The following is a 271,515-nucleotide window of genomic DNA, read 5'->3' as shown; positions in this document are numbered from 1 at the left end:
AATATAGTACAAAACAATTGTACTGGCTATCAAACCGACGAACACAAACTCAGAAATAAATGAATCCAGTGTGTGACTACTAACTCAATTGCGAGTATCCTTCATAGAGCTAAATTTTATAGAAAAGTAATCGCTTCGAAGATAGGTTTTTCACCCTTTCAAGTGTGTGTTGCGAAATATCGTGCGTAAATTATTCGCAAATAGAAGCGAAGTCCAATCTAAATGCCTTTATAGAATTTATCAGTCATTGAAAAAAATATTCTGGATCTAAACATTCATCTATTTATAACAGATTCAATGCGACACTTCACCACAGTAAAAATTACAAAATATGTTATAAAAAGCTAAAGTATCTCTTTTGAAAATCGAAAAGAAACGACGAAAGATTGTTGTTGCTCTTTGTAGGCGATATTCTATCTTCGATCTATAACTTTCAAACGTATTAGCAGTTGTTGATGTAATTTGTAAGCAAAAATGTACAAATAAGTACACGATGTCTTCCAGAATAAAAACAGAATAAAGTTACTCCAAAAGTTATCTGTTAATTATTTTTCTAATAACATCGAGCTTCTATTTCTACTTAAATATAAAAGATAGCATTAGCTGGTATCTCAATGTTTACAGTTTTATTTCATCTCACTGTTATCGTTCGTACCGTGTGTGATTACAGATACGTATTGTAAAATTCGCGTATACATTTACTGTAACTTCGCTAATAACTAATAATCAACAATGTGAACGGATGGCAAATTATACGTCAATAAGTGACTTGAAACACTTGTACTACAATATATTATGACAAAAATAAGCAGTGTTCTAAGTTACAAACTCTACTTTTTAAGAAGAAATGTCTTCAGTAAGTCTCAAGTGCAGGAAACATTTCTTAAGATGCAACTTCGTATGAATATTTTCTGTTGTATTGTAATATTGTATTCTTAGTACTGTGAGTTTTTTTAAATTTTATTACGTATTAAAAGATAGTTGCAATGCTTTTCACGAAAGAAATAAAAACAGCTGCATTTTAAAGAAACTCCCTGTTTTTATTTTTCAATTTGTGTATGATCTTCTTATAATTTCAATTTTATTTTTAGAATTTGTCATGAACGGCTGCAGTAGTGTTTGAGAAAGTAGAAGGAAATCATTTCTGATGTTAAAGATATGAATGCCGTTCAAAATCAGTGGTTCGAATTGGCCAAGGTTGACGAAAGCAGTGTTAATAATTGTGATTGTAAAACAGCAGCCATGTCTGTCAAATAAAAGCAGAAAAGGTTCGACATGGACCTCTCCCGCGGTCCAAGTCTGTCTACAATTACATCTGAAAACAGATAAAAGACCTATCACAAAGCGTGGAAAAAGAACCGAGAGCAATAGTAATGGGCGATGGAGGAAATGAATAAATAAAATTACACGTGTCAAGAACACGAGATTTTTTTTCAAATATTCATTATTTTTTCTAGTTTTCTCTTCGTTAGGTTCCTTACAGACCAGTCGCCTTTCACTCAGGTCTTTAGCGGTCTCAGTCTCGACCAGCAAAAGTGTGTCCCTTTTTTCCGCTAATCATACATATTTCAGGACGGTTCATCTGCAGAAGAACCGTCCTTTAAAAGAGCGATAGGTCGAATCGCAGTGTCGTTAAATTTACATTGAATGAAGTGCAACAGAGAATCGTCAGCAAGCCACCTCACAGCTGGCAGGTCGAGGAAAACCGGGATTTATTCTAGCGATCGGCTACTGTTTTAATGATTTTCTTACTGAACGACATTAACAACCCACCAAGGAATTAAATCCAAAATTCCGATTTAGAAGTTTGTAATGTTTACCGAACATTCAAACCGAGGAGATTCTGTAATGGTTCTCTCTCTCCAGTAAATGGGATTATGCATCCAAATCGGAATGTCTCCGTGTCAATGCACATTCCATACAAGGTAATTTCCATCTTACGCTATCTTTTGACCTGTCAACCTCTATAACCAATGCGATGTGACAATCTAAGGCACATTTGCATTGATATCCCCAATTGCGCAGTTCTCACAGATTTAAATGCGTTCTCTATTTCCATATAAATGAGCTGAAAGCATCAGATTCTGTGGCAATGTAAACTTTACATAATACAACAGTGGAATAAAGACGTATGAAAATTATATTTTTAATTAATTTGGCTCTTTACCAGAGGATGTTTTTTAGACTATTTTACATACTGTCGCGAAGCCGTAGCCTGCAATAAAAAGTCGAATCTGGAAAAAAGATTAAAATTGATGTTTCCGGTGGTCGAAAATGACATTTAGTAGTTTCTAAGTGAATTTTAAGTGTAAAACACGTACGGAAGTGTAAAAATACGGAAAATTTGAATAGTTTGGATGAGGTGGGTTTCGGGGGTGTGTCAGGGATCCATATCTAGTGTTTATTAATTAGGTTGTATTATGCTTTTTTATAAGTAGAATTTTTGCAAATTGTATTGTTTTAATTGTATCAAAAACAGCATTTTATGTCATAACTGTTATAAATGTACTAGTAAAGTAAGTTACATCGAGAAACTGGAAACGATGTTTGTCGATATAGTTAGCCTGGGAGAGCAATTTGAGCAGTAATATGTCACAAATAAAAGATTGTTAGTGATTTATTGTTGAGAAAAGAAAAAAAATATGAAAAACAAATGAAAAGTGTAATAAAAAATTAAACTAAACTAAAATAAATAGATTTTATTAATACGTTTGAGATTTTGTCCAGTCTGGACTGAGGGAACTGTGCCTCAAACATAACATCGGTGGGTCGCTTGTTACGACTAAAATACATACACAGTATTTGAAACAGTTACATAAACAGTTGAAAATTTCCGATGGGATGACAGGAAGACGTTCTGCGTAACTACTAACATGTTGACAAAAGGAAATGACAATTCGTTTATATCGGTACTGGCTTGGGCATGCAGTTACAGAAGAGACAATAGAAGAGCTATGAACGTGGTGCCATCTAGTGGGGATGAGGGACGTAAATTCGGTTCCTTTTCCTCAGAACACGGATAACTTTTCCGTGGTTCAACCGAAATTCATCAATCTCTACAATAATATAAAGAAAGTCTTTGGATTTATATCCCAAAAAACAGCACTCAAAAATGTCTAAATACGTTTTTGTTATTAAGCGTTAAAGAGGCAAAAGTCGACATTTTCATTTCTTTGAATATATCTTTTCTCAGAGTTAATTATATTTTGCAAAAAATAATTTATCCACATGCCAGGGTTCTACTGAGCATTTTAATACCATAATCATTACTAAAAATTCGCACGTTAGATTTACGTGCGAATTTTTTAGTGTGTTTTAGTCACACGAAGTAGTTTTGTTCTAACTCAAAAATTTCTTTGTTCACAATTGTAAATTTATTAAATATTATTTTAATTAAACTGAGAATAAATACAATTTTCTCATAAAAAATTTATAAAAAAATGTTATAATTTTTAAATTGTTTTGCATCTTCATCAGATCTTACTGAATATCAAACAATTTTAAATGAAAGATTATGTAATTTATATTATAACTAGAAGGTAGGCCCGGCGTTGCTCGGGCAAAAGTAACGATAGCAAAGATTAAGATTATTACATTGATGCTGAGAACGTTTAAATTTAATCAAAAACAAACGTTTTCGGCCCACTCCATGAGCCATCGTCAGGCTAACTACATTCGAATACAATTTCGAACAAGCAATTTCAAATTGAAATAAACTACAAAAGAACTCACGCGCTACGCTGGATAACGTAAACTAAAACTAATATAAACAACATTGACATATTTTATTTTATTATTTTCTATGTTACATGTGTACATTGTAAAAATCTATAGTCTATAGTTCTCTAGGCAATCCTTTTGCCGTATCTAATGTATTCCTGTGACTTTTTTAATTAAAAACTTCCAAGCTGATGGTAAAATCGCCGCATCCTTGTAATTTAAGCATTTTTTGGTTAAGCCGGACTTATAAATTTCACATTTTTCGGTTGTAGCCGCAAGTGTCGGCGAATGTATCGGTGTTAAGATCCTGGCTTCATCCCATTTCACCACGGACCCCTCAGTCTGCGCCATTTTTGCTAACGTTGTTGTGCATTTACCCTTCGCCACATCATATCTGTGTTCCTTAATCCTTTTACTTAGGCTTCTCGTCGTGACCCCGATGTATTCTTTATCAATCTTTAACTGGTCGTTGCTGTACGGTATCGAGTACACACCTGGTTGTTCACTCGGTCTAATTGCATCTTTGTCGTTCCTTAGTAGCCTATATATCGAGGGAGCTCTTTTGTATACAATAGTGCTGTTCATGCGGCCCGCAATACCTTCCATGACCGATGATAGACGTTTATTATACGTGAATTTCATGATACCGTTTGTCAGATCCCGTTTTTTCTTGTTTACTTTAGGATTCCTGTAAGCGGCAATCAAACGTTCAACAGTTCTTGGACCAAATCCCAACACCTTAGCCACTTGCCTGATTCTATCCAGCTCTCGCATCGTATCGAGTATGTTAGAGCAATACTGAAACGCTCTTCTAATTAAAAGAGCGTCTATCTAGGCTATAAGACAAAGATGCAATTAGACCGAGTGAACAACCAGGTGTGTACTCGATACCGTACAGCAACGACCAGTTAAAGATTGATAAAGAATACATCGGGGTCACGACGAGAAGCCTAAGTAAAAGGATTAAGGAACACAGATATGATGTGGCGAAGGGTAAATGCACAACAACGTTAGCAAAAATGGCGCAGACTGAGGGGTCCGTGGTGAAATGGGATGAAGCCAGGATCTTAACACCGATACATTCGCCGACACTTGCGGCTACAACCGAAAAATGTGAAATTTATAAGTCCGGCTTAACCAAAAAATGCTTAAATTACAAGGATGCGGCGATTTTACCATCAGCTTGGAAGTTTTTAATTAAAAAAGTCACAGGAATACATTAGATACGGCAAAAGGATTGCCTAGAGAACTATAGACTATAGATTTTTACAATGTACACATGTAACATAGAAAATAATAAAATAAAATATGTCAATGTTGTTTATATTAGTTTTAGTTTACGTTATTCAGCGTAGCGCGTGAGTTCTTTTGTAGTTTATTTCAATTTGAAATTGCTTGTTCGAAATTGTATTCGAATGTAGTTAGCCTGACGATGGCTCATGGAGTGGGCCGAAAACGTTTGTTTTTGATTAAATTTAAACGTTCTCAGCATCAAGGTGTTTTTTGTCTTATGATTTATATTATAACTAGAAGGTAGGCCCGGCGTTGCTCGGGCAAAAGTAACGATAGCAAAGATTAAGATTGTTACATTATAGTCACAAATAAAAATAATTTCATCAACAAACCAACTTTTTCTAAAGAAAGGTCAGATTTGAAAATCGAATGTTCTAATATTGTTCGATTTTCACGACGTGTTTTGATTATATCTTTCGAATTTCATCGAACATCATAAAGAAGAAAGGTCGAGAAAAACCGAACTAATCTGTTTAAATTTGAAAATCGAATATGTTCCAACATATTACTCTTTTCCTTTTTTCTTTTTTTTTTCAAGCGCCCGTAAATCTTGCATGTCGCTTTCTCTCGTTCTCCATTGTTACTTAACACTATCATTGTTACTTAACACTTTGGTACTTAAATCAGGTACCCTAACTGTGTATCAAATTTCAACTTTAAACTCCTAACCGTTTTAGCGAATATTAAGATTATTACGTTATAGTCAACCTTACCCGTTTTTACAGAATGCTAATATTGGGAGTGACCAGACAACGATATGCTGCAAGTTCTTTTGTCTTTTGTCAACAAGCACTTGCCTCACTCTCACTCCATTCTTACGTTTTTTCTTTATCATTTCAAGATTCTGAACGTAAATATAAAGATTAATATCGATGAATCAGGTAAAAACGTCATTTATTTCATCAGAATGACACAGCCTATCTTTCCCAGTTATTTCAATAAATCTCGATAATTTTGCTCGTGTGCTTCCGTAATTCGGAACAGTTTTTGGACGTTTGCGCAAATAAATGTTTCTCAGAAAAAATTAAATGAAAGTAAGAAATCGATTGCGTAGTTCGACTGTATCGACAATAAAACGAAGGAATCGGTAACTACCTCAGACGAAGAGGAGTTCGGATGAAAACACAAAGTGCTAAATCGGCTGCGGCCTGCGTAGCATCCGGGTAGCCCTATTAAGCATCTGTTATAATTTGCAAAGCGTCATGTTGTTGAAATAGAATGAATGAAAGCTGGGACAAAATACTAATTGATACTTACGAAAATCTGATGTTGTTATAGCGTTATATAACGAATATCACAGACATTTCGTAATTTATATTCGAAATTAAAATGCTTTTGTAATCGATAAGCTTTTAAAATAGTTAATAAACTATTTGAGAGCGATCTCATTTTCTTGTACTCAGATAATGACACGTTCAATACATTTCTACAAGATACTGGTATTCGTCTAAGGTAAACAAATACACCATTCAATTAATAAAGTAAACTCATTACATAGAGTTGCCATAAGATACAAGATTGATCGTGCTTCAGAATATTTAATTTCGCACGTCTTCAAAAGACCTCTATTGGTTGATTAGAATAGTATAAAAATTAAACTAGCGTCGTTATATATTCCAACATTTCGAGTAAATTTCTGTTTACCAGTACATTAAGTTTCGCAGAAACACCAGCAAAATGGATTCAAATATCCAGAAAGAAATTTGCATGAGCTGTTTCCTCGCACCCTGTTGGAGCACGGCCCTGGTTTACGGCTGGAATCCATTCCGAATTTGTTCTTGTATGCGGCGAATTTACAAACTTAAATATCCGAACTTAACCAACTTTTACGTTCGATGCCTTCAGTTTCTATTCTGGCAATTCACTGTTCTTTTAATGTGGCAATCGTTACCACGTTTAGGCGAATACGCATTGTGTCTTGGATTGTTTGACGTATTTCAAGACGATGGTAAAATAATAAACATTTCTCTTGTTGTATTATTCCTTACTTATTCGATCACTCTGACCTTTAGCAGCCGCAACAAAATCGATCTGATTACGAAACTACGAAACGAGTGGTTCTATGAAAAAGTGATTGTCCAGAGTAATAATCTGATAAGAAACTGTTCTCTCTTTGTTTCGATCATCGTCATATTATTAACGATTGTTTTTCAAATTGTCAACTTGATTATTTATTTTCCGGCTTTTGAGAAAAAGCAACAGTTTCAATTTGAAGCTCTAATATGCACTGTTGGATGTGGATTCTTAACTACTTTAACTATAGGAGGCATGGCACACGGTTTACTGTTGACTGGTTTAGTCTTACATGTCTCTTACAGAGAGTTTGAAGAACTTTGTTCGGAGTTCTGCATAATAAGAAGCAGTGACAGAAATGTAAGAAAAGAATTGCAAGATTTGATGAACCGTCACCAAGAATTATGGACTTTTATAAATCAGTTGAACACAAAATACAGTCTAATTTTCGATGTTGTTTATTTCGGAATAATTTGGGGAACGAGCTTTTTGTATTACGCTTACTTCTATATTCATATGCCTGAGATTTTCAGAATTTGGATTTTCGTGTTGATGATTGCTCTTTCTTTATCTGCATTATATGGGGCTGTTTTCTATGCTGTATTGCTTTCACGGTATTTATTATTATTATTATTATTATTTTGAAACATTTTAAATATTTTAATTGTATTTGTTTTTAATATTTTAGATGCAAAACGGATTTCGAGACATTCGGCAATTTGCAAATTGCCATTTGGATTTGCCACAAAAACTAAAAGTTATTTTGATTTTATTGTTGTTATAAATTTTATTTGTTTAATACATTTAATATAAATTCTTTCTAGGTGTTAAATTTCATGAAAAGATTCGGAAAAGTTTCCTTGTGTCTGTCCATTGGCTTCTGCTACGTCGATAAGAGGATTCCTCTGAAGGTAGTTTTACAGATTCCGTTCTTTAAATACTATATGTAAAATTTCGGCGGTTTTGAAATTATGCGTGATATTAATGCACAGCTTAAAAATATCGTCATAAGAGAATCGGTAGTTTGTAGAAAATACGTTTTTATTTAAAATTGTGAACGGATTATAGTTACGCTCTTTATCTGTTAATTGTATCTAGGTCGATATTAATAAGAATTTTTATAATTTAACTGGTAGATGGCTTCAGCTCTACACTCCGTGTTCTCGGAATTATTAAAGTTGAAGAACACTGCTAATTCTCATAGAAGTTGTCGGCAGACGTACACTAACTTCTCCGGTTGAAGAGAAAACAATCGAACTTCCTTCACGTGTATCACAACAGGAATAATGTATATATTCTACATTTACTAGCGATTATCACAGTTTAATTAAATTGATTCTGTTATTTGTTACGGACATTTCGAAATTAATTATTCTTTTGTATTGTTTTTCTTAATCACTATGTTACCGGCCAAACCCGATTTCAAAACAGACTAGTTTGTTCTAGGCCAAACTAGTTTATCCTACGCTTGTCAGGATATATTAGCTTAGCCTAAGACAATCTTGTTTCCCTAAATACTTTAGGCTAAATTAGTTTGTCCTAGGCCGAACTGATTTATGTACTACAAATTGATGCCAGTGTAAAAAAAAATAAAAATAATTTTGTGTAATTCGAAATGCTACAACAGTACACCCTGTGATTAAAGTGTACCTAGGTAACCCAATGGCGGTGCTTCAGTTAGGTTGGTTAGATTAACTATATTTTTAGTAGACGTTTCCTTTTTTTCCTTTAGTTCAAGAACTTCTGTGAATCAATAGTGACGTTAAACACTGGGGATACCTGGGTACACATTAAAACGCTGTAAAAATAAATAAAAGATTGAATATTTTTTATGTTACACTAAGAAATACAAATAAGTTCATTTTTAATTTTAGTTTGACTTTAAAAGTTATTTTTATTATTTGTTAATGTTACCCTATATATAGAAAATGGCTGCTCGTCTTTGACTCCAGCATACAGAAGCGAGGAAACAGTGGAGACGCACGTTTTCCAAACCTGACCTATTCTAATAATTTAGTTGCTAATAATTATTGTAATTTATTAGAATAGGTTAGGTTTAGAAAACGTGCGTCCCCCTGTTTCCTTGCTTCAGTATGCTGGAGTGAGAAACGAGCCACCATTTTGTATATCTAGGGTAACATTAACCTTATTATTTCGTTTGAATTTTTGAAAATATTTTCGAAAGTTAATTACCTTTAAAATTGCATGTATTAATTAAAAAAATACAAAGTGATCAGTACTAATTAACTTATTTTTATTTTATAGATTTGTACAAGTGTTGTGTTGTGTCAATCCCGTTTTTTATAATTAAGTAGACTATGTTTGAATAAATATTATTCATCTAATTCATTGCCTTTTAATTTTATTTTAACCATTAATATACTTAAATAATAATTGTAAATCAGTTCGACCTAGGACAAACTAGTTTGGCCTAAAATCTAGTTTGGCCGGTAACAACTATAAATTCAAGTTTCCTTAGTAGATATATTTAAATTAAGGAACGTTGTCGTATCTTCTATCGTATCTTAATTATTTGGAATATGTGATTACACGTTATGTGAAATTTAATCAGAAGGGCCAAATAGTAGTTATATTTGTAAATATTGATAATATAAAGTATTTTAAGCAAATGGAAAGTCTAAAATCATAATAAAACATGAAATAGCACAAATTATTAGAAACATGTATTAAAATACATTCAAAGGCACTATGTCTTACATAAAATTGCAAGTATTAATGTTTATATCTGTAATGTTAAAATTCTCTTGTGATCTTAAAAAATCTTTTGTGATGAAGTGGTAAATTCAAGATTTGTTTAGTATAAAATCAAGCAACTTTGACCGAAACTTTTGAAAATTAAATGTTTAGTATTTATCAAATATATACACAGAAAGCAAATTTATAATTGTTTTGCATGAAAAGATTGAAACGTAACCTCTTGTTTGAAATATTTATCCTCATTTTACAGAAAAACAAAACGTTAAATTCACTTCTGTAACATAATTATTCGGAATGACAATAAACCAAATTAATTTATTTTAAATAATTTGAAACAATGTGTTTAAAAGTTATGAAATTTCAATGACATTTTCATCTTTCATCATTATATATTTTTAAATTCATAAAAACGCTGAAATTTATCGGCCACTTTTTGATGTCAAATGCTTCTTCAATTCTGATCCTGAAATAATGTCAATTGTTCGACAATACCATTAAAAAACACAGATATTGTAATCTATATGTATGAAAAATTTACCTGAATCTGATATTTTGATGGTATCTTACGAAGAAGAGTCAAGGAAAAACTGTATAGGACGCATATTCCTCCTAACATGTATACCAAACTATGGATAATATTAGTTTTTAAGTACGAATAGCATTTAAAGAGATTAGTTAATATCGAAAAATTATTTACCTTGTGAATCCTAAGTAATTTACAATGGCGCTGCTTAATAAAGGACCTGAAAAATTAATTCAATTTCTAATTCTTAATTTTTAATAATTTATAAAAATCAATTTTATTTGTGAAAACCTAAAAATCTTATAAATGAGTTGTTCATTTGTTGAAACGATTAATTTCACAAAACAGAAAGTAGAAAAATTAATGAATAATACACATTAAATAAAATTCCTTCTAAATTTAATTAAATTAAGCATGTAGTGGTGATAAGCCAAATTATTATTATTATTTTTTTTTAAATAGCCAATACACGGAGGAAAAGAAAGCCACTTAACACCCTGCTACAGAATGTACCCAAAGTTAATTCGCTTATGTCAGGAACACATTAGATTGATGTATTATACGCACGGCCGCCATCTTTATGGTGACCATATTGAATGAAACTTTGAAACTATAAATAGAAGGAGGATCATGTCACTTCATTTAAGTTAAGAATTTTAATTGCTGACAGATTACGACCCTGCGTGTAACACACACCTGTCTGTCTCCCCCTTGGTGATGTGTTCCTGATAATTAGTCGTCATAGTTACGTAGTGAGACAAAGAAATGGTGGATCTCACTTCATCGTTTAACACTTCGAGAATCATTTTATTCAACAGAAACAGTAACTCATACAGTATGTAAAACAAATGTCATACCAATGCCATATCTGATGCCCAACACTGAGAGATGTATTTTATTTTCTTATTGTATAAAAATACAGATAAAAAGCAAAAATTTTTATGGACTTGAGGCATTATAAATTGTGTGTTTCCCACTTAAATGTGCCGTACATTTAATATAATTCATTTCTTAAACAGATTAATACTTACCTAAAATAAACGATGCGCTTAATGCAATATCCGCAATAGCGTAAACACCACTATATGTAGGAGACTAGCGAAGATCCATTATGTCCCCCAACATAGGATACATTGAAGACTCTGCCATCCCTGAAAATACAAAACAATAAATTTTTATTAAAAAGTTGTTTATAAAATAGATATTTACTTACTAACCTATTCCAAAACCGACTGCAGCACAGGGAGGAATCAGCAATTCGAATGTTGTCACCATGGGAATCTATAGAAGTACGATTTATCAGTATGTCATTATTGCCTGACTTACAGAATTAATTCGTACTTACAATTATCGTACTTATCGCTGTTATGATAAGCCCTACCATCGCTACTAACCACCTGCACATGTTAATTTATAATTATTTATGTTATCAATATAAAACATTTGAAATTTAGTATTTACCTCCCGAATTTATGACCTAAGCGACCCAAAATGCTGGTGCCAATTAAATACAATAGTCCAGGAAATAAGAAAACGACTCCTTGTTGCCATTCGGGTGCATTCATCTTGTCCATCATCCAGATAGGAAGTGATGCCTGTAAAGCTGACAAAGCCACGTTTGGAACCGTTATACACCCTATAAAAATAGCACATATTATAAGTTTGTTATATAACCTGATGTTGAATCGAGACATCCATCACACGATCCACGTTTTTCCATTCATACGATGCCATTCAGCATCGTACTGTAGTATATAACATATCGATAAATTAATTTTCTCTTTTGCGTAATTAAATTTTTTTTCCCCAAAAGAAAACAAAATTGCATTCGGATATGTCTAAAATTTACTTTAAAGGGACTAAATAAAACTCTGGTTTTTAACACATTTACATATGCCCTTTACCAATAGAGACAACTTACCAATCTTATTACTCTTACCTGCCGCAATGATGATATAATGGTCTTTTATAAGAGACACTATCGAAGTATTTATTTTGCCTTTTCTACCCCCCTTTGGTGGAATTGTAATGATCTGTAGCACTGAAAAAGTAATCAAATTCAATTATAAATAATCGGAGTTCCCACATTTGAGAAATGATATATCAAAAATTGCAACTTATAAAATAAAGACAAAGTTGTGAATTCCAAGACGCTTACATCCATTTACTGAGATTAAAACTGCTAATACCCAGAATGGAAAGGCCTTTCCCATGAAATGGTAGGTAATTCCTCCAAGGCCGGATCCTATTAACATTCCAACACCTACTCCAGTTAATGCTATAGACATGGCATTTCCTCGTTCTTTATCATTAGTATACATTTCCGCCAACATATCCATTCCTATGAGCGAAAACATTCACAAACGATTACGTGTCGTTCTCTGATTTATAACTTTCATTGTTAAAACTTGTTTGATATTTGTGAGTCTGATAGAAAAGGATATTTTTCGGAACTTACCAGCTGTATTAATGAATGCAGAACCAAAACCATGTAGACTCCTCGAAAAGAATAGTATAGAATAGTTGTTACCTATAGCATAAACTAGAAATAAATTAAAACATTTTAATATACTGCATCCACATATGTTTCATAATACTAAATGTATTTTCGTTTTTACACCTTGCTAACTAGAATTTATATAGAAACACGTAAAGCACAAATTTTACAGTTCTGAATAATACTTGTTTCCTTAAATAAAAAAAATAAAATAAATTGAATATTTACTTAAATAATTCCTTCATTGATAATAGTTAATTAACTTACTGACACTGGAGAGAGATAAAGTTAGGAGTCCAACGAAAATAGACACGCCGTAACCCAATCTGAAATTTAAAATGTACAAATACTAGAAATCCAAGATGGTTGTCAGTTGTTTGAAGATAAATTTCTATCAGCCAAATTCTTTAATTTTCAAGCGTTTCCCGCTATTCTCCATATTAGTAAAAACATTGAAAAAGATTAGGAAAAATTCATTGCTTTCAAGGAAGATTGTCGGTACCACCCACACTACCCTATTGCTAATGTCGACAAACCGATTGTTATTTTAATACTCTGTTAACATCAGCTCCTTTTCCGAGTTTAAGTAGGCTACGTAAAATCACAATATTATTGTTGCAATTTACTTAAGAGAATGTTTTTTTATAGACGCTTTACAATTTTAATACCTTCAAAAAATTTTTATGAAATAAATCATTGCGGACAATGCCTGAATAATTATGGAAATGCGAGAAACAAAAATTTTTAAGTTGCAAAACTTGTATTATAAAATTAATTAATTACAGTTCATTCTTTTCGCATTTCGTTGTCAGAGGATTGTATATGGCAAAGTGTTGGGAGAAGCTCATGCGAGCGAACGCAGTGCTCCACATTGAAATGAATATAGAATTAATTTCTGCGGTGAGAAAAATGTGGTGCCAAGAGGAAATAAGAAATGTTTTAAATAGAATGTTTGCAATTCGAATTTGAATTTAAAATATAATTTTTAAGTTGGCATGCGGCTCTTTAAGTGCAATAACGTCATAACTCAAAAATGATGATTTTTTTAGTTATTCAGAGTGTCGACCAGTGGCCAACGGTTCCGTTCCCTGAACACTGGGAGTGGGTTCGTGGGTTCGCCCCTGGCCAAAACGGTCTGGCCACGTGGAGATTTCCGGGTTTTCTCCATGTCCGTAACGCTTGAATAGGGGCCAGCTACCCTTAAAAAGACCTCCCAGAAGGCATTTCCTCTAGGCAAATCGCTTAAGTGTTGCGTTGCCATAACTAAAAACAAAACAAAAACAATTAAGTTTAGAGTTTTGAATCGTCCTTGTGAAAAAATTTTGAAAAATACGGTATTTAATATCTTATACGGGATGCGGCGCGGGAACTTCCTTATTTTACACAGCGTCCGTTACTCTTCGGAAAGTGGGGTAGAGCGCATTCGAAAGGGCGAGACCTAATGTTTTTTGTACGGTTAGTTTAGTAACGATGATGCAGTGGACGAGAGAAAAGCGCGCGTTCATCGTGGCAACTTACTTTTCTAACGGCCGTTCGGTCATTGCAACCCAGCGTGCATTCAGGAAACAGTTTAATATCGCGCCAGCAGATCGTGTTTCTGATCGAAAATCGATTGTTCAGTGGGTGGACACGTTTATGGATACATAGCTGGCGATTTTGAAATTCCCTAAGCGATCTGCACGCAAACATGAAGCTGCGCTTAGAATTGAGGGATGTGTGGTTCCAACAAGATGGCGCCGCGGCTCACACCGCATGAACGTCAATGACTCTCTTGCGCGAACACTTTCCCGAACGTCTCATCTGTTTGAGGGCGATCTTCAGTGACCAGCACGCTCGCCAGATTTAGCCCTCTGCGATTTTTTCTTATGAGGATATCTTAAATCCTTGGTGTATACCAATCGTCCAAAGACCCTGTGTGAGCTGAAGAACAATATTAGTGCTGCTATTGCCAACATAGACACAGACATGCTGGACAAAGTGGACCGAAACTTCCGATTTCGACTGTCCAAATGTATTAACCAGAACGAAGGCAATCTTCAAGATATCATTTTCAAAACTAAAAACCTAATGATATAAAATTCTAAATGTACCTCTATATAAAGGAAAAAGAATTAAATTGATATCTCCAATACTCTTTGTTGTATGATTTTTTTAAAATAAGGAAGTTCCCGCGCTGCACCTTGTACTTTATCATCAAAATACTACGCATAGCTACTACAATTAAAAGCTTTTTACAGGGATGATTCATCTGAAAATTCACCATTGTTGCATCTAGTAAGCTATATGTAAATAGAAATAACGATCAGGATAAAAAATAAAGTCAATGAATATTAATTAAATATATGACTATATTGCTCAGTAGTCGCATTAATTCATAAGATGTACTCTTACGCCGACGGTAAAGATCACGCATCTTTATGATTTATGCGGTGATTTTTCATAGCATGTCTAATTATGGTTAACTTTTCAACAATATTTTTATACCTGCCAGTCGTGAGGAGTTTCGCTTTATTGAAGCGTGACGTATTTTGGAGAATAGAGAAGAAGCTACGGTTGTAGTGGACTTTGTTTTTTTTACATCAGTGCTTCTTGATCCAGGTAAAAGGTTTGCAGTGTAATTACGCATATATACTAATTTCCGTTACCTTCGTTTTATGATTTTGTTGGAAATGTTGTCTAGAAGTTAGTTAATTATTTGCCATCACAGCAACGTCCTTATCTTGAGAAGTACAGGTTTTGGGATTGTAGATTTATTTGTGTTAATATGGATGTAAGAACTGTGTGTCTTGATGTCTGTGGGTGATAGTAATCTTTTTAATTCTATTATCTTTTGCCGAATATTTCCGCTATCGCTGCATAAAATAAGTTTTCTGTCATTTAGAATGTTTGACCGCAACTTTTTACAGTAATGGATCATTTGAACGTCTAGATTTACACAGGAATATGAGATGAGGGTTTTAAAAATATCTTTGTATGTATTTCTATCACTTTTAGTTTAATGTGCCTTGCTATCATTGATCTCGGATCAATTTCACCTTGAACACAAAAAGATTATCGTTGATTATGTTTCTGAATTTTTCAAAGTTTAGTTTGGAGTTCCACATGTTGAGCGCATCATTGATATATGATTCGTAGCATGACATGAGAAGGTAGTCCCTTCTTTAGCATGCCCATTGGACCTTTCTCTGTTGAATATGTATACTTTTTAATCGTGTTTGAAAATTGACGAAAAACATTTCAAACTTTTAAACGATACCAGTACCAATGATTATGCTATTAATTAATATTTGCTGTGTTTAAGTAATTCCTTTATAACAAAATCGAAACAATGATACAGCACCACAGAAAGTAAACCTTTCAAAATTTAAAATCGTAATTAGTTAAAGAGTTCTGCTGTATGTCATGGACTAATTACAACACGTTACTGATACTATAAGGAGAAAGTTATGGTGTGTTTCATTAAAGATTTTTATAAAAACTTCTTTATTTTGTATTTACGGCAGGCACATTTCAAATGCTCCAATGTGTGTTACGTGTGGATCCTAATAATGATTGCTAAAACAAGTGAAAAGATTTGATAAATAAATGATTTTGCTGATGAAGATTTACTGGAAATATTTACCTCAAATAAATCTAACTAACAATATAAAAATAGTAACTATTTAAAAGTAACTGTTATTCGAAATTATCACTTCATTGGTAATTCAGTAAAATCTTACCTATTTGTAATAAATATTACGAAAGGATTTGTAATAATTCGTATTACAAATTTAGAAGCGAACATGATTCCAATATCTGTGTTTTCTTGCATTAATCGCAAATGCTTGATTTTTTTCTGGTCTTCTTCCTCTGTAAAACTACTACTATTCAGTTCTTTATCTGACGTAATTTGAATGCTGTGATTATGACAGGAGTTGTTCAGTTTACAACTTTCCATTGTTGTGTTGCGTTCGGGAAGTACTGTACATCCATCCATTCTTTATACAGAGAATATAAAAATAAATTTTCTCAATTTTAAACGGATAGCCTAAATCAATAGAATTTGTTAAATGTGATGAAAATGGTTATTGAATATTACGCCATTCAGTAATAATACCTGACATGTATATCAAAGCTGCCATTTGGTGTTCGAGATTTTTACGTAACGAAAGGTTGATTCATTTTTTCACGTAAATAGAATTATCCTTTACAATAAGCGTCAAAATTTGTCACTGTAATCTGCGACATTTTCGAAAAAATACACAAATGCATTGCTACCGTAAAAACTATCGCGATCAGTCACTTACCCTGTACTCGAATTTCAAGATCTATTCGAATTCATCATGCTCTTACCTACTATTATGATCAGTATGTTATCTAATACAAGAGCTGTGGCAATTATAAATAGAATTAATCTTCGAGAACGTAATCTTCTGGATATCTTTGTACGAGATCCAATATCCATTTTTCTTGTATAAATTTTTCTACAAAAGAAAAAACAGCGAGTTATACAAAATATTTTTAGAGTGTAATTATAGGATTATAAATATAGGACCAGCAAAATCTTTATTAAAAATTTTAAAAAATAATAAATAAACAAACACCATTGCTTTTCATAGCAGTTCGGCTTGTAGTATAAGAAGTGTGGTCCTCGTAATTCGAATTTTATTCATTCGAGCAGGCCGATCAAAGTATTTTCTTGTTTTTGGTTCAACAAAAGTTAGATTAAATTGCTCAGAGAGTGAACTCTTTTCTTTTCTTTGTTTATTGAAACATCACATGCTTAAGACGTTTGAAAATATAAATAATTTGTTATGTAGCGAGGAGCCTCGCTTATCTCGTGAAGGAATGACAAAAGTATTCATCAATTTTGAGCGGAAAATAATATTTGCTACATTTCAGAATTTGGCAGAAGTAGAAAACCTTAATAGCAGTGATCGTAAGTACATGTGGTGTTGTTGAGAAACTGCGAAGCAGGAATTTCCTCACATCAAACCAAGAGAAAGCTAGCATTAACAGAGAATACAAAGAAGACAAGATTGGGATGACTTAAAAAGAATCTTAATTGCACTATAGAACATTTACACGTGTCAAATTTTTAGATGAGAGCCGTTATTTCGCCTCAAATGGCATACTGCAACGTGAACAAAAAATATTTTTTGTAATGCTTCATGAATTCAAAAATCTATGCATTCTTATGTTTGGCTGCAGTTACTATTGTGAGGATCGGAGAAAAGTAAAATTTGGTATTTATCAATTTAATTTTAGTAGTGAAAATATTTTATGTCATAAAATTTGTTAATTCTAAGATCACAACTATTGACAGAATAGTTATACTTTTCAAATTTTTTTAAAAGAACAAAATCTGCTCGTTGACACTGCTAAGCTAGAGTATATGCCTAACCTTCATTCAGAAGTCGATGCTGCACTGTCAACTTATCCCATCTTACAATTAGAAGTTAATGTCAAAGAACGAACGACATAGGTTTACCTGTATATAAGCTTTTATCATCCAATAATAAATCCTTAAGCACTGCTGATGTGGGATGTTAATAATCCCAATCTCGGGTATTATAATGCGCTACACCCATCGTATACTTGTAAAATATTTTTCCGCAATACTTGTTAAAATAAAACTTATGACGATTATTATTGTAAAATTGTCACTTATTATATGTTAATTTATTATCTAGCTTAGATATGTTTTATGTAAGATTTGAGTAAAGCGTCTTTATTCCAAATGCGTGTTGTCATTTTCTTCTCTATCCACGGGTTCCAAGATTCAGACAGGAAAGACGCTCAGAATATTGTTTCGTTTGTCGTGTGAAATCACTTTATTTTTTGGCTCTACCCCTTTCTTGTGTTGGTCGGAAGAAGAAAGTACAGCCACACGTGTCTGAGAACCTCACGTTAACACCCGGTCTCACGAAAGTTATTTCAGAACTAATATATATCGGTAACCCTCACAGTGGTGTCAGCAGATCAAGCAGCCATCCTGAAATCTTACAATACAATACTATTGAAAGGCTTTGTTTCGTTGAGTTCGAATGGATATGATTCAGTTATTCTAATAAATTACATCTCGTGTTGTCAATCAGCCAGAGATGCATTTAAATTGGAACTAATTATTATTCAACAATATTTCATAAGCTGCCACACATCTAGATAAAAAAGTGTTCATTTATGGTTTTAAAACTTTTCTTTCTTTTAGACACAAAGGATCTTCTCAGAACTGAGAATATACTGTAGATGCTGAATTGGACAAGAATACACTTCAGACAAACCACTTACGGCTCTGAAACTTTATCAAGCAAGGCTCTCAACAGAAGTAGAGTTGAAATAAATGATTGTTCGTGTATGAACTCATAACATTAATTGTTAAATGCTGTGATGTTGTTCGAAAAATGTTTAATCTGCTCGCATCATGCCAGAGAGTATTCAGATTGTTATTAAGGCCAAATGCGATGTCACGAAACATTAGTAAATATAATGCATTTATTAATGTATTGCTCCCTGTTTTTGTGAAAAATTTGTCTAATTTTTTTTCTTTGTTGTTTATTAACTCTTCCTAAATATTATCGTTCAAAGACAGTTTAACATTTTAAAGCATTGTATTGTTTTATCTCTCATAACAGGCTAAATTGCAGGAAACCAAACTTTACAGCTGTTATAACTTATTTATATTCATCACTACTGTGAGATCCTAAACTCGACGAAAAATTTTACAAAACAAAAGAAATAACGATAAAATTTGTTAAAATTCTTCCCAACAAAAAATGTTAAAAAATATAATTGTATCTTCCTCCCCCGGACTTGCTTCCTTGTCCAAAGGTGACACGTCTGAATGTGTCACTTTTGACTGTGGAACCTAACAAAAACTCGCTATTGGATTAATCAACCAACATTGCCAAAGATAAAAGAAAAGAAAATCGATGACTAAAAAAAAAAAAAGAGTTCGCCGTCTTCCACAGTTTGTCACTTATCCTTTGCCTCCAGGAAACTCGAATACGCCCATCTTGCCGCTCACAACCTAGATTGACCACCTTGGCCAACCATTCGACTTCCGAATCTTTTATCCTACCAACCTATCTTTAAGATACTCACATCGATCTACTGGACGTCCACGATACCCGACATCCTACGGACCAGACGTCCTCCGAATGACCTATTTGCCGGGTATCCACGATAGAAACCTATCTCCAAGAAGCAAGGAACCGACTTCCTCGGATACTTAAATACTCTAGGTATTTGTCAACACACAATTGAATGTAAACTTTCTCTCTCGCTGTTACGGCCCAGATACGATAGTCCTAATAACTCTACATTTAAATCCTGGCTAAATCTCCTATAACGGTAAATATACGTATGTCAACAATCTATATGTCAATAAACTGGTATTTGTTCAGTTAAATCTGTAGTAGTGTACATTTCCGAAGACCTCGAATCTTCCACATACGCGGTCGCTCGCGCGTGAACGAAATTAAACGGTTTCTGTGTTTCTCTAAATATAGTGGTGTCAGGACTGGTGACATCACAAAGTGGTGCCGACCCTTCCGTCAAGTGGTGCGAAAGCGTAGGAGACACTTCGCACATTGTCACACTACGTATTGCTAATGTGTTTTTTCTTTCATAGGTTAACCTTACACTATTTTACATTTTTTACATTCTGCTACATTACACACATCAGTCAAGCAATACTTTACAGAACACTAGTGTAAACAACATCTCTAAATAGGAAAACAGTGAAAAAGCATAGTAAGCTTTTTCTACATATACAGGTACAGTACATGTACGTTTTTAAGTATGTTGTTATAATCTACATAGAGCTTTATAATAAGATAAAATGAGAGACTCGGGAACGTGTGTAATATAGCTACTTCCAGTAAGAGAACAGTCTGGTAAGAGCATTACGCAGCGATTCACATATTGTTTCTGTAAAGAAGACTTGACTTAATGTGGCAAAGGCATTATTAATATTCCGTGAAAAATCTGAACTTTTTTCTTCGTGGTTTAGTAATGAATAGGAAAATATCAAACAGAATATTCATAAGTATCCCTTATATTTTTGTCAAGTTACCATCCTTCAAGAAACATCTCTTTTTATAGGATAATGAACTAGTTCAAAACACAAAATACATAATTATTTTAAAAATTTCAATAATCTGAGTGATGATACGAAAAATGTAATTTACATCAATACACAAAATGTCTACATTTAACGAATTTCAATAAATAATTTTTATTAATAAATACAAAATAGTAAATTTTACTTTTTACATCGAGTTTATATTAATAAAATTCTATTCAGTTAGTAATGTATATAAGTGCACTACAACTAGCTATACATAGGTTTGTTTGTTTGTTTTGTTAAGTTATAGCAACTCAACACTTGGGCGATATGCCTTGTGGATTCCTTCTAGAAGGTCTTTTTAAGAGTCACTGGCCCCTATTCAGAAAACTCCACGTGGAAGCGATACATAATAATCATTAACGATAAGATCTTTATTGATTTTAATTGAACTAAACTTTCACCTCGTAGTTGTTATTGTAACGGACACTTGGTACACGTGCTTGTTCGAGTGGCCAGTGGTGCGAAACTACTGTTCGTGGGATTATGACTAAACGCCCCTAAGGCAGAAGCCGCCTACGGTAGTCGTTGCGATAGTAATCCTGCGCAGTACGAGAGGAACCGCAGGTTCAGACACTTGGTCTCTTGTTGCTAGGACGTCGGCGAGTGCGAAGCAACACGAAAGAACGTATAACGCAGAATAGATTTGAACCTTGGGGTACGAATTCTCCGGTGTCATCCACCTTGAACTTGTGTCTGGCTAAGATTCCCGTTAGCCGTAATAGTTATAAGATAAAGTTTAGTAGGTTACCACATTAATATGTGGTGATCTTCTCAACTTTATCTTATTATAAACAAATTAATCAGTCGATGAAACGATTTTAAACGACTTGTTATAATAACGTTTAATATCTATAAAATATTCGAAATGAATTGATATATTCAGACATCTTTTGAGGACGACGTTTAAAAATTACATATTGGAAGATTATAACTTCTTAATTCAGTAAAGTAGTAAAAACCGTTTAGAATAATTTGTGGAAAAACACGAAAGAATTGCAAAATATTAAACTAATCAAAAATAAAATCGAGAAAAATATCCTTAAATTTGTCTCATTTCAAAAAAATTTAGAAACGTACCTTAATCTTAAATCATATATTCTTTTTATGTTTATGTGTTATTTTATTGTATTAATTAAAGAACGAAATGGAAATTTTTTAAAATAATTTTTTAAGTGTATAGGAACGAAATTAAGAAAAAACGCGGTAAAAACCAGTAGTACAGGCGAATTTCGAGTGTTGTTTAATGCACTAAGTCGCCATAATTTTAACGGTGAATATATGCATGTTTTAAAAGTGTATAATGGTTTGCACCACTATGTTAAATGTCTGAAAGATAAAAGTTCGTTTGAAATTACTATTGTAGTAAATGTGTAATATGATTGATATATGTTGCGACAGATGGGAAGCGTATGCCCAAAACGGGTATCGGCCTCTGAGGTATTGCAGATTAAAGAGCGATGTAAAAAAGCCTAGTGTCTACACGTTCACCTAGTTGTTTGGTAAAGACTAAGAAACTTATTTTAGTTTACGTGATAGAAACATACCTCACTTACATCAAACTAATTTTATCTTATTAAATAATTTTCTGTTAAATAAACAATAATAACACTTTAAAACTTACTAATTAGTGATGCGTAAATTCAGTAAGAAAACTGGGGGTTGACAAAAAGCTACGCAAATTAATGGCGGAGTAATTATATATCAATGGTTGAGTGTGTCTTCACACCGGCTTCGTATCATCATTGGTGTTTCGACATAGATTGTTTTGAGGTGAAACATGATGTAGAACTGTGAGTAAACTGATGAGTGACATAAATTCTAAACCAGAATTAATGCTAAATCAGTTGATAAAAATTTATTAATAATTAGTTGCGATGTCGACAACTCTGCGATAACGCGATGCATAAGACATCGGTTATAACAAAGATACATACTAGCTAATTGGTAATAAATATGTAATTAATATTTGTTGTCCAGAGATAAAGCAAAAGCCGAAAATATAGGGAATGGGATTTTTAAAAGATATATTTACTTTAAGTTGTTACTTTGTCGATTTTCACTTCGATTTTCACATCGATGCTGGCAAAAGTCTACACTCGAAAACACAATAAACGAAGCATTTACTAGTGTATTACAAACAGATAATTCAATTATCTGGCCAAATTTCAGCTTTTATTAACCTTTTCCATGCTGGTATATGCTCTTACTTGAGTACCACCTCTGGAGTAAAATGTTTTTACTATATTTAACATTGATTTTAGTCCATTTAATTACTACTGCTTTTATTCAGTTTTAATAAATTATAATTTAAGTATTAAATAATAAAATTAAATAAAGTTTCCACTACTCTAATCTTTAAAAACAACCTCTCCGTATCCATTGCCAAACGAGTTCCTCATCAACCATTCAGACCTGAGATAATTTACAACTATGAAAGAATTATATAAGTTTCTATTTTCAGATACAAAATTTCAACGAGTTGCTTAACTTTCTCGGCAACATATGGTTGCCCCATCTGTTATAATATTTAACTCTAAAACACTTTATCTACTCACCTACAGTGTTGTTTGAAATCCGTTACTTTAAACAAAGCCCTTCACTTCAAGGTAAAATCGACAAACTTGAATACTTAAACGAGGGAAGCTCTGTCAATAACAAATTAAAAGATCATTTTCAACGTTTACGTCATGCCAGTCAATTGTAAATTGCAAACTCAAAATTTTTAAATCTAAATATATTGCAGTATCATATTTCTTAATTAACAGTTACATTACATAACGGGAGTCTGTTCGTGTTCTGCATTGGAAGTCACGTCACTTTAATTCAAATACTTTCCATAAAAAGAGTTAGATGACTCCTGTTAGCAATAGAATCGTGACAAAGTATGATGTACAGTACATGTACGCGAAACTTTCATGTCACATTTGGGAATCTCTTAATAACAGGTTTAACGATCTTTCTAGAAAATTATTCATCGTCACTGAATAAAATTATATTATGCACTTAAATACGTATTTTATAATATCAAATCAATAAATTCATATAAAAATTTTGCTGTAACTTTAGTTGAAATTCGTCACTTAATATAATTTAGTGTAGTGTTTTATAGATATTTATACATTTTTAAAATAACTGTTAAAATATAGAATAACAAATTGTAAAAATGTTTAATATTCATAATTTACTTGATGATTTCAAAGTGATGATTTTGCACTTTTTCAATACATACTTATAATTTCGAAGTAAGACATTATTTACTTAAAATCTACATTACGACTACTATTACATTGAATAAAAACATTAAATAATTATTATATTTATAAATTCAATTCCATATTTACTTTAAACAAAAAATTAGAACCGTTCTATAATAGCTAATGATTTCACGGTGAACTAATGAGTTGGTTAACCCTTCTGCTCCTTTTGCACTATAATAAAAAATATTTTTGTCAACCTACCCCTTATTTTTATTGAAAATTATTATTTATTTCAATTTAAGAAAAAGTGTTTTTTCGATTTTTTCAATTTTCCCAAATTGGTTCCTAAATGGCATCTTTCCCTCTTCATAGACAATTTTACAGGGCCTACAGGGGCAACGGGTGGCTTCTCTGCACGAGTAGCTGTCGTGCAGGAAAGCTGCCATTCGTAGGTTAGCTTTAAACAAAATTTAAGGCTTCAGTTTATCTTTTTTGGTCGATCCGAGATCAACTTCGGGCGAGAAACTCTTCCAGAATTTAATTTTTATGGGTAGTTTGTACAGAATATTTCAAATTCTGTTCCATACCACCCACATGCACAGTACATTGCCGACTTGGCCAAGCCCAGGGTTTATGATTAGAAAGGCAATTTTAACTTGTGTTACAGAAGTAGACATAACCTATGATGATAATGTATCAGTGACGATTACTGGTAATCGTAGAAGAAATGTAAATTCAATTTACTTTAAAACTTTCAAATTGTGGTGGCATCATTTATTATATGTTAAAAAACCTTATAATAATTAATGAGCAATTATTTATTGTGACACGGTCACGATACCAAGCTGAAATTTTTAATTGTCCAGCTTACTTTCCACGTAAGCCTCCTGCCAAAAAAAACTGGTGATGACAGAGGAAAAGAATTATTTGAACGTAATAATCAACAGTTTCGTGAGTGGTGCCAACAAGATATCATTAAATCATTTGCAGATTTGAAAGATAGTACTTCTGATCATGTTGCAAATTCTTGGTTGTTTTTATTTGATACAGAATATGTTTTATTATATAAAATTACAATATCAGATATTCCACAAGTAACCTAAGCTGTTAAATTGTCTCAAAATTTTGATATATGCATATATTTTAATGGGAACCCATTAGATAAGAAAAACTTCAAATGACTGTTAGGTTCAGGAAAAAAGTGTGATCGATGGAAAAATTTGAGGCATTATTCAGTCGTTTACAAAGATATAACAAAACAGAAGTAGAAATGAAAGATTATTTGTGCAGCTCGATGCAGTTTATTTTAGAATGTTTAAACACCGAGAGTGAAGATCCATTTGAATTTTCAAATACAAAACTATCATTTCTCTGTGTTGTTTAGTTCGAAACAACTAAGATACAGTTCTGAGACTTTAATATGAGCTTCCATGTTATTTTTTCATTCTCCAACTGTGTATATGCTCATTAGAAATAGTAATGTTTAGACATTACCACATACATCCTATTTGAGGAGTTTTACTAGTTGCATTACTAATGATATTAATCTAAATACTGAACATATTACATATCATAAAGAAAAAGTTTAATGCCTTAACTTAAAAGATAAAATAGTTATACTACAGTTAGATGAAATACATGTAAAACCCGAGGCATTATACAATCATGGTAGAATTTATGGATTAGCAGTAAATGAAAAAATGTCAGAAGCTAAATGTGTTTTGGCATTTCTATTGTCATCATTTTCCTCTAAACAAAAAGATATTATTGCATGATATCCAGTTTGCAGTCTTACAGCTAAACAGTTGTTGGAATTAACAAGTATTGAAAGTTGTAGCGAGCATTGGTTATCAAGTTGTTTCCATGATTGCCGATAACGATAGAATAAATCGTAAAATGTTTACTCTTTTCTGTGGTGGTTAATTAAAAGTACATGTGAAGAATCCATTCTCAGTGGAATTGATTTTCCTACTATTTGATTCTATGCACTTATTATTAAAATCAATTCGAAATAATTGGCTGAATGAACACCATACTAACCAGACATTTTTTTTCTTGACATGCAAAAGGAAACAAAACGTGTTGTAGTTTGTTTCATCTAAAAGAGATATTAAGAGCAGAAGAAGGCAAAATTGTGACGTTTGTCTCTAAAGGTTTTATATCCTTCATCATTGGAAAGGCAAAATGTTTTATATGCAGTGAAACTTTTCGATAAAAAAAGTAGTTGCAGCTCTTCAGGAATTTGCAAAAAAATGCAAATTGTTTCTAGACGAAAGATTTTATTGAAATAATTGCAATATGGTGGAAGGTAATGAATGTAAAACATCCAGAAAAAAGGAAATGATTAAGAGATTTTTACTGCAGACCAATATATACTAAGAATGATGAGCAAATTAAATTTCTAAATTGTTTTATAGAATTTTTGGATGCATGGGAGAAATTTAACTTGAAACAACAGCATGGAAGATTGTCAGATGAAACACATTTTGCTTTAAAACATACAATTTATGCGATGATTCATCTTATTGAATATTTGTTTGAAAAATTCTCATTGAAGTTTGTACTTTTGGGAAAGTTCCAAACAGATAATCTTGAAGCTAGATTTGGACAATACAGTTGTCCATTGATAATCCGACAGGTATGAGACCAAAGGGGTGTTGGATTACCAAAAGTGTCCATATTACCGAAAGTGATTACATATTTGGCATTGTTTTGCTAGCAGTAGTCTACAATATTCCTATATTTTATGAGTAAAATGCTGCCTAGGTTAATATGAAAATGAAACACCCATTTTGGTTAACTAAAACATATTTATTAAAAGAAATATGGAAGCCAATAAATGTACATACAGTATGTATAGGCATAAATAATACATTACGTACAATAATTTATAAACATTATAACTAAATGCTACAATGTAGGTCAGTGGCGTAGCGTGGGTGTCAGCCGCCCGGGGCAGAGTAAAATTTTGCCACTCCCTTATTTAGGTATTTTTACAAGATATTATTTATTGTGAAATTTTCCCGCCCCCTATAAGTGCCGCCCGAAGCGGGCTGCCCCTGCCACCTTCACTATGCTATGCCACTGATGTAGGTAGATTAATTATGTACATATATAAATAAATGTACATACTGTGCTCACACTTTGAAGACGGGTGATACGGTGACCTTGACGGGAGATGCGTCAGACTACTGAGCATGTCGGATTACAAAACGTCGGACTATCAAGGGACAACTGTATCGCCAAATGTGTGGTGGTAATTATCATGTTAGTGTTGTGCAGGTTTTAGAATGTGAAAAAAAAAGTTTAAAATTTTAAGTTTACTGAGATTAAAATCTGAGAGAATAGAGAATTTTAACGCTTGCCGTCCGGACCCGAGATAACTCGGGCAAGTTACATAGCGTTACAAAAATACGGTACTTTGGGCCGCAGAATTTTTTTTTCTTTTTTTTGATTTTTGGAATGTTTTTTAAGTCCAAAAATTTTTTGAAAAAATTTTACCCGCGCGAAAAAAGTTTATTGCGATTTTAATTAACCTTTAATGACGCGCGATTAACGCTTAATTGTTTTTTATGGGATTTTTTTTATGGAACTTCATTCATCCTTCTAAATTTCTAGTTCGCCGATTTTATTCGGTAAAGTTATTTAAAGCTATTTTCTGATGTCAAAAACAACATCCAATAGTTTTTTTAATTTTTTTAATTAATAGATTTTTATATATACGTTTATTAAGTCGGGGGTCAGAAATTTCAATTAAAATCGTAATTTTAAAAAAATATTTAGAAATATACTGCCACCTAGTATTCACCCTACTTTTTTATCCTTCTCCTCCTAAGACGTTTATCAGAATTCCCGCGAAAGAAGACACCAGCTGTTCCCAAGGTCATCCAGCTGTGTAAACAATGACTCATGGGTGTCAGATTTCGCAGAAAGGGGAGACAAAGGAAATTGTACTTTGAAGCTTTTTCTTCAAAATTAACACGTCTTTCGTTTTTTTCAGTTTTAAGTATTTTTTATTGCTTTTAATATAAGGTTCTAAATTAATTTGTATGGCAAAAGGTTAAAGATTTGATGTCACCTAAAGTAAAAAATTGTATGCAAGATTCCTTTAAATCACAGATGGTTATTTGTTTTGAATGTTTTGATGATGTTCCTATTGAATGTGAAATGATAACAGTTCCTTTGTCTTCCATTAAAATTTACCCAAACAGCTCTGGAGATATAAGTTGGAGTGAAAAATGAATATTCGGAAATTTTTAACGATGAACTGAAATTAAAAAATTTATAATATAAGATGAGAAACATAGCTCACATATATATGGGAGATGAACTGTGCATCTACCTCACTTCTCCACTACTACATTGCAAACAGTGAACGACAAAAATCCGGAAATATGTAACTCGTATTTTATGTTGAATTAAATATGCCAGGATAGGAACTAGCAAAATAAGCTAATAAACGTAAGAAACTAATAAACACAGGATGCGAAGAAACAAACGTACGAACGGCGTAACAAAGCAATTTGCTTACTTGATGGCTTGTCTCCTCTTAGCCTTATGATAAATCCCATCAGCTATCATTAATTAGGAAAAGTATTAATTAAAAAGAATATCATAAAATTTATTCTCCTGCTTTGATTTCAGAGAAATACTTAATTATATCGGATAAATCATGTCAATTCTTTATTGTATAAATCTCAGCTCGTTACAAGGGGATTAAAGTATTAAATAAAAAGTTAGCGCAATATAAAAAATTAATATAATTGCCTAGTACAATACAATAAAAAAAATACTGATTATTCTTATGCGTATTTTAAAAATCTGAAATTAGTAAAATGTAAGAAATTAATGACAAATTATGTAAAGTGTTTTACAATTAAATTTTTACAAAAGTAAAGAAACTACAGTATAACTGGTATTATCGTCAGATATAAAAGAAATTTTCGTCTCAAACAACTCTAAACAGGGATGTAATTAGAAAAGTGCTTAATAAATACAAGTTATTATAAAAATATATCAGGAATATGACAAACTGTTAATTAAAAATGTCCTCTAATTTCTCGAAATCGTCGATTGTCTCGTATTATTGAAATATACAATAAGCTATACGTTCTTATCTCATTTATTTGTAAATATCTCTATTGTTATCGTTCTCCTGAATTGTTTTACAGACTCGCGTTTTCCTTTTTGGAATTTGATAGTTTAGTATCATCCCGAAACGCCAGAAATACCAGAAAAGATGGGATTAGCAAACTAAACAATTACGGGTGAGATTAGAAAGAAATACAACAATTTTAAAACGTATGTTAATGTTACGTGATTGAACTAATATATTAAATTTATACAATGTATTTATGTCTTGTACGTTTAATGCGATAAATATAAAAATTTGAAAATTATAATCTTTTGTTTTTGTCTCTGTGCCTATATTGTGACTTTTCCCCGAAACTACAAGTAATTTTCTATGTACTATTCGGCCCAGAAACATATTTTAACTGTTGAGTTTTTGTAACACAGTTATTGATAATAAATAAATATGATAAACCAGTATTAATGCTACATTCTGTTTCATAGAAATGATTTACTTAGTGTGCAAATTTACAACACACTGAATTGAACTGTCATGTACTGTATATAACAACATATTGGACTTAATGAAACTTTTTCAATAGATCTGCTAGTAATTTTCAATCCCCGAAATGACTTATCAACCCCGTGACCCCTAGTCTAGTTTTATTGTGTCCGTTGATAAATTCAGTGGTTTAACCACCGGTCCATTGGTTGGCATGATTTTCTTCACGTGACAAACACCAAAGCGGAGACCAATTTGCCACCAAAAGTCCTGTCAAATACTTCCCCTCGATAGAAAAAATTTTAAAATAAAAATTAAACCATTTAAAAATACGATTTTACTTTTCTAATGTCAGGCTACATTGTTCTATTAGATGGAAATAACGGCTTTCTACACAAAGTAACAAAAGGATTCTAGAGACGCTCTCCTCCATTAACCAAATCAGCTTCCTTCACCTTGCAAATGGTTCCTTCGTCGCCGTTTAAAACGACGATGTCCCCTAAAATATTTCAATTTATATTTATAAAAACTAATATTTTCGATAATAAATTACAAGAAATTTCTAACCCGTCTTAAAGAGGTTGATGGCTCCGTGAGCAGCCACAACGCCTGGAAGTCCGTATTCTCGAGCCACTACAGCTCCTGAACGAAGAAATATTCGAAATGAAAGCATGCCTTAATGCCCCCTACACAACAAACGAACGACGATAGTTACCGTGTGAAATGAGTCCTCCGATTTCTGTCACTACTCCTGCTAACAGAGGGAAATAAGGGCTCCAGCCGATGTCCGTGCTGTACGTAATTAGAATGTCTCCCGGCTGAAAATTACACAAAAATGAGTAAAAAAGTGTGGAGAAATGATGCCTGGAATCCGTCAGTTGGTTTCTTACTCTAATATCAACCGCCTCCTCCACGTTGAGGATTACTCTGGCAGGACCTTTGACCATTCCACAACTAACCGGAATTCCTAAAGTAAAACAATAGGACTGGGTTATTTATTTAATGTTTAAAATAATAAAAGTGCTCACCTTTTATGACGGCCTCGGATTTATACGTGATGTTCGAAGAACCTAAATTAATCTTAAAAAAATAAACAAATAAACTTTCATGTAAAACATGAAACGTGCGTAAGAATTGAATTTGTTTAAGAAATTATTGAAGGTATTTTATATTTTTGGCATCAATGTTATAAAATTAAAAGGAGAAAACTGTAATATAACAGAAAGTTTTGAATAATTTTGATTTTTAATTTTGGGTTTTTGCATTTTTCGAGTATTACAGTTTCTTTTCCCTATCATGTATTCAGTCAGGCTACCAACGGGGACTACCGCTGATGAGAAAATTCAGTGGCGTGCGGTAACATTTGATCATAGGGAAGCTGTGTTTCCATAAAAATTATAAACAATACTGGAAATGACAAAAATAAACAATTTATTTATTTTAATTCTAAAATAGATACATTGACCGGAAACAAAAATATAAGAACTTGTTTATGAAAATAATTGCATAATATGTATTCCTATTTTAAATAAAACAGGGGAAGCGGTGCTTCTACAACTTCCGTGGACTACGTGCCACTGTGAGAAATGAGTTCCGTTATATCTTGAACAAATTATTAGGGTTTCTTTCCCGGAATTCCCGCCGTTTATTCCCTATTAGAAAAATCCCAGGAAATTTTTTCCCGGGAAATCTGGCATTTCAATAATAATTTATCATTTCAGATTTTCTTTCTTTCATTTATTAAAAGAAAATTTGCATTTTGAAGACTAACCTAAGAGAGAAATTTTAAGGTTTCATGTTGCATATTATTACCCATGTTTTACAAGTCTCTACTTGTCAGTTCATGTAATATCTATGTATTGTGTTCGCTCATCATTAAGCAGCAGAGCACTCGCTTAAAGTAAATATCACTCATCGCACTTTAGTTTCGAATTCGCATTTATAAGTTAAGGAATTTGTTAAAGCTTACATTGCCATTTATATCCTATCGTTTGTAACTGTAAGTGTGATTATTCGAAATTCCTTTATTAGTCAATTACTTGTATTTTACAACAGCTTATTTTAATATAATTTATAAAATCAAACTATTGTAATGTCAGAGTCATTTGTTTGGAAACATTTCTAAAAAACCAAGTATAACAATCAGCAACCTCTTGTAAAGCTGAAATAAAGTGCAAAGGTTGGTCTACTAGTAGTCTTATCCGACACCCGCATGCTAAGCACAGTATAAACAAGTCTTCTACTAGTGATTCTGATAATAAAAGTGAAGAACGTGGATGTAATAGTAACAAGAGGAAAGCCTCTCAGCAAAATCTATCATCATTTTTATTAAAAGAGAATACTTTACAAGAAATAGTTACAAAGTTTTCTACGCTAGATGGTATAACTACTAATTCTATTGCAAAAAGGGAATATATCAGGCAATCTTTGGCAGAGAAAGAGTATACTTTGCTAACAAATCCAATTCATATTGTGGATCTGGTTCACACACAATACAAACAGATAAAAGAAACTTTTATTTCTAAAATTGCAAAGAAAATAACTTCAGGAACAAGGTTTAGTATTTCATTAGACGAGTACTCCTCTCTAAACCATCGCTGATATATGAATATTAATGTATACATAGGGGAGGAAAAATTTTGAAATTTAGGAATGGTAAGCATTACTGGTTCTCTATCCGCTAATGTAGTCAAAGAAAAGTTAGCTGAATTTCATATTTCTTTGGAAAAACACGTGGTGGCTTGTGTAACTGATGGTGCAATAGTGATGAAAAAAATGGGAATATTAATTGAATGTGAGCACCAATTGTGTTATGCACATGGAATCCACTTAGCAGTGTGTGATGCTCAGTATCAGAAATCATCTACCTACCTTAAATTTCCTTTATTGATAAAAACCAGCCAGATCACCAAAGAGATGAGTATAACATTGATGAAAGAAGAAGATTTTAGTCAAGGTATTGAGGTTGAAAATTTTGTTTCAGAAAAAGGAACACTCTAATGAAAATCTATTTGAAATAGATATAGCATCTGAATTGTATGAAATCGACGTCTCTCAAATCATCAATAAAGTCAAAAAGATAGCTAAAACCTTTGTAAGTTACCTGTGAAGAATAATGTGTTACAATAATACGTTAAACAGGATCATGGAACACCCATACATTTAATGTTGGATTCAAAAACCAAATGGAACAGTCTTTTAGCTATGCTAGAACGGTATATCAAGATAAGACCATCCGTGTTAAAAGCTCTCACTGATCTCAAAGAAGATAAAAATAGTACTTTTAGCCTTGAAAAACAAGAAGTCGATGTAATTCGTGACATCGTGGCATCGCTAGAACCCTTAAAACTAGCTGTTGGAAAGTTAGATAGAAGAAAATCCACTCTACTTTCATTACCTCTCTCGTTATGAATGAACTGAAACAATTGAACACTGCTTTTTCTAAAACAGTACATAAATAAGTTCTCCGCATAAGAGAGAGAAGAAACGAGAAATTGATGAAACTTATTTTTCCCTCATTGGTGAAAACAAATATAAGGTCGAGAGTGACAGTTTTTTGAGAGAGATTTTTGTTTTCTTAAATTTTTTTAGTAGTATTTTTTATGTTCAACTGAAAATAATTGTCTTTTTTCTCATTAAATTTATGGAATAAGTATATTTTTTATTTCATCTTTAAAAATAGAATAGTATTTTTTCGTAATCATTATTATGTTCATTAAAACACCCAATCAAACGCATTATTTTACTTTCATCTCATAATGTTGGAGAACATAAATTAATTGAGCCTAACGCGTCCATATGGGTGAGATTGGTCCTAAACTTTTAGTTACTTATTAGAAAATGAATTAGGCCTAAATTATTCAAATTTATGATATTCCTGTATGACATTTTTTATTCATATCAAATTTTATTTTAGCATTTCATCCCGGAATTTCCCGGGATCCTAAAAAAGAAATTATTCTTTCCGTAATCTCACTGGAGGCAAATTTTTCGGGAAATGAGAATTTCTACAAATTATCCATGAAAATTTTCTGATTCGATTCATCGGATTTGATCAATGAGACCCGAAATGGAATCCGGGAGAGCAACCACTTCACATATTTTTTCCTTTTTATACCACGAATAAGTAGGGTCCCGTCGTTCGCCACCTGGATGCATCTCTTGTGGGCCTGACGTTATCCACTGTGGAATTGATTTACAATAAGATTCTTTAAGTGCTCATAGAGCTGAAAGAGTAAAAGAAGTCTGCTACTGTAAAATTTTTCTGCATTAATGAAAACTGTGTGATCTCAGTGTTATAATTATCCATTTTTTTATCAGATAAATACATGTATATAAGATTTCGGTAAGTTATATCATGTCTATTGTTAATCTTTCGTTCTATTTCATGTCTTTATATTTTTCCACTGGGGCCTGGCGCTTGGTTCAGCTAAGTTTTAACAGTAATAATTGGTTATTACTTCTGATAAATTGTGCACTAAGTAATTAATTTAGACAAACACTTCGATTTTGAAAAAGTTCTTCTACTTACGGGTTGGGGTATGCCACGCATAACTTCCGGATAAATGATTTTGTCCTGCTCTGCATAAATTTTCTTTCGACGGATTGCCCTGTAGATTAAATATGTTAATATTTGTTTATTTCAATTGTGGTTCAAACTTTAACTTTGTTTAAGTCGCCTTTCTTAAATGTGTAAGTTAATATTAACCGTGTCCGAACCAGAAATCTTTAGATGGTATACCGAATAGAAAGAATATACCTCAAAATTTTTTACTACTTGTGGTACCGGTCTTTACTCGGAAAAACATTTAGAAAAACATTCATATGCGCCATGTTCACCCCTAAATCAGCAACTCAACTACTGACCACTGTTTGGTGGTTTTAGCCAATGAGCACTGATAGGAGATTCGCAAAACAAAATAATAATAATTATTACGCCTTTGTGTCCTTCATCGTAATTTAAAATTTATCTTGTATACTAGTACTTTTTTAATCAATTAACAGGACTTATACTGGAATTATGGATGCAGATATTTAGTCTTACAGATCAGAAATAAAATTTTTTATTTAGTTTACCTGTGAACTAAATAAAAAATATTATATCTCATCTGTAAAACTAAATATCTGCATCCATAATTTCAGTATAAGTCCTGTTAATTGATTAAAAAAGTACTAGTATACAAGATAAATTTTACAAAAAAAAATTATTAGAAGACGTGTCGTCTTATAATAATTTTTTTGTTTTATACAGGAAAAATATGACAAGGGAAATTCTTTTAGTTCCAGAAAGTTTTAATAATATAGTATTAATTAAAATTAAAATATTTTTATTTCTTTTCGCCTCATTTTTGACGGGTAACAGCCTATTATAGGTATATTTTTTAATTTATAAAAATAAAGGAAATTTCGTAAGAAAATCAAAATTAAAATTTGTTAAATGAATATTTCAACGTATATAATAACTGCAAACAATAATCTATGGAAATACTTTTGTTTTAAGACTCAAGAATTCTCTTTTCAGAATATATTTGTTCACACGCATCATACAGGATATCTTTAACCATCGTACAATTCGCTTCAGTTATAACACTTTGATATCTCTTAATTACTCATTGTATGCTTAATTCGGACTTTCAAAGCAACTGTGGTGTCCGAAATTTACGGACTGAATATATTTTGTAACGATATTTGCAACATGATATATATGAACATGTAACATTCGACGGTGGACGATTGCATAGACCGTTTCTTCGTATACGAACTCGAATGTAAACATTTTTCTTAAGTTTCTAACCACTGAAGACAGCTTAGCTCGATGATATGAAATTGATTTGTTCCGATACATTGATCTTACAATCTGATATCTTTTTCATGAAATACCTACAACTTTTAATGATTAGATATAATTTTTGATCATAAATCGACACTGAAAAAGCACATTCATAAGTCGATTATATATTTGGCTGTCGGGTGTGTAATTTTAAGACGTTCTTGTAAGCCCATTTTTTCTAAAAGTGGATTGTGGTCTATTTTTAAATCCAACATTCGGTCTTGTATTTATCACGAAATGCCCATTTAGACAATGGTAACACCTTCACTTTTCAGCAAAGTTGCTCGTGCTCTAGATAAGATTACAGTAATTAATTTTTAAACAAATTATGCTGGTTGTTTACTTTTAATTTCACTTGTTTTTTGGCGGAGGATATTTGTATTTCAGAAGTTTTTGTATTTTGTAAAAATAATTAAAATAAATACAATACTGTATTATGGACTATAATGATGTTCGTGATGGGGTGCCTAATTTCAGTGTATAGAGTAGAATTTGGTGAAAAGAGTCCAATAACCTGAAACGTAAGGCGGTTTTATCGTATTTTAATACTCACTTGGAAATTAATTTCGACGAACGCGTTCTTATCACTTCTCCAATTTCGTCATACGACAAGAAAAACAGAAGGTCTCTGTGCGGAAGTCTCCCCTCCAGTACCATCAATTCTGCCAAATGCCAGTAAGCTTCACGGTGCGCGTCGAACATCTTTATCATGAACGACTGAAAAGAATAGAGAAATGTTTTCTTTGGTTATATCTTAACGCGACAGTAAATTAATTTCCTTACTTTCGCTCTTTCCCTCAGTCTAACTGCCTGTTGACATCTCGGCAACAGAAATTTAAACAACAGCCTACTCGAAAATATTTTATAAATATAACTAATATTTTCACAAAATAAACGAAAGGACTTTGGATTACCTGGATTTCCAACTTGGGTATTTCTTCAATTTTTCTAGGACGTTGCCTTGAACCGATGATTTAATATTCTTTACGTTATTCACGATATCCTATAATTTACATAAACAAAAATTAGGCTAAATTTCATACTAATGGCAATTTATATAAATCTGAATATTTCCTCATTTTACAAACCAGACATTTTCAAATTATTAAAATTAGTGTATATGATCCGAGTGTTTGCTTACCTGTAAAGTCTGAACTAATTTATATTGATTTTTCCTCCAAGGGGTCGAATATGGATCGAACTAAAATTGTTAAATATATAATATATGTAAAGTATATAGTATAATATTTAAATGGAAATAAATATTTTAATAAATAAATACTTCTTTTATAGATCTATGTCCGTGCGAGTCGAGAAAATTTTTGAAATCTTCCGCCGACTTCGAGGAGGACGTCTGAAGCCATTTTAATGCATCCTGTAAATTTGAATAAAATCAATTATAGTATTGAATAAACCGTGCCTACAATTTTGCATACTTTAGCACTAATGACAATAAACGAGGACACACTAGGAACTTTTTACAAATTCCAACTATAACCTAATTTTTATTCAGTTCAACTGAATAAAAATTAGTGATCAAATTTGCCATGTGTCCGAGTAAATACACTATATCGTTAGTGTTCATGTTGTAAAATCAATTATAATATTGAATAAAATTGCCCACAATTTTAGCATATTTTAGCATCTAATGACAATAAATGAGAATTAACAGAACAAAAACTGTTTTCTCAGGGCCGGATTTACATAGGGACATTTGGGGCCAAAGCCCAGGGCCCCCACAAAATAGGAGCCCCCACAAAACTATGTTTAAACATAATTTTTTTTTCCTATTACTGCGACAGCCTAGTGTGGTCTAATCATGAGGGCTACAGGCAAAGAAAACCAAACCCGGGTAAAACCTATAAAACATCGGAAAATTTCGGGAAAAAAATTTTACATGGGTATTTTTCTATTGAATTAAAATAATTAGTTTTACACAATAAAATATACGTATGTTCACAATAACCTTATTTTTAAATGAAATTTACAACTTCCTAGTTAAAATCTACTTGAAAGTACAGTATTTGTGTAAATTTTCTAAATCATCAAATTTACCTACTCTTAACGGGGGGCCCCACCGAATTTGTGCCCAGGGCTCCTGGATTGGTAAATCCGGCCCTGTGTTTTTTCTTTTATTATTTAACTGAACTGATTCTAAAAATAGGCCGACATCCATTTGAACTTTCGAAAATTTTCTAAACTCTTTGCATGCGAGTGAAACGAGCTGATTGATTTATTCAAATTTTATATCCATTATCTTTATGGCTAACGAAAATGTATTAAAATCTAAATATTTCCATACATGTCTTCTATGCATTTTCGAAGTGAATATATTTTCCTGTTAATTTTAAGTCGTCCGAGATGATATTACGATTATGATACAATATTCGCCTGGTGCATTTAATTGGTGCAATATTCGCCTGGTGCATGTCGAATGGTGCATTTAAGATGGTCCCAAGTAAGTGAATAGGAACTATTACAAATAGAATGGATCGGGGAAAATGCCTAACATTTTGCTTATGAGGGAAATTATAGCGATAATTTGAGTTTTTGGGGCTTCTAACAAAAATATATTGTTGAGTATGTTTTCAAATGAAACTTTGGAGTATATCAAAAATAATTGTGTATTGTGTTTGCATAGAAGACTTTTTCACTGTCTGGCATTTTAGGCATCTCATCCAGAGTATCCGGGTGAGATGCCTAAGGGATTGTGATAAGAAAACAAATTGCAAAAAATTAATTTTCGAATATCTTAACCAAATTAAATTTATTGCATATTTAGTACAAAATACTTTATAGTAAGTGTAACAGCACAGTATAAGTATTGTTAAGTTCTCTGCCTGTTCTAAAGTGCTCTATAGCTTTAGCCAGAAAGCTTTTTTCAGTCCAAAAACCTTTTTGAGAAGTCCTTATATAATTACAACGGATATCTTGCAATAAATGAAATAAATGTCGACCTTGCTTTAGAGGCTTCTTGTCCGCCTCGATAAACAAAATGTAACAGCGTTCTCTTTGGTGTGTGGAAAGGACAAAAGAAGATTACAGACTCTTATTCTGTGAATTTTTATTTAGGTATGTTAAAACACTTTTCCAGGCCAAGCGCCTATTTTCCGTATACACAAATAACATTAAATTATAAGCAACTGTTAGAATAATATGAAAAATATTGTAATAATATCTGAATTATATTTAAATATCACGTAGATCCTGGCTAGCTTTTAAGCAAACAAGCCGGGATCATAAGGCCAATCTTACCTTTGTGAAATCATTACATTAACAAAAAATAAGTTATATAATTCTTACTTCTGTTTTCATAGCTTTAAACGTTGTCGCTTGGATTTCGTTGGAGATAGTACGAGCCAATGCCTACAAATAAATGTAAGTTTAATAAATTTTAATATAAGTCATTGGTAAAGTTTTAGAAAAATGTGAACCTCTAACGATTGAGGAACGTCGGCGCTTTCGACATTTGAACAATTGGATAACAAATTTGCGAAATCTGCGTAGACGTCGTTGTTCCACCCTAAAAATAACATATACATCTTGTTGTAACAATTAGTTTTCTATTGGCTGACCGTTAAATAACTTTATATGAAATATATGTAGTATTAAATAAAAGATACATTTGAAAGGATAGATTTAAACCGTACAATGTAGTGAAATTTATTTAAAATAAGTGATGACAAAACAAATTTATTCGTATCTAATATTACCGAATAGTACACACACTAGCAATAAACATTGACCGATATTTAAGCAAAGATAAATTACTTTCACTCGTGGGGGTCCTTATGAAATGTAGTTAATCGAAACAATATTGTAAATTAGACAGAATTGCGCTGTTTTGTTGAAAGAATCACAGAAAATCAAATACGTTACGTCGTTTAACACTTTTCACATCTTCAGATTTTACACTTTCGCAATGGGAGATAACGTTAAGCAGTATTTACTGCATTGTTACACTACCTGTAAGGCAGAAGTATCTTCTACAGATATGTTTGTTGGTTACAGCGGCAAAACTTCCATACTGCTGGCTTTTTATACCAATTTTTGTTTTTACGTAAATATTTATGCATGTTTTGACATTTTGTTTTCATTTGAACTGCTGTATATTTCTGTACACATCGTTGAATAGGGGTACTTTAATTACGAATACCCACGACATTCGAACTTAGCCGGAAACAGTTTCATTAAAAGCTATCATAACACTTCCAGGAAATGCACTAAGGGTTAGAAATTATATCAGAAAACTATGAATTATAGAATTTCCATTAATTATCATGTGATATTTATGCTGAGCCGTCATGAATTTTGCAGTTTGCTTCATTAGCACTCGTATATGATTCATTGAAACAATAAATAAATTAATATTCGATTGTTACCATTTAAAAAATATCAACGTATTTAATTATAGACCTATATATATATATATATACGTATATTTTTTTTTCTTTCTTACCACCGTATTCCTTAACAAGAAGCGACAACAAATTTGTATTGTACATGGCAGAACATAATGAAACTTCGGTATTGCTGTCAATACTCTGAAAAATAAAATGAACTATGTAATCTATATTGTGAAAATTTTATTGAACAAAATATTTATTATGAATCCTGTATAAAACAATTGTTTAAAAAATTTTTTTAAAAAACAAACACGGTCCTGATCGCATTATAAAACCTTTTCGTATTAAAAATACCTAAACTGCCAACGAATCAGGCTGGCAACGGTAAACCACCTGATTATTTTACCAAACTGATTCCGGGTCATTTGGAATGAAATCGGCTTGTGGGTGTAGGCAACCAGGCACCACAAACGAAATATGCATCTGGAAGAAATTTAAAATTACGTCTAAGGAATTTTATCCTTAGGTACTTGGAATGTAAGAGGACTTTTACAGGCTGGAAAGCTCTACATAGTAGAGAACTTAATCGAGAGAATATACCGATTTGTGGCATCTCCGAAACACATTGGAGAGAGAGTGGTCATTTTAATACAATCAACCACACGATATATACTTTAGGTACGATCAAAAATGGATGTAATGGAGTGGCTTTTGTTATCAACAAATGCCTAACAAAATTTGTAAAAGGCTATGAACCTATCAACGACCGCATAATCAAAATTACAATATCTTCCAGGCCAGTTAAACCTCATATTATTTCGGTCTATATGTCCATTTCGACTGCTTCGGACGGTAAAGTGGACACAGTGTACACACAAATTGAAAATATCATCACAAAAATACCACCGAAGGTTATATCGATAATAATGGGAGATTTTACTGCTAAGATAGGCGATACACAAAAATAATGATGATAATCTACGGTGCATTATAGGACAATTTGGACTGGGCATCAGAAATGATAGAGGAAATAGACTCCTTCAGTTTGCAATCGATAACAGTTTTTCAATAATTAACACCATGTTCAAACACCATTATCGACGTCTTTCTACTTTGACCTCCCCAACAGGTGAATATAAAAACCAAATTGATTAGCCTACGTATTAATAAGAACAAGATGGAGATCATCAGTAAATAATGTCAGAGCAAGGCCTGGGGCATTCTGCAACTCTGATCATAAGCTACTAAAAGCAGAAGTAACATTAAAACTCCATACAACAAAAATATCAAAGATCAATCCAAGACTTAGAATCCAGCTAGTTCAATCTTACAACAGTCTCTCCGAAATTTACACCCTCCATTTTTTACAACTCAGATGATTTATGGACACAAACAAAAAGTTGGATTTTAACTGGAGTACAACAATGCACCTCACAACATCGGCCGCAGAAAAAGAAACATTAAATGACAAATAGTACCCTTAAATTGAGAGACGAAAGAAAAAAATTATTAACTTCATCAATTGCTGCAGATGAAAAAAACTAAACAAAATAATCAAAAAGGCTAGTAAGAAAGACAGAAATGATTATATCGACAGAAAATATCGATGAAAATAAAATCATAACTGACGCGGAAGGAATTATGGATGTCTGGAAGAAGAATCGTGAGAAACTTTATGAAGACACTGGGCAAACAAATGGTAATAATCAACTTCAGAATGGATGAACAGAGGGAGTTGAACCATCTGTTTTTAAATCAGAGGTAGAAAAAGCCATAAATACATTACAAAATCACAAAGCTCCGGGACCTGACAACATAACTTCCAAAATTTTAAAAGCAATGGGAGAATTGGGTGTTGAAATATTTCACAAAATCTGCTCCCTAATTTGGAAATCTGGGAGATGGCCAGAGGAATGGTGTAAATCAATATTTATTCTAATTTATAAAAAAGACGCACCAACAGACTAGTAACTACAGAACTATCAGCCTAATTAACCATGCCAGTAAAGTAATGCTCCAAATAATCAATAACCGTTTGAAACCCTTTCTATTACTTGAAATAGTCAAAGAACAGTTGGGTAAAGGAACTTGTGAACAAATCTTGAACGCTCCACAAATCATTAAAAAAGCCTATGAATTTAATATGAAAGCTTACCTTTGTTTCGTAGACTACACCAAAGCCTTTGATTGTGTAAAATGGCACAAACTGTGGTCAGCTCTCCAGAACATTGGAGTCCTGCGCCATCTTATTTCGATGATCAGAAATTTATATGAGAATAACTGCAAGAATAAGAGTCAACAAAACTATGTCTAATACATTTACATCTGAGGCTGGTATATGACAGGGATGTATTCTTTTCCCTCTACCCTTTAATGCTTATTCTGAAATAATCATGAGAAGGGTATTAGATAGCTGAAACGGAAGTATCTCCACCGGGAACCATAACGTTAACAACCTGAGATACGCTGACGATACACTTATTATAACATCTAGTGAATCAGAACTTGAATATATTATGAAACGTCTTGAAACCGAGAGCAGGAAATATGGATTGCTAATTAGTGGAAGTAAAACAAAAGTTATGTTAATTGATCGTCCCTTGACACAGACTAAGGAAATTGCAGACTATAAGATGGTGAAGGAATTTGTTTACCTTGGATTACTTTTTACGAATAAAGGAGGATGCGATGATGAAATTAAACGCAGAATTTGCCTCCTCGAAATGCAACCTCTAAATTATTTATAATTTGGAAAGATTCCGCAATCACTATTTTTAATAAACTAAAGCTCATAAGAACGCTTATTTTTCTAATTGCCAGATATGTCTCAGAAACCTGGACCATAAATCTCACTTCTCGGAAGAAACTTGATTCCTTTGAGTTACGGACATATAGAAGAATGCTAAGAATCTCTTGGACGGAGCATCGAACAAATTGCTCTATCCTAAATTAACTGAAAATCACAACACACCTTACCACTAAAATATACCGATCCTACTTTCGCTTTTTGGGACATATTTCCAGACGCAAAAATGGGTTTGGGAAACAAATCCTAGAAGGGAAGATCAATGGCAAACGCCCTAGAGGCAGATGTCGAATTAGGTGAGCAGACCAAGTAATGATGATTACAAGGCATACAATGTATAAAGCCAAATGGCACAACACCGGGAGCAGTGGAAAGATACAATTAAAGCCGTCAATTCGTAATATCCCCACTCCCTCTGAAGGGCATAGGACTAAGAAGAAAACGGCAATCTAATGATAAACACACTCAAAATAACAGAGTATCTGAACTAAATGCTTTTCTTCCCCTCATAAGTGTTACTTTGAGAGCCCCTATTACGGACTTGACCCATAATTAAAGTGCCAGGTAATGAGAGAACTAGAATGAATGGATCTTGAAAAACCAGAAATTCTTCATAGATTAGAATAAGATGTTCTTGGTACTCACGGGATGGAAGGAGTAAAAATTTCAAATGTCATTGATTAATATACAATTGCTTATCGATTAATGATTGTTGCACATTTATTTTGAACTCGAAAATTTGTATATTAATTGCTAACTTACAGGATAAATACAGTTCCAGTGACGTTGTATATCTTGATATAATTCTAAAGACGTTTTGAAGTTCTCCAAATCTTTAATTTTATAATTGAAATATATTCTTCTTCTCTCTTCTAAAGCACCTTCGGCAGTTAGAAAATTCTAAAAATTAGTCAAGATTAATTATTTATTAGTTAATTTGTATTTAATATAAAGAAAAAACTATTCACCTTAATGAAAAATAGTAAAGGCCTCATTCGTTTATATAAAGGTTTCTTTTTGTAAAGTGAAAACCTTTCCTTTGCTCTTTCGTATAGTTCATCATCATCGATAATTCTTCCGATGGATGCGAGCATCATCACTTTATTAGAAATAGAATCTTTGTCAGCCGAATAATTTAGCCATCCCTTAAACATAAATGGAGAGAAAATGTTGAGTAATTTGGAAATCAATAAAATATACGTAGTAGCAATTTTAGCCATTGAAAAATCTATGCTTTAGCCTAGGAGTTAGCGAGTAGATGTTCAGATTTTTATAAATATCTGTTCATCGATATACTACAAGTCCAAATTTGTACACAATCTATTTTTTTAAATCTTTTTTAGACAATTGCGACTAATATAGTTTATACGTAAGTTCTCATTAATTAGAAGAGAACACAGATTACTATCTATTTTATTATGGAAAAAAAGATAAATGTCTACGTATCAAACGTTTAAGGTTCAGACATTTGTCGAAATGACAAATAAGACTTCTGCAAACCCTCGACCAGTCTCCCGAAACGTATAAACCCAATTAGAAGGTGCAAAGCTGACACTTATTTTCCTTGGTAATTACTTCTTTTAATGGCTCCTAATACCAATGAAGTATGGGAAAACCTTAATGGAAAAATTCTGCAAATAGAAGTTTTAATCAAGAAAGAGATTCGATAAGAAAACGTGACAAATCTTCAGAAACTCCCAGTCTGCAGTGGATAAAATGATAAATGAAAGGAAATATAACATTAACAATGGGGAATACAAACTAAGACTATCTCGTTCGATTGTTGATGCCAGAGAAAGTTCTTGATAAGATTACTTATGTTAACAGATTATGTAAACCTATTGAGGACAGACAAAATAGAGTGGGAAGATCCACGGTGTATGATGTATTCTTCGGTAGGATTTGTAGTGTAGTCTTGAAGAAGCCTTTTTTGATGCTTGTGACCAGAAAAAACATTGAATCTTATTTGTAGTAGATAAAATTCAAACTTAAAGCATTGAATCCACTATAAAACATATTTATTCTGTCTTGATATGGGGAACATCTGTAGAAAAGATATGAGCGAATGTATTGTTATTGGCAATATTAATATAGCAAGGCTCAACGAAGTTGCGTTAAGTACTTAAAACTAATGTTTTGAGGTTCTAAACAAGATCTTTAAATTTACCTTACTACAAGGAACGTTAATATTGTGATAGCTTATTAGGCTACAATTTGAAAATAATTGTAGGCTTATAAATTCTCAGTGTTGTCTGTCCGTCCGTTGTCTTTCGTAAATTTCTAGAATAGAGATAGATAGATAAAGCCGAGACCAGATGCGAAATCTTTTGAGGCAGAAGGCCCCGATTAACTATACAAGAACATCGCACGCAAACCAAAAGTAATGTTATTATAATTCAAAAATTTCCCCCGAAAGATATTAGATAGATGACCTTCACCACTCTGTCGTTAAAAAAGGTACGATATACAGTACAGGGGCAAGCCACTATTAATTTGAGCTGGAGAGCATATATCTGATATTTTAAATAAATTGAAAATGTGATTGAAAGTTATTTATTATATATCATGAGCAATTATTTATTCTGACATCGTCACAATAAATAATTGCTCGTTAAATATAGTATATTGTCCTATAGGAAACGTGTAGAAAGAGAAATTTTTCTTCTGAACAAAATTATAATTTATTTCTTTCGACTGAAATTAATCCAAAAACTAACCCATTGATGATCAGTAAGTTGTCTCCACGAATTTACTAAAGACCATAATTCAGGTAATGTGCCAAGGTAACGAAGATTACAGGAGAAAACACTAAATATTAGAGAAAGAAATGACTACACTAAAGAATATTTTATTATTGAAGTAACGAATTATCATTACTGCTTACTAATTCAAAAGATCGTAGCAAAGAAACTATAGTTCAATATAACGTAAGAACTGTACTTCATTTAAGTCAATTTTACTTTAGCATTAAATGTAAACACTCAGTTTAATATATTGGGTCTGAAGTATATGTTATTAAAATAAGATTATGGCTTATACTTACGTCAATGACATTAAATAACGCATGACCATTAAAGTAATGAATACCAATTGGAAAATATGGGCAATTTGGTCCGTTCATTCCAAAGATTTCCCTCCATTTTGATTTCTGCAAGTTATGTTTCAATTTTAAATAAAGAATAAAGTAAAAAGAAGAAAAATTTTATTTTAAACCATTTAACAAAAAATTAATTTTTACTTTCATTGACATTATAGATTTCTTGTTAAGCAATGACTAAGAATCTATTAATAGGCAACTAATATAAAATTATGTAGCAAAGTACAGTCAAACCTGTTTTTATGCGGGGGATAGGGACCGCATTAAAAAAGACGCATTAAAAAAATCGCACGAAACTTCACGAATGGCTGTAAAAAATAGTTTTCGCAACACAATTAAAAAATATTTTTTTATGCGGTCAACAGGGACCGCATAAAAAAATATCTCAATAAAAAAGTCTCACATAGAAAATAACTCAAAACCGTACGAAATAGAATTTATTGACAACAGATGTCAGCACTTGACTGCATCGTCTGGTCTATCGTCTGTTTTACATATTTTTGTCCAGGTGGTGTTTTGTTGACTTAAAATGTAAATTATTTCGTTTTTCGCATATTCATGCAATAATATTACTATAATAAGTGCATTTATGCTATAATAAGTTTATTTAGCTATAATAAGTCAACGTGAGACATGACGAATCGCACGAGACTAGTCGCCAACTATACCGCACAAATAAAAAATCGCACAAAAAAAACCGCATAAATTAAAAATTCGCATTAAAAAAATCGCACAAATAAAAATCGCACATAAAAAGAGCGCATAAAAACAGGTTTGACTGTATTTGTTTTTTTACAGCTCTTTAAACTGTTTACACATCTAGATGGCCGAGACAGTTATGTCGTTCGCCTTCCTCTCTTGGGTATGAAGTTGCTCGCTTGGATTACACATCCAAGAGAGAAAGTTGAATAAATTTCGAAGATTGTCTGTCACCCTTGTCACTCACCATTCAACCGCCTTATTGTGTATGACCGAAGTCATAATAAATATGATTAAAAAGACTCTCTTATTGCCAAACAACGGAGAAAAAAATCTTGTTGATGACTCTCATTTATAACTATGAATCAATTACTACTTACCATGAAATTATGGGAAAATATTCTTTGAAACAAAGACACGCACAGTGGACTCATAGCACCTGGAAGCACTTCACTGAAAACATATAAATTTTCACAAATCAAAGAAGATGTTAAAAAACAAATTTTAATACCTATCCATAACAACGAATTAACGAATTTGATTCTGAGAAAATTTTTCTAAATTAAAATCAAACTTCTATTTAGTGTCACAATTTGTTTGCTTTTGAAACTGACAATAAATAACGTTTTACACGAATTGAATCATCTCAATTAAAAGGATTTACATAGAACCAGTTGGTCGACACACAAGTTTCTATTTTGACAGTTCGAAAGTGGTATAGTGACACTTCTTTTATATACAAAACGTCCGAATTTAGCAATATTATTGAATATTACAGAATATATGTTTAAAGGTATTCATTGTTATTTATTATGTCGTCAAAATAAAGTTTGACTGTACTTTTATACTAAATTTTAATTAAATTTTGAAGAAATAAGTTAGTTATTATTCAAATTTAGAACTATTTTACAAAAAACATCAAACGGATTTTTCATTTAATGGAAGTATTCTCTTACTGGATGGCCAGATACTCTAAATCAGCGGTCGACAACCGGTGGTCCGTGGACCATTGATGGTCCGCGAAGAAATTTGGGTGGGCCGTGAAGAAATTTGGACATTGATCAATTGAAGGTTACGCGAAGTATTACGAAAGAAATGCAAAATGCTTAGTTGCTTTTTTCACTTATTGGGGTTTTTAAAATTAGAATCTAAAACCAAATATGAAGCGACTGTTATCAATAAATAATGAGAAATAAACAATATTGAGTGCGACTATTGTCCTTCGAGGAAAAGCGTTAAGAATGCATAAACTTATTTCAAACAATCAGCGCCGAATTTGGGCTTGCATTAATTTGTTATAATTAAACAGACGAGTTTCATATTAATAATATAGTAAAATTGAACTTTTCTGGTCATTATACAGATTTTGTATCGTTTAAAAAAATTCATGATACTGGTCTGCGGTATTAAAAATTGTGAGTTAGTGGTCCGTGATGTCAGAAAGGTTGCCAACTGCTGATCTAATACATACAATGTATGCATAATTATTTTACAGCAGTTTAAATTGTAAGTTTTATATTAATTCATCACTCAGAAATTTCAATATTTCTATTTATGAATATCACATATTTGTTAGTAATCACTTATAATAACGACCTTATTAATTGTTAAATTGGTGTAAATAAACACTACAGACTACAGGTATTAATATTTAATTATGTTGTAGAATAAAATATTACTCGACACATATATTATTTCATTTAAAAGATTACCCAACGTTTCCTGTAGATAAATATTCTTCTTCGTCTCGAAATATGGCATCAAATTCGTGAGCGATTTCATAATCAGTTTCTGTAGTAATTGATGTAATGGGTCGGGACTAATAAAGAAATGAAGAAATATTATGGTTATTATTTAGAAATCAATCGAGTAAAATAATAAAATCATGTTACCGGAAAAACCCGAAAACAATGAAAACCCGATTGGACTAGTTAGGACTGATTTTGTGAATTCCATTTGAATTTAATAGAGATCATTTAAATTAAGCTAAACGTATAAATGAAAACGAAAATTCGTTTAGGGACATTTATCGAAGAACCTAAAAACCTGTGAACGACACCATAATCCGTCCTGACCTTTGAATGGTCGGGTATTTCACATTAATTAAAGAGCTGCATACGGAAAGAGAAGAAGTGAAATAAGAAGTAGAAGAGAAAGAAAAGATAGGAGAAGTTAGAGATATATTGATCCAGGAGGAAAAGATCTAAAAGTTGAACAGTTGTGAGAGGAGATTATAGTTAATGTCGTCTACGACGACGGCATGAAGCTGAAAAAAGGGTAAATTAAGAGGAACTTCGGTACTTCGTTGGAATTCTTGTCATGTTACAAAGAAACCAGGCAAAGCAAGACCTGCTCAAAATTTCAAGAAGTCTTTGGATTTGAGAATAGTATCCTTTCTCTAGAATTTTCCCAACATATCACTTGACAACAGGTGTCCTGGCATATCCTTGTCAGTAAATATCACGTCCTTCCAGGAGCTTTCTCTTTGCAGCTAATCTAGTCAATGTTGTTAGTGATTAAAAATATCAGAATATTCCATTGATTTTCATGTTGTAAAGTATATTTCGAATTTAATAGAAAAATATTTTAAAAATATAACAAAGTACAGGTAACCTCCGTATAACACGAGAGTTACGTTCCAAAAATTGTCGTGTTATGCGAATCCGTGTTATACGAAACAAATAACTAGTGCGAAAAGAGAGGGGTTAGTTCAAAGAATTAAAAAACATGCTGTTAAATCCTTCTTTAAATCGGATTTATTCAAAAGTCGAAAAGCAAATACAAAATTACAAATAAAAATAACAATATACTGAATATTATACTGTAGAAATATAAAATAATTTATATTGCTAATTTAAGTTAATTTAAATACTTGCTAGGGGCGCCCCTAGTGGACATTTTTGGCATACATTGATAGAATCCGGTTTTTCAGCTTTATATAGTAGATGTTTTTATGGGTAAAATACTTATTTATTATTTTACCAGAGGATTATTCATCCTATATGATGATCTCAGCATGAGTATCATCCACCGAGTGACGGTAACACGCCGTTAACGTAACAGCCATGTTGACAAGTGAGTCTCCGGAAAGGCAGGTACGAATCCCTCTTACCTCCCCGGGATCTCACAAATAGAAAAATATTTAAAAAATATAACAAAATACTTTGAAGTCAATTTACCTGAAGAAGATACAATTGGTCTTTGCAAAAGCACCACTCGATATCGCGGCAAGATCCGAATTCTTTTTCCAACTGAAATTAATTTTAGAATCATTAGAGATTTATTTATTATTAGAGAAATAAATATTTACTTATTTTATGTAATTCAAATTCTCTCTTTATAATTAAAACACAAAATACGGACTGGAAAGTAGAAACAACAAATAGGACATAAGGGAATGAATGGATGGAGAAGAAAGAGAGGAAAAACAAGACACGCGGAATGAAAACGAACGACAGGAGGATAAACCGGAAACGAACTGATTAGTCGTTTATAAAAGTAAAAGAGAAAGATAATTAACGTGAAATCTCTGAGAGGGTAGAAGTTCATTCAGGTTTAACTCATGACTATCAACTACGTGGAAATGAAAAAATAAGCCTGAGCGTACAAAGAATAATCTCTAAGAAGAAAGAAGTGGACGAAGTCATTATTAAATTTTAGATTAATAATTTTAGAGAATAAGCGGATGTGATGAAATGTCATTAAAATTATATACATAAATATCTAAATTATTGAATAAAACGTGAGACTCACATCAACCAATTAACCGGCGTAAATACGATTAACATTTAAGTGACGAACGGTAACTTTTTAGTATGCTGAAAATAAAAATTGCATACCGTTATTCCGACATTTCCTAAATAAAGCGCTTGTTGGTCAGTCAAACAACATTTGTCTTCAAATTCAATATTTTTTTCTTCGACAACGTCACCCGTTTCTGAAAAGAAAAAGTATTAAGGCCCAAATATAATTCAATCATGTATTTTTTGAACAGCAAAATCACAACTCACCATTGACAACAACCCTCGTATCCTTTTTACCAATTGTTATATTATTAAGAGTTAATTTCTGGTTGATATCCCTTTCTAAATAAATGGTATCGGGTTCGGCTTTGGCAGCTACTACAGACTGAAAAGTTTTGTAATTAGGCCTACTTGAATAATTTACGAAATTTATAAAGAAATATTTATTAAAATTTCATATTTAGTTTTGTCCTTTAGGCAAAAGGATAGTGCTTTTTTATATAAATCGCGGGTTTGGCTAAACCATTAATTGAATAGACAGCGGTGAGGAGAAGAGGAATTAAGTCTGACATCTCTGAGTCAACTCACATACATGAGTTTCCTAGGTTCTGACTGACCCCCGCACTCTTTTTCGCAGTAGGCTTTCCTTTTACCTGTTTACTTTATTAGAAATTGTATAATTCATGTTGCATATAAAAATAATATGTAGTATTCATGTTTTACATATTAAGCACGCGGTAAATTTCAAAATAACGATACGCAATACATTTCTGTAATTCTGTAAACAATAACAAAAGCTAATAAAAATTTCACAGACAACTTGACCCGGATAAGTTGATCTCCGTCCATCACCCATGATGAGTATAGAAAAGATCTTACTGTCCACGGTAGAGAAAGTAAATTAAATTAAGCAAAAATATTTGGATAAATTAATCCTGCTGTAAACACTACAGAGAAATAAAATAAATGTAAATCCACACCTCTCCTAGTCCGTAATTGGCTGTTATCGTTACGTGTTTTGGATTTGAAGTAACAGGATTACAAGTAAACATAACACCTGCAACATCGGCATTCACCATTTCTTGGATAACAACTGCCATCGGTAGGTTCAAGAGTTGACCGTTTTGCCTGTAATTAATAAATTGTATTTTGCAGTAAATTTACGTTCTAAAATATGCAATAATCAATCATATTTTAAAATATTATATTAAAATCAAACTTAAAATTATTGACAACATTCCGAAAAATAAAATGTATTAATTAACGAGCAATTGTTTATTATGACATCGTCACAATGTCGGGCTGAAACTTTTTCGTCAGGATTTTTTACTCCGATCGCGAGAGTAAGAAAGGACAGACAGCAGCGTACACCAGTAGGAATTTATCTGTCCACAATTTTTGAAAATTGTAATCTAATTATTATACTTCTAGTTACTCTTTCCGTTGTTTTGGATTAAATTGGTTTGATGAGATAAGGTAAGGTAATATTTGGGGCCTTCAACCGAAAGGAGTTCCTCCCGGAAGAACTTTCTATAGGAAACTGGTCGCTATTTAGTTGTGAGAAACGTGAAGGAAACCCGAAAAACTGCACGTGTGCAGACCGTTGATCAAGCACAACCCCGCGACCAACTGCCAGTGTTCGGAGGTTTTATTCACGCGATTACTGGTGGCTTGCCTTAACGAAAAAATTAAAAGTCATTGATAATATGAAAGAGATACGTTAGTTGATTTATACCTTATTTGAACTTGAAGACTTTTAAAACTTTACTCCCTACCAGCATAAAGTAGGTGTTTTTCATTGCCTACTATGTAAGACTCATAATCGGGTTATGACACGATTATGCAGTCTTACATAATAGGCTATGAAAAACAGGATCGACATATACGGCAAAGCAGTAAATCATAAAAATTTTGGATACATCCCACCTAAATTCTTATCATCCGGCAATCCTTGCTTGCCAAACCGGTAATGATCATGTAAAGAGACCATCTTAATGCTGATAGGGTAGAAAGAATTAAGAAAAGCCACTATAATATTCTCCTCGCCCAAGAATATAAATTTACTTAATAATGATTTAATTTTTGATAATTTCAATGCGAACGTAATTGATATCAATATTCTCACCTTTTGTATTCAATAGCAATAAATGAAAACTGCGATGCCCAACACTTCTTAACTGCAGTTAATATCTGATTAAAAAACAAGTATATGAATACAGTAAATAAACAACATAACTGTTACAATTGTATAAAAATTTCCATATTTTGTGCTTATCACACACGGGTTATCTGTATTTAAAAGACAAAAAGAACGAAACGTAGACAATGTGATGGAGCAAATTAAAAGCCGATTTTACATTGCGAAACTGACGCTTACAGAACAGTTGTTTCACCATAAGTGTGGGGTATACAATAGGCAGAGAATATGAGGAGGTTTGCTTTCTTTCTAACAAATTTCTACGCGTTATAGCTGCCGCTAGTTAATAAAATAAACCGCCGAAAATATAATATTTATGTTTAAAATAATAAATTAATTTGAATTGTGTTAATTCCTATGGCTCTCTCCGGAAACCAGTCCTAGTTCTAATTAGAGAAGAAGAACATCTAATAAATTTATTCTCACCGTAATTGCAATGTAAATTCGTTAAACCCTCCAAAAAATTAAATATAAAATTTATTTTTAAATGTTAGAAAATTATTCTATACATAATTACTTAATTCGAAATCATTTACATTTTTCAATCCGGAGATCCCGAGATAAGTTTCCATTTGACCCGCTGCAGACATGTCTTCGCTATCTTCCCCTTAAAATTAAAACAAATAATAAATTAATACGGCATTTAACAATTTTAAATTTCTAGAAAAGTATTAGTTTTATTACAAAACTTAAAAAAAGGTAAACTAGTCACTTTTTAATTGTATTTAGCGGTTTCGAACTTATAAACGTCTCAAAGGTTTTGAGAATAAAATCACAGAACACATGAAGTTGCTCGCGGGTCCTAACATGGCTAACGGGCTAGCAAGATGAAGTTTTTCTCATGTTCTTCATTTGTATGAAAACTAAACTGGGGCTACTTTTCCACTGAAAGTCTATGAAAGAGTATCTCCTTCGTTCTATGAGACTAAAAAAGAAAGCTTTACCGTCGAAATGAAATCTTTCTTTTCTTTCAATTGAAACATTCTTCCTGTAGATCCAAAGAGGACCTTTTCCTATGCTTATAATTTGGTCACTCTTACAAGAGGAGCACCTTAATAATAAAAGCTGGGAGCATATTCAGGTCAATTATATATTAACGAATTTTCCTGTGCAACATGTAAATTCGTGAATATATCGATCCAGTTTTTGTCAGTCATCAGGAGTGCCTTCATTGTATTAGCAATCCGGCTGTCTGATTAAACTTTCTTTTATCTTATTTGTTAGTCAACACTATGTTAATAGAAACAATCCTCATACCGGTACATATGAATTATCCATTATACCTTCTTAAGCCTTTTCGAATTTCCGGTACTAAGTACTAACATTAACGACCACTTAACTAACGTTTTCGATCGCCTCCGCGATCTTCGTCAGGTTTTATTCGACGGTTTTCGAAATAGAATGCAATAGAATCTTTCAAAGTTCAAACGATCGAACCTCTCACCGCGTGCCATAATTGCGAACGATCCAACTTGTTTTTAATGCCTATAATATAATCATAAAAAATGACTGCGTACATCCGTACATGAATAGTACACTACTCTGATATGCTACCATTGCGGGTGTACTTCGGAGACATATCTCCACGCATATGATAAAACGTTTCCATCTTTGAAATTAATGCATTTCCCTGATTTAGACGCCTTGTAAATCTCAAGGGTCTCCAAGACCCTGATGCGGTCCGTGTCGAATGATGTTTTAATTAGGCTGGTTTTATCAAAATCTGCCTTTATATCGGGGTCGGTGGCGTAGGTCGAGAGGGCGGTGGTGTGTCTTTTCTTGTTGACGTCATATTTGTGTTCCGCGATCCTCTTTTTCACGGATCTCTTAGTAGATCCGATGTATATTAAATCCGTTTGGGACCTGTGATCCCTTATCGGGATACTGTACATGTGTGCCGCTCTGTGAGCGTGTCTCTTAGAGTTATGACTGTACGCCTCATAACTCTAAAAGGGAGGACACGCTCACAGAGCTGGCACACATAGAAGACATAGCCGCTAGCCATGGATACAGACGTGGCCTAGTCCGTAAATTAGCGCGTAACTTCCGTAATACAAACGCGGCACATCACGCCGCAAGGGCACGGGATAGGTCCAAGTCGGGGCCGAACCAGCGCACGGTGGTCCAGTACAACAGAGGTATGCATGACATATACAAGGAAATAGCGCGGAAGAAGGGCACCGATTTGACGTTCTCAAGAACCCAATCGATCTATTCGCTACTCAGGAACGCCAAGGACAAGCCGGATTTTCTAAGAGCACCGGGGGTGTACAGTATCCCGATAAGGGATCACAGGTCCCAAACGGATTTAATATACATCGGATCTACTAAGAGATCCGTGAAAAAGAGGATCGCGGAACACAGGTATGACGTCAACAAGAAAAGACACACCACCGCCCTCTCGACCTACGCCACCGACCCCGATATAAAGGCAGATTTTGATAAAACCAGCCTAATTAAAACATCATTCGACACGGACCGCATCAGGGCCTTGGAGACCCTTGAGATTTACAAGGCGTCTAAATCAGGGAAATGCATTAATTTCAAAGATGGAAACGTTTTATCATATGCGTGGAGATATGTCTCCGAAGTACACCCGCAATGGTAGCATATCAGAGTAGTGTACTATTCATGTACGGATGTACGCAGTCATTTTTTATGATTATATTATAGGCATTAAAAACAAGTTGGATCGTTCGCAATTATGGCACGCGGTGAGAGGTTCGATCGTTTGAACTTTGAAAGAATTCTATTGCATTCTATTTCGAAAACCGTCGAATAAAACCTGACGAAGATCGCGGAGGCGATCGAAAACGTTAGTTAAGTGGTCGTTAATGTTAGTACTTAGTACCGGAAATTCGAAAAGGCTTAAGAAGGTATAATGGATACTATGTTAATATTTTTGAAGATGTTTATAAGTCGATTCCTGTCAATGAATTTAGTCCGAATGCGTTTTCTCATTTTCAGAAATTGGAAATGTTTAAATTACTTTCATCTTTTACGAAGTTTGAAATAATACGATTCTAAAAACACTGTATTTATTTTATTCTTACCGCAAGCCGATGATCTGACGGAAAATCTAACATTATTTAAGTCACTCGTGTAAATTGCCTTTAAATTTTTTTCAATTTCATCACAGATTATATTTGGAAGCGGAATCTCCACAACTTCTTTCATAATTCTAAAAGTAATGTAAAATAAAAAGTTTGAAAATTAAATTAAATTAAACGTGAATGAAAACAGTAAAATTTTCTACCTTTGACATTCGCCTTGTACGTCACTTTTTGTTTTCCTAATTCAAAAATGTAATTAGTAAATTAAATAAATATATAAATAAAATACAATTTTTCCAGTATCTTGCATAAAGAGTTGTTGTAAATAAAAATCCATATTATATATATCTTAATTAACCACGATAGATGTATTTTTAATGATATGAAATTTGTTGTTCTTTACAAAATACATACGAACGATGGCGATAACTACTCAGTAAAAAGTAAAAAATATCTTATAAATTGCAATTATTGTAAGTAAAATATATTTATTGGTCGTTTTGTACAGATTTACCGGACCAAATGTAACTAAATCTGTATGGTGAGCTTTCAGGTTATGCGGAAGATGATTTTCTAAAAAGCACTTGTCAGTTTAAAAACTCACCACGATTTCACTTTTGGTGCTGCAAGAAACAAGGACATTGCTTGTACAAGAAATAATTTACTAAAAATTTACAATATAAGTGTAGGGTTTATTTTTGTTGTTAGAATAAGTTTAACGCAAGGGGGTGAGAGAGAAGAAAAATAAAAAAGAAGCCGTAAACGTTGTTAAGCATAGAGTAAATATATCTAGAAGGTTCACTTTCCATTCACCTAATGGTAATTTCGGTTGGGACGTTTTCCTTAAACCTGTCGATCGCCATCTTTCTGCCAAGGGTTGCGTTACTGTGCACTGTCGTCATAACAGTTGACGTGACTAACAAATCACGTGACTGTACCATTATAATTAATTCATAATTTAATTTAATTACTTCTGATAAAGAGTACAACTTTCCGAAGTTCCTCAATTCATTTTTAAGAACACTTTATCAGTGATAGCAAACTTTATTAATTTATATATATTTTTTAATCTTCAAAATTTGGTATATATAAGAATATATCAAAAATCAATTATTTAATTTATTGGAAGTAAAAATTTTAAAAATAATAAGTTTTCTACATGTATTAATTCCTGAGAATGTTCGAACAAAATTAATTTTAATTTAAAATATGAAATAAAATGTCATGATCAATCTCGATCAGTTATAAAAACGGTTAATGTTACCTATGGTTCCAAAATGGCGGCTCGTCTCTGATTCCAGCAAATCGAAGAAATTTTGAAACAGTGGGGACGTTCTAATCTAACTTAACCTATTCTAATAATTTTGTTGGTAATAATTATGGTAATTTATTAGAATAGGTTAGGTTAGGTTAGAACGAGCGTCCCCACTGTTTCCTTTCTTTCTATTTGCTGGAATCAGAGACAAGCCGCCATTTTGAAACCATAGGTAACATTAATCATAAAAACTATTTATAGACTTAAATTTATCTTTGTATACTAGTACATTTATCAATTAACAGGACTTATTATACTGGGAAATTATGGATGCAGATATTTAGTCTTACAGATCAGAAATAATATTTTTTATTTAGTTCACCTAAACACATACACTTTAAGCCTGTGTTTCGGACTTGTTCGTCCCTCCTCAGCAGGCATTCAAAAAGCACTTTCTGCAATTATATTTAAAAGAAAATATAATTGCAATAATTATTGCAATTATATTTTCTTTTCTCGTCTGAGATTCATTGTCTTCTATCTTTAAAGCTGAAACAAGAAAGAATTTTCAAGTCTAAACCGAAACTACGTGTCCACACCAACGTTGAATCACATGAATCAAGACTTGCACGTGACCTTGACGTAATATTCGGCAGTTCCCATTAATTAATTCACATATCGCCAATAGGATCGTTAATGTCTACAAAATTTCATTGTGTTTTCCGAGCGAACACTCTAGATGTAGGCCTGGTGACAAACGTCTAAACTCTGAGCGAGAATTAATTTTAATTTCATCTGCATTGTGATGCATATGTAACGTCAGCTTTTACGCCCGATCCGAAGAGTTACCCCAGAGGTAAAATTAACACGCTTATCATTGTTTATCATGCCGTCAACGTCGAGGAACACGTTATACGTTAAACAAAATGGAATGTAGTGAGTGAGGTTTAAAATATAGTCATAAAGTATAGTCATAGACAGTGTTTAAACAAAAGTATTAAAGCAAGCAAAAGCATAAAGGAGACAACAGCATTGACAATAATATTAAAGTGTTAAAGTGCAGGTAGTGTTTACGTACCTGCGCTTTAACTCTGTATCACAAAAAGAACAGTTTTAATATTGATATCCCCAATATCAGTACATTTATTTATCAGAGATAGTATACGTAGCATATTTATAATTAATTAAAATACGGTGTATATATACAGTATATTATTTATCTTTTCAGCGATAAAAGTATCGTTTTAATTGAATTCTAAATAGCAAAAGATTAGAAGACAAAAATTACCTTGAAATTGTAAGCAATAAAAATTCAAAAAGTTTTTTTGGTGTCACTTTTATACAATTTAAATATGTCAAAATAGGAAATGATCAGACCGTGTCAGATAAAAGTCGAAAGCCAGAAAGTATATAATCAGTGATACTGGTTACATTATGAAAAAAAGTATATCTCCACTTTTACCACTGAAAAGAATACTAAATAAGTAGATAAATTCGTTGCCTACACTAAAATATGTGATGATTTACCACGGTAATTAGAAATCGTATAGTTAGAAATTCATGTAAAGAATTCAACGTTGTTAGAATTATTAAATATACCTTGTAAAGTGTAAGAATTAACCAGTCCTCCCATTTTACCATTGAAGTCTGCAATAGAATAACGTTCGTATAGCCACATATATTTGCCTAAAATCAGTAAATCCCAGCATTTCGGGAACTGGTGGAATAAAACCACTGAACTTGTAGTTGGTTACCGGTTAGTGCCTAACCAACGGGCAGCTAACATTTTCATGGTTCTTTATAAGTTTGAAATACCTATATAAGTACGTAGATGACATGAAATTTTAATCAAAACACATCTTCCTCGTTCCGATTACCTGGAAAACCAGAAACTACTACATTATTTCTTCTTTCTTTATCTTCTAACTTCAACAGTAATGCAGAGAAAGTTAGACAACATTTTTTCATGTGTTAGAATACATTACTATACTAGTTTTGTAACCAGTATATTTATCTTTCCTAACATTTTCAAGCATTGAGAACAGAGATTCCAATTCTACAAGTGTCGTATCGATGTTTTTCTCCAACGACTTGATATTAGCGAGTCGTTCTAAGAGAGTTTGCAACTTACAATTGGAATAAATTGTACTTTAAGCAAAAGACGAATACTTTCCTGAATATTAATTTCTTTTTCAGCGTTAATATACGAAAAATTCAATTACTTTGCGTAGTCACTCGAAATTCCTTCCGGATTCTTATATTTATTATAGCAGAATTTCAACCTTTATGATCCAAAGAGGAAGTTGTTCTTTTCTCAGGAAATTCATCAGCCATAAATTTCAGAAAGTAAACAGGTAATCTGACTAAATTAAATCCAACATTACATCATTTATTTTTTTCGTTATTAGAATCAACAACTGGCTAACAGCATCTCCCACAAAAAGAAAATTAATAGAGTCAAAGAATAAAAATCTCGATGATACGTTGAAAGTTGTAATTGTGATGGAACAATCTAATTAAAGATTATAGAACGGAAAAAAACATTTAAATGTATACTAAATGGGTTAATGTTACCTTAGGTTCCGAGATGGCGACGGGGAAATTTTTCCCTACGTTGGAGACTGCGGCGGGAAAAATTTTTTTCCCTAGAGTCGTGACGTCGACGCCGTTGAGAATTTTTCCCCGTTCGGGTTCAACCCTGAGATCGACGTTGCCGAGTATCCTGTAACCTCGACACGGCGACGGTCGTGTGTAAATTTGCGACGGTAGAGGGAGCCTTTTCGTGACGTCGTGCGAGAGTAATATCGGCAGGAAATTCGTAGTTGTGTTACGAACGAATATGCAAATGCTCGATCTGTGACGTGTTTCTGTTCATTTCAATGCAATTTTATGCAAATCGACTAGTTTCCAGTTGGATTCGTTTACTGCAGTGTTGCGACGAATTGCGTATTGGAATATTTGCTGTTTATTTTTCTGGTTACGATATTTCATTTTTTTTCCTCACCACCTCCCCGCGTTTAGTTTATTGCCAATTATTCGATAATGAGTAGTTTTGCCGATTTGAGTTTCAACGACGAATTTCGGTCGAGTTGCACCACACGTGATTTCTACAAGTTAATGGAAGACGACTTTTTGGAGCTATGTTTGCCTCCCCGTATCGATAACGCATTGAGATTTCCGAAATTTGCTGTAAAATTAGGCATACAGCCGACCGAGTCCGTTTGTATTCCGTGCGATTCTAAATGCAAATTATGTCATCGGAGTAATAGAGAAAGCTGTTTCTTGCAATGTAGTAAGTGCGGAACGAAGACCTCTGCCTTTGAAGAAACATTTAAAAGTAAATTTGGCCACATTTCTTGGGGTTGCATTCTGTCGTTTAAATGGCCAAGTAGTAATAAATCGAACAGAGGGAAACGCCAATCGACCAATAAAAGAGCAGCCGAATCGAAAAGAACAGGGAAGAAAAGAGCCGTACCAAGAGAAAAGGAAAGTATCCAAGCTGGCAAAACCGAAAAAAGAATGGATCGGAAAGGAAAAAAAAAGTAGGAAGAAGTAGGCAACCACCATCGAAAAGTGAGTAAAAATATTCTTTTTTTTTTTTTTTTTATTTCGGTTAACGTCCGCGGAGTCTGCAGAGAAATTCAAGATGGCGGCCGGAAACGCGGCCATCTTGAATCGAGGGAAAAATTTTTTCCCCGTCGCAGTCTCCAACGTAGGGAAAAATTTCCCCCGTCGCCATCTCGGAACCTAGGGTAACATTAACCACTAAATGAATATGTGAGTGCAATACTGACATTTTTACAAATCGTTATGGAATTGTAAAAATGTGAATGTTGCACTCACATATTCATTTAAAATTATATAATATAAAAATCATATAAAAGTTAAATAATATAAAAATGAATTATCAATTTAATGGATTTAAAAATATTCCTATAAGGGAAACATTCCTATATAATTATTTCCACAGAGAAATTGTACTTGTTTTAATTTCTATAAAAATATTATAATTGAATTAATAATACAAAGTTGTATATACAATTTAAACCATTCGAAAGCTTTTAAATTTATATCTAAAAATCGTTGAAATAATACAAACCGTGTTATTTTCTGTAAAGAGGAAACGATGTCTTTCATTCTATTTGTATCCTGAAATATTTTGTAGGCTTTCGTCGTCACGACAACACCTTTGGGCACTATGAACTAATAAAAACAAATTAAACCAAACAATTTTGCATTGTTTTATGTAGAAAAAGTGAACGATAACTTACAAATCAAAAAGATATATTTCTCCTAATATGTTCGGATTCAACTAATGTTATGCGTATAGTACAGTATATTTACATAGCCTACGTGAAATCTAATATATATATATGTACGCTATATATAGTACATATAGCGTACATATATACACAATAATAAAGAATCATATATAAATAGTAGACAAACAACTATATTCAACACCTTAGTAGAATTTAATAAACGAATAATTTTCCCCAAATTTCTTAGTAGCTGTATTCTTATTATATTCAGTAAGTGATAAAACACATCAGTGGCCAAGTGGATAAAACCAGGAACACAGTTGTCGGGGTGGAATTGTGTAAACACGATTCCCGCCCCTTTCTTTTTGCGCTGATAACGATCATCGTTCCAAGAAGACGGTGGAGGGAGGGACTGACTACATGTGAACGGGAAAACACCGGGTGGTCATCCGACACGTGGCCGACATGTGTGTACGAAAAAGGTCGAGGCGGGAAGAGGGGAGTGGACGCTCGGGTGTGGGAAAAAAGGAGAGAGGGACGCAGGTGGTGTAGTGAGTTTATCTGGTTACGTGATTCGGGTCAGTTCGTCTTGTTACGTGATTCGAGAAGTTCGCCCACGTTACGCCATCCGGACGGTTGGCGAGAGAAGTTTCTAAGATCGTTTGGACCCGAGCGGAGCCTTCAAGCAACGGAATATTCGCAAGGTGTCTTCCCGACGGACCTGCAACGGTGTTTTCCAACAGGACACACAGAACTTCATCGAGTGTTATTGGCGCACCGGGTCGGTCGCCAATAGTGAACACATCGGACGTTTTTGTGAACTTTACTACAGTTAATCGCGGATTTGTACCTGACCGACGGGTTGGCCACTTGCGAGTTTTCTGGGTGTTCTTCACTTAAATAAGGGCGAATTTATCGTAGATAGTCCTCCCGGAAGCACCCCTCGTTTCATTGCCTATGTAATAACATTGCCATCGTCTTAACCAGAAGTCACCAACGTACACCCCGCGAGGTCAGCTCATCCGGGCCGCTGCCACATTGTGCCACAAATGAACTAAAATTTAATTATTTATATGGAAATTTCATAGATTGTAAATGAACTTACTATGTAGAAAATATTGAAATAAGTGTAAGTAAAAATACCAAAATTGGTCCAATCTAATTTTTGCATCTGACAGTAATAAAATTTTTAGGTGAAATAAAATCAGTGAAATAAAAACTTTGGCGACTTTTTGCCACTTTGGATATCGGACCGCGTTTTGTTTAAGTACCTACAATAAAGCTTCTAAGAAAAGCGATTACGAGCTTTCTGCAGCCATTGTGTTTGCGTATTTTTAAATAGATATCTTCATTGTTCTGCTTTCTTGTGTATTCAGTATACTGTATTAAACAAAATGGTTACGCGGCCCGTGCTCGTCATTCTCTCAGTTAATCTGGCCTGCTGTGAAAAAGTTTGGTGACCCCTGGTCTTAACCCATTGCTCTACTGCATTAAACACTTATATTACATATAATATTTAACAAAATGTACTAATTTATAATATACATTTCGTATTATTCTACTTTATTTCAATATATCTGAAGACTAAGATTTACAAAGGATATTACGTTTGCATTGAATCGACACACTGGATACAGGGGTGATCTGGCAAGTGTTGATTGGTTTTATCCACATATTTTACTGTTTTAAGTTACATTTTTTTTATAAAATATCTGTATATAAGAGAACTAATTATATATATTATATATTATACATATTTACGTTTTTATTATCAGCAGCAATTTCTGTAAGTACTCCGAGAGAGGAACCTTTACCACCAGTTAATTCCGATACTCGGCAATGTAACGATGTAAGTGGCACCACCAAAAGATTTTCTGTTTTATTAATTGCTAAAAAAATAAAATAAAAAATAAAATTTTATTTTTGTACAGCTGACCCTCGATAATCCGACGCTTTTGTAATCCGACCTACTCAGTAGTCCGACGCATTTCCTGTCAAGGTCATCGTAGTCCCCGTCCCGTTACGTGTCTGCTTGCACAGAAGGATGTCGCGACACGAATCTCCCCACCCAATTCTTACACGACGACACACATTTCTTGTGTTTTCCGTGAGCAGTTCTGTACGTACTGTATTATTTATGCCTATACATACAGTATGTACATTTATTGGCTTCCATATTTCTTTTAATAAACATGTTTTAGTTAACCGAAATGGGTGTTTCATTTCCATATTAACCTAGGCAGCGTTTTACTCATAAAATGTAGGAATATTGTAGGCTACTGCTAGCAAAACAATGCCAAATATATAATCATTTTCGGTAATCCGGACACTTATGGTAATCCGACACCCCTTTGGTCCCATACCTGTCGGATTATCAAGAGTCAGCTGTATTCAATATACAGTAACAGTTCGTTATTCTGGCACCTGGTTATCCGGAACATACGGAATTCTGCATTACTTTGTTCCTGTAAGAGCAGGAGTAACGAACTCCTGTACTTTTTATAATTTATGTAAAAACACAGTAGAGCAGAGCAATAATAATAAAATACTTTCTCTATTGTATTGATCAACTGTTTGGTATAAAACGTTAAAAATATACTTGATCAAATCATACGGGGTACTCAATTTTGAAAAATGTATGCTAGAATATTAAGCGTTTATCAAATAATCACGCTTTAATATATTGTAGTACACTGATACAAGATTGAGAATTTTGTGAGATGTTAACATTTCACAAATTATTATTTACGAACATCAGTCATGTCTTATTTTGGATCATGTGTAAAGATATACATGATTCAATGTCTAATATGAAAAGGTTTCTAAAAGGGTTTACATGGCAACAACAATATTGTTTGGTCTGGAATGAAAAGTGCCCTGCTTTTAAACCTGAGCACAAAGCTGCCCAACTCAATTTTGGTAGGAAAAATATGGCCGCTGAATGGAATAAGGTAAGTTTTTTGTTTCGTTTAGACCTATCGTGCTAGCACAAGAAATAACAACATTTTTGTCGTATAGATAATCTTTTCGGACGAAAAAACATTTAATTTGGATGGGCCAGATGGTTTAGCGTTCTATTGGCGTGAAAAAAGCTCAAGTACTTTTCGTCGCAAAGGAACTTCGGTGGTGGGAGTGTTATGGTTTGGGATGCTTTTTCTGCATTGAGAAAATTGGATTTGGCATTCGTTACCTGTCGCATGAACAGTGTCGACTATCCGACAATCAACAAGTTCTGGAAAACAAATCGCTGATATACAAACTTATATTCAGAAGAATTCCTTTTATTTTTTAACAGGACAATGCATCTATCCATGTGTCACGAGATACGAGACAGTGGTTTGAAAATAAACGAATTGCCCAGTTCCTTCTTCTGATTGCAATCTTATAGAAAACGTTTGGGTATCTTGGTTGGCCAAATTTATGACCAAAATCATCAGTATGTCGACATTAAACTCACAAATCAAGCAATTGCCACTGCTTGGAATCCCCTTGAGGCATCGATCATAAAAATCTTTAATATATAAATGTTTTGCTGTATATGTAGATAATATGACAAATTTAGCCTCTATAATCCAAATTTTTATCGGTAGACCCATCTCACAGCCAATGAAATTGTTGTGAGATTGGTCTACCAATAATAATTAGGATTACAGAGGCTAAATTCGTCATATTATCTATCATAAAAATCCTTGTAGATAGCATGCCAAATTGTATTTTCGATGTTATCAGTAAAGGAGGTGTGCAAATAAATAACTAAACTAAACTATTTTGAAGTATTTAATGCTTTTTGCATTCATTTACTAGTCGATTCTATACTTTTGCGGTGCTTAAAATTATTTTTTTTTTACAATTTCTGCTATTTGCTACAATATAAGAAACTATAAGTATCGACAAATTATGTTTTCATAAATCCTGAACAGTTTACCGGGAGAATAACGATGATGATAACTCTCTAATATTGGTGAAAGTTCGATTAATTCGTGTTAGTTATTCACTCCAAATTTGAACATATTTTACTTTCGATGAATTATTTCTTAATAAGTATTTTCGCAAATGTTTTCCTTAAAATAATTCTATTAAATTGTTAAAACATGCAAAGACTAGAATATTTCCTCTCACAAGTCAGCTAATCGGTAGGTTGTCTGGTTAGGTGGCTTTAATACAGTTGATTAATTAAGAAAACGAATAAGTCCGGTTCAAATAAAACGGCCTCTGTCATTGGCTAGTTAATATAAGGCTATGCTATATCAACCTCTCTGGGAAATCCCGCATTGATGTCCAGGCGAACAATATTTTTTCGTGAAGTTTCGTCTGCTTTGGATAAATTGGACTCAGTTGGCCTTCGTATTGTGAATGTTGGTCGAATTCGTGGTGGACCGAAAAAACGCCTCTTAAATATTCAAATTAAAATTGTTTTGCTTTATATTATACATTTTCGAATAAAATATTTCGAAATCAGTCTTGTGTAATACTTGATTATCTTCTCATTTTTAAAATTATCTCGAGAAAAAGTTTTCAAATCGTCAACATATTGCTTATCGATCGGATGATAATTAAGACCTAAACAGTATAAATTCATTTACGGCCTTATCAGATCCGGTATCAAAGGCAATTAATTACCTTTCATTCCAGATCTGATAGGGTCCGTGAATCTATTTGTGAATTTATACGTAAATAAATAAAATTTAAACGTGTGTTAACTCGTTAACCCGACTTGTTAGTATGCCTTATACAGAATAAAAAAGTGATATTGCCTGATAATCGGAAAGTCTTTAAATTATAAACCAAAAGTGATTAGTAGTTAATTACAATTTTATTGCATTTTTCGATCTTTACGTTTTTATGAAAAAAGTATAAGTGAATTTATCAAGAATTAAAATATTTCAAATAAAGATTTACTTACGTTTTTGTACGGGATATTTTCTTTTATTTTTCAAGATTTTTCTGTAAATATACATTCATTAATATTCCAATAACTTATTTAAATATTATGCCGCAAGAATTAAAATATATTATATAATTTACCCTTTTAACACAATTCCGTGACCCTTCATTCCATTTTTAGACATAGTTACGTGTTTTAATTCGATGCCATCGGGCCATTTCGATTTCGTAAATGATGTGGAAAATATCTCGGAAGTAAATTTTAATTTATATGCTTCATCCTCTAACATAAGAACATATAATTATAATTACATATATACAATATATTTTAAAATATAATTTATATATAAAAAGATTTTAACTGTGTTAACATTCGCCATAGGCCGAGTGGATAAAACCACTAAACATTTGTCTCTTGTTGCGGGTTAAGGTGCTGACCACGTAACGTTTTCTTTACGTGTCTAACATTTAGAGGCTGGTTTTTCCTAAAAGTTCTGCCCGGAGGCATCGAGATTCGGAGATCGTCCATGTGTTGCTTTGACAATGCGGCTGTAGAGATCCAGGATGAAGTTAGAAACGAAGAATCAGAAATTTCTCAGGATGATTTGAACATGTTAATGACATTTTTTAAATTACATAAGAGCTATATGGAGATGAGAATGTAATAAATATCATTTATTGCACTTTGTTGTACATAAAAGCAAATGTAATGTTCTTGGGCTGCAATTCGTAAAAATTGTAGACTCAGAAATGCTGCTGTCTGTTCTACCGTAATCTTGAGAACGGAGTTAGACAGATGAAAGTGGAGACAGAATAGGGAAAGCTTAGGGGCAGGAGGCCCGAAATAACCAATTACGAACTTTCGGCGAAAAAGGGAAGTCACGTAAATCAATTCAAAATTTTCTCTTGAATGTTGATAACCGACACCACTCTGTTGCTAATATGTACCGGGGGAAGACAATACTAAAAAGATTGAAAAACACTGTAACGGAAAATTGCAGCCTGGCATCGTGACAATAATAAATCGTTTAATTTATGTAATTACGGGCTCAATAACTATAGTTATTTTAGATTTTTACATTTTTTCACCGATCTACTAACAAAAACAATAAATCGGGGTTTTACTGTAAATGCTTTCGATATTCTCGTGCTGCACGAACGAAATTGTTATTTTACAAATCTCAGTATCGACTAAAAACTTCCTATAGCATCGTAATTGAATATATTTAATCTAACATTTTACCTTTTTTAAAAATTTTTCAACCCTTTGAGCAATAGAAGGGTCTTTCAACGATATTCATTATTTACAGATTCGTTAAGTAACTTGAAAAAAAATCTGAGCGTAAATATTTAGCATAAATTTAATGTCTTCGTCAATCAGTAAAAGGATTTGTCGAAGATTAAATAGTAAGACATTGTCACATTCTAGAAGTAATTTACTTTACAAATTACTTCAATTGCTTTTTGAATGGTTCTCAACTAACTTTTTCTTCGAGTTTTTCTCATATCCAGAAGGAAGACATTCGTTTGAAGATTGTACAAATCAGATTGTTTGCAATCCACTTTACACTCGATTTCTTTTGTTAGTTGCTTGTCTGACAAGTGTTTTTGGTTGCTTCGTTCAGCCTTCGAATCTAATATTTGTCAGATATTCGTGAAAGATAAATTTTTGGATTTATAAACAAGTTGTATATCAAATGCAAAAAGCTGAGTGAGAAAAGCGATGATCAGGTGATAAACCGAAATCGTATGAAACGTTACGTGTCACTTTGGACAAGTGTGCCATACGTTTGCCACCTCCGTTCTACATCAAAATAGCTCGTGTTTTGTGCTAGACACGTAAATATAAACCGGAAGACTTCACGCGAACATGCTGCTTCCACAAAACTACGACAAACCAATATTGTTTGATGGTTTTATCCACTCCATCTCTGTTGGGTCCGAAAAAATTATTTTTATACATACTATATATTATTTATATTATAATTATTATTACATAAAAATAAATGACTATAATATAAAATAATTATTTGTCTTTATACGTTTACAGAACAGAATGTTTTTGGTATTACATCTACTAAATTTACTGTTCACTACATCTTAGTAGTTATAGGAATTTGAAAGCCCTCAGTAAAATTGTTTAGTGGATTATAAATGACATGTTAGAGGAACTCCATACAACTAAAAACTAAAGTCCTTTTGTATAGATAATTCTGTAGAATAAATAAAAGTTAAATAAAAACTATAAAACAAACTAAAATTTCTCACAACTTACCCAAGGAAAATTCTAAGACTTTATTCTCTATTTCATTCATATTTTCGCTATCGGGTAGAATTTTACATTTGATCGAGTGCAAGCTGCCGTTAGAATTCATTATATGACCGTGATGAAGCCTGATCAAAAACACTAAATAATTTATCATTTTATAATACGCAGAGATATTATTGGGTTTAAATATCAAATTACCTTTTTATCACATTATCAACACTCTCAATTCCTATGTGTAGTAAAATCCCGTGCTACATAGAAATACAGTTGTATATAGAATAATTATACGAATAAAAAATAAAATTTGAGATAATATCTTTATCTAGGGATGTTAGTGTGTGTCTGTGTAGGGGGCACGATTTTGTTCACCTTTTTGAAACATAATAATTCCTGTGTTTTGTGTCGACAATTTCTGAAATTTTGCAGGAAGGAAGGTTTATTTATTAGGGTGATTCATGCCGTATAATTTTAGTTGATAAAGGTCGACGGGTGGGGAGATAAAGGGGATCGTGTCTCATATTTCGGGTAGGGTCTGACTATTTTACTCATTATCAGCATTTATAATTTCCTACGAAATCCATCCCTACCATCAAAATAAATTTTTTTGTTATTTTATACTATTTGAAAGTATAAAAAATATTAATTATAAAATATCGTAACAGATATTGTGTGAAAAGTTAAGCAACTCGTTGCTGGATTTTTCATTATAAGAAATATATATATATATATAGTTCCTCCAGTGTTAGGGGACAATCCTCCACACCTGTAAAATTGTCTATTGAATTTATATAATGTTGTTCATCGTTACTGTTTGCAAACTTTGAAACAGCAGTGATTTTGTCTGTTATTCCTTAGAAAAGAATGGAAACACTAGAAAGTGAAAAGAATTCGTAAAACGGAGTTTTATTTTAATATTTTAACTTAATTGAAGAGTTTATTAGAAAAATTCATCGTTCGTTTTCAATGACAGAAAAGATGAAACTAGTGAAGCGAAAGTTGGTAGTCGGTTTGTAGCAGACCGGTCACGGTAGTTATTTAGGTTATCTTAAAATATATAACTAAATTTGGGACATTTTAAAAAGAATATCCATCGAGTTAAAGGTTGCTTCAAAGAAGGCTCAAAGAACAAACTGGGTGCTTTGGTAGACCGTCCTTGTGTTGCTTGGTCTTAACATTTCAATTCAATCCAATTATTCACTTTTCATTCAATTATTTTATTTCGTTTCCCAAACGCTCAATTGAAAATATTTTGATGCCATATGTGTTATGTTTAATTAAGGTATACAATACATTTAATTCTTATTTATTTCAAAAATATTTCTTTATTAGTAATAAATAATTTTATGTCCTTAACTAATACTTACCTGCAAGTAAGCGAAAACGTGGCAAAATTGTCTTTCTGACGAGATCTTTCCTAAATTGAACAAAATTAAACAGATTATAACTATTAAATGAAAAATATATTGTCAGAATATAATACTTTAATTAGGTAAAATATTGAAATTTATAAGTAAATAGACAATAAAGCCAAAAAATGTTCTTAGCAGTTCACTGTCTGTTTTTTTAGAGCGTACTGAAAAAGCACAGTCCCCATCACACTTGATCGATTGATAAATACAAAAAAATAAAAAAAATGAGTAGAACTTTGAGTAACGAGCATGTCACTGCCTTATATTCGTTTCTGTCAGTGACCATTGTTTACAGATTTCAGAGGTAATAAATAACGGAAAGAACATTGATTCTTCATTACAGAATGCTTAGAAATGTTTTACAGGGCGTCAGATTAACGAATTACTGATGCGTTTTTCATCATTCAAATTCACTTGTCTAGAATCCAATATAAACAGTCACTAGTGAAATGTAAAGCATTTAATTTAAATACTAATTAAGATAAACGGGAGCTCAAACTACAGATCGATTCCTCGAGAGTAATTCTCAGATATAATAGTGCAATTCCGGGTTCTAACGGAAACAGTTTTACTCTAATGTAGTGTTTATCCAACAGTTAAGCTTGACATTTTGGGAATCCATGCAAACACGGCAATAAAGCTGATCCTGTGAAGTTCTGATCTGTTCACTGCCTCACTAAATATAGTAAATACGGATATTACTTATTTCCAACGTTTCATGTTTTACTGAATGGTTATGTAGTTTCTACTCAAGTCTTTCTCCTTGACAAAACTGGCTGCTATGCAATTGCATAGTATGCATCTAGGTAGCTCCGCCGTTAGATTTTCTCTGAACTTGTGAATTTTAACATTTGAATAATTAGCGCTATAATATTCAGAAAAAAAGGATTAAATAAAATTTTTGTACAATGTTAAACAATCTTAAAAATTAGCTTCGACCGCGAAATTTAAACTTTCCGCTTATAATAAATATTCCGGTATTTTTGTGAAATTTCAAACAAGTCAGAAACGAAGATTAAATGAATAATGGAATAATACTCACGAAGATTTCTCATTTTGGTTCCCCATAAATGCATCTCCTTTTCTGTATCGGATCCTTCCAACTTAATCGTTCCTCTCATTTGCCCGTGTTGAGTGTAGACGTCCATTAATTCTCGTGTTCTAAACATAAGAATATCAGACATGAAAATGGTAGAAAGTTCCTCAGTCTCCGAAAACATTATTATTGGAGGGGTAATTAAAACAACTGAAAAAACGGTTCATAAACTATGTAAGTTAATCAATAATGTAAATGAACCTCAGCAGAACAATTGAAAGTAAATCTATGAAGACTTTTTTGGCTGTTAGAATTTGCTTTTATTTAGCAAACGTTTTCAACCTAATCCAATAGGCCATCCTCAGGCTACAATCTTACTTAAAACGTATTTTACCGTAAAATATCGTTCCAAAATAGAATACAATAAATTAATAACAACTCGTAAATATTTGAATAAAAAGCAAAAATAACTAAAAATGAATAAAAATTAGAAATAACAGTAAAATGTAATAATAAATAATATATATTTACCGAGAAACGTTGCCGAAGAGTGAAAAGAATGAAGCGTGATCTAAGGCGTTGGCCATGGCATCTTTATCTACGTCGCTGGAGAAATCGTACACGTCTGATAGAACTGTCCATCTATCGAGAAAATTCATTAAATCCTTTCTTTCTTAATATAGATAATATCCTTTTTACTATTGTATGAGGTCGTCTAAACAATACTTTATAACTATATTTTAAATTACGATACGAAATCAGCGCGTAACACCTGTTTTTATGAAATAAATTATATTGAATGGAACTATGTTTAAGTATTAAAGCGCATGGGTTACATAAATTTCTGATTTACAATTGAAAAAATTGATACATTCATGTTTACATTTACTGCCCATCAAAGTTTTTGCGTTGAAAAAGAAAAGATAAACATATGGTAAGAAATTTTAGTACATGACGTTTCATAAACTAAACCTAATTACTATTAATCATCATAAAAATTTGAGAATAATTTGAAGAAGAGAAAATATACTTACACAAAACTGAATTTGACGTGAATCACTCTGCCGTCGTTTTCCCTAAATAAAATAATACAGTTAATATTTATCAGTGTGTAAAATATTATCGAAATAATAATAAAAGTCATAATAACTGTGTTAAACGACTTTATCACCAATACTGAGAAGGTTATCTTCATGCTTGTTATTACGAGAATTGATGGTTGTTGTTATTTTATATTTTAATCATAAAGACATTCATTTATTTACTTGCCTATTTGCCTCGTAGTGTCGATCCTGATCAAAAACTCTCTTAAAATTTTATGCGCAGTCTAATTCGAAATATTTTTAAAAACTTTAAACATTTTATTAAAAATATTTACCTGAGAAGACCGTTGAAAACTATCCTCCAAGTTCTGAGAGGCGATAGACATTGCAGTCGCAAACCGGCCGCATGGAAGTAACGGTCGTCCGTCGTTCTACCCGTTTCTTGCAGAACGTAAACTTTGCCGTCGGAAAGTGTAAGATAGAGCCACGCTTCGGCCATCGTATCGTCGATCCTGGCCACCCTCACCAGCAAACATTCCTTCTTCGAATTAACCCCGTATATCAACACTTCGTCCTCTTCCTAAGAGATTATCTTATATTATACTAGCTTCAAAATTCAATGTAATATGTATAAAATCTTCTGGAACCGATAATTATTCTTATTAACTTTTATTTATTGATTTTAATTACATTTAATTTTAACAGTCTCACGAATACCCGAGTGGATACAATCACGAACTCGTACAGTTGTCGCGAGTGGCTCTGTCTAACTCGCTTATTGCGTAGCCTTTTCCATTTTCTTCCTGTGATTGGAGGCAGCGCCCCCTCGGGTCAGTTCAGACACCATCTGTAAATTTTCGGCTCACAGAATCTATCGAACCGCGTAAGCGGCCGCGTAGGACTTTTACGAAAGTAAGGAATGAAGGAAAGAAAATAAGAGAGGTAGGAATTTTCGCAAGTGATGCTCTCAGCCAAGAAAGTACGATAAGCAATAAACATTTAATAACAAAGCGAAATATTACATGCAAAATATATATATTATATTATGGAATTAGCAAATAAAGTAAGTTAGTAGACGATATGGTATATCGTCTGCTAACTTATTTTATATGCTATCCGCGCCTAACGTCGTCAAGAGAGAGAGTGAGAGAGAGTGAGAGAGAGAGAGACGCTCTAACACAACTTTTGCGTATTAACATAAATACCTCGATTCTTGAGGCTCGGGATCTCTGGCCGGCTTGGGCGTTCAAAAGAAAAGGAGGAGAGTCTAGAGTCTCTTTACTTGTACTGACGAATCTTGGTAATAATCCGTAATATTAATGGTAACTGATTCAATATTAATGGTAGCTAATTCGTAACTGATTGAAGTTCATGGATTTTTAATCTGGGCGGCTGCTGAATTGTAAGGATATACTGAATTGAACCTGGGCAGCTGAACTCAACTTGACAGAAAGATAAACTTGCTGAACTGAAGAACCTTTTCAATCTTTGCTGGTCTTTTTGTGTGTTCCGTTCTCTTTCCGAGTCAAGATGTTACCAACGACTCAATATCGGAAAGACAACTCGTCGAATCTCGTATTTTACTCTCTACTTCCTAGGCCAAATCGTGTTCTTTCCTCTTCCCAGGAAGAGGATTCGTTTAGAAAAGAATTGTTATCACGGAGAAAATTTGATTAATTCCTCGTTGATTTTTCCTATTTTTTGCGCTTTGAATTTAATAAATTTATTGAATTACTAAATTAATATTCTTAATTACAATAGACTAAAGCCCGGGATCTCATACACCTGAATAGAGGACAGTTTCTTATAGAAAGTAATTACCATGGTTTTAGTATTAATTCCACCGTACCATTACTAAAGACATTTCTTTTTTATTGTTGTGAATTTACTTCCTTTCGATGAAACTAAACTTTCGTACACTGACCTATAGCATATTTATGTGTTTTTTTTTAGTAATAATCCTACACAAGATTTAAAAATAACAATTATTCTTACGTTATCATATATCTACCTATATAAATCGAGTTCTTACGGTTGCTTTTCAGGTGTACACACGTGTGAGTGAGCCTTATCGATGAGAAAATTCCTAAAAGACAGTCGCAACTGTGACGAAATATATCTGTATCAATAGTCCATTGAAAAGCTTATTAATGTCCGATATACAGTAAGTAAGCTTTCATAAAACTCGAACCCCTCACTCATTCCTGCTGGTTTCATCTTCCCTACAAACTCCCAAACCCTTCGTCCGATCTGGACGAAATTCTGCTTAGTTACTCGATGGTACATTAGAGGAAACATGGTCTATCATAAAACTCGGACTACTCACTGTCTTTCTGATTCCTTCCTCTAACCCTTTACCTTCTGTGTGATCTGGACAAATTTTGCGTAGCTAGTCTTTATAATTTTTCAAAAACATACGTTACTCTAATACTCGGACCCTCACTCCTTTTCCTTATTTTATCCTCTACATATTGACAAACCCTATAAGTGTTGGCACAAATTTACATAGTTACTCTCTGCCTGCGGAAACATACGCTACACTATAATGAAGACAACTCAACCTCCTCCCCGAGTGCCGGCCAGCGTTACACATTCTTTGCTAGTATTAAATATACTTGGTTTGAGATACTACCGATTTTCCAATTTCGATATATTATTTTCGGGTCTGGTAACGTTACGTAACATCAGTTACATTAATTACGTAATACGAAAACTTAACACCAGAATTACGAATCTTAAAAGATTCCTTATTAATTTCTAATAAAGTATTAATTCAAACTAAGCACTTACTCTGTACAGGTTACAGTTTCGGGGACATTCTAGTTTCCATTCGACCGGGCTGGGGACGACACCGGCTTTGACCAAATCTTCGTCATCATCGAAATCGTGAAAATGAAGTCTGGGTTTGAAGACGAACTCGTAAAGTTTCAAAAACAAAATCAAAAATATCTTCTTGATTGTCAGTGGCTCTGTCGGGATTAAATAATAATCGTTACGCCTTATATCAATTTCTCATTATTACTTTTTATTGAAAAAAAGAGTTTTGTACGTGGACTTCACGAGAAAACAACATGGCTGACTTGTATGCAGTTGATTACACAAATAAAAATACATTAACTCTTCTGTTCGTAACAGATTACGTCTTTTTATATATTTCTTTTTTTATTATTACAGTTATTATGAAGATCCCGCTTATTGGAAATGTTTTTAAAGCTATGTTGTCGTAAGATAGCTCAGTTGCCCTCTATACACTATGCTATGCTGTGACGAACTGAATTACAGCATTTTCCTTGGTTTAACGCTTTCCACGTATATATTATCAGTAAATTGAGCGAATACCTAAGCGGTTAATTAATAATCATATATTATTAGAAATTAAGACCCGATTAAATAATATTTCAAACCCAATATAGAGAACAAGTTTTTTGAATATTATTCAAAGAAAGAACAGTTTTTTTTCCGGAAGATCTGTCCAAATTTTACACACCATAGTAGAGTCTCGGAAACTAGACATTTCGTAAAACTCGTTGTGTGGTCAAAAAATACATGTCTTGATGTGCAGGACACATTTCTAAAAGTCGAAATAAATAGCCTCTTTCCTCTATTCGAATACTAAAATTAAACAGAGGATCGACGGTTATATAACAGAATTTGTAACTAAGGGTCAACGTACAAAAAATACAATTTGTTTGTTTGGGAAATACACAATGCACGTATTATCGGATAACGTATGAAGTGTAAAGAACAAGGACGAATTACGAAGATAAAAAACTTCATTTTCGATAAAAAAAATCCGGATGTAGAACAAACGTAGATTAGTTCATTATCGATAAAAGGCCTCAGAACTTACGTTGCATTAAACCTTATTAATTATACGTTAACACTAACAAATGTATCATCTGACTAGAATCATCCAGAAAAACACAAAGGATTGTGTACTCGGTGTATAAAAACGTGAGAATGAGTAAAACAACGCTGAGATCGATTTCGGTAGAAACATGTAAGTGGAAATAGAAAAACGATCTTACCTGAGTCGGATACAAAGAAAAAGCGTCCAAATAAAGTCTTCAGAAGAGACATGTCGAGATAGGTCTTTACTCGGCGGATATCTCGTCGATTTTATCGCGTTGTCGACTTTTTCTCGCGATAATCGCCGATAAACTCTACCTCTTTCTGAAAACGCCTCCTTGCTTAACCGTTTTCTATACCGGTAGGAGTGAAATGCGCGCGTCTATTGTTTTACTTAACGCGCAGACAGTTTAGTGGAATGACCCTTGTGCTTTTTTACAGGAAATTACTACTCGTCTACAGCACTTGATTAGAAAAAGCTCTTAAATTTGATGCTGATGTTAAGCGTAAACTAGGATTAAATATTTCTTCTCCTTACAACGGCTGTTGTCAGCAATAAAAGAAATAAAATATTTACGTTTTTTCTTTTCTTGCGCAGTAAACAAATCATTTGTTTACTTAATAAATCAGCAGACCAACTGAATAAAGGATGAAAATTTGCCCAGTGTTTAAATTAACTGTCACTGTATTTGTGTCTGCGCAAGAAAGAAAACATAAAACACGGTTTCATCAAGATAAAAATATTTACGTTTATTTTTTGCTTTTTTGTGGAAATAGTTCTGAGAGGCCCATGAACCTCTTTCCGCTGCGAGAGCACTGAGGGATTCAGGATGTAAGTGAATGCTGTGAATTAACATTGTTTTGGAAGTGAAAGTCACCATAAACAGTATTTGCACATAGTTGCTATGTACACATAACAACTATGTGTACAGAGTGGTTTGTACTTCACGCTAAATTTTAATTTTAATAACTTTTCAACTATATGAGATGAAAATAAACTTCAAAAAGCATATTATACTGAATTTATTGTGATTTAATGAATTAGGTTTTCGAAATGACTCGCAATAATAGTTTTTAACCAATTTGAAACATTTAATAATAACGACTTTTATTACCGTTATTAAATGTTTCAAAAATCACGAATTTTCGCGCGTTGTAAACAAGTGTTGCCAGCCAACTTCGGTTAGCCCGTCGTCACGCGCGCGCGCAGTGAATAGAAATCACGCGCCTTCGGTCAATTAGGCACCCTTTATTAAAATATTAATTAATAAAAATTTAGCGTCGAAAAAACGGGTATTTTTTACTTTAATCAAGTTTTCTGATATGTTTGTAGTCGAATTCAGTCAAAAAGTTTTAATTTTATCATAATTTATTGATGAATTTAATTTTTTAATATTAGAAGGTAAATAGCATAAATTACAAAGTGTCGTGTTTCATCTCCGCTCCGGTTCAAGTTTATTGCACTAAACACGCGCTGATGTTTGTTTTTACTTTTACTGGTGATTATGCTTTTATTTCAACCTCGTCCGTTTTGGTTACAGAAGATGGGGAGACGGGCGTCACGCGATCGCTTACCTCACATTTTACCGCAGAAATTACCTTACCTTGAAAGTTTTATTTTTTTTCTCGATTTTAATTATTACTAACTATCTTCTTTTGATGGATTCTCATATTTATGTGTGTTTTGAAGTTGCGGATATTTTTTTTATTAAGTTTTACGCATTTATATATTTTTCCTCGATTTATATATATAAAATATAATAAAATTCAAAAATTAATTAAATTTTATCGGAAATGCAAAACTTTAAGTACAGTTTGTTTTACGGTACCATTGCGAACAGATATAGTCAATTATTTTGTAAACATATTTATAATTTTAATTTTTATAAATTATTTAAATTGATGCAACGCGACGCGCTCAGGATGGATTAATTACTGTCGCGCGTTACTTAAGATGGCGGTGGGACTCGATTCAATTACTTCTTCATTTCAGGTGGTAATTAGAGAGCGTTATTTTAATGTAATTTTAGATAGTGTATGTTTATTATAATAAATAAATCTATATAGGAATAATATATATTAATTACTGGCTGTATTTAAAAAATAAAAAATGAGACAAAAATACAATAGAAAAGGATATGCTTATACAATACCAAAATGTTATACACCTATTCTACTTTTAATACAAGATTTATATAAATAATAAGTAAGATAAACAGCATAAATTGGTAATACAAAAAAATTATATTATTTATTTATACATTTAAATATTATTCATTTCTATTATTCTATTATATTTTGCATTATACAATGCTAAAACTTTATGTACTGTATATCTTGTATTGCAAGAATTATAATTAGCGTGTGCAAAAAAGTTAATTTTTTATTTTCTGGGTTAGACATAAGAGGTTGCTTTCACTGATTTAGCAGACAGGACTTTTGGATGCAATATTCAACAAATGAACAACTTTTATTGATATATACATCAATAAATGTCGTTCATGTGTTGGATACTCTATCCAAAAGCAAGTCCGTGAAAGCAACCTCTTATGCCTAACCCAGAAAATAAAAGAAATACAGAAAAATAGGTAATATAAAAAATGAATACGTTCATATTAGCGTTAACTTTCTAATTCTATTGTACTTTCTGAACTTTCTACACATGACTTAAATAAAGTATATGAGTGCTCACCATAAATGTATTTATTACATCGAAAACACCGATTTGTCGTCTCTTTGCCCTTTTTATAACCTGGATGATCGCTTCCGTGATGTTGACGATGCGGATATTGATGCTGCAGATATGGATGCTACTGATGTTGATGCCGATGATGTCCCTGTTGATGCTGTTGTTGATTTCAATTCCGATTCTGATGTTTCATGTTGCAACTTAGAGAATTGAAGGGCTGCCGTCCTAATGTTTCTGGGTAAATTTTCTTTTTGTGCACTTAATTTTAATTGCGGAGTCATTAGTTCGATCGATAGCAGTTTCATGAAGTGTCTTCTGCGTTGATTTCGTGGAAGTTTATTATTCAGATAATAAATGACATGAGAATTTACGGCCGAAATATTTAGCAAACTATAAAAAATAACAAGGGGCCAGCGTCGGTAGTATCTTGCGCAATTATTGATATAACGTAACGCCAGTTCATCAACAACGTCGACCCCTCCCTTAGTAAGATTGTAAAACGTTACAATTTCGGGTTTGTTTTTTTCCTCGGTTGAAGAATCAATGCTATTGTTGTGGTGTAAAGTTGATAGTAAGAGAGCTACTTTATTTCTTTTGGGAGAGTATAAAACTATAGTACACTTTTTTGGAATCCAAAGATGCTACTGAATACAGTTCTGTTTCTCGAACTAATGAACACTGGCGGTGTTTCTCTTTTATTTTTATTTTTTTAAAGTACCGACTAACGTCAGCTTAATGTCTAATAATTTTAATGCAAGTTCGTAACTCGTAAACCAATTATCAAATGTTACATTTTTTCCAGAGCCTGCTACAGGTTTACATAATCTTAACACAACATCTGTAGGAGAATTACTTATAAAGTATTGGCCCTGCGGTTGCACTCCCGCATATACTTCTAAGTTGCTACTATAAAATGTCCTTGAATCTGTCAATGCAAAATTTTTTATCCCATATTTTGACGGCTTGCTTGGAATATATTGCCGGAATTGTCACCTGTCCCTAAATGCCTCCAACATCTCGTCTATAGTTAAATATTCCGATGGGCAATAATTCTTTTGGCAATTAGTAACAAATTTCTCCGAACTTTGCTCTTCCATTTGGGCAAAGCAAATGAGTTATAATATTTTCTTTTCCTCTCCTCTGAGTTTGAAGAGGCATTTCCTTATTCCACCTAGTTACACGGTCTTTACCCATAAAAAATGAACCAGAGGTACTAACCTCGTCTAGGTCTGAACAATCTTGTTCAGATTCAGAGTCCGATTCTCGCTGCTCCAAAATATCATCCTCTTCCTCCGAAGAAAGAACATTATCATCATCTTCAATCATCCCTGCTATCTCCGAAGATGAAAGCAAACGAAAATTTGCTTTCATCGGTCATTTTCGATGTCACATTTTCGATGCTGCATTTTTATGTGCATAGTTCATATGTGTTTTACAAGCGATTTTTTTATCGTCTATTCAAATGTGTACTATTGTACATGTGAGATTCTAGGCAGGGTCGAAATCCCTAGAAAAACGTAAGAGAAATAGAAAATTTCTTTAGAAAAAGGAAGTGTGTAATATTGTGAGTTCCCAGACGAGTTCAAAAGCGAGTAAATCGCGAAAATTCTTGTGTTAAAAAAATGATAGCGTTAAATTGTGTTACGAGGGAGAAAGAACGCTATGATCTAAACAACGCGACACAAAAATGTAAACAACGATACTTGGAACTGTTCGAACACGTGTTAAATAATCTGTCAATGTCAACTCGGAAGGTAAACTCTAGCACGAGCGCTTATAAACGGATAGATCTTCGACTCGAGTATCTATAAATTTTTGACCGGTATAAACTTTCTCGAAAAAAAGGGAAATTTTGATAAACGTAAAAGATCGTTAAAGTTTTTACACGCCAAAGAAATTACTAAACAATGGCCTGAGTTATGAGCGCAGGTGTTATTGTTTTATAAACAATCTCGGAGCAGAATCGACAAAGTGGTATCAGATGTACACCTCGAATCTGACCTTTTCCGCAACCCGAGATGGTCTCGTTTTGGAACAAAGGGGAGACAATCGGGAAGCGAGGAGGGGACGAAAGACAATCCGAAATGTGGATAGTGGACGAGAAAAACGTATAAAAAACTGGGACTTCAAGGTTGAAAGACAGTCTCCTCTGGATTAAGTCAAGAGTCTCCTCGGATATTCCGCAAACAGTCGTGATCCGTGTTGAGTTGTGTCGTCGCTCAAGATAGAACTCCGTTGCACCATTTTCTCTGATCATCCGTCAGTCCAGCGATCTCATCTCGTCCGCCCCGGGGCTGCGACCGACGCCAAAGTTCTCGCCTAGATTAGTGAAGGACTGTGGATTAACGACGTAAGCACTAATGTTATCAAATAAACGGTTTTTTTTGTGAAAAACACTTGTCATCCTTTGCCTCCTCTGTCACGACCCATATATAACCCACCTTTCGGTTTATCTTGACACGGGATTAACTGATCCAATCTAACACTGGTGCCGAGGAGCGGGTTTCCAAGTCTCCTATCTCCACCGGGTCGGCTACCTTACAATATCAACATGGGCGTAGCCAGGAAAAAGCATGGTGGGCACGCCCCCCAGTTAACCTGGTGCCCCTCCCAGAAAATTACAGCCTCTACTATGTCCCTCCCATAACAAAATCCAGGCTACGCCAATGAATATCAATATGTGTGAAGGTACGACTATGATCATAGGTGTTAAATGTCAAACAGAAAGATTGAACATTGACTTGGACGCTTCCATCAACGACAAAATTTATATAAACAAAATAACAGCATGGCCGGGGAGAAAAAAAAAACAATCGCGTGATCGCCATAAAAATGTTCAGGTGACAGTTGAAAAAATATCAGGACACAATATAAGAGAAGAAGTTGCAAATTTCGATCAACATCGAAGCAGAGACACCACCTACCACCTCTTTTGTTTGATCCAGATCCTCTCTCCCAATGGAGCGGAGATGGTGTATAAATAAAACGAAGCAATTATTAGAATTAACCGTGTGTTGCATCTCGGCCGTTTATAAGCAAAATTTTATGATTTCAATTTTAAATGAATACTTGGCGCAATGTAACGGCAGGATATATAAAGCAAATTAATGCAATTTTTATATTTTTACTGATATACAGTATATGCTTGACAACAGTTACATCCTCGATTTCCTCGTTTTCTCTACTATCTAACAGAATAAAATACTTTTTGGTGTAATATAAAATGAAATTTTTATTTAAATTTTCTGTAATTTGATTTGTAAATGCAAAAATTAAACTTATAAAACATCAACTCACTATAAATAATTTTATTTATTGACATCAGATTTGTTAAATTTTACGGGATTGTATTATTTTTCAACTTCAGAGCAGTAAAGCTTCTTTTTTCCAGTAACTTGCTAGTCCTCACCTGTGAAAAAAAACAAACTACTAATCGCTTTATTACTTTGTTTTCAAAAACTCCCCTCTCTGTCAGCTGAGGGTCAAATGGCTAAAAAATTATGTTCTTCTACTCAGGGAAATGTTACGATAATATCATAAAACTTTATAAAATAATTAAAAATTACCATTGTAAGAAATTAAATTATTTCCGATCAAATTTCAGTTTATTAGAAGTAATTCACTTTGAAATAACGCGATTATAAACAAAGAAGCGCGCGCGCCGCTGATACGGTTATTTTTAGTAACAACGACTGGCGGGAAATTTGAAAATTGAAATCCGAGATGACGCGCGCCATAGTGCCGATTTGACACCAATAATTAAATAGAAATAACGAAACGCTTTAAGCAAAAACTGAATTGCGCATCGTAAAATTGAAGGAAAATTAGACAGGTAATAACTTTTTTCAGATTTTTCGGACACTTAGAATTTTTACACGAACTAATTAAAAATCGATTAGTGCCAAATAGGCACTAGGCGCGTGGCGACGGGTTAATTAAAGAGATTTCCAGTTTAGCATTTCTTTCTGGACGTCAGACTTCAGAACATTATAAACGCAACTTTAGAACAATATCTTCTTTTCATAACAGAAATGATACGTGGTCCAAATTGTACATTTCAACAGGATAACGCTTCCATTCATTGTTCAAATTTAATTAAAAAATTGGCTTCAAAATCAAAATGTGAATATCACGAAATGGTCCTCAAGAAGTCCTGACCTAAACCCAATAGAAAACTTATAGTCCGTGTCGAGCAAAAGTATTTGAAGATGTCGTAAAATATTGTGTCTATCAGGGACAGAACATGAGAACTTCCGCGTGTAATGCCGATGTGATATCCTGACGACAAGGACTCATAAATGGTTCTTGTTGTCGTTCGTCCATATCGTGCTAGATTGCAAATGATGTTTCCCACAACCAGATGCATTCGGAGACGTTTCCTACAAACTGCTATACAACTGTCCTGCAGAAAAAATAAACTGCATTTCTGATGTCCTGTCACATTTCTGCCCGATCTCTGAAACGCGATACACTTTGATTCGTAAAAGTGGTACCTATTGTGACGGTTCTGTCCTTGGAGTATGTGTTTTTATATTTTGGTTATATTATTGTCTACTTAGAACTTAACATAATATTTCGACTTATTATACTGGTATTCCCGTTTCTGCGAAAAAAAAGACTTATCCAGAAAAACAATCCTTATTTTTCACATGGTTTTCCCCACTGTTCTTTAAATACAATAATCGTGTTTTTAAGCTTAAGGTTCATCTACAAAACGTTTCGTACAACAAAGTTAGTTTTCTTCTATTTTTTATATGAAAATATATAAAAATTATTTCATTTATAATTTTATTAAATATTTGAAAATTATGCTTACACACCATTCTCTACTGTATGTTTTCGTAGTATGCACGAATTTTTTGTGGATTTTCGTTTCGTTTTCTTTTTAGGCGTAGGCAAAAGCATGTGGAAAGAACGAAAACGAAATATAACCTACGAATGAAAAAACCGAACGTGTTAAAGAGCAATGTGAAACAAGAAAGTAAACAAAATGAAATCACGATTGGCTTAAAAGACAAATAAAAAAAAAAACTATTGCATCTCTCAGAAATTAAACTTGGGACCTTCCGCGTGTAAAGCAGACCTGATAACCATTACAACACAGCCACCTGCCGTAAAACAGCGGAACGGCATTTCTTCTTCTTAAGATCTATACTAAAATAATTTTCCTCTAATGACTTGATAGGATAGTTTCAGCCGAACGAAACTTCAAATGAAGCTATAACAAAAGAGCTGTCGGCTGTTTTTCTGTAAAAACTGCGAAACAATTTGGTGTTTGAAAAACACGTAACCGAAGGATAAGACGAGCAAACGACTTTGCGATTTGGATCTGCGAAGAATCGCCATTGCCGAAAAGAAAACAAATGGATCGGACGTGTCTACTCGTGCTCGCGCTGTTAACGAGTGTCCTTTGTCATAGAAATCAGGATTTTGTAAGAAAAGTTACGCATTCACTGCTGCACTTGAAGTTATCACAACGATTTAAGTGCTCTTAGAAAAGTTCCGTGGTCGGAACAGACGAGTGCTTGTGGTGTAGTAATTATCACGTCCGCTTCACACGCGGAAGGTCTCAGGTTCGAAACCTGGCAAGCACAGCTTTGAATATTTTGTCAATCGAAATGCGCAAAGCATTATGCAACTGTGCTTTTTAGTCACGTTTCTGTGCATCGCAGATCACGTGTTTCTAGTAAAACGAAGAAGAAATTGTTTCCAATAAAAAAATAAAGTATTAATAAAATATAGATTATTTTTAGTAGGTTGTCATATAGATAAAACAATACATAATTTTTTAAATTTGAATTAATGTTTATAGTGTTTTTCGTGTAAATTTATAATGGCTTGTGTCTATGAGGACAAGTAAAAGGCTCGATACAAACTCTTGCAATGACCCGTCAAAATCACTCTCTTCACAAATAGAGGCACGGAAATCACGAAATTCGCCACAAAATCCAAAATTTTTATCATTAAATTTAGTCGCTACGCAACAATAAAATTTTCTCGTTGTTTAGAGAGGATCTATTGTTGACTCGTGCGATTATTTATTGCGAGTGTTTTCTCGAGTTTTGCTTCGTTTGCAGCGCTTATTTAAGTAAGTTTAGACTACGCTTTTTGTAGATTTAAGTACTTTTTAACTTTGTGATAAGAAAATACCACAATTGGTGGCAGTGGTTTTAAGTAAGAATTAATCGGTTCCTTCAGAGGAAACAAATATTTTCATTATTAATTTTTTAATGGGATTGATAAAACAAAATGAAAATTAACAAATAGCCTACTTTAAATCTTTCATTTTCCGCTATATTTAATTATTTATTTTATTTTATTTATTACGCATACGGGATAAACTCCTCGATGCCAAGAGCAAAACCATCGCCCAAAAAACAAAACCCTTAGATACAACGAAGATAAAACAAAATTATATGTTATTATAACAGTAAATTAAATAAATAACAATTTAGATATAAATTAAAATTTAAAATTAAAATGTAATATCTAGTTAAAGTTTGGGAGCATCTGTCCATAAAATACAGAAACACCTATAAACAAAAATAAAACTAACGACCAAAAAAAAAGAAAGCAAATTGCTTACCCATAAAAAAGAAATAAGTTTGTAACGAAGACACGGCACTGACAGATGCTCCCAAACAACACCAGCAGAATTTCCGATCTTGATGATTATCCTCTAAGTGAAGACTGTCTGAAATTTATACTTAAAAAAAGTCTATAGATTGGAAACGTTATTTTATTGATACCTGTAATAATCATGGTATTAATCTTATATTAATAATGATTTGGATTTAATGGACTGGTCTTTCTCCTCGTTGACATTTTTGATAATTTTTTATATAATATAAATGAAAAATTAAAATCATAGCGTAAATAATTGTTTGTATAAGAATTTAAATGTCACTTTTTTGACAATTCTTTATATGATGAAGATGTTTCCCTTGATATTTTGCCTTTATTTATACAGGCTAAGTGTAATTCACTGAACTTTTTAAAAAATTATACGAGAGAATTGTGTAACTTTTGTGTTGAGAACGAAATTCTGGATGCCTGACATATTTTGGCAAATCGTGGGCGTCTTAAAGTGTTACGTGGTGAAGTTCTTACCAGGTCTTTATTTCTTAAAACTTTATCGAAGCCACGTTATCAATTTAAAGTGTTTTGTATTCTAAGTAAATCTGTTGGTCTTTTGTCTTACGGGGCGTGATTCCTCTACTATAAATATTTCCCGCTATACTTTATACGTTACATGAGTATGTACTGTACATCTATATTTGGTGTGAATTTTAATTAATAAGAATAATTGGATTTCATTTTTCGTCTCGTTTTCTCTTTTCTCACAGGTGTTTTGTGATGCGAAAGTCAACAGAATAGTAAAATTTTTTTACAAACTAATTTTTCCATCGAACATTTAAAATCGCGGAAAGAATTACAATATATGTATATAATAAATAAAGAGTTTATTATAACACTTATTTCTGACTTTGAAAGAATTAAACAATCATTTATGCATTCGAAATTTACAACTCACATTACAATAGGAATATTTCTAAATTAACACAAGTTCTGTTCTCACAACAGTCGCTCAATTTTCTTGCAAAATGGAAAATCTCAAAATATCGAAAAAGTGGCACACCTCGGCCCATGCTGAGCTTGAGGATGGCGCCTCGTCTTGCCTCGTGTAATACGGGTGCTCCCGAAAGATACCAAGAAGAAGTCGCATACACTCGACGTCAAACGGGTGATCGTCGTAACTGGACGTTATCGTCTCGTCTCTTGTCCATTATCTGGAGCGCGATACCCAGAGGTTGTGTAACGGACGATGAAGACATGGACACGTTTCTACCAGTTCTTGAAGTTCGTCATAGGTAAGGCTCTCACCAGAAACGTGAAGTAACTCAATATTTTGCATTTTTACATCTATTCCTGCTGCATCGATTAGGTTGACAATTTGGTTAATCTACCGATACAGCGATAGGCTCTTTTCGTTGAGTGTTCTTCGATACCTTTATCCATAACTTCTTCCGCAGTCCATTCATATATTTATCAGTTAATTCTTGCCAATCCACGTTGATTTTTCCTATAGCATTCACGATGTTAAATTTTTTCTAAAATTACACCAAACAAACATCAATTTAGGGGAAGTACAGCGCTACGACAAATTGCCACCTTTTGCTGATTGGTTCGTGTACGTAAATAATCGTATTATAGAAGAAACAATGAAATTCCGCGTCATATCGAATCAGCGTTAGTCGAGGCAGCGTTAAGCGGGTCGTACCGTATTTTGAGTAAATTTGTAAATTTCACTGTCAACTGTAAGATTAAAGATTATACTTTCATCGTTTCACACGCGCAGTGATAAAACGTAGGGACTATTTCGGTAATATTCGAAGAATGCTTTGTACAATATAATTCATTATTATGTGTAATGACACATTGCTGTGCTAATGCTCAACTGGCCTGTTGCAAGTTATTTGTGAAATTATTTTTTTATAAATAATGATCGTACGTATTTAATTAGTACTAACGACGACTCTTAGCGCAATAATAATAACAATCTTTCCTGTTTTCGCTGTCACCTGACACTCAATATTTATATTTGTCAATTTCTGGTTTTACGTTTTTGTTCGTTAAATTTAGATTAATTAATTAGTGTATTTAACATTTCATATACAGTAATTGTGTTTCCATCCTCAAGGTCTATCTACAGAAGGTTCACATCAACAAAATTAGTTTCCTTGTATTTTTTATATGAAAATATATAAAAATTATTTCTAGTAAAATTTTTATCCTTTTATTAAATGTTTGACAATTATACTTATCTACCATTCTGTACTGTATGTTTTCGTAGTATGCACGAATTTTTTGTGGATTTCGGTGTCGTTTGTAGGCGTAGGCAAAACCAAGTGAAAAGAACGAGAACAAAAGATTACTTACGAATGAAGAAAACGAACGTGTTAAAAAGCAATGACAAGCAACGAGAGAAAGAAAATAAAAACACGATTGTCGTAGGGGAGAAATAAAAACTGCTCGTGCGTCTGCCAGGGATCGAACCTGGGACCTTCCGCGTGTAAAGCGGACGTGATAACCGCTACACCACAGACACCTGCCACAGAAAGAGCGGAACGGCGTTTCTTCTTTTTGAGATCTTATACAAAAGTAATTTTTTTTCGTTCAGATCTACAGCCGTGATAGGATAGTTCCAGCCGAACAAAACTTCGACTGAGGCTATTCGATGGAGTTTAAAGCTATTCGAAAAAAGCCGTTTGTTGTTTTTCTGTAAAAACGGCGAAGCAATTTGGTGTTTGAAAAACACGTAACCGAAGGATAAGACGAGCAAACGACTTTACGATTTAGATCTGAGAAAAATCGTCATTGCCGAAAAGAAAACAAATGGATCGGACGTGTCTACTCGAGCTCGCGCGGTTAACGAGTGTCCTTTGTCATTGAAATCAGGATTTTGTAAGAAAAGTTCCGCATTTACTGTTGCACTTGAAGTTAGCGCAACGATTTAAGTGCTCTTAGAAAAGTTCCGTGGTCGAGACGGACGAGTGCTTGTGGTGTAGTGGTTATCACGTCCGCTTTACACGCGGAAGGTCCCAGGTTCGAAACCTGGCAAGCACAGCGTTAAGTTTTTTGTCAATCGAAATGCGCACCGCATTATGTAACTGTGTTTTTTAGTCACGTTTCTGTGCATCGCAGATCATGTGTTTCGAGTAGAACAAAGAAGAAATTGTTTCAGATGGAAAAATAAAGTATTAATAAAATATAGATTATTTTCAGTAATTTGTCATATAGATAGAACCATACATAATTTTTTAAATTTGAATTAATGTTTATAGTGTTTTTCGTGTAAATTTATAATAGCTCGTGTCTATGTGGACAAGTAAAAGGCTCGATACAAACTCTTGCAATGACTCGTCAAAATTACTTTCTTCACAAATAGAGGCACGGAAATCACGAAATTCGCCACAAAATCCAAAATTTTTATCATTAAAGTTAGTCGCTACGCAACAATAAAATTTTCTCGTTGTTTAGAGAGGATCTATTGTTGACTCGTGCGATTATTTATTGCGAGTGTTTTCTCGAGTTTTGCTTTGTTTGCAGCGCTTATTTAAGTAAGTTTAGACTACGCTTTTTGTAGATTTAAGTACTTTTTAACTTTGTGATAAGAAAATACCACAATTGGTGGCAGTGGTTTTAAGTAAGAATTAATCGGTTCCTTCAGAGGAAACGGATATTTTCATTATTAATTTTTTAATGGTATTAATAAAGCAAAATGAAAATTAACAAATAGCCTACTTTAAATCTTTCATTTTCCGCTATATTTAATTATTTATTTTATTTTATTTATTACGCATACGGGATAAACTCCTCGATGCCAAGAGCAAAACCATCGCCCAAAAAACAAAACCCTTAGATACAACGAAGATAAAACAAAATTATATGTTATTATAACAGTAAATTAAATAAATAACAATTTAGATATAAATTAAAATTTAAAATTAAAATGTAATATCTAGTTAAAGTTTGGGAGCATCTGTCCATAAAATACAGAAACACCTATAAACAAAAATAAAACTAACGACCAAAAAAAAAGAAAGCAAATTGCTTACCCATAAAAAAGAAATAAGTTTGTAACGAAGACACGGCACTGACAGATGCTCCCAAACAACACCAGCAGAATTTCCGATCTTGATGATTATCCTCTAAGTGAAGACTGTCTGAAATTTATACTTAAAAAAAGTCTATAGATTGGAAACGTTATTTTATTGATACCTGTAATAATCATGGTATTAATCTTATATTAATAATGATTTGGATTTAATGGACTGGTCTTTCTCCTCGTTGACATTTTTGATAATTTTTTATATAATATAAATGAAAAATTAAAATCATAGCGTAAATAATTGTTTGTATAAGAATTTAAATGTCACTTTTTTGACAATTCTTTATATGATGAAGATGTTTCCCTTGATATTTTGCCTTTATTTATACAGGCTAAGTGTAATTCACTGAACTTTTTAAAAAATTATACGAGAGAATTGTGTAACTTTTGTGTTGAGAACGAAATTCTGGATGCCTGACATATTTTGGCAAATCGTGGGCGTCTTAAAGTGTTACGTGGTGAAGTTCTTACCAGGTCTTTATTTCTTAAAACTTTATCGAAGCCACGTTATCAATTTAAAGTGTTTTGTATTCTAAGTAAATCTGTTGGTCTTTTGTCTTACGGGGCGTGATTCCTCTACTATAAATATTTCCCGCTATACTTTATACGTTACATGAGTATGTACTGTACATCTATATTTGGTGTGAATTTTAATTAATAAGAATAATTGGATTTCATTTTTCGTCTCGTTTTCTCTTTTCTCACAGGTGTTTTGTGATGCGAAAGTCAACAGAATAGTAAAATTTTTTTACAAACTAATTTTTCCATCGAACATTTAAAATCGCGGAAAGAATTACAATATATGTATATAATAAATAAAGAGTTTATTATAACACTTATTTCTGACTTTGAAAGAATTAAACAATCATTTATGCATTCGAAATTTACAACTCACATTACAATAGGAATATTTCTAAATTAACACAAGTTCTGTTCTCACAACAGTCGCTCAATTTTCTTGCAAAATGGAAAATCTCAAAATATCGAAAAAGTGGCACACCTCGGCCCATGCTGAGCTTGAGGATGGCGCCTCGTCTTGCCTCGTGTAATACGGGTGCTCCCGAAAGATACCAAGAAGAAGTCGCATACACTCGACGTCAAACGGGTGATCGTCGTAACTGGACGTTATCGTCTCGTCTCTTGTCCATTATCTGGAGCGCGATACCCAGAGGTTGTGTAACGGACGATGAAGACATGGACACGTTTCTACCAGTTCTTGAAGTTCGTCATAGGTAAGGCTCTCACCAGAAACGTGAAGTAACTCAATATTTTGCATTTTTACATCTATTCCTGCTGCATCGATTAGGTTGACAATTTGGTTAATCTACCGATACAGCGATAGGCTCTTTTCGTTGAGTGTTCTTCGATACCTTCATCCATAACTTCTTCCGCAGTCCATTCATGTATTTATCAGTTAATTCTTGCCAATCCACGTTGATTTTTCCTATAGCATACACGATGTTAAATTTTTTCTAAAATTACACCAAACAAACATCAATTTAGGGGAAGTACAGCGCTACGACAAATTGCCACCTTTTGCTGATTGGTTCGTGTACGTAAATAATCGTATTATAGAAGAAACAATGAAATTCCGCGTCATATCGAATCAGCGTTAGTCGAGGCAGCGTTAAGCGGGTCGTACCGTATTTTGAGTAAATTTGTAAATTTCACTGTCAACTGTAAGATTAAAGATTATACTTTCATCGTTTCACACGCGCAGTGATAAAACGTAGGGAATATTTCGGTAATATTCGAAGAATGCTTTGTACAATATAATTCATTATTATGTGTAATGACACATTGCTGTGCTAATGCTCAACTGGCCTGTTGCAAGTTATTTGTGAAATTATTTTTTTATAAATAATGATCGTACGTATTTAATTAGTACTAACGACGACTCTTAGCGCAATAATAATAACAATCTTTCCTGTTTTCGCTGTCACCTGACACTCAATATTTATATTTGTCAATTTCTGGTTTTACGTTTTTGTTCGTTAAATTTAGATTAATTAATTAGTGTATTTAACATTTCATATACAGTAATTGTGTTTCCATCCTCAAGGTCTATCTACAGAAGGTTCACATCAACAAAATTAGTTTCCTTGTATTTTTTATATGAAAATATATAAAAATTATTTCTAGTAAAATTTTTATCCTTTTATTAAATGTTTGACAATTATACTTATCTACCATTCTGTACTGTATGTTTTCGTAGTATGCACGAATTTTTTGTGGATTTCGGTGTCGTTTGTAGGCGTAGGCAAAACCAAGTGAAAAGAACGAGAACAAAAGATTACTTACGAATGAAGAAAACGAACGTGTTAAAAAGCAATGACAAGCAACGAGAGAAAGAAAATAAAAACACGATTGTCGTAGGAGAGAAATAAAAACTGCTCGTGTGTCTGCCAGGGATCGAACCTGGGACCTTCCGCGTGTAAAGCGGACGTGATAACCGCTACACCACAGACACCTGCCACGAAAGAGCGGAACGGCGTTTCTTCTTTTTGAGATCTTATACAAAAGTAATTTTTTTTCGTTCAGATCTACAGCCGTGATAGGATAGTTCCAGCCGAACAAAACTTCGACTGAGGCTATTCGATGGAGTTTAAAGCTATTCGAAAAGAGCCGTTTGTTGTTTTTCTGTAAAAACGGCGAAGCAATTTGGTGTTTGAAAAACACGTAACCGAAGGATAAGACGAGCAAACGACTTTACGATTTAGATCTGAGAAAAATCGTCATTGCCGAAAAGAAAACAAATGGATCGGACGTGTCTACTCGAGCTCGCGCGGTTAACGAGTGTCCTTTGTCATTGAAATCAGGATTTTGTAAGAAAAGTTCCGCATTTACTGTTGCACTTGAAGTTAGCGCAACGATTTAAGTGCTCTTAGAAAAGTTCCGTGGTCGAGACGGACGAGTGCTTGTGGTGTAGTGGTTATCACGTCCGCTTTACACGCGGAAGGTCCCAGGTTCGAAACCTGGCAAGCACAGCGTTAAGTTTTTTGTCAATCGAAATGCGCACCGCATTATGTAACTGTGTTTTTTAGTCACGTTTCTGTGCATCGCAGATCATGTGTTTCGAGTAGAACAAAGAAGAAATTGTTTCAGATGGAAAAATAAAGTATTAATAAAATATAGATTATTTTCAGTAATTTGTCATATAGATAGAACCATACATAATTTTTTAAATTTGAATTAATGTTTATAGTGTTTTTCGTGTAAATTTATAATAGCTCGTGTCTATGTGGACAAGTAAAAGGCTCGATACAAACTCTTGCAATGACTCGTCAAAATTACTTTCTTCATAAATAGAGGCACGGAAATCACGAAATTCGCCACAAAATCCAAAATTTTTATCATTAAAGTTAGTCGCTACGCAACAATAAAATTTTCTCGTTGTTTAGAGAGGATCTATTGTTGACTCGTGCGATTATTTATTGCGAGTGTTTTCTCGAGTTTTGCTTTGTTTGCAGCGCTTATTTAAGTAAGTTTAGACTACGCTTTTTGTAGATTTAAGTACTTTTTCAACTTTGTGATAAGAAAATACCACAATTGGTGACAGTGGTTTTAAGTAAGAATTAATCCGTTCCTTCAGAGGAAACGGAAATTTTCATTATTAATTTTTTAATGGTATTAATAAAGCAAAATGAAAATTAACAAATAGCCTACTTTAAATCTTTCATTTTCCGCTATATTTAATTATTTATTTTATTTTATTTATTACGCATACGGGATAAACTCCTCGATGCCAAGAGCAAAACCATCGCCCAAAAAACAAAACCCTTAGATACAACGAAGATAAAACAAAATTATATGTTATTATAACAGTAAATTAAATAAATAACAATTTAGATATAAATTAAAATTTAAAATTAAAATGTAATATCTAGTTAAAGTTTGGGAGCATCTGTCCATAAAATACAGAAACACCTATAAACAAAAATAAAACTAACGACCAAAAAAAAAGAAAGCAAATTGCTTACCCATAAAAAAGAAATAAGTTTGTAACGAAGACACGGCACTGACAGATGCTCCCAAACAACACCAGCAGAATTTCCGATCTTGATGATTATCCTCTAAGTGAAGACTGTCTGAAATTTATACTTAAAAAAAGTCTATAGATTGGAAACGTTATTTTATTGATACCTGTAATAATCATGGTATTAATCTTATATTAATAATGATTTGGATTTAATGGACTGGTCTTTCTCCTCGTTGACATTTTTGATAATTTTTTATATAATATAAATGAAAAATTAAAATCATAGCGTAAATAATTGTTTGTATAAGAATTTAAATGTCACTTTTTTGACAATTCTTTATATGATGAAGATGTTTCCCTTGATATTTTGCCTTTATTTATACAGGCTAAGTGTAATTCACTGAACTTTTTAAAAAATTATACGAGAGAATTGTGTAACTTTTGTGTTGAGAACGAAATTCTGGATGCCTGACATATTTTGGCAAATCGTGGGCGTCTTAAAGTGTTACGTGGTGAAGTTCTTACCAGGTCTTTATTTCTTAAAACTTTATCGAAGCCACGTTATCAATTTAAAGTGTTTTGTATTCTAAGTAAATCTGTTGGTCTTTTGTCTTACGGGGCGTGATTCCTCTACTATAAATATTTCCCGCTATACTTTATACGTTACATGAGTATGTACTGTACATCTATATTTGGTGTGAATTTTAATTAATAAGAATAATTGGATTTCATTTTTCGTCTCGTTTTCTCTTTTCTCACAGGTGTTTTGTGATGCGAAAGTCAACAGAATAGTAAAATTTTTTTACAAACTAATTTTTCCATCGAACATTTAAAATCGCGGAAAGAATTACAATATATGTATATAATAAATAAAGAGTTTATTATAACACTTATTTCTGACTTTGAAAGAATTAAACAATCATTTATGCATTCGAAATTTACAACTCACATTACAATAGGAATATTTCTAAATTAACACAAGTTCTGTTCTCACAACAGTCGCTCAATTTTCTTGCAAAATGGAAAATCTCAAAATATCGAAAAAGTGGCACACCTCGGCCCATGCTGAGCTTGAGGATGGCGCCTCGTCTTGCCTCGTGTAATACGGGTGCTCCCGAAAGATACCAAGAAGAAGTCGCATACACTCGACGTCAAACGGGTGATCGTCGTAACTGGACGTTATCGTCTCGTCTCTTGTCCATTATCTGGAGCGCGATACCCAGAGGTTGTGTAACGGACGATGAAGACATGGACACGTTTCTACCAGTTCTTGAAGTTCGTCATAGGTAAGGCTCTCACCAGAAACGTGAAGTAACTCAATATTTTGCATTTTTACATCTATTCCTGCTGCATCGATTAGGTTGACAATTTGGTTAATCTACCGATACAGCGATAGGCTCTTTTCGTTGAGTGTTCTTCGATACCTTCATCCATAACTTCTTCCGCAGTCCATTCATGTATTTATCAGTTAATTCTTGCCAATCAACGTTGATTTTTCCTATAGCATACACGATGTTAAATTTTTTCTAAAATTACACCAGACAAACATCAATTTAGGGGAAGTACAGCGCTACGACAAATTGTCACCTTTTGCTGATTGGTTCGTGTACGTCAATAATCGTATTATAGAAGAATCAATGAAATTCCGCGTCATATCGAATCAGCGTTAGTCGAGGCAGCGTTAAGCGGGTCGTACCGTATTTTGAGTAAATTTGTAAATTTCACTGTCAATTGTAAGATTAAAGATTATACTTTGATCGTTTCAAACGCGCAGTGATAAAGCGTAGGGAATATTTCGGTAATATTCGAAGAATGCTTTGTGCAATATAATTCATTATTATGTGTAATGACACATTGCTGTGCTAATGCTCAACTGGCCTGTTGCAAGTTATTTGTGAAATTATTTTTTTATAAATAATGATCGTACATATTTAGTTAGTACTAACGACGACTCTTAGCACCATAATAATAACAATCTTTCCTGTTTTCGCTGTCACCTGACACTCAATATTTATATTTGTCAATTTGTGGTTTTACGTTTTTGTTCGTTAAATTTAGATTAATTAATTAGTGTATTTAACATTTCATATACAGTAATTGTGTTTCCATCCTCAAGGTCTATCTACAGAAGGTTCACATCAACAAAGTTAGTTTCCTTGTATTTTTTATATGAAAATATATAAAAATTATTTCTAGTAAAATTTTTATCCTTTTATTAAATGTTTGACAATTATACTTATCTACCATTCTGTACTGTATGTTTTCGTAGTATGCACGAATTTTTTGTGGATTTTGGTGTCGTTTTTAGGCTTAGGCAAAACCATGCGAAAAAAACGAGGACAAAAGATTACTTACGAATGAGGAAAACGAACGTGTTAAAAAGCAATGACAAGCAACGAATGAAACAAAATAAAAACACGATTGTCGTAGGAGAGAAATAAAAACTGCTCGTGTGTCTGCCAGGGATCGAACCTGGGACCTTCCGCGTGTAAAGCGGACGTGATAACCGCTACACCACAGACACCTACTACGCGCACCGGAACGGCGTTTCTTCTTTTTGAGATCTTATACGAAAGTAATTTTTTTTCGTTCAGATCTACAGACGTGATAGGATAGTTCTAGCCGAACGAAACTTCGGCTGACCCTATCCGATGGAGTTTAAAGCTATCCGAAAAGAGCTATCAGTTGTTTTTCTTTAAAAACGGCAAAGCAGTTTGGTGTTTGAAAAACACGTAACTGAAGGATAAGACGAGCAAACGACTTTGCGATTTGGATCTGCGAAAAATCGTCATTGCCGAAAAGAAAACAAACGGATCGTACGTGTCTACTCGTGCTCGCGCTGTTAACGAGTTTCCTGTGTCATAGAAATCAGGATTTCATAAGAAAAGTTCCGCATTTAATGCTGCACTTGAAGTTAGCGCAACGATTTAAGTGCTCTTAGAAAAGTCTTGTGGTCTAGACGGACGAGTGCTTGTGGTGTAGTGGTTATTACATCCGCTTCACAGGCGGAAGGTCTTCGGTTCGAAACCTGGCAAGCACAGCGTTGAATTTCTTGCCAATCGAAATGCGCACCGCATTATGCAACTGTGCTTTTTAGTCACGTTTCTGTGCATCGCAGATCACGTGTTTCGAGTAGAACAAAGAAGAAATGGTTTCCAATGAAAAATAAAGTATTAATAAAATATAAATTATGTTTAGTAATTTGTTCTATAAATAGAACCATACATAATTTTTTAAATTTAAATTAATATAAAATAATGTAATATTAATAAAGGTGGGAAAAGCCAAGTGGTTGTTATTAACACGAAATTTGTGTTTGATACTTCGAAGAATAATACATACATACTTTTTTAAATTTAAATCAATATCATAGTGTTTTTCATGTAAATTGATAATAAATTGTGTGTAAGAAGACAAGTAAAACGCTCCATACAAAAACGTGCAATGACCCGTCGAAATTGTTATAATGTTGTATTTTTGTTGTATTTAAGACTAATAAAGTTCAAGAACTATCTATTATAAACTATTAATTAAATACATTACTAATGGACATACACGGTAGGTTTAATGACAGACGAATGATGACCGATGCTCTCGTTTGCTGCTGGTGTCGTTACCAGTACATATCGTAACAGAAATCACTTTCTTCACAAATAGTGGCACGGAAATCTCGAAATTCGCCACAAAATTTAGAATTTTTATCATTAAATTTACTCGCTACGCAACAATAAAATTTTCTCGTTTTGAGAGAAAATCTATTGTTGACTCGTGCGATTATTTATTGCGAGTGTTTTCTCGAGTTTTGCTTCGTTTGCAGCGCTTATTTAAGTATGTTTAGACTACGCTTTTTGTAGATTTAAGTACTTTTTAACTTTGTGATAAGAAAATACCACAATTGGTGGCAGTGGTTTTAAGTAAGAATTAATCCGTTCCTTCAGAGGAAACGGATATTTTCATTATTAATTTTTTAATGGTATTAATAAAGCAAAATAAAAATTAACAAATAGCCTACTTTAAATCTTTCATTTCCCGCTATATTTAATTATTTATTTTATTTTATTTATTATGCATACGGGATAAACTCCTTGATGCCAAGAGCAAAACCATCTCCCTAAAAACAAAGCACTTAGATACAATGAACATAAGATCACATACAAAATTACATATTATTACAATAGTTAATTAAGTAAATAACAATTTACATATAACTCAAAGTTTAAAAATAAAATGTAATAATTAGTTAAAGTTTGGGAGTATCTGTCCATAAAATACAAAAAAACCTATAAATAAAAATAAAACTAACGACCAAAAATAAAAGGAAGCAAATTGCTTACCTATAAAAAAGAAATAAGTTAGTAACGAAGACACGGCACTGACAGATGCTCCCAAACAACACCAGCAGAATTTCTAATCCCTATGATTATCGTCTGAGTAAAGTCTGTCTGAAATTTATACTTAAAAAAAGTCTATAGATTGGACACGTTATTTTATTGATACCTGTAATAATCATGGTATTAATCTTATATTAATAATGATTTGGATTTAATGGACTGGTCTCTTCTCCTCGTTGACTTTTTTTTTATAATTTTATATACAATATAAATTAAAAAATATAATCATATCGTATATAATTGTTGGTATAAGAATTTTAATGTCACTTCTTTTATAATTTTTTATTTAATGATGATGTTTTTATTAATATTTCGCCTTCATTTATACAGGCTAAGTGTAATTCACTGAACTTTTTAAAAAATTATACGAGAGAATTGTGTAACTTTTGTGTTGAGAACGAAATTTTGGATGCTTGACATATTTTGGCAAATCGTGGGCGTCTTAAAGTGTTACGTGGTGAAATTTTTGGTTGTAAAGTTTTTACCAGGTCTTTATTTTTTAAAATTTTATCGGAATTACGTAATCAATATAAAGTGTTTTGTTTTTTAAGAAAGAAAACACTTCAAATTGATAGTGGAGAGAGAAAATGATTCGATTTTCAAAGTGTTTTCGGAAGTTACAGTCATTACGGGTAGTGTTATTACCGCGATAAATTTGGATCAGTTGCTGGGAAATGTCGCTCACTGTGTTCTTTTGACCGAACTCGAAACGAGTTCAGCCAGCCGCAGTAAAGGCCAGTTTCCAAAATATAGCTGTTTGTTTGTGTATGACAACAAATTTGTCTAAATTTCTTAATTGATTTTGGAGCAGATTTATAAATCATTCCCAACCATACTAAGAATTGGCCTGGAATGGTTGAATAGTATGCTGTCAACGATTCTTAAATCTCGATGTATGGAACAATAGTGTCAGAACTTGACCTCAACTTAAGAAGTTCTTACAGATGGGAATTCACTGTAGCCGATGTGCAGAAGTCTACAATCAGTGCATACTTTTTGGCGAACTTTGAACTCATTCTTGACATCAAAAACAGATTATTGGTTGACTCCCTGGACTTCCACTACTACATAAGAAAGATATTATAAAAAATTGCTGATTATAGTCAAAACTATAACCAGCAATTCCCGAATGCAGGTTATCCTCAAGGACTTTCCACATCTCAATCGTCCTCGGCCTTTTTCAGCCAAGGTCAGGCACAACTCAATGCATTTCAAAACGGTTTCAAAACAACAAATAAACACTATTTTCGTACAAAACTCGGGAATTAAAGTTAAATTCAAATTTGAATTACAGAGGTTATACAAACATAAGTTCGAGTCCTTATTCGAACTTATGTTTGTATAACCTTTGTAATTCAAATTTGAAATAAACACTATTTGAATTTGTTTTTCTGCCTTTTGGCCTCTGCAACTCAGTTCAATCATTCAAACGATTTATATCTGTACATGGAGTTCTGTAAGGTCTGATTTTCTGTCTCTCATACCTAGATGGCATCTTAATTTGTCATAAAAACATAAACTCACATGCGCAAGTGTTTCAATGCCTAGACAAGTACGGACTGCAAATCAATGCATCCAAGTGTATTTTTGCTGTCCCACATGTATCATTCGTAGGATACTTGGTCTCCTCACGACTCAATGCCACTTTCAGAACGTGTGTCTGCCCTAAATGAACAGAAGCGCGACCACAAACCAACAAACAGCTGAAAAGATTCTTAGGCATCCTGATCTTCTGCCATAGGTTCCTATTCCACAAAGCCCACTACTAAACTCCCTTACACGAAGGAATACATAAGGACCTACATAAGGAAACAAAGAAAAACGGATCAATGTGAAATTAAACGGACTGACGATTCGATTCAAGCATTTCAGTCATGTAAATCACAAGTATCAGAAGCCACGTTACTGCACCATCCTTCACGAAGTGCTACACTTGCACTTCGCTTAGATGGATCTCATTCTGCTGTAGGCGCTGCCCTTCATCAAGTTACAGTACAAGCCACTTTAGCCACTCGCGTTCTTTTAGCCATTGGCGTTTTTTTCTCGCAAACCGAAAAAAGAACGGGTTTATGCTGGAAGCACGACAGTTCACTATTTACACAGACCATAAACCGTTAACATTTGCTTTCCAGCAACACGACGACACGAAAAATGTACACCCTCTCAGCTGAGATATCTTGACTTCTCAGCAGACATCAGGCACATCAAAGTGATCGATAATATTCCAACTGAAGCTCACTTATTTATCCGTAATGAGCCTTTAAACCTTAATACGACGGTCCCTACAAAGTCATCTCTCGTGAGAGCGAGTCACATCGGTTACTCCCAACGTCCCAAACACCGAGACCAGCAAAGACTAAACGTGCCATAGAGAATCCAGCGCCAACCCGACAAACTGCCCAAATGTACCCTTTCCCGCTTGTTTCGTGACGCACACTGGTCGGGGAGTAGGTGTGGCCGTGCCAGAGATTCAGGCGACTAACTGGCGACAGTATTCCTAACCGAAGTTGGCTGGCAACACTTGTTCACAACGCGCGAAAATTCGTGATTTTTGAAACATTTAATAACGGTAAAAAAAAGTTGTTATTATTAAAATTGTATTACAGTATCATTTTTAAGTATTAAATATTATAAACTATTTTAAACCGCACTACACAAATGCAATTTAAACTGAATTTATTGTTAGGAAAATACGATTGTGCATATTTTGCTCCTTTTCTCTGCTATTTCTCACAACAAAGATGAAAAGACACAATGTATCGACTTTCAATTATTCAATATTAAATTGGAGCGCTACTTTGCAGAAGAATGCCAGGCGACAAAAATTGAATAAAAAGTAATTTTGATAATGCAGACTGTTCTAATTGTGAATTTTCTGTTTAGTTTGTAATAGATTTCGTGATAGACACGTTTATTTGATAAAATTTCCGTTAATGTTTTAGGTTATAAACATAATAATTTGGTTTTTGTTTATTTGATTACGGTGAGCGATCTGCCGAGGAGAATGCCTCCAGGGAGAATTTAAGGATAACGGGCACCTGTTTAAATGTTGGAACGCATCTAATAATTCTAACTGGTGTCAGGACTCTGACGTAACAGAGAACGGATCTCGCAGACTTTCCCTATCTCCCCTCAATTTTGAAAATAACCCCCTGATAGTGAGCGGGTTCTGCAGCCCGATATCACATTTTGATCCATCCTGCACAAGATGAGCAAGGACTTACGACTTCCGATTTCACAAAAGTTGATTGAATAAATTGAATGTGTTTATATGGTATATCAAAGTTGGTATCGACTGCCTACCCTGTACGTAAGTCTTGACAACAGAAATGACTTGAAAATTTTAATCAGCTAACAATGGAATATCATATAAAATCTCGAATAATTTATTGTGGTTTTCATTGGAATTTTTACAAATATCCACTAAGTAATTAAAAGGATTACCCCAACGTTCTTGGAAGGGGGTTAACAATTGTATATTCTTTGTAATCATATTGTTTTTTTACGTCCAATCACGACGTAAAAAATCTTAGGATTAAGCTCGAAATCTAAAGATATTTCCATTGCAATACCTATCTCTTTGACAACAGAAAACATTTCTACAATCCATTGACATGACAGTTCTCTAAAAATAACCTAATGGGTTTTAATAATTTTAATGCTATATTACTTCATATAACACTTTGTACCAAATAACGTTTTTGCATAGAAGTTTAAATTTCCATATGTGAAATGCTAGCGATTTATTTTTGATTATAGTATCTCTATTTCTCTGTTCATTTAAATAAATTTTTATTAGCCCATCGTATACTTCTCTTAAATTACATCTGAATAGTTTTAACACGTCAATGCAACTTTCTCATTTCGCATCATTCACACCTTTTCAGGCTGAGGATGTTATATATTTTTAAAACACTTCATCTGTTAGTAAAATTGAAAGAAACAATAAAGGCTCCGGAATTTTTTTTTTAAGTTTCTTCTTTGCACACCGGAATAGACACCTTTCCTATTTACTTCATTATCGTAGCCTCATCCATGCCTTTTTTGAAATTTAACCTTAATGGTTCCGAATTCGAATGGAGCAGTAGGCATATTAATTTTGTCAAGATAGCTCCAGTAGTAATTTTCACTTACTCGAAAGATATTTAAGCAATAACTTGCTAAATTATTCTTTGGATAAGTATTCAGAACCTTACTAGAATAACCAAATTTCAATTGATTCTGTTGACATCCGAGTACAGTCTAAAATTATACTACATTATTTACATTTATTCACACTAATCACTTCCTACAACGCATCATCGTACAGCCACATTGATTCAAGTAAATCTGCTTTGAGATCGTACCGAATGTTTACACAAATTAAGATAATATGAAAACTCAAAAGCACTTATCTCGTAACGTTTTTAAAGACTTACCTACGCTGTTCTTATTAATACGTAACTCTAAACAATGCAATTCACGATGAAATCTACACACACGAATATTTATACCGGAAAAACTCTGCCAAATTAAAATAGAACTTTCAACGTTTATATAATGCCAGACAAATCTGAATTTTGAAATCAAAATTTTAAAATTTAAATTTAGTGCAGTGTCACTTTATTTAATTATATATGTTTAATATAGTGGAGTTTGTTTTAAATTAATAATTGTTTTCCGATCTTCTTAAAAGGTCGAAAATACAAAAAAATGTAGATTTTTAAATTCATTGTCGGGAAATGTTTGTGTTTTTAACTAATTTTAGGTATAATTGTACCAAAAATGTTTTTATTGTTAATTGTAGAAAGTGTCGTTTAAAAACCTGCTGAGAAGAGACAACAACACCGAAACACATGTATAAAGTGCATGTGTTTAAATAAACGAAATAAACAACATGATTTTTGATCTGTAAGACTAAATATTTGCATCCATAATTTCCAGTATAATAAATCCTGTTGATATATAGAAAGTACTAGTATACAAAATAAATTTTAAATACAAAACATTATCGTTTATATTTTATTAATAACATTTCCTGACAGTATTTCACACTTAAATAGCTCGATTGCTCTCCAGTATGTTATCATTCAGATTTGATATAACATTAAAATGTTATATTGCCTTACAAACATAAACAGCTGCATACAGTTCATTTCTATTAATTGTTGCGCGCACCGCATCAAGTTTATCTCGTATGCGTAATAAATAAAATAAAATAAATAAATAAATATAGCGGAAAATGAAAGATTTAAAGTAGGCTACTTGTTAATTTTCATTTTGCTTTATTAATACCATTAAAAAATTAATAATGAAAATATCCGTTTCCTCTGAAGGAACCGATTAATTCTTACTTAAAACCACTGCCACCAATTGTGGTATTTTCTTATCACAAAGTTAAAAAGTACTTAAATCTACAAAAAGCGTAGTCTAAACTTACTTAAATAAGCGCTGCAAACGAAGCAAAACTCGAGAAAACACTCGCAATAAATAATCGCACGAGTCAACAATAGATCCTCTCTCAAAACGAGAAAATTTTATTGTTGCGTAGCGACTAAATTTAATGATAAAAATTTTGGATTTTGTGGCGAATTTCGTGATTTCCGTGCCTCTATTTGTGAAGAGAGTGATTTTGACGGGTCATTGCAAGAGTTTGTATCGAGCCTTTTACTTGTCCTCATAGACACGAGCCATTATAAATTTACACGAAAAACACTATAAACATTAATTCAAATTTAAAAAATTATGTATGGTTCTATCTATATGACAAATTACTAAAAATAATCTATATTTTATTAATACTTTATTTTTCCATCTGAAACAATTTCTTCTTTGTTCTACTCGAAACACGTGATCTGCGATGCACAGAAACGTGACTAAAGAGCACAGTTGCATTATGCGGTGCGCATTTCGATTGACAAAATATTCAAAGCTGGGCTTGCCAGGTTTCGAACCTGGGACCTTCCGCGTGTGAAGCGGACGTGATAACCACTACACCACAAGCACTCGTCTGTCTCCGACCACGGAACTTTTCTAAGAGCACTTAAATCGTTGTGATAACTTCAAGTGCAGCAGTGAATGCGGAACTTTTCTTACAAAATCCTGATTTCTATGACAAAGGACACTCGTTAACCGCGCGAGCTCGAGTAGACACGTCCGATCCATTTGTTTTCTTTTCGGCAATGGCGATTTCTCGCAGATCCAAATCGCAAAGTCGTTTGCTCGTCTTATCCTTCGGTTACGTGTTTTTCAAACACCAAATTACTTCGCCCTTTTTACAGAAAAATAAGCAACGGCTGTTTTCGAATAGCTTTAAACTCCGTCGGATAGCCTCGGACGAAGTTTCGTTCGGCTAAAACTATTCTATCACGTCTGTAGATCTGAACGAAAAAAAAATTACTTTTGTATAAGATCTCAAAAAGAAAAAACGCCGTTCCGCTCTTCTGTAGCAGGTGTCTGTGGTGTAGCGGTTATCACGTCCGCTTTACACGCGGAAGGTCCCAGGTTCGATCCCTGGCAGACACTCGAGCAGTTTTTACTTTTCCCCTACGACGATCGTGTTTTTATTTTGTTTCTTTCGTTGCTTGTCATTGCTTTTTAACACGTTCGTTTTCCTCATTCGTAAGTAATCTTTTGTCCTCGTTCTTTTCACATGGTTTTGCCTACGCCTAAAAACGACACGAAAATCCACAAAAAATTCGTGCATACTACGAAAACATACAGTACAGAATGGTAGATAAGTATAATTGTCAAATATTTAATAAAATGATAAAAAATCTTTCTGGAAATAATTTATATATATTTTCATGTAAAAAATACAAGGAAACTAACTTTGTTGATGTAAACCTTCTGTAGATAGACCTTGAGGATGAAGACACAATTACTGTATATGAAATGTTAAATACACTAATTAATTAATCTAAATTTAACGAACAAAAACGTAAAACCAGAAATTGACAAATATAAATATTGAGTGTCAGTACGTTTCGAAAGTATTTTAAGATACCAGCATATGTATTGAGTAGTTATCGGTATTTACATTGTTTACATTTACGTAGTTTCGTGTTATATTACCTGCTATGTTAAAATATATTTATATTATTTATTATAAATTTAACGAACAAAAACGTAAAACCAGAAATTGACAAATATAAATATTGAGTGTCAGTACGTTTCGAAAGTATTTTAAGATACCAGCATATGTATTGAGTAGTTATCGGTATTTACATTGTTTACATTTACGTAGTTTCGTGTTATATTACCTGCTATGTTAAAATATATTTTAAGACGTTAAACAAGATGTTCGGATTCTGACACTGTATCTTACGTAAGCTTAGTGATAGCTATTATTTAGCGCAGCACTTTATGAGTCAGAAACTTAGTGAACGTCGTAGAAAGCCATTTCACGACTACTAAACATGATTTGTTAATTTGAAATATGTAGTGTACAGGTATAACCTGAAAATGTAGATATCGTGACGACGTCCAAATATTGAAACTCGATCTTGGGTTCGAGATATTGAAGACCAAAATTTTGTACGTAGTTTATGGAATGACTGCCGATCCTAAACTAGTCTTGCGCTACATGTCTGTCTAGTTTACGATTGCTGTCAATTTACATTGATCTGAAAGAAAATCTTTTATTTTAACTTTTTCGACGGGCGTATAACATACTTGCCCTGCGGCTGAAGGTTAAACGCTACTGATAACACTTTTACTATTACTGATTGCACACCAGTTGGAGAATTGGTGTGCTATTAGTACTAACAGAGTTATTGGATCATTTTTTATTAAATAGAACGTTACTTCTGCTGCATATGTTTAATTTTCCATAAAAAAGTTTTATTTGAAAAATGCTTGTTGGGCATAACATTGTCGCGCTTGGTTTAGGCAAGATGGCAGAAGGCCTCATCTCACAAAGCAAGTGCATAAAAATTTTATATCATGTTTGAGAAGCGAGTAATCGAATTAGATTATGAAAAATATACCGGTAGTGGCGTTGAGTGGCTGCCTCGTAGTTCTGACTTCAATGAAGTTGAAGTGACTTCATGTGTAGAGGTCTGCCGGGAATATTAAGTCTTGAATGTACCTAATACTATTTATTCGGCTACCGATTTTGAGATCAGTCCGCGTTTGTCTGAGAATGATGGCTTCCTTTAAATATTTGTGAACAGAGGTTCGTGAGAACCCTGTAAAGCAGGTTTTTCCTGACGCCAGTTAGTCTTAATATAGCGGGTTAACACGCTAAAAATTTCGCAAGGAATTTCGATTGAGAGGGATCGCGAGTCCGTTGGATCGGACCTTGGCTTGGTGATGAGTCAGAACAGATTCTATTTTAACAACGACAAAATAAATTTAATGAGATACAATTAGTTGGATTACAAGTGGACTAAATTACAATCTAATATCTAACTCGCGGAAAGAGAGTTTACAATAATTCCCATAGTTTCATACTAACTTACAAGTTTGTCGATCGTAGCAAAATTTTGAGTCTTGTCCGACGTTTTCTATTGAAGTATTTATGAAACCGTGCCGGTACTTATTCTGCAACTTGAACACTAACTATAGAGTGTATTTACAAGGACACATGGCAAATTTCATCACTAATTTTTATTCAGTTGAATAAAAATTAGTGATGAAATTTGCCATGTGTCCGAGTAAATACACTCTATAGTTAGTGTTCAAGTTGCAGTTTTCTATTCAAGTTCAATACATAATCGTTGATATCTCTAAAATATTGAATTGAAATCTGTAAATTCTTTTGATCTGCACAAAAATTCTAAGTTTTCTTCTTCTATGAGGATTTAGCAAACCCGGAATCTGTTCTGATCCTTCTTCTTACGAACGAAGACGGCCGCAGACTCCCCGTTCAAGGCGCGAAAATCGGTAATATCTTCGGATTTTGCCCAATCAAAATGTGGGATTTCCTTCACGTGAAAGGGATGTACGGGGGCAATCTCTAGAGGATAAATTCTCAGATGACGCTAAAGCTGTGCGATGAAGGTGGTGATAAGAGCTTTAGTTGAAAGGAAGTTGGCTTCCTTTGTAACGGAAAGGAGACAGAACGTCTTCTTTTTCACACTATCAAAAATGGGAGGTTAATATAGTCCATTTTTACATTATTTCTACATTATTTCAGTTATATAATAAATTCACATAAGGAGAAACTTAATTCATAACATTGCCCTAATTTTAAGACATAACAAAGGTTGATTTAAGAATGAGAGAAGAGAAAAAGAAAGGTTGGTGTATTTTCGTTTTCGTTGAGAAGGAAGTTTTAGACGGAAACGTCCTTTGATATATCACATTTGGTAAAATGTTAGAAAAATGTATACGAAATAAAATATAATATTTAACTTTAAATTTTAAGGAAATTAAAGGGGGCGAATTTCATACATGTGATTTCTTTTTATTCCGCTGTCTTAAACGTACAGTACACCACAATGCTCCTACTACTATTGAAGTGTGTGATAGACAGAAAGAAAAAACGAAATAATGGTGATTTTTGAAACACATTTAATAACTGCAATAAAAGATACCATTATTAAATATTTCAAATCGGTTATAAAACTATTATTGCGAGTCATTTCGAAAACCTAATTCATTAAATCACAATAAATTCAGTATAATATGGCTTTTTGAAGTTTTTTTATCGATCTCATATAGTAGAAAAGTTATTAAAATTAAAATTTTGCGTGAATTACAAACCACCCTGTACACACAGTTATGTGTACATATCAACTGTGTGCAAATACTGTTTATAATGACTTTCACTTACAAAACAATGTTAATACACAGCATTCACTTACATCCTGAATCCCTCAGTGCTCTCACAGCGGAAAGAGGTTCATGGGCCTCTCAGAACTATTTCCAAAAAAGCAAAAACTAAACGTAAATACTTTATTTCTTATATTGCTGACACCAGCAGTCGTAGGGAGAAAAGACATTTAAGTCTAGCTTACGCTTGACAACAGCATCAAATATAAGAGAATACTAAACTGTCTGCGCGTTAAGTAAAACAATAGACGCGCGCATTTCACTCCTACCGGTATAGAAAACGGTTAAGCAAGGAGGCGTTTTCAGAAAGAGGTAGAGTTTATCGGCGATTATCGCGAGAAAAAGTCGACAACGCGATAAAATCGACGAGATATCCGCCGAGTAAAGACCTATCTCGACATGTCTCTTCTGAAGACTTTATTTGGACGCTTTTTCTTTGTATCCGACTCAGGTAAGATCGTTTTTCTATTTCCACTTACATGTTTCTACCGAAATCGATCTCAGCGTTGTTTTACTCATTCTCACGGTTTTATACACCGAGTACACAATCCTTTGTGTTTTTCTGGATGATTCTAGTCAGATGATACATTTGTTAGTGTTAACGTATAATTAATAAGGTTTAATGCAACGTAAGTTCTGAGGCTTTTTATCGATAATGAACTAATCTACGTTTGTTCTACATCCGGATTTTTTTTATCGAAAATGAAGTTTTTTATCTTCGTAATTCGTCCTTGTTCTTTACACTTCATACGATATCCGATAATACGTGCATTGTGTATTTTCCAAACAAACAAATTGTATTTTTTGTACGTTTACCCTTAGTTACAAATTCTTTGTTATATAACCGTCGATCCTCTGTTTAATTTTAGTATTCGAATAGAGGAAAGAGGCTATTTATTTCGACTATGAAAAATGTGTCCTGCAAATCAAGACATGTATTTTTTGATCACACAACGAGTTTTACGAAATGTCGAGTTTCCGAGACTCAACTATGATGTGTAAAATTTGGACAGATCTTCCGGAATAAAAACTGTTTTTATTTTGTTTTTAATATTATTCAAAAGACTTGTTCTCTATATTGAGTTTGAAATATTTTTTTAATTGGGTCTTAATACCTAACACAATATGTGGTTATTTTTAGAAAATTAATTGCATTAATTCTGCACAGATATACTGTTTTGGCACTAAAAGAGTCTTTTAACCATATCCGCAAACGTTTTGACACACCATCAACAGGAGAGGGAGGATAAGCTGTGAAATATAAGAAACACATCGCACTTGAAAAATAAGCTCGATAAGATTCCATTCCGTGTTTTCTAGAGCAGTAAGCTGACTCTTTTACCGTTTAGCCATTCGCTTAATTTACTGCTAATATATACGTGAAAAGCGTTAAATCAAGAAAAATGCTCTAAATCTGATAGTTGTAGAATGAATGCATCTGAAATAATGTAGTGTATTGTGGGCAAGTGAGTTTATCTCACCGACAACGTAGCTTGCAAAGCATTTCCTATATGCGGGATCTACGTAATCACTTAAAATAAAAAAATATATATATAGAAAGATGCAATCTCTTACGAAGAGAAGAGTTAACGTTTTTTTCATTTTTGTATACAACACTCATAGAAGTCAGCCATGTTGTTTTCTCGTGCAAAACTCTTTATTTCAATAATAAGCAATAACCAGAAATTGGTCTAATGAGTAACGATTATTATTTAATCCCGACAGAGCCACTGACAATCAAGAAGATATTTTTGATTTTGTTTTTGAAACTTTACGAGTTCGTCTTCAAACCCAGACTTCACTTTCACGATTTCGATGATGACGAAGATTTCGTCAAAGCCGGTGTTTTCCCCAGCCCGGTCGAATGGGAACTAGAATGTCCCCGAAACTGTAACCTGTACAGAGTAAGTGCTTAGTTTGAATTAATACTTTATTAGAAATTAATAAGGAATCTTTTAAGATTCGTAATTCTAGTGTTAAATTTTTGTATTACGTAATTAATGTAACTGATGTTACGTAACCCGAAAAATAATATATCGAAATTGGAAAATCGGTAGTATCTCAAACCAAGTATATTTAATACTAGCAAAGAATGTGTAACGCTGGCCGGCACTCGGGGAGGAGGTTGAGTTGTCTTCATTATAGTGTAGCGTATGTTTCCGCAGGCAGAGAGTAACTATGTAAATTTGTGCCAACACTTATAGGGTTTGTCAATATGTAGAGGATAAAATAAGGAAAAGGAGTGAGGGTCCGAGTATTAGAGTAACGTATGTTTTTGAAAAATTATAAAGACTAGCTACGCAAAATTTGTCCAGATCACACAGAAGGTAAAGGGTTAGAGGAAGGAATCAGAAAGACAGTGAGTAGTCCGAGTTTTATGATAGACCATGTTTCCTCTAATGTACCATCGAGTAACTAAGCAGAATTTCGTCCAGATCGGACGAAGGGTTTGGGAGTTTGTAGGGAAGATGAAACCAGCAGGAATGAGTGAGGGGTTCGAGTTTTATGAAAGCTTACTTACTGTATATCGGACATTAATAAGCTTTTCAATGGACTATTGATACAGATATATTTCGTCACAGTTGCGACTGTCTTTTAGGAATTTTCTCATCGATAAGGCTCACTCACACGTGTGTACACCTGAAAAGCAACCGTAAGAACTCGATTTATATACGTAGATATCTGATAACGTAAGAATAATTGTTATTTTTAAATCTTGTGTAGGATTATTACTAAAAAAAAACACATAAATATGCTATAGGTCAGTGTACGAAAGTTTAGTTTCATCGAAAGGAAGTAAATTCACAACAATAAAAAAGAAATGTCTTTAGTAATGGTACGGTGGAATTAATACTAAAACCATGGTAATTACTTTCTATAAGAAACTGTCCTCTATTTAGGTGTATGAGATCCCGGGCTTTAGTCTGTTGAATATTGAATTAGAATATTAATTTAGTAATTCAATAAATTTATTAAATTCAAAGCGCAAAAAATGGGAAAAATCAACGAGGAATTAATCAGATTTTCTCCGTGATAACAATTCTTTTCTAAACGACTCCTCTTCCTGGGAAGAGGAAAGAACACGATTTGGCCTAGGAAGTAGAGAGTAAAATACGAGATTCGACGAGTTGTCTTTCCGATATTGAGTCGTTGGTAACATCTTGACTCGGAAAGAAAACGGAACACACAAAAAGACCAGCAAAGATTGAAAAGGTTCTTCAGTTCAGCAAGTTTATCTTTCTGTCAAGTTGAGTTCAGCTGCCCAGGTTCAATTCAGTATATCCTTACAATTCAGCAGCCGCCCAGATTAAAAATCCATGAACTTCAATCAGTTACGAATTAGCTACCATTAATATTGAATCAGTTACCATTAATATTACGGATTATTACCAAGATTCGTCAGTACAAGTAAAGAGACTCTAGACTCTCCTCCTTTTCTTTTGAACGCCCAAGCCGGCCAGAGATCCCGAGCCTCAAGAATCGAGGTATTTATGTTAATACGCAAAAGTTGTGTTAGAGCGTCTCTCTCTCTCTCACTCTCTCTCACTCTCTCTCTTGACGACGTTAGGCGCGGATAGCATATAAAATAAGTTAGCAGACGATATACTATATCGTCTACTAACTTACTCTATTTGCTAATTCCATAATATAATATATATATTTTGCATGTAATATTTCGCTTTGTTATTAAATGTTTATTGCTTATCGTACTTTCTTGGCTGAGAGCATCACTTGCGAAAATTCCTACCTCTCTTATTTTCTTTCCTTCATTCCTTCTTTCGTAAAAGTCCTACGCGGCCGCTTACGCGGTTCGATAGATTCTGTGAGCAGAAAATTTACAGATGGTGTCTGAACTGACCCGAGGGGGCGCTGCCTCCAATCACAGGAAGAAAATGGAAAAGGCTACGCAATAAGCGAGTTAGACAGAGCCACTCGCGACAACTGTACGAGTTCGTGATTGTATCCACTCGGGTATTCGTGAGACTGTTAAAATTAAATGTAATTAAAATCAATAAATAAAAGTTAATAAGAATAATTATCGGTTCCAAAAGATTTTATACATATTACATTGAATTTTGAAGCTAGTATAATATAAGATAATCTCTTAGGAAGAGGACGAAGTGTTGATATACGGGGTTAATTCGAAGAAGGAATGTTTGCTGGTGAGGGTGGCCAGGATCGACGATACGATGGCCGAAGCGTGGCTCTATCTTACACTTTCCGACGGCAAAGTTTACGTTCTGCAAGAAACGGGTAGAACGACGGACGACCGTTACTTCCATGCGGCCGGTTTGCGACTGCAATGTCTATCGCCTCTCAGAACTTGGAGGATAGTTTTCAACGGTCTTCTCAGGTAAATATTTTTAATAAAATGTTTAAAGTTTTTAAAAATATTTCGAATTAGACTGCGCATAAAATTTTAAGAGAGTTTTTGATCAGGATCGACACTACGAGGCAAATAGGCAAGTAAATAAATGAATGTCTTTATGATTAAAATATAAAATAACAACAACCATCAATTCTCGTAATAACAAGCATGAAGATAACCTTCTCAGTATTGGTGATAAAGTCGTTTAACACAGTTATTATGACTTTTATTATTATTTCGATAATATTTTACACACTGATAAATATTAACTGTATTATTTTATTTAGGGAAAACGACGGCAGAGTGATTCACGTCAAATTCAGTTTTGTGTAAGTATATTTTCTCTTCTTCAAATTATTCTCAAATTTTTATGATGATTAATAGTAATTAGGTTTAGTTTATGAAACGTCATGTACTAAAATTTCTTACCATATGTTTATCTTTTCTTTTTCAACGCAAAAACTTTGATGGGCAGTAAATGTAAACATGAATGTATCAATTTTTTCAATTGTAAATCAGAAATTTATGTAACCCATGCGCTTTAATACTTAAACATAGTTCCATTCAACATAATTTATTTCATAAAAACAGGTGTTACGCGCTGATTTCGTATCGTAATTTAAAATATAGTTATAAAGTATTGTTTAGACGACCTCATACAATAGTAAAAAGGATATTATCTATATTAAGAAAGAAAGGATTTAATGAATTTTCTCGATAGATGGACAGTTCTATCAGACGTGTACGATTTCTCCAGCGACGTAGATAAAGATGCCATGGCCAACGCCTTAGATCACGCTTCATTCTTTTCACTCTTCGGCAACGTTTCTCGGTAAATATATATTATTTATTATTACATTTTACTATTATTTGTTATTTTTATTCATTTTTAGTTATTTTTGCTTTTTACTCAAATACTTACGAGTTGTTATTAATTTATTGTATTCTATTTTGGAACGATATTTAACGGTAAAATACGTTCTAAGTAAGATTGTAGCCTGAGGATGGCCTATTGGATTAGGTTGAAAACCTTTGCTAAATAAAAGCAAATTCTAACAGCCAAAAAAGTCTTCATAGATTTACTTTCAATTGTTCTGCTGAGGTTCATTTACATTATTGATTAACTTACATAGTTTATGAACCGTTTTTTCAGTTGTTTTAATTACCCCTCCAATAATAATGTTTTCGGAGACTGAGGAACTTTCTACCATTTTCATGTCTGATATTCTTATGTTTAGAACACGAGAATTAATGGACGTCTACACTCAACACGGGCAAATGAGAGGAACGATTAAGTTGGAAGGATCCGATACAGAAAAGGAGATGCATTTATGGGGAACCAAAATGAGAAATCTTCGTGAGTATTATTCCATTATTCATTTAATCTTCGTTTCTGACTTGTTTGAAATTTCACAAAAATACCGGAATATTTATTATAAGCGGAAAGTTTAAATTTCGCGGTCGAAGCTAATTTTTAAGATTGTTTAACATTGTACAAAAATTTTATTTAATCCTTTTTTTCTGAATATTATAGCGCTAATTATTCAAATGTTAAAATTCACAAGTTCAGAGAAAATCTAACGGCGGAGCTACCTAGATGCATACTATGCAATTGCATAGCAGCCAGTTTTGTCAAGGAGAAAGACTTGAGTAGAAACTACATAACCATTCAGTAAAACATGAAACGTTGGAAATAAGTAATATCCGTATTTACTATATTTAGTGAGGCAGTGAACAGATCAGAACTTCACAGGATCAGCTTTATTGCCGTGTTTGCATGGATTCCCAAAATGTCAAGCTTAACTGTTGGATAAACACTACATTAGAGTAAAACTGTTTCCGTTAGAACCCGGAATTGCACTATTATATCTGAGAATTACTCTCGAGGAATCGATCTGTAGTTTGAGCTCCCGTTTATCTTAATTAGTATTTAAATTAAATGCTTTACATTTCACTAGTGACTGTTTATATTGGATTCTAGACAAGTGAATTTGAATGATGAAAAACGCATCAGTAATTCGTTAATCTGACGCCCTGTAAAACATTTCTAAGCATTTTGTGAAGAAGAAACAATGTTCTTTCCGTTATTTATTACCTTTGAAATCTGTAAACAATGGTCACTGACAGAAACGAAAATAAGGCGGCGACATGGTCGTTATTCAAAGTTCTACTTCATTTTTTTTATTTTTTTGTATTTATCAATCGATCAAGTGTGATGGGGACTGTGCTTTTTCAGCACGCTGTAAAAAAAAAGACAGTGAACTGCTAAGAACATTTCTTGGCTTTATTGTCTATTAACTTATAAATTTCAATATTTCACCTAATTAAACTATTATATTCTGACAATATATTTTTCATTTAATAGTTATAATCTGTTTAATTTTGTTCAATTTAGGAAAGATCTCGTCAGAAAGACAATTTTTCCACGTTTTCGCTTACTTGCAGGTAAGTATTAGTTAAGGACATAAAATTATTTATTAGTAATAAAGAAATATTTTTGAAATAGATAAGAATTAGATGTATTGTATACCTTAATTAAACATAACACATAATGGCTCAAAATATTTTCAATTGAGCGTTTTGAAAACGAAATAAAATATTTGAATGAAAATTGAATAATTGGATTGAATTGAAAAGTTAAGACCAAGCAACACAAGGACGGTCTACCAAAGCACCCAGTTTGTTTTTTGAGCCTTCTTTGAAGCAACCTTTAACTCGATGGATATTCTTTTTAAAATGTCCCAAATTTAGTTATATATTTTAAGATAACCTAAATAACTACCGTGACCGGTCTGCTACAAACCGACTACCAACTTTCGCTTTACTAGTTTCATCTTCTCTGTCATTGAAAATGGAACGATGAATTTTTCTAATAAACTCTTCAATTAAGTTAAAATATTAAAATAAAACTTCGTTTTACGAATTCGTTTCACTTTCCAGTCTTTCCATTCTTTTCTAAGGAATAACAGACAAAATCACTGCTGTTTCAAAATTTGCAAACAGTAACGATGAACAACATTATATAAATTCAATAGACAATTTTACAGGTGTGGAGGATTGTCCCCTAACACTGGAGGAACTATATATATATATATATTTCTTATAATGAAAAATCCAGCAACGAGTTGCTTAACTTTTCACACAATATCTGTTACGATATTTTATAATTAATATTTTTTATACTTTCAAATAGTATAAAATAACAAAAAAAGTTTATTTTGATGGTAGGGATGGATTTCGTAGGAAATTATAAACGCTGATAATGAGTAAAATAGTCAGACCCTACTCAAAATATGAGACACAATCCTTTTTATCTCCCCACCCGTCGACCTTTAACAACCAAAATTATACGGCATGAATCACCCTAATAAATAAACCTTCCTTCCTGCAAAATTTCAGAAATTGTCGACACAAAACACAGGAATTATTATGTTTCAAAAAGGTAAACAAAATCGTGCCCCCCACACAGATACACACTAATATCCCTAGATAAAGATATTACCCCAAATTTTATTTGTTTATTCATATAATTATTCTATATACAACTGTATTTCTATGTAGCACGGGATTTTACTACACATAGGAATTGAGAGTGTTGATAATGTGATAAAAAGGTAATTTGATATTTAAACCCAATAATATCTCTGCGTATTATAAAATGATAAATTATTTAGTGTTTTTGATCAGGCTTCATCACGGTCATATAATGAATTCTAACGGCAGCTTGCACTCGATCAAATGTAAAATTCTACCCGATAGCGAAAATATGAATGAAATAGAGAATAAAGTCTTAGAATTTTCCTTGGGTAAGTTGTGAGAAATTTTAGTTTGTTTCATACTTTTTAATAACTTTTTTTCATTCAGTAGAATTATCTACACAAACGATCTTTAGTTTTTAGTTTACTGTATGGAATTCCTCTAACATGTCATTTATAATTCATTTAACAATTTTACTGAGGGCTTTCAAATTCCTATAACTACTAAGATGTAGTGAACAGTAAATTTAGTACATGTAATAACAAAAACATTCTGTTCTGTAAACGTATAAAGACAAATAATTATTTTATATTATAGTCATTTATTTTTATGTAATAATAATTATAATATAAATAATATATAGTATGTATAAAAATAATCTTTTCGGACACAAGAAAAATGGAGTAGATAAAACCATTAAACAATAGCGGTTTATCATAGTTTCGTGGTTGACCACAGCAGTCTCGGTTTATATTTACGTGTGTAGCACAGAAATCGAGCTGTTTTGACGTAGAACGGGGGTGGCAAACTTATGGCACACTTGCTCAAAGTGACAAGTAACGTTTCATACGATCTCGGTTTAGCACCTTATCATAGCTTTTTTCATTCAGTTCCTTTGCATTTGATATAGCGCTTGTTTACAAGTCGAGGAATTTACCTTTTTCGAATATCACAAATATTAGATCGGAAGGCTGAATTAAGCCACCATAAACATTTGTCAGACAAACAACTATTGAAATTTTATAACAAGGAATCATACCAAAAGAAATCGAGTGTAAAGTGGATTGCAAACAATCTGATTTGTACAAAATACAATTGTTAAACGAATGTCTCCCTTATGGATATAAGAAAAACTCGAAGGAAAAATTAATTGAGAACTATTCAGATAGCAATTGAAGTAATTTGTGAAGTAAATTACTTCTAGAATGTGACAATGTCTTACTATTTAATCTTCGACAAATCCTTTTACTGATTTACGAAAACCTTAAATTTATGCAAAATATTTAGGCTCAGGTTTTTTTTTTTTTTTCAAGTTACTTAACTGAAAGCTGTAAATAATGAATGTTACATTTGCTTTTATGTACAACAATGTTCCAATAAATAATATTCTTTATATTCTCATCTCCATACAGTCCTTATGTAATTTAAAAAATGTCATTAACATGTTCAAATCATTCTGAGTAATTTCTGATTCTTCGTTTCTAAATTCATCCTTGATCTCTACAGCCGCGTGGTCAAAGCAATACATGGACGATCTCCAAATCTCGATGCTTCCAGGCACAACTTTTAGGAAAAACTAGCCTCTATTTAGATGATAAACAAGTAAAGAAAACGTTACGTGGTCAGCACCTTAACCCGCAACAAAAGACAAATGTTTAGTGGTTTTATCCACTCGGCCTATGGCGAATGTTAACACAGTTAAAATCTTTTTATATATAAAAATATATTTTAAAATATATTGTATATATGTAATTATAATTATATGTTCTTATGTTAGAGGATGAAGCATATAAATTAAAATTTACTTCCGAGATATTTTCCACATCATTTACGAAATCGAACTGGCCCGATGGCATCGAATTAAAACACGTAACTATGTCTAAAAATGGAATGAAGGGTCACGGAATTGTGTTAAAAGGGTAAATTATATAATATATTTTAATTCTTGCGGCATAATATTTAAATAAGTTATTGGAATATTAATGAATGTATATTTACAGAAAAATCTTGAAAAATAAAAGAAAATATCCCGTACAAAAACGTAAGTAAATCTTTATTTGAAATATTTTAATTCTTGATAAATTCACTTATACTTTTTTCATAAAAACGTAAAGATCGAAAAATGCAATAAAATTGTAATTAACTACTAATCACTTTTGGTTTATAATTTAAAGACTTTCCGATTATCAGGCAATATCACTTTTTTATTCTGTATAAGGCATACTAACAAGTCGGGTTAACGAGTTAACACACGTTTAAATTTTATTTATTTACGTATAAATTCACAAATAGATTCACGGACCCTATCAGATCTGGAATGAAAGGTAATTAATTGCCTTTGATACCGGATCTGATAAGGCCGTAAATGAATTTATACTGTTTAGGTCTTAATTATCATCCGATCGATAAGCAATATGTTGACGATTTGAAAACTTTTTCTCTAGACAATTTTTAATATGAGAAGATAATTAAGTATGACACAAGACTGATTTCTAAGTATTTTATTCAAAAATGTATAATATAGAGCGAGAAAATTTTAGTTTGATTATTTAAGAAGTTTTTTTTCGGTCCACCTCGAATTCGACCAACATTCACAATACGACGGCCAAGTGAGGAGAAAACTGAGTCCAATTTATCCAAAGCAGATCACCACGAAAAATTTCACGAAAAAATATTGTTCGCTCGGACGTCAATGCGGGATTTCCCAGAGAGGTTGATATAGCAGAGCCTTATATTAACTAGCCAATGACAGATGCCGTTTTATTTGAACCGGACTTATTCGTTTTCTTACTTCATCAACTGTATTAAAGCCACCTAACCAGACATCCTACAAATTAGCTCACTTGTGAGAGGAAATATGATAGTCTTTGCATGTTTTAACAATTGAATAGAATTATTTTAAGGAAAACATTTGTGAAGATACTTATTTGTCCAAACTTATAGTTTCTTATATTGCAGCAAACAGTAAAAATTGTTTTAAAAAAGATTTTTAGCACCACAAAAGTATAGAATCGACTAGTAAATGAATGTAAAATGAATTATATACTAGAAAATAGTTTAATTTAGTAATTTATCTGCACATTTCCTTTACTGATAACATCGAAAATTCAATTTGGCATTTTATATGTTATCGGTGAAGGAAGGGCGCAAATAAACTTGGAGTGATAAACTAATACGAATTAATCGATCTCTCACCAGTACTAGAGAATTACCATCGTTTTATTCTTTCGATAACCCCTACAATCTACGAGTTTTCTTATCTGGAAGTGATAATTAATAAATTAAAACGTAACTGACAATATAGACTAATCTAAAAATTGAAAGCACGTTGTTATACTAACATTTTTTCAGTTTAAAATAATTTTCACTTTAATAGTGTTTTCAATTTGAAATAATAAGTAACTAATCCACGAAGGTGTTGAAAAAGATCAACTTGATTCAAACGTTTACTCGCTTAAATAATTAATGTTTTTGGTTATTTTTTGGCTAAATATTTTTTGTACCTTATTATCTATAATTATAATTTGTCTCATAATGAAATTTGCAATATGAGTGGGAGGTTTAATCCCTCTATATAGAGTAAATTCACTGTAAATTCATCTACCGACAGCAATTAATTTTTTAAAATATGTTATCTGTAATATTTTGACTTTATTTTTGCTATCTCAATCATGAAATTCTTTATTTTTGGAATAAATCATTGTAGATAATTCTGGAATATTATACTTTCTCGTGAATTGTAGTCTGCTGAAATTCTTGAAAATATTCTGTATCTGTCCCTGAATACCGTTTGTATGTCGTCTACATCTAATTTGTAAATAAGATGTTCCATAAAAGTATCGAATCGCTGCAAATTTACTATACGAAATTTAAGAATTACACATATGATGTAGCTACCTTTCTGATATTGTTCGGGATTCATGAAAATATAAATTGTCCAAATTCATAGCTTCTTATATTGCAGCAAACAGCAGAAATTATAGGAAAAAAAACTGATTTTTAGCACCGCAAAAGTATAGAATCGATCAGTAAATGAATGCAAAAAGCATTGAATAGTACATAATAGTTTAGTTTAGTGATTTATTTGCACACCTCCTTTACTGATAACATCGAAAATGCATTTTGGCATGCTATCAACAAGGATTTTTATGATAGATGCCTCAAGGGAATTTCAAGCTGTGGCAATTGCTTGATTTAAGAGTCTAATGTCGGCGTACTGATGATTTTGGGCATAAATTTGGTCATCCAAGATCCCCAAACGTTTTCTTTAAGGTTGCAATTAAAAGAACGAACTGGCCAACTCGTATTTTCAAACCACTGTTTTATATCTCGTGATATATGGGTAGATACAATGTTTTGTTAAAAAATAAAAGGAATTCTTTTGAATCTAAGTTTGTATGTCAGCCATGTTTTCCAGAACTTGTTGATAGTCGGCAGTGTTCATGCGACAGGTAACGATTGACAAATCTAATTTTCTCATTGCAGAAAAAGCAACCCAAACCATAACACTAACCACAGAAGTTCCTTTGAGAAAATTATTTGAGCTTTTTTCTAAATCACGCCTGTAGAGCGCTAAACCATCTGGCCCATCCAAATTAAATGTGTTTTCGTCCGAAAAGATTATCTATACGACAAAAATGTTGTTATTTCTTGGGCTAGCACGATAGGTCTAAACGAAACAAAAAACTTACCTTATTCCATTGAGTGGTCATATTTTTCCTAGCAAAATTGAGTTGGGCAGCTTTGTGCTCAGGCTTAAGAGCAGGGCACTTCTCATTCGAGACTAAACAATGTTGTTGTTGCCATGTAAATCCTTCGAACGGTTTCGTGATGTACTTAAATACCCAAATCGTCCTAAATTTTACGCGTAAATGCTGTGTTATTTGAAGCTGCATTTATAATTCGTCTGCGGCCTTGCAGGGTAAGCCTTGAAGGACATTCACTTCTACGCTTTGGTCCATAATTTTCAGGAATTGACAAATAATGCCGAACGACCTATTTTGAACGTTTTATGCTGTTTGCTCATGCCTGATGACTTAAATCAGTGCTTCTCAAAGCCACAATTTGTCCGTTTTTATAGCACCACGAGCCACGATGAAAAAATACTTGCACACCTCAAACGTGCGAGAAAGATGGCGGTTCTACACTTATGTGGCAGTATGTAAATTGACTTTTTCGCTATTTCGCAGTCAGCCACGAACTAGTTTCTTAAAATTATGTTTTTATAAGTTTGGTGCTGAATTACACATAAAAAAATCTATTTATATATATTAGTGCATGTTCTGGCCATAAACGACCAATTTTTTGAGCGGTTCTATACTTTTGTGGAGCATCTTATCTCTATTCTTGTCGAAAAATGTCTTTTGAATTATTTACTGGCTGCCGTAATTACCGGTCGCTAAATGGATGAAACAAATAAACACTGATGTTTGATTCTGGATTCACGCCGTATCGACGTGATAATCCTGTTGAGTTTTCGGGTTTTCTTCTTTATGTAACGCCTGCAGAGGGGTGGATTCCCGTAGAAAATTATTCCATAAGACATTGTCTTATTCCATCAAACAAACAAATAGTTTATGTGTTTGTTATGCAGATTTTTTAAATCAATATCTTAGAAATCTTTTTCATATTAGACATTGAATCATGTATATCTTTACACATGATCCAAAATAAGACATGACTGATGTTTGTAAATAATAATTTGTGAAATGTTAACATCTCACAAAATTCTTAATCTTGTATCAGTGTACTACAATATATTACAGCGTGATTATTTGATAATCGCTTAATATTCTAGCATACATTTTTCAAAATTGAGTACCCCGTATGATTTGATCAAGTATATTTTTAACGTTTTATAACAAACAATTGATCAATACAATAGAAAAGTATTATTATTATTATTACAGTATTGCTCTGCTCTACTGTGTTTCTACATAAATTATAAAAAGTACAGGAGTTCGTTACTCCTGCTCGTACGGGAGCAAAGTAATGCGGAATTCCGTATGTTCCGGATCACCAGGTGCCAGAATAACGAACTGTTACTATATATTGAATTCAAAAATAAAATTGTATTTTTTATTTTTTATTTTTAGCAATCAATAAAACAAAAAATCTTTTGGTGGTGCCACTTACATCGTTACATTGCCAAGTATCGGAATTAACTGGTGGTAAAGGTTCTTCTCTCGGAGTACTTACAGAAATTGCTGCTGATAACAAAAACGTAAATATGTATAATATATAATATATATAATTAGTTCTCTTATATACAAATATTTTATAGAAAATATAACTTACAACGGCTGCCTCTAGCCGTATTTTGCGAAGAATATATTCTGTTAATCAGGAACATAAAAATGATAAATCAATTTTATTCCTTTTGGTGAATAAAATATGTGTGGATAAACCAATCCACATTTTCAATCAATCAATTAATGGTTTTATCCACTTGGCCATTGATAAGATTTATCACCCACTGAATACAATAAGAATACAGTTACCATGAAATTTGGGGAAAATAATTCGTTTATTAAATTCTACTAAAGTGTTGAATATAGTTGTTTGTCTACTCTTTATATATGATTCTTTATTATTGTGTATATATGTACGCTATATGTACTATATATAGCGTGCATAGATATATACATATATATAAGATTTTACGTAGGCTATATAAATTTACTGTACTATACACATAACATTTGTTGAATCCGAACATATTAGGAGAAATATATCTTTTTGATTTGTAAGTTATTGTTCACTTTTTCTACATAAAACAATGCAACATTGTTTGGTTTAATTTGTTTTTATTAGTTCATAGTGCCAAAAGGTGTTGTCGTGACGACGAAAGCCTACAAAATATTTCAGGATACAAATAGAATGAAAGACATCGTTTCCTCTTTACAGAAAATAACACGGTTTGTATTACTTTAACAATTTCTAGATGTAAATTTAAAAGCTTTTAATGTTTTAAATTCTTCATACAACTTTGTATTATTAGTTAAATTATAATATTTTTATAGAAATTAAAACAAGTACAACTTCTCTGTGGAAATAATTACACAGGAATGTTTCCCTTATCTACAACATTTTTTAATTCCATTAAATTGATAACAAATCATTTTTATATTATCTTTTCAGTTGATTTTTATCATGTCAGTATTGCACTCACGTATTCGTTTATTCTACATTTAAATGCTGTTTCCGTTCTATAATCTTCCGTTTTATCACAAACACAATTTTCAACGTATCATCGGGATTTTTATTCTTTGACCTCTATTAATTTTCTTTCTTGTGGGAGATGCTGTTAGCCAGTTGTTGATTCTAATAACGAAAAAAATAAATGATGTAATGTTGGATTTAATTTAGTCAGATTACCTGTTTACTTTCTGAAATTTATGGCTGATGAATTTCCTGAGAAAAGAACAACTTTCTCTTTAGATCATAGAGGTTGAAGATTCTTCTGCAAGAAATGTAAGAATCCCGAAGGAATATCGAGTGACTCCGCAAAGTAATTGAACTTTTCGTATATTAACGCTGAATAAGAAATTAATATTCAGGAAAGTATTCGTCTTTTGCATAATGTACAATTTATTCCAATTGTAATTTACAAGCTCTCTTAGAACGACTCGCTAATATCAAGTCGTAGGAGAAAAACATCGATACGACACTTGTAGAATTGGAATCTCTGTTCTCAATGCTTGAAAATGTTACAAAAAATAGGTATACTAGTTACAAAACTAGTAGAGTAATGTATTTAAACACATGAAAAAGTGTTGTCTAACTTTATCTGCATGAGTGTTGAAGTTAGAAGATAAAGAAAGAAGAAATAATGTAGTAGTTTCTGGTTTTCCAGGTAATCGGAACGAGGAAAATGTGTTTTGAATAAAATTTAATGTCGTCCCCGCACCAATTTAGGTATTTCAAACTTAAAATAAACCATGAAAATGTTACCTGCCTGTTGGTTAAGCACTAACCGGTAACCATCTACAAGTTCATTGATTTCATCCCACCAGTTCCCGAACTGCTGGGATTTAGGGATTTTAAGCAAAATATATGTGGCTACAGAGACGATATTCTATTGCAGACTTCAATGCTAAAATGGGAAAACTGGATTAATTCTTACACTTTACAAGGTATATCTAATAATTTTAACAACGTTGAATTCTTTACATGAATTTCTAACTATACGATTTCTAATTACCGTGGTAAATCATCACATATTTTAGTGTAGGCAACGAATTTATCTACTTATGTAGTATTCTCTTCAGTGGAGATATACGTTTTTTCGTAATGAAACTAGTATCATTGATTATATACTTTGTGGCATTCGACTTTTATCTGACACGGTCTGATCATTTCCTGTTTTGACATATTTAAATCGTATAAAAGTGACACCTAAAAAACTTTTTGAATTTTCATTGCTTGCAATTTCAAGCTAATTTTTGTCTTCCAATCTGTTGCTATTTAGAATTCCATTGAAATGATACTTTTACAGCTGAAAAGATAAATAATATACTGTTTATATACACCGTATTTTAATTAATTATAAATATGGTACGTATACTATCTCTGATAAATAAATGTACTGATATTGGGGACATGAATATTAAAATAACTGTTCTTTTGTGATATGTAAGTAAACACTACTTGCATTTTAACACCTTAACATTATTGTCAATGCTGTTGTCTTTTTCATGCGCTTGCTTGCTTTAATACTTTTGTTTAAACACTGTCTATGATTATACTTTATGACTATATTTTGAACCTCACTCACTACATTCCATTTTATTTAACGTATAACGACTTCCTCGACGTTGACGGCATGATAAACAATGATAAGCGTGCTAATTTTACTTCTGATTTTACTCTTCGGATTGGGCGAAAAAGCTGACGTTGCATATGCAAAGCAATGCAGTTGAAATTACAATTAATTCTCGCTCAGAGTCTAGACGTTTGTCACCAGGCCTACATCTAGAGGGTTCGCTCCGAAAACACAAAGAAATTTTGTAGACATTAACGACCCGACTGTCGACGTGTGAATTAATTAATCGGAACTGCCGGATATTACGTCAAGGTCACGTGCAAGTCTCGAGTCACGCGATTCAACGTTTGTGTGGTACACGTGGTTTCGGTTTAGACCTAAAAATTCGTTCTTGTTTCAACTTTCAACATAGAAGACAATGAATCACAGACGACAAAGGAGAATATCATTGCAAGTATCAAGGGTAAGCGTTATATTAGCTGAACAATGTTTGGTATAAAAATAATTTATATTACTGTTAAGTTTGTTATAATTACTGTTATTAAAAGTACAATGTTACTTAATAAGGTTTATCTTGTTAATAAAAAAAGCATTAACAACAGACTACAAATAGTTCTTATAACTGATCGTGATTGATCACGACATTTTATTTCATATTTTAAATCAACCAGATAATTGATTTATGGTATATTCTTATGTGACGGACGAATGGACAAAGGTGTTCAATCAAATTTCGATTGTTTCCCCTCCACCATTTTATAAATAAAATCTGTTGAAACCCATAAAAATTATTCTCCCACGAACTTGCTTCCTCGCTGAGGTTGATCCATCTGTTAGTCGTATGTCACTCGGAACTTTTAGAAGTAATTCACATATTGGTCACCCGACCCTTAAGAACGAGATCCTAACCTCATGGAAAAAACCCAAGAGGAAAAATAATAAGGGAGAACGATGACAAATTGAGGCAGTCGTCGTCTGGTCAGCCACCGCGAACTCAACCCTGAAAAAAAATTCCTGCAACTTTCCGATCTACGTCCAAGCGTTACCCCACCTAGAAGACCGGGAAATATTACCGTGTGGATTGTTTTATACTGTGGATTGTGTGCCTCTGTGGAATATACCGTCTAAGATTATGGATACCCTGCTGCCCAAGGAACTCAACACCCAACTCTAACATCTCGTTAACCAAGATATTTATCAACTCGCGGATCGTTTGTAAACTCTCTCTCTCTCCGTATATCTAGGAATACGTTATTATTAGCTATGCGTCGTGCTGTAATCTCTGTTATTTTCATTAAATTTATTCTTGTTACTTAGGCAGTGTGGGTTCACTAGAAGGTCGGACGGAGTCTGACCTCCTTTTTCTCGGTCAACAGGTCGGTAAAACCTGCCCATGGTCAAGGATGGCTGTCCAGTCTGGAACTAATTGCTTGTCAGGTCGAGTGGAGGAGGAGAGTGGGCTCGTTGATAAGACAGAGGCGATATTCGAATAAATGACACCAGTTAAAATAACAAACAGAATTCATTGCTAGACAATAAAGAACAGTTGCACATGCTAACATCGATAGAACTATTACGTACTAAATTAGGAGTTTACGAACCCGAGAGAGGGTTTACAAATTAGTGGTCGTCATACCTCAACAAGGATCGTCAGAGGACGGAGTCCGTTCGAAATCCAATCGGCGACGGCGGAGAGGCTTCGGTGGGCCAGGCAGGGTTCGAGTTCGAATGGAGGCGGGAGCCACGAACGACCCTTTGTCCTCGCTCCCCTCATTTTTATTTCGTCCCCTCGTTAATTTTTTTGCCAATTAGCGAATTTTGTCTTTAGTTCCGTTCTGACTCAGTTTCGAGTTTTGAGGGGGGAGGAAATACAGTCATTCCCCTAAGAAGTGTCGACTTTTGGTTTGAAATTCGGTTGTTGATGTCGAAATTTGTACCAGGAACGGGAAGAAAGTAATAAAGAATAATAAAATTTAAATCTATGTTTTGTTTGTCGATTCGGATTTTCACACCAGTATCCCGAGTGACTTACTACCTCCTTTCTCCTTCCTCCACCTCCACAACGGACGTATCCGCTCACTCGCGACCGCTCGCGTGACGTAACAATTCTCCGTCGCAATTTCCGAGTCCTGAAAGACTCGGCGGTGTCACATCCTGACGAGGGGTCAAAGAGACTCCGACCCTCCGGTCACACTTATATATACCAAATTTTGAAGATTAAAAAATATATATAAATTAATAAAGTTTGCTATCACTGATAAAGTGTTCTTAAAAATGAATTGAGGAATTTCGGAAAGTTGTACTCTTTATCAGAAGTAATTAAATCAAATTACGAATTAATTATAATCGTACAGTCACGTGATTTGTTAGTCACGTCAACTGTTATGACGACAGTGCACAGTAACGCAACCCTTGGCAGAAAGATGGCGATCGACAGGTTTAAGGAAAACGTCCCAACCGAAATTACCATTAGGTGAATGGAAAGTGAACCTTCTAGATATATTTACTCTATGCTTAACAACGTTTACGGCTTCTTTTTTATTTTTCTTCTCTCTCACCCCCTTGCGTTAAACTTATTCTAACAACAAAAATAAACCCTACACTTATATTGTAAATTTTTAGTAAATTATTTCTTGTACAAGCAATGTCCTTGTTTCTTGCAGCACCAAAAGTGAAATCGTGGTGAGTTTTTAAACTGACAAGTGCTTTTTAGAAAATCATCTTCCGCATAACCTGAAAGCTCACCATACAGATTTAGTTACATTTGGTCCGGTAAATCTGTACAAAACGACCAATAAATATATTTTACTTACAATAATTGCAATTTATAAGATATTTTTTACTTTTACTGAGTAGTTATCGCCATCGTTCGTATGTATTTTGTAAAGAACAACAAATTTCATATCATTAAAAATACATCTATCGTGGTTAATTAAGATATATATAATATGGATTTTTATTTACAACAACTCTTTATGCAAGATACTGGAAAAATTGTATTTTATTTATATATTTATTTAATTTACTAATTACATTTTTGAATTAGGAAAACAAAAAGTGACGTACAAGGCGAATGTCAAAGGTAGAAAGTTTTACTGTTTTCATTCACGTTTAATTTAATTTAATTTTCAAACTTTTTATTTTACATTACTTTTAGAATTATGAAAGAAGTTGTGGAGATTTCGCTTCCAAATATAATCTGTGATGAAATTGAAAAAAATTTAAAGGCAATTTACACGAGTGACTTAAATAATGTTAGATTTTCCGTAAGATCATCGGCTTGCGGTAAGAATAAAATAAATACAGTGTTTTTAGAATCGTATTATTTCAAACTTCGTAAAAGATGAAAGTAATTTAAACATTTCCAATTCCTGAAAATGAGAAAACGCATTCGGACTAAATTCATTGACAGGAATCGACATATAAACATCTTCAAAAGTATTAACATAGTGTTGACTAACAAATAAGATAAAAGAAAGTTCAATCAGACAGCCGGATTGCTAATACAATGAAGGCACTCCTGATGACTGACAAAAACTGGATCGATATATTCACGAATTTACATGTTGCACAGGAAAATTCGTTAATATATAATTGACCTGAATATGCTCCCAGCTTTTATTATTAAGGTGCTCCTCTTGTAAGAGTGACCAAATTATAAGCATAGGAAAAGGTCCTCTTTGGATCTACAGGAAGAATGTTTCAATTGAAAGAAAAGAAAGATTTCATTTCGACGGTAAAGCTTTCTTTTTTTGTCTCATGGAACGAAGGAGTTACTCTTTCATAGACTTTCAGTGGAAAAGTAGCCCCAGTTTAGTTTTCATACAAATGAAGAACATGAGAAAAACTTCATCTTGCTAGCCCGTTAGCCATGTTAGGACCCGCGAGCAACTTCATGTGTTCTGTGATTTTATTCTCAAAACCTTTGAGACGTTTATAAGTTCGAAACCGCTAAATACAATTAAAAAGTGACTAGTTTACCTTTTTTTAAGTTTTGTAATAAAACTAATACTTTTCTAGAAATTTAAAATTATTAAACGCTGTATTAATTTATTATTTGTTTTAATTTTAAGGGGAAGATAGCGAAGACATGTCTGCAGCGGGTCAAATGGAAACTTATCTCGGGATCTCCGGATTGAAAAATGTAAATGATTTCGAATTAAGTAATTATGTATAGAATAATTTTCTAACATTTAAAAATAAATTTTATATTTAATTTTTTGGAGGGTTTAACGAATTTACATTGCAATTACGGTGAGAATAAATTTATTAGATGTTCTTCTTCTCTAATTAAAACTAGGACTGGTTTCCGGAGAGAGCCATAGGAATTAACACAATTCAAATTAATTTATTATTTTAAACATAAATATTATATTTTCGGCGGTTTATTTTATTAACTAGCGGCGGCTATAACGCGTAGAAATTTGTTAGAAAGAAAGCAAACCTCCGCATATTCTCTGCCTATTGTATACCCCACACTTATGGTGAAACAACTGTTCTGTAAGCGTCAGTTTCGCAATGTAAAATCGGCTTTTAATTTGCTCCATCACATTGTCTACGTCTCGTTCTTTTTGTCTTTTAAATACAGATAACCCGTGTGTGATAAGCACAAAATATGGAAATTTTTATACAATTGTAACAGTTATGTTGTTTATTTACTGTATTCATATACTTGTTTTTTAATCAGATATTAACTGCAGTTAAGAAGTGTTGGGCATCGCAGTTTTCATTTATTGCTATTGAATACAAAAGGTGAGAATATTGATATCAATTACGTTCGCATTGAAATTATCAAAAATTAAATCATTATTAGGTAAATTTATATTCTTGAGCGAGGAGAATATTATAGTGGCTTTTCTTAATTCTTTCTACCCTATCAGCATTAAGATGGTCTCTTTACATGATCATTACCGGTTTGGCAAGCAAGGATTGCCGGATGATAAGAATTTAGGTGGGATGTATCCAAAATTATTATGATTTACTGCTTTGCCGTATATGTCGATCCTGTTTTTCATAGCCTATTATGTAAGACTGCATAATCGTGTCATAACCCGATTATGAGTCTTACATAGTAGGCAATGAAAAACACCTACTTTATGCTGGTAGGGAGTAAAGTTTTAAAAGTCTTCAAGTTCAAATAAGGTATAAATCAACTAACGTATCTCTTTCATATTATCAATGACTTTTAATTTTTTCGTTAAGGCAAGCCACCAGTAATCGCGTGAATAAAACCTCCGAACACTGGCAGTTGGTCGCGGGGTTGTGCTTGATCAACGGTCTGCACACGTGCAGTTTTTCGGGTTTCCTTCACGTTTCTTACAACTAAATAGCGACCAATTTCCCATAGAAAGGTCTTCCGGGAGGAACTCCTCTCGGTTGATCGCCCAAATATTACCTTACCTTATCCGATCAAACCAATTTAATCCAAAACAACGGAAAGAGTAACTAGAAGTATAATAATTAGATTACAATTTTCAAAAATTGTGGACAGATAAATTTCTACTGGTGTACGCTGCTGTCTGTCCTTTCTTACTGTCGCGATCGGAGTAAAAAATCCTGACGAAAAAGTTTCAGCCCGACATTGTGACGATGTCATAATAAACAATTGCTCGTTAATTAATACATTTTATTTTTCGGAATGTTGTCAATAATTTTAAGTTTGATTTTAATATAATATTTTAAAATATGATTGATTATTGCATATTTTAGAACGTAAATTTACTGCAAAATACAATTTATTAATTACAGGCAAAACGGTCAACTCTCGAACCTACCGATGGCAGTTGTTATCCAAGAAATGGTGAATGCCGATGTTGCAGGTGTTATGTTTACTTGTAATCCTGTTACTTCAAATCCAAAACACGTAACGATAACAGCCAATTACGGACTAGGAGAGGTGTGGATTTACATTTATTTTATTTCTCTGTAGTGTTTACAGCAGGATTAATTTATCCAAATATTTTTGCTTAATTTAATTTACTTTCTCTACCGTGGACAGTAAGATCTTTTCTATACTCATCATGGGTGATGGACGGAGATCAACTTATCCGGGTCAAGTTGTCTGTAAAATTTTTATTAGCTTTTGTTATTGTTTACAGAATTACAGAAATGTATTGCGTATCGTTATTTTGAAATTTACCGCGTGCTTAATATGTAAAACATGAATACTACATATTATTTTTATATGCAACATGAATTATAAAATTTCTAATAAAGTAAACAGGTAAAAGGAAAGGCTACTGCGAAAAAGAGTGCGGGGGTCAGTCAGAACCTAGGAAACTCATGTATGTGAGTTGACTCAGAGATGTCAGACTTAATTCCTCTTCTCCTCACCGCTGTCTATTCAATTAATGGTTTAGCCAAACCCGCGATTTATATAAAAAAGCACTATCCTTTTGCCTAAAGGACAAAACTAAATATGAAATTTTAATAAATATTTCTTTATAAATTTCGTAAATTATTCAAGTAGGCCTAATTACAAAACTTTTCAGTCTGTAGTAGTTGCCAAAGCCGAACCCGATACCATTTATTTAGAAAGGGATATCAACCAGAAATTAACTCTTAATAATATAACAATTGGTAAAAAGGATACGAGGGTTGTTGTCAATGGTGAGTTGTGATTTTGCTGTTCAAAAAATACATGATTGAATTATATTTGGGCCTTAATACTTTTTCTTTTCAGAAACGGGTGACGTTGTCGAAGAAAAAAATATTGAATTTGAAGACAAATGTTGTTTGACTGACCAACAAGCGCTTTATTTAGGAAATGTCGGAATAACGGTATGCAATTTTTATTTTCAGCATACTAAAAAGTTACCGTTCGTCACTTAAATGTTATTCGTATTTACGCCGGTTAGTTGGTTGATGTGAGTCTCACGTTTTATTCAATAATTTAGATATTTATGTATATAATTTTAATGACATTTCATCACATTTGTTTATTCTCTAAAATTACTAATCTAAAATTTAATAATGACTTCGTCCACTTTTTTCTTCTTAGAGATTATTCTTTGTACGCTCAGGCTTATTCCTTCATTTCCACGTAGTTGATAGTCATGAGTTAAAGCCGAATGAACTTCTACCCTCTCAGAGATTTCACGTTAATTATCTTTCTCTTTTACTTTTATTAACGACTAATCAGTTCGTTTCCGGTTTATCCTCCTGTCGTTCGTTTTCATTCCGCGTGTCTTGTTTTTCCTCTCTTTCTTCTCCATCCATTCATTCCCTTATGTCCTATTTGTTGTTTCTACTTTCCAGTCCGTATTTTGTGTTTTAATTATAAAGAGAGAATTTGAATTACATAAAATAAGTAAATATTTATTTCTCTAATAATAAATAAATCTCTAATGATTCTAAAATTAATTTCAGTTGGAAAAAGAATTCGGATCTTGCCGCGATATCGAGTGGTGCTTTTGCAAAGACCAATTGTATCTTCTTCAGGTAAATTGACTTCAAAGTATTTTGTTATATTTTTTAAATATTTTTCTATTTGTGAGATCCCGGGGAGGTAAGAGGGAGTCGTACCTGCCTTTCCGGAGACTCACTTGTCAAGGATGGCTGTTACGTTGACGGCGCGTTACGCGTCACTCGGGTGGAGGAGGAGGAAGGATGGGGTCGACGATATGGCGAAGCCGACAGTTAAGAAAGACACCATTTTATAACAAAACAAGATTTATTAAAATCGAAACGAACAAAACTACACTCTTACCCTCATATACAAAAGGGGTGGCCGGAGAGAGAGAGAGTTTACAAATATTCGTTCATACCTCTATAAATTTCGTAATAGACGGAGTCCGGTGAATGTCCCGGTAGGTATATATTCACTCAGAAGTGATAATAATCTTCGGGATGACAGAGAGTGTTAATTGGACGGTGGCAAGTAGAACTTTAGAAACTCCTAGACTGGACAACGGCACTTAGAAACTTAGAAACTTTTGGGTTTGGTCGACGGCGCAGGGCACTTCGTAATTGAGAGACGATCGGAGAGCCCTTAGGGGGGAGGGGGGAAGGAAGCGTCTTTTATAGATTATTGATTAGAAAATCGGTCACGTGATCGACAGTGGATTACAATTAGGGCCATAGGTGTTCCCGGGATTCAAAACAAAATGACGAATTCGGCCGCTAACTGTAAATTATCGTGCAAGTTGATCTACCTGCTGCGAGGGAACAATGGCTTATTAACAGTTAGGGGATATTGTTGCCAGTCAAGGGTCAAAATTTTCTCGGGTATGGTATTTTGTTAATTAAGCCGTTGTATAACAGAAGTGAAATAATTTAGAAATTTAGATTTTTAACTTCCAGATTTCACATATTAAATTCGAAATATACTTTACAACATGAAAATCAATGGAATATTCTGATATTTTTAATCACTAACAACATGGAATAGACTAGCTGCAACGAGAAAGCTCCTGGAAGGACGTGATATTTATTGACCAGGATATGCCAGAACACCTGTTCTCAAGTGATATGTTGCAAAAATTCTAGAGAAAGGATACTATTCTCAAATTCCGAGACTTCTTGAAATATTGAGCAGGTCTTGCTTTGCCTGATTTCTATGTACAAGACAAGAATTCCAACGAAGTACCGAAGTTTCTATTAACTTACCCTTTTTTCAGCTTCATGCCGTCGTTGTGGACGAGATTAACAATAATCTCCTCTCACAACGTTTCAACTTTTAGATCTTTCCTCCTGGATCAATATATCTCTAACTTCTATCTTTTCCCCCTCTTCTACTTCTTCTTTCTCTTCTTTTTCCGTTTGCAGCTCTTTAATTAATGTGAAATACCCGACCATTCAGAGGTCAGGACGCATTATGGTGTCGTTCACAGGTTGTTAGGTTTTTCGATAAATGTTTTCATTTTTACGTTTAGCTTAATTTAAATGATTTCTATTAAAAATCAAATAGAATTCACGAAACTAGTCCTAACTAGTCCAATCGGGTTTTAATTGTTTTCGGGTTTTTCTGGTAACTTGTTTTTATTATTTCACTCGATTGATTTCTAAATAATAACCATAATATTTCTTCATTTCTTTATTAGTCCCGACCCATTACATCAATTACTACAGAAACTGATTATGAAATCGCTCACGAATTTGATGCCATATTTCGAGACGAAGAAGAATATTTATCTACAGGAAACGTTGGGTAATCTTTTAAATGAAATAATATATGTGTCGAGTAATATTTTATTCTACAACATAATTAAATATTAATACCTGTAGTCTGTAGTGTTTATTTACACCAATTTAACAATTAATAAGGTCGTTATTATAAGTGGTTACTAACAAATATGTGATGTTCATAAATAGAAATATTGAAATTTCTGAGTGATGAATTAATATAAAACTTACAATTTAAACTGCTGTAAAATAATTATGCATACATTGTATGTATTACATCAGCAGTTGGCTACCGTCACTTCGTATTTGGTTTCAGATTCAAATAAAAACCCCGAAAGAGTGAAAAAAGCAACTAAGCATTTTGCATTTCTTTCGTAATACTTCGCATAACCTTGAATTGAACAATGTCCAAATTTCTCCACGGACCACCCAAATTTTCTCGCGGACCATTAATGGTCCACGGACCACCGGTTGCCGAGTACTGATTTAGAGTTTATGGCCATCCAGTAAGAAAATACTTCCATTAAATGAAAAATCCGTTTTATATTTTCTATAGAATAGTTCGAAATTTGAATAATAACTAACTTATTTCTTCAAAATTTAATTAAAATTTAGTATAAAAGTACAGTCAAACTTTATTTTGACGACATAATAAATAACAATGAATACCTTTAAACATATATTCTGTAATATTCAATAATATTGCTAAATTCGGACGTTTTGTATATAAAAGAAGTGTCACTATACCACTTTCGAACTGTCAAAATAGAAACTTGTGTGTCGACCAACTGGTTCTATGTAAATCCTTTTAATTGAGATGATTCAATTCGTGTAAAACGTTATTTATTGTCAGTTTCAAAAGCAAACAAATTGTGACACTAAATAGAAGTTTGATTTTAATTTAGAAAAATTTTCTCAGAATCAAATTCGTTAATTCGTTGTTATGGTGGGTGTTAAAATTTCTTCTTTAACGATATCGTTTTTGCTTTATGAAAATTTATATTTTTTCAGTGAAGTGCTTCCAGGGGCTACCAGTCCGCTGGGTATGTCTTTGGTGCAAAAGTTATTTTCCCATAATTTCCTGGTAAGTAGTAATTGATTCATAGTTATAAATGCGAGTCATCAACGAGATTTTTTTCTCCGTTGTTTGGCAATAAGAAAGTCTTTTTAATCATATTTATTATGACTTCGGTCATACACAATAAGGCGGTTGAATGGTGAGTGACAAGGGTGACAGACAATCTTCGAAATTTATTCAACTTTCTCTCTTGGATGTGTAATCCAAGCGAGCAACTTGATACCCAAGAGAGGAAGGCGAACGACATAACTGTCTCGGCCATCTAGATGTGTGAACAGTTTAAACAGTTGTAAAATAAACAAATACTTTGCTACATAATTTTACCTTAGTTGCCTATTCTGGATTCTTAGGCATTGCTTAACAAGAAATCTATAATGTCAATGAAAGTAAAAATTAATTTCTTGTTAAATGGTTTAAAATAAAATTTTTCTTCTTTTTACTTTATATTTTATTTAAAATTTAAATGTAACTTGCAGAAATCAGACTGGAGAAAATTCTTTGGACTGAACGGACCAAATTGCCCTTATATTCCAATCGCTATGAATTACTATAATAATCATGCGTTATTTAATGTCATTGACGTAAGTATAAAACAAACTTATTTTAATAACGTATATATCAGACCCAATATATTAAACTGAGGGTTTACATTTTATGCTAAAGTATAATGGACTTAAATTAAATACAGTTCTTACATTATATTCAACTACAGTTTCCTTGCTACGATCTTTTGAATTAGGAAGCGGTTATGATAATTGGTTAGTTCAATAATAAAATATCTTTTAGTGTAATCGTCTCTTTCTCAAATATTTGGTGTCCTCTCCAGTAATTTTCGTTAACTTGGCACATTACCTGAATTATGTTCTTTAGTAAATCGATTTACTGATCGTCAATGGGTTAGTTTTTGGATTAATTTTAGTCGAAAGAAATAAATTATAATTTTGTTCACAAGAAGAATTTCTTTTTCTACACGTTTCCTATAAGACAACATACTATATTCTAACGAGCATTAGTTAATCGGAGGATTTGTTATCTGGTATCGACTTTATCTATCTAACTCTATTCTAGAAATTCAGGAAAGACAGCGGTCAGATATACGACACTGGGAATTTTTAGGCGTAAAATTCTTTTTTCAAATTGCAGCCTAATAAGATATCACGATATTAACGTTCCTTGTAGTACGGTTAATTTAAAGATCGTGTTCAGAACCTCAAAACACATCACCAGATTAGTTCTTTGTACTTAAAGCAACTTCTTTGAGCCTTGCTATATTTGTTTGCATTAATATTGCTAATAACAATACATTCTCTCGTACAGCTTTTCTAAAGATGTTCCCCCATATCAAAACACAACAGATATGTTTTATAATGGATTATAGTGTTTTATAGATTCAATACTTTAAGTTTGAATTTTATCTACTACAAATAAGATTTGGTCAATCCGGTGTTTTTTTCCTCCTCACCAGCATCAAAAAAACCTTCTTCAACATTACACTACAAATCCTACCGAAGAATACATCATACACAGTGAATATTCCCACTCTGTTTTATGTCTTTTCCATTGGTTTATTTAATCTGTTAACATAAGTAATATTATAAAGGACTTTGTCTTCAACAAAGGAACGAGGAAGCCTTAGTGTGTATTTCCCACCGTCAATGTTATATTCCTTTTCATTTATAAATTTATCCGCTGCAGACTGGGAGTTTCTGAAGATTTGTCATGTTTTCTTATCGAATCTCTTTCTTGATTAAAACTTCTACTCGCGGCATTTTTTCATTTCGGTTTTCTCACACGTTGGTATTATGCGCCATTAAAAGAACTAATTTTCAAGAGAAATAAGTGTCAGATTTGTACAGTACCTTCAGATTAGGTCCATATGTTTCTGGGAGACTGGTCGAGGGTTTGCAGAAGTCTTATTTGTCGCTACGACAAATGCCTAAACCTGAAAGGTTTGAAAGGTAGCCATAACTATGCATTTAATAAAGAAAATAAAGATAAATCTGTGTTCTCTTCTAATTAATCTGAACTTATGTATAGGCTATGTGAGAGGCGACTGATTAAAAGTGATAAGGAAATTAGATTGTTTACAAATTCGGACTTGTAATATATCGATGAACAGATATTTATAAAAATCTAAACACCTATCTCCTAGGCAAAAGCATAGATTTTTCAATGGCTAAAATTGCTACTACGTATATTTTATTGATTTCCAAATAACTCGACATTTTCTCTCCATTTATGTTTAAGGGATGGCTAAATAATTCGGCTGACAAAGGTTCTGTTTCCAATAAAGTGATGATGCTCGCAACCATCGGAAGAATTATCGATGACGATGAACTATACAAAAGAGCCAAGGAAAGGTTTTCACTTTACAAAAAGAAATCTTTATATAAACGAATATGCACTTTACTATTTCTGATTAAGGTAAATTTTTTTCTTTATATTAAATACAAATTAATTAATAAATAATATATCTTGAGTAATTTTTAGAATTTTCTAACTGCCGAAGGTGCTTTAGAAGAGAGAAGAAGAAAATATTTCAATTATAAAATTAAAGACTTGGAGAACTTCAAAACGTCTTTAGAATTATATCAAGATATACATCGTCACTGGAAATGTATTTTTCCTGTAAGTTAGCAATTAATATACAAATTCTCGAGTTCAAAATAAATGTGCAACAATCATTAATCGATAAGCGATTGTCTGTTAATTAATAACATTAAAAATTCCTATCCGTTTCATTCTGAGAGTACTAAGAACACCTTATTCAAATCCAACAAAAATTTCTGGTTTGTCAAGATCCATTGTGGTTCCCTCATTACCTGGCATTTTCATTATGGGTCAAGTCCATAATAAGGGCACTAAAAGTAATACTTATGAGGGGGAAGAAAAGAATTTAATTCAAATACTCTGTTGTTTTGAGTGTGTTTATTATTCGATTCCAGTTTAAGCACTTTTAATACGAATAGATTTCATAATGCAATGAGGATTGTTTTTGTTATTAAAAATGTTTGTTTAAACAATGGTTTTATACAAGTTTCATAATACATATTTTGTTCAGTAAAACTTTAATAATGTATATTATATAATTTATTTTATTTTCCAGAGTATTAACAGTATTATGGATGTTTCAATATGTTCTGCCATGTACAATACAAATTTGTTGTCGCTTCTTGTTAAGGAATACGGTGGTAAGAAAGAAAAAAATATATACGTATATATATATAGGTCTATAATTAAATACGTTGATATTTTTTAAATGGTAACAATCGAATATTAATTTATTTATTGTTTCAATGAATCATATACGAGTGCTAATGAAGCAAACTGCAAAATTCATGACGGCTCAGCATAAATATCACATGATAATTAATGGAAATTCTATAATTCATAGTTTTCTGATATAATTTCTAACCCTTAGTGCATTTCCTGGAAGTGTTATGATAGCTTTTAATGAAACTGTTTCCGGCTAAGTTCGAATGTCGTGGGTATTCGTAATTAAAGTACCCCTATTCAACGATGTGTACAGAAATATACAGCAGTTCAAATGAAAACAAAATGTCAAAACATGCATAAATATTTACGTAAAAACAAAAATTGGTATAAAAAGCCAGCAGTATGGAAGTTTTGCCGCTGTAACCAACAAACATATCTGTAGAAGATACTTCTGCCTTACAGGTAGTGTAACAATGCAGTAAATACTGCTTAACGTTATCTCCCATTGCGAAAGTGTAAAATCTGAAGATGTGAAAAGTGTTAAACGACGTAACGTATTTGATTTTCTGTGATTCTTTCAACAAAACAGCGCAATTCTGTCTAATTTACAATATTGTTTCGATTAACTACATTTCATAAGGACCCCCACGAGTGAAAGTAATTTATCTTTGCTTAAATATCGGTCAATGTTTATTGCTAGTGTGTGTACTATTCAGTAATATTAGATACGAATAAATTTGTTTTGTCATCATTTATTTTAAATAAATTTTACCACATTATACGAATTAAATCTATCCTTTCAAATGTATCTTTTATATAATACTACATATATTTCATATAAAGTTATTTAACGGTCAGCCAATAGAAAACTAATTGTTACAAAAGGATGTATATGTTATTTTTAGGGTGGAACAACGACGTCTACGCAGATTTCGCAAATTTGTTATCCAATTGTTCAAATGTCGAAAGCGCCGACGTTCCTCAATCGTTAGAGGTTCACATTTTACTAAAACTTTACCAATGACTTATATTAAAATTTATTAAACTTACATTTATTTGTAGGCATTGGCTCGTACTATCGCCAACGAAATCCAACCGACAACGTTTAAAGCTATGAAAACAGAAGTAAGAATTATATAACTTATTTTTTGTTAATGTAATGATTTCACAGAGGTACGATTGGCCTTATGATCCCGGCTGGTTTGCTTAAAAGCTAGCCAGGATCTACACGATATTTAAATATAATTCAGATATTATTACAATATTTTTCATATTATTCTAACAGTTGCTTATAAGTTAATGTTATTTCTGTATACGGAAAATAGGCGCTTGACCTGGAAAAGTGTTTTAACATACCTAAATAAAAATTCACAAAATAAGAGTCTGTAGTCTTCTTTTGTCCTTTCCACACACCAAAGAGAACGCTGTTATATTTTGCTTATTGAGGCGGACAAGAGGCCTCTAAAGCACGGTCGACTCCTTCATACTTCACATTGAAAGGACGAAAGACGATTCCTTTATTGAACTGCAATTAGAAAAAATTGTAGACTCATCAATTCCCACTGTTGTCTGTTTTTTCTTAATCGCGAGAATTGTGTTACAAAATGAAATTATCGACACATGTAGAAAGCTTAGGAATAATAACTATAGTCACGAACCGAAAGTCACGTTATTCCAATTCGAAATTTTTTTCCTCAATGGAATTAGATAAATAACTGTCACGAGTCCATTGATAAGGGAAGACGATATGTAGGGGCAAGACACTACAGTACTATTTTGAGATGAAGAACATATATTTTAAATTAAATGAATGTAAAATACGATTAAAATTGCAGGCATTGTTACATTTTCACAATAAATAATTGTTAGTTGTTTAGTATTTTATTTTGTGAATTTATATTCTGTAAGACACACACACCTTTATGCTGAGAACTATAAATTTAAATTATCGTTGGTACAACGTCGTTTCCTTTTATTAATAAGTGGTAGGAATATTTTTCTGAAACGTAAACTCGAGAATTTTTATTTTGTGATTTATAGTAGGTATATATATATATATGTTACAGTCAAAACCCGTTTTTAGTTAGAACGCGTTTTAACTAGTTAAAACTACTTTATACTGGATGTATTTGTTAAAACCCGTTTTGTCTAGTTAAAACTAGTTTTAACTCAAATTCATTTTTGACTAGCTGTAAATTCTAGTTTTAACTACACAAAACGGGTTTTGTCCAGTTAATTTACTACTGTATATGTTTTGATTTTAGATAAAACTAGTTTTATCTTTTAACATTAGTTAAAACTAATTTTAGCTATATAAATCTGTCTGGGGGAAATAAATAAAGTTATGTATAGTGATTCGGGGAAAGATGCCTAACATTTTGCTTACGACAATTTGGGTTTTGGAAGCTTTTAACGAAAATATCATATTCTTGGACATGTTTTTCAAATAAAACTTTGGAGTATATCAAAAATAATTGTATATTGTGTTTGCAATGATGACTTTTTTACTGTCTGGCATTTTATGCATCTCACCCTAAGTATCCGGGTGAGGTGCCAAATGCCATTAGGGTAAGATAACAAATATAATTGTATAAAATTAATTTTCGAATATCTTAATCAAATTTAATTTATTGAATATGTAGTAAAAAGTACTTCATAGTAACTATAACAGCGCAGTATAAGTATTGTTAAGTTTTCTGCCCGTTCTAACGTGCTGTATAGCTTTTCAGCCCACAAAGCTTTTTTCAGTCGAAAAAACCTTTTTGAGAAGTCCTTATATAATTTCAATGCATATCTTGCAATAAAACGAGAAAACAAAAATCTATTAAAAATATTGGAATTCAGTTAACAAAAAATAGGCATGTTACCCCAAGAAAAATGTGGCATCTTTCCCATTTGTGGGGATAAGATGCCTAGTGGAGTCACGTCTTCTAGCATGTCCGATCGGGATCGGCGGTATCTCACAATAGAAACTTTAAAACCTTAACTACATCACACATTAATTGTTTTACGCAATTTTTAATAAATACTATTTTAACTTTTAGTTTTAAAATGATTCTAGAAACATTTCGCGACAAAAACTTCGTTCTTATCTTGCTTTTATTGTTCTCAGATGTAGAAAATGAGGTAACGGTAGCCAACTACAGCTTTCCGCACTCAATATTGGCCCAACGATTCGTCATACAAACACGGGACAATATCTGACGTCACCGTTTGAAAATATCAAAAAGTAGGCATCTTCCCATGCTTACATCTTACCCCGAATCACTCTATATGTTGAATTTACTGCTAGTCAAAAATGAATTTGAGTTAAAACTAGTTTTAACTAGACAAAACGAGTTTTAACAAAGACATCCAGTATAAACTAGTTTCAACTAGTTAAAAATTTCGAAAAACAATTAATGTGTGATGTAGTTAAGGTTCTAAAGTTACCATTGTAAGCTACCGACGATCAGTCGGTTGCTTACACATCAGTCCACTAGGCATCTTACCCCGACAAATGGGAAAGATGCTACATTTTTGTTGGGATAACATGTCTATTTTAAATAAATTTTTGTTTTCTCGTTTTATTGCAAGATATGCACAGAAATTATATAAGGACTTCTCGAAAAGGTTTCTGGACTGAGGAAAGCTTTCAGCTAGCTATAGAGCACGTTAGAACAGGCGAGAACTTAACAATACTTATTCTGTGCTGTTACACTTACTATAAAGTATTTTGTACTAAATATGCAAAAAATTTAATTTGGTTAAGATATTCGAAAATTAATTTTATGCAATTTTACTTGTTTTCTTATCACAATCCTTTAAGCATCTCACCCGGATACTCTGGATGAGATGCCTAAAATGCCAGACAGTGAAAAAGTCTTCATTGCAAACACAATACATAATTATTTTTGATGTACTCCAAAGTTTCATTTGGAAACATACTCAAGAATATATTTTTGTTAGAAGCTCAAAAACCCAAATTATCGCTATAATTTCCTTCATAAGCAAAATGTTAGGCATTTCCCCCCCGATCCACTCTATCTGTAATGGTCTCAAGTAAATGAATAGGTACTGTCTTAAATGCAGCACAAATTCAGGCTAATATTTTTGTACGGTTTCGCACACTAGACGAACAGTAGTTTCATCTTCACTACTAGGGCGGTTTTATCAAATTCTGATGATCCATAAAACAAAGACGCTCGGCGCTAAACCGGGGTTATACGTTGGATATTTTTAAAAAGTTCCTAGCTGGGTGTCCTCGTTTATTGTCATTAGATGCTAAAATATGCTAAAATTGTGTGCAATTATATTCAATATTATAATTGATTTTATTCAAATTTACAGGATGCATTAAAATGGCTTCAGACGTCCTCCTCGAAGTCGTCGGAAGATTTCAAAAATTTTCTCGACTCGCACGGACATAGATCTATAAAAGAGGTGTTTATACATTAAAATATTTATTTCTATTTAAATACTTTACATATATTATATATTTAACAATTTTAGTTCGATCCATATTCGACCCCTTGGAGAAAAAATCAATATAAATTAGTCCAGACTTTACAGGTAAGCAAACACTCGGATCATATACACTAATTTTAATAATTTGAAAATGTCTGGTTTGTAAAATGAGGAAATATTCAGATTTATATAAATTGCCATTAGTATGAAATTTAGCCTAATTTTTGTTTATGTAAATTATAGGATATCGTGAATAACGTAAAGAATATTAAATCATCGGTTCAAGGCAACGTCCTAGACAAATTGAAGAAATACCCAAGTTGGAAATCCAGGTAATCCAAAGTCCTTTCGTTTATTTTGTGAAAATATTAGTTATATTTATAAAATATTTTCGAGTAGGCTGTTGTTTAAATTTCTGTTGCCGAGATGTCAACAGGCAGTTAGACTGAGGGAAAGAGCGAAAGTAAGGAAATTAATTTACTGTCGCGTTAAGATATAACCAAAGAAAACATTTCTCTATTCTTTTCAGTCGTTCATGATAAAGATGTTCGACGCGCACCGTGAAGCTTACTGGCATTTGGCAGAATTGATGGTACTGGAGGGGAGACTTCCGCACAGAGACCTTCTGTTTTTCTTGTCGTATGACGAAATTGGAGAAGTGATAAGAACGCGTTCGTCGAAATTAATTTCCAAGTGAGTATTAAAATACGATAAAACCGCCTTACGTTTCAGGTTATTGGACTCTTTTCACCAAATTCTACTCTATACACTGAAATTAGGCACCCCATCACGAACATCATTATAGTCCATAATATTGTATTTATTTTAATTATCTTTACGAAATACAGAAACTTCTGAAATACAAATGTCCTCCACCGAAAAAACAAGTGAAATTAAAAGTAAACAACCAGCATAATTTGTTTAAAAATTAATTAAACTTATCTAGAGCACGAGCAATTTTTCTGAAGAAAGAAGGTGTTACCTTAGTCTAAATGGGCATTTCGTGATAAACACAAGACTGAATGTTGGATTTAAAAATAGACCACAATCTACTTTTAGAAAAAATGGGCTTACAAGAACGTCTTAAAATTACACACCCGACAGCCAAATATATAATCGACTTATGAATGTGCTTTTTCAGTGTCGATTTATGATCAAAAATTATATCTAATCATTAAAAGTTGTAGGTATTTCATGAAAAAGATATCAGATTGTAAGATGAATGTATCGGAACAAATCAATTTTATATCAGCGAGCCAAGCTACAATGAGATTTAAGGTGGCAAAGGAAACGATTACGATACAATGAAAAGAAAAGGCTACTGATAATACAACCTGTTAAACGCCTCCTAAAGGAACAAACTCAAAATAATCATCGTCACCTGGTTTGCATATTCTTAACAAGAAATACTTATTAAGTCACGGATTAAGTGCTGGATCAATATTGTATTCACGGAGTACATTAAAGAACATTGTTATTTTAAGTTTGATACGTGAACAAAGAAATTATATAATTTATACAAACTTAACATAGCAAAACTATCACTGAATACAATTTGATAACAAATATCGGATGTCAGTGTAGCAACTCGAACAACCAAAAGAATGTTGCAAGAATGAAGGTGTTTTCTCATATTCAACGCTGTTGTTCCTCAAAAAGAACATTCAGAGTTACCTAAGACATTAATTATTTTACCATTTAGTTTTATCGAAAACCTATTTAATGTAAATTGTGCAGCAAATAACTTTATTTTATAACTGAAATTGGGCATTAATAACGCGCTGGACTCCACATTCGATTAAGAAATATTTCAATGTTCCAACCTCTTTCACTCAAATAATGAACATCTTTTAACCAATACAAGTCTCCTCGTCGTTGATCACAGTCCAGAAAGAACAAACTTTCACTTAAATACATATAACTAGAGGACAATCTAATATTATTTAGCAATCCTTTAGCAATAGCAAGCCATGCGGTAGGTCAATAAGTTCTCACCAAAATCTAAACAATTTTTTCGACAATCCAATAGCGAGGGGAGGTCTTCCCGATTCCATTCTCACTCTATCTATACACGTAAATGCCTGAAGTCAAATTACATATTTCTTCTTTTTGAATTATTCCACTCTAAAGTTACTAATTTGGTGTGTTTAATAATAATCCATTTTGGGATTGAGTTATTTCGATAATTGAAGAATTGAAAACGAAATTGTCAAAAAGGGGATTTCCAGTAAATTGAAGAAAATAAATACATAAGCTTCCAGACAGAGCTATTCCAACATAGTGAGCCTCTGGAAAAGTATTTACATACAGCTAGCCACAGCAACATTCGAAGATCGTTCGGCTTGGTTAATAGATCATTTCTTACAAATACCCCTATAATTTGATACTTTTTTTTTGTTATTTTGCGACTTAAGGTTCTTTTGGATTTCAACACTTCAATTTTGTTAACTATAAATGAAAGAAATTATGAATGTAAGTGTAAATCCGCTGAAATGAAGGACCCCAGATATAACACACTTTTATAGAAAAGGATATTCGTTGAATCTTGAAGCGAAGAACGATTTATAGTAAATACGTGAATACGCTTCGTTTCGATTTTCCGAATTTGCATAACAAAAGCTGTCTTCAGTCGTTTGAAACTTAAGAAAGACGTTTAGATTCGAGTTTGTTACAAAGAAACGGTGTATGCAATCGTCCTTTACTGAGCACTTGTCGTTGTACCGTCGAATGTTACATGTTAATATATATTATGTTGCAAATATCGTTACGAAATATATTCAGTCCGTAAATTTCGGACACCACAGTTGTTCTGAAAGTCCGAATTAAGCATACAATCAGAAATTAAGAGATATCAAAGTGTTATAACTAAAGCGAATTGTACGATGGTTAAACATATCCTGTATGATCCGTGTGAACAAATATATTTTGAGAAGAGAATTCTTGTACATCCATGAGCCTTAAAACAAAAGTATTTCCATAGATTATTGTTTGCAGTTATTATATACGTTGAATTATTTAATATTAACATACACATTTAAGAAAGGCTGCCTTCGCGGTAAACAAACTAAAACTTCGAACCACAATTGAAATAAATAAATATTAACAAATTTAATCTACAGGGCAATCCGTCGAAAAAAGATTTATGCAGTGCAGGACAAAATCATTTATCCAGAAGTTATGCGTGGCATACCCCAACCCGTAAGTAGAAAAACTTTCTCAAAATCTAAGTCTTTGTCTGAATTAATTATTTAGTGAATAATTTTTCAAAAGTAATAAGCAATTATTACTCTTGTTAAACTTAATTGAACCAGGCGCCAGGAGCCAGTAAGAAATATAAAGAAATACAAAGACATGAAAATAGAACGAAAAATTAACAATAAACATGATATATCTTACGGACACATTGTATACATGTATTTGTCTGATAAATCGATAGTTATAACACTAAGAGTGTTGACGATCACACAGTTTTCATAAATGTAAAAACATCTTTACAGTAGCACACTTTTTTTACTCTTTCAGCTCTATGAGCACTAAAAGGATTTTATTGTAAATTTATTCTACAGTGGGTAATGCCAGGTCCACAAGAGATGCATCCAGGTGGATAACGACGGATTCGTGATATAAAAAAGAAAAAATATTCGAAGGAGTTGCTCTTCTGAATTCAATTTCGGGTACCATTGATCAAGTCCGATGAATCGAATCTGAGCGAGCAACTCTCAAAAAGTTTCGTGGAGAACTTGTCCAAGATATAACGGGATCTATTTCTCACAGTAGCATATATTCCATGGAAGCTGTAAAAGTGCCGCTTCCACTGTTTTATCTAAAATAGAAATACATATTATGCGATTATTTTCATAAACAAGTTCTTATATCTTTGTTTCCGGTCATTGTATCTATTTTAGAATTAAAATAAATAAATTGTTTATTTTTGTCATTTTCAGTATTTGTTTGGAAACACAGCTTCCCTATCATCTAGTGTTACCCACGCCACTATCTCACCAGTGGTCGTCCACGTTGGGTGCCTGACCGAATATGTGATTGGGAAAAAAAAACATTAATACTCGAAAAGTGCAAAGAACTAAAATTGAAAATCAAAATTATTCAAAACTTTCTGTTATATTACAATTTTCTTTTTAATTTTATAACATTGATGCCAAAGATATAAAATACCTTCAATAATTTCTTAAACAAATTCAATTCTTACGCACGTTTCATGTTTTACATGAAAGTTTATTTATTTATTTTTTTAAGATTAATTTAGGTTCTTCGAACATCACGTATAAATCCGAGGCCATCATAAAAGGTGAGCACTTTTATTATTTTAAACATTAAATAAATAACCCAGTCCTATTGTTTTACTTTAGGAATTCCGGTTAGTTGTGGAATGGTCAAAGGTCCTGCCAGAGTAATCTTCAACGTGGAGGAGGCGGTTGATATTAGGGTAAGGAACCTTTAGATGGATTCCATGCATCATTTCTCTACACTCTTTAACTAATTTTTGTGTAATTTTCAGCCGGGAGACATTCTAATTACGTACAGCACGGACATCGGCTGGAGCCCTTATTTCCCTCTGTTAGCAGGAGTAGTGACAGAAATCGGAGGACTCATTTCACACGGTAACTATCGTCGTTCGTTTGTTGTGTAGGGGGCTTTAAGGCATGCTTTCATTTCGAATATTTCTTCGTTCAGGAGCTGTAGTGGCTCGAGAATACGGACTTCCAGGCGTTGTGGCTGCTCACGGAGCCATCAACCTCTTTAAGACGGGTTAGAAATTTCTTGTAATTTATTATCGAAAATATTAGTTTTTATAAATATGAATTGAAATATTTTAGGGGACATCGTCGTTTTAAACGGCGACGAAGGAACCATTTGCAAGGTGAAGGAAGCTGATTTGGTTAATGGAGGAGAGCGTCTCTAGAATCCTTTTGTTACTTTGTGTAGAAAGCCGTTATTTCCATCTAATAGAACAATGTAGCCTGACATTAGAAAAGTAAAATCGTATTTTTAAATGATTTAACTTTTATTCTATAATTTTTTCTATCGAGGGGAATTATTTGACAGGACTTTCATTTACTACCTGTAAGGCACAAGTATCTTCCACAGATATGTTTGTTGATTACAGCGGCAAAACTTCTATAGTGCTGGCTTTTTATACCAATTTTTGTTTTTACGTAAATATTTATGCATGTTTTGACATTTTGTTTTCATTTGAACTGCTGTATATTTCTGTACGCATTGTTGAATAGGGGTACTTTAATTACGAATACCCACTACATTCGAACTTAGCTGGAAACAGTTTCATTAGAAGTTATCATAAGATTTCCAGGAATGTCACTAAGGGTTAGAAATTAAGTCAGAGGACTATGAATTACAGAATTTCCATTAATTATCATGTGATATTATTACGTTACGTTATCATATTCATATTATTATGTTGAGCCGTCATGAATTTTGCAGTTTGCTTCATTAGCACTCGTATATGTTTCATTGAAACAATAAATAAATAAATATTACATTGTTATCATTTAGAAAATATCAACGTATTTAATTATAGACCTATATATATCTACATATATTTTTTTTTCTTTCTTACTACCGTATTCATTAACAAGAAGCGAAAACAAATTTGTATTGTACATGGCAGAACAAAATAAAACTTCGTAGCTGAATAACAGCTTTCACTAGGATTACGTAAGATACCATGTCGGAATCCGAATATCTTGTTTAGCGTGTTAAAATATATTTTAACATAGCAGGTAATATAACACGAAACTACGTAAATGTAAACAATGTAAATACCGAAAACTACTCAACACATACGTTGGAATCTTAAAAGACTTTCGAAACGTACTGACACTTTATTTATATTTCTCAATTTGTGGCCTTACGTTTTTGCTCGTTAAATTTACATTTATTAATTAGTGTATTTAACATTTCATATACAGTAATTGTGTTTCCATCTTCAAGGTCAATCTACAGAAGGTTCACATCAACAAAGTTAGTTTCCTTGTATTTTTTATATGAAAATATATAAAAATTATTTCCAGAAAGATTTTTATCATTTCATTAAATATTTGACAATTATACTTATCTACCATTCTGTACTGTACGTTTTCGTAGTACGCACGAATTTTTTGTGGATTTTCGTGTCGTTTTTAGGCGTAGGCAAAACCATGTGAAAAGAACGAGGACGAAAGATTACTTGCGAATGAGGAAAACGAACGTGTTAAAAAGCAATGACAAGCGACGAAGGAAACAAAATAAAAACACGATCGTCGTAGGGAAGAAAAAACACTGCTCGTGTATCTGCTAGGGATCGAACCTGGGACCTTCCGCGTGTAAAGCGGACGTGATAACCGCTACACAACAGACACTTGCTACAGAACACCAGAACGGCGTTTCTTGTTTTTGAGACCTTATACAAAAGTAATTTTTTTTCGTTCAGATCTACAGCCGTGATAGAATAGTTCCAGCCGAACGAAACTTTGGCTGAGGCTATTTGATGGAGTTCACAGCCATGCTGAAACAGCTGTCGGTAGTTTTTCTGTAAAAACGGCGCAGCAATTTGGTGTTTGAAAAACCTGTAACCGAAGAATAAGACGAGCAAACGACTTTGCGATTTCGATCTGCCATGAATCGCCATCGCCAAAAAGAAAACAAATGGATCAGACGTGCCTACTTGTGCTCGCGCGCTTAAGGAGAGTCCTTTGTCATAGAAATCAGAATTTTGTAAGAAAAGTTCCGCATTCACTGCTGCACTTGAAGTTATCACAACGATTTAAGTGTTCTTAGAAAAGTTTCGTAGTCGAGACGGACGAGTGCTTGTGGTGTAATGGTTATCACGTCCGCTTTACACGCGGAAGGTCCCAGGTTCGATACCTGGCAAGCACAGCTTTGAATATTTTGTCGATCGAAATGCGCACCGCATAATGCAACTGTGCTTTTTAGTCACGTTTCTGCGCATCGGAGATCACGTGTTTCGAGTAGAACAAAGAAGAAATTGTTTCAGATGGAAAAATAAAGTATTAATAAAATATAGATTATTTTTAGTAATTTTTCATATAGATGGAACCATTTATAATTTTTTAAATTTGAATTAATGTCATAGTGTTTTTCATGTAAATTGATAATGGCTCGTGTTTATGAGGAGAAGTAAAAGGCTCGATACAAACTCTTGCAATGACCCGTCAAAATCACTCTCTTCACAAATAGAGGCACGGAAATCACGAAATCTCGCCACAAAATCCAAAATTTTTATCATTAAATTTAGTCGCTACGCAACAATAAGATTTTCTCGTTGTAGAGAGAGGATCTATTGTTGACTCGTGCGATTATTTATTGCGAGTGTTTTCTCGAGTTGTGCTTTGTTTGCAGCGATTATTTAAGTAAGTTTAGACTACGCTTTTTGTAGATTTAAGTACTTTTTAACTTTGTAATAAAAAAATACCACAATTGGTGACAGTGGTTTTAAGTAAGAATTAATCGGTTCCTTCAGAGGAAACGGATATTTTCATTATTAATTTTTTAACGGGATTGATAAAACAAAATGAAAATTAACAAATAGCCTACTTTAAATCTTTCATTTTCCGCTATATTTATTTATTTATATTATTTTATTTATTACGCGCACCGGATCAATTCCTTGATGACAGGAGCAAAACCATCTTTCTAAAAACAAAATTCTTAGATACAATGAACATAAGATCACAAACAAAATTATGTTATTACAATAGTAAATTAAATAAATAACAATTTAGATATAACTTAAGGGTGAAAAATAAGATGTAATAATTAGTTAATGTTTGAGAGCATCTGTCCATAAAATACAAAAAAACCAAGTATATAAAAATAAAACTAACGACCAAAAAAAAAAAAAGCAAATTGCTTACCTATAAAAAAGAAATAAGTCAGTAACGAAGACACGGCACTGACAGATGCTCCCAAACAACACCAGCAGAATTTCCAATCTTGATGATTATCGTCTGAGTAAAGTCTGTCTGGAATTTATACTTAACGAAAAGTCTATAGATTGGACACCTCCTCGTTAACATTTTTCATAATTTTATATACGATATAAATGAAAAAATAAATAATAGCGTATGTAATTGTTGGCATAAGGATTTAAATGTCACTTTTTTATAATTTTTTATATAATGAAGATGTTTTCCTTAATATTTTGTCTTTATTTATACAGGCTAAGTGTAATTCTCTGAACTTTTTAAAAAATTATACGAGAGAATTGTGTAACTTTTGTGTTGAGAACGAAATTCTGGATGCCTGACATATTTTGGCAAATCATGGGCGTTTTAAAGTGTTACGTGGTGAAGTTCTTACCAGGTCTTTATTTCTTAAAATTTTATCGGAACCACGTTATTAATTTAATGTGTTTTGTATTCTAAGTTAATCTGTTGATCTTTTGTTTTAGGGGACGTGATTTCTCTACTATAAATATTTCCCGCTATAGTTTATCCGTTACATGAGTATGTACTGTACATCAATATTTCGTGTGAATCTTAATTAATAAGAATAATTTGATTTTATTTGTCATCTCGTTTTCTCTTTTCTCACAGATGTTTTGTGATGCAAAAGTCAACAGAATAGTACAATTTTTTTTTATAATCTAGTTGTTCTATCGAACATTTAAAATCGCTGAAAGGATTACAATAATTGTATATAATAAATAGAGAGTTTATTGTAACATTTATTTCTGACTTCGAAAGAATTAAACAATCATTTATGCATTCGAAATTTACAACTCACATTACAATAGGAATATTTCTTAATTAACACAAGTTCTGTTCTCACAACAGTCGCTCAATTTTCTTGCAAAATGGAAAATCTCAAAATATCGAAGAAGTGGCACACCTCGGCCCATGCTGAGCTTGAGGATGGCGCCTCGTCTTGCTCTCGTGTAATACGGGTGCTCCCGAAAGATACCAAGAAGGAGTCGCATACACTCGACGTCAAACGGGTGATCGTAGTAACTCTGGACGACATCGCCTCGTCTCTTGTCCATTATCTGGAGCGCGATACCCAGAGGTTGTGTAACGGACGATGGAGACACGGACAGGTTTCTACCAGTTCTTGAAGATCGTCATTGGTAAGGCTCTCACCAGAAACTTGAAGTAACTCAATGTTTTGCATTTTTACATCTATTTCTGCTGCATCGATTAGGTTGACAATTTGGTTAATCTATCGATACAGCGATAGGCTCTTTTCGTTGAGTGTTCTTGGATACCTTCATCCATAACTTTTTGCACAGTCCATTCATGTATTTATCAGTTAATTCTTGTCAATCCATGTTGATTTTTTCTATAGCATTCACGATGTTAAATTTTTTCTAAAATTACACCAAACAAACATTAATTTAAGGGAAGTCTAGCGCTACGACGAATTTCCAACTTTTGCTGATTGGTTCGTGTACGTAAATAATCGTATTTTAGAAGAATCAATGAAATTCCGCGGTATATCGAATCAGCGTTAGTCGAGGCAGCGTTAAGGAGGATGTACACATGTGGCGTGGCAAGGAAAAGCGGTGACGCAAACGCGTCTTCGCCGCGCGGCAGCACGACCACACAAGAGGCAATCCGTTTACAGTTCGGCGCATGCGTTCGGTATTCAAGATGGCGAACGATAACGACACTCCGCTATCCACGTATTTACAAATTTTGTTTTCTACGGCTCGTTTTATTTAGCTAGGAGATTTCGTCGAAGATTCGAATGAATATTTTGGATTAGAGATATCGTATTGGCAAGAATCTTGCCGAGATATTTTGTTGGATCGATAAAGAACTGATGTACAAAATAGGCTTATTCTTCGATTAAGATCTCCCGATTAAGAATACTATTTCGAGTAAGATTCGGTTGTTTTGTTCTTTGAAATAAATAATATATGATTACTGTATCTGTGAAGATTTTGTGTTAAATTTATTATTCTTTTCTCTTTATTCTGATGTTAGTTATCTCGATTAACCACGTCGAACTTCCCGCCATTAAAACACCACGTGATTGTATTTTCTCACGTGACTGCCAGACGAAATGTTATTGGCTGATAGAAACGCGTCTTGGCGGCGGCCGCCGCGAAAGATAGAATTCGACCAACTTTCGCTGCACGAGAAAAGCGGCACGAAATAGACTTCTGCGGCGAGAAAAAGTGACGTCATTCTGCCGCTTTCCCTTGCCACGCCGCATGTGTGCATCCGGCTTTAAACGGGTCGTACCGTATTTTGAGTAAATTTGTAAATTTCACTGTCAATTGTAAGATTAAAGATTATGTTTTGATCGTTTCAAACGCGCAGTGATAAAGCGTAGGGAATTTTTTGGTAATATTCGAAGAATGCTTTGTACAATATAATTCATTATTATGTGTAATGACACATTGCTGTGCTAATGCTCAACTGGCCCTGTTGCAAGTTATTTGTGAAATTATTTTTTATAAATAATGATCGTACATATTTAATTAAACACTAACGACGACTCTTAGCACTATAATAATAACAATCTTTCCTGTTTTCGCAGTCACCCGACACTCTATATTTATATTTGTCAATTTGTGGACTTAAAGTTTTGATCGTTAAATTTAGATTAATTAATTAGTGTATTTAACATTTCATATACAGTAATTGTGTCTTCATCCTCAAGGTCTATCAACAGAAGGTTTACATCAACAAAGTTAGTTTCCTTGTATTTTTTACATGAAAATATATATAAATTATTTCCAGAAGGATTTTTATCATTTCATTAAATATTTGACAATTATACTTATCTACCATTCTGTACTGTATGTTTTCGTAGTATGCACGAATTTTTTGTGGATTTTCGTGTCGTTTTTAGGCGTAGGCCAAACCATGTGAAAAGAACGAGGACAAAAGATTACTTGCGAATGAGGAAAACGAACGTGGTAAAAAGCAATGACAAGCGACGAAAAAAACAAAATAAAAACACGATTGTCGTAGGGAAGAAATAAAAACTGCTCGTGCGTCTGCCAGGGATCGAACCTGGGACCTTCCGCGTGTAAAGCGGACGTGATAACCGCTACACCACAGACACCTGCTACAGAAGAGCGGAACGGCGTTTCTTTTTTTGAGATCTTATACAAAAGTAATTTTTTTTTTCGTTCAGATCTACAGCCGTGATAGGATAGTTCCAGCCGAACGAAACTTCGGCTGAGGCTATTTGATGGAGTTTACAGCCATTCGGAAACAACTGTCGGTTGTTTTTCTGTGAAATCGACGAAGCAATTTGTAATTGAAAAACACGTAATTGAAGGATAAGACGAGCAAACGACTTTGCGATTTGGATCTGCGAATCGCCATTGCCGATAAGAAAACAATTCGATCGGACGTGTCTACTCGTGCTCGCGCGGTTAACGAGTGTCCTTTGTCATAGAAATCAGGATTTTGTAAGAAAAGTTCCGCATTCACTGCTGCACTTGAAGTTATCACAACGATTTAAGTGTTCTTAGAAAAGTTCCGTGGTCGAGACGGACGAGTGCTTGTGGTGTAGCGGTTATCACGTCCGCTTTACTCGCGGAAGGGCCCAGGCAGCGGCGTAGCGTGGGTGTCAGCCGCCTGGGGCGGAGAATAATTACGCCACTCTTTATTGAAATATTTTTACAAGATATTATTATTTATTGTGAATTTTTGCCGCTCCCTATAAGTGTAGCCCGGGGCGGGACGCCCCTGCCGCCCCCACTACGCTACGCCACTGGTCCCAGGTTCGAAACCTGGCAAGCACAGCTTTGAATTTTTTGTTAATCGAAATTCGCACCGCATTATGCAACTGTGTATTTTAGTCACGTTTCTGTGCATCGCAGATCACGTGTTTCGAGTAGAACAAAGAAGAAATTGTTTCTGAATGAAACGTGTATATACGAGACAAACGACGATTTCGAGAAATTACAGGGTATTTTTACTTAATAGTTTGTCGTATTTCTGATATGATTTTATAACAACTTGTATTTGTGTATTTATTAAGCACTTTTCTAATTACTTCTCTGTTTAAAGTTGTTCGAGACGAAAATTTCTTTTATACTTGACGATAATAATGGCAACGTATCCGGTTATACTGTAGTTACATTACTTTTGTAAAAATTTAATTGTAAAACATTTTACATAAATTTTTCATTAATTTTTTACATTTTACTAATTTCAGATTTTTTAAATATGCATAAGAATAATCACTATTTTTTTTATTGTATTGTACTAAGCAATTATATTGATTGTTTATATTACAGTAACTTTTTATGTAATACAGTAGAGCGTCGATAAGTGGAACCAATTGGGGACTGGGGTCCTTCCAGTTAATGATTTGTTCGAGTTTCCAACTTTGTACGAAAAATTACATTAACCTGTCCGATGTTCAAATTTTTCTCCGTTGCGTATCGCTTCCTGTTGAATTTTTCTCCGTTGCGTGTCGCTTCGTGTTGAATTTTCGTCGATTTTAAGCCTAACGAAAATTTTTATAATAATCATCGAGGCTATCGTATCGTTAAAAATTATTTCTGCATTTTGTACAAACAAAATAAATATATTAAAGAATATAAAAAACATGAAAATTATACTTTAGAAGTAAATTTAGTATCAAAAACATTCGATTCAGCACGACACAGTCCGACTGAAAATCGTTCCACTTTCCGGCCATTCCACTTACCGACGTTCCACTTATCGACACTCTACTGTACTTTAATTTTTTTATAACGAGCTAAGATTTATACAATAAAGAATTAATATGATTTATACGACTTAATTCTCTGAAATCAAAGCAGGAGACTAAATTTTATGATATTCTGCAACTTGATAAACTTTATGCTTTTCTTTTTAATTAATACTTATCTTAATTAATGATAGCTGTTAGGATTTTTCATAAGGCTAAGTGGAGACAAGCCGTCAAGTAAGCAAATTGTTTTGTTACGCGTTCGTACGTTTGTTTCTTCGCATCCTGTGTTTATTAGCTTATTTTGTTAGTTTCTATTCTCATATTTTATTAATGATGATAAAGTAAGGTACTGTACATGATTTATGATTGTGATAATAATAACTAACTACTAGACTACTACTAATTACTTAATCACTACTTTACTAACACAAATAGCTAAATTAGTTGTAAATAACTACAGACTGATATGTAGAGCCTATATAAGCAAACTGTTATAATTTCCCTGGAAGCTCACTTAGACTGGAGTTAAGCAGATTTAAATTAAACTATAATAATAAAAAATACATTAAGCTTCTAATAAAAATTATAAACGCAGAGGATCTAACTACGACATTGTTACATCTATTATACCAAAAATCAAAGGAAAAAACCAAATTAGAAATTGGATATTACAATTATCGAAAATACTCAATACGTATGAGTTCTCTATCAGCTTATTCATAGAACAAAGGAATACTGTTGATCACCAGAGTAAATTGCTAATCCAAAGAATTATGCAAAATTCAATTGTACAGGACATGGACGATATACAGAAACGGAAAAATTTAGACTGGTAGAAAAAAGTTTAAATTATCCATCGAACAATAAATATTTGTTGACTAATCTTGCCTTCAACGTCAAAAAACTATTTATACAACTTAGACTGAATAAATACGGAAAAACTATTAATAATAAATTCAAAGAGTTTTCCCAGACTACATGCTTAAAATGTAATAAAACATTATCTAAATTTCACATTTTTTGTGAATGTTGTAAAGTAAAAGAAATTACCCAACATTTAGAAATAAGTATACTATCCAACTGCAACGATGGAAGTGAACTACATGAGATCTTCGACAGAGCAAACAATATCACATTTAAGTTAAATAATTACGTGAATCAATATTTTAAAAATTGGAACAATTTCAAGATTTGAGTCAATACGATATGTACTATGTGCATGTTCTAACGATTTAAATTAAAAAAATAAAAACAAAAATAAAATATAAGAAAACTGGTAAGACTGATAGCCACTTAGCTACTGATTATCCGTCCTTACATTATTATGATATATTAATATAAATTAATTAGTAGAATTACCTTTGTTATTATTTAACTTAAAGATTACATTATAATTAAAATCTAACTAAACATTTAAAGTTAATTATTTCTAGTTCAAGTGTCAAACCAAACCAAAGTTAAGTCTAATACCTAAATGTGTAAGAAGTTTTACTGATTTATAGCGACCAGTCTAAATAATAAAAGTTTCTTAAGTATTTAAAAAAAAATGTTTTATTTCTTTAAAAAAGAACCATAAATTGCTGGATAGAGAGATAGATAGATAAGACTTTATTGCACCAAAAATACATCTGCGCTGGATCCAGCTGAAATGATGTTGGTCTAGCAAAAATCCACCTGCATTGAAAACACTGCTGGATTGCAATCCCTAGCTGCCATGTGATGAGAGACAACGTATTCATAATGAACCACCTCCGAAATATTGTTGAGAATTTCTGACTCTAGTGCATTCGTTCTCGAGTCCCCTAAAATGGAAAGTAAAATTTTAAATACTAAACGGTTTCGAAATTGAGTGCGCATTCGCCCAGTGAGGCTCTGGCAGATCTCGTAATTTCTGGCATAATCTCATAATTCGGTGCTGTTTATGTTACTTCCAGTCTCATGCCACTTGGCCACCTGTATTATGCACCTGGTTGTACTCACGATATGTATGATTAATAAACTCTACTTAGTTTCCTCGGAGCGAAAAATTAAAAAAGCCTAAGGTCGGTTCACCAGTGAAATTGAGTTTGCTATTTCATAAAACAGCTCAATTTATATCCGATGACATTATCTGATCACAGTACAGTCAAACCTGTTTTTATGCGCTCTTTTTATGTGCGATTTTTATTTGTGCGATTTTTTTAATGCGAATTTTTAATTTGTGCGGTATAGTTGGCGACTAGTCTCGTGCGATTCGTCATGTCTTACATTGACTTATTATAGCTAAATAAACTTATTATAGTATAAATGCACTTATTATAGTAATATTATTGCATGAATATGCGAAAAATGAAATAATTTACTTTTTAAGTCAACAAAACACCATCTGGACAAAAATACGTAAAACAGACGATAGACCAGACGATGCAGTCAAGTGCTGACATCTGTTGTCAATAAATTCTATTTCGTACGGTTTTGAGTTATTTTCTATGTGAGACTTTTTTTATGCGGTCCCTGTTGACCGCATAAAAAAAATATTTTTTAATTGTGTCGCGAAAACTATTATTTACAGTCATTCGTGAAGTTTCGTGAGATTTTTTTTAATGCGTTTTTTTTAATGCGGTCCCTATCCCCCGCATAAAAACAGGTTTGACTGTATTTGTTATTTGTAAAATATATTTGTATGTCTATTTTCTCATCAGAGATTTGTCGCTAAACATTAAAGCCACTCTAAACTATACACAACGTCTTTAACATTAACGAAACTATTTTAAATTTACACAGTATAAAATACAAACAATTTTACACTGCTTTAATAATACTTTTAAAGATGTTTACTTGAGGAGTCCATTAAAGACAATTCTCCAGCGACGCATGGGACTCAGACACCTGATGGACAGACCGTCAGCCGCGAAACATTGTTCCATGCCGACGTAATTGGCGGTGGTTGGTTGACGCAACAGAGAATAACATCGACCGTCTTCTAGTTTCAGATACAACCAGACGTCGGCAAAATCGTCCGCTCTTCGAATCAGATACGTCACAAGACACGCTCCCTTCGAATTGACACCGTGGAAGGCGATCTCGTCGCTCCTCTTTACAAAAATATAAAAAATTACAAATTTATTCTGTTTTCTTAAAGTTCGGTTTGAGCAAAATTACATAAATTATTTTAACAACTGCAGTTTCACTTATTCCAGTCCTGTTAAAATTCTGAAATAATTATATAGATGTTTCGACTCTTTTTACTTTTTCTGCCCATTAGAGATTAGACCAAGGTCCACAATAGGTCGGATTAAAACACCTATTCCTCAGAACAAAATTATGACGAATACGCGTATTGAATAAGGTACATTTGACTATTCTATGACCGTGATGGACATTAAAATATTTTCATAGAATTACAACCTACCTGTGAGGATGGATTGTAGGGACGAGGTAATTCATATTTCCATTCTCTAGAATGAGGCAAGACGCCTAGTGACACAACATCGTTTTTAACTTTTCCATAAATGTTCTCTGTGCCCTTCCTGTTCTTACCGATTAGTCTCAGCAATTTTATGTATAAGAAGGCCAAAGCGAGTTTTGTAGAAAATCCCAAACCTTCGAAAGAAACAAGTAAAATAGTAATATTCAGAACACAGCATTTACAGAATAATAATATTATCACAGATTAATAATAACAAGACTAAATATGGTTAATCGCTTGCTCAAAGGAATGTGGTATTTAATATATCTGGAGATTCTACATTATGTTTTAATACGCCACCATCTTCAGTCATTTAGAGTCACAATTCTTACCAACTAACTGTATTTCCTGGCCGATCTACGAGGAGTCTTAAAACGTCCTTTTTAGTATTTGGAAGGTGATATGATTTTAAAAAATGTAATGAACGATCTTGATCTTTGATTTAAAAAATGAAAAATAGGTAAAATATCATTCCTTATGTAATTATAAATATTTATTTAATTTTAATGATGAATTAAATATTTACATTAAAAAGATTATTTAGGTACTACGTTAACTTTGATACAACTTTTCTCAGCATTAACATCTGGTAAATATGGACGATCGATAATCGTTTGTGCATAGAATCTGTTGCATAATTAGAACCGATACTGGACTGTTCGAATTAGAATACAACCTACAGTTACCTTTGGAATAGATTGAGAGGAAAGTAGCACAACAACACTCAGACAATCAGCCAAGTAGGTGCCATTCTGCCTTCAGTTCTACTAGTTTTAGCATTCACGCTTGTAACATTATAAAAGTAAATTCTTACATATTGTTTTTACACGCTTATAAGCACGCTTGTCACATTCAAATTTAGTGCTGTACATATTTTTCACTGTTTATTTATTTACAAAGAAGGAATCACGGGTCCCCTGAACTACACCTGGATATTTAATTTTCACTTAAAAAAACAGAAACCTAGAGAAGTGTGTAAGTTAAAATAAACACGGGACATCTTTGTTTTTAAAGTATTCATTATGTAAATAAAATACAGTACAGAGTTTAATATCCAAAATTTAAAGCGGGTGCATGCTTCTGTTCAATTACGTTATCATTATTACAAAGTTAGTATACCTTCGCGTGTAAACTATTGCTTTCATTACGAGTTCAAGTCAAGAAATGTAGGCCTATCTACCACAATGGTATAATAAAGTATTCATTATTCCATCTGACCAAAAAGCCCACCAGTGAGTCATTGTATAAAACCACTAAACGCTGGTCATGTGTTTGCACCAGAATACCTTGAATTTCCTTCACGTCTCGAACCCGTACAGTTTCCTTTTGACAGATCGCCCAAAATTCCGTTTTCTTATCCAATAAATCCTATTATTATTATTGTTATTAATAATTATACTTTTTATTATTTCTTCAGCCAGGTTCACTAGGGGGGCAGCAAAGTGACGAGGGACAAAAACCCGACATATTCAGCACTTATTGTCCATGAAAATTTCGATCTCAGGTTTTTTAGAACGCCTTAACTCTCGGTCATGAAGAAGACAGTAATTGGACATTTTCTTTAAAAACGTCCCAAATATTATTTTCATGATTTATATACGATAAATATAGATATTTGGGTGTGTTGAGCAATCGAGCAATCGATAAATAATTTGACGTCACAGAAATATTTTAGTTTACTTTTACTTTTAGAAAGATGTTTTTAAGTATTAAGTAGAAACTGTAAATGTTGGATATAATTTTTTTCTGTTGTTTATAAAGGGTGAAACTTTTAAAGTGAAGTATTTGTTTTGTATATGGTTAACTGGGGCCTCCTGCCCCTAAAAATGCTCTTTTCTTTCATCTATCTAACTTCGTTTTCAATAGTAAAGAAAAATCGAGAGACAGACGGTCAGACAGCGGACGAAATAGTAATAATAATGCCTGATAATTTAATCGCGACTTTTACAATCATTGATAGAAGCTAATGTTTTCTCTGTATGTTGATTATAAAATTTACACACGGTTTACATAAGTTACCGTGTAAACTCCCGTATGACTTAAACAATGCCTTTTGACAGTGAATTTATATTAACCGACCATTTACTTACGTCTTTAAAAGCGGAAAACGGCATCCGTTAAATAATCTAACATTTACCCAATTTCGACACATAGGAGACCTCGAAAAGAGAGTTAAATCTCTCAGTATGTCAAGGGTATTATATAAATCTATACAACGACATTCCAATTAAGCAAGAATTACATACAAAACAGAACATAACTTTTTTAAAATGACCAGATTCTAATATCAGAAACATTCAGATACATCAATATATCACTATTTGTAATCAACTCTACATATAATAGTTTACTTTACCTTCCATTAATAAAATTCGATAAGGCAAAGATAAACAGAAGACACAAATAGAAAACAAAATGATGGACAAACACATACAACGCCTGTCCGAGACGACTGAAGTATATTTTTCTAATTTGGGCATCGATTTCCTTAACTTTTCTCACCAAATTTTTATTGAAAAACCTTGCTTTTATCTTCAAGAAGTAATTAAATTGTGGATCCTTCCGAATGTCCGTTTGGAAGAATTGGTATCAATTTACAAAGCGAATAGATAGAAATGTATTCTTACAGTAGAGTACATAAGAGAGGGCCGAGCGAGGAAAAACGTTTATCTGGATGTGTTTATTTCCTACAACGCCAAAGTCCAATCGACAATCGACTTCTTCCTAACGAATAAACTCACCCTTTTACCGTTATCTTCGCCGATCCGATCCCGTTAGCAATATGAAATTGAATACAATCAAGACTTCGTCATTCGCGTGTTATTCGTAAGCAATTTCTCAATCTCGAACGATTGAATTCTCGTGGATATTAATTTCAAACTAGTTTTAATTTGCTTAAATGCGTTAATTTCACATCTAACGCTCGTTATCTTTACGCAACTCTTCGCAACTTCCGGTCGCGAATCGCAAGTTTTGCGTAATCGGTGATAAACAATAGAATGTTATCGAGTAGAACGTCCGGAAGGTGTTTTATTATTATTTTTATCTCGACTAATCGCTTTATTTCTATTGAACGGTAAAGGCCGTTTCAGTGGCGTCATCTCCTTTGTGTTGCACAGCTTTGTAGCAACATGTCTACGCGCTTCTTATGCTTTTCATTTTACATATCCGCACGCTTATAACGTCTCCACATCCTCGCGTGACTTTTATCTCTTTTACGAATTATTTGAGTTCCAGTAAAAATAGAAAATAGAGGGACGTTATCAACTTCCGCAATTCGTGCGTATTTCCGGAAGTTATAAGTTAACCTTTAAGCTTCTCGACCGAAGTTACTCTACATATAATAAAAAGGGATGAAGCGACGATACCTGTACGTGTTGACTTCTGGTCTGCGCCATCCCGCGCGAAGAGACGATGTACCGAATAGATCGCTATTAACAAAATCGCAGCCCAAACGATTTCCATTTTTTTCTAAGCGATTTTTGTTGCGCCGTTCCTAAATAAATAGCGACGGTGACGTAGTTAATCGAATTTTATCACGCTCATTCGTCATTGAGCGATAATTAAACACATTTTACAGCGGTAAATCCGATCGAATGTCGAATTTCTCGGGTGATTAAAAGGAAAAAACAGAATGAATTGAGGATTAAGGGCATTTTCCAGAGTAAACCCGTACCCCAGGAAGTAAAAAATTTTTAAGGGTGTATTGATTGTTTTCTGCACCGCTCTAAAAATTTCTGAAGCTGCTGCTGGATTCCGATGTTAAAACTTTCCTTTCGTTTTCATTCTTTTGTTCCCTTCTAGTCTTTTCGATCGAAGGCTGAATTCTCACGCTTATTATTTCCCTATATACAGAATGTTGAACAGATAAAATATACGAAAAGTCTTGATCAAGCAGCGGAAGAATTGGGTTACCGAATCTCATTAAGGAAATTGCCAATCGTATCAGAAGGACAAAAATAATTTTCTTTGAACTCCTGTCCGTTTGTCTGTTTATCTCCGTGCAGAACACTTGTTTGAATGTCCAGAATGACGAAAAGACTCTGTCACCGCCCGACTTTAATACATCAGAAAAATGTGTAAAATCATCTCTTCTACACGATGAATTAATTTATACATATCAAACATTTTTATGATTTATTATTCTATATTTAAACAGTTATTTTTAAAACATAAAGACATCTATTTTTTTAAAAAAAACATTAAACTAAATTATGTAAACTGACGAATTTAAATTAAAATTCTAGCAAAATTTTTATATCAATTTACTGATTTGATATTACGAAATACGTATACACGTGCCTAATATAATTATATTCAATGACGTGGGATTTAATATTCAAAAAAAAACATTAAACTTGTCGTGAATTAAAAGATTTCTGACCTCGACTTGCATTTACCTTTACACGAAACTTTCGCGTACATGTATGTAAAACATATCACAGCTAGTTTAAAATGAAAAACAATTACTGTAGAATGTTAATGGACATCATGAAGTAAATTTAAGTATTATTCTAGGAGACTCGGGATAATATTCGAATAGTGAAAAATCTTCAGAAATTATTCAGATATTAATTGTTGCCAAATATCTCGGGCTTTGTCCATCTCTAGTGGCCACTGTTTTTGCGCCTGATAGAACTCATTCTCCCTGTGATTGAAAAAGTCCTCTTAGTATCCACAGAGATAGAACAGACTAAACGTGAATAAATATCGCAATTATAAGAATAATTCGCGTATCTAATTGTAATAAAAAAAACAATTGTAAGGTAAAATCAAAAGGCTCAATTATTTCTTCTGGCAAAATATATTTTAGATCACACTTTTAGTTAAATCTATTGAAAAAAAATAAAAGGCAAGGTTTTGTATATTGTAAATATAATTTAAGTAATTAAGTAACAGACTTTACTAAAATTATTTTTGGTTTATTAAATTTAAAATATATTGTATCCACTTCAAATTAGTAGTGTCTTGCCTTTATACATTATTGTGAGGACCGTATCAAGCCGGTCCGATTTTGGAGTCGAAATCTCTGTAAATTAAATTTCGATAAAATTTAACATTTCTTTATTTTATTATCCCCCTCGGGAGATAACAATGTAAATCAAAGATAACAATCGCAAGTCAAAGGATGTACAGTCTTCCGCCGTCAAACTCGCTTCCCTCCTACCCGGAATCGACTTCTGCGTCATGAGCCCGAATCATCGCCCTCCGTCGCGATTGGTGAGCTTAGCGGACGCGATCGGGAGTATAAATAGGGGGGAGATCTCTAAGAACGGGGTGGCTGAACCTAGGACGAAGAAAACGTCCCGTCGAAAACCGAGTCGAAAGCGAGGGCCAACTCGAAGACGCCGACGCTGCCGAAGACGAGCCTGACCACCCCTCCGCCCACCGACCGAGGCCACCGCCAGGGAAGACGATTCTGCGATTGTTCATCTGCCTCCACATTCAGCGAGTGTGTCAATAACCGAGAGGTATGACCCCCCCCCAAACAATTGTGAACTCTCTCTCTCCCGCGATTAGGGACGGATGCGTCGCGTTTCTGTAATAGTTCCTATATTCCAATAAACCTTTATCTGTGTTGTCCTGTTATTACGAATATTGCCTTTTCTTATCGACGACCCCACACACACTCCTCCACTCGACCTGACAATTACTCCCGACGAGTCGGGATACGAAAAATTTTAGCCATCCTTGACAGTGGGGTGGGTCTTGCCGACCTATTCGCCGACAAAAAGGAGGTACGACTTCTGTCCTACCTCCCGGCGTTTCCCACATTATACTTTTTCTATAGCAATAGAATCGTGCCAGTCATCTACTCCGTTTAGAGAAAATATTTGAATTTAAATAGCGTGGCTACCAATGCAACCGGAACAGACTCCAATTATGAAACGTAACTGTTAACTAAGGAAAATAAAATTGCAATAAATTTAAATTCAAAAATTTTGATTTCGCAATTTACTTTCTTCTGGGATGATATTAGCGTTAAAAATTATCTTTTATTTCGTTAGTGACAGAGCTTCCGTCGTATAAGTATTCAAGTTTGTCGATTTTACGTTGAATTGGAGAGCTTTATTTAGAGTGACAGATTCCAAACGACACTATAGGTGAGTAGCTAAAGTTTTTTAAAGTTAAATATTATAACAGATGGTGCAACCAAATGTTGCCGAGAAAGTTAAGCAACTCTTTGCTGGAATTTTGTATCTGAAAATAGAAACTTGTATAATTCTTTCTTAGTTGTAAATCATCTCGGGTCTGAGTGGTTGATGAGAAGTTCGTTTGGAATTTGATTCGAAGAGGTTGTCTTTGAAGATCAGAGTAGTGGAAACTTTATTTAATTTTATTAAATTATTGTTGATACTTAATTTATAATTTCATAAATCTGAATAAAAGCAGCATTTTACATTTTACATTTACCAAAGGATTAGAAGGCCTCCACTATTAGGTATAGCCTTGGAAAGAGAAATATGAAGAGTTATAGAAGTTAGAAGAATGAAGAAAAGAAAGATGACAGGAAAGTGTGAAATATGAGATTACAATGTTCCACCTGAGAGCCAATTGTATAACATCAATGAATACAAAATACAAACATATAATTGTGTACAGAATGACTGCCTCTACAACTTGAGACATTAGGAGCTCCATAACAGCTAACTTGCCTTGGTGCTCAACACACAAAACGCGTATGAACAGCCCCTTGGGGAAAAACAGACAAAGCCCTCCATGGCTTAGGAGGTAACATAATAAAATAAAACAAAACAAATTAATACAGTTGCGTGTGTACACAAGACAAGGCCTCCATGGCTTTGGAGGTAACATAATAAAATAAAACAAAACAAATTAATACAGTTGCGTGTGTACACAAGACAAGGCTTCCATGGCTTTGGAGGTAACATAATAAAATAAAACAAAACAAATTAATACAGTTGCGTGTGTACACAAGACAAGGCTTCCATGGCTTTGGAGGTAACATAATAAAATAAAACAAAACAAATTAATACAGTTTCATGTGTACACAAGACAAGGCCTGCATGGCTTAGAAGGTAACAGAAAAAAGCGTGTGTACAATACAGCCAGTATATGACAAGAGGCCCCCAACAGCTGTCTTGCCATGGGGCCAAAGCAAATGTGTATGTACCGCCTAGCTGTTATACTTTAGAATGTCCGTTGCTCTGATGAAAGTTTCAAGAGCCTGTAGGGTCTTTTGATTGGTGAAAAAGGCTTTCAGCTGGCATGGCCAGTGAAAACCATGGTCATACAGAGTGCTCGCTAAAATTCGTCTTTCGTGTTTGTATTTAGTGCACAAAAAGATGATATGCTGCACATCTTGATCGTCAGCTAGGGCACAAGGGCATTTCCCATTTCCTTTGTTCAGGAAACGTTTCAGGTATGCCTTGAAGTTCCCGTGCCCTGTAACGATTTGGGTGGTAATGAAGTTTGGATGGTAAAAAGTCGTGCCTCCTGTCCTGGATGCTTGGAAAAAATTTGAAGGCAAGTCTGCCTGTTTTTTCTGCTTCCCACCTCTGTTGCCAGAGTTGAGTCATGATGTTGTCTAGTTGGGACTTGACCATGCTCGATGGAAGGGTGTTGAGAGAGATGGGTATGTCTGCCTTAGCCGCCTTTTTTGCAAGTAGGTCGGCTCATTCGTTTCCAGTTATCCCAGAATGCCCTTTGATTCAGTTTAAGAGGATTTTTATCCCTTTTCCCCTAAGTAGCATCAGAAGGTTGATAGTTTCTTGAACTATTGTTAACTTTGTGCGTAGTTTCCCGATTTGGGCTAGGGCCGTTTTACTATCGCTGTTGATACGTATTGTCTTATTTCTGAACATCGGCTTGTCTCTGATATATTGCAACGCCTTCAAAATAGCCAAACTTTCGGCTTGGTTATTTGAGCATTGCATTCCTAGCTTGAAGCAGGCCTGGTAAATTGATTTTCTGGAAGTGTTATTAACAACTAATGCACACCCAACTCCCTCGGCAGATTTCGACCTGTCAGTAAACACATTGTACGTTTTGTCATTTATTGCTGGTGCCTTGGTAATTTCCGGGTTTGGTTCAGCAGGATGAACTATGTTAGCCTTTTGCTGTGCGTCCAGGCCGTAGTTCTGGATGTCTTTTATAAGTTCCTCCATAGAAGCATGGACAATGGGAGTTTGAATGCTGTTTGTCCTTTGACCTAAAAGTTGGTATTTCCAATATAATTTTAAAACTTTTAGGTCTAATGGTAGAATGTTTGAAATTACTTGCAATGCGTTCGTTGGGCTTGTTCTGTATGCTTTAGCTATCGATATTAAACTCATTCGTTGGATAGAGTTAAGGCGTTTCTTAATGTTTTGCTTGTTGGCGGCTTCTCCCCAGATCTCCGCCCCATAAGTAATGGCCGGTTCGATTGCACATTTATAGATTGTCTGGCTAGTCTTAGAATTTATTCCCCACGTGTTCCGGGAGATGCAGCGTAGGGAGTGGGCCATCGTAACTGCCTTGTTGTGGATGTGGCTGACATGTGATTTCCATGTTAAAGTCTCGTCAATCTTCAGACCTAAGTATTTGATGTCTGAGTTATGTTTAATCCTATGCCCAGGCAGTTCAATTGCTGGTTTCTTTTTAAGAGGATGATGCCGTGGAAAAAGTATACTTGCGCATTTAGCTGGGTTGATTATCAGTTTTTTCTTTTCTGCCCACAAGTTTACAATTTTTAGAAGTTTGTTCATCTGATTCTGTAAGACTTCTTGGTTTTTGTGTGACATCAGTATCATCGTATCGTCAGCAAATCCTAATATATCGATAGTAGTGTCCACTAAGGAGTTTTCTTGGAGTTTGAAAATATCATTATATTGTGCAAGCCACAGTATTGGCCCAGACCTAGAGCCCTGTGGGCACCCTCTGTGTATATCTCTCGTAATGACTTTGGAGCCGAGCATTATGCTTGCCTTTCTTTCCATAAGAAAACTCTTATAGACCCCGTAGATGTTTTTAGGGCAATTTATGTCTTTTAGTGCCGAGAGGATAGCCGGCCACCACGCGTGGTCGAATGCCCCTTGAAAATCGATCGATACTGCCAATGTATGTCTGTCGTTTTGTTTTGCATTCCTTATCACCTCGATCATTTGGTGTAGTGCCATAATCGTACTCTTGTTTTTACGGAATCCGTGCTGGTTGGTGTGGAGAAAGTTTGTCTTTTCCATTTTAAATTCCAGTCTTTTACATATTAAGGCATCGAGGATTTTTCCAAAAATTGGTAGTAGGGATATAGGGCAAAAGTCCTTCGCTGTTACACTAGTTCTTGTTTGGGCTTTAGGTATGAGCTTGATTTCAGCCCATTTCCAAGCTTTGGGAAAATACTGGAGTTGAAGGTATTTGTTGTAAATTATTAACATGGTAGTTGGAATGGCATTGAAAGTATGCTTGGCCATGTTCCCCGTAATTTTGTCTGGGCCTGGAGCTTTCCTCCAGTTTATTTCCTGAAATAATTTGGCTATTTCACTGGGACTAAAGTCCTTGTCTGTATCAGTGTTCAAAGTGGGGGGCACTCCTTCCTAATCTTCGCTTGACAGGGGCTGTCAGTGTCCTCGTGGTCCCGTGGAAAGAGTTCTGAGAGAAGGTATTCGTATGTCTCTGTTATAGTTTCTGTGAAGTTGCCATCAGCCTTTTTTACAGAGCACGGTATGTGTGTGTGCTTGAATTTATTGTATACTACTTTGAAAGGTTTACTCCATGGGTCCCTGTTGCATGCATTGGCACAGTACTCCTTCCATGAGGCAGACCTGGTGTCATTAATGAGCCTTTTGTACTCTCTTTGTGCGTTGGCGTACTCCTGGCGAAGGACCTCTCTGCGAGCGGGATCTATCGTTTTGCGGAAGTCCCTTTTCATTTTTCTGACTTTTCTTCGCATATTCTGGAGGCACAGGGTCCACCATGGGACTTTGTTTATTTGGTCTTTTGTGGTGGTTGCCCTGTTGTACGCCTGGTGTACTATCACCGAAAGTTCCTCTATTATAGAGTCTAGCTCTTCCTTTGTTTGTAGGTTGATAAAAGGAGCTGGCTTCCATAATTCCTGGATTAGTAACTCAAAAAGATTCCAGTTTGTGCATTGTTTTCTAGTGACATTGCCTGGCAGAAGGGTGTGTGATATTACAGTCCTTATGTAGTGATGGTCACTACCCGTAATCTTGTCCTCGGTAAAGCAAGAGTAGATATCGCCAAGGAGAGAGCTGTTGGCCAGGCAGATATCAATCCAGCTTTTTCCTGTAGGAGCAAAGAATGTGGGGAGCCTGCTTGTGTTAAGAGAATATAGCTGTAACTCCTCCATAAAGTCTCTGACAATCTGTCTCCTTGGGTCTTCATTTGGAGCGAACCAAATTGGGTATTTTGCATTAAAATCCCCTGCTATGAAAATATTGCCCTGTGATAATTGCCTGATGCTTTCCGTTACACATTCCAAAGAAGGCTCTATATCTTCAGAGGGAGGAAGGTAGACTAGACATCACATAACAGTAGAAGTCTCTGGTCTGGATTTGGATGGTGCAATGGTATTGACTGCTGTAGTTAGGCAGGTACTGGACATCAATGTTTTTATTGGCAACCACTATGGCTGTCAGGGTTTGAGTTGTTCCTTGATGGTAGTAAACGTTGTGCTTGCCTAGTAAAGCTGGTTTGTTGCCAATTGTGTATGGCTCTTGTATTGTAATGATATCTATTGCCTTTTCCTGGATTTCACTGACTAGTTGAGTAGTGGCTGCCTTACACTTCTGCAGATTTACCTGGAGAAAGCTAAGTTTGTGGTCTGAAGCTATGCCTCGGTTCTGCTGTTGTTGGCTGCCCAAGAGACAAGTAGTTGTGACAGTATTATGTGCACTGGTATGCCTAGTCCCCATAGTTGGTTTGTAAGATGATTGCTGTTTTAATTTTTTGCAGGACTGGGCACCTCGTCTGGAATGCATTGTGGTCCGGAGAGTGCCTCTTTCCACCTTGTATGTTCTTGTTGGTATCTTGACAGTTTGTGCACCTCGGTTGCCTATCCTTGTTTTGACACTCGGCAAATCGATGGTTCTGTGCACAGTGGCTACACCGTTGTTCATTTCTACAATACTTTGCATAGTGGCCATAGCCACAGCATTTAAAACATCTCTGAATATAGACAAAATCATCCACCCTTATGTTATTCCACGCAAGCGCCACATGTTTATTTGTTATCAGTATTCTCCTAATCTCGGGGGCTACACTTAAAATAACATGCCTACTGCCTTCCTTCACATTTCCTTTTTTTAAAATTGTACTTATTCTGCATTTTTGCTGAAATTCCTGCAGGCTGGTACCCGGCCATATCATATTTTGCTCGTAGAGAGTTTTGGTAATAGTCTCTTCCTGTATGTAGTTCGGAACATTGATCATAATGACTCTTGGGCGCCTCCCATCTGAGACCTTGGTTTTAACTAAATTAGCAAGTTTGGGAATTGCTTCAACTGCCTTTTTGAGAGTATCCCCATCTTTGCGTGACGCAACTTTTATGCAAATTCCTTCTCCATTGACTGGTCTGATTGAGCGCACACTGATGCCTAGCTTACTAGGTTGAATTTTTTTCATGAGCATTTCTGTAACCTCTGTCATGTCTGTGGCATTTACTCCCTCTGCCTCCTTTGGATATAACAGGAGGGCTACTTCTTCCCTTGACCCTTCTTTGTTGTACTTCTGTTCAATAGCCCTTGTGATGTCCCTAGTAGTGGTGCTAGGGATTTTCGGGGCTCTAACTGCATCTGCATAGCTTTTAACCATTGGGGTGATTGTTGTGGTCTCAGCTTTGCTCCTCTGATCCTTCAGCTCCTTCAAAACCCCATACATTTGATGAACACATCCGTGGAGCTTTGACACAGTGTCGCGGATTTCCTGCCGTACTTTTGTGTTTGGGCCAGCCTTCAAAGAGGCTGGGCAGAGCCCCATGACCTTTGCCAAAAGGACTGAGGCTTCTTTAACAACTTTCTCCTCAAGTGGTTCCATGAGTTCCCCTGCTATTACTCCACCACCACTGTCCTCGGAATTGGTATTAGCACCAGAGCCCATGGTAAATTAATAAGAACCCCAAACCTAGATCACAAAAAGCCCCGGTAAAAATTAACCCGCCTAAGTATCTTTATAACTTCTAGTAGTGAAAACCCAAAAACAAAAGAACTTTAAAGTAATCAAATCCACATTAAACACTATGATTAAAGCAAAAGTACTGTGAGTATAAAATATACCCAGACTGCACCCTATTAAACTGTGGATCTACCCAAAAACCCGTTAAGATGCAAAACTAAAAATTTAGAATAACAAACCCAAGAACTAGAGTGAAATTAAGCGTAAGACTATTCGAAACCGCGTTAAAATGTCAAAGAAACCGGTACAGTTTAAAAAATATATATATATATATAAAACTGATGCCAGTTGCAACAATGTAAAACTATTACAACATTCAAAAAGCTTAAAATTGCAACCGGAAACAACAACCTTAGACCGTTAGGAATCGATTGGTCCTGTCGTATAACCGTTACAAAACCGTTAGAATTCAAATTTTCCCATTTAACTTAATGTATTGAACTATAATCGTGTATAACTCCTCAAAAACATTACCTATCCCCACCCAAATTTAGGTACTACTATATCTACGTCCCGTGTAAAGAACCCTCTAGTGAAGCCCCTGGGAATTTGTTTCCCACTCGCTAGGCTCGGCCGAATTTACGGGATTAAAATTTAGTTACCTCGCCCCCTAATTAGCGTAATTAAACAAGTAACATACCAAATTCCTCAGAACGGTGAGCCGAATGCAGTGTTACCACCTGCAAAACCCTATCACATAAAGTCTTGCCTACAAATCCAAAAACTGAAGAGCACACATTAATACTACCTTCGCTCACGAGTCTATAATAAATAATTAATAATAAAAGCAGCAGTAATTAAATGGACTGAAATCAATATTACCGTATATTCCGGCGTATAAGACGACTTTTTAACCCAGGAAAATCTTCTCAAAAGTCGGGGGTCGTCTTATACGCCGGAATATACGGTAAATATAGTAAAAACATTTTACTCCAGATATGGTACACTATGAATAATGTTGCAATCGATTTCTCCTGCTACTATAAACAACCGCAAACCGTATCTTTACTCTGTAAACAAAAGCTTTCCTCTTGTTCGAAAGTGTCTGAAATGACAATAATTTTCTTCTCGCGTACTCGGTATAATATTTTATTTCATAACTTACTCACCAGTTTTGTCAGTTATGATCACTTCAATTGTATTTTTATCTATTATGCTGTGTAGTCGTGCAGTTATAACATTCGATTATTGCATCTGATGTTAGAGAAAGTAAAAAAATAATTTCCCAAATGTTTAACTTGAAATGATTTCTATTCAAGAAAAGGAGTGAACAGAGATAAAAAGTTAGACAGTGCCATCAGGTGACGTCGACTACTAAATTACTAGCTCCAATAAGGTCCAGCTTACCATAAAAGTTTTCCTGGAGTGCATTTCCCTCTGTCAGATCGTTCAGGAGTGGTGTTGCAGTCACCAAATAAACCAAACTTATTCTAACGAGCGATTATTTATTGTGACATCGTCACGAAGCCAGTCTGTAACTTTTCGTCACAGTGTTCTCCATTCTTTTATTGGTGGTCTTGCTTTGTACATTTTCCTGTTAGCAATAGAGTCCTGCCAGTTATGTATTTACTCCGCTCAGGGGAAATATTTGAATTAATGTAACGTCATTTCCTTTACATACATGACGTCCCTATATATTTAATCCGGGACTTCTTCCCAAAGGCTTTCTAAGCTGTTCTCAACGTTCACGTATCTAACACCTTTTTTGGAGATGAGGAACGACAGACAGGCAACAGCCGAAATTTATAGGTCTACAATTTTTTCAAATCGCAATTTATTAATTTTTCCATACACAGGATATATACGAAAAAATTCTTCCCACACAGTTTATATAATCTGTTGCAAAAATATAAACACTTTATTATAACATAAAATACTTAATTAATATCTTGCTAGATGCTTCTTAACCTACGCTAAAACAAGTCATCTCACCGAGAATAATTTATTAAGCATAACAATCGTTTTCAACCTATTCTGCTGGCCATCTTCAGGTTTTTAAAAATCGCTGAATATTGTTAACTGTTCTCTTTTGTATAGAACAGTTAAGAACACATTTAAAATACAAAATTCCTTGGAATATTGTGATAAGTGAATCCAACGAATAAATGTGTGAAGTTCCATAAACAAGTTGAAATTAAACGTTTATTATAGAAATTTATTAAAACAAAAACTTGAAAAACCTCCATTGTTAAAACCGATCAAAGATCGGATTCTTTGTGCTTGTCATATGAAACAGAGAGAAGAAAAATATGCTATTAATGTAAAATCATGACGCAATAAATGTAAACGAGCGTCCTCCTGTAGAGATGGCACTTTGACAAGGCGCTCCTATACAAGCAAAAGTCCCATCAACACCTTCGGTCCAGGATGGTGTCGGGCAGATTCTGCGAAGCTGACCCTTCTCCTGACCCGAACAGATCTTGTCTTTCACTTAGGGACAAACGAAGGACCAATCAGAATTGATAAAAGAAGGAGAACATAGATTGAGATAATTCCTGGTCGTAGAGATCAGGGGACACTCAGTTAGTGGAGTCCGAAGCGAAAAGACGGTGTTTGTCAACGCACGGAAGTCGGAGTTTTTTGCCCTTGTGCACATACAGAGAACCATGCCGCCGATCAGCCGTTGCCCCGGGGCCCAACCTTCGAGCGACGTTAGAAAAAATATTTTCGACACTTAGAACTTTCGAACATTCAATTGTTTAACTCACTTTGTGCATAGTGTAAGTTATTTCCTGTCAGAATAAACGGGTTTTTTGTAAGATACTTGTTATCTTTGTCTCTTCCGCCACACCCACACGAACATTCCTAGATCATACTGACAAGGGATTAACGATTCTCTCTTAAAAGTCGGCTAACTTACAAATTACAATAATATATTATTAATAATATATAAAGTTTAAAATAGAAAAATAATAAAATAAATAAAAATCGTGGGTTAAAGATTGAAAACGTTCGTTATGGTTATTAAATAATTCTGTGAGATAAGGTGCTGTTGCGTAGGTATACATAACTATAATTATTCAAAGAGGTACAAGATCAATGGGATCGGTATTATATCTAAAATTCTTTTTTTAATTTAAAACTCTAAAAATAAAAAAATAATTTTAGGTATACATAACATTTATTCTTAATTTTACAAGATTTTTAAAATTTAAACCAAGGCTGTGGAGTCTCAGAGTCATAGTTTATGGTGTTTTAGTTGGAGTCGGAATCGTCAAAAAGTCCGCCAACTTTGACACCTTTTTACTTTCTAACTTGTTAAGTGTATAAAATGGAAAAATATTGGAATCGTGTCAAATTTGACCCTCCAACTTTTCTCCAAATCTACACGTTTGTAGACCTCCCGAACCCCCCAAAAAATGTCAATTAAAGGTGAAAAATTTGCGCGCACGTGTGTGTTGGCTCTAATTTGTTTAATTTCTTTATTCTCTGTTCAGAATAAAGAAATTAAACAAATTCTCATTCTGATTTCTCATTTCTCATTCTAATAAATTACCATAATTATTACCAACCAAATTATTAGAATAGGTTAGGTTAGGTTATGTTAGGCTAGAACGTGCATCTCCACTGTTTCCCTTCTTCTGTTTGCTGGAATCAGAGAAGAGCCGCCATTTTAACTACCATAGGTAAATTTAACCGAGATGTTAAACAATATATGAGAATGAGTAAAGTTTAAGAAACGAAATTTGGATTGTAGATTCTTTATAAAGAGGCATTAAATGCCATTAAATTTTAGTTCTTAATTAAAGGTCAACAGGGTAAGAATATAGAAGAGGTCATGTGTCATATCTCCAGTGCGGTCGAACTTTATGAATATTTTACTCGTTATTAGCATTCACAATATTTTTTGTAAATAAAATTCTGTCTACTCTCGAAATTAAGCTTTTTGTCATTTTTGAAATAGTACAGTAAAACCCGTTATGATGTTATCGCCTGAGATGTTAGAATGTGTATGGGGGCACGATTTAGTTAAACCACTTTAAAGCTTAATAACTCCTGCATTAAACTATCCGATTCCGATTATAAAACCACAGAATTTATTTGGCTTCAAATAGGGTTAACAAAATCGTGCCTCCCACACAGTCTAACATATATACATAAAGAAACAAGACATATCTCGACATTTAAAGGTGACCTGTGTCCAAAAATATGATGATTTGGGAGGGATCATTTTTTGGCCGATCAATACACTTTCCCTCTGTTATATATAACAGCTGGTAAACTAAAAATTATCGAATAACTATTTCTATAGTTTGGAATAAAAAAGTTTTAACGTTCTATCTTTATTAAAAGTCTATTTGTTGAATATTTTGTTCGAGGTCCCGTGATGACATCAGAATTTCCGGGTCTATTTTGGTAAATAGTCCTCCCCTGGACGGAGTCTGAGTCGGTAGATTTTTACACGACTCCACAGCCCTGATTTAAACAAGACATGTAAAATCTTTTGGACAATAAGGTTACCAACTCGATCACACGCAGGCCATCACAACCTGTTTAACACGGATCACTTCTCAAATATTAATAGTAGACCAGTATTAATTTGTGATCGTTGACCATCCTCACTTCCGGGAGAACGTCAACGACTACCACAACACGGTTTCTCTACGACTGACTACTTTTGTTCGAATTATTTCTACGCCTTTTCTCATCATTCCTTCTTTCTATAGGACCCGTGCTATGGTGGCGTTGGAATTAGAAAATTACATAATACGATGTTACCGGTCAGCATAAAATATGTTCTAACTGTTTACGAGGGTGCCGACATTAAATATTTACTCCGGTTTTTTTTTTTTCCTTTTTTGCGAAATCTGATTGGTTGGCAGATTACCGTTTGATATTCGGCTGTGAATGGAACCGATTCTTAGAATTGGCATTAAGAAAAATTATGATATGTTAGAAAATTTAAGATATTACATTTTCAAATGGTGTCTACTTGACCAAAGAAATTGTGTCATCGTACCATCCGCGTATGAGATAAACATGACAATGGTAGGCTAAAATAACTAAGCTCTTTATATAGTTTTCGTTTTAATATTTATGATATTATAGTATTTGATTTGTATAACTATATAAGTTATTTTAAGTTTTTCACGGGTATGATTAACTCTTATCTAACATATTTTCAAAATTCTTTATTCCTGTACTTACACAATTTAAAAAATTTTTTAAATGCCTGGTATTTTTTAAATGCCTGGCCTTCGTGTTTTAAACCCTTAACTGGCAGATGAGCCCGATGTTCCTCGAGGAAAAAATAACAACAGACATTAAAATTATTAGATTCTTTCGTTCTTTTAATTCTTCTATTATATTATATTATAGTATTTGATTTATATAACTACAAATGTTATCTAGCTTAATTATATTTTAAACTCGAAAATAATATTTGAAGTACTATTAACTTTTATTTATTTTAGTTATATACAAATATATTTTTGCTAAAAATATAACTAAAATATGTTAGAAAACGTGTTATATATATTTTTCTTATATTTCAGGATTCCTGTTGCTTTCATTTTTTCATTCGCAGTGATATGTTGAAAATTGTTCGTGTAAAATTTATATTCTAAAGAATTATTAATCGTTAACAGAAGAATAAAAATCCATCTTTATAATAAAAGTAAGATCTCAGCATTACTTTGAATCATAAGAAGAGAAAAGTGGAAGAGGATTAAAAATATTCCAACTGGAATTTATTTTTTTAAAGTGAACCAGTATCATAAGATAAATAAATAAATCGTTCAGATATATTTTTAATAATTTAAAATAGAAAATCTATTCATCTTACGATATAAATATGATACATAAAGGTAAGAATGTTTTAAAATTAAGTTTTTACTTGGATATTTTACTTGGATTACTTACAAAAGCGACTTTAGTACGATGTACGATAATATGATTTTGTATGATTATTTAATAAATATGCCTAACTCCGAAAACAATTTAAACAATTTGCAATCACTGTTATTTATAAATATTGCCTTTTCGTTGATATTTGGCGTGCTTTTCGCTGCTAGAAAGCCATTAAATTTTCGAAAGTTTTCAAATTGGCTATTACCGTATATTCTCGATTATAAGGCGCACCTTTTTCGCATTTTTCCAGACCGCTTACTGCTATACTTTTAGTTCTACTGATAAAATACTCGAATTGATGTCAAAATTCCTCTTTACAACTGCCACCTCTAAAGGTATTAAGAACTTGAATGTTGAAATTTCAAAGATTAACCAGTATCAACAAGGAGTTATTCATTTATTGCATTTGCAAGCTACCCTATCGAATGATACTTCGAATATAAGTAAATCTAATTGTCATCAAAATTATGTGCTATTTAAGCGGCAGGAGGTCTTTGGAGAACTCATGAACCTATATTGTTATGATCTCGTCTTTGAAATAATTTTTCAAATAGTTGAATTTTCCATCCAAGTATTCCACTGCCAACTAGTGGAGTTACGAGAGGCGATTGATATTTTGGAACATGGCCAATTGAACACTTATTTTATCTCCCGAGAAATCATGTTACACACCCACCCTCCGAGATATCCAACTTCAATTGGAAGAAGGTTACGAAATGATCGAACCTATCAAACCGGATACGCTGTTCAAGTACTACCAATGGATTACTACCATTGCCATAGTTACGTAACAAACTGAAAATCTTTGCTAAGATTCCCTTGATTACTTCTAATGGATACTTTGATATGTACAAAATTATCAAATTTCCAATGTACATTCCTAATTTGAAGGGCTTTGTCCTAATAGTCCACGTCCACTTTTTAATAGTACTAATAGTCAATTCGAAACGTTGTAATAACATATAAGATTGTCTATCCATAGATAGGGCGATTATAGGATATTTTGGTTGAAAACCAAAATATCTTATAATCGCCCTATCTATGGATAGACAATCTTATATGTTATTACAACGTTTCGAGTTGACTATGTGTAAAATAGACCATTTACCTATTTGTTCATTGGATGTTCTTGTCCAACGATTTCCTCAACAAAGTTGTGAATATGCGCTATTTAGCGGCAATGAAAACAAGATCAAAGATTTCTGCTCTTGTCAAATAGTCACCAAATATACGCCAATTTTTAAGAGGGTCGATCGACAAGAGACATGCATGTATTTCATTCCAAATCCTCTCACACTAGCTCTTAGATGCCCCAGAAGACATCAAAAATCTCCTTTTCAATCTACTACTCACAAGCTAAACAATACCGAGATGATTCATCTCCCAAATGCATGTACAGTACAGGCTATTTGCCTGGATTCATTCTTACCTTGCACTTCCAAATGCAAACAACCATTCAACTGGAGATTGCGTAACATTCTGTAGTACCGCAAATCGACCAAATCTTAAATCAGACCGAGATTCAATTACTTCAAAAATACCTTAAAGATCAAGCAACCCCAAAATTGACCTCAGATTATGATATTCCATTGGCTGACTGCTCTGTGTCAAACGTGAAATATGACCAAGATCACCTACTACGAATGACAACCAAATCATCTCCAATGACCTACCCCTCCTCGATAATAACGATAATTGCTAGTTGCCTTGGCACTATCTTTATTGGACTCTGCCTAATTTGTATATTTCGATACTTCTTACGACGCTGGAAAACACGTTCAACAACAGACCAACACCCATCGGAAGAAAAGCCAGAAGAGTTCTTTCTCAATGGAAGGGAAATTCCAACCAATACACACCAGGCACTTCCCAAGAAGTGATGCCCCGAGGCAAACCGACTCCTCGAAAACAACAACATATTGTAAAAACCTATTAACGGACTCTTGACTTTCCATCTATCCGCCATATTGTAACCCTTTTGCATTCCTCAGCTTATAATTTTTCTAAACAATTATTTTAAACTTCTACGTGATCATAGACTTTTCGCGAAAAATTCAAATATTTATCTATTATCTTAGAATTTTAATTTTGGATTTTTTGATTATAATAACCTAGATATTATATTAAAAGTAAATTATAGAGAGAAAGAGTAAAACAACAATTTATGTAAACTCTACATACCTTTATTCGGAACTCAGAGATAAATTAACCAAATCATTTGTTACTAACGTTTATTTAAATCTGAGAACAGTGCAACCTCGCCACCCTCAACCGAGAATACTGATTTACGTGACTCGACAACTGTACAACAGATTAAGAATATCACCAACCTTAACTGACCATTTACAAGTACACCTACCAAAAAAAAATGTTTCTATCAACTTATCTGTGAATTCTCTTGCATCCGGACCATTGAATCCACAGATTCAACGAGCCTGATCATCACTTTCTCCAACAGATCTCACTTCTACAGAACAAAGAAATTTCAACTAACACTGAACTTTGAACTATAGTCTTGTCCCCAAGTCAACAATGACATCACCAACCAACCGACTGCTTCCAAGAAACTCAAGATGTCCTAGCCTCAAGCAATAAACCTTGTCACGAGTCTGCCACGCGCCGGGATTATTTTGTATACAACCTCGATATTGACTTTCGTTGTAATGTAACGCAAAGACGTCACCAATAACCTATAAACGTATACTGATTATCGAGAGAAAGGTAGAAAACACGTCTCCGAGATTATGTAAACACACCTCTCCTCAACGACATATTTTAAAATCACACTATTTAAGTGCTATTTTAAAGAAAGCATAGAGTAAATGTTAAATCCGGAATTTATCTAAATTATTTTTCTAAATTATTTTTTTTAATGACTCATAAAATGAACCTCAGAGTTCGTGGGAATTTTATAACCCTTCCTATTAAAAGAAAACTTTCTCACGCTGTAACCTTGTAAAGTTTACACTTGCTGGCCAAATTCGTCGTTTGTTTCTGTCCTGACAACAACTTTAACCTCTAAACAATTTGTCTCATGACATAATTTCCCACTGCAAAATTTTAAAAGCCGTTTCTTCCCCCCTCTGGGGAGTCTCTTGTCTTTGACCGAACGAGTGTGTCTATTGTGTCCATCGCTGACCTCTGAACCGATAATTTTTTTCTAGTGTCACTTGTGGATACTCAAGCCTCCAACTCATTCCAACCAGAGAACCTAGTGCCAACCTTATCTGACCTATTTCTGATTTTATTTGGATATTCTGTTTCCAGGGGAACAGTTCAAAGAAATATGCAATCGGTATTGTAAGCTCTCTTTTTCGACCCCCCTCCTGCGTAATAGGAAGTTAGAACGCTAGAAACCGAAATTCGCGTTGTACTTGTTCCTGTGATTGATTTCAATAAATCTTATTCTGTTATTAAAATGGTGTCTCTTTGCTCGACTGTCGCCGACACCTTATCGTCAGCTCCATTCACCTCCTCCACTTGCGTAACGCGTAACAAAACGTAACAGCCATCCTTGACAAGTGAGTAGGTCATTGACCCTGTTGCCGGAAGTAACAGTCTGACTTCCTCTGACCTTCCCAGTGGCTCACATATTGATGTCAGGACTGGGATTCGACTTTTTCGAGAAATCAATAAGGCGAAAGAGGCCACAGTTAAGAAAAAGGTTGATTTGACTCGAATTAGGAACACTAGAAAAATATAGCCGAATTGTTTTGTATTTCTTGATGTTTCAAGGGCCAATAAAGCCAAAAATGTAAAAATCTTTGCAGTCATTTTTTGACCGATTGCCATATATTCATCCTGTTATGTATAGGAGCTGAAAATTAAAAGATGGCCAGTATACTGCACTTTATAATGAACAACATAAACACGATTACGATAACAGAAAATATTTCACAGTTATTAACAAAAAAAAATCTGTTGCATGTAAAAATTTTTCGTATATTTTGTTAATACTGTTGTAATTTAACTTTTGTTATAGGCTTTGTTATCTCTTTAATTTTTATTTCATTGAAGTAATAAAAATATTTCAATACGCTTCTTGTCGTTATAATTTGGATTGAAAAGCATGTGATGTGTTTTAATAATATAGTTTATCGTTTAAGAATGATATTGTTTAAATAACTTTTCTGAAGTTTACAACATGCCGTAAAACAATCTTCATTTGTATAACGAATCATTACATCTAACTCTATTATTTGAATTTGAGAAATGGTCCTTTAATAGGAATATAACCTTAACAATAATTATGTAAATGTTGTAATTATTCTTTTAAGCTTTAAATAAATTATAAAGTCTAACATTTATATTGTTTACATTTATTGAAATTTTAACTTCAGTTGTTGAAATCTTACAAAAAATTATATTTCAGTTCGTTTTTCCGCTCGTTACGTATTGGCATTTTCTACATTTTTGATTTACGCAATAGCGTACAGCCAAAGATCTGTGATAACTGTGCTATTTTAGCCATGGTTAATCATTCATCCATCCACATGTATAATACCACGTCTTCAACAGAATGTCCAAAAAACTATCAGCAAAATTCTACATCTAGTTACAAAGAGGTAAATGTTTAAATATAGAATGTATGGATAAATTACAAACAAATATTGTTAATTCATAGCGAATGTTTTGTAAAAATGTTTATAAATCACTGCATAATTCTATTTAAATAAATTAATGAATAAAACTGAATTGTAATTATTTTCGTGTTTCACATGATAATTTTAAATTTAATATTTTAATTTATTCTGTTATTGTCAAGGCTTACGAAACCATCGATTTAAAAGTTCAACATTTACCAGATTTAATGCTGAACAAAATATTAATGAAGTCAGTTACTGAAATTATTCATTTTGTTCTAAATCTCAGTCGGGCCAGGAACACACATGCGTAATATTCGGCGTAAAATCTATCAGAAAACGTAAAAATTTTTCTGAAATTTCGGCTGAAACAGAACTAAAAAAGAGTAGAACATGACTACCTTTTACGCGAAAATTCCTCCAATAAAGAGAAGTCTTTTCTGTGACATCAAAGTAGACACGTGATTCTTATTGTGACAATGGCAACAATGAGGTTTAACCAACAAGATAGAATAAAATAGAGTGCCAGTAGCAGTGATTACAGTTGTCATTGAGCGATAACGAACTTCGACCCTTCGATAATCAAACGCATTTTACAGAGGTAAATTCCATCGAATTTCGAATTTCTCGGGTGATTAAGTGGAAAAACAGAATGAGTTAAGGATTAAGGGCGTTTTCCAGAGTAAAACCGTACCACAGGAAGTAAAAAAATTTTAAGGGCGTATTGATTCTTTTCTGCACCGCTCTAAAAATTTCTGAAGCTGCTGCTGGATTTCGATGTTAAAACTTTCCTTTCGATTACATTTTTTTGTTCTCTTCTAGACTGTTTGATCGAAGGCTAAATTCTCACGCTTATTATTTTCTTATATACAGAATTTTCGACAGAAAAAAAAACATACAAAAAGTCTTGATCAAGCAGCGGAAGAATAGGATTACCGAATTTCATAAAAGAAAGCGCCAATCAAACGGGAAGCACGAAAAGAGTTTTCTTTGAATTTTTGTCTGTTTGTCTGTTCATCTCCGGGAAAAAGACTTGTTTCAATTTCCAAAATGACGAAAAGACTCTGCCACTGTTCGACTTTAATATAACAGAAAAATGTGTAAAATCGTCACTTCTACATGATGAAGTAATTTATACATATCAAACATTTTTATGATTTATTATTCTATATTTAAACAGTTATTTTTAAAACGTAAAAGCATCTATTAAAAAAACAATATTAAATAATATAAACTGACAAATTTAAATTAAAATTTCAGCAAAATATTTATATGAATATACTGATTTGATATAATGAAATACGTATACACGTGCCAAATATAATTATATTCAATGACAAGGAAATAAATATTCAAAAACAACATTAAACCTGTCATTAAATGATTTATGACATCGCCTTGAAATTATTTTACCGAAAGTTTCGCGTACATGTATGTGAAACATATCGCAGATAGTTTAAAATAAAAAACAATTTTTGTTAAAATGTTGATGGACATCATGAAGTAAATTTAAGTATTCTTCTGGGAAACTCGGGGTGGTAATCGAATAGTCAACAATTTTCAGGAATTTTTCAGATATTAATTGTTGCCAAATATCTCGGGCTTCGTCCATCTCTAGTGGCCACTGTTTTTGAGCCTGATCGAACCCATTCTCCCTGTGATTAAAAAGGTCCTCTTAGTATCCGTAGGAATAGAAGAGACTAAACATAAATAAATGTCGCAACTATAAGAATAATTCGCGTATTAAATGGTAATAAAAAAAAAACAATTCTAAGGTAAAATCAAAACGCGCAATTATTTATTGTAGCAAAATATATTTTAGATTTAATTGAAAATACGATCTATTTTTAAAAAAATGAAAGTTAAAGGTTTTGTATATTTTAAATATAATTTTACTAATTAAATAACAGACTTCAATAAAATAATTTTGGTTTATTTAATTTAAAATATTTTGCATCCACTTTAAATTACTAGTGTCTTGCCCCTACACATTATACTGTTTCTGTTATCAATAGAATTGTGACAGTCATCTATTTCGGTTTCAAGAAAACATTTGAATTCAAATAGCGTGACTAGCAATGCAACCGAAACAGACTCCAATATATGAAACGTAACTGTTAATTAAGAAAAATAATACTGCAATAAATTTAAATATAAAAATTTTAATTTCGCAATTTATATTTTTCTAGGATAATATTAGCGTTAAAAATTATCTTTTAATTTGTTAGTGACAGAGCTTCCCTCGTAAAAGTATTCAAGTTTGTCGATTTTACGTTTAAGTGGAGAGCTTTGTTTAGAGTAACGGATTACAAACTATACTCTAGGTGAGTAGCTAAAGTTTTTTAAAATTAAATATTATAACAGATGGTGCAACCAAATGTTGCCGAGAAAGTTCAGCAATTCTTTGCTAGAATTTTGTATCTGAAAATAGAAACTTATATAATTCTTCCTTAGTTGTAAATTATCTCGGGTCTGAGTGGTTCATGAGTAGTTCGTTTGGAATTTGATTCGTAGAGGTTGTTTTTGAAGATCAGGGTAGTGAAACTTTATTTAATTTTCTTAAATTATTGTTAACACTTAAATTATGATGTAATCAAACTGAATAGAAGCAATAGAAATTAAATAGACTAAAATCAATGTTAAATATAATAAAAATTTTTTACTCCAGATATGGTACATTATGAATAAAGTCGTAATCGATTTCTCCTGCTACTATCAACAAACCGCAAACCGTATCTTTACTCTGTAAACAAAAGCTTTCTCCTTGTTTGAAAGTGTGTGAAATGACAATGATTTTTTTTCGTGTACTCGGCATAATATTCTATTTGACAATTTACTCATCAGTTTTGTCAGTTGTGATCACTTCAAATTTATTTTTATTTTTTATGCTGTGTAGTCGTGCAGTTATAACATTCGATTATTTCATTTAATGTTAGATAAAGTAAAAAAAAGAAAAGCAGTTTCCTAAATGTTTAACTATGATTTCTATACAAGAAAAGGAGCGAACAAAGATGAAGAAAATTAGGCAATGCCAACAGGTGACGTCGAGTACTAAATTTCTCATTCTAATAAGGTGCAGCTTCACATAAAAGTTTTGTTTACGAGTTCTGTCTCGAAAACTTTTTTCTAATGTCGCTCGAAGCATAGGCCCCGGGGCAACGGCAAATCAACGGCACGGCTCTGCATGTGCAAAAGGGTGGAAAACTCTTTCTTCCGTGCGTTGACAAACACCATCTTTACGCTTCGGACTCTACTAACTGAGTGTCCCCTGATCTCGACGATCGGGAATTATCTCAATCTTTTTTCTCCCTCTTTTATCCATCCTGATTGGTTTCACGTCTTTTCAATCCGCTCCCCAATTGGTCTCTTGTCTGTCCCTACGTGAAAGACAAGACCTGTTCGGGTCACGAGAAGAGTCAGCTTTCCAGAATCTACCAGACACCATCCTGGACCGAAGATGTTGATGGGACTTAAAAGTTTTTCTCATATTATCTCATTCTTGTTTAGTCTATGACGTTAGAATTTAACAATCTGACACGATGTTCTCTTTTATAATTAACTTTTCACCTTTTTCAAAATTTTTTTATGTTTTAATTGCTTATATACGAGCGCCTCGTCAAAGGTCCATTTCTACTGGAGAACGCTCGTTTACATTTATTGAAACATAATTTTTTATTAATAGTATTGTTTTTCTTGTCTTGGTTTCATATTACGAGCACAAAGAATCCAATCTTTGATGGGTTTTAACAATGGAGGTTTTTCAAGTTTTTGTTTGAATAAATTTCCATAATAAACGTTTAATATCAACCCGTTTGTGGAACTTCACAAATTTATTTGTTGGATTCAATTATCTTAATATTCCAAGGGATTTTGTATTACAAATGTCTTCTTAACTGTTCTATACAAAAGAAAACAGTTACAAATATTTAGTAATTTTTAAAAACCTTTAAGATGGCCAGCAGAATAGGTTGAAAACGTTTCTTATGGTTAATAAATAATTCTCAGTGAAATAAGTTCTTTTTGCATAGGTTAAGAAGCATCTATCCAGGTATTAGTTAAGTATTTTATGTTATAATAAAGTGTTTATATTTTTGAAACAGATTATATAAACTGTGTGAAAAGTATTTTTTGGTAAATATCCTGTTTATAGAAAAATTAATGGGTTTCAATTTGAAAAAAATTGTAGACCTGTAGGTATCGACTGTTGCCTGTCTGTTATTCCTCAACCTCGAAAAAGGTTTTAGACACGTGAAAATTGAGAACAAGACTAGAAAGCTTCTGGGAACAAGACCCAGATTACAGTACAGTACAAGGACATCACATATGGAAAGAAAATGACGTTACATTAAGTCAACTATTTCCCATAAGCAGAGTTAAATAGATAACTGGCACGACGCTATTCCTAACAGGAAAATGCACAGAGCAAGACTACCACTAAAAGAATAGAGGACACTGCAACGAAAAGTTACAGGCCTGCGATGTGACAATGTCACAATAAATAATAGTAGTAGTCAAATGAGTAGCACGACTCACAAAATGTATGACACATTCTATTCACAAAATCGATATAATGTATGACACATACGAATCACAAAAATTGTCAAGTAAATAATTTTTCAGACTTACCTTTTATAAATAATTTTTCATATTATTTTGATTGTCAAGTAAATTATAAGTTGGTTGATATAAATTTATTTTAACTTATCTGTAATTTTATAAGTTGGTTGATATAAGTTGTGTTAGAATTTATTTTGTTTGCCAAGTAAATTATATTTATTTTAATTTTCAAGTAAATTAATTTTTCAGATTATTTTTTCAAGTAAATACATTTATAAGTTGGTGGATATAAATTAAATTTTAACCTCAATGATTTTTTAAATCATTTGTATACTAAGTAAATTATTTCACAAATTGTCAAGTAAATTATATTTATTTTTCTGGTAAGTTTTATTATCACGAAATAATATAATACTGAAATTATTTTGAAAGATTTTTATTTTGCATTACAAAGATACAGTAAAACATTTAATAATTGTATCTTTCTCTCAGTTTATCTAAACTAAGACATATTTCTGACATTAAGTACAGGTATAAATTTCACGATTGCTAATGATGTATTCCCTGGTTATATTTTGATATTTTATAATGTGGACCCAAGACAATTTAGTTTGAAATGTGTCGATAAAGTTCTGGTCAAGTATTTGATAACGAGAAACAAAATTCCAGTATAGGTGCCCTTTTATTTTACGTAAAGTTGATGTTTTTAATTGTTGGTGTTCTAATAATTTTTTTTATATCAAATTTATGTATGAAGAGGATAATAAAATTATCTGAGAGAGTTTGAAATTCAGCGACTTTATTCCAATCAGGATGGTATGAAAAATTTGTTAGGAAAAGGTCATCTAACTGTTGATATTGGCAAATAAAATCTCATTTTGCGTAATCAAGATGGGTTGAAATAAATGTGGTTGAAAATTTATAATTTTTCCATATGTGTATCCAATTTAACTTTTTTGCATAATCCGAAATAAATTGGCAAGAGATAAATCCCGTCGTTGATTAATTGTGTCCCAGTGAACATGGTCTTGAAATTGTCTTATTGTGTCTTCGTTTACAGACGAAGATGAGAAAATTTTCCAGTCGATTGAAAGTGGTTCTTTATCTACAATAAATATTAATAGCTTTTTTATTTCAATATATATTTAATAATATTTGAGTTCATTAAAACATTATGAGTACATATAGTAATTGAGTACAAAATAATTGAGAACATTACCATTACAAAATAATGTTTGGAGACACCAAAACTATTTTTTCGAGATAGGGAAAAATTATTTTTTGCCACAGTCTCCAAAATTGGATAAGGTGGAGGTTTCAGAATCGTTTATTTAATTCAGTTTTCATAGTTTGAAAACCTTTATTAATTCAGTTTTCATAAAATAACAGATAAGTCATACTTTTGCGACTTATCTGTAAGTTTTAGTTTCACATTATTAAACTTTTATTAAATTTATAAAACATTTATTAATTCAGTTTTCATAAAATAACAGATAAGTCATACTTTTGCGACTTATCTGTAAGTTTTAGTTTCACATTATTAAACTTTTATTAAATTTATAAAACATTTATTAATTCAGTTTTCATACTTAAAAAACTCTAATTTATCTAGAAAACTTACTTAGAAAACATTTAGTTTTTATACTTTTAAAATGTATAAAATTTAATAAAATGAATATTATTTAAAAGATATTAACTTGCAATAAGATTAGTTAAATATTAAACTTTGGGTTATTGTTAAAATATTTGCACCTAATTACATTATAAAATAATACATGCCATCTTTGGAAGACATGATTGCTGTATTGTAGACTCTCTGGTGCAGTAAGTTATTTTAAAATATTAATAATAAAAACTCACCATTAGCAGACATGACTTTTCTTGGTCGGTATATTGTTATTTGGAGAATACGAGTTGTGTCTTTTAGTCTATTTGCACTGTTTTTTATACTACACATCTAAGGTCTGACATGTCAGAATTGACCCAATTTAGCTTGAAAAATAATTATTTTTGACTGGATTAAACCAGGAAATCGACGCGCACATAATAAAATTATTGTATCTTACCTGTGGGACATAAATTTGAATAGGAATGTGACCTTGTGAAACACGCATGAGAAAGTGGCTTGACAATCAAATAAATTGTATTCAATAAGAAATCAGTCATAAAAAATTATATTTAATAAGGAAGCCATTGCATTGATGCGTTTTATACAATGTTTTTTCAGTCGTGAGAAACATATATTTAAATAGACCATGTTTACAGAAATAAGTTTACAAAAATTGTATTCAATAACTTTGACGTTTTCGAGAATGGTAAATTACACGCGATTTTTAAAATTGTATAAGGAAGTAAGATACGACGCAATAAAATTTAGCCTAAAGGAAATTAAATGAGTATAAATAAATGAACGAGCCAGCGACTTTTACAACTTCGAATTTCAGCTTTACAATGGTAAGCGTTTTATATTTTATTTTTATAATTTAATTCATTCTTATTGTAAATAATGTAGAGTTCTACGCGATTCGTTAACAAAGAAGGCGTTCAACATGCTCTCAAAAGAGTAGCCGATTCGAATTATCGGAAATTATTAGTCATTCCGCAAAATACTAAAGTTCCAAGGAACTGCAGCTTGCGGTGGATACTGCCATCGTTGTTACTTCGACGGTCAGTAAAGGTTAGGCATTTATTTTTTAAAAACTTATATACTGAATTATTTAAATAATAATAATAATATAACTTACTAGCAGGTAAGCCCGGCGTTGCTCGGGCAAAAGTAACGATAGCGAAGATTAAGATTACTCTTTTTTGTGACTATAATGTAATAATTTCATCAACGAACTGAGTTTTTCTAAAGAAAGGTAGAATTTGAAAATCGAATGTTCTAATATTGTTCAATTTTCACGACGTGTTCTGATTATATCGTTCGATTTTCCTGAAAGGTCAAGAAAAACCGAACTAATCTGTTTAAATTTGAAAATCGAATATGTTCCAACATATTACTCTTTTTTTCTTTTTCTTTATTTTTCCAGCGCCCGTAAATCTTGCACGTCGCTTTCTCTTGTTTTCCATTGTTACTTAACACTTCCATTGTTACTTAACACTTTGGTATTTAAATCTGGTACCTTAACTGTGCACCAAATTTCAACTTTCAACTCCTAACCGTTTTAGCGAATATTAAGATTATTACGTTATAGTCAACTTTTTCACAGAATGCAAGAATTGGGTCCTCCCTGTTTCCAGACTAATTAGAGAATTTTTATGTAGATCGAAAAATATGTTTGATTTCCTGCAAAAACGAAAAAAACTGCATCTGCGTCTTGCACGTCGCTTTCTCTTAACACTTCCATTGTTACGTAACACTTCCATCGTTGATGGAAGTGTTAAGGCTTAATCCTGTCCCTCTCCCTCGTGGAGAGGAATTTCGAAAAATCCCTTCTTAGTGTGCGTTCTCGTGATGTACAATACCTTAACTGTGTACCAAATTTCAACTTTCAACTCCTAACCATTTGGGCTCTGCGCTGATTATTATTATTATTATTATATTGGGTTAAGTGAGATATACTCGGTTAACACCGGTGGCTGTGTACTATGCCGGACCAAAGTCAAGGCATAGTAACCAAAACAGAAATTAAAGAAGTGTATCAGTGTGTGTGTCTGTATTCAGGAATTTTCTCACAATATGACATGTATTCAATATAGTGGCCTTCTGTAGTGTGATGTATGTGTTTCTATTCAATTCTAATGTGCCCAGGCTTTTGTGTAGTGTGTGTGGTATGACACCTGTAGAGGAGAGAACAACAGGTACAATAAGCACCCCATCCATCCTCCACAGATGCCTTATTTCCTGGGCGAGTTCTGTGTACTTGCTAATTTTTTCAGTGCATGCATTTTGTATATTGTGAGTGTTTGGAATGGATATGTCTATAATGTATGTGATTTTATTGTGTTTGTCAATGATTATAATTATTATTATTATTATTATTATTATTATTATTATCATCAATTCGTCTTGATTATATATATAGATATACAGAATTGGAAAGAAGCTTTAGAATTGGAATGGAGGCTCGCAGGTGAAAAATGAAAAGGATTAGAAAAGAAACGGACCAAAGAAGATCGTTTCTGTCTTGCGATGCAACGCGAATCTGAAGATTATTTTTTGGCATTGATGGAATTACTGCCTCAAGACAGAGGCAAGATGGTGCGAGCGCTGCTGGAGGCACTGCGGGACCTTCCGCTAGAGAAGATGTTCATTTCTGGCCCTCATTCAATGACATTGTTATAATGGAAGAGACGAGGCTGATGTGTGTCGATGAAGGTGGCGATGAAACTTCTAGTGGAAGTTTCTCAACAAACATAGCATCTTAAATTTGTATAAAAATTATATAAAATAAAATAATTTTTATTCTCCTGTTTAAATTACTTAGCGGTTTAAATTAAATGTAGTAATGTCCTTTGGTCATTAAAATTTAGCCTAGACCTCCTTAGATGTAAATTTGACTTAGATATGCAAGAAAATTAGTATTGTAACTCTGAGTTACTCGGTATATAAACTCCCTCGTTACCTTGATATTTTATCAAAGTTTCCCACTTCTTAAAAATGAATTGTAAGTATATTTTTCTTAGCATATTTTTATTTAATTAATAACATATTTAAAATGGAAAATATTTTTAGATTTGAATGCATTAGACATCGGTACTTCGTACTCAAATTGTGAGTAACAAACATAGTTTTCTTAATAATGTATATATTTATTTATTTATTTAATTCATATTAATATAAAATAGATTTCAACTCCCACAATAAACGTGGGAATGAACGAGAAGTTTTCATAGATTTCGAAGCGTTTACGATCATGATATGGGGATACCGTTTAATACTTTATGCAGGGAGCTCAAGTTTGTGGCACGGAACACGAACGAATATGGGAAAATTAATTTTTATAATAAAGACATTATTTTTAATGATTTAATTTTTGATAATAAAAGACATTTAAGTTTTTGTAATAAATTACATAGGTTATATCTATCTTACGAAAAAAAGAATTGGGGAAATTGGAAAAACAGTAATAATGAGTTCCTAATTTTATATGATTTTTTTTAAAGTATAAAATTATTTATTATAAGGGAGGGGATATTGAAAAAAATTATTTAAATTCAACATCGAAAATGTATAATGTTAGTATTCCTTATTATAATTTTAAAAAATGGGGAGTGCCTAAAACTTCGAAAATCCGAGTTCCGTGTCCCAATCATACAAAAATATACCCTCATCGCTGCCATGCTTCATGGAACTGGGATATGGATGATCCATGTCCCACTCACAATCGAAAATATCCTCATACATGCGAACCGCCGACTACTTTATTCTATAGAAAAAACTGCACCAAACATACTGAGTTTATTGAGCATTGCAGTCTGTACAACATGTTCTCGTATAAAGCATACATGGTCACACAAAATAAATACGTTTATTATTATTATTATTATATAAAAATTAGCAAAAGTAATTATATTTAGTTTTTATTTTATACAGGTTTCTGGTAATTGTGTATATTTTTCGTAAAAATAAAAATGAATTTTACATTTTAAATATTTTTATTCATCGAATTACAACATTGATTATATATTACAGTAAGAGGCTTTCCCAAATAAAGGGTATTATTTATAAAGGTTTTCACGGCTCTATCGTTATAAGATGTATCTGTCATACTTAATTCTTTTAAACATTGATTTCTACTCATTTTATATAGAAAACTAGCTGACCCGGCCACGCGTTGTTGTGGCTCAAAATGTATCTATTATAAATGTGTAACACTTCCCCCGTGGGGAGAATTTCAAAAAATCTCTTTTTAGTGTATATTCTGTTGACATCACTTATTAAAACGCAATTAAAAACGCAAAAAACCGCATGTAAAATAGTATAAATAGAAGCTGAGTTCTTCACGGTAAGCCTTAATCCTGTCCATCTCCCCCCCGTAGGAAGAATTTCGACATGTATATTATATAAAAACACGTGCATATTCGAATGCAACGTTGTGTCAAAATTTCAAAAGAATCAATAGGAACAAACAAACATTGTATTTTATTTATATAGAGGGGGAGGCGCTGCTTGCTGCAAAGAGTGGTGGTGAACTTTTTTGTGAGCTTACTTGGAATTTTAAAATTATGGAAAATATCGAATTTATATAGATAGGTAGAAAATGATCTGCTTAGGTCCATTCTCACAGAAAAGCATAATGCCTCACAGAAAAGCAAACTTAGGTCGTCTGAAATTAGCGCCATCTGTTGGACATTAAAGCCTTAATCCATATATAAATATATTTTTGAAAGGGGGGAAATGGTGATCTTCACATATGCCACAAACCTTCGCGGGAATGTATTAAACAACTTCCCAAAGTTTCATGGCAATCGGATAAATAGTGTGATAATGCATGAAGGACAAACACACACACACACACACACACACACACACACACACACAGACACAGACATACATTCGTTTTTATATATATAGATATAAACAAAAATATCCGCAATTCATAGAATATAACCCCTGATGAACAATATTATTAAAACAATATTTTTTAGAGTTTCGTTTTATAAATTTAATAATTTTTGGTTTTGTCGGCTTCATTCCGTAACTGTCATAGTAAAAGCAAGTTTTTCTGTCGAAAAAAGTGGATACCCAATGACTTCCAGGCTTATTTTTTTCATCTAAATTAATTATACTTAGCGATGCAGGCTGGTAAATTGTCAAGTGGAAAAACTCTTCTTAAAGTTCTTTTTATTTTCGGATCACTACACGCCAGTTTTCCACAACGTGACAGTATTCATTAATAATCTACAAATACTGTTCTTCAATGATGAATTTCTAGAGTATTATTGTATTCGAGTAAACAGATAACGTTTACAGTTTCTAATAATGTAGTCTTGAACTTGACCTCAAATGATATATTTCCTATTTCATTCACACTTTTATGTGATTCGGAGGCTGATCGATCGGGCGTTAGGTCGAAACTATAGAGGGTATAGCCATCTATATAAACCTTGTAAGATATATTAGTATATTTATGGTGATTAATGCATCCTATATCTTCAAATAATGTTAAGAAACTTCTGGCATATAAATTATTATCGTAATTAGGGACGAAAGGTTTTGAAGAAATCATTTGATTTTCTTTTAATAAACATATATAATTTAAATTATAATTTTTAAAATTAAAAGGATTATATTTTACGTTTCCATTAAACGAGGCGTTGGACACTAATCCGACGGTTATTCTATAAGGTAGTTGGTAGATTGTATCACACTACTTAAAGTAAAGACTTTAACCTCTGTTCTTCAAAACGGCATTTTTATCAGACCTGTTTGCAATGCTTTTTCTATTCCAATTTGAACAGATGAACTAACGTCTATGTTATTAATTTTTAGAGATGCGTTTTTAATAATAAATTTATAATTATCACTACTTGCCAATAAGGCGAAAATTGTCTTTAGATCTTTCTAATTTAATTCTTACATCGACGTTATTTATTAATAATTTAGCTTGGCGAGACAAATCAATATGAAGCCTTCTGACTAAATCTATTAATTTACTTTGTGTAGCAATATTAAATCTTTTAGCCAATTCTTCATTATTATCTTTTAATGCATCCATATATTGTGCAGTATCTTTATAAAATAATGGACTTGTTAAAAATGTTTTTTACGCATCTTTTGAATAAAATAATAATGCCTCTAAAATAGATTTGTATTGATAATTAGTTTGCGAAATTATCTGCTTGTCGTTTAGAAACACACTGCATTGAGAAAATAAACTATTTAAGAAATAATTAACAGGTGCAACCTTTTCATCGACTTGGACATCCGTTCCATCATTTTTAATAATTTTTGCTTGAACATGGAGATAAATCCAATGTAAGTCAATATAATTTTCTCCAGAACCAGATATGTAAAATTCAATCGGGGCACGATTGTCTGTGATATCTGCTATCGGATAAACAATAACTTCTTTTTAATTGTCGATTGCTAGTTGGGTGGAAACGGTACTAAATAAGTCCAATTCTGTTTTGGAACAAGGGCACGAAATTGGATCTATTATTCGGTGAATATCTCTTGCACTTTCCATCTTTTATTCCTTGACTGGGTTAATCTTTTAGGTCATTTTCTTTTTATATTTGATCCAGTCTGTACTATTTTAATTATGTCATCTTTAATTTTGGATGTAGTATCTGTTTGATGTGATTTTGCCGATTCTCTAAACGATTTCCCTGCAATTACATCTGCTCCAACACCTGACACAAAATTTAATGCTTTGCGTCCCAGATATTTTCCAATTTTGCCCAAAATTGGTACGGATTTACGAAAGAGATCCGAGAAAAATCCATATCCGCGTTGTATTTGAAATCCTGCAAAATAACTTCGTCCTGCCATACGTTCCCTCAAATATAAATCGGGAGTCCATAACGTACCTCCTGCTTGATTACAGTAATTATTTATACAAGCTTTTGGGTCGAGCTTCATCTTGCACTTCTTAATGACAAACTAACACTAGAAATAAAACTGAGTGGTATTTATAACTGTTTAAAAGATTAATATTGTTTTTCCACCAAAAAACAAAAAAAAAACAATTTTATCTCTTTTCCACTTGCAGATCTCAGTTCAATTTCTATAGTTTCGATAAAATTTTTCTTAATAGGAAAATACAGACGTCTTGAATAACTATCTGATCTTCTTTCTCACCCATAACGGGTATAACTCTTAATAATGGTACTGTTGTATCGCCTATGCGATGAGAAGAAATAATATTTGAATAAATAAAAATTTCCGAAATTCCTGCCGACATTTTGACGGGATAATGGCTTATATATTTGCGAGGTGGAAATTTTGTAGTTGTAAAACAAAGAAAGTCTTTCAATTCATCTCCAAATTCTACAGAAATATTCGACAGAACTTTTAAAATAATTTTATTATTGGGTAGGAACGCCAGTTTTATATACTTAAAAATGTTAAGAAATTTTTCCGGAGACAAATATAGTCCAATAGGAATAAAGATTTTTTCATCTTTATAAACTTTCTTAATTACATTTTTTCTATTTTCTCCACTAAATTAAAATACTCATTAGAGTAGTCCTGAGTTGATGGCCGAAAATTATGAGTCGAATTACCTTTTAATACAGTATCTTTGTTAGGTAAGTTTAACATATAAAGTAATTTCGACGAATCCTTTACGGTAATAAATAACTCGTGTTCGTCTTTTATATTTATATTCATAGTTTGGTTATTTTTATCAAAAATAAATTCTGCCAAATTAGAATTTGTTAGACTAATTATGTTTGAATTTATTATATCAAACAATTCAGTTTTATCACTTTTAATAGAAGTTAATGGAATCATATATGATATATCTGGCAAAGGCTCATTTTCTCCTTTGGCGCTTTCTCCGATCATCACAATATACTGATTATTATGATTAGATATATTAAACCAGTTTTTTGAAATAATAACTTTTGCAAGTCTGATAGCCCAATTTCCATGTAAATTAATGGGCGGACTCATTTTCACCGTGAAATGTAACTGCGTATTCTCGGGAAACATGTCCATACTTGCATTACTTAATAACGTTACGAAAAAATCTGACTGCATCATTTTGTTACCTTTTGTAATTCTTCAGTATAAACCTTTCTTCTAGAATCTCGTTATTCGTATCTTTTAATACGTAAGTCAGAGGATGCGATAGAAATCGATCGTGAATAACAAATATTTCCTTTGTCCACCCAGGCAGATATTCACAACTAAATGTTTTACATATTTTCGAAATTCGAACTAAATCATCAATATTAAATTTAAATTTTGTTTTTTTTTTATGCCATATAGCTTATCAAAAATTGTACCGTAATGCAAAAATCGACTTTAGATAGAGCCATCTCGATACTTCTATGAAAACTATTATTATATCCTTTTACAATATCGTTTAATTTATCAATATATTGATAAGAATTACGATAAGTAAATAATCTATATATTTTATTTCATAAAGTTTTATTTAATCTCTTAACCACTGAAGCTTCAGTATCCGAATGAGTCGAATAGTGATTAATTTTATGTTTTTTAAACAAATTTTTAACTAATCTATTATAAAATTTGGTTCCTTTACCAGTTTGTACATTTCTAGGAATATTTCGTTTAAAAATAATTTGAAATGCTTCCAAAATAGACTTAGGTTTTTTATCCTTTGTTGGCACGACGTAACAATATTTACTAAATACATCGATTACTGTTAATAAATATTTTATGCCGTTATTATGTCTAGAAAATTGCTTTAACACAATTAAATCGGCTTGCCATAAGTCGTTTGGATGAAAAACTTTAGTTTTTCTTTACGAATATTTAACTCATACAGGTTTATGCAATGAATAAGCAGGCTGACAAGACAACCATTTTGTGTCAGTAGATCTTGATAAATTAGAAGCTTTAACTAGTTTACTCACTCCTCCAAACGATGCAGAAGATTTAGAGTTATAGTATATCGATCTCAATAGTTTCTCCATTCAGGACTCTTCTTCCTTTTCTTCGATGACTTTTTCCACTGGTAAAATACTCTTGGAGAAATTGTAAAAAAAATTTTTTCGGGACTTTCAAGTTGTATCGGTTGATATCTCGGCTATTCGCCGATTTCGGGTAGAGTTGCCAAACTTTTATTTCCTGTCCACTCTCTAGAAAAATTTAATTTTCTTACAGCTTCCCAAAACACATTAAAACTGACTGGAAAAAAAAGGTGTTTTTCGATTTCTCATTAAATTGGATAACAGATCGATTATATGGCTTCCTACAACTGGGGTGCCCCTAACCGTTAATTCACTTCTGTACTCCATCCATAATCATTTTGTCTCAGTTTGTCGATTAAACAAGGAATGTATTTTTGATATAGCTGCAATACAGATATAGTTATTTGTTTAATAAATGCTTCCTTACCATTATCATAACCAGCAGGTTGCCAGTAGACTGTACAATACAACAACCATGTCTTCCAAAGATGGCATGTATTATTTTATAATGTAATTATGTGCAAATATTTTAACAATAACCCAAAGTTTAATATCTAACTAATATTATTGCAAGTTAATATCTTTTAAATAATATTCATTTTATTAAATTTTATACATTTTAAAAGTATAAAAACTAAATGTTTTCTAAGTAAGTTTTCTAGATAAATTGGAGTTTTTTAAGTATGAAAACTGATTTAATAAAAGTTTTAGGAATTTAATAAGAGTTTAATAATGTGAAACTAAAACTTACAGATGAGTCGCAGAAGTATGACTTATCTGTTATTTTATGAAAACTGAATTAAATAAATAATTCTGAAACCTCCACCTTATCCTATTTTGGAGTCTGTGGCAAAAAATAATTTTTCCCTATCTCAAAAAAATAGTTTTGGTGACTCCACACATTATTTTGTAATGGTAATGTTCTCAATTATTTTGTACTCAATTACTATATGTACTCATAACGTTTTAATGAACTCAACTATTATTAAATATATATTCAAATAAAACAGCAAATAATACTTATAGTAGATAAAGAACCACCCCCAATCAACTGGAAAATTTTCTCATCTTCGTCTGTAAACAAAGACACAATAAGACAATTTCAAGACCTTGTTCAATGGGACACAATTAGTCAATGACAAAATTTATCTCTTGCGAATTTATTTCGGATTATGCAAAGAAGTTAAATTGGGTACACATATGGAAAAATTATAAATTTTCAACCACATTTATTTCAACCCATCTTGATTACGCAAAATGGAATTTAATTCGCCAATATAAACAATTAGATGATGTTTTCCTAATAAATTTTTCATACCATCTTGATTGGAATAAAGTCGCTGAATTTCAAACTCTCTCGGATAATTTTATTATCTTCTTCATACATAAATTTAATATAAAAAAAACTATTAGAACACCAACAATTAAAAGCATCAACTTTACATGAAATAGAACGGCACCTAAACTGGAATTTTGTTTCTCGTTATCAAAAACTTGACCAGGACTTTATCGACACATTTCAAACCAAATTGTCTTGGGTCGACATTATAAAATATCAAAATATAACCAGGGAATACATCGTTAGCAATCGTGAAATTTATACCTGTACTTAATGCCAGAAATATATCTTAGTTTAGATAAACTGAGAGAAAGATACAATAATTAACCCGGGTGAGGTCGCAAAGGTCAACAACTGTTAGAGGTCGCTGCGGGTCACCATGACCCCAAAGAGCAATTATCTGTTAAAGCGTTCTGAAAAACTGAGTAACGGCGATATGTTCCGATAATAACAATAAATTTAAAAAGCTACTGTAAGTCACATTGGTAAAACTTAATTATTAACGATTCAATCGATCATGAAATAGGGGGTGCGGGTCAGAATGGGTCATGCGACCCCTCCCGGGTTAAATGTTTCACTGTATCTCTCAAATTATTTTGAAAGATTTTTATTTTGCATTACAGAGGTAATGCAAAATAAAAATCTTTCAAAATAATTTCAGTATTATATTATTTCGTGATCATAAAACTTACCAGAAAAATAAATATAATTTACTTGACAATTTGTGAAATAATTTACTTAGTATACAAATGATTTAAAAAATTATTTAGGTTAAAATAAATTCTAACAGAGTTAAAATTTAATTTATATCCACCAACTTATAAATGTATTTATTTCAAAAAATAATCTGAAAAATTAATTTACTTGACAATTAAAATAAATATAATTTACTTGGGAAAAAAAATAAATTTTAACACAACTTATATCAACCAACTGATAAAATTACAGATAAGTTAGAATAAATTTATATCGATTAACCTATAATTTACTTGACAATGAAAATAATATGAAAAATTATTTATAAAAGGTAAGTCTGAAAAATTATTTACTCGACAATTTTTGATTTGTATGTGTCATACATTATATCGAATGGGAATAAATTTGAGATTAGAGTGTGTCATCCATTATATCGATTTTGTGATTAGAATGTGTCATACATTTTGTGAGTCGTGCTACTCATTTGACTATTACTATTATTTATTGTGACATCGTCACATCGCAGGCCTGTAACTTTTCGTTGCAGTGTTCTCTATTCTTTTAGTGGTAGTCTTGCTCTGTGCATTTTCCTGTTAGGAATAGCGTCGTGCCAGTTATCTATTTAACTCTGCTTAGGGGAAATAGTTGACTTAATGTAACGTCATTTTTTTCCATATGTGATGTCCTTGTACATTTAATCTGGGTTCCCAAAAGCTTTCTAGTGTTGTTCTCAACTTTTACGTGTCTAGAACCTTTTTCGAAGTTGAGGAATGATAGACAGGTAACAGTCGATACCTACAGGTCTATAATTTTTTTCAAATTGCAATCCATTAATTTTTCTATAAACAGGATATTTACCAAAAAATACTTTTCACACAGTTTATATAATCTGTTTCAAAAATATAAACATTTTATTATAAAATAAAATACTTAATTAATACCTGACTAGATGCTTCTTAACTTATGCAAAAACAATTTATTTCACTGAGAATTATTTATTAACCATAAGAAACGTTTTCAACCTATTCTGCTGGCCATCTTAAAGGTTTTTAAAAATTACTAAATATTCGTAACTGTTCTGTATTGTATAGAATAGTTAGGAAGTCATTTAAAATACAAAATTCTTTGGAATATTGAGATAATTGAATTTAACAAATAAATTTGTGAAGTTCCACAAACGGGTTGAAATTAAACGTTTATTATGGAAATTTATTAAAATAAAAACTTGGAAAAACCTCCATTGTTAAAACCCATCAAGGATTGGATTCTTTGTGCTCGTGATATGAAACCAAGACAAGAAAAAAAAAATACTATTAATGAGAAATTATGATTCAATAAATGTAAACGAGCGTTCTCCAGTAGAGATGGACCTTTGACGAGGCGCTCGTATATAAGCAATTAAAACATAAAAAAATTTTGAAAAAGGTGAAAAGTTAATTATAAAAGAGAACATCGTGTCAGATTGTTAAATTCTAACGTCATAGACTAAACAAGAATGAGATAATATGAGCAAAAGTATAAAGTTTCATCAACATCTTCGGTCCAGGATGGTGTTGGGTAGATTCTGCAAAGCTGACCCTTCTGGTGACCCGAACAGGTCTTGTCTTTCATGTAGGGACAGACAAGAGACCAATTGGGGAGCGGATAAAGAAGACATAAAATAATTATTGCTTTCATGACATGAAAGCAATTCTTTTTAGTTTCACAAAATTTTTAAAATTTAAACCAAGGCTGTGGAGTCGCGATGGGAGTCGTGGAGGTTTGCTGTTTTAGTCGGAGTCAGAATTGTCAAAAAATCCGCTGACTTTGACTCGTTTTTACTTTCTAACTTGTTATGTATATAAAAGAAAAAAGTATTAGAATCCTGTCAAATTTGACTCTCCAACTTTTTTCAAAATCTACACGTTTGGAGACCTTCCAAACCCCCTAAAAATATCAATTAAAAGTGAAAAATTTGCGCGTGTGTTGGCTTTAATTTGTTTAATTTCTTTATTTTCTGTTCAGAGAAATTAAACATTATCTGATAATGGGTAAAGTTTAAGGAACGAAATTTGGACTGTAAATTCTTTATAAAAGGGCATCAACGGTATTAAATTTTAGTTTTTAAATAAAGGTGAACAGGGTGAAGATATAGAAGGGGACATGTCTCATATCTCCAGTGCGGTCAAACTTTATGAATATTTTGCTCGTTATTAGCATTCACAATTTTTTTGTAAATAAACCTCTGTCTACTCTCAAAATTAAGCTTTATGTCATTTTAAAATAGTACAGTAAAACCCGTTATGATCTCGCCTGAGATGTTAGAATGTGTATGGGGGCACGATTTAGTTTAACCACTTCGAAACTTAATAACTCCTGTATTAAACTACTCGATTTTTATTTTAAAATCACAGAATTTATTAGGCTTCAAATAGGGTGCACAAAATCGTGCCCCCCACAGTCTACCATATATACATAAAGAAACGAGACCGAATCTTTTCCATACTTTGACATTTAAAGGTGTCCTTAGTCCAAACATGAAAAAATTTGGGAGGGGTCATTCTTTGTCTGATCGCTACACTTTTCTTCTGTTATATATAACAGCCGGTAAACTAAAGATTATCGAATAACTATTTATATATTCATTATGTCCTTACTTAGAGAAGTCTTTTAGCTTTGGAATAAAAAAGTTTCTAATTTATATCTTTATTAGAAATCTATTTGTTGAATATTTTGTTTAAGGTTTAGTGATGACATCAGAATTTCCGGATCTATTTTGGTGAAAAGTCTTCCCCTTGTCAGAGTCAGAGTCGGTAGATTTTTAGACAACACCACAGCCCTGATTTATACATGTCATATAAACTCTTTTGGACAATAGGGTTAGCAACTTGATCATATGCAGGCTATCACAACCTGTCTAACACAGATCACATTTCAAATATTAATATTAGACCAGTCTTAATTTGCAGTCATTGACCATCCTCTCTTCCGGGAGAACGTCCTCGACTATTTTTGTTCAAATAACTTCTACCCCTTTTGCAACATCTCTTCTTTTATTAGGACCAGTGCTATGGTGGCATTGTAATTCGAAAATTACATAATACAATGTTACCGGTCAGCATAAAACATGTTTTATCTGGTTTACGAGGGTACTGACATTAAATATTTAGTTCGGTTTTTTTTTTGTGAAAAATGGGGTTGGTTGGCAGATTACCGTTTGATATTCGGCTGTGAATGGTACTGTTTGTTAGAGTTGACATTAGGAAAAAATATGATGTGTTAAAAGATTTAAGATATCACATTTTCAATTGATGTCTACTTGACCAATGAAATTGTGTCATCGTACCATTCGAGTATGGGATAAACATGACGATGGTAGGCTAAAATAACAAAGCACTTTATAAAGTTTTCGTTGTAATATTTATGATATTATATTATTTGATTTGTATAACTATAAAAGTTATTCTAAGTTTTTTATGGGTGTAAGGTATGGAATCGCCAAGACGCGCGATTCCCACCTGTTTGTTATAACGAACTTTCATAACGGAAAAGTCGTTAGGATCGGCCGGTAGAAACGACCGTTAGGAACTTCCGTGGGAAGAACCGTTAAGTTTCAAATCGTCGACCATCGGACGATTGGCCGGCGGGAAGTGACCGTTGGCGGCCGTTGCGGGAACATTCAAATTTGATTGGAGCAGGGTTCGAGCGCCGTCGACTATTTAAGCTCGGATCGAAGTTCGTATCGGGATCGGCTGGCATCGGATCGGAGGTGATCGGATCGGATCGGAAGAAGGGAGATCGTCGTCATCGAAGTGCTAACTCTCTCGTTGGACGTTACGTGCGGACTTGCTCCTGACTCGGAGGTTTTGTAATTACCGGTCTGTTTGTTCGTAAGGAGTTCTTTCGACGAATTTGTACGGGAATAATCGGTTGTTGTTCAGACTAGTGTTTGTGCATATTTAATTGTAACTCTAATTTGGATTACTTTGTACATTTATAAAAGTTGTGTTTTTCGTCAAACCGACTGAGTGGTTAATTTTGAACATTACTATGGGTATGATAAACCCTTATCTAATATATTTTCAAAATTCTTTATTTTTCTACTTACACAATTTAAAGAATTTTTAAAATGCCTGATGTTAGGAACTTGGTGTTTTAAACCCTTAACTGGCAGATAAGCCCAGTGTTCCTCGGGCAAAAAATAACAACAAACATTAAAATTATTAGATTCTTTCGTTCTTTTAATTCTTCTATTATATTATATTATACTATTTGATTTATATAACTACAAATGTTATCTAGCTTGACATCTTAACAGTGAGAGACAAGTTTAGTCGTTTAAGGTGATCGCGTGGCAGTGGTAAGAAACAACTATATTCGTAAAAAAATTCATATAAAATGCCTGGATTATTTCGTAAAGTCTTAGAATTTTCACAAGTAGTTGGAATCGCCAACTTTGTTTTGGAATATCCTTTAGTTCTCAAGAAATTACAATAAAAGAGAAAAAATTAAAATAAATATGAAATTTTAGACAGCTATCTATCGACATAAATCGAATTTAAACCTCCTGCCATCAACTGATTGGTTAAAAAAATTAATATTCCTAATTGGCTCATATCATAAAAAGTAGGTGTGACTTCTGTAAATGACGCTATCGCGAGAGCACCAATATAACCTGAAAAAGTAAACAGCCTACCTATGTTATTAGTCTAACGGTTGTTGTCTAACCTACTTTTTGTGAAAAATCATTAGAGTAAGCTGTAGTAGGACATAGTAATTTATAGTAAAACGGTCTTCCCTAATATTCATAGTACTTTCTAAAGCTTGGATTTCAATTTAATAAGTGTTATTTAGTACAGAAACATTATAAATACATTACTAAGAAGGAGAATGTCATAAAAAAACTTTATTTTTTATTATAATACAATTTACAAAATCAAAAGTTTGTATATCGTAATAGAACTACATCAAAATATACAAAGTCATCTAATGTACTTAAATTGAGTTCATTGCACAACTGTCGATACGCTTGTCTTCATCAGTTTCTTCAAACAAAATTCGAAAACTTCAATTAATCCCGTAAATATTTTAAGCGCCATTACTATTCGAATGATGTATTTTTATATCAGAACTGAATTTTACATAATTTATTACTGTGGATACAAATATAACTGAAAAATATTTTCGATATAATCACTAGGCCATAATAATCAAAACTAAATGGTTAAATTATAAATTTTTCTAACATTTTCTGATTGAGTAATACATAATAATTCTTTTTTTATATTAGACTTGCCATATTCTACATATACTTTCTATATTCACATCCATTTAGTTTGATCTAATTAAACCTAAAATGTAAAAAAAATCTACCAACAAATTAATTTTCTAATGAAGGTACTACTTGCTAATTGAACTTTGCATTTTTTTCTTTGTTGTTGTTTTACATAATTGCACAAAATCGATAGAGACATCTAAATAACAAGCATATAAACACACAAAAAATATAAATGTTTTGAAATTAGAACTAGATAATTACATGCACAAATAAATTAGTAAACCTATAATACATGCCGTCATTTATATCCAAACAAAGATCTCTTTTTGCTAATTCTCGAAAATAAATTATTTTTCAAGTTTTCTTTCTGTAAAGGAGCATATCCTGAAAAACAAGTTCTAAATTCACAGTAAAATTTCCACCTTTTATTCGTTAAAAATAATGCAAAATGTATGGATCTACGTAATAAATATTTATTGCAGTAAACTTCGAAAAAACAAGGAACACCAAACCACACTCTACAAAAATCTGCTGCCAAGTGATTCATATATGATGCTCTTGTGAAAAATTTCAGCACATGACGAAAAGTTTTTGAATAAATGCTAAAAATTTTAAAAAATTATTTTATGAAACCCAATGAATTTAATTAGTAAACAGTAACTAAATCTGTTTAATAAAGGTTAATAATTTACCATTATAATTATGCATATTAGATGTAAAATAGACCACTGCTCAAAATTTCCAGTAAAGCATAAGATGACTATAATGTCATGTGACATTGAAGTTTTCCCGCTAAACACAAACTTTTATTAATTATTTTATTAATGCAGTCAAATTTAAATAATATAAAATGTCTAGATCTGTTTAATAAAGTTCACCACAAATATTATTAAAAATATGCAAATTAGATATGATATAGATCACTGAGAATTCACCTGCCAAGGGAAAAATAGCTTTTGTTCATGTTATCACCAAGAAATATGAAGAAATATGTCTAAAATATAATGTTTGTGTACAAATTAGTAAATTGTAACAAATTTCATCAAAGACAACAGAATAATTTTCAGCTTATATAAAGTGTACAATAAATGATTATTTCTTCGAAAAAAGTCGATATGCGCAAATAAATAATAAATATGTAGTAATGCTTTTATCCATTTTAAGTGGATATTGTAAAAATTAAACAATTTAATTTGTTTGACTTTTATAATTTAGAGTTGTGAAGTATTTTACTGTAAAATTCAATTTAGTAAACAGAAACAAACATAAGTTAATTAAATATAAATAGGACAATACAATAATTTTTATGTAAATCGAGTGTAAATACAGAAAAAACGAATTATATCAAAGATGGGACAAGTAAGCTGACATTCTTCAAACAGAGCTTATAATTCGTTGTTATTTTCAGCCTGTTCCTACTTTGACTGTTTTATGTTAGTAAAAGTTAATATTTTAAGATAAAAGTACATGTTCTTAGTGAAGAAAGATAAAAGTATCAAAATATAATATACAAACGTAAAGAAATATTCATGGATGTCGATATTAGAAATGTATATATTTTCCATATTTAAATAACAACATAAATAAAACATTAGATATATGAAATAAGGGCCATAAACAATTTTTTTCTGTCTAATAAATTATGGATTAAACAAGTTTATTTAGAAAAATTCAATTGCAAATAACACACTTTAAATACACAGAAGATATGGTATGCTTTTTATGTGAGTGTATCTGCATTTACAAATTAACAGAATTTTCAGTTTTTATACACATTATTATGCTATAATCTAGGAAACTATATTTAATAAATAAAACATACGACAGAAAGGGTGAGAAAAAATGTCAGTCATTGTAACTAATGTATTATTAAAAGTTTCTTTCATATAGATAAGTAATTTTATCAAGAAACATTTCTTCAGAAGACAATTGTCTATATTTCACATAAATATAAGTAAATTTTATTATAATTTAGATAAAAACACTTTTTTTCCCACACATGGCTTCTTCCTTCCTCATTCCATTTCATAATTTAATGTAATAATAACGTTTAAAATGACTTCTAAATAAAATAATAATACTTAAAGTAGGTGAATATATATTGTCATGAGTCTCAGGTGTCTACATAAAAAAGTAAAATATATAAAAAATCGATATAATAATACTTTGTCACATGCTCTGTGTTAAATCTTGAATCTGTAATTGAAGATAATATATAAGGAAACAAAATGTTTATATTATCAATAGTTATGAAATATATCTTATTTTCACGTAGAAAAACAAAATAAACCAGAAGAAACAGACAATCACACGATATAACTATGGAAGACATTCTATAATTCATTTCAAATATTTAATATTAATATACATGAATATTTTTCTATTTGAATATTATATTTCGATACTTTTATCTTCCTTCACTAAGAACATGTACTTTTTTCTTAAAACGTTAACATTTTACCAACATAAAACAGTCAAAGTAGGAACTAACATAAAAAATCGAAGTAGAAATTATAATGGTAAATTATTAATCTTTATTAAACAGATTTAGTTATTGTGTATTAATTAAATTCATTGGGTTTCATGTAAGAATTTCTTAAAATTTTTAGTGTTTATTTAGAAACTTTTTGTCACCTGATAACATTGAACAAAGGGGCATTTTCAGTCTATCGAATATGCATCAGTTGGCGCCAGTTTGTAGAGTGTGGTTTGGTGTTTCTATGTTTCTCGTTTTTTTTTTTGGAAGTATACTGTGATAAATTTTTATTATGTGGATCCATACATTTCTCATTGTTTTTAACGGATGAAAAGTGGAAATTTTACTGTGAATTTAAAACTTCTTTTAAAATATTAAAGAAAAGAAAGTAAAGTTGAAAAACAATTTATTTTTGACAATTAGGGAGATCCGACCTTTAAATATAACATATGGATTTAAATGAATGTATGTATTATTGAACTACTAATTAATTTGTGCATATAATTATCTAGTTCTAATTACGAAATATTTATGGTTTTTAGTGTTTATATGCCTGTTATTTAGACATGTCTTTTCGATTTAGTGCTATTACGTAGAACTACGTCAAAGACCAATTGGAGGATTTTAGAAGAACTTATACTTTAACAATTTGATTTGACTATTATGGTTAGTGTTTGTGTATCGTTGTACTGTAAATTACAGTGGAGCATCGATTATCCGACCTAATTGGGGACTGGGGACTGGGGTTGGTCAGTTAACTGAAAAGTCGGATTAACTGAAAAGTATAAAAAATACATTATTAGTATAGTATATTAGTATATCGCTATTAACCTACCAAATGTTGAAATTTTTCTCCGTTGTGCGTCGCTTTGCGTTGAATTTTTAACGATGTTAAGCCTAACAAAAAGTTTTTTTAAAAAATAATAATCGTTGCTATTGTATCGTGAAAAATTATTTCTTTATTTTTCACAAAATAAAGACAAAATAAAAAATTAAGCATGGTTTAAATACTGGCCTCCCTTTCATGGTCGAGCCGGTGCTGCCAGCTAAAACGTGCAAAAATGTAACAAACATAATGTTAAAGTAGCCAAGACATAACCAAATATTTTAGTGCCACGTCACTAACGGACATTTGAATTTGCCGACTAGAACGCGGTCGGTTAACCGTTAAGTCGGTTAATAGGGGGTCGGATAATCGATGCTCTAGTGTACTTCGTTTTACTGTTAGAAAAAGTAGGTCACAAATTGCATTGTGAATGTAAACTGTCCGCTTTTTCAGAGTGCAGCGGACCCTCTTAGTGAAGTGTGTTTGAGGAAAGTTATGCTTATTTTTCTGATGCATGCGAATGATAAATATTGTTTTTAAAATTAAATATTGGTCAATGGCAATAAAATATGTAATAAATGTGAAGATAAATATGAAAATATTTCAACATTTTATTATTGTTTTTTTGTTCCTTAAAATGTAATTTATGTATAATAAATGTATATAAATGAAGTTTATTTACCAAATGCTAATATTTTAATCCGCTTTAATATTTGGGTGTTAATTTGAACAACAAATTTTAAAATTAAATAAAAGATATACTGAAATTTTCTTTTATTTACAATGATTATGTTACTTCTACAGAATGTAGAACACAAGGCAACCTTAACCCACATTTCAGTATGGGGAAAAAGCCGCCAAACGTTGTAGTTGTAAACATAACAGCCATTACGTTATCTACTGTTGTGAATGAAATTCGTTAACTGCCAATTACATTTTTTTCAATTTGTATAGCAGGTTGGAAAAATTCGTCATGACTTAAATGCCTGAAACTTTAAAAAGTTATATAAAATTGAAAATAAGTTCAAATCTTTTGAAAAATTCGTAATGGGTGGAAAATCATAAAAGAATTTAATATAAATTTAAATAAACATATTTTAGCCAAAAACTACTGTGAAAAAAATTTCAAATATAAAAATATAATGTGAGAATAAAGTAAGATTTTTTCTTTACTAGATGTAACTGTTCAAAAATTTATTTTCCAAAATGGAAACGAGAAAAATACGTGGGAAAATTCTTAGTTGTGGAGAAGAAACGTGGGTAAATTTTCTACGTTTCTTCTGTACAACTAAGTGGTAGCACCACATCTGACAGTTTCACTGTTAAGAGGTTAATAATAATTTAAACTCAAAAATCATATTGGAAGTAGACTATTAACTTTTATTTCTTTTAGTTATATACAAATATATTTTTGTTAAAAATATAACTAAAATATAATAGAAAACGTGTTAAATATATTTTTCATATATTTCAGAATTTTCGTTGCTTTAATTTTTTTCATTCAAAGTGATATGTTGGAAGATGTTTGTGTAAAATTTATATTCTGAAGAATTATTAATCGTCAACAGAAGAATATAAATCCATCTTCATAATAAAACAAAGATCTCAACACTACTTTGAATCATAAGAAGAGAAAACAAGAAGAGGATTAAAAATATTCCAACTGGAATTTATTTTTTAAAGTTAACCAGTATCATAAGATAAATAAATAAAACGTTCAGACACATTTTTAATAATTTAAAATAGAAAATCTATTCATCTTACGATATAAATATGATACATAAAGGTAAGAATGTTTTAAAATTAAGTTTTTACTTAGAAATTTTATAATAAAAATTTGCAAATCACATTATGCTGAGTTCTAGGCATATTTCTATTACTTACAAAAGCGACTTTCGTACGATGTACGATAATAGGGTTTTGTATGATTATTTAATAAATATGTCTAACTCTGACAACAATTTGAACAATTTACAATCACTATTATTTATAAATATTGCCTTTTCGTTGAAATTTGGTGTGCTTTTTGCTGCTAGAAAGCTACTAAATTTTCGAAAGTTTTCAAATTGGCTATTACCGTATACTCTCGATTATAATACGCACCTTTTTCGCATTTTTCCAAACCGCTTACTGCTATACTTTTAGTTCTACTGATAAAATACTCGAATTGATATCAAAATTCCTCTTAAAACTGCCACCTCTGAAGATATTAAGAACTTGAATGTTGAAATTTCAAAGATTAACCAGTATCAAGAAGGAGTTATTCATTTATTGCATTTGCAAGCTACCCTATGGAATGATGCTACGAATATAAGTAAAACTAATCGTCATCAAATTTATGTGCTCTTTAACGGCAAGAGGCCTTTGGAGAACTCATGAACCTATATTGTTATGATCTTGCCTTTGAAATAATTCTACAAATAGTTGAATTTTCCATCCAAGTATTCCACTTCCAACTAGTTGAGTTACGAGAGGCGATTGATATTTTGGAACATGGCCAATTGAGCACTTATTTTATCTCTTGAGAAATCATGTTACACACCCTCCAAGATATCCAACTTCAATTGGCAGAAGGTTACGAAATGATCGAACCTATCAAACCGGATACGCTGTTCAGGTACTACAGCGTATCCGGTACTACAGGCAATGGATTACTACCATTGCCATAGCGTTACGTAACGAATTGAAAATCTTTGCTATGGTTCCCTTGATCACTTCTAATGGATATTTTGATATGTACGAAATTATCAAATTTCCAATGTACATTCCTAATTTGAAGGCCTTTGTCCTAATAGTCCACGTCCACTTTTTAATAGTACTAATAGTCAATTCGAAACGTTGTAATGACATATAAGATTGTCTATCCACAGATAGGGCGATTATAGGATGTTTTGCTTGAAAACCAAAATATCTTATAATCGCCCTATCTATGGATAGACAATCTTATATGTCATTACAACGTTTCGAATTGACTGTGTGTAAAATAGACCATTTACCTATTTGTTCATTGGATGTTCTTATCCAACGATTTCCTCAACAAAGTTGTGAATATGCGCTATTTAGCGGCATTGAAAACAAGATCAAACACCAACTGGTCTTGTCAAATCGTCACCAAATATACGCCAATTTTTAAGAGGGTTGATCAACAAGAAACATGGATGTATTTCATTCCGAATCCTTTCACACTAACTATTAGATGCCCTACAAAACATCAAAAATCTCTTTTGTATCTACTACTTACAAGCTAAACAATACCGAAATGATTCATCTTCCAAATGAATGTACAGTACAGGCTATTTGCTTGGATTCATCCTCACCTCGCACTTTCAAATGCAAACAACCATTCAACTGGAGATTGTGCAACACTAAGTAGTACCGCAACACTTAGTAGTACCGCAAATCGACCAAATCTTAAATCAGACAAAGATTCAATTACTTTCAAAAATGCTTTAAAGATCAAGCAACCCCAAAATTGACCTTAGATTATGATATTCAATTGGCTGACTGCTCTGTGTCAAACGTCAAATATGACCTAGATCACCTACTACGAATGACAACCAAATCATCTCCAATGACCTACCCCTCCTCGATAACGATAATTGCTAGTAGCCTTGGCACTCTCTTCATTGGACTCTGCCTAATTTGTATTTTTCGATACTTCTTACGACGCTGGAAAACTCGTTCAACAACAGACTGACACCCACCGGAAAAAAAGCCAGAAGAGTTCTTTCTCAAGAGAAGGGAAATTCCAACCAATACATACCGGGCACTTCCCAAAAAGTGATGCCCCGAGGCAACCCGACTCCTCGAAAACAACAACCCATTGTTCAGACCTATTAACGGACTCTTGACTGTTCATCTATCCGCCATATTGTAACCCTTTTGCATTTCTTAACCTATAATTTTTTGTAAACAATTATTTTAAACTTCTACGTGATCATAGATTTTTCGCGGGAAATTCGAATATTTATCTATTTTCTTAGAATTTTAATTTCGAATTTTTTGATTATATTAACCTAGATATTATATTAAAAGTAAATAACGAGGAGAAAGAGTAAAACAACAATTTATGTAAACTCTACATTATGTAAAAACACCTCTTTCTCCGAGATTATGTAAACATACCTCTTCCCAACGACATATTTTAAAATCACACTATTTAAGTGCTATTTTAAAGAAAGCATAGAGTAAATGTGAAATCCGGAATTTATCTGTTCGGAAATCAGAGATAAATTAACCAAATCATTACTAACGTTACTAAAGTTAGTAATGATTTGGCTAATAACGTTACTAACGTTAGTAACGTTAGTAGTTACTAATCGTTACTAACGTTTATTTTAAATCTTAGAACAGTGCAACCTCGCCACCCTCAACCGAGAATACCGATTTACTCGACAACTATTCAACAGATTAAGAATATCACCAACCTTAACTGACCATCTACAAGTACACCTACCAAAAAAAAATTTTTCTATCAACTTATCTGTGAATTCTCTAGCATCCGGACCATTGAATCCACAGATTCAACGAGCCTGATCATCAGTTTCTCCAACAGGACCACACTGTTCTACAGAACAAAGGAATTTCAACGAACACTGAACTTTGAACTATACTTTTGTCCCCAAGTCAACAATGACATCATCAACCAACCGACAGCTTTCAAGAAACTCAAGATGTCCTAGCCTCAAGCAATAAACCTTGTAATGAGTCTGCCACGCGCCGAAATTATTTTGTATACAACCTCGATATTGACTTTCGTTGTAATGTAACGCGAAGACGTCACCAATAACCTATAAACGTATACTGATTATCGAGAGAGAGATAGAAAACACATCTCCGAAATTATGTAAACACACTTCACCCCAACGACGTATTTTAAAATCACACTATATAAGTCCTATTTTAAAGAAAGCATAGAGTAAATGTGAAATCCGGAATTTATCTAAATTATTTTTTTAAATTATTTTCTCTAATAACTTATAAAACGAATTTCAGAGTTCGTGGGAATTTTATAACCCTTCCTATTAAAAGAAAACTTTCTCACGCTGTAACCTTGTAAAGTTTACACTTGCTGGCCGAATTCGTCATTTGTTTCTGCACTGACAACAACTTTAATTTTTAAACATATTATCTGATGATATAATTTCTCACTGCAAAATTTTAAAAGCCGTTTCTTTCTTCTCCTCTAAGGAGACTCTTGTCTTCGACCGAACGAGTGTGTCTATTGTGTATTGTAAAACGCACGTGGTGAAGAAATAAGTCCGACCAGAGGATAAAGGAAATTTTAACAACTTTATTTTAATTTTCACCCGCGTTTGTTAAACTATACAAGATTCTCGATACACGTTTGTATTCCGACACTCCTTTTACAAAATCACTTAAAACTCGGCAGAATCGTAGTCGAAATACTCGCGACAAAAGAATTGATGTACGCGACGCGTTACAGAAGGGGCGCGAAAAAGAAACTTATAACTAATTACTTAAAACTACTTATGCTAGAGAGGGAAAGGGAAGATGTAGAAAATAGGACAGAACAAGACAAGAACAAGTACCCAAACTTAGCTAGTGAACTCGTGATGGTGGCTACAACTCAGGCCTTCTTGGACGATACGAGATTCGACGACCGTAGTGTTCGAATTTTCTACTTCGTATTCTTCTGATAGACTTCCAGAAGAGATTTTTTTTATCAGATTTCTAGAGTTCTTCTCTAGATTCCGTAACGTTCGGTCTGCTGCCTCCTTCGTGCTCCCGTCGGCGCGAAATTCCTGGAGACCTCACTAAACACGCCCTCACAGCTCGTCGTCTCGGCCCAAAAGCGGCCAGTCTATCCTTCTTCTAGCCCCTGCAGGCTATATCTTTTTCTTTGTCTTAAGACCAGTTCGTTGCCACCCGCTGAGAGAAGTTTCCAGAAGAAAGAGAGCAGGGAACAAAGGGTGGAGAAATAAAGGGAAAGAGGAACATATATACATATATATAAAAAATATACAACGAAAAATATGGCGTAAGACCACATACGCCCCCCACACAAGGTTAATTACCGTAGTGCAACTTATGGTAATCTAATCTGCGACCCCGGAGGTCGTACCGTCGTTGCGGTGAAGCGTTCAGTCTTATTTCAGGATCACTGCAGGTGTCTCGTTTTTTAGACCCGTCTCGGTTATCCTGTGGCTCGTCTGGAGTGTCGTTTGTTCGAAGAGTCCAATTCCTGATGTATTCATCAACATCGTCATCTATTGGATCGTTACTAGGGTTTTCTTCTCCTGGTTTTGTTGGACATTTGTACGATTCACGTCTTTTTGTGTGTTTGTACATTGGAAAATGACACAGTTTTAGGCGATCGATATGTACAGTGAACTTATCATTCCTATTGTTATTGCCGATTTTTACTGTGACGGGGCCAAGCTTACGTAAGATCCGATAGGGTCCCTCATACTTAGCAGAAAATTTTCCCGAGTTCTTATTTCTACCTTTGCGAAGAAGCCATACACGCTGTCCCTCGCTCCAATCGTTTAATTCCCTGTTTTTGTTAATACGTTTTCGATTAGCGTGATTCCGCCGTCTCCTCCTATTATATGCAGTCTTTCTTACGGCGTTTAGTCGATCTCTTAATTCCATCCCGTAAGGTCTTTCAGTCTCAACGCCCTGCGCTTCCTCGGGTAATGCAACGGGTATGCGGTACTGCCGAGTGTTAATCGGGCGGGTAGATCTAATTATAGGTTTATGGGATGGCCCTTTCATTCCTGTTATTTCTTCAATTGAATCTGAGAAGCGTTGAGGGTATTTTTCGAGGATACCGAAAATTTTCTCCCTTTCAGCTGGTTCTAGGCCATCAAGCCCTTGAATTTTAATGGGGGTGTTAGCGAGGCAATTCATTAGTGAAACGACACTCCCAGATATGTTATGCGGCTTAGCATTCATCGACTTTCTTAGGTTTTCAACAATTTCCGGGATGTTCTTAATGACATCCATGCCTAAGATAGCCTCATATTCCACGTGTTCGGGGAAGGACATACACGCTATGGTCGTAGGATGTTCCGCTTCGCTATAAACTACGGTGACTCGAATAAGTTGTTCGCACTCCGTTACTATCCCATCTATGCCCCGTATCCCCAATTTTTCCTCTCTAACGTTAGCTCCCCTGACGCAATCTGGTGGAATCCGTTTTAAAATTACTGAACTTAGCAAGGACTTTTCTGCTCCAGTATCTATGAGCGCGGTTACATCCTGATTATTCATCTTACCCTTAAAAAGCGGGAGACCTTTATCTGATTGAAAAACGTGTGTAGCCAGATTTAATTTTACACCAGGAGTGCGATACTGGCAATTATGACACTCCTTTATAAGTTTAAATTTTGATCTGTTCCGGGTTGGGCAGCCCTGGGCGAAGTGTCCGGTATTTCCGCAAATGAAACATTTCTTGTTCGAAGCTCTACATTCCCTATTCTGATTACGCACGAGTTTATTCACTGCTTCTGTTAGATTCTCGATTTGCCTCTCTAAGAAGTCGATTTTATTTCTCTCGTCAATTCTGGGGATCGGGACAGTATTACAGTCGCTATTACTAAGCCTGGGATCCTCTTCTGCCGCAGTGTAAACCCCCTTTCGCTCAATCTGATCGCTACACTCTCTTTCGATTCTTTCCTCTATTTCCGCAAACTCGAACGCCTCCTCTAAGGATTTTGAGGACCGTCTCACTACATTGGCTCTTATCTTTCCGTTTAAGCCTTTTATAAACCTCTCTGTGATTACATCGTCACGCAGCGCTTCGATTTTGCTATGGTCCTTAACCGCTCTGGACAACAAAGTCCTCGTACGTATAGAAAAATCAGTCACAGATTCATTGGCCGCTTGTCTCAAGTTTAACAACTGGTCAATAATATTTTTTTCCCTGGCCTTTCTCTTGTCAAAGCATTTTATCAAGTCGCGTTTTATATCCTCATAGGAGGAAGGATACTGTTCTAGAAGACAGAAAAAAATATTTAGCGGCTCCCCTTTCAATCTAGCCTGGAGGACTGCAATTTTCACGACATCACTCCAACCCGCTAAGTGTGCGATATTTTCCACAGTCTGAAAGAACTGTTTTACATTTACTGAATCGCTCTGCGAATTCGAAAACATGGGTATCATCCCTAGGAACCCGGTGACTACTAACGGGGGATTACAGTTGGCCCCGTCACCATGTACAGTACTTCCTACTGGATTACTCATCGCCATAATAATATAACACTTCGCAATCAATAAATGAATATATACAAACTATAATAAACGTTCCCAATGAAATTCTGCCGAATAGTCCCGACAAGGAGTTTTTTATAGTCGGAATCCTGTCGCGGACGCCATTATTGTAAAACGCACGTGGTGAAGAAATAAGTCCGACCAGAGGATAAAGGAAATTTTAACAACTTTATTTTAATTTTCACCCGCGTTTGTTAAACTATACAGGATTCTCGATACACGTTTGTATTCCGACACTCCTTTTACAAAATCACTTAAAACTCGGCAGAATCGTAGTCGAAAAACTCGCGACAAAAGAATTGATGTACGCGACGCGTTACAGAAGGGGCGCGAAAAAGAAACTTATAACTAATTACTTAAAACTACTTATGCTAGAGAGGGAAAGGGAAGATGTAGAAAATAGGACAGAACAAGACAAGAACGGGTACCCAAACTTAGCTAGTGAACTCGTGATGGTGGCTACAACTCAGGCCTTCTTGGACGATACGAGATTCGACGACCGTAGTGTTCGAATTTTCTACTTCGTATTCTTCTGATAGACTTCCAGAAGAGATTTTTTTTATCAGATTTCTAGAGTTCTTCTCTAGATTCCGTAACGTTCGGTCTGCTGCCTCCTTCGTGCTCCCGTCGGCGCGAAATTCCTGGAGACCTCACTAAACACGTCCTCACAGCTCGTCGTCTCGGCCCAAAAGCGGCCAGTCTATCCTTCTTCTAGCCCCTGCAGGCTATATCTTTTTCTTTGTCTTAAGACCAGTTCGTTGCCACCCGCTGAGAGAAGTTTCCAGAAGAAAGAGAGCAGGGAACAAAGGGTGGAGAAATAAAGGGAAAGAGGAACATATATACATATATATAAAAAATATACAACGAAAAATATGGCGTAAGACCAGTGTTCATCGCTGACCTCTAAACTGATAATTTTTTCTTGTTGTCACTTGTGGATACTGAAGCCTCCAACTCATTCCAACTGGAGAACCTAGTGCCAACTTTATCTGACCTAGTTCTGATTGTATTTGGATATTCTGTTTCTAGGGAAACAGTTCAAAGAGGTATGCAATCGGTATTGTAACCTCTCTCTCTCAACCCCTGTCCTGCGTAATAGGAAGTTAGAACGCTAGAAACCGAAATTTGGGTTGTACTTGTTCCTTTGATTGATTTCAATAAATCTTATTCTGTTATTAAAATGGTGTCTCTTTGCTCGACTGTCGCCGACACCTTATCGTCAGCTCCATTCACTTTTTCCACTTGCGTAACGCGTAACAAAACGTAACAGTCATCCTTGACAAGTGAGTAGGTCATCGACCCTGTTGCCGGAAGTAACAGTCTGACTTCCTCTGACCTTACCAGTGGCTCACATATTGATGTCAGGACTGGGATTCGACTTTTTCGAAAAATCAATAAGGCGAAAGAGGCCACAGTCAAGAAAAAGGTTGATTTCAGTCGAATTAGGAACATTAGAAAAATATACCCAAATTGTTTTGTATTTCTTAATTTTTCATAGGGCCCATAAAGCCAAAAATGTAAAAATCTTTGCAGTCATTTTTTGACCAATTGCCATATATTCTTCCTGTTATGTATAGGAGCTGAAAATTAAAAGATGGCCAGTATACTGCACTCCATAATGAACAACAAAAACAAAATTACGATAACAGAAAATATTTCACAGTTATTAACAAAAGAAAATCTGCTGCATGTAAAAATTTTTCGTTAATTTTGTTAATACTGTTGTAATTTAACTTTTGGTATAGGCTTTGTTTTCTCTTTAATTTTTATTTCATTGAAGTAATAAAAATATTTTAATACGCTTCTTGTCGTTATAATTTGGATTGAAAAGCATGTGATGTGTTTAAATAATATAGTTTATAATTTATGAATGATATTGTTTAAATATATTTTCTGAAGATTAAAACATGTCGAAAATCATTAGAAAAGCCTTACTGTCCTTAAAATTTATTATTATTTAAAGTCGTCTACGTGGAAGTTATTTATTAATAGGACCTTGTACTGGTGTATTGGCACAGTACTGAGAGTTAATTCAGGAAAATTTCTTTATTTTATCACCTGTAGTAGCAATATCTGTACACATTTTACACGTGTTTCGGGCTAGCATGCCCCTCATCAGCAGTATTACTACTATGCTCTATAATTAACAATAAAACATATAAATTACAATAAAATCTAAAATATTCCGAAAAAACCTAATAAATATACAATGTAAATTGTATATTATTAGGTTTTTTCGGAATATTTTAGATTGATATGTATTCATAGTAGGTTTTACAACCTACTATGAATACATATCTCAATTCCGAGTATGAATAGATGTTTCTCGTTTTACAATTACAGATATTGTGTAAATACGTACTACAACTTAAATTGACAATTTCCTTTCTATCATTAAACAACATGCTGTATAATTAAAGGTAAAACATAATAAATAACCAAAGATAAACAGATAAATTAATACAATACAACTTGTAAGAACGAAACTTACATTAAGGTTTTACATTTCGCCATTTCACATTGTAATAACAGAGTTGCTCAACTGTGCTTATTTACAACGTCACCGAGTATGGTATTCCATGATTGGTGGATTATTCTACCCAAATTATTATTGATTCTATTTCTTTCTTTTATTATTTATAAATGTTCGTATAATTGCCTTTTGTAATTGTTCGATTCCTTTCTTTTTATTTTTATACTAATAACATTATAACAGAATTAATACAAGGTGGTGAATATAAATTATTAAAAAAGGACCAAAGAAAAAATACACAAAACGAATTAAATAAAGAATTAGAAGATTTAAAAAACAAAATCTGATAACTGATGAAGATTATAAAAAAATAAAAAGTGAAAACAATCGCATACCTAAATTTAATATTAGAGTCAAAACGCATAAAAATCCAGTTAAGTACAGACCTTTAATTGATGTTAGAAATTATGTATATTATAATTTAGAAAAATTTTTAAAAATTAAGCTTAATACGCTAGAAATTTCGGATTATAGTTTAAAAAATGTAGACCTATTATTAAATAGATTAAAAAACAATAATGTTATAATTAATAAATATACAAAAATGTTATCTTTAGATATTAAAAATATGTACCCGAGTATAACCAAAAATAACATTGAAAATTCCTTACAGAAAATCTCAGCACCCAACTGGATTATTAAATTATGTTTGGTAGTAATGGAAAACAATTTCTTCAAATATGGTGATAACTTTTATAGTCAAACTGAAGGGATACCAATGAGAACATGTATAGGTCCAAGACTAGCAGAAATCGTTATGATAGACATTGATAGAAAAATTAAAGACATAACAGGAATAACATTTTATAATAGGTATGTAGATGATTGCATTATTTTATTTGATAGCCAAAAAACTAACGAAAATGAAATTTTAAAGAAAGCTAATTCAATAGAAACAAACATACAATTCGAAGCAGAAATAGAATGTAATAATAGTTTAAATTATTTAGATATAACCATTAATAGAACTGATAATAAATTAGAATTCCAAAAATTTATAAAGCTGATGCAAATATCAAAAGTATTAAATTACAAATCTAATGTCCCTCAGAATATGAAATTTAACATATTTAAAATGTACATAGATAAAATTAAAAACAGAACGAGTAAATTAGAAAATCAGGAAACAGAAATAAAACAAGTATTAAAAATGTTCCTACTAAATAGCTACCCCCAAAAAGTCTTGGAAAAATGGTTACATTGGATTAATAGTAATAATAACAAAAATAGAAATTTTGATAAAGAAAAAAAATGCGTCAAGATGACATATGTACCTAAATTATTTGAAAGAGTAAAAAATATACTTAAAGGAAAAGTGAATTTGATACCGGAAAAAAACAATTTATTTAAAAAACATTTATATCATAGGTCTGACAAAAAATTAGATATAATGGATGAAAAAGAAATTGTTTATTCATTTAATTGCAGTTGTGATCCAGTTAAAACATATATAGGTGAAACCGAAAGAAAATTAAGTACAAGAATAAAAGAACATATAAGAGCAATAAGGGGTAATTATGCAAATTCTGCAGTTGCAGAACGTTGTAATAATTATGGGTGCCAAATTGACAAAAATAGTATAAAAATTAAGAGAAAAGAATCAAACAATTACAAAAGGCAATTATATGAACATTTATATATATAAAAAAAAGAGAAAGGAATAGAATCAATAATAATTTGGGTAGAATAATCCACCAATCATGGAACACCATACTCGGTGACGTTATAAATAAGCATGGTTAAGCAACTCTGTTATTACACTGTGAAATGGTGAAATGTATAAACTTGATGTAAGTTTATTTCTTGCAAGTTTTATTGTAATAATTTATCCGTTTATCTTTTGTTATTTATTATATTTTACCTTTAATTATACAGCAAATTGTTTAATAGTAGAAAGGAAATTGTCAATTTAAATTGGAGTACGTATTTACACAATATCTGTAAGTGTAAAACGAGAAACATCTATTCATACTCGGAATGGAGATATGTATTTATAGTATGTTTTAAATTGTATTTTATTAATTTTTTGGAATATTTTAGATTTTATTGTAACTTATATATTTTATTGTTAATTATAGTGCATAGTGGTAATACTGCTGATGAGGGGCATGCTAGGCCGAAACACGTGTAAAATGTGTACGGATATTGCTACTACAGGTGATAAAATAAAGAAATTTTCCTGAATTAACTCTCATTACTGTGCCAATACACCAGTACAAGGTCCTATTAATAAATAACGTCCACGTAGACGACTTTAAATAATAATGTCGATAAACATAATGCTTTGTATAACGTATCATTCCTTAACTCTCTTATTTAGAATTTGAGAAATGGTCATTTAATAGGAATATAACGTAAAGAATGATTATGTAAATGTTGTAATTATTCTTTTAAGCTTTAAATAAATTATAAAGTCTAACATTTATATTGTTTGCATTTATTGAAATTTTAACTTCAGTTGTTGAAATCTTACAAATGATTTTATTTCAGTTCGTTTTCCCGCTCGTTACGTATTGGCGTCTTCTACATTTTTGATTCATGCAATAGCGTACAGCCAAAGATCTGTGCTACCTGTCGCTATTTTAGCCATGGTTAATCATTCATCCATCCACATGTATAATACCACGTCTTCAACAGAATGTCCAAACAACTATCAGCAAAATTCTACATCTAGTTACAAAGAGGTAAATGTTTAAATATAGAATGTATGGATAAATTACAAACAAATATCGTTGATTCATAGCGAATGTTTTGTAAAAATGTTTATAAATCACTGCATAATTCTAATTTAAATAAATTAATGAATAGAACTGAATTGTAATTATTTTCGGGCTTCACATGATAATTTTAAATTTAATATTTTAATTTATTCTGTTTTTATCAAGGCTTACGAAACCATCGAATTAAAAGTTCAACATTTACCAGATTTAATATTGAACAAAATATTAATGAAACCAGATACAGAAATTACGCATTTTGTTCTAAATCTCAGTCAGGCCAGGAACACACATGCGCAATATTCGGCGTAAAATCTATCATAAAACGTAAAAATTTTTCTGAAATTTTGGTTGAAACACAACTGAAATAAGAGTAGAACATGACTACCTTTTACGCGATAAAATTTTTACGCGAAAATTCCTTCAATAAAGAGAAGTCTTTTCTGTGACGTGAAAGTAGACACGTGATTCTTATTGTAACAATGGCGACAATGAGGTTTAATCAACAAAATAGTGTGGGAACGCCGAAAGGTAGGACGTGGTCGTGCCTCTTTTTTCTTCGGCGAACAGGTCGGCAAGACCCACCCCAATGTCAAGGATGGCTAAATGTTTATGATATCCGGACTCGTGGGGATTGGGTAATTAATTGTCAGGTCGAGTAGAGGAAGTGTGTAAGTTCGTCGATAAATTTAAGGCGATATTCGAAATAACGGAGACCATGATGAAAACAAACAAGGATTCATTCAGACAAACAAATGAAGAAAATTTAACGCGTCCAGTTCCTAACCGCGGGAGAGAGAGTTTACAAATTTAGGGGTCATACCTCTTCCTAGTGTATATCGGTTGTAATCGAAATACTAATCGTCTCGGTTCATCCGGTCGTGGAGGTAAGCAGGAGGATCGTCGTCGGCGGGCTTCAGTGGCTTCGAGTTTCGGCCCTCGATTCTCGGGTCAGATCCTACAAGGCGGGCGTCTCATGCGTACCTTCAGCGATCCCGTTATCAGCCTTTCCCCCCTTATATACTACAGGTCACGTTATCTTCGATCACCAATCGCGATAGTGGGTGAATTGCTGATAATTCGATCTCCGTGACTCAGTTTGGATCCGGAGGGAAAGGAAATGAGTTTCGACGGCGGAAGGATGCACATCCTTAGAATTTCGACCGTTTCTCCAATTTCTCACAAGGGGATTTGAACAATAAAAAAAAATTTTGGGCCGGGTTAAACCCGGTCTTCACAATAGAATAAAATAAAGTGCCAGTAGCAGTGATTACAGCGCCACATTTTGAAGCTGATTGAAGAGAAGGACGCCATGATATTTTCGGTGGTTTAATCTATCATCTTTGTTGATGTCGAAGCGTCTCGTAATAAAATAATTATGCTAAATTTTTGTGCCATCATCAATTCTACCAACAGTTACAAGAAAGGTTCGGGAATTTCTTTTCACAAGTAAGTTATAATTATTAATTTTTCTCACAGTATATGCTTAATAAAATGTTTAAAGATTAATTTAATAAAAGTAAACGAAAAGTGTCGAACTTACTTTAAAACGCTGTCTAATTTATAAAAATTTAAATAATTGAAAATGTTTTGGATAGAAACCTTAAACATATCAAATTATGAATTTTAGAGTTGTTAATATCATGATAAGTTAGTCTAAATTAAATTCATTCTTGTGATAGTGAAATTTAAAATAAAACTTTTTCTTTGTCAGGTTTTCACACACTGACAAATCTCTTCTTAACAAATGGCTTAACAAACATCTAAAGACCGAATTTCAGAACCCTGTAAAAAAATTGCAAAGATAGAATATGAAGTATCAGTCTTTCGTGATCACACATATTGTTTGCCATCTCCAAAGAAGGTGCATGAAATGTTAATTTTAACAACACAGAAATGTGAACAGCTACATAAGAAACTTAAATGTAGCAGACAGTCTAATAAAAAAAATTCAAATAAGATTGTCAATTCAAAAAACATTATTCAAAGGCTTGGTGAAATGCTTTCTAAATCTGAGGCTATGACAGAAAATAACTTTAATTGACTGCTTCATCATTTCTTAAAACATCAGCTTTTTTGGTAGTGTAAGCAATGAATATTCAGAAGAACTTATCACCCTTCAATTATCGCCTTTCAACAGAAGAAATTATAGTTTATGCATTTCTTGATGCTGCTCATATGTTGAAATTGATGAGAAATCTTTTGGCTGATTTTAAAGTTCTAAACATAGGTGAGAATAATGAGAGAATTATTAAATGGCAATATTTTATTCAGTTATATAACTTACAGAATAAAGAAGGTCTTCGTGTCTCAAATAAACTAAAATCATATCATATTGAATGGTGGAGACAAAAAATGAAAGTAAATATAGCAGCACAGACATTAAGTAGATCTGTAAGTAATGCTTTTATATTTTGTAAAGAAAATTGCATAGAAAGCTTTAATAGTGTTCATGCAACTGCTGAATTCACAATGAAAGTAAATGATATATTTGACCCGCTTAATTCTTGTCACCCAGTGAGGAGATGGACAATGAGTCTAGACACAAACAGAAACAAAACCCAATGTCTGAAAATTATTAATAAAGAAATTAATTATTTCAGTAAACTAAATGATTGTAAAAACTGTCCACTTCTTAAAGGAAGAAGAAAGATTACAATAATTGGTCTAATAATTGATTTTAAAAATATAGAACAAATAGCAAATTAACATGTTTGAAGTGAATTTTTTATAATTCTTATTAACCATATGTGTCAAATGAAAGTATTAAGATTAGAGGTGCACAATTAAGACAAATGTTTACAAAACTGATTACAGTGGAACCCTAAGGAAGCCGGAGTTACAACCGACGTTTTCGGTTGGGTAATCCCAGGCGGATAAAAAATTTGCTTATAATTTGAGTTTTGACAAAAATCTCTCTACTTGTCTCTTAGTAATGTAAGCGGACACTTTATACAAGACTTATATTTACTGTGCATTCTCGAGAGTATATATTACGCCACCTCTCATGCCGAACTTATTAGGGAAGAAATACAGTTTAATAAAACGACCGGACGATGTGTTATAACGCGGATCGTTAAATTTCTGTCATATCGTTTGTTTGCGTGGTAGTCGGAAGGAAAACTACTATGTATGACAAGAATACATATATATAAATCTAGATGTAAGAATCAATCGATTGTAATCTGTTAGAACGTTAATTCACATATTTTGCTGTAGAGTTTGGTTGAGGTGGTTGAAAGGTTGGTTTTTATTATAAAGTAATAATTTACTTCTTGTTAGTTCATCTGCACTCGAGACTGTACTTAACAGTAATAGTGCAAGCTGATCATTATATAGCCCCAGAAGCAACCATGTTATTTGGGTTTCGCTGTGTCCAAGATAGCAGATGTGTTTGGTTAGTGGTGATTGGAGCGGGTTGGATGACTGGCAGAGGTTCGATGACGACGACAGCAAATTTTACGGCAGTGCCACCGATACTTCGAGGGGCTTAATCCGATGAAAACTATCAAGATTGTATGCGCGGCAGAGAATTTTAACGATTGTACATGCGTCTTCATGACCTTTTACGAGATCTCTTGTGATCTTTTTGTAGTAGCAATTCGGTCTGAGTTTGTAGCCACTTACTCACGTTAGTCTGATTTTTAGCTCTTGTCGTCCTTCTATTTCGCTTATCCAGCGATTTGTTGTCTTCTTTTCGTTCTCTCTTTTCAGAGATTAAACAAAGAGCCAGATCAGGGGTCACGTGGAGAATTTGTTACCGTAGGTACGTTTTATTTTGTTTACAACCTTGTTTGTTCAGATTGTATTGCCAAGAGTCTCTGTCTGCATAATACTATAAGCCTTGGCGCTTCTAGGTTAATTATAACGTTGCAGCCGATTTTACTATTGTCGATTGACGGCAATCTTTATTATATATTGTATTTGCGACTGTTATGTTTATATCTTCTGTCTTAACATTCCTTTTATATATGTTAAATTATTTTTTCACTTTTCTTAGATTCTAACTGATTATGACGCGCGATTGTATCTATGTTTTTCATCGTGGAAATAAACCTTTTAACAAATAAAACGGTCGGTTAACATAACTTTATTCGTATTTTGCATTGCAAGCTTTCTCTGTTATGGGTTCTACATTATTTCGCTCTTCGGCGTGGTAGAGTACAATGCAGTTAGCCGAAAGGGAATTGCACACGAGCGGTTATTAATGTCTCGGTAACCGGGTTCCACTGTCTTACTATAGAGCTTAAGGACATTGTGATACATTCATGAACCTTATTTTTAAATATGATGATCCAGTAATGTGTATATGATATATTTCGGTTGCACTTAGCACATATAAACACTATATTGCATAAGTTCACGTAAGTTATGTCGATTACGATAGTGTGTTTATTCTTAAGATTATTATTTCTTCATTGTTGTCAAGATTAAAACTGTATAGGATACCATTTTTTCATTCTTGAGCACACATTTCGATATCTAAACATATCTGGATATAATTTTTGGTTAAGATAATTGTAGTTTTTATTGAAATTCATATTATATAGATTATTGAGGGTAAATTTACACATATTTATTTATTTATTGTACATATGATATGAGTGTAACAAATCTCTTAAATTACTTTTAATTAGAGTTAATTGTATAATTTGCGCTATAAAAGTAATTCCAGTTATGGGTCTATCTAATTCTTAATTAATTGTGGAGCAGTGACAGATTGTCCATTGTTTTCTGTCTACTGGTTGCCGCAATTGAATTTTCTGCCTCTTAGCGTCCGTAGCTTCTTGTTTAAGCAGATTCTGAGCGCACCTTAGGTTTATCCTTCATTACTTTCCTATTGCCATTGGGTTTATTACCATACTAGTTTGTGACGGTGTCACAAGAGGCGGAAAAATCCTGATATTGAAGATCAATTATGTATGGAGTTGTTCTTGTTAGTTTGAAAGTCCCAATCGACAAGAATCAGTGTCCTTGTATACTGAGTATATCTGTGGCTTAAGACAAAGCGTGTTGTGAGATGTGGGTATAGTGGGCAAAATATACAAATACACTATGTGAGGTCTACACCACCAGTGGCCAATCGATTATTAATTAGGTTTTACCTGTATTTTACATCATATATTTTATTTCTGACTGCGGAAGGTAGAAGCTACTTTACTCTTTAATTTTGCCTACACTTTTTCTTATATATTCTGCATTGGCAGAGATGCCGCGGGAAACATAGAATAGTCCGATTAATTCTAATACGTGTACTAAGGATATATTGATTTCGCTACGTTACCCAAATTAATAAAACATATTAGTCATCCATTAAGTTTAGAGCAGATAGGTTTATATTATCATATTTTGACGCAACGACCGCGTTTTTTACGTTATAATTCAGGTGGGTCTTCGAACGCCTGACGTACCGACTTCATTACTATTATTTACACGATTTTATTAATATAACACAATTTGTTAGGATTAATGCCACAAACAATGTACAGGTGAACATGAAATAAATGCCTATTAGCTATAATGAATGGAAAACAATCTGTCTACTAATGGTGTATAATTAGTATATGCGCGGATAAACTCTACTATCTATTATGTATAACCGGAGGAATTTACTGGTTGTACATATCTTTATGGGAGTGTTTCATACGGTGTATCCGGAAACACACCAACTACAGGAATATTATTTAATAGGGCAGTAATTTACTTCTATGGTTTCGTTGTTAGACTCAACTCGTCACGACGGCGCACGTATGCCAATCAAATCTCACTATGGTGCCGAAAAGAAGTAGTCAATTAAACTCTCCACCTTTTTTGATGATCTATCTTACATTATTTGATCCCACTTTGTCTCTCGTATCTCATATATTGTGTGGCTAGATCGTTGAGATAGTATGCAGTGTATGCAACTGAGTATGTACTAATTATCTGAGCGTCGACTTATGCAGCTAAAAGTAAGAATAAAATTCTTTATTGTCATTGCACACCTTATTTACAGCCTCCTATTAAAAGTCATTTTATCGCAGGGACTTGTATTTCACGGAACATTTGCACTATTAGGAAGATGGAGTCCAGAAAACGAAAAGTCAATATTATCCTCAATTTCTTTTAGTGGTACTCAAGTCGGTACAGTTGTTGGTTTAATGACAACAGGATATCTTTGTGAACATAAAGGATGGTCTTCCAGCTTCTATTCTTTTGGTGAATATAAATAATACGATTCTTTCTTCAATGCTAATATGTGACAATATCATTTATATTATATATTATATATTTACAACAGGCGTATGTGGGATTGTCCTTTCTTTATGTCTTACGTTCACAATTTATGACAGACCTCATCAACATCCCAGAATATCTGACAAAGAATTGACATTTCTTAGCGAAAGCGTAGCAAACATCTCCTCGAGAAAAACGGTAATATCGTTTGTTACTCTACTTTACTGACTAAGCTCTCATAAATACATGTTTACTTAAAACAGAAGTTGAATATACCCTGGAAACGAATTTTAACATCCAGAGCAGTATGGATAGTAGCTTTGACGAAAATTTGTTGGGGTTTCGGTTATTATACAATAGTGACTAAATTTCTCATCATACTTAAACAACATTCAGCACTTCCCAATCCAAAAAGTATGTTGATTGTTTTACATAAGTCTTATATCACCAAATTTATGTATGTTATTCGTGTTTTAGAATGGACTAATGAGTGCATTAGTATTTTGCCTGGATTCTATAATTATATTTACTTGTGGTTTTATTGCTGATTTCATGAAATCTCGTGACTATTTAAGTATAACTAATATTAGGAAATTTTCCCAAGCAATTGGTAAGAAACTGCAATATCGTAATTTTAAAATTGAATTTTAAAATTTTTGGCAATATATAATTAAATATTTATATTGTAGCTATGTTTGGCCCGGCAGCATGCATCTTAGCGATTTCATTTCTAGGCTGCGAGAGTACAAAAATTATTATCTGTGTTATGATTGGAATAGGTTTATTCGGCTTTAATAATTCAGGAGATGTCGCAATAGTGCTTGATTTAGCACCAGAATTTGCAGGTAAGTCATTTTGTTTTAAAATTTTATTACAGAATACGATATTCACTGGAAATTTATCGAACTTGTTCCGAAAATAATTGTAACTAAAAGTCAAAGTCAGTTGTTCGTTCGGAGGAAATTATGTCGCAGAACTTGCGAAGTCAGAAAATCGATCATAATAATATGTATCATTTTAAAAATCTTGTTTATTTTGCTTTACTCAAGATCTCAATTAAATACCTCAGAAAATATTGTTTATTTAACTGTAATTTTTCTGAAGTTTAACTTGTGTCCTCTTTTATTATGCACTTAGCTTCACCAACAATATTTATATGTGCTAAATTAAGTATACATTATCAGAGGCTCTGCTAAACATTCTACAGATCAATACCCAACACAGCAAGGCGGCCAGCTCTCTTCTTATTAAAACTGCGAACGATAGGAAAATTGAGATGGTTCTCATTCAAGAGCCGTACGTAATTAACGATACTATCGTACGTTTCGGATACTGGAACATTTTCACGGGCAGCAAGGATACCAAGCCAAAAAGCGGCATAGTTGTCTGCAACCCAAATTTGGACATTGCAGTGATCCTTCATATTAGCTCGAGCAGGATTACTACTGCAATACTGCACCAACCTAATCCTATATTTATCAGCGCATACCTTTTTCTGGAAGCTAATGACGACGAATGCATTATGGAACTAATGGAGGTAATTAGAAAAGTAGAAACAGGAGACTGGTCATTGCGATGACTTGAACAGAAAATCAGCGATCTGGTTCCATGTAAAAGATGACAGGAGGGGATGGTTGATTGCCAATACTATGGGCAAATTCAACCTCATATCAACCAACATGACTACCCACTCCACTTTCTTCACTCCCTATGCCAGAGGCTGAACAGATTTCTGCCTGGTTTCCGAGAATATGTCCCATTTCATCGAGAACTGTGAGACTCTTTTCTGCCAGTCGGCAAGCGACTACAGGTATATTCTCACACAGATCAGAAAAATTTTCAAATCGAACAACAGTGACCCTTCCTTCCAAACCAAACAAACCAACTGGGACATCTTTAGGGAAGAATTTAGTAAGATATGGCGTATGAACAACTTTCTCCCCATCAACTCCCACGAGGAATTGGATAATTATGCTAATTTTTTAACCTATATACTTAAGACAGCAATCGAGAAAGCTTTGCATATAAAGATGACAAAACGACAAACACTCACTGATAGACAAAGGCGCTTTCCACGCGTAAAAGGAAAGTGAATGGGCTTAGAAAAAATTTATGAAAACAACAAACGGAGAGGAAAGAGACCTCCTTAAATTTCAATACAAGAACTGTCTGAAGTACTATAAAAAACAAATTAATAAAGTCTGCACTAATTCTTGGAGAAACTTTTGCACGCAGTCCAACAAAAACGGACCTTGGGACCTCCCTTACCACCTTGTTTTCAGCAAACAGAAAAGCACTTCTCTCCCTGACCTTATGAAAATAAATGACAACACTGAAAATACTACCGATCTTGACACAGAAACGAATTTCGAAAATATTCTAAACTACTATTTCCCTCAAGACACCGAGGTTGGCAACACCAAAACTCTCAAAAAGATTTGCTCCAGTACAAGCTCTGATATCCAAACAGACAACGACAAACTGTTCACATTTAGAGAGGTGGGGAAGGCGATCAGGTCTCTTGCAAATAAAATTAGGCAGGAGTTGATGGGATCGCTGAAATGATTAAAAAGGGTTTCAAAGAGGACCCCCTGGCATTTGTTTACATCCTTAACACCTGGACTCATTTCTGGCTAGTTCCCAAATGACTGGAAGATTGGGAACATAAAGCTGATACTGTAGAAGACGTACCCAGACAGACCAGACCACTATAGACCAATAAGTCTCTTCACTGTGATGCAGAAACTTCTTGATTGGCTTCTGATAAATCGCATTCAATAGCACTTATATAGCAAAGGGTAAACTGCATCCATACCAGTTCGGATTCCGATCTGGAAGATCCACCACTGATGCTGCATTTTGTGTTAAGGGCACGATCCACAATGCTTGGACCAAGAACAAACACACTATCATCAGCATCGATTACCACAGGGCTCTTGACCACCTTTGATGGCCAAGCATCTTATACTGTCTCAAAAAGGCTAGTTGCCCAAGAGAAAGAAAGAGAGAATTGTGTTGATTATTTAAACAAAAACACCGTGTCTCTTTTATATATATATTCGTAAAGTTCTCTTATAAATAAATGTTAATTCTCTTATAAATATAAAAATAATATTTTGTCAACCACTTAGATTAAAAGATGATTCGTACAGTTATTAGTTCTCATATATATATATAAATGTGTGTGTATGTATATGTGTGTGTGTGTGTATGTATGTATGTATGTTTGATTCTGCTATAATGACGCCTAAAAATACGATTTTATTTTAGAATCGATCGTTCAAATCTCGCGGTGAAGTATATCCGAAGGGGCTAAAAAACTAGGTGTGGTTTTGACCCTTATGATAGTTTCTAGGATGGTAGTTATCGCAAAATCCATTCATCGATTCTGGAATTATTCTAAAATCCATCGTGTTTTTGCCCCTGCTCGATGTCTTTCCGGCAAAATGATGATTGACTCTGGAATAAAAGTTATAACTTGTTAAACTTTTAACAAATTATTCCAGAGTCTATCAACCCTATACTACTGCTGCCATAAATATCGTAATTACAACATTACTAGAATAAATAGAATTACAGAAATTACATACAGTCACACTTCGATAAGTAAATAAAAGCATATCTTAAAGTAATTAATAATATATTTCTATCGTAAACAATATTTACAGTAAAAGGAGGTAACACAGACTATATAACGAGCAATTGTTTATTTTCACATTGTCACAATGCTGGGCTGCAATTTTTAATTTTTTATATTCTTCAGCTCTAATTACTAGTGACTTTCCCCTGTACATCATACTTTTCCTACTATTAACAGTGTCATGTCTGTCGTCTATCTGCCTCCATTCAGGGGGAAAATGTTTGAATTGAAATAACGTCACTTCTGGTTTTTATCAAACATTCTTATATAGATAATCAGAGTCTTCTGCTCATAAACTGTTATAGTTATGGTCTTGGATCTCTTATATGTAAAACCTTTCTCAAGATTACACAATGACAGCAGAGAAAAGTCGAACTTAATATTTTGATTACATTTTCATTTATTAAATTTGTTTAATTCTATTACAATCTCTTATTCGTAATAGTTTTCTTATTGAGCATAATTTCTATTTTATTCCTTTAGTGAGTAAAATTGTATTTTGAAAAATGGAATTAATTTACTTTGTTAAGAGAAAATGTTTTATTTGATAGTTAAAACATAATTTAAATTTAAAAAATTCTTAGGTGTTCTTTTCGGATTGACATATGGTTTATGTAATGCTGCAGGTATACTATCCCCTTACATCGCTGGAGTTATACTAGATAAAAACGTAAGTTAAAAGTTCTTAATTAAAATTTATATTTATATGACTTATGCTAAATTTGTGTATTTATATTTTTATATAAGGCAGGAGATATGGTTTTATGGAACTACGTATTCTACATGGCATCTCTCGCTTATTTTCTGGGTGGTGTAATATTTATATTTGGAGCTACTGCAGAAGTTCAACCTTGGGCTACCATTAATACAGAGAAGAAGAAACAAAATAACAATTAATCATGAATATAAATCAAATCTTATTCGGAATGATAAAAAAAATTTGTTTTTAGTGTTGTTAGAATCACAGGCATGCAAGATTGCTTATGTCAACTATACTGGCACCACCCTGTCATACCTTTGCTTCTAATTTTTGATAATCAAATGAACCTCAGATTTGTGTATAAAAGTATGAGGGATTGTGCTAATTGATCACATCTGTATTAATCATTCCGAAAGAAATTTAGGTTAATGTTACCTATGGTTTCAAAATGGCGGCTCGTCTCTGATTCTAACAAATGGAAGAAGGGAAATAGTGGGAACGCATGTTCTAACCTAACCTAATAAATTACCATAATTATTACCAACAAAATTATTAGAATAGGTTAGGTTAGGTTAGAACGTGCGTCCCCACTGTTTCCCTTCTTATATTTGCTGGAATCAAAGACTAGCCGCCATTTTGAAACCATATGTAACATTAATCGGAATTTATCATCATCTCTGAAGAATGAAAATTAACATTTATAGACTAACAATTAATTTTGGTGATCAATCAGATATCAGTTACTTATTAATTAAATATAAAAATACGTTGTGTTTTATATATATATTATCAAAATACTGTAATTTTAACACCTCCTGCACACAAAAATTTGCGATTTTTGTTAGATAATTGTTAAAAGATTAATTTAAACTTGTAAATGGAAACATTAAGACGATTTCTCATATAGATATATAATAAATGAATTGTTATATTCATAAAAAGAATGAATACATTTCACAGATGTGAATTTTCTGTATCTCTTATTGTATAAACTTATCAACGTGCCTCAATTAGTAATATTCAAGTAAGATTTGTGTAGTGGCTTGAGGGCTGTCAAAAATTGGTTTACGGGTGTGTAGAGTACGATCCTGTCATCAGATGTGTGTTATCAGTCACACCTCCGATTTAGAGAGCTAAAAATGAAACCAAGAGGCAGATAGTTAAGGCACGAGGGTAAGCGTCACTTCGAAGTCTAGTAATCGGCTCTCAGGAGGATGAATGTAAAGTCAAGTAAACTAATCTATATATATTACCGAGAGGAGTTGATAATAATAATAATCAGCGCAGGGCCCAAACGGTTAGGAGTTTAGAGAATTGAAAGTTGGTACACAGTTAGGGTACGTTACGAGAATGCACACTAAGAAGGGATTTTTCGAAATATCTCTCCACGGGGTAGAGGAATAGGATTAAGTCTTAACACTTCCATCAACAGCGGAAATGTTAAGTAACAATGGAAGTGTCAAGTGACAATGGAAGTGTCAATAATGAAAGCGTTAAGTATTGAAGAGTCAACAATGGAAGTGTTACGTAACAATGGAAATGTTAAGAGCCCAAACGGTTAGGAGTTGAAAGTTGAAATTTGGTACACAGTTAGGATACGTTACGAGAACACACACTAAGAAGCGATTTTTCGAAATTTCTCCCCACGAGGGAAAGGGACAGGATTAAGTCTTAAAGTGTTACATAACAATGGAAGTGTTAAGAGAAAGCGACATGCAAGGTGCAGATGCAGTTTTTTTTCGTTTTTGCGGGAAATCGAACATATTTTTAGACCTATCGAAAAATTCTGTAATTAGTCTGGAAACAGGGAGGACCTAATTCTTTCATTCAGTGAAAACGGGTAAGGTTGACTATAACGTAATAATCTTAATATTCGCTAAAACGATTAGTTGAAAGTTTAAATTTAGTACACAGTTAGGGTACCAGATTTAAGTACCATAGTTTTAAGATACAATAAAAATGTTAAGTAACAATAGAGAAAAAGAGAAAGCGACCTGCAAGATTTACGGTCGCTGGAAGAGAAAGAAAAAAGAAAAAGAGTAATATGTTGCAACATATTCGATTTTCAAATTTAAACAGATTTGTTCGGTTTTTCGCGACCTATCTTCTTTAGAACATTCAATAAAAATCGAAGGATATAATCAGAACACGTCATGAAAATCGAACAATATTAAAACATTCGATTTTCAAATTCGACCTTTCTTTAGAAAAACTTAGTTCGTTGATAAAATTACTCTTTTTTTGTGATTATAATGTAATAATTTTAATCTTCGCTATCGTTACTTTTGCCCGAGCAACGCCGGGCGGTAGACCCGGCTGTATGAATGTGCTAGCAGGTAGTGTTAGCACATTCATGACACTTCCGTAATAAATGTTAAGTTAAGTAACAATAAAAGTGTTACGTAACAATGGAAATGTTAGGAGGCCAAACAGTTAAGAGTTGAAAGTTGAAATTTGGTACATAGTTAAAGTACGTCACGAGAACGCACTCTAAAAAGGGCTTTTTTGAAATTCCTACCCACGGGGGAGAGGAACAAAATTAAATAGTAACACTTCCATCAACAATGGGAATGTTAAGTAACAATGTAAGTGATACGTAACAATAAAATTGTTAAAGGAAAGTGACATGTAACACGCATATGTGGTTTTTTCGTTTTTGTAAAAAATCAAACATATTTTTAGACAAATCTAAAAATTACATAATTAGTCTGAAAACAGGAGGACCCAATGCTTGCATTTTGTGAAAACGGGTAAAGTTGACTATAACGTAATAGTCTTATTCTTCGCTATCGTTACTTTTTCCCGAGCAACGTTGAGCCTATCTGCTAGTTTAATAATAAAAAAGAAAATTTATCATGGAAAAACGAAACATTACACTTGAACCAATGTTCCCTCTAAGCTGTGTCCTTTGAAAAAGTTAAGCCTGGACTCCACATTACCGTAATCCGCGACGTAATCGTAAAACTGAATGCCAAACTGACGAAACTTCCGGTTTTGGAACGTTCTGTTGGACAGAAACAAGACTGAAAGCAGAGTTAAAAATTATTTAACTTTTCCGTTTTCGTTCCGCGTTTCTGTCGTGCTGCAACCAATAACAACGCAAGGATTTGTGACGCGTAGTCACGTGAATTTGTCACGTGTAGTTTGAAATAGTCATAATGGCGGAAAGTTTAGCTAAGAGAATGAGAAAGCAAGTAGATTTGGAATTATTTATTGAAGAAGTCAGAAAGTACAGGTGTTTATACGACAAGAAATGTAGAGAGTTTAAAGATATAGGGTTGAAACACACGATATGGACGGCGATTGGCGTGAAATTTGGATTGAATGGTAAGAAAGTTTGATATACTGCATTGAACTCGTAAAGTGCAATCGTTTAATTATAAAATGTTTTAAATAGGAAGTGAAGCAGAACAAAAGTGGAAGGTGCAGAGGGATCGTTATAACAGGGAGAGAAAAAAAATTCGAGAGAGTTTAGCCAGTGGTAGTGGGACAAGAGACATATATAAAACCACGTGGCATTTATATGATCTCATGGATAGCGTCCTAAGAGATTGTATTAGTGAATGTGCAAGGTAAGTTTATTAATGTCACAGTTTCATTAATTGATGATACGTAGATATTTAGTAGTCTATCTAGAGACGATTTTATCGGAATATTAAATCAAATATCTATCACAAAAATTGCCGTGAAGAAAATACCCCTTAAAAACGCATTTTTAAGAAAATCTAACAAAAAAAATACAATAATTTAAAATAAATGCTTTTAGTTATAAAATATAGCTGCAGGGATTATTATTCTTTCATTAATATTATGTTTTTTGACTAAAATTTAAACTACTATCTACCTGATTTGTTTTCAATTTAGAATTTATTATTTTTTTCTACAGTTCAGTTAACAATATGTCCCCATTAAGGGAAATTTCAAATTTAATACACGAAGATGAAAATAGTCTAGAAAATAATATTGAGATAGTATCCTGCATGTCACTCACTCAATCAAAGTAAGTAATAAATAATTATAAAGCATAATAAGTATATGTGAAAAAAATTATTATTGGTATACTTAAATAAGACACTTATTTTTAGTAATGAAGATATTCCAATGAGCGAAACTCAAATGCAAAAGTATGTACACTTTGAACTAATTTAAATATAATAAACCTATATAATGTATTATAAGTTTTTAAACAACTGATTATTATAAATTATTTTCAGCATTTCACCTACAGAAAATCCTGATGTTTTTAATACACCAAGGTATGATTATATTGAATATATAATTAGTTGTAGGCCTATAATATGTGTGCTGATGAATCTAATTTTTCAGTTCAAGCAAGAGTAATTTCGAAAAATCTAGAAAAGAAAAAGGTATATTAAATGACTTGGAAGAGACGACAAAAAATATATCAGAGTATTTTTTAAAAAAAGCAAAACAAGAGAAACAACCAGATCTCGTATCAAGGTTTTGTGAATACCTTGATGCCAGATTGAGAAACTTGAATCCCAGAAACAGACGAGAGGCAATTCATGGCATTGAATTGCTAATGCAAGAAAAAGAAAAGGCTGATAATGATTTTTAATAATTATTGTATATAGTGTTTTTAATAAAGGATGTTTCAATATAAGCAGTTGATTTAAATTGAACTTCAATGAAGTTTTCATTTTATTCTTTATATAATTTATTTAAATAAATTTGATTCATAAGATGTATGAAATTTATATGTGAAATTTTTTCATTTAATTCAGATGTCTCCTGAATAATGTTCCTTGCATAAATTATTAATTTTTATACAGTCTGTTACAAAAGTATAGGAACAACACAAATTTTGTGATTTTTCAATGTTTATTTAAATTTTTTATAGAAAACAGTTTTTTGTTATTCTTTTAAAAAGCTGGAAAATGAAATTTGTTTTATCTTTTAATAATAATAATATAATAGAAGTTATCACAGTCTTTCACTTTTTACATGTTACAAAAGTATAGATAACATTTTTATGTAATTTTAGAAAGTATAAATATATTTTAGGCACTTTTAATATTTGGTTTCACCCTGTTTGGCTACAATTACTTGAAAAATTCTTTTAGGCATAGAGTTTATTAAGTTTTTTAATTGTTTATTCTTAATTTCATCCCATGTATTCATTATTGCAGTTTTCAATTGATTTACAGATTTATATTGTTTCCCACCAAATGTAATCATATTTTTGTCAACAAATACTAAATCAGTTTTACCTCCAAAACCACCCCAAATTATTACAGACCCAGATTTTAACTTCAACTCTGCTTTCTCTTATTAAAACATGCCAATAATATAGAAACCCATCAGGGTCATCTAAATTAAACTTCTCATCACTAAACATTGTTTCTTGCCATTCAGTCCATTCCATCTTGTCTTTAGTCCAATTTAAATGCATTGATTTGTGTTTGGCAGTTAAAGGTGGTTTTTCAGTTTCATTTTTAAATATTTTACATTGTTATTGTTTTTTAAAGTTCTCCAAACAGTCGCATGAGATACATCTATTTGTAATTCAGCAGTAGCTTGCCTTGTTGACATGTTTTTATTAGTTATAAGCTTCAAAACTTCTCTCTCATTCCTGGATGTTAAACATTTAGACTGTCCTGACTTTCTTTTTTTGCCCATAATTTTTATCTTGTTGGAAAACATTTTGAATAGCATTATTGAAAATATTTATATAACATTCAATAAAACATTCAAAAAAAGCCACCATGACAGTTAAAAATGATGACATCTCACCCTAGTCATGATAAGTTTAATTATTATTATGACAAATTAATTTTTAAGAGACTTTTAAGTGGTGTTCTTATACTTTTGTAACACTGTAATAATAGAAATTGTTGTCTACATTAAGAAGTTAAAAACTATATATAATTAAGACAAACACAAGTATCTGGGATTTGTTAATTTTATTTTTTCACAAAATAACAGATTTAGAACATTACAGCTACAGGATATTCAATAAAAATATATTGTATTAGCTCAGAGGAGTAATATTTACTAATAATACAACCTATATAAAGTATACTATACTTTAGGTTGAGATTGAATTGATTTTAATTGCCAAGGTACAGCTCCCTCATTACACAAATAATCTTTATAAATGTTCCTGAGACTTTTTGCCTCTTTATTATACATATTGCTGCTCACTTTTTTAAGATTTTCAAGAGTTATATTTTCCGATCTCCATACACCTTCATTCTGATTATAATCGGAATCTTCATAATCAGCATATCCATTTGGGCAATATGCTGCAGATTTCTGAATAAGCATATTGTGGAGAACGCAACTAGCAAGCACCATGCTTTTGACTGATTCGTCATCATAATTTAATGGTCTCCTTAAGATACGAAATCGTGCTGCTAGTATACCAAAAGCATTCTCCACAACACGCCGGCCTCTGCTTAATCTGTAATTGTAAATTTTTTCACAGTGACTAAACTCAGAATGTCTGGGATAAGGACGCAACAAATTGTGCCTTAAAGGAAAGGCTTCATCCCCAATTATAAAATAAGGGAACAGTGTATTTGAATTTGGCAAAGCATCTGCTTTTGGAAAGGTTAACTTTCCATTGATCAGATGCTGACCAAATACACTTTTTCTTAGTATTCCACCGTCTGATTCACTACCATAATGCCCATAATCAATCATTAGAAAGCGATAATGTGCATCAGATATGGCTAGTAAGACCGTACTAAAAGTTCCCTTATAATTATAATTCAGACTACCGGTATTCTTTGGACACTCTCGAACAACATGTTTTCCATCAATAATACCGCAGCAGTGAGGTAGTTGCCATCTTTTTTCAAAACCATCAGAAATATTTTTCCAATCTGCCGGAGTTGATGGAAATGCCATATATTCTTTCTGGAAACATTTCCAAATGGCTTTACATGTTTCCGGTATAATTTTCCGTACAGTCTGCCTTCCAATTCGAAATGAAAAGCTCAGACTTCGGTAGGTTTCTCCAGTTGCTAGAAACCTGTAAAATAGTTTTTTGTCAGAATATACACAGAAAAAATTAAGGTAGTAGTAATTTTAGTAAGCTACTGCAATAGGTTAAAATAAATATTTTAAAAAATTAACTATATCTCCTAAATGAAAAATATAAAAGCAGTGTTTGTGCTAGAAATCATCAATAACAGAACAATTATTAAATTTAAAGCAATTACAAGGGTATGTCATATGGAAACTTTTGTGACTTTATTCTAAATGTTGGCAAATATCAGATTAAATAATAACAACGTATGGGCTATTTACCTTAAAGTTAAAGCCAATCTTTCATTTGATGATATGCTTTTGCGCCAAAACGTGTCTCTCTTCTCTATCAAGGGAGAAACCTTCTCCAATATACTATCGAACACATCCGGAGTCATCCGCATAAAACTGAACGGAATATTATTTTAATATTAATATATGTACACATACTATTCAACACATGATAAATATAATAGTTAAATTGCATATTTACTCGAAGTAAAATTCTTGATCCCGAAACCTCAACTCTCTAACGAGGGAAGAATTAAATCCATATTTCTCTCTGTCGCGGAATATTTTCCTCATCCAGAAACGATGATTTCGGCGAGGTTTCGAATGCATCAACAATTGCAATGTTAAAAAATGAAGAGAAAGCATGGCAAAATCCATAGTGTCGTCCATGTTTGTAACTTTACGACAATTGCCGAACTAATCAACAGATGGCGCATTTCCACGTAAAGTTCATTTCGGTGCTAGTGGAGTCAAGTTAAAACGAAAACATAACTGAAACGAAAACTCTGTATGTTTCAGTTCTGTTTCTGAGTTTTTGTTTTCGGGTAATGTGGAGTCCAGGCTTTAGTCACCTGAAAGTTTGGACTAAATCACTAACTGTGGAGATGTCGCTCGATGCATGGAAGGAAGCTCCTGGAGATGTTATCCGGCCACTCGTGCTGCCAAATTTCAATCATTTCCTTGCAAAGGAGAAGATTAAGTCTCGAGGCTGGAAGAATATAGTAGTCGGGGAAGATGTCATGACAATCGGCGGCAGCCCGTGCTAGCTGGTCACCTCTTTTGTTCCCTGGGGTACCACAGTGTCCACTGGTCCACTCAATAGAAAAATTGTTCGAACTAGTTGAGATAGTGTTGAGAATGTCCCTGCACAATGGATTAAGACTGTCCTTGTTTTTCAGGGTATGCACAGCCACAGAGCTGTCGGTGATTATGTTAATCGCCCTTTTAACAAGGTACTCCTCGCACCAACGAACTGCCAAAAGAATAGCAAAGATCTTAGCCCAGAAGACCAAGCACTGCAGGAAATAATACATGTGTCAAAGAAAATTTCTTTTCCTTTCGAAACCACAGAAAAGGGACTGGGTATGTCTTTTTTGTGTCATTACTAGTCCTCGATCCATCGGTGAAAATTTCCATGTCTATCAAGTAATCCTGTCTTGCATATAGCCTCCTCCTGTGCGAAGGGTGTGGAAGTTTGTCTACTTTCCTGTTAATCTTGTACATTCCCCCATAGGAAAAAAGAAGTTTTCAACATCGATCTCAAACCCTCTGAAGATAAAATATCGCTTAGAAGTCTGCTGAAGCTGTAAGTGGATGGAAAGCTTTTTAGCAATGACCTGCAGAGACTGGTTGGAGGCAGTAGAGTATGCACAGGTGTGCCAGATCAAGGCCCTCTTCTGTAGCCCTGTAACATTCTGTGCCTGTAGAGCGAGTTGTTGCACACTCCATTTCAACGGAACATATATAAGTGATTATTGGTGTGAACATACAATTGTTAATTGGATTGATAGCATCAAAACCCAAACACCACTTATTCTTGGCAGCTCTTTGTGGACTGTTGAAAATAACGTTTGTTCTATCTGTAATATGCGTAATATGCACCTACCAGGTAAGTCATTTGTCCAGAATTCTGCCCAGAAATTTGAGCTCTAACGATTTTGACAGACTTCCCTTCTATCTAGATACATGGAGTCCTTCAATATATAAGTCTGTGTTGCATGGCTTTGAGAAAATAATACGTGTTGTTTTTGATATATTAAAAACAAGTTTGTTGCACTTGCCCCAGTCACACCCCACTAAAAGAATATTGGAAGCTGCGGTCTTCATGCTCTGCCTCGATTGTCACAGGGAAGATGATGAGATCATCATCCGCATAAGTGAATATGCGGCTTTTGAAACCAAAGTCTGTTCTTGAGAAGTTATCATAAAGAATGTTCCAAAGAAGGGGCCCAAAGACAGACCCTTGTGGACAGTCCCTCTGAAGTTGGCGGGTAAACGTACTGTGGTCCCGATGACATGATGACTTCTCTATCGGAGATGAAGTTTTCTGCAAGGTGAAAGAGGTATTAATTGCAGCTACTTTACACCAAATTACGGAGGATCTATGGCCAGTAAGCAGTATTGATTGCATTTTGAAGACCGAGACTAATCCAGAAGACAGTTATTGTGCTCAAGTAACTGCTGTCTATTATTAGTAAGATCAATTAGGGCATCTGCTGTGCTCCTCTGCCGACAAAGGCATATTGAGTAGTATGAAAAAGCTCGTTACCTTCCAGATGCCAGGAAAAAAGATCATAAAAGAGCCTATCAAGTACTTTTCTTAAAAAAGAGAATAGCGAGATGTTTCTCATGTTGCCCAAAGTAGATGATTCATTCCGTTTTTGGGAATCACCACCAGCTGAGCCCTTTTCTAGGACTCGGGAAAGATATCAAAATCGAGGCATAGGTGGTATGTGTTCAGCATCATGTCAGGACGAATCTTTCAAATCTCTTTGACAATTTTTGATGATATGATATCTGGACTGGGAGCTTTCTTCTTCTTAAGCTTATTAATAATGTCATTAATCTCAAAAAATGTGAATGGAGAGTCGTTGTTAGTGAACATTCTCACTGGAAGAAATCCTCTGTTGCTTCGCTGCAAGGAATCCTTTTTTGGATTGTCTGAAGGACAGAAGTGATCTAACAGATGATCCATAATACCCTCCAGAGAAGCATTCCCTCCTCCAAGGTTGTTCGTTTGCACTACTCAAAACACAGTGTGTTTTAACCTTATGTGAGCACAATTTGTGAATAAAACCCCATCGATCTCTACCAGCATTGAAACAATAGTCTTAAATTATCAAATGAATTTGAACTTCCTTACTTTTATGTGGGTGATGAAGCCCTTTTATTAACAACATACTTGATGCAGCCTTACTTACGAAAAAAAATTTAATGTGGAAAGAAAAAATTTTTAATTACCATCTTTCAAGAGCCAGCAGAGTAATTGAAAATTCGTTTGGAATTTTAAGTAGTAGATGGAGGATTTATAGAAGACTTTTTAATTAAGTGAGGAGAATATAGACAATGTTGCAAAAACAACAATATGCTTGCATAGCTTTTTGCTGACAGGACAATTCAGAAATAAATATTGTCCTGTTGGATTAACAGATATAGAAGATTGGCAAAGTAGAGTTGTATCTGGCCAAAGAAGAACTGAAAATGAAGGAAGTAATGGACTCGGTAAGATCAATAGACTTGGTGCAAACCATTTCTCTCAAAAATGAAACAGCATTATAAGATATTTAACAGAATACTAAATATTTTGTGAATGATGGAGCACTTCCCTGGCAGAATACTGTCATATATTAAATGTTTACTGTTATAAAATCTATATTAATTTTAAATAAAATTTTTAATGATATACGCAAAAATGAGTTAAGTTTTTGAATATTGTACATTTTGATTTTCATGTAAGATATTTGCTATAAATAATTTTTAAGATGTTATCTGTAATAATAATTATATATAGATGCCACTAATTAGTTCATAAATAAAATTTGACTGAAAACATTAGAGTTAAAAATGTTCTTATAACTTGATGCGATCATAGCTGTTAACTAAATTTATTGTTTTTGTTGGTTTCTGAGCTTTCACCAGTTTCTTTTTTCTTGGATCATATATTTAATATCTGTTGTAGTTTTGCAACTGTATCAAATTGCAAAAATCAATGCTCGAATAATATTTAAATAATCAATGCTTTACCGTAATTTCACATCTGTAGAAAGATTATTTGGCAAAATGATATGATATAGACTGTATTCAAAGCTATATATATTTTGTCAACCGTTGTTATTATATGCAAAACACAACAACAAAGTGAACTTAGAAAACATGCTTTTTATTTAAAACTATTGTAAAAGTTTCATTTTTTTTTCGAAAACAAGATTTTCCATTCTATGCATTATTGAGAGCATTTTTTTCTATTAAATTTTTTCAGTCTTAGACCGATATTATTTACGAAATGAAACACTACATCGCGGCTATTTTCGCTCTCCTCTAAATATTTTTTTTATGCCACCCGATGTTTCTTTTATGATGTCTACAAAATCATCATCATCCTCATTTCTAGTCCTTTTCCTAAATTATGAAATAAAAACAAACATTTTAGAGAACACTTCAAATATTTATTAAAAAAATTAAAATTATGAAACAATATATATATATATATATTTAATTATTGAGAGGACTGAAATGGGCTATGTACAAATGGTTGGGGTGACACATTTTACTAGTGCTTGCCCCTGTCAATTCAGGCATGCTATGAAAGTATTAAATATATGTAATTTATTAATATTTAGAGACATAGTGAAATAACACTTTGATTCAATTTGTAATCTTTACAATTTATATATAATATAAAAATACCTATTCTGTATGAGAAATTTTGGCAACTAATTGGTTGTATCTTCACACTCAAAATCAGAATTCTAAAAATTAGAAAAATAATATACACATGAAATAATTTTCAATCAGATACTAGTAAACTGAAAATTGTATGAAGTGAGATATTGCACATAAATTTATTATTTTTATAGCTACAATTACATGTAAACATTTGATCACTGCATCTTATTCTATATCATTCTGATGTGTACAATTTATAAAGAATCATATTCATTGTCTCTAAATTGTTGGAATTGTCTTCATACTATTGGCAAAAAGAATTTCTATATCATTTTATCAGCAACTTAACCTAAAGTTAGAAATGTCAGTATATTTTCTTATAATTTAGCTTTCATGTGGACAAAAGACTAAAGTTGAAAATACATATATTATTCATAATACATTACCACGAATTCAGATTCTGATTGAGGCATACCTGGTATGTTCGTGCACGTGCTACAAGATAAGATAAATTTAGTTTTAATAAAAACAAAATATGTTAAAATAGTGTTAACTTGTTAATACTTTCTTACTTTAAGTGTTCATTTCTTAAACCGCCTCTTAACATATGCCTTGTAGTTTAATATGTCGAAATACTTCCAATTTGTTTTATAAATTTTGGAAGTAGCTGCACCACTTCTTTTCGATTTATCAATGTTGTTTTTACTTTCATATACCGGTCTTTTAAGTTGTTCCATTTTTTTATGGATTCTTCAGCTAAAAAAGTATAACATTGTAAAAAAGTATACATAAAAGTTTCTATCAAAAATATTAGGTACTTATTTGAAACGTTAAAAGCAGCTCCTATAGCCGTCCAATAAGTATTTTAAAGGAAACATGTTTAAACTCCTTTCTACTTTTATCGTATAAAAGAGGATAACTTTCGACCATTCGAAAAAAAGCTTTCATATCGAATGTTATATTTATAACCTCTCAGTTTCTATTTTTCACAATGTACGGTATTGAACTATACGCCATTAAAACACTACATTGTTCTCCCGTGATTCAATTCTCTCATGAGACAGCCAGACGAATTGTTATTGGCTGATAGAAATGCGTCTCAGCGGCGGCCGCCGCGAAAGATAGAATTCGACGAACTTTTGCGGCACGAGAAAAGCGGCACGAAATAGACCTCTGCGGCAAAAAAGTGACGTCATTCTGCCGCTTTTTCTTGCCGCGCCGCATGTGTGCATCCTCCTTTATACAGTAATACCTCAGTTATCGTCGGTTTCGGTTTTCGTCGATTTTTTTCGCGAAAAATCTGTATCGGTTTTCGTCGGCGAGCCCAAGTGATATCGCTGCTAATTTTGCGAAAACAAACGGCGACCTACGCGGTTTCCGGCTCAGTATGACGTTATTTTTCGTTGCGTGAGAATAACACCGCGAAGGTCGACCACCGTACTATACTATAATAAAATGATAATACTATAATACAATGAAAATGCGCAAAATCATCACTTCAGGTATATTTAGATGCCATTTATGAAATATTAAATTTACATAATAAATTTATATATTTAAACTGTTAGTTATTCTAAAAATACGATAAATAATATAAAAATAAGAGTTTGAAAGTCATACGCAATTTATTTGATAGATATTATTAAAAATGTACACAATGGATTATAAAAAAAAATTTCGTTTAAATTACAAATTTTCTTTCCATTACACAATAGAGTAAACGTACTTACAAAATATTAATAATACATTAAAATGGGTCGTTCGTATTTATGTGTATGGATTTTTCATAATATTTTGCCTTATAATTACAAAAAATGAAACTGCAAAATGCTGAATATATATTTTAGCCATATCATTAAGTAATTTGCTTCCAGACGAATTAAGGCATCAGACTGCCATCGTGGGTGGTCCGAAATGGCATCCATACTATAAAGAAAAGAAAGAATTCCCTTCATACTTAAACCCAAGTGGACCGATGATGTGTTTGATAAAGTAGGCCCTCTTAGTACTCGTATGGCATAAACTCTCAAAACATAAAATAATATTGCCAATTATTAGCATAATTTGTGATTATTAATCGATTAATTGAAAATAAAAAAACAAAGTTAAAAACATGCTTGACGGACTTTCCTGGAATTCTTTATTTCTTTTTACCCGTAATAACTTAATTGCTATCATTACTTATAAATCTTCAAATTTAAATAAAAGTAGCTGCTCTGATCCCGTTCGGACTTTTGAGAGATAGAAAATTGATGCGGTCCAGTTGGCAGAGGATGATGTTCTTAAAAACAATGATGTTATTAAATAAACTGCATTTATATTTGACTTTAATATTTACAATTATTAAATTGAAAAAGTTAACAGGGTGCGGAACCCTGACATGTTTGTTTTATATACTTAAATGTATTTTAAACTTTCTCACGCCTGAATTATTGCACCTTTTTGAAATATCTCTTCAACAGCAATATGTGCAGTATGAGAGCTTTAATTCGATACCTGAACCTTATCTATAGCGCCGTTGTTATTTCAAAATATGTCAGACTAACCGAAACCCTGTTTCATTTAATTAATATATCATTACTCGATAAATAGGGATCAATTCACAATTTTTAAAATATTATCTTTCTCATTTCTTCGACACATTAGGATCATTCGGTCTAATTTTGTTAAAAATTATGATTAATAATTTCATAAAATATATTTATTTCAAAACATTTTTTAAAAATTTAATGAAAATTCTTAGCAACATTACTCATAATAAAAAATCTTCGTGAAAAAGTTCAAAATTTTTTTGTCAAAAGACAAGGCATTTATTAAGCTTTATATAGAAAGGGAAAAATCACGCTTGCACGTAGACACTAACATCGAAAAATAACCCAACTTGTTTTTGCATTTCTCGTCATTTCAAGGTCCACTAGCCGAAAAATGTTAAAATCTTGCAGGTCATTTTCCGGTCGATTCACATACTTTCTGGGTGGATGTCTATTACATGACAACCTAGAATTAAAAACTTATAAAATGAATAACAACAGAAAGGACAGACGATCAGGTTATAGTAAATATAACTCGCATTTAAATAAAATGATACTGCAATAAATTTTAATTGAAAATTTTTTCCGTCTGAGATAGAGTTCAAAATTATATTCCATTTTGCAAATGACTGAGCCACCTCGTACGTCTTCAAGTGTTTCGATTTTCGTAGTGGAGACTCCAACCAACACTTCACGAGAATCTCGAAAATCTTATGAAAGTAAGTGCTATTGAGGGGTTTTATACATTATTATAATTTGTTTAAATATTCGGTTTTGACCCGAAATATACCGTATTTACGTGAAACGTTACTTGAATTCAATGTCGCTTTGTGTTTTTGTTGTCACCTATACAGATATATCAGAAAATACATGCAAAAATAATATGCACGAGTATTTTTATCTAAAAGCACACACAATTCGAACTTTGTGAAGTATTTAATCCTTCACTCGTTGAAGTTTTTATCATTAACAATTCCTTATAATTTGTGAAATTTATCAATAATACGAAGTGTTTAAAAATAGTTTTAGTCGTTTCGTCATCTTTAGTTTTCAAAACCGTGATTTTCCTTAAATATTAATTTCTGAAATTTTCTGCAAGACATTAGATTAATGGAATGAGGTAAACACAATACGCAAGAAGGCTTGCTTTCCAATTAGTTATACGTTAAACTGGCTTTGCTTTTCATGTTAGGTCGAAACTTTACTAGCGTAAAATGACCGTAAAAATCCTGACTGTAATTATTTTTAGTCGTGTGACGTATTTGCTTTTTCGTTCGAATTGTGGTTGCGGTCTTGCGCCACTAGCGAAGTCTTTACGGCGACGGTACTGCTCCAAGTTTCAAAAGTATACACTTCTTCGCGCGAAATTGACAGAAACGAAGCATAGTTACAATAATTGCATTTAGGCTTCTTAATTTATTACGTTTGGAGAAATAATAAAACAAATACATGCATTTTGGGCCCCCTTCCAAGTTGGCCTTGTGTTTCACTTGCTAAGTTACGGCACTGGTCACTTGGTTGTTCATAACTAATGTTAAAACTAATCGAAAAATTCACCAACAGCAAAGCGATTAGACCGAGAAATAGAACAGCATGTGTGCATAAAGCTCGTTTTCCACAATGATGTAATAATGCTGTTGAGATCCACTAACTTCTAACTGGTTCATGGTGCTGTTTTAGGAACGTATTCCAGTTGAATGTCGTACATTGCTGGATTCGTTTTTCGCCCTGCTCCGCAGTGTTGTGGTGTCAGAATTGACACAATCAAATGTATTTGGAAGGAGTCAGAGTTGGTAAATTTTTGAACTACGGCGCTTCCGCCTCGCATTCTATTTGTAAAATATGAAGTAAGAATAATACTTGGAAGTTTGGGGGCCGTCAGAAATTCTATTACAAGAGTTTAGGTTACGACACTGCGACCAGGTGTGTGTTGTCGAACACACCTCCGATTTAGGTAAGAAAAAGAACGAAAGACAGATAGTTAATAAACGAGGGTAGGACTCATTCTGAAGTCCAAGAATGAGCCGTTCAGAGGGCTGAGTGCTAGTTAAGTTAAGTTAAGTAAACTAATTTAAGAATAAAAGAGTAAATGTATGATGGAAAAATGAAAGATAACATTTGAAATTGCTTTAAATTAGTAGTAAGTAAAGATGAGTTTTAGGGAGCTAGCCTATTTCTATTTGTAAAATGGGGAGTACCTAGCTGTGCGTAACCGAACTTTGCGACTCACGACATACCTGGAAAAGAGTTGTCTTTTCTTCTAAGAGTTGAATTCCTTTCTGGGTGTTGTGTTGATTTTCTACTTTTTTGTCTCTTGTTTATGCTTTTTTTTCTTTTTTCTTTTTTTTAATGTCACCTTTTACTTCACTTTTACACTCTTTTACTTTCTCTCTCTTTCGATTTCCTTTATTTTCTCTTTGTTTTTATCTTCACCTTTTTGTCTTTTTTTCTTCATTCGCTCTCTCACTGATTTTTTTAAGAAGTGTTGAACACAAAATCGTGTTAATAACAATCACATGGCACATATACATGGCAATCAATAACAATCATATTAACACGATTTTGTGTTTAACACTTCTAAGACAATACAACACGGTTTCACAACAAATCAAAATGTCTGAATTTTGTCATTCTCTTTTATTTTATTTTTCGTTTTGAACAATCATGATTTTGTTCCAGAGGAAGTTAAAGTAATTGCGATAAGCATAATTTGCTCATTCTGTAGTGATTCTTTTCTGTTGTCTTTTAAGAATTAAATGCGTTTACGTGACATCGGTAGAGTAGCTTTTTTCATCTAACACCATGGAAAAGGAAAAAACGACGTTTATCCTCTTCGTTTTTTTCGCATGTTGTGAGATGTATAAGAATTAATAGATAATATTTTATTCTTATTCGTTTCTCTGATTTATTTTTAACTGGTATTACTAAAAATTTAAAAAGGGATTTCCTAAAATTAGTAAAATAGGCGAAATTTCTTTACAACGTCGATTGATAAACATAAACGATTCTGGTGTGGTATTCACACACAATCTTCGAGATGTGAGTGCAAATGGCGTCTTAACTGACAGCTAACAATTGTCTGATGAATTCAAACAAAAAAAAATAAAATAAAATACAATATAGTTCATAAAATTATGTAATTTATATAAATATAGTTTAAAATACAATAAATTCATTAAGATTAAAATTATATGTTAACAATAATTCGAGAATATATATAAAGACCAAACCTGAAGTTCCTATATTGATATGGATTTTCCAGCCCTAACCTTTTCATATTTGGACTCCATTTGCATCTATCTAATTCCTTTCTCGAGATTAAGGAAGGACAGACAGACAAAAGACTACAGTCAGAATTTATAGTTCTACAATTTTTTCAAATTTCTACCCAATTATTTTTTTGTGAACGAGTTATCTATGCGCTAGGAAATTGTAGTTTGCGGGAGCTCTTAAGGGTAATTTGTTGGCTCATAGCGCTTAATAGAACAATAAATTATATATAACAGCACGTCTTTAGTAAAGAAAACTTTATAAATTTGTTTACACAGATTACAAGGCAGTTGCTAACTTTAAGACTGTACTGAGGAAAAATAAAAATACGAAATAAAAAACAGAAATCTTTTTTTTATTAAACATGGATGAAAATCTCGCGAGCATATATCGTTGAGGAGTTGCTGATCAGGGAGGTGTAACAATAAATTATGTTTATTATCACAATAAAAATTTTCCAAAAGATTCGTTTAAAATGTGTTGCTTCTGAATGATATGTTTTTCGAGTTAAATGATATTGCATTCAAATTTAGGATATTCGAAAAAGAAAGAATTGGCCTGGAAGGGAGTTAGTTTCACTATGATTACTTAGCTTACAGATGTCTTACCACTTAAACAATCTTCCGTTCGTTCTTTACTTCTAGAAGTAATTTAAATATGTTCACATTGATTACTTACTGTTTGGACTGGGAATAGTGTAGCATCCATCACTGCCTATCGCTCTGATCTATTTAACGCTTTAACCGTAGAGCATTATATATATATATATATAATATATCACACATCATCAACCAATCAACCATTGTCAATCCACTACTGGATGAAGATCTCCTTTAATCTTTTTCATTTTTCCATGTCCAATGTGTTTTAGGTTTAATTTTTCGTGTGTATCAGTGTAGGATATTTATAGTCCATCTGTTATCTTATCTTCTAGCAATATGTTTGGCCCATTGCCATTTTGAAGGTTTGATCATCTTTATATTTTATAGCTTTTTCTACTTCTAAACCGATTGATTCTATTTTTGTCTCTATTCGTAATGACCAGCATGCATGTATTTATATTTTGTGATATCTGTGACCCTGTATTATTTCGCTTGTTAGTGTCCACGTTTCTGCTTTATAGGTGAGTGCTGGTACACTAAATTGATGCAATAAATGGCTGACTGATATATATAGTTTTATTTAAACAAACGTATTATGTATCTATATTATATATAATTCGATACCCAATCAAAGATGATCCACTTATATCTTACATTCTTCTATTGTTTAAAAGTTCGCATTGCGTTTTCAAAAAAAAGTGTATATATATATATATATATGTTCCTGGATTCTATCCTTTTTTCTTTCAAATATATTTCAATTCGAAAATTAATGAGGGTTCGGACCTGTCCAGAGTCTCACAATAATACTAATTATTTATATGATACATACCAACCAATACATTCTATTAACCAAAAAAGCACAATACACTCTATTCAAATTTATTACACACTCTTATTAAATTTTCTTTGGTAGCTGTATTATATGTTGATCTAGTAGTAGTCTCTTAAATCCAAAAAATTGACAGTACGATTTGACTGTACTATTGCTGTAGTGCACTGTTGCAAGGGTAAATAACCGTATTTTTAGATGGCAATGTAAACAGAACTCGAAAGTACTGTATAGGTGTTAAGGAGTATATGAAGAACTTAAGCACTGAAGAGGAATCAGAAAAAATAATAGTGATCCAAAATGCGTTTGTAAAAAGGCAATAAAGGAGTTTAAACCTGTTAAGCTGTGAGACACTCTACCGTCAATTTTTCGGATTAAAGAGACTACAACTAGATCATTACACACTCTATTGTTCAAATTTTAAAGTTTAATATTTCTTATAATTAGACACTTTATTTTCCAAATTATTTTGGAGTTCTCAACATTTTGCTTACGCCTGAGATTTCATAATGTATGCTCTAACGAAAATTATCTATTTAATAATTTTTATAGCAGGGCACGAACATACGTTAAGAAATAATGGATTGCCTAACGATGTAATTACATTCTCAGTAGTTCTATCTACAATACGTTGAAAATCAGAAAATATGCCACAGAAACCAATCTCAAACATCTGGCATAACTGTCAAATTTACTTTTATGTATGGCCTTGGCTCACAACAGATTAGTAAGCTACGTAGCAGACCTATATTCGTATACGATGATTTTAATGATTTTCTGTGAATCTGAGCATCGAACCTTTTTAGACTAAAAAGTATAAACTTCAAATTAAAGTTTTACCAACAATCACACAAGTATAGTCTTTTTAAAATATTCAATTGCATATTTTTATATTAAAGTTTAATGGCAAACCACTAATTAACAATTTTTCATATCAAACCACATCACAAAAGTTTATTTTTTGTGCACTTCATTTACTTTTTTGCTTTTCACCTTCTTTCACCTTTTTACCCCTATATTATATATACTAGACTATTTCCAGTCCACACAATAAGTAACCAATATGATCATATTTTAATTACTTTATTAATGCTAATAGAACACTTTAGTACAATTTATGCACTTCGAGAAGTATTAAATTAATAAATATTTAATATTTCTGTAAGTGCTAAGCAAGCAGAGGATAGTTTAAGAACAAAAAAGTTAAGTATAAGCTGTCTTCAAATATATAATTCAGAATGTCGTTATATAGAACTCAAAATGTGAATGGCTTTAACAGTATTTGAAAACGGTTTCATAAACACTACTTTTTAATAGGTAAATTGTGAATAAAGAGATGATAAACCTTGTTTTCTAAATAACGCAATCTATAGTACTGTTATGTAAAATTGCTCAAAATATAGGTGAGCTGTAACTACTGTTTGAAGGGTATGCGAATGATGCATTATGTTATACAGATGTAAGCAAGTGGTGGGCAGACGAATAGTATTAGTTACCTTAAAACAACGCAATAGAAATTGACAATTTTAGACTTGTTCAAAATGTGTTTTCGGCCATCCTGTAAAAAAAATCATTGTTCATCTAAGAAAACATTCAGTAAATCATGATGCAGTACTTTCAAATGGAACAAGATTTTTCAATAGATATATAACGTAAACTTTAAATTATACGTGAATATTCTAAATAATTTTTACTTAAACATTAATACTTTTAAATTTGTTCAAATTTTTAACTTGCAATTTTTCGAACATTTTCTTTTCAGGTTATGTTCCGACTCGTTACATATTGGTATTCTCTATATTTTGGCTACATACAATAATGCATTGCCAAAGATCTGTGCTGAATGTGGCTATATTAGCCATGGTTAATCATTCAGCCATCTCCAGTATGTATAATACAAGTTCAACACAATGCCCAGAAATGTCTCAGCAAAATTCTACATCTAGTGACAAAGAGGTAAATGGTTAAACAGAATATTTAACTAATAAATTTCAGTGACAAATAGCGAATATCATGCACAAACTTGTTTTATAAATTCATGTTTAATTTATTACTAAATTAAATTTGTGTGTGTGTGTGTATGTAAATTAAGAAATACCTCGGAACTTTTCTTTCTTCATGGCTTACGTAGTAATTTCAATGTTTAGAATTATTTTTCTTTGTGAAGTCTTAATACAACCGCCAAACTTAATATTCAACAAACAATGCTTATTGATTAAATGCTTTGGATGGACGATATTACCATATCCCCACTCTAAGCCTTATAAATTCCCAAACGAATATCCAAAAATATAATTTCCTTAACCATCCACCCTGGTCCAATTTTATAAACTGACCGATGAAGTTTAAAATTGTATCGAAAGCATTTGTTAAGCTTTCATCGGCATATACTGAGATAAAATATCTTCTACTCGACTGGAGGAAAACACATCCTAATACGCAATAATTTCATTTTCTGAACTTTTTTATAATTTTTATTTTTAAATTTGATGAAAATTTTATTCTTGAGATTAAATCATCATTTGTCAAAATATAAATATTACCTCTGATATTTTCAAGTAGAATACTTAGATCTGTATAATTAGAGATAAGTGTTCTATAAGTTCTGACATACCCTTTGCAGGCATTTTTCTTAATACAAATGTGAAAGCCATTTTTATTTATAAAAACCACAAATTGAAATTCTACAATTAAATCAACTATTATACAATAAATTTTGTATAAAAAAATTATGATTATATCATAATTTTAAATCGCAATTAAAAAAGTATTATACTATAAAATATTACCACACAATAAATTTTTCTATATACTTAAAATTATGCAATAAAACATACTATTAAATGTAGCATTTCTGTTTTCGTTTATCAAACATAATTAAAATCTGGTATAATTCTCTAAATGCTGTCCAATTGCGTCAAACACTCGTTTACACTTGTGAAAATCTTTCACGTTGATATACCTATTGAATGGATACAATCCCTTCAATTTTGTGAAACAGACATAAGAATTTGTCTGAAACTCCTGTATTTCTATTATTTCGGTTTGACTAATTTTAAATTAAAATTTGGGCTTTTTATCTGCTCACTTTTATCAGCTGTTAGATTTAAATCGAATTTCATCTTTTTGCATTTACCAGCCTCACTAGTTTTTGCTTTAGCACCTTGTCTCTTACTTTTTTCCTAAAATCAAAATCAAATTCTACAATTAGTTTATAACAAAATTATAATTTAAATTAAGTTTGATATGATTATTATTAAAATAAAAAATTACTTACCACCATCAGAAGACACGACTTCTTCTTAGACAGTTTTATTTTAGTGGAAGAATTGATGAGTGAAATTTGGGGAAAATCACTTCCTTTTTATTTCCAGCTCACGACCTACAATTGAGTTAGAGGTAACGCCTTTACAAATAGGTAACGCTTTTTTTTAACTAGGTTAGGTTAAGAGGACAAGTTCGTCTTTGAAGGTAACGCTTTTTTAAACTAGGTTAGATCATAAGGAAGCGTCTGTTTTCCTGGTAAGGCCGCGACTCCACTAGCCGTAAAAGGGCCGTAAAACCCCTCGCCGTAAAAGCTTTTAATCACGTGACCATGATATTTTACGCCTGAGCAGGTCGTAAAACCAACGTGAAAGCGAGTTGAGCAGTGTTCAACTTTTGAAGCGAATACGGGAGATGGACGGGATTAAGGCTTATCGTGAAGAACTCGGCATCTATTATACTATTTTACATGCGGTTTTTTGCGTTTTTAATTGCGTTTTAATAGGTGACGTCAACAGAATATACACTAAAAAGGGATTTTTCGATATTTTCCAGCCGGGAAAGAGACAGGATTAAGGCTTACTGTAAAGAACTCGGCTTCTATTTATACTATTTTACATGCGGTTTTTTGCGTTTTTAATTGCGTTTTAATAGGTGACGTCAACAGAATATACACTAAAAAGGGATTTTTCGATATTCTCCAGCCGGGACAGAGACAGGATTAAGGCTTACTGTGAAGAACTCGGCTTCTATTTATACTATTTTACATGCGGTTTTTGCGTTTTTAATTGCGTTTTAATAGGTGACGTCAACAGAATATACACTAAAAAGGGATTTTTCGATATTCTCCAGCCGGGACAGAGACAGGATTAAGGCTTACTGTGAAGAACTCGGCTTCTATTTATACTATTTTACATGCGGTTTTTTGCGTTTTTAATTGCGTTTTAATAGGTGACGTCAACAGAATATACACTAAAAAGGGATTTTTCGATATTCTCCAGCCGGGAAAGAGACAGGATTAAGGCTTACTGTAAAGAACTCGGATTCTATTTATACTATTTTACATGCGGTTTTTTGCGTTTTTAATTGCGTTTTAATAGGTGACGTCAACAGAATATACACTAAAAAGGGATTTTTCGATATTTTCCAGCCGGGAAAGAGACAGGATTAAGGCTTACTGTGAAGAACTCGGCTTCTATTTATACTATTTTACATGCTGTTTTTTGCGTTTTTAATTGCGTTTTAATAGGTGACGTCAACAGAATATACACTAAAAAGGGATTTTTCGATATTCTCCAGCCGGGAAAGAGACAGGATTAAGGCTTACTGTGAAGAACTCGGCTTCTATTTATACTATTTTACATGCTGTTTTTTGCGTTTTTAATTGCGTTTTAATAGGTGACGTCAACAGAATATACACTAAAAAGAGATTTTTTGAAATTCCCCCACGAGGGAAGTGTTAGACATTTATAATAGATACATTTTGAGCCACAACAACGCGTGGCCGGGTCAGCTAGTAATATAATAAATAAGGCAATATATGAAAGTAAAGATATTACTTTCACTACATTTGTAATTATAGTACAGAGAAAACTCGTAGAATCTAATCATATTCTTTATATCTATATATTACGTATACACCGTAATAGTACTGTCGCCGTAAAAAGCTTCGCTAGCCGGACCTCCACCGAAATCCGAGCGCAAACGCAAATAGGTCACGTGATTAGAAGCTTTTACGGCGACGGGTTTTACGGCTAGTGGAGTCGCGGCCTAAGGCCGAGACTTCACTAGCGTAAAAACGGGCGTAAAATCCTTTGCCGTAAAAGCCTTTAATCGTGTGACTATGATATTTTACGACTGAGCAAGTCATAAAACCAGCGTAAAAGCGAGTTGAGCAGTGTTAAACTTTTGACGCGAATACGGCCGTAAAACGGTACTATCCACCAATCAGAAGTCAGTGAAATCTAGGTCATTGTGACAGTGTGAAAATGGCAGAAAACGAGCTTTTGTGTATATTCTCTCATGGCTACTGTAGAATAGATTTGGAAAGATCTACCGAAAACGTCCAAAAGTATTCATGTATCTACGACAAGAGGTATCCCGATTATAATAATGAATGCTTGAAACACATGATATGGACAGCCAAAGGAAAATCCTTCAATTTCGAGGAGTATGTAATTAAAAATCTAAGCTTATAAGTGGTGTATATTATCTTAATAATACAATAATAAAAGTTAATATATGAAAGTAAAGATATTATTTTTACAACATTTCTAATTATAGTACAGAAAAAAACTCAATCATTGTCTTTATATTGATATATCACCATACAGGCATAACTTTGACAACACCATCACTGTAAAAAATTCGCTAGCCGGACTTTCTACTGCAATCCGAAAACAAACGCAAAAAGGTCACGTGATTAAAAATTTTTTAGGCAAGGGGTTATACACCTGTTTTTAAGCTAGTGGAGTCTCGGCGTAGGGCTTTTTAAAAGTATGTCGGACAGGAGGGTTATCAACCTTAGAGAGCCACTTCAATTTTATTAGCAATATATAAAGATTATTCGCATGTTTTCTAAAATTACAGATTATACTGTCAAATTTATATTTCTAATCTTTCTTTCAATAAATGTTAAAACAATTTTTTTTTTAAATTAGAATTCTTGTGAAATAGCTGGCAAATTATGGTGTGTAATATAAAACATACAGAAAAAATAAAAACGGTAAAATACTGTTGTCACAATCGGTTTTAGATGTCAGTTCGTTCCCAACAAAACAACTCCATTTTTAAAAAAGTAAATTATTTTTATTAACAACATCAAACTTTCAATAAATGTAAAATAATTCTCGTTTAAATAGCTACGAATTATAGTATTTACAATTTAAAAAGAATGAATAAAAAACAGTATTATTATTATTAACAATCAGACTTTCATAAAATATGTATTTAATTAAGAGGATATCCCTAAAAAGTATGCGACGTTTCGAAAGCAGGTTACATTCTCGAATGGAGGTAACATCTCAGGTGTAGGTTATCTGTTGAGGTCATCACAAAACATCCACCTTTGAAGGTCGACATTAGATATTGGGTTATCGACCTGAGTGACTTCATTTTTTATCTGTATATTACTAATATATAACGTGTTTTCTAAAATATTAGCATTTAAACAAACGTAATACATATTTTTATAAAATACAAACACATTATTCCGCTTAATTTTGATATAATTGTCGAGTTTTACCGAAAATACAAGATAAAGCACAATAGAAAGGTTATTACACCTAATAACATGTTGTGTGAAGTTGATGGGTGTGAGAGAAATCCCCTACCCTTGGGTAATAAATACAAGAGTATATTATTAACGAAAATCTCAGTAGGTCTAACATGTTAAATACAAAGTAATCTCCAATAAATAAAGACTTGACCAGCATTCACTAGCTTTTACAGAAAAATTGGTGCTGATCATCAGAATCAACCAAACAAATGAGTATCGATTGTGGGAATAAGGCGAAAATAAATAGTAACCTTATTTTTTTAAATGTTCTGAATTTAGTATTAGAATTTTATATAAAATTCATTTCATTATTTTAGATAAACCAAGGATTATAATTGATGACGAAGCGTTTAAATTCAAACATGTATATTGTTTGGAGGCATGCAGGGATTGTTACTCAGACAATTTGGATATGTTGGATTTAATTCAGAAAATTTTGCAGTGGCTAATTTTTTCATCCAGACATACAGTGGGAGAATTGAACTGAGAAAGAAAAAAACTGTGAAATAGTGTAATTCACTCCATAAATTATATTTATTGTACGGCAACAAAACTGATGGTGGTGATGGGTACACTACAATAATGTGCTGTTTACTGTGAAAAATTTTCTTTAAAATACAGGTTTATTTTTTAAGGGAAAGAAATCGAAAAGCTTGTACTCTGCAGAAACTTGAACACCAACTATATAGTGTATTCACTCGGACACATGGAAAATTTCATCATTAATTTTTATTCAGTTGATATGCGTATTAAGTGCTTGTACACGTTTCGGGCTGTTGACACTCCTCTTCAGCCGACTAAAATACAAGTATACAGTTACAAATTGAAATATATTAATAAAAGGTTATGCTATATAAAACATACCTTCAAATCACAGATTTTTGTAAACATAAAACACAGTCATACGCATTAAAATTAGTAATATTTTTTTAAAAAAAAGGTGTAAAATTAAATAAGAATTTGTTTGTACAATAAAATCTCTGGCTTCGTTGTAAAAAGATTGACTAGGTATGTTGTAGACTTACGGAATTGTCATCGGAAATTGATTAAAACGCGATACTTAATGTATAATTCTCCATCAGATAACAAGAATTGATTAATGTATAGAGAAGTTTTAAAGCAGTTTTATGTTTACAAAGATCTGTGATTTGAAGGTATGTTTTATACAGCATAACGTTTTATTTATATATTTCAATTTGTAACCATATACTTGTATTTTAGTTGGCTGAAGAGGGGCGTCAACAACTCGAAACGCGTACAAGCACCTAATACGCGTATCAACTGAATAAAAATTGGTGGTGAAATTTGCCATGTGTCCAAGTAAATAGACTATATAGTTGGTGTTTAAGTTGCAGAATAAGTACTGGCACGGTTTCATAAATACTTAATTAGTACTGCCTCAGATGTTTGTAAAATTAAAATCAAATCACTGGATGTCAAAAATTTGACGTTCCAAAATCATCAGATATTAAAACCTTGACTAACTAGTATATAGTCAACAACACTGCATCTTGTGCATTTCAGATTAACCTTCTGACCTTTCATTAATTTCTCCCTCAAAACAGGAGATACCCCAAGCACCCAATTAAGAAACAATGGATTCTTCTGACTGATAAAGAAACATACACGCACTTGAACTTTTTTAGGAAAGCGCGAAATTTCGGCATTTTGTTCGAACATAAAGTGAAGTAGTTCATCTTGACTAATAGATTAAGGAACTTTGAAAAAAGAGTGGCACTTTTTGGAACAGTGACACATAAAGTAGGAACCTCTTCTCAACTGCCTTCTGCAGTTCGTCCACATCAGCCTTACTTGCCAGATCAATGGCGAGCCCACCCTTCTGAATTCTACACATCCTTTGGACACCAATCTTCAGCATCTGGGGATTGATATTGCTAGTCAAAAATTCGCTTGGTCTTTTCAGAGTATTCAGTTCCTGAATTGCCATAGATGAGAACAGTGAAATAAGGGGTAACAGTAGTTGACCCTGATTTGTTTGACTTAGCAGGTGTACGAACAACCTCACTGAAACTGAGGCTAGATTCGGGTTCTCATGCGCACATTTCCCTGACAGCCAGTGGAAGAAACACACTAAAGGCCTTTAGTGGCCTTTTTGGCCTCAGCAAGAATTTTTTCAGCTTTCTCAGAATGAATAGCCACCATCTGATTAATATCTTGTTTCATTGCAATGTCATCAATGTTATTAACAACAGAAAGATGATCGTCAACAGAGAATGTAGACTCGGCTAGGTCGATGACACATTGGACCTGATTCAAAATATACTGGGAGTGCTCATTTGTACCTAACCGAAACTTATTCTTAACTACACTTCAGTTAAAATAACAATTCTCCTATGTTGTAAAAATGGAACGCACGTTTATTTTTTACAAAGAACAAAGAACACACACAAGTTAGCTCAAGGCACAGACACTACTGTAGAGGGCGCAATTTTCGAAACTTATTTTAATTTTTGAATTAAAATGAAATATAATCTATACTGTATCATAGCTTCACATTAAATTCTTATACAAATTAAATATTATACACCAACATGCATCGAACCACTACTACTAATATGTACAGTACAGTACAATACACATATAATAAAAATAGTATTGACTAATTAATTACCAATGTTAAAATTATACAAATTCGAGTTACATAAAGGTCTACAGTTTGCATTACTTACATAACTTAGGATATTACTATATTCAACTCCCAGCCGTTTGAAAGCCAGTCGAATTTTATTATATTTAACTTATAACATAAATCATTCACTAAAATTAGTTTTTCAGACAGGAAAACTGTCATGCAGAACAGAACCACCCATTTTAAAAATTACTACCACAAAGTGAAAAAGCATAAAATTATCCAAAATGCTAATCAGTAGAAACCATAGAACTGTAATTTTGCTTTAGTGAAACAAAGTAAATTTTAGCCTTGTCCAATTATGATATGAACGTTTTTAAATAATTTTGATAGTATACTGAACATTGTTATCACGTTTGATTTTTGACAACATATCATAATTAATTTCACATAAATACTTTACAACTCATAGTGTTTAAAAAAAAGAAGTGTGTGCAAAGACAAACATAATACATATCTGAACAGACCATCCATCTAAAGTTTTTTTACTTCATTCGGAGGAAGGAACTCGGTGTTTGACGAACCCAAACTGAGATGCTAATTTATTAACCGCCTAAGTCATTGTCCATCATAAATTGTTTGTTGTAATAGTTGTTATACAAAATTCAGATTAGTGTATAGTAGAATATAGTATAATTTATACTATACTATACAATTATATTCTACTATACAATAACACTACAATTATATCCTACTATACTATACTAATTGAATCTGTTTGAGAATGTTTGTATTTACAATTACTGCAGGAATGGGTAGGTCTCAGAGTGTTAAGTGCATGACGTAATAGCCGTGTGGGAAGAATCTTCTTAATGATGATGTAATAAGTTTATTAAGTTGTCATATTCAATGTTGGTAATTCTAATTTATTTCTTAAATCAGTTTGTAAGAATGTGAGTAATAAACCTTTATTTAGTGCATCAACTGTTATTGCTATTTTTTAGAGTTCTTATGTATGGTCACAACCTACTCAAGGAATAATTCTCGGAAGTGAATTTTATGGTTTTGTATTTTCCGAACTCTTTGGAGGGACAATTATTTTTTTATTTGGTCCAAAGAAAATGTTGATAATTTCTTCATTTCTATCTTCAATATTCAGCATTTTAACACCCTTTTGTGCAGATGTCAGTGTTTCAGTTATATCATTATGTCAAGCTATCTTCGGATTTGGACAGGTAAGAATAAAGTTCTGTACTGCCATTGAAGACAGAAGAATAATAACAATTTTCTTAATCATAGGGTCTTGTATTATACGGATCTCTTACACTGTTAGGGAGATGGAGTCCAGAAAACGAAAAGTCCACATTATCATCAATTTCATTTTCTGGTATGCAAGTCGGTACGTTTATTGGTTTAATTACGACAGGATATATCTGTGAAGACATAGGATGGCCTTTCAGCTTCTACACATTCGGTAAATAAAAACAAACGAATGCTTTTCTACTGTATATATGCGTCTATATCTTTTGTAATCTGTATATTTAACAGGTATATGCGGGATTGTCTTTTCTTTATGTGTTATGTTCATAGTTTATGACAGACCTCAAGAACATCCCAGAATATCTGACAAAGAATTGACGTTTCTTAACGAAAGCGTAACAAACATCGCTTCAGGGGAAACGGTAATTTCACTTTTCGCTATGCTATATTTTGATTAATCTCTCAGAAATACACTTTTACTTAAAACAGAAATTGAATATTCCCTGGAAACAAATTTTAACATCCAGAACAGTATTCATACTAGCTATGACGAAAATTTGTCTTGGTTTCGGTTATTTTACAATATTGACTAAGATTCCATCATATTTAGAGATTATTCTTCATTTCTCTATCCAGAAGGTATGCGCACTTTTATGCATAAGTCTCATATCAACAAATTTATGTATATTATTCGTGTTTTAGAATGGAATAATGAGTGCGTTAATTTATTCCGTGGATTGCATAGCCATGTTTATTTCCGGATTTGTTGCTGATTTCATGAAATCTCGTAAATATTTAAGTATAACTAATATCAGAAAAATTTGCGAAACTATTGGTAAGAAACTGCAGTCTTAATTTTATAAAATTTTTTTTAAAAGTTCAGGCAGAACTTTAATACGTTTTTTCATATTTTAAATGTAGCTACGTTTGGTCCAGCAGCGTGCATTTTAGCGATTTCGTTTTTAGGATGCGAGAGTACAAATGTAATTATTTGTTTAATGGTTGGAATGGGATGTTTCGGCTTTAGTGCTTCAGACGATATTGCAATAGCTCTTGATTTAGCTCCAGAATTTGCAGGTAAGTCATAATTTGTCTTAATAATATCAATACACTTTATTGAGAGGGGCTAACCGGGGGGAAAGAGTTTTAATACTAACAAATAAAGAAAACATATTTTTCTCTTACAGACAATACATATAAAATGTGTCTTTTAACCAGACGTTCTTTCTCACGCAGTTGAGCGATAAGACAATTCCACTGCGGAGTCGACCTTTTATTTGAGGCTTCTCGTCCGTTTCACGATGTATAATAGTCCAATAAAAAAAAAAGTCTTAATAGTGCTCGTTGCCACTTAATCGGCTGTCCAGTTGATAGGACTAGCCCACGGTTGTCGAAGAATGGCTTCCTAAACTTTTAATGAAACAGGATTTTGTAAGATCTCCTATAAGTTGCTTTTTCCTCAGACCAATTAGTCAATTGAGCGGATTAACACGCTGACAATTTTACCGGGGAATTTCGAGTTGGAGGGTCACGAGTAAGTGGGAAGGACATAGGTCTGGAGGTGAGACAAACATGAGCCCATGTTAATTACTAACAAAAATATTTAATAAAAACAAAAATTAAATGGACATTACAATGAAACATAAAGATGAATTACAAAAGTTATCTTATAACCTAAGACCTATCTCGCGGAGAGAGAGTTTACAATAATACTGTAGTTACATACTGTCTTAAGTTCCGATGAATATGTAGTAAATTCTTGAAGTCTTGTTCGACGATTTTCTATTCAAAGTTCATAGATAAATTGTAGTTATCTTCAATGATAAATTGGAGTTGACAACTTCATATAGATCGGCAACGAACTCAGGATAGTGGATAGATCGGCAACGAACTCAGGATAGTGGATATAGATCGGCAACGAACTCAGGATAGTGGATATATCGGAAACGACCTCTGGGGTTTGCTTCTCTTGAAGACCCAATGCGAACTTTGGAGAACCCTCTATGTTCTTCTTCTCACGAAGAGAGACAATGGCGAACTCCTTGTTCTAGGCGCGAAATTCGGTATATTTCGATGATTTCGTACAATCAAAATAAGAGATTTTTTTTACGTAAAAGGGATGTACAGGGCAATCTCTAGGGGATAAATTATCAGATGACGCTGATACTTGGTGATGAAGGTGGTGATAAGAGCACTGTAGAAAAGAAATCAACTTTCTCTTTAATGGAAAGAGAGCAAAATTTCTTTCCTTCACACCACCAAAAATGGGAGGTTTTCTTGAGTTTTTTTTTTCTAAATTATTTCTTACAATATCTAAATTATACGATAATTTTACATAAAAAAAGTTAAAAACATAACATTACTCCAATTTAGAAATATAATAAAAATTTGATGTATAAGGGGATGAGAAAACGAAAGATCAGTGTACTTCCGTTTTTGTTGACAAGAAAGTTCCAAACGGAAACGTCTTTTGATATATCACAAAATTTTGTAAAAATGTTGAGAAAAATATAACTAACAAAATATAACATTTAACCTTGATTCGAAAGAAATTTGGGGGGGACGATTTTCACAGTATTACTTAAACCATACTCGAAGTTTATCCTGACAAAAAATTAGGGTGTGCGGTTAGTTCTTAAGAAATTAGGTTATAGTATCCAGGCAGCCAGAAAATTGACTCAGTATTCAGCATTGTTCCAGTGGATTGCTGAAATTAAACAATATTCTTTCGGTTTGGCCTAAAAATTTTCGTAAGCATACACAAAGGATGATGTGTTGAAAAGCTTGCTAACATAATAAAGCCAATCAAATATTCATTTCTGCAACATAATTATGCGCATGATATTAAAAGAGTGGTGTCACGCAAAATCTTTTTTACCTGTTTTTAATCTAATTTATTAATTTTTATACAGCAGATACACGGAGTAGACCAATATAATTGGTCAAAGAAAAATAGAACACATACAAAAGTAAAATAATACAGTTCAACCTGTTCACGAAGATTATCCATTGTTCTGATCATGTGTGGTTATTTACAGATATGTTAGGTTGGTTTTATGCACATATTATGAAACATATTGTTTGAACTTTTTAATTAAAATCGTATCAGCTAATCAGTCGATTTAAAATCTAAGCAATGTTTACCGATTTTTAAGCCAATTCCTTGTTATTCATCGTAACAATTTTTGGAATACTTAAACGAACCATATTTGCATTATGTAATTTACGTACAGCCACTTTGTCTGTAGAGTCTTAATTTGTCTACAAGTTCATTATTTTCAATTTTTTACATGTGTGTACAACCTATGCGTTATACAAATTTGAAATTAATTGTACAATTGATGTATTCGATGATTGAAATATATACATTGACAAGTTGATTAGGGAAAGACATTTATAACAACAAAGATAATTTTATTTTTATGGTCGATATGGCAATCCACAAAAGAAAAATGACTCTCCTTCAAAGTTTTTTACATTTTTAGACTCAGAGCACCTAGAAATAGAGGCAAAACTTGCGGGGAATTTTTTCTGTATGTATGAATGGGATACGGTTTTGTTCACTCGCTTTGAAACTTAATAACTCTTGTGCCTTTTCTCGAAAATGTGTGAATTTTTCAGCAAGGTTTGTGTATTAGGCGATTGATGCTGTTATATTTTGGTGGTTAACTGTCGAAGGGGTGAGAAAATGGACGTAGGTTTTTTGTGATATTTCGAGCGTGATTGATCGTAATGAACATTTTGTTCCTTACTACATTAATTTTTATAAATCTTATCTCCAATCTGTAAAGTTAGGCTTTTCGCAATTTTATAACATTTACTAATATAAAAAGTGTTTAAAATAAAAGCTGATAACAAATAACACTACACAATTTTAAAGTTTGCCGAAAAAGTTGTTCAATTCGTTCTTGGATTTTTTAAACTCTATTTGGAAATGTTTACTTAATGTACATTTTTTTTGTATATTTGTCATTATATTTCTATTTTTGTCACGAATCATGCCCAGAAGTTACGGTTTGTCAATAAATTACTGATCCTCACAACCACAAAGAAGGAGCTATCATACCAGGTCTTGTAACATATTGTGTCATACTGTGACACGTTACAGGTAAATGGAGCTCCAGGCAAATTTCAATTATGGCTCCCATCTAATCTCTGACTTACTAAGAATCTGAAAATAAAGCGTAATCTTAGTACTACTAATCATCGAATTGTTACTAATACTGTAGAGCGTCGATAAGTGGAACGTCGGTAAGTGGAATGGCCGGAAAGTGGAACGATTTTCAGTCGGACTGTGTCGTGCTGAATCGAATGTTTTTGATACTAAATTTACTTCTAAAGTATAATTTTCATGTTTTTATATTCTTCAATATATTTATTTTGTTTGTACAAAATGCAGAAATAATTTTTAACGATACGATAGCCTCAATGATTATTATAAAAATTTTCGTTAGGCTTAAAATCGACGAAAATTCAACACGAAGCGACACGCAACGGAAAAAATTTGAACATCGGACAAGTTAATGTATTTTTTCGTACAAAGTCAAAAACTGGAACAAATCATTAACTGGAAGGACCCCAGTCCCCAATTGGTTCCACTTATCGACGCTCTACTGTACATTTCATAGTTTATATTGTTTTGTCATCTAAAGGATAAACAATAAATAATGTAAAATTTTGAAATAACAGAAAATATTTTATTCAATGCTTAATAAGTTTTACTTAATTTAATTTGTATCTAGGTGTCATTTTCGGATTGACTGATAGTTTATATAACGCAGCAGGTATATTTTCACCCTATGTTTCTGGAGTTATATTAGATAAAAACGTAAGTCAAAATTTCTTCACATTTATGTTTACTTATATAAAATATACTAAATTATTCATAAATTTTTGATATAAGCAAGGAGATATGATTCGATGGAGCTACGTTTTCTATATGGTGTCTTCTGCTTACATTCTGGGTGGTGTAATTTTTATATTTGGAGCTACTGCGAAAGTTCAACCTTGGGCTTCCACTAATACGGACAACAAGAAACAAGACAACAATTAATCATGAATATAGATCGAATTTTATTTGGAATGATAAAACTTCTGCTTATAGAATTATTAGATACAAAGGTATACAGAACTGGTTATGTGTGCTATACTAGGACAATCCTGACTTAACCCTGCTTCTAATTTTTGATAGAAGAAAAATATGCGATCAGATTAATTACAGAAGACAATAAGACAGAGATTGTGATAATTTATTACATTTATATAAATCATTCCAACGGCAATTTAGCATAATCTCTGTAAAACGAAGATTACTATTCGAGCAAATCATTGCATTTAATCATGATACATTCTATATATAATTTTTAATATTAATAAAAACTTTTATTTGAAATTTGGAGTATTATATTTTATTTTACTTTATTTTAACTACAGTGTATTAAAAATATAGAAATACTTAACCTTGCTTGAATTATTACATAAACTGGAAAAAATGATTAAAATTTTATTCTATAGTAATGTGTGAAGTTTAGTAATTTATAATATAACGTTAAATAATTGCAAGTTTGTAGTAAAACAATCGCAAAAAATATGTATTTACATTAAACCGAGGTTTGCGAGCATATTTTAAAAAATTGTTTTTAGCATCAGTAGAAAAATCCTCCAAGAATACAATTACCAAAAGCAATTTGTACATAAAAATACTACGCCTATTCGTATAAAATAATGCTTCCTCTACTTAGTAACAAATGAGTCATTAATTAATGATGTGAAAAAAGTCAAATATGAACGACACGATGACTCAAAGATATGGAAACGCTCTCAGTTATCAAACGAGGTAAAAAGAGCATCACGGGAAACATGTAGTTGATAAGATGGCTTACAGTAGAGTTGTACAAGCGCTGGAAAACGGTGTGTCGTTGACCGAAAGGATTACTTTGAAGGTGGTAGTGGGTCGGTGTTCTAAGCAATTCAAAACAAACTACTATAAGTCGTCCTCGAACTTTTGAATCCTACCACAAAATACAATAATACCAAGAAATACAATAAAGATGACGTGTTCGCTTTTTATTCTCTATTTTTGTACTGTGATAAAAACATTTCGAGTTTTGCGGAATGTCGCCGTATGTGTGTATTGTTTCTGATACTGTGTTACTAAACTCGGTAAATATAAAGATTGTTCTTATTGTAATAGGTAAACTATTTAAATCATTATAAGTACATTAATGAAGAATCTTTATATTTGCTAAACCTTATATTTAATGTTGTGAACATGGATTTTAATATAAGTTCGAAAAAATCAATTAAGCTGAAATTTCAGGTATTCAGATATAAATATCTGTTTCAAATAAAAAGAAAACAAATAATGGTTTAATTGGATAATTTTTACGTCAATCGTTCTGCCGCGATTAAAACTACAATATTCGCTTTTTTTTTACTGCAAATATTACGAAAATGAAATATTTTATATGAATAAATAAATTATTTATTTATTTATTTATTACTGATATATATATATATGTGTGTGTTATTAGAAAACTGATTAATCGGGCATTATGAATAATGCCCGGTCATTTTGAATAATGGCCAAAAAAAGCAAGCAGTGTAATAAATATTGATTAACTTATCAAATTGATCGGTCATTATGAATACTGCTATCACCTAGTCGACAATGTGATAATAATAAGTTGAGGAATGATCATCCAACATACGCTAGCTAATCGGCACTCAGTTGCATGTGAGTATTGTGTTTAGTATCGTATTTAAAATTTTATTAAAAAACATCCACTTCTTTCACTTAGAAATATTTATATTTTGTGAATTATTTCGATGTATTTAAAAAAACGTAATCTTTTAAAACTAAGTACAATTAACTTTATTAATTAAATGGCAAAATTTTACCTATGTGCACCATCTTGGCGGTGATCGCGACTGTTTGTGGTTTCGATGGATTTCTCCCGGAAAGGAGTCGCCGGCAGGCTGCCGATTGTTTAACGTCACTAGTTATTTATTCACGTTAGTTCTTGAATACACGTATCAATAACTAGTATGTATCAATATCTAGTAACGTTAAACAATCGGCAGCCTGCCGGCGGCTCCCCTCCGGGAAAAATCCGTCAAGAGCCAAACAGTCGCGACTACCGCCAAATTTGGTACTAAACGCAATACGCACGCGCAACTGAGTGCCGATTGGCTAGCGTATGTCGTATGATCACTCCTCGACTTATTATTATCACTTTGCCGACCAGGTGATAGCAGTATTCATAATAACCAGTCAATTTGATAAATTATTGAAATTTATTACAATGCCCGATTTGTTGGTCGTTATTCATAATGCCCGTATTAATCACTTTGTCCATAACACATACAGTAGAGCATCGATTATCTGACCCCCGATTAACCGTCACATCGGTTAACCGACCGCGTTCTAGTCGGCAAATTCAAATGTCTGCTAGTGATGTGGCGCTACAATATTTGGCTATGTCTTGGCTACTTTAATATTATTTTTGTTAAAGTTTTGCGTGTTTTAGCTGGCAACATTGGCTCTCCATGAAAGGGAGGCCAGTATTTAAACCATGCTTAATTTTTTATTTTGTCTTTATTTTGTGGAAAGTAAAGAAATCATTTTTAACGATACAATAGCGACGATTATTATTTTAAAAAAGTTTTGTTAGGCTTAACATCGACGAAAATTCAACGCGAAGTAGGTTAATAGCGGTATACTAATATACAAACTACATGGGATATACTAATATACTAATAATGTATTTTTTCATACTTTTCGGTTACCCGTTTTTTTCAGTTATCCGACCAACCCAAGTCCCCAATTGAGTCGAATAATCGATGCTCTACTGTATATATATATGTAACAGCAGTAAGCTATTATACGTTTTTCAACGAGATCTGTCAGGACCAGGGGACAACTTGAGTTAGAAATCGTATTGGCAGGGTAATTGTTCTTCATTTTTTTAACACATGGCTTAACACGTCTAGAATAACGTTTCTAATGCGGTTTAAATGGAAGAATAAATCATTTTCAAGAAAAATGTTTAGTTACTCAACAGATCTCATCTTTCGTAAATTTCAGAACGAATCTCGCTCACTAGTTTTATATTTATTTTGATTTTACTTTAAGTATAAGCAGATGCGACAGGAATTTCAGCAACCCGATATGATATTAATTACCCATTATAAGAATAGAAGATGGCGGAAGTTCCCATTCGATCCGAGAGATAGAATGAAATTATAGATTTTATCACAAAATACTGGATTATGTCTGAATCAGTACGTATTACTACAGAATGGACATTTCGGTCTTTTACAGAACAAAAGTTCTCATACAAGCGAAATCGAAATGGAAATACGAAGACAGAATACCGAGTTCGTTTCAAAATTAGTTCTATTTCATCTATCTTTCACATTCAACCAAGACAAAAAAAGAGTCATTAAAACACCACACAACAAATCGGAAAATAAAACTCCAAAATATCGGCAAAAATAGAATACTTTGGAGTATTTATACAACAAATATGATTTTTTTTTCGACCAGTAATGTCGAACAACACAATCGACATTTTAAAGAAAATATTTTCGAATAACAAGATGAAACAAAATATTTATAATTCTTAATATGCAATACGACCAAAAAAAACTATAAAATAACAATTCGAAAAAAAAGCAAATTTCAGTGTTTATTATCACTCACTCAACCGAACTAAAAACAATACGTTACATTGAATAAAGGTTATGAGACAGCTAAAATAATAATGTAATCATGATATTTGTTTTAATTGTTTTTTAAAATAGAAATAAAATTTTTATACAAAAAGATGGTCTCTGGTTTACAGGGAAGACCACATTGTAATTTAGAATTTATTAATTTCGAATATTGGATTGAGGTTATATAATGGCCAACTAATCTGAATGAAAAATTGAAGATGAAAAATGCCATGTGGTCTAGTAGTTACACTACATTGTGTTAGAAGAAAGAAAAAATACTTAGCCTATTTTAATTGACGATATTGTTGCCTTATTTGATGTAGAGCATGAAAAATTGGTTGATTTGTTGATTGATTATTTAGATGAGAATAATCTAAAATTAATTTTGAATAAGTCTACGGTTTTTATTTTCCGAAGAGATGTTAAAAATTTGAAGGGGGCATAAATAAAGAGATTCGTAATTGATGTCACTTCTGAATACAAATATTTAAATGTTACCTTTTCGGCTAATGGCTCATCTCAGTTGTACTACTTTGATATAAAGAATCATGCTATATTATTGATTAATAAAATTATTCAATTGGGACATATGAAGTATTATATATACAATCATCGTTTACCTTACCCTTAGATTTTTGAGGCTGGAGTAAACATGCGTAAAATTCTTCAAGTCAGTAAGACAAATATTCGATTTTCTTATCTACTTTTATAGAAATTGCGCTAAACAGCACACACAGCAAGTGTGGCGTTCAACACAATGTACCACTTTTCAGTTTATATATTAAATATACGCGTTCACCAACAAAGCACGGTCTAGCCCAGTTGTTCCCAACCGGTGTTCCGCGGAACACTGGTGTTCCGTAAGCATCTCCCAAGTGTTCCGCAGATTTAGTCGCAAATCGGAAAGTGTACAATCGTATTCGAGCCGCCAAATATCAAAAAAATAAAAATCATAAAATTTTCATAAACTTAAATATACGACTCGATATGTACGACTCGTACTTATGGAGTGTACTACTGTTTCGAATATGATAAAGGCAACGATAAAAACTGAATGAAATATGTAAAAAACATCAGGCACAAGTTTCCCATTAAAGTTATTTAGGTATATTTTTTCCTGTCTTAGAATTGCCGTTAATAATATAAGTAGAGATTTTGAATTATAATTGCTCAATTCTAATAAAATAACTGATGACAAGCTTATGTATTTCATATTAACTTAAGTAAGTGTTCCGCTAAAGAAAATTTGCTCACAAAAGTGTTCCGCATCCTAGAAAAGGTTGGGAACCACTGGTCTAGCTTATGTTTATTGACGATTATGGTGCTGCTCTCTTTTTTATACGCCTGAGAAATGTATGGTTTTTTAACTTGTCAATAATGATGATGTACAGTATATATGGAGTTTGTTAAAAATCTAAAAGTGTAAAGTCCAATCTAGATGTTCACAAAAAACAACGGGCAAAAAACTGAGAAATTAATTCTTGCACGGATTTTTGTGATGATCACAGATATATAGGCCATTTTTGGCGCATTTAAGCCTTTTCCAGAAATTAAGCCATCAAGTTATGCCTTGCCCACACAAAACTCCATAAACGGTGTGCTTCCGTACATAGTGGTGATTCAAACTCGGGGCGCCGGTTAGTGCCCATGCACATTTCAATTTACTACACTCGGGGTCAAGAGTCAATTGCTTAATTTTATAATCTTAGACGATGTCTGGAATAAGCAAATTATCTGTGTAAAGGAAAGTAGACAGAAATATTTGAGAGTAACATGAATTGCTTATGTAAAAATTCTTTTCTATAAGATGTACTCACCGAACAACTCGCATCTAACGTTTTATATTTTCACTGTTACAGAAAAGTTAGAAAACTGTATTCCAACATACAGTAAGACGTATACTTGCGGAAATGTAAAAGTAAAGTTAGAATTATTCGAAAAGTATTCTGTAATAATGCATTTTCCAAAAGTTTTGTAACTTTACATATTTAAATATATAATTAAACTCTTAAATCATTTTAAAGTGTTTATTTAAAATTGATAATAAGTTACACGACACGGAATTTTAATTACCAGTTTGAATAACGCAAACAATAAATTTTTTAACTTAAAAATATTTTTAAAATACTGGCAACAAAATTAAATACTAATTTTTCATTAGGGAATGTGCGAAATTTTTGCAATAAAAGATATAACAAACAGACTGAAATAGATCAGTACAAATTTCGCAACTTTTCCTTATATATATACATGTACTGTATATATGTTTGTGTATGTATGTATCTACTCGAACAAACTTCAATAAAACAGTATCATTTGCTCGCGTCTAAAATTGATAGAAATTCAAGTATGGTTCTGTATTAAAGAAACTTAAAAAGTGAGCAATTATTGATCGTAACTTCGTGCTACAATTCTTAATCATGCTTTATTGTGTTTGAAATATATGTTATTCATCTCAATTTAATAGTGTCTTGCTCCTATTCCTTATAGTATTCTTGTTACGATAGAGTCGTATCTAACTTCTTTTATGAAAAAATATTTGAATTGAAATAACATGATGTCTGCTTACTAGCAGACTGGGATTTATACTTAATCGGGGCCTCCTCATTTTAGGATTTTCACACTTCTTCATCATTCGTCTATTTAACATCATTTTCGAAATTGAGAAAAGACCGACAGATAGACACACACAGAGGTTGTTTGTTTAGTTAACTTACGGTAACGCGACACTTGAGAGATTTGCCACAGGTTATATAAGCGTAACTGGCCTGTATTCGAGTGTTAGAAATGGGGAGAAAACGCGGAAAACGCCACGTTGCCAACCCGTTCTGTCGAAGCGCAAACCCAAGACTGCACCTCCAGTGTTCAGGGAACAAAACCGCTTGGTCACTGGTGAGCCCACACACACAAACAACACTGGAAATTTATAGGTCTACAACTTTTTCCAAATTTTACCCAATTACATGTAGTAATGAATTCTACATGCAAGTTTTAAAAAACTGAATATCGATTAGACAGTTTGTGGTGTAAAAGTTCAAGAATTTAGTCAAATCTCTTCTCTTATAAATGAAAATAGACTGTTAGAAAGATCGAAATGACTATCTTTTTAAATTACCTTCGCTTTTGAAAGTTTTTAGAATTACGTGTATATTTTTAAATTTCAGTATTTAAATTCTAATAAAACAATTCATTTATATAAATCCTTATGAGATTTAGGAAATCAACTTAAAATTAATAATAATCGTTAAACTTATTAACTTTTTTCTTTGGTCTCTATTTGCCTTGCTGGAACTGAAATGCCTTTATAATTATGTCGTCGTGGGTTCGGCCACTTCCCTATTGCAACGGCAGGTCGTTGTGTAACAATTTCTAACATTCGAGACCTACCACTTAATTCACGAAGAATGCTTTCGTTGTGTTGAACTCTAATTTTCCACACAAGTAAGGGATGTTTTAACCAACTCGACCCTTTTAACATTTAAATTATTCAGCTGCAATTTGAAAAAAAATTGTAGACTTATAAATTTCTACTCTTTCGTCTATGTTGTTTGTCTCTCCTTCTGCAATCTCGAAAATGGTGTTTAGTAGAGAAAAGATGAGACGAGATATGAAAAGCTTGGTTAAAGAAGGCCAGAATTAACAATATAAGAATTTCAATAATAATTCAGTTAAATAATTTTTTTCTGAAAGGTGTTAAATATATG

At 32.9% G+C, this 271,515-nt stretch overlaps 7 protein-coding genes, 1 long non-coding RNA gene and 11 other non-coding genes across 20 annotated transcripts; 10 read left to right on the top strand and 9 right to left on the bottom strand.

Annotated features, from left to right (window-relative positions):
- Positions 1-10,164: 10,164 nt before the first annotated feature.
- LOC136975342 (synaptic vesicular amine transporter-like) lies at positions 10,165-16,719 on the bottom strand. Of its 2 annotated transcripts, XM_067270396.1 has the most exons (12): positions 16,484-16,719; positions 13,032-13,090; positions 12,726-12,809; positions 12,426-12,608; positions 12,207-12,308; positions 11,729-11,903; positions 11,613-11,664; positions 11,485-11,548; positions 11,299-11,418; positions 10,442-10,487; positions 10,283-10,370; positions 10,165-10,207 (listed from the first exon to the last, which is right to left on the bottom strand). In XM_067270396.1, the coding sequence occupies exons 1-9, from the start codon at positions 16,699-16,701 to the stop codon at positions 11,363-11,365; spliced, it is 993 nt and encodes a 330-aa protein (XP_067126497.1). In that variant the 5' UTR covers positions 16,702-16,719; the 3' UTR covers positions 10,165-10,207; positions 10,283-10,370; positions 10,442-10,487; positions 11,299-11,362. The 2 variants fall into 2 exon arrangements, with proteins under 2 accessions (XP_067126497.1, XP_067126498.1); XM_067270397.1 differs by lacking the exons at positions 10,165-10,207; positions 10,283-10,370; positions 10,442-10,487; positions 11,613-11,664.
- Positions 16,720-29,957: 13,238 nt separating this feature from the next.
- On the bottom strand, positions 29,958-75,769 carry LOC136975276 (rifampicin phosphotransferase-like). The gene is made up of 40 exons (XM_067270311.1): positions 75,601-75,769; positions 74,363-74,541; positions 71,908-72,152; positions 71,564-71,605; positions 71,061-71,171; positions 70,536-70,654; positions 69,449-69,498; positions 68,283-68,335; positions 68,091-68,209; positions 65,957-66,098; positions 65,835-65,875; positions 62,693-62,820; positions 60,769-60,872; positions 55,618-55,653; positions 55,415-55,542; positions 52,898-52,968; positions 52,290-52,354; positions 51,145-51,292; positions 50,432-50,549; positions 50,261-50,358; positions 49,601-49,672; positions 48,134-48,240; positions 46,802-46,874; positions 45,669-45,773; positions 43,594-43,770; positions 43,388-43,525; positions 39,933-40,017; positions 38,908-38,996; positions 38,777-38,839; positions 36,756-36,848; positions 36,615-36,674; positions 36,388-36,476; positions 36,257-36,320; positions 36,027-36,190; positions 34,175-34,253; positions 30,672-30,723; positions 30,534-30,610; positions 30,359-30,461; positions 30,211-30,285; positions 29,958-30,142 (listed from the first exon to the last, which is right to left on the bottom strand). The coding sequence occupies exons 1-40, from the start codon at positions 75,650-75,652 to the stop codon at positions 30,057-30,059; spliced, it is 3,900 nt and encodes a 1,299-aa protein (XP_067126412.1). The 5' UTR covers positions 75,653-75,769; the 3' UTR covers positions 29,958-30,056.
- A 7,862-nt stretch (positions 75,770-83,631) lies between these two features.
- On the top strand, positions 83,632-83,704 carry TRNAV-CAC (transfer RNA valine (anticodon CAC)). Its single transcript has one exon. It is a non-coding gene; the product is annotated as a tRNA-Val (tRNA).
- Positions 83,705-87,146: 3,442 nt separating this feature from the next.
- On the bottom strand, positions 87,147-87,219 carry TRNAV-UAC (transfer RNA valine (anticodon UAC)). Its single transcript has one exon. It is a non-coding gene; the product is annotated as a tRNA-Val (tRNA).
- Positions 87,220-87,664: 445 nt separating this feature from the next.
- Positions 87,665-87,737, top strand: TRNAV-UAC (transfer RNA valine (anticodon UAC)). Its single transcript has one exon. It is a non-coding gene; the product is annotated as a tRNA-Val (tRNA).
- Positions 87,738-91,179: 3,442 nt separating this feature from the next.
- Positions 91,180-91,252, bottom strand: TRNAV-UAC (transfer RNA valine (anticodon UAC)). Its single transcript has one exon. It is a non-coding gene; the product is annotated as a tRNA-Val (tRNA).
- Positions 91,253-91,696: 444 nt separating this feature from the next.
- On the top strand, positions 91,697-91,769 carry TRNAV-UAC (transfer RNA valine (anticodon UAC)). Its single transcript has one exon. It is a non-coding gene; the product is annotated as a tRNA-Val (tRNA).
- Positions 91,770-95,212: 3,443 nt separating this feature from the next.
- On the bottom strand, positions 95,213-95,285 carry TRNAV-UAC (transfer RNA valine (anticodon UAC)). Its single transcript has one exon. It is a non-coding gene; the product is annotated as a tRNA-Val (tRNA).
- Positions 95,286-103,064: 7,779 nt separating this feature from the next.
- TRNAV-CAC (transfer RNA valine (anticodon CAC)) lies at positions 103,065-103,137 on the bottom strand. Its single transcript has one exon. It is a non-coding gene; the product is annotated as a tRNA-Val (tRNA).
- Positions 103,138-103,583: 446 nt separating this feature from the next.
- On the top strand, positions 103,584-103,656 carry TRNAV-UAC (transfer RNA valine (anticodon UAC)). The gene has a single exon. It is a non-coding gene; the product is annotated as a tRNA-Val (tRNA).
- Positions 103,657-111,023: 7,367 nt separating this feature from the next.
- On the top strand, positions 111,024-126,604 carry LOC136975328 (uncharacterized). Its single transcript, XM_067270382.1, has 12 exons — positions 111,024-111,262; positions 111,565-111,606; positions 111,999-112,109; positions 112,516-112,634; positions 113,673-113,722; positions 114,839-114,891; positions 114,965-115,083; positions 116,532-116,673; positions 116,755-116,795; positions 120,850-120,977; positions 121,568-121,671; positions 126,565-126,604. The coding sequence occupies exons 1-12, from the start codon at positions 111,099-111,101 to the stop codon at positions 126,602-126,604; spliced, it is 1,113 nt and encodes a 370-aa protein (XP_067126483.1). The 5' UTR covers positions 111,024-111,098.
- A 161-nt stretch (positions 126,605-126,765) lies between these two features.
- On the top strand, positions 126,766-146,360 carry LOC136975327 (rifampicin phosphotransferase-like). The gene is made up of 26 exons (XM_067270381.1): positions 126,766-126,803; positions 127,592-127,662; positions 128,206-128,270; positions 129,267-129,414; positions 130,010-130,127; positions 130,201-130,298; positions 130,887-130,958; positions 132,560-132,666; positions 133,653-133,725; positions 134,196-134,300; positions 135,967-136,143; positions 136,210-136,347; positions 136,826-136,910; positions 137,841-137,929; positions 137,998-138,060; positions 141,265-141,357; positions 141,427-141,486; positions 141,625-141,713; positions 141,781-141,844; positions 141,911-142,074; positions 144,501-144,579; positions 145,636-145,687; positions 145,749-145,825; positions 145,898-146,000; positions 146,074-146,148; positions 146,217-146,360. The coding sequence occupies exons 2-26, from the start codon at positions 127,609-127,611 to the stop codon at positions 146,300-146,302; spliced, it is 2,334 nt and encodes a 777-aa protein (XP_067126482.1). The 5' UTR covers positions 126,766-126,803; positions 127,592-127,608; the 3' UTR covers positions 146,303-146,360.
- A 1,325-nt stretch (positions 146,361-147,685) lies between these two features.
- TRNAV-UAC (transfer RNA valine (anticodon UAC)) lies at positions 147,686-147,758 on the bottom strand. Its single transcript has one exon. It is a non-coding gene; the product is annotated as a tRNA-Val (tRNA).
- A 444-nt stretch (positions 147,759-148,202) lies between these two features.
- TRNAV-UAC (transfer RNA valine (anticodon UAC)) lies at positions 148,203-148,275 on the top strand. The gene has a single exon. It is a non-coding gene; the product is annotated as a tRNA-Val (tRNA).
- Positions 148,276-152,360: 4,085 nt separating this feature from the next.
- On the bottom strand, positions 152,361-152,433 carry TRNAV-UAC (transfer RNA valine (anticodon UAC)). Its single transcript has one exon. It is a non-coding gene; the product is annotated as a tRNA-Val (tRNA).
- Positions 152,434-156,863: 4,430 nt separating this feature from the next.
- LOC136975341 (uncharacterized) lies at positions 156,864-160,960 on the bottom strand. Its single transcript, XR_010880780.1, has 3 exons — positions 160,858-160,960; positions 157,433-157,623; positions 156,864-157,115 (listed from the first exon to the last, which is right to left on the bottom strand). It is a non-coding gene; the product is annotated as an uncharacterized lncRNA (long non-coding RNA).
- Positions 160,961-207,507: 46,547 nt separating this feature from the next.
- Positions 207,508-264,426, top strand: LOC136975339 (sialin-like). The gene is made up of 10 exons (XM_067270394.1): positions 207,508-207,542; positions 219,015-219,208; positions 258,838-259,068; positions 259,133-259,307; positions 259,382-259,515; positions 259,583-259,732; positions 259,796-259,928; positions 260,015-260,170; positions 263,836-263,921; positions 263,997-264,426. The coding sequence occupies exons 1-10, from the start codon at positions 207,530-207,532 to the stop codon at positions 264,144-264,146; spliced, it is 1,422 nt and encodes a 473-aa protein (XP_067126495.1). The 5' UTR covers positions 207,508-207,529; the 3' UTR covers positions 264,147-264,426.
- Positions 226,152-230,262, top strand: LOC136975340 (vesicular glutamate transporter 2-like). The gene is made up of 3 exons (XM_067270395.1): positions 226,152-226,302; positions 229,682-229,767; positions 229,845-230,262. Exons 1-3 carry the CDS (start codon positions 226,224-226,226, stop codon positions 229,992-229,994), a joined length of 315 nt encoding a protein of 104 aa, XP_067126496.1. The 5' UTR covers positions 226,152-226,223; the 3' UTR covers positions 229,995-230,262.
- LOC136975338 (uncharacterized) lies at positions 232,816-234,381 on the top strand. Its single transcript, XM_067270393.1, has 6 exons — positions 232,816-233,124; positions 233,195-233,369; positions 233,684-233,797; positions 233,883-233,921; positions 234,012-234,053; positions 234,124-234,381. Exons 1-6 carry the CDS (start codon positions 232,956-232,958, stop codon positions 234,374-234,376), a joined length of 792 nt encoding a protein of 263 aa, XP_067126494.1. The 5' UTR covers positions 232,816-232,955; the 3' UTR covers positions 234,377-234,381.
- Positions 264,427-271,515: the final 7,089 nt, after the last annotated feature.

This window comes from Centruroides vittatus, unplaced genomic scaffold, assembly GCF_030686945.1.
Source record: "Centruroides vittatus isolate TY-2023 unplaced genomic scaffold, ASM3068694v2 contig_370, whole genome shotgun sequence".
Lineage (NCBI taxonomy): Eukaryota > Metazoa > Arthropoda > Arachnida > Scorpiones > Buthidae > Centruroides > Centruroides vittatus.
The sequence above is the reverse complement of the archived record's forward strand: the minus strand, read 5'-3'. Positions and strand labels throughout refer to the sequence as shown.

Bases quoted from the DNA above. Each gene is read 5' to 3' on its own strand.
- LOC136975342 (XM_067270396.1), bottom strand. From the start codon at position 16,701: ATGGAAAGTTGTAAACTGAACAACTCCTGTCATAATCACAGCATTCAA. The intron at 12,309-12,425 runs GTAAGCGTCTTG...TTACTTTTTCAG, and splicing joins TTTAATCTCAGTAAATGGAT to TGCTACAGATCATTACAATT. The intron at 11,904-12,206 runs GTAAGAGTAATA...CTATTTTTATAG, and splicing joins TTATATCATCATTGCGGCAG to GGTGTATAACGGTTCCAAAC.
- LOC136975276 (XM_067270311.1), bottom strand. From the start codon at position 75,652: ATGTCTCTTCTGAAGACTTTATTTGGACGCTTTTTCTTTGTATCCGAC. The intron at 71,606-71,907 runs GTAAATATTTTT...TATTTTATTTAG, and splicing joins GTTTTCAACGGTCTTCTCAG to GGAAAACGACGGCAGAGTGA. The intron at 30,143-30,210 runs GTTAGAAATTTC...GAAATATTTTAG, and splicing joins CATCAACCTCTTTAAGACGG to GGGACATCGTCGTTTTAAAC.
- LOC136975328 (XM_067270382.1), top strand. From the start codon at position 111,099: ATGGCCGAAGCGTGGCTCTATCTTACACTTTCCGACGGCAAAGTTTAC. The intron at 113,723-114,838 runs GTAAGTATTAGT...ATTTCTATGTAG, and splicing joins ACGTTTTCGCTTACTTGCAG to CACGGGATTTTACTACACAT. The intron at 121,672-126,564 runs GTTTGTATTACT...TTTTTGAATTAG, and splicing joins TCTTTACAGAAAATAACACG to GAAAACAAAAAGTGACGTAC.
- LOC136975327 (XM_067270381.1), top strand. From the start codon at position 127,609: ATGTCTGCAGCGGGTCAAATGGAAACTTATCTCGGGATCTCCGGATTG. The intron at 145,688-145,748 runs GTGAGCACTTTT...GTTTTACTTTAG, and splicing joins ATCCGAGGCCATCATAAAAG to GAATTCCGGTTAGTTGTGGA. The intron at 146,149-146,216 runs GTTAGAAATTTC...GAAATATTTTAG, and splicing joins CATCAACCTCTTTAAGACGG to GGGACATCGTCGTTTTAAAC.
- LOC136975339 (XM_067270394.1), top strand. The intron at 259,069-259,132 runs GTAAGAATAAAG...TCTTAATCATAG, and splicing joins CTATCTTCGGATTTGGACAG to GGTCTTGTATTATACGGATC. The intron at 263,922-263,996 runs GTAAGTCAAAAT...TTTTGATATAAG, and splicing joins GAGTTATATTAGATAAAAAC to CAAGGAGATATGATTCGATG.
- LOC136975340 (XM_067270395.1), top strand. From the start codon at position 226,224: ATGATTGGAATAGGTTTATTCGGCTTTAATAATTCAGGAGATGTCGCA. The intron at 226,303-229,681 runs GTAAGTCATTTT...AAAAATTCTTAG, and splicing joins TTTAGCACCAGAATTTGCAG to GTGTTCTTTTCGGATTGACA. The intron at 229,768-229,844 runs GTAAGTTAAAAG...TTTTTATATAAG, and splicing joins GAGTTATACTAGATAAAAAC to GCAGGAGATATGGTTTTATG.
- LOC136975338 (XM_067270393.1), top strand. From the start codon at position 232,956: ATGGCGGAAAGTTTAGCTAAGAGAATGAGAAAGCAAGTAGATTTGGAA. The intron at 233,798-233,882 runs GTAAGTAATAAA...ACTTATTTTTAG, and splicing joins ATGTCACTCACTCAATCAAA to TAATGAAGATATTCCAATGA. The intron at 234,054-234,123 runs GTATGATTATAT...CTAATTTTTCAG, and splicing joins GATGTTTTTAATACACCAAG to TTCAAGCAAGAGTAATTTCG.